Source organism: Callospermophilus lateralis, chromosome 4 (genome assembly GCF_048772815.1).
Source record: "Callospermophilus lateralis isolate mCalLat2 chromosome 4, mCalLat2.hap1, whole genome shotgun sequence".
NCBI classification, from domain to species: Eukaryota; Metazoa; Chordata; class Mammalia; order Rodentia; family Sciuridae; genus Callospermophilus; species Callospermophilus lateralis.
The window spans coordinates 147,918,244-148,161,970 of record NC_135308.1 but is presented as its reverse complement, the minus strand read 5'-3'; the positions used below and the strand labels follow the sequence as shown (position 1 = coordinate 148,161,970).

Sequence of the window (243,727 nt, the reverse complement as noted above, 5' to 3'; positions counted from 1 at the left end):
AAGAATTTCATTATTTTATTTTATTTATGAAAACCACAGAAAACATTGTTTGTTCCTTTTCTTTAAAAGACTGAGTATTTATGATATAGATACATGGGATAGGGTGGGGTTGAGATGGGTTGAATAACTCTGAATTGATTGTTATGGGAAATTCTGAGTTTTCCCATAAAGATTATTAATAAAGAACCAATTGAGAGTTTGGGGCTGTAACTCAGAGGTATAGGGCATGTCTAGCATATGTGACACCCTGGGTTTGATCCCCAGCAAAAAGAAAAATGTCAACTAAGTGCATTATCATTTAGTTACTGAAAATTCATGGTATGCTGTTAGATTTTGTACCCATTACTTATGAGAACCTTGAGAGAGTTGAATATTACACTGTATAACAGTAGAAAATATGATTTTTCAGTTTGCTTTTTGAACTCTGCCAGATTGAATATAATTAATCTTATCAGCCTTTACAAAAAGATTTTTTTCTACTCTATTTACCACAAAAGGGCTTTTCCTAAATGCTGTATATAAATTATAAAAGTGTAAGCAAATAAACATGGAGGACTTTTGTCATTAAAGAATATTTTATATTTTAAATAATTAATGCTGTATTTGAAAATAAAAGCGCTTTTGGTTTGGGTATTCTTCAGAGAGGTCCATGATTGAAATTTTAATCTGCAGGGTGACCCTATTGGAGGGTAGTATGATATTCGGGATGTGGGTCTTAGTGGTGATCCTTAGGTCATTGAGGATAGCCCTCAAAAGGGATAGTTAGATGCCACCTTTTACTGTCCTCTCATTCAAAATGTGACCATTTGCTCCTACATGTACTCCCACTATGATGTACTACCCTCACCAGAGGCCAAACTAATGGGACTACCAAACTTGAACTTGAACCACCAAAACCAAACTGAGCTAGCTAACTCTTTTTATAAAGTTAATTACCTTGGGTATTTCATGGTGATAATATGAAGCAGACTGATACAAGAAAGTACAAGATAAAACACTAAAACAGTAACATTTTTTTTTCTGTTCCCATTCAGATTTTTATTGGGTATAATTTAAAAATGGATCCAAATAATTGCTGATGATATCAAGACTTTGCACTAGAAACAGAAACTCTTAATCTGAACATTTTTTTTCCTATTGAAAAAAATATTAACTTGAAGTTTCAAATTTACATTCTTTTAATCTCAAGATAAAATTTGTTTGTGGGTTATAAAATCAAATGGAGAGCTAAGCTAATGATTCAGGTACCAAAGATGACCATGTTTCTTTCTAATCACCCAATTTGGAGAAGTATAATAAAAGAAGCAATTGCCACATTTCCTCTTTGGCAAGAAATGTTCACTTCTCTGATTTGTCTATTGTTCATATAATTAAAAGTATATATGAACCTGTAATAATCCCACCATTATGTATAATTATAATGCACCAATAAAATAAAAAAAAATTAAAAAGACGAACTCAAAACAAAGTACCCATTTATTTCTTATCTATTCTATTCTTGATAGAGCAAAATGCAAATTCTCCATATGGAGGGAGTTCTACATGACATTTCACTGTAAAGGTCAGATCTCTATAATTCAAATTTATCAAAGAACAGAATGAATATTTTGGAAACTGCCTCAAACTTTCCTGAGTAGGAAATCACTTATTTTTATTCATTTCCTCATTATAAAGGCTATCTTATTAAACTCTCACCCTTGTTAAAGCCAAATCACCACTGGGCATTGGATTTTGTATCAGCTATAATTTACTGCTGGAGTTCCACATCTATTTCTCTCTTTTTTTCCCCTTTTTTGAGAGAGAGAGAGAGAGAGAGAGAGAGAGAGAGAGAGAAAGAATTTTTTTTTAATATTTATTTTTTAGTTTTTGGCGGACACAACATCTTTGTTTGAATGTGGTGCTGAGGATCGAACCCGGGTTGCACGCATGCCAGGTGAGCGCGCTACTACTTGAGCCACATCCCCAGCCTCCGCATCTATTTCTATATGTTAGCATCAGGATTCAGAGTTCTCCTCATTCAGTTCTACTTTCCTTGGCTCTCTTATTCAGGGACCTTTTTCTCTTCTGGACAATGGTATGGTCTGACACTGTTTTTTTTCTCATTATATTCTAGAACTTCTCAAACTTTCGTGTACATCAGAATTACCTGGAGGAATTGGTTAAAACACAGATTTCTGGGCCCCACTCCCAGAGTTTCTGATTTAGTGGCTCTGGCATGGGACTCACGATCATCTCTCATTCTTTCCCCAAGGATGATGTGGTCTTGGAACCACATGTTAAAAAACTACTGTTTCACTTCATAGTTGTCTCTTTGAAAATTAAATCTGATGATTTACACCTCTGCTCAGAAATTTTTATCTCCTTATTGTCTAATAAATCCCACATCCTTTCACCTGATGGTCTTCTCAAGAATACATATTGTCACTCTTTTTCATGTTAATAGGCCTATTATATGGAGCTTCCTGGGATTTGCTAAATATATAACCCACTCTCTTGCCTTCTTACTACTTTGCCTGATATCCCTTTTATTTAGATGCCCACCTTGTGTTCATATCTCAGATCTTTGAAAACATCTGCTCAATTGTCAGAATCTAGCTTATATACCACTACCCTTACTTCCTTTTTTTGTGGGTGACTTATCTTAGCTCCATTTAGCCATTCTGATGTGCCTCACATTTATAAATATGAACAACTACCTCTTCAGTGTTTCATAATATCCATTCTTGATGTTTCTGTCTATGTGGAGGGACCATCCAGTAGAGTCACAGTCCTTTGTCCGTTTATTCCTTTACTCTTCATGGAAACAAAGAGGGACTCTTGTGTCCAGTAAATTTGAGAGAGGAATTAGACATGGGACTAAAGGATTAAAATTAGTCTTTCCCACTTTGGGGTTGCCTGGCTGAAGAATGTACACCACATCTAGTACTCCAGTCCAGCTATACTGACCTTTTCAATTCCTTGAATTCAAGAAAACACACCCCTACTTTTTAGAAAGCTCTTCCTGATATCCACCGGGCTCCTGTTATGGACTTCCTGGTCTTTACTAAGATGTCACCTTCTAGGTGAGGTATTCTCTGATTTGTGTTTAAAATATTGATTTCCCTTACCACAGACATCTCAGAAATGCAGTGGCTCATTAAGGACTATTTTGCAAACTTATACTCCAATAAATTGAAAAATCTAGAAGATATGGATACATGTATAGAAGAGTACAATCTGCCAAAACTGAATCAAGAGGACATAGAAAACCTAAACAGATCAGTAACTTGAAATGAGATATAAGAAGAAATAAAAAGGCTTCCAACAAAGAAAAGCCCAGGACCAGATGGATTTTCAGCTGAATTCTACCAAACCTGTAAAGAAGAATTAAATACTCCTCAAATTATTCCATGAAATAGAACACTTCCAAATTCATTCTATAAAGCTAGTAGCACACTCATACCAAAACCAGATAAAGACACATCAAGGAAAGAAAACTATAGACCAATATCCCTGATACATAATACTTAGTAAAATATTAGTAAATTAGATTCAACAACATATTAAGAAGATTGTACACCATGACTAAGTTGGTTTTATTACAGAGATGCAAGAATGGTTTAATATCTGCACGTAAATAAATGTAATTTATTAAATAAACAGAATTAAGGACAAAAATCACTCATCTCAATAGATGCATAGAAGGCTTTCAACAAGATTCAGCACCCATTCATGATAAAAACACTGAAGAAACTAGGCACAGAAAGAACATACCTCAACCTCATAAGCGCTACATGTGAGAAAAACAAAGCCAACCTCAGAGAAAATGGGAAAAAGCTGAAAGAATTTCCTTTAAAATCTGGAACAAGACAAGGATGTCCACTCTCATCACTCCTATTTAATATAGTGCTGGAAATTCTAGCTAGAGCAATTAGGCAAGGGAAGGAAATAAAAGGGATTAAAATAGGAAAGGAAGAAGTCAAATTATCAACCTTTGCAGATGATGAGATTCTATACCTAGAAGATCAAAAAACTTCATCAAAAGACTGCTAGAGCTAATAAATTTAGCAAAGTAACAGGTTACAAAATCAACATACAAAAATCAATAGCTTCTCTGTATACCAACAATAAATCTCCTGAGAAAGAAATTAGGAAAACAATTCCATAATTCCATTCACAGTAGCAAAAAAACAAAATAAAACAACAACAACTTCAACAAAAATAGGAAGAAATCTAACCAAGGAGGTTAAAGACCTCTACAATGAAAACTATTGAATGTTGAAGAAATAAAGAGGACCTCAGAAGATGGAAAGATCTCCCATGTTCATGAATAGGTAGAATTAATATTGTTAAAATGGCCATACTTCCAAAAGTAACACACAGATCTGAGGCAATCCCCATCAAAATACCAATGGCATTCTTCACAGAACTAGAAAAGACAGTTCTAAAATTAATTTAGAAGAATATAAGACTCAGAATAGTCAAAGCAATTTTAAGCCCCCCAAAAACAATGTTGGAGGTAGCATTTGTCTGACTTCAAATTATACTACAGAGTTATAGTAGCAAAAACTTTAAGGCACTGGCATTAAAACAGGCACATAGACCAGTGGTACAGAATAGAAGACATAGAGAATAACCCACACATCTACAAACATCTGATCCTTGACAAAGGTGCTAAAAACATACCTTGGAGAAAAGATAGTCTTTTTAATAAATGATGCTGGGAAAACTGATTATTAATATGTAGAAGAATGAAACTAGACCTTTATCTCTCACCCTGTACAAAAATCAATTCAAAGTGCATCAAAGACCCTAGAGTTAGACCAGAAATTATGTAACTTCTACAAGAAAATGTAGGGTCAACACTTGAGCTTTTAGGCCTAGGCAACAAAATCTCAGGAAATAATGCCAAGAGTTATTACACAGAACAGTGTCAAAGTGAAAAGCTTCTGCCCTGCAAATGAAACATTTAGAAATGTGCAGAGAGACCCACATAATGAAAGAAAATCTTTGCTTGCTACTCTTCTGACAAAGGAATAATATCTAGAATATGTAATAAAAAATTATAAATGGAAAAATAAATTAAACAGACACTTCTAAAAAGAAGAAATATGAATGACCAACAAATACATGAAAACATGTTCAACATCATTAGCAATTAGAGAAATGCAAATCAAAACTAAAATGAGATTTCATCTCACACCACTCAGAATGGCAGTCTTCAGAAATACAAATAATAAGCTGGGTGTGGTGGCACATGCCTGTAATACCAGTGACTTGGGAAGCTGAGATAGAAGGATCATGAGTTCAAAGCCAGACTCAGCCATTTAATGAGGTCCTAAGCAACTTAGCAAGACCCTGTCTTAAAATAACAAATAAAAAGGGCTGGGGATGTGGCTAAGTAGTTAAGTGTGCTTGGGTTCAATCCCCTGTTCAAATAATAATAATAATAATAATAATAATAGTAATTATTATTATTATTATTATTATTATTATTATTACTGGAGAGGATGTGGAGAAAAAGGAACAATTTTACATTGTTGGTGGGACTGTAAATTAGTATACCCACTATGAAAATCAGTATGGAGATCCTCAAAAGACTAGGCATGGAGCCACCATATGACCCAGGTATACCACTCCCTTGGTGTTACTTTCTGGGTTGTTCCCCCCGCCCCTCTCTAATAACCATTCTAACTTGGGTGAGGTGGGTAGTATCTCATGGTAGTTTTGTGTGTTATTTACCTGATGGCTAATGTGTTGAGCTTTTTTTTTTTCAGGTATTTATCGGCCATTTGTATTTCTACATTTGAGAAGTGTGTTCAAATTATTTGCTCATTTTTAATTGCATTACTTGTCTTTTGTTGTTGTTGTTGTTGTTAAGTGTTTCAGTTCTTTATATATTCTGAATATTAATCCTCTATCAGATGAATAGTTGGCAAACATTTTCTCCCATCCTGTAGATTGTCTCTTCACTCTGTGGATGATTTCCTTTGATGTGTAGAAGTTTTAAAATTTGATGTTAATTCATTTTGTTTTTGTTTCCTGTGCTTTTGGGGTCTTTATCCATAGAAGTGTTGCTGGTCCCTATCTTTTGAAGTGTTCTCTCTATGCTTCCCTATAGAAGTTTTAGAGTTACATTAAATCCAGTTACATTTGATCCACTTTGAGTTTATTTTTGTATAAGGTGAGAGATAGGTATCAAATTTCAATCTCTGCATAAAGGTACCTAGTTTTTCCAGCACCATTTGTTAAAGAGACTCTTTTTTCCAATTTGTGTTTTTGACAGTGTTTTCAAGAATCAGTTGGTTGTAGTTATGTGATTTTATTTATGGGTTCTCTATTCTGTTCCATTAGTGTTAATGTCCATTTTTATGCTAATACTGTGCTGTTTTGTTACTGTGGCTTTGTCGTATGTCTTGAAAAACTCCCAGTTTTGCTCTTTTTGCTCAAGATTGGTTTGGCTACTCAGGATCTTTTGTGCTTCCATATGAATTTTAGGATTGATTTTTTTCTAGATCTGTTGGGATTTACATTTTCACATGCTATCCTGGTGGTAGTTGTCTTTCCTATACAACTGAGTGTAGAACTCCTTTTTGTGTCTTTTGTATGCCTGGTCATGAATTTCCTTAGTTTTTGCTCATCTTGGAAGATCTTTATTTCTGCCTTGCTGGATATAGTGATCTTGGTTGGCAGTAATTTCATTCAGGGTTTGAAATGCATCTTTCCATGCCCTCCTGACCAGTAGGGATCCTGCGGAGAATCTGTTAGTCTTATGCGGTTGTCCTTAAATGTGACTTGGCACTTTTCTCTGGCAGATTTTAAAATTCTTTCTTTGTCCTATGCTTTTGATAGTTTGACTATAATGTGTTGCAGTATCTTTTTGGTCATGTCTATTGAGTTCTACAGATTTCTTGTATCCGAGTGTTCATGACTTTCCCAAGATTAGGAAAGTTTCCCACTATTATTTTATTGAATAGGTTCTTTGTCCTTATCTTTATTTTTTTTCCCTTTTGGATATGCTAATGATACAGGTGTTTGATTTTTTTTTTTTAACGGAGTCTATTATGGTTTGGATGTCAGGTGTCCCTCTTAGTTAATGCAGGAATGTACAGAGGTAAAATGATTGGATTTTGAGAGCTGTAACCTCATCAGTCCATCCTGGTTGGAATGAGTGGTCAGTAACTGTAGGTAAATGGGACATAGCTCAGGGAGGTGAGTCAGTGGGGCCATGCCCTGGGAGAGTGCATCTTCCCTGAGACCCATTTATCCACAGTCTCTCCTCCTCTCTCTGCTTCCTAACCCTGCCATGAGCTGAGCAGCTTTCCTCTGCAGGGCCCCTCCTGCATGATGTCTTTCCACACTTTGGACCCAGAGCAATGAAGTCAGCTGTCCATGGGCTCTCAGACCTCTGGATCCCTGAACTCCTAACAAACTTTTCCTCCTCTAAGTTGTTCTGGTTGGGTATTTTGGTCACATTGATGCAAAAACTAATTAAAATAGTGTCCTAAGAATCTTACATGCTTTCTTCATTCTGTATTTTTTTCTTATTTCTGTATGAATGTGATATTTTGGAAGATGTGTCTTCAAACCTCTGATATTCTTTCTTCCACTTGACCTCATTGTTGTTGAGTCGATTGAATTTTTTTTCTCACTTATTGAGCTCTTCATATCTAAGATTTATGATTGGTTCTTTATCAGAAAAATCTATCTCTTGGCTAAATTTCTTATTCATACTTGCATTGTCTTCCTAATCATTTAGCAGTTTATCTGTATTCTCTTGGATTTCGTTGACCACTGAGAATTGAACCCAGAGGTCTTCTACCACTGAACTACATCCCCAGCCCTTTTTATTTTTTATTTGGAGACAGGGTCTCTCTAAATTTCCCAGGCTGGCCTTGAACTTTCCATCTTCCTGCCTCAGCCTCATGAGTCACTGGGATTATAGGCATGCACCACCATGCCCAGCTTCATTGAATTTTTAAAAATCGTTCTTTTGATGGCAAGGTATTGGCACCAAATCAGCTACAGTGACACAGCCAAATCAATGTTTATAGCAGCTCAATTCACCATAGCTAAGTTATGAAACTAACCCAGATGCCCTTTAACAGATGAATGGATAAAGAAAATGGAATATTACTCAGCCATAAAGAAAAATGAAATTATCACATTTGCAGGTAAATGAATAGAACTGGAGAGTATCATGCTAAGTGAAATAAGCCCATCCCCAAAAACCAAAGGTCTAATGTTCTCTCTGATATGTGGATACTAACACAAAATAAGGTAGGGTATTTCCCAGGGCTGAGGAAGAAATATTTTACCTGATGACTGAAAAGAAAACCCTGTTAATAACCTCTTGTCTTTCAGTGTTCATAGAGTACATGTCCTTCATTTGGGCCCTTCCCTGTCCAGTATTTCACTCTCTGGAACATCAGGTCAGAGGGAGTGCAGAGAGATGAAAGTTGGAAACGGTTGAACTTCAAGCCTACCCAAAGCCACGCTGGCCAATGATTCCCATCTCACGGGATGGGATCCTTGGGAGTCAGCTCAGGTGAATCCACAATTAAGGTGGGACAGTGTTAATGGACATAGTAATGGGGGCACTCTCATCTTTCCCAACTGGTGTGTAGTTAAGGTCACACACACAGAAGTAACTAAGGAAGGTAGCTGCTCTAGTTTGACTGTGTGTCCCTCAAAGCTTCATGTGCTGAAAGCTTGTTCCCAGTTGTCAGTGTTGAGGCGGGTGGAACCCTTAAGAAGTGGGGCCTGGTGAGGGGTGGGTCACTGGAAAAGATCAATGTAGTTCTCATGGGATCCCAGGTAGTTCTTGTAATAGTGGGTTATAATCAAAAGAGCAAGCCTGAATCCTGAATCTCTCTGGTTTCCTGTGTCAGCATAAGATCTCACCTTCTTCTGTACATGGCTGTTTCCCTTTATTATTTCTCTGCCATGTCAGGTTGCAACCTGGGTTTTCTTCATTAGAGGACAAAAAAAAAATACCCAATCTTGAATTTTCAGCCCCCAAACTATGATCTAAATAAATTTCTTTTCTTTATAAAGTACCCAGTTTCAGTTATTTTGTTAAAGCAACATACATATATTAATGTGATGGAACTGCAAATTTGTTTGACTGTAATAATCATTTCACTATGTGTATATATATCAAAATATCATGTTGTATAGCTCAAAAATATAAAATAAAAATAAATTTTAAACACTTTTAACAAGGCAGATTCTGTAGTTCCTGAAGAATACAGTAATTACAATGTATTTCCTCCTCCCCAAGTAGGCAGTCCTTCCCTAGAATTAGTTAGAATGTGCTAGCAGGCAGGGTCATAAAAGTAACTATCAACTATTATATTCCAATATCCACAAAATGCATTTTCAAGCTCTTCATAGTGATTTCTAATTAATCTGTTTGATATCCCAAGAAGATAGATGGAAAAGGTGACGAAGAAAATAATATAGCTTCTCTGGAGGGTGAAGTAATTTCTCAGGTGTGTTGCGGGTTTGATAGATCTCACATTGAAGGTCACACTCTGCTATGATGCCCTTATGAGAAGAAAATACAACAGAATTTCAGGACAGCCAGCTGAAAATATTCCATGTGCATAAATTTATTTTAAATTTTATTGCATCACATTATACAAGCATTAAACATGGCTTCATGTTGATGACTATTTAAATGTGAAAATTCATCATTCATGTCAGTACGTTTTGGCTATTTACAAGTAAGGAATTTCTATGTACTTTATATATCTCTGTATTTGTATGTACATATGTAGGAATATATGACTATACATATGTACACACAGAAATACATCTATGGCCATACACATAGCTATAGATATGTCATATATAATAATCTCCTCAGAAAGATCTGAAATTAAAAAAAAAAAAAGAAAGAAAAGAGTTGTAAACAGGGTCTTGTCTGTGTCATTTGGTGACAGGGAATTAGGACCACATGATGATATCCTAGGAATGTGTGTTCAGGTGTCTGAATACCCTTTTTAGCCCAGTGTCTGTAAAATTCACATGGAATCGAATGCAAAAAAGGTAGCAAACAGGCTGAAAAACAGGCCCAGTATACAAGTTCCCCTTGGTTTTAAAAACTTGAGAATGTAACTGCCCGTGACGTGCATGCTTGCTTGGTCGAGAATGGTCTATGGATAGATAGCAATTGTGTGCTGGACTGCAACGTGATCTCACAGCAGCGGGACTCCACCACCCGTCCTCACTGGGCGCCAGCCTCCCTGCGGCTGCCGGTGTCTGCAACATGCGCTGCGGTTGCATTTTTAGTCATTCACTTGAATGTGCTTTTGCACAGCTGGGAGAAGTAAACAAAATTCAGGTCCTTGGCCTGGAAATGAAGTATAACCTGGAAAGGGAAAAGAAGGCATTAAGATCTGCTGTACCCCATGGCTTCCCATGATGTGTGCGATGCTTTGTCCTGAGGAGGCATCCAAGGAATTTGTAACCCCAAACTGAGTCAGGTATGGCATCAGCATTACGATGCCTGCTTTACAGAGGAGCAGACTGAGTCAGAGAGCACAAGTGAAGCAACATGGCAACTGTCTTGGGAATGGAGACAGGCACGATGCTTTCAAGAAAAAAATGAACAATGGTCCCTGTGGGAGGAAAGCAGCCAGTAGGGGTGAGGCCAGAAGGAATTGCAGTGATTTTGGTTGCCAGCCAGCATAGCATCAAGGTGTGGATAATGCCACTCAATTACACCTTGGTCTCTGGCCACCGGAGCTCTCAGGAGCAATTCTCTTTGGTAATGTTTGTCTCCCACCCGACCCAAAGCCATCCGCATAGAGTTGACCTTTCTCCTCCAAAAAAATGACCAGATCAAGAAAAGAGGTGATCAGGATGGGTAGACGGCCAAGGGCTTGGAGCACATCACAGAATCCCAGAAGGTTAAAGCAAGAATGTCTCCTAAAGTATTGTCTAGTCCAACTTCTTAACTTTTGAAAATGTGGAAGCTGAATCCACATGAATGCTCTGTGCAAAATCACACACAAAGAGAAAGGAAAAGCCAGACATAGACTCTGGCAGACCACAACATGATGCTTAACAACAATACAAATCCTGGCTGGTATTCTATAGACTTTATTGCTTAGCAAATTTCTTATATACATTTCCTATTTGAACTGTATTTTAATTCTGCTCAATAGGCAGGATCAGAGATGTTAACAATCTTCCCAAAGTCACATAGCCATATAGCAGACATGGTAAATTATGGACTAGCAAAACCTTTCTTGTCTTTAGTGTAGCTGAGTGTAGTTTGGACTTGAGTATTCAACATCTATGTACCACTTTTATTCCCGTGGGCTTGGGTCTAGGCTATTTTCTCCAAGTCCATCCTCATATTCAACTCATAGTAACCTTTTGGACAATGAACATGGAACTGGGTTGATACACATTTATTAACTTAACAACAAATGCCTGAGCAGGTATCTGCTACATCTTAGCCTACAGGGAGGGTAAAGAATATAATGTTCCCCTATGTGTGTTGTTTTTCCTTTGGAGGCCAAATTTGGAAAATGCTTTCAAAATCAGTTTTCAATCACATGAAGGAGAGAGAATGGAAAGGCAAGGAAGACAAAAGAAATCCTGTAATAATACTAGCTCATGGAGTATCAAAACAGAGAGCTGCTGTAAATATCTCATCACTGAGGACACTGAGGTCTAGAGAAATTGACTTATCCAAGGCTACACAGCTAGTAACTGATTGGTCAGGGAGGAAGTTTCAGAACCTTTTGGTAGGATGTGTGAGAACATTATGGAGTTTTCTCACAATGTATTCAACCTTAATCGATCCTACCTTCATTAATCGAAGTGCATTTATTAGGTGCCCTGTGTCTAATATTACGCTAGCTAGTTGGAAGAATAAGGATTATATTCCATAGAGATTTCGATTACTTACAATTGTGTCGAAGGAGGTTGAGAACTATTCGAAGTCCATAAATTAACAATACAAATCAGTGTATTTCAATACATGCAGTACTGATGGCAATAAGCAGAGAAGTTTAGGAGGAATGTCAATGGGCTGACAGTCTGGGGAAGCCTTCTTGGAGGGTATGGGTGACGTGGATCAGGAAGACTGCATGGGTGGTGGAGGCAAGGTCATGCTGGGTGAGATGAAAGGCTGACTTCAAGCAGAAAACGGGGTGTGTTGCCCTGGATGCTAAAGAGAACCTCCTGGCTGGAGTAGAGAGAGAGGAAGGCTAACTCAGGGAACACCTGGGCCAGCTCATAAAGGCCATGACTGTCAGGCCAGAGTCTGCAGGGAGGTGAGAAGAGCAACCAGGAGGTGAGAAGCAGGGGAAGATCAAGTTGCAAAGATTAAGGGAACAAACTGGTTTTGGAAGCTTCTTAGGAGCTTATTTTAATCCCTAATACTGGAACAATGGTGAGCTTTGTTTCAGGGTTTAAAGCAGCCCCTCCCACCCCCAGGCTCCTGGCCAGGCGCACACCTCTGCCCTACCTGGTCACGGCCACTCGTTGTGATGTGCTTTTCCATTTTTCTTCCTCTCCTTTCGTTCCTTCTGGAGGCGTTCCAGTTCTGCCTCGTACATCATCTCCTGGATCAGGTACTTCTCTCTCCTCATGCGATCCCTCAGATCTTTGGGGAGGTCTGGGATCAGATAGGAAATGAGGTGCTTTATACAGAACACGAGGTGCTAGAAACACAACAGAGGAGAACACAACAGAGTCAGGTGTGTGGTCCATCCTGCTCCAGAAGGAGCTCCGGGGGTTGGCTCAAGAAGAAACCTGTGGGGTGTGTGGGAAATGGGATGGGGCTGGGGAGGCAGCCAAGAAAAGACAACTGATGGGTGAGAGCTGAACAGGGTCTGAGCGCTCTACCCAGGGAAGAGGAAGAGCAGTCAGGGGAGAAGGTGTGGAAGGCACCCCTGGAGAGTTCAAAGGAGACCCAGAAGATCCTACACCCTGGAATCAGGAAACCTAGGAGTGGGTCCCGGCTTGGCAGCTCTCACTATCTCACAGCATCTGTCTATCTGATAAGTCACTTAACTGCTCTGAGCCTCCATTCACTCATCTATAGAATATGTGGTACAGTGAAAATTATAAGAAGACATTTAAAAATGCTTTGTAGATGGCCAAATTTTTTATGAAACTTGGTCGTAAGAATTATCAGTAGATCCACAGAAATGCTCCTTTCAGTTTTTGGTAAAACTGCCCCAAATTCTTTATCTGAAATACAAATAGGTGTAACTTTAGAATCATGGTGACTTCTGTTCATCTATATCCTGGAGACCAATAAAGTGCCAGATGACAATGTAAAGGCCTTAAGAGTTCTTAAGTATTTATTAACGACAAAAATTGCGTTCAATGGTTGTGCTAATGATTCTTCATTCTATTTGAAACTTGATAAACTTGACACATAGATTACATACAATTCTGCCAATTAAGAAACTTTTCTGTGTGTCTCTGGTATTTTTATTTTTTTTCAATATTTTTTAGTTGTAGATGGACAAAATACCTTTATTGATTTATTTTTATATGGTGCTGAGGATGGAGCCTCACATGTGCTAGGCAAAGCGCTCCACAACTGAGCTATAACCCCAGTCTGCTAGTATTTTGAAATAGTTAATAATGGCATGTTGAGAGGAAAGGAAAAGTTCTTCTTGAAAAGTTGAATACTAACCGAGCGAAGCTCCCTCTTTATTTTGTCTGAAAATAAGGCAGGAGGATCACAAGTTTAAGGCCAACCTCAGCAACTTAACAAGACTTTAAGCAACTCAGGGAAACCCTGTCTCAAAACACATTTTTTAATAAGGGCTGGGGATGTGGCTTAGTAGTAAAGAGGCTCTGGGTTTAATCACCAGTGCCAAAAACAAAAAACAAAATCTTCAAAAAGGAACTGACCCATCGAGAAGCTAATTTTCAGGAAAAATCTGCTTAATATTATATTTTCTTGGTTCCGTGTAGTGGAGAAAATAACCATGATGGAATAGTCTCCAAGAGTGTGAAGAAATTTTACATTTATGAATAGAGTTGCAGGAATGCCAACTATTTTAATAGCAATATTCTAAAAGGCTGAGAGGAAATAGATGATATATTTTTATTGACACATAATACAAGAAATTGCTAGGAAGATTATACTTTATAAGTCTATTTTGAATCTTAGGTAATGAGTACTTATTTGTGTGTTTGAGTATAAATAATTCCATGATGACATACAATCAGAGGTACCACTTGTAATATTCATTCATTTCAATGCTTCCAAACTATGTTCCTTGAATTCCTGCAACAGAATCATCATGGAGGGCTAGTGAAAAAAAAAAAAATCTTAGTCATGAAGTACCAGCATTTCTATAAATAATGGTGGGAAACATTGTATTTATCCTAAAGTTTAAGAATCATGGTCCTGAAATATTAAATTTCACAAGTCTGAACCAATGATTTCTGACTTTTCCATTAACAATCGATGAGTAATGGACTTGCAAATATTTCTTGGAAAAATCAAACATTTCAATTAAAGAAAAAGAAAAGATAAAAAACACAACATAATATGATGATGCAAATACTCTTCAAAATGCAAATACTCATCACTTAGCCTTTTGGATGGCTACTAGTGACTTCATTAGGTTAAAGAAAACAATGGAAATGGCTGAGAAAACTTACCTCAAATACAATGATAAAAGCCAATCGGGCTGCTAGCACGTGCCAGAACTGCAGTGTGTAGCCATAGGGCACAAGTGAATGAGGAGGGTCCCGGTAGTCTCTGTATCTATAAATGCACAAGAGAAAGTTGAATTCCAAAGTATGATTTTTCTGACCATCAAATCTCTCCCAGCCCCACTATATAGTCCTCATTCATTGGAGCAAAGTGTGAAAAGCTTCTCTATACTAGAATATCTGCTGCTTTGCTTGTCCAGCATTTCTTCTTCTGGTAAAATAATATCTCTTCTCCTTTGGGGAATCATCCATGGGGTTGGACAGGGCTTGTCCCTCCCACTCTCAACTCAAAGATGAGCCAGACTTCATCAGTAAGACTCATCATCAGTACATCTGTTAGAACCACGTGGATTATCACTAAATCCACCAGAGGTAAAAGCCTGGAATTGTGGGTGGCCATCATAAGTTATGGGGGGAGGGAGAGAGCCTGTTTGAGAATGGAATAACTAAAACAAAGTGGAACCAGCAGTGAGGCAGAATTCTACTGACCTCACTCATGTTTTGAGATCCAGTTGTTACTAAAGCCCATATCCCCTCTCTACTTTCTGATTTTTCTGAAACAATAAATCACTTTGTGCTTAAATCAGTTTACACCAGATTCTTCCACTTGCTACTAGAGTCTTTCCTAAAATATCCTCCAGTAGCTTTTGAATCAGCATTAAATTCCACAGATGTTTGTTGAGCACCTATTGGGGTTCCGGCACTATTCTAGAAAGTTCAATTCATGTCTCTATTTTATCTTCACCATTATCGTGGCTATCATAGATGGGAAAACTGAAAAGTGACTTATCGATGTCATAAAGTTTCCATGCATTTTGAACCCAGTATTCTTTACGTTATCTCTAGAAATTTAGAAAGATTTGGAATTATTGGTTGTCTGACAGTTTTGCTGTGTAGATATACCAAAATTCCTATCTCAATAAAAAATTATGATTATTCGGGTTCTCATGTGAGACAGTCTCTAACTTCAAAGTCAACGCTGATTTCCATATGAGGATACAGAATAATGTACTCTGAAGAGTATCTTTGAAACATATCAAGGAGAAAAAAAAATTATGAGCTGTCACAATTATCATCATCACAATTACCATCTTAATTAGTATTAGTGTCTATGGATGGATACATAACAATATGTATCATGATTATTTGTCACTAGAGTGATACTTGTGATGAAGAAATTAAGAAGAAATTTATTAGCCTTCAAATTCCTGGTTCTCTTTTTGGTGATGAGGATTAGGTGACCATCTAAAACACTATTCTAACACATGGTTACATAATCTGTTTCTCCATAGGTCCAATAACTGTGCATGAAATTTTAGGAAGAATAAATTTTTTATTCTTTATTCAGGACTAAAAGTCTGCATGGATTATTCTACCCTTCATTTATTTTTTTTGTGGGGTACACCTAGTCAATAACCAGGAATTGTGTTTTCTGCAGTATAGAAAACAAATGTTAATTTCTTTGCTTTAGTTATCTGCATTTCAGATACAGCCCAAGTAAATATTCTAGAAGTAAAGTAGCAATATGCATTTATCATACATATGTCTGACTATTCGACAAAAGTACGTAAAAGAAAGGATCTTAAACTGTTAGTTGTCTCGATTGACAACTTAAGCTTTTATACAATAGTGCTTACTATGGCTGAAAATTCTTTTTTGATACATCAGTTTTCCCTATATATAAAATTGGAGTCTGTCTCACACACTACTCTAAAAATTTGGACTACAATTCTTTTATTATATGCTTTTGCAGAGTATAATTGCAAATGCTTTCAGTTCCTGCTTCAACCTAAGCCTACCTCTGACTCTACTGATCTTTTCCATTAGGCAGAAGTTTGGAAAAAGGCCATGGGCAGATGCCATCTGGGCCTTTTATTTTGTTTGTTGCACTGGGAACTTAACCCAGGGCCTCCTGCATGCTAAGCTCTTGCACTCTACCACTAAGCTGCACCTCCTGCCCTGTTTCTCTTCTTTTGATGTGGTGCTATGTATTTGCAAAATGACTGGTTTCCTGTTCTCTGGCACTTGTACAAAGAAAACACTTCCTTCTGCCGCTGTAGAAACAGCCATGAAGACGAGTTTCAAAGCTAATAAAATCAAAGTCATACTCTTTTAATCTTCAAAGACATTAGGTAGTCCAGTGGCATTAATGTTTGGAAGAAATTTTTCGAAGGGACTCAGAATTGTTTTCAGAAAATGACTTTTCAGTTCTTGGCTTCATTTTCACATATAGGAAGGCAGACTATTCCCTTTTAGCTTAAGTTGATGCATTTCTTAAAGCTGCCTCTATTTCTTAAGAAATGGATGACTGGCTTGTAAACAACATTTTTCTAGCACCAGGTATAGTTACTTCATTCCCATTTTCAAACTGTGAAAATGAGAGTATATATCAGAAAGAGTGAAAAGTGAACCTCCTGGGACCCCCACCCAAGCTAAGACACAGAACGTGACCAGTGGTTTATAGATTCTTTGCTCCCATTCCCAGCCACCCTGAGAAGTCACTTATTCTAATTCTCTCGATTTTCTTTTAGAGTTTTGCCACCTACATAGGTTTTCCTAGATAAATAGTGCTTGGGTTTTCTCCTTGAACTCTACATAGATGAAATCATACTGTATACATTTTTCTGCAACGGCATCTCTAATTGTGCAATATACTTTTTTTTTCTTTCAGAGAGAGAGAGAGAGAGAGAGAGAGAGAGAGAATTTTTTAACATTTATTTTTTAGTTTTCGGCGGACACAACATCTTTGTTTGTATGTGGTGCTGAGGATCGAACCGGGCCGCATGCATGCCAGGCGAGCGCGCTACCGCTTGAGCCACATCCCCAGCCCTGTGCAATATACTTTTGAGGTCTCAATTTTATCCCATTTCTATGTATCTGATAACCACAACAATATCTTTAGCCTTTTCATTTCTATACATCATTAAGATCCTCAGGTACAAAGAATTGGCCCAATCATAATTCTTAATTTTTACAACATGAATTTGTTTCATTCATGGTCTTCTTTTAATTAATTTTTATATTGATTTAATACTTTAATCATATAAAGAACTCTCATAAATCCAACATGAAGCCCCCAAACTAAAACACTACTAGGAACTTACAGATACCTCTATACTCCTCCTTCATCCCCTTCCTCTGCCTCCCCTCTGCTGAATTTCATTTTGATCAACACACATTTGTATGTGCGTGTATATATGCATACATTTGTCTGAATATTATACTGCTTAGTTTCATTTATTTTGAACATGACCAAAGGACACTATATAGTTGTCTGGGGCTTATTTTTTACAGTACCACGCACGTTACAAGATGCATGTAGCTAACTTTTCACTTCTGTACAACAGATTTCTGTGTGCATATTGTACAGTCGTTTATATAGTATATGTTTAGATTTACTCATGGAGTGCTCACCTATGTTTGCCCTCAGCTTCTCTAACCATGGAAGGCCTAGAAACAAAACTCAAGTCCACCCAGTGCAACAAGTTCTCTTTGGGTAAAAGTTGGCTGCAACAATCTGCGTACTACTCTGGGTTCTGCCTTCATTTAGTTTTGGCTAGAGGATACCAATTTTTCTTCCTAGGTCATTAGTGTACTTGAGAAGACATTTAAAAAATTTTATCCACATGTTCAGAAGTTTTCAGCCTAAGAGCGGTTTCAAGTACACCTGTTACATGACTGAAAATAGAAGTCCCATGTTTCTGTTTTTCATGATGGAATATATACATCCAACCCACCTCTGTATTCCATCCCATTTCCCTGCTTCCCCTCTCCTGAATTTCATCTTTATCATTAACATACACATACACAAACACACACACATTAATAAATATATACATATTTGTTGAATATATACACACACACACACACAAATATATATAACCCTCAATTTAAAAACTTTGAATAAATCTGAAAATACTATTTTAGTACAGTTTTATACTAAATAATGCTAAACAAAACATCCATAATTTAAATTAATGATAACAGCATTGACAATTCCTTTCATATTAGTAATTTGTAGAAGGTATCTTATGCTATTATGTGGGACAAATAGGAAGAATTATGAGTCAGGAAGCAAAACATGAGACAGGCTCTCCATTTTATCTTATTTATTAATGACTGAAAGGTTCTTAACTTCAAAAAATATTTGGTGTTTTATTTTTTTATTGGTTGTTCAAAACATCACAAAGCTCTTGACATATTTTGAACTGTTTTATACTTGGACTCCTGTAGGCCTCTAACATTGCTTGCTCGATTACTCTATGTATGAAATGGTCTCATGAGCACATGGAACATCTATTGAAGCAGACAGGCATCAACTACTGTTGCTTGGTTGCTTACTCCCCAACCAGCCTTCAGCAGGGAGCAGGACTGTACTATTTTCCAGCCACTCTTCCTCATTTGACTTGTTCATACATGTGGAAGGAGGAAAGAAGTCATCTGGTGTCACCTGACAGTCACTGGATCATCCGTGACGTGGCATGAGTATTTAAAAGGGTGGACTGTGGGCTGTTGCTGCATAGCAATGGGGCCCACCTGGCTTCTCTTATGATTTCTTGTCCTATTGGAGCTAGCTGTTCATGTCCAGGGTCATTGGACATTCATGTCTCTATTGTCTACATGTTGAGTATAGTGTGTCACTTGTTCTTATAGGCCAAACCAGTTTCCGCTCTCTAGGGTCTAGCTTCTTAGACTGGGTCTAAGTAAACAAGTCTGGGCTTCTGTATGGCCCAACATCTAGCTTATATGCCTGTGCCCATTTCACTGAGAAGCCTGTGCCCATTTCACTGAGAAAAGTACTGTAGGCAAAAGAAAGAGAATGGGCGAATATACTTTTCAGAGTGTAGTTAAGAGGGTAACTTATAAAAGAAGGGTCATCTCATTTGGGCACACAGAAAGCTGAAAATTCCTATCCAAGGGCATTGTTTATTAACTCCAGAAAGAACTACACTGGAGCCTCAGTATTACAGCTCTTCCCAGAGAGTCCTTTCCAGGTTTTTGTGGCATGTGGGAGAGTGTTACAGAGTGGCATGTGGTCCCTTTGCTAATGAATCTATTTAAAAAAAACAACACTGTGATGAAAGTTAGGAGCCTTGAATTCTACCTCCAGTCTTGTTGTGTCTTTTTAGACAAATCAGATACCATGACTGGATCCTCTGCTTCCCATGCTGTCAATGAGGGGTTGAAGTGGATCATTACATAGTCCCTCTTTCCAAGGGTCCTCATGTTTTTGCTACTGGGAAAGCACAGAATATCATGATAGGAAATTTACAAAATTCTTATAACATCAACCAAAGTAGTAGGAGAAAAGATGCATTTGAACTTGATTCATTAAGCTTTTGATAAGTGATTTTCTCATCTGGGATAATACTTCCTACCTTTGAAGGTTGATGTGATTATTAAATAAAATAACAGTTCCTGGCATATGGTAGGTGCTCAACAAATTCTTGTTCACATAATATTGAATAGGTAAATATCAAGAGGAACAGCTTGATTTCCTCTTAGAGGGGGAGACAGAGTGACAGTAAACATGTGTTGTAGAGGCTACTGAGGTAGAATCTGCAACCAGCTGGGACTCTGCTCATATATCTGAGTTGTTGAACATTTGGAAATGTCATGTTTTTCAGTATGGACAAGAGGGAGACATGAACCAGGACAAGTGCTCTCAATAGCTGTCACTCAAACCATCTGTTCTTGGATCAGCTATATAAGTCTTCACCACTATATTATCAATTTTCCCCTTTAAACCAGAAGTTCTCTAACTTCAACTGCACCTGGGTGCTTTCCACTACTGATATCTGAGTTTCAGCTCCTGAGAGTCTGTTTTAGTTGGCTTGGTTAGCACCCTGACAGGAGGTGATTTTAAATTCCACAGGGGATCTATAAATGCACAGTCAAGGCTATGAACTACCATTTTAAACCCACTCAACCAGAAAGGGGTATGGGAGCAAAATCTCCCCTTGGGAGACTGAGCCCAGCTCAGGCAGAGCCACACGCAGAGTTCCACACTTACCTGCAGTACTTGAGAGGAGTCCCTGAGAACTCACTGCCGTCAGATTCAGGCTCAGACCGGTTCTCAAAGTCAGAAATTCGAAACACAGACAAGCTGGCATTCACGTAGCCAACCATGCACCTGAGAGAGAATACAAATGTTATAATTAGAACACTGATCAACTCTCCAGTTGCAAGTGCCTTGAGCTACCCCTACCTTGTCGTAAGAACTGAAGCTGGGATTTACTGAAAAGCCCTGGGCATGTTGAATCAGGAGGGAGTCATTTCTTTTTTTCTAATCCCCTTGGCGCAGAATCATCATACAGAACATCATGACCCCAACTGATGCTTCAGCAAAATAGGTGAAGGAGAGAGCCCATGATGGGCATCAATCCGCAGGGGAGTCACAGCCCCTCTTGTTGAGGATGAACACATACACAAATGCATTCCTTCTTTAAAAGTGAAGGAACTCATTCAAAACACCCAGAACATGATAGGGCAAGCAAGGTCCCCCTCCCACCCAGAACTCGAATCTTATGCACCAGACATGCTGCACTCTGAATCCATCCTACACGGTGTTTGTGCCTCTGCTCAGGTGGTCTTTTCTGTTGGAATTATACACCCTTTCTTTACAAGTAGAAATCTTATTCTTCAATGGTCAGTTGAAACACCACCCCTTCTGGAAAGACGTCCCCATTGAGAACCTCAATATGACTTTCACTCTGTGCCGGGAGGCAGTACGCTAGAATAGTAAAGTCTTGGGCTTTGGGGTCAAATCTTAGCTCTGCTGTTTTCTAGCCACATAATCTTGGCAAGTTTTGTGATGTGTGTGCTGGGGGTAGAGCACAGGGTCATGGGGGATTGAACCCAGGGCCTTGCACTTGCCAGGCAAGTGCTCCACCACCATGTTACACTCCCAGCCCTTGTAACTTCTCTCAGAGACAAAAGCACCCGCCTCAGAGGGTCATTGTGAGTATTAAATTAAATGATGTATGTCCAGCATGTGCTCTGGTGCTTAGCCTCCAGCAAGATAAATGTGAGTGGTGATTATTCATGTTATTTATTTCTTGCACCTAACGGGAGGGCCATAAATAATTACTGACTGACTGAATAAATCATAGTCTTGATTCTCTTCATTAACATGTCTGATGTGATTATCCTGAGCTCCTGACATTAAGCCAAAATGGTGACGTGAGCAGTTCTACATGTTGTCTTGCTTGAGACAAATCACTGGCTTTATCATGGCCTTAAAGAAATAAAAATCCAGCGGAGCTCAAAGCCCCATCTGTCTAGTCACTCACAGGTTACACAAAAGGTCAGTGGGTGTGTGACATGCCTCCACCCTCCCCTATTTTGACTTGAAGAGCTGTTAGGACTGATGGCTCCCTCATCTATGAACTGCCCAGAGTTTGACATGAAAATAAATCAGTGCCTTGATGGCTATTAGATGTCACAGAGAGGGGGCTGGATTTTATGAAATACAGACTCTAGCAGAGCATTCTCAAGAGCTGAGCAGTAGGAAGAGAAAGGCGCTTTAGAAACTGACCCGACACAGGCCCAGCATTGAAATGGAATATTCCTGACTTCTCCTGTACTCTTATCTCACAAAGCAGCCCTGAGGCTTGATTGAGATTAAAGCTTCTGTCTGTTGCTCACTCTCTTTAAAAACATTATTAACAAAATCTAAATTGAACACCTGTCCCATTGACAGTATCCTTCATTTTTCATCCCCAAGAATAAAGAGGATATATCTGTGAACCTATATATTAAGTATATGCACGTAAAGCCAGTCACAAGCCCATGTTGAAATTGCGTCTTTAATGAGTGGTCATCACTCCATCTGGGTGCAAAGAATCAGATGTGGGCCTAATATAGGAATGTGCAGTCTTCCCATAGTCAGAGAAGAAGAGGGGCTGCTCATGCTGAGCTCTCGAGGCATCTTGCTAATTCTTTTCACCCCAGTAGAATCTTAGCTATGGCCAACATCAAATAGTTGAAGCTATCATGATGATATGGTTTGGATGTGAGGTGTCCCCTGAAAGCTCACGTGTAACACAATGCAACAAGGTTCAGAGAAGAAATGATGGGGTTGTGAGAGCCTTAACCCTATCAGTGATTTCATCCCCTGATAGAGATTAACTGGATGGTAACTGAAGTGGTAGGGAGGAGGTGGGCATGGCTTTGGGTATATATTTGTATCTGGTCAGTGGAGTCTTTCTGCTTCCTGATCTGTGATGTGAGCTGCTGGCCTCTGCCACCACCCTCTCGTGCCCTGATGTCCACCCTCACCTGGAGCCCTGCGGAATGGAGCTGGTCTTCTATGGACTAAGACCTCTGAAACCATGAGCCCTCAAGTGAACTCTTCCTCCTCTACAATTGTTCTGGTCAGATCTTTTAGTCACAGCAACAAGATTTCCCACCCTTTTTCTGTATTTAGTCCAGCTGATGGTCTCCATGGGTCAACTCACTCATCTACTGTTAGAGTAGGAGGGCCCCAGACAGCAGCAGATCCCACAGGGGAAGCGAGTGGTACAAAAAAACAAGAAGATGCGGGGGGAAAAGAGGTATCAGGTAAAGGAATTGCTGCAATGATAAAGTCAGTTTTCTTAAAGGGCAGGTAGGTGGGCTCTGATGGCATTATCAAGAAAAGAAATTCAGAAAACGTCTTATGTAAGAACAGCATTGTTTGAATTAGGAAACATCTGTTTCAACTAACTTCTGAAAACATCAAATTCATTTTAATGTGAGAACTAGAGGTTTAGATCAGGGCTAACGCCCTTACCTAGCATTCACGTGTGCCTGGGTTCAGCACCCCAGTACCACACACACATACATCCCAAACAAAAGCAAAACTAAAACATCAAATGTTAAGAGTTCTGCTTTTAAAACCTTCATTACTTATCGTTTTCAATCCTTTAATATACAGGAAAGGGATGGACCAGTGATCATTATCACCAGTTTTAAGAGAAAGAGCAGAACCAGAAGTTGACTTTAAAGTTGGTGGATCTCAGAAAAAACTCACTGAAGAATTTTTTTGAATTATGCTACCAAACTTGCTTTTTAGATTTAGGATATTGTGGCATCAATGCCCTGGAGGTAGGAATCAAAGGCTGAAAAAGCTAAGGGAAATTTGATTGGTTTTATACATTTAAAATCAAGTATGCTTTATAGATAAAGGTTCTCAGGCTAATAAGATGAGGATAGAAGAAAGTTCTGATTTCATTGCAACTTCTGATTTGTTGCAATAAAAATGTCCAGTATTATGAATGAGATGAGAAAGACCTCTGCTCAGTAAACTTTATCTTTTAAAAAACAACTTTGCGAATGGCGATGGTATCAACTGATTTAAGTGATTCTGACTTTGTACAAATATGTTATTTATTATTTATTAAGCAATATATTTGTAGGCAATTCTGTGCACATTTGAGCACTGGGTTCTTGATCAAGGTTTAACCCCTTATGAACCGCTGTTTTTATGGAAACATCAGCTTTGATTTATATCACTCACTAAGGTCATCATTTTGGGGCATATACCTCATGAGAACTTTAAGGCCTGCATGTGTCTCCATGGAATGTTTCAAAAACCATTACCTCATGTCTTCCTGATAATGAAATAATGACTTTATTATATTCAGTGGGAGAAAAGTAATCCAACTGGTTATCTGTGCTGCCTGGAAAAAATATTTAGTTTGTGGACTGATATTTTAACTCTAGTCGGCAGAAAAACTTTAGAATACACATCTTCATGTTTTTACTTCATAACTTTTGTCTCTTGATGCCTGCTCAGAATTCTGTAAGCTTCTTTCTAAAGAACTCAAGTAAAGACACCCTGAAAGAGGAGGTGACCTCATTTGGCAAATAATGAGTAATCTGAGGTCGAATCAACCTAGCTAGAAGAGAATTAATATGTCTGGAGGACAGAAAAAAACATTTGGAAAAAACCTTTGTGTACGCAATGTGTAGAGGACATTGTTTCAAACCATTCATTTTAAGATCTGACTGAAAAATGAGAATGTCTCCCCCCTTCCCTACAGTGATGCTACTGAAGATTTGATGGCTGAGTATCTGTGACAATAGAGGGGCTGTGCTTGGAAGAAACAGGTGTAAACGATGTGGTCCTCATTCTCAAGTAGTGCTGAGAGCCATAGCCAAGTAGGAATGACTCATGGAAATTTCCTTGTCAGCCTACCCAATGTTGCTTAGAGGGAGGACTCTCCATTGTGGAAATGGGCTTGCCTTGGACCCAGGTCATTTGCAGTGACATTGCATGAATGTTTGAGAAAGGTGACCCTGCTCAAGGACCAGGGCGGATCCAGGTTTAGGGCGGTTCCAGGTTTAGGGTGTGGATCCTGCTGGGAATAGGGCATATTCTGCTGCCTCAGGTGCCTGCTCCTTGAGTTCCCGTTGAGTTCTCTCGGGATTCTGAGAGAACTGGTACACAGAGCCTGGTGGAGGGAGTGTATTTTCCCAGAACGTGCGTGTAGAGTGCCGGTGAGAGTTTGGGAATAAAGAGTTGCTGTTTGAATCTACAAGGTGTGTGGTGGCTCGGTTATTTTGTGCCCAGCCAGACTGTGGCAAAGTAGTTTACATTGTGGTTGGAAATGATACCCACATCACAGCCAGGAACAACCAGAGGCAGACCAAAAGATGCTGGCACAGGAGTAGGTAAAGAAAGGCTGTTGGAGAAAGGAGATTCTATGCCAGGAAAGGCCAAAAGAACAGTAAGGAGGAGACAAGGATGAACCCTGGAGTTCTGAAGAAGCAAGGAGATTGGGTTTGGATGGAGGACTTTTGCTTGAGGTTCAATTTAAACTGAAATATGGCATTTCCTTAGCTGGATTTAAGGCATAAGTAGATTTGACAACCTCATATCCTGCCCCACCAAACCCATGACCTTGTAAAATTTGACAAAGTTATTACTAAGTTCAATCATTTCTAAAGCATTTCTAAATTGGAAAAAGAAGAAAAAGTCCTGAAAAGTAATAGAGTTACTGCTGGGGCAGAAAATAAGATTCATGAAGAAACATATGTAAATACAACTCTTTGAAAAACAAGAAAAATGACCAATGGATTAAAAAGGCAGATCTATAAATCCAAAGTGGCAGAGGGCTCTTAAGTTAAAGAGAAAGGTTTGCAAAGAAAATTAGAGCCCCAAGGAACCCAATAAAACTGAAATAAGGAGGCTATTAGGTAAATTTTAATCATCATGAACATAACCTAGCAGAATGCTAAATTCTGAAAGCTTTGATTTACTATCTGCTACGCAGAAATGTGTCCATTGTATTTTTTAGTTCTCCAAAAAACAAGACAGGTTTCACCATTATTGGAATTAGAAAGAACTGAAATAACTGTTAAGACCTAACTCCCAGGGGTTAGTTGAGCCAGATGACCATGTCCCCTTGGCTCTTGGGGAGGGCTGTGCAACTCTGAATGGAGCTCTATGAGTGTGCTTTAACTCGGTGTGGCTCCAACAGCAACTCTGCCTTCTGATTCTGGATTTAGCCTCCCTTAATCTTTTCCTGCTCCTCAGAGTGAGGATAATTATGCATGTCCCAATCACAGGGCTGTTTCAAAAATCAAATGCAAAATATGTGAAAGTAGCTTGAATAAAGGTAAGCTTTTTTTTAGGTTGAGCCTAGCAGAGAATGTTGACAACGCGTTGTGATTAGAAAGAAATGCTGGGTGGTATAGTCTAGGTCTTTCAAATTTCTCTTAAAATGGGACGGTATGCTCACTTAAAGATGCTAGATAATTAGTATTTCATGGCCACATGATTATGGTAGTAAAGAAACTCACAGAAGTCTCTTCAAATAGCTGGATTGTGAGTTTTATTACATTTCTCAATCATACATGCCTTAGTGCATTTATGCAGAATTCATAATAAAATTTGACCCAGGCCAGGTATGCATAATTCAATGGGCTTGATTTGGTGGCACTTTACTCCTTTGGGCTGATCAAACTATAATGGCTACATTGGACACATTTATTTGGCTCAGACTAGTGAACCAGTAGTAGGCAGCAGCCCAAATGAGACTTCTGGGGCATCCAGAAGACCTTGTAATCTTAAAACATACTCCACTCTGACCTGCAGTTCCACAATTAGATTATTATTTTGACTTTATGGATTTTTAAAGTAAGTTAGGAGTTCTTGAACTTTTTTTTTTAAGTATGGAAAAGAAAGTGAGGTACCTTATTACAATGCTGCCTAGGTTTCTATCTACCATATATATAGTGGCTGACTTTACAAACAGAATTGTGCCCCAATTTGACTGAAGAAATATACTGTCGGACTTGTTTGATCCTCAACCCTTCAGTAGATCTGGGATCTGTTGTTCTTCTTTTTGGCTGGAAGTATAATTACATCATAATTCCCCACCCTCCACCACCATAGGTCTTATTATCAGGGCTTGTATGTCACATACCCCAAGGCAATATCTTCTCCCTCAGTGCCCAACACCACACAAAGGCTAGGAAATGGAGATTTAAAAATGGTTTTGCAGCCAACTTACTTTTGCCCAGCTTCTCCTTGGCCTGCGCAAGGTCCATATTTATAAGCATACACCAAGCGAGGGATAAAGTCAGACGTTATCGCTATGACAAATGCGTTTGTAATAACAGAGAGAATCCCAATGCCTTCAAGAATTCCATACCAAATTCCTATTCAAATAGAAATGTGGTATTAGCTCCATGTACATCAGAGGTGGTAAGAATGAAAGCAATGAGAGTTACTTGTTTTCAATGTCCTTTCATATTTCCAAATACATCTGAAATTAGGAGTAAGAATTTGTGCTTCCAAACACCTTGGCATTTAAGGAATTTCTGAGAAAGTGCCCGTGTGCTCATGATTTAATGATCAGGATCAGACATAAGTCATAGAATTCTGGTCAATGATAAGGCATCAAAACAATCTGATAAGATGAGCTCAGACAATGTCAAGTTGCCACCAGACTGGGAACTCCTTAAGAGTATGGACTGGGTCTCTCCTGTTCATCTTTGGGAGCCCAGTCCCTGAGACATGTCTCTGAGTAGGTGCTCACTGAATGTGAGCTGGTTTCATATGGAGGTTAAAAGCCTATGGTGAGCAAGAACATCTATATTCGATTCTCTTCCACATATGTATTGGCTGAGCACCTGCCTACTCTGCCCTCAGCACTGGATGCACAAATGAATAAAAGACTGTTTTTGATCTTGGCTCTCAAGAGAACTGCACCTGATTCAATTCAACATCTTTGGTCAAATACCAATGCTCATTTCTGCCCTTAGAAAACTAGATTATGTTTTATGTGAATCAAGAAAACACTAGGAAAATGCAAAACAAAGTTAAGCAAATGGAAGATCAATTTTTTTTTTGCCCACATTTCTTTATTGGTGCATTATAGTTGTATATAATGGTAAGATTTGTTGTACATATTTGTAGGTGCACACAATAATATAATTTGGCCAATCTCACTCCTTAGTACTTCTCCCCAGAAGATCTATGTTAAAAATTAGTGATGAGAAATCAAAATTTTAGATTCTAAAGTTTTAAGCTAGAAATAACCAAATTAAGAATATATTTAAGCATATATTCTCTAGCAATGAAAGTGATAAATTTCCAAATAGGGCAGCTTTACTTCTTATCTGATATTATTTAAAACTAATCAAACTATTCTTTGCAAAAATTACACTAAGTATTAAGTCATTTTACATGGAAACCATAAGAAAAAAAATAATGTTGGGTGGCTTTTAAAATTTTATCCACAAGATGGCTCATAGTGCTTTTTAAAAATTCCTGAATTCAACTTACCTATGTCTTTGGCCCTTGAAGCTAAAGGTCTTCTCCATTGTGTGACAAATTTGTAAGCATCCAGTCGAATTTCAATGATGTTATTCAGTAAGGCCAGAAGTGGTGCTAGGGGAAAAGCTGCCACAAAGATAGTTGTGAATCCAAACTGAAGAACTGGGGAAGAGAAAAGGAAGGAGAACAAAGATGTTGGTTTTCCATTACTGTTTTCAAAAGGAAGTGATCTGAATGTGTCATTGTCTTAAGTGATATTTTTCTGATATTGTCTTAAGTGATATTTTTCTGATCCAGATGCACAGGGGACATCTCTTGCAGAAAGCTGACCAAGACATTGGACCAAAGGGCACTACCTGGGGCCGGGAGTAAAGGTATCCTTGGGAACAGGAAACATGCTTAGGACCCAGAGGTTGTTTTCTAAATGCCATTCTCAAATAAAAGGAACCAGGGCTCCTTGGATTCCCAAATTGTGGTAGAAAAATAAAACGTGGGGAGACTAGGATATCTTGTAATGCCAGAAAGTAAGAAAGCACTCAATAAATGATGGGGACACATCAATAGGACACAGAACGAACTTGAAGGCACTCTCTATGGTCAAAGCCAGAATCATTTGTGAAAAAAAATGATATCATTGGATTATAACTAACACTAAGTATTAAGTCTACACTGATACTGATATAAACAGATATGCATAAATAAGAAGGGGGGATTGGGGTAGCTGTTTATCATGGTAGATTTCTAATTCATAAACATAGAAAAAATGATGAAAATAGAAAATCCACCACTCATTAGATGTCACAGTAATACTGTTGCAGGCAAGAACCATCAAAGAATGCTAAAATTAGTGGGGGCAGGGGAGGATACTGAAGAAAATAGGACATTTCTTGATTCAATAATTACAAAAGGAAAAAGAGTATTTTCACAATACAGCAACCTAACAGACATCATCTTACCCACGTGATCAAAGTTAACATCACCAGCAATAAGACATACTGCTATCACACACTCTTGATAGGATGCACCTTTTCTTTCATGTCCCTCCTCCCTCAGTTCTCTTACATTAAAAACTAGATCTTGGCTAGCTCAGTCTTCAGAACCATTGGTTTCCAAATCCTATCAATTACTCTTCAAAAATCTCTCTCCTTTATTCTTCTTATTCACTGTCCCCACTTGAGTTCACACTGATTTTTGTTTTAATTATAGAGGGACACGATACCTTTATTTTATTTATTTTTATTTTTATGTGGTGCCGGGGATCAAACCCAGTGCCTCATGCGTGCTAGGCAAGCACTGTACAACTGAGCCACAAGCCCAGCCCCAGAGTTCAGACTGATTTTTTTAACTGGCTTCTCTACCTCCAAATTTTCACCTATTTTCCCGGTCGTCGCATTTTACATGTGCCTAAAATATTGTACAAGCCCTTTTCTCACCATCTCCCTACATGAAAAAATTCAGTAGGTTCTGAGTGCCTACAGAATAAATCCCAAACTTCCACCATGCCATTCAAGAATCTCAATAATCTGATTCCATACAAACTTCCAAGTCTTATGTCCAAAGGTTGTACCCTATGCCCAGATGAGGTTCCCAAACAGTCCTTCACTCTGGCCACACCACACCACATCATATACTCAATGTTCTGGTCGATGAAAGTCCATTCTTCCTTCATGGGTAAGCTCAGATGTGCCCTCTTCTGGAGCTTTTTGTTAATACTGCCTCCTCTATGGCTCCCACAACTCCTCTCACCACCATACAAAGAACTTCCTCTTGATTTCATGGCTCCTTCTTTGTGTTTTCCCCACTACACTGACCTTCACGAAGGTAGGGATGGAGACTTTGTGTTTCCATTTTCCATATGTTCACTACATGGTTTTGTGTATGGGAGGGACTTAACAGATACCAAATAATGCTGGTTCAGTGACTGACATGTAATTACAATGAAAAAAGACCAGGAAAGTAAAAAACCAACCAAACCAAACAAAACACACACACACACACACACACACACACACCCCTTATTATTCAAGTGGAATAATACCAGTAAAGATAATTCTTATAATCACTGAGGGTACCAGATATTTATTTAGACAGAAAAATGCAAGGCTCACTAAAAAAATAGTTCTCTAAGATTGAGTTTATAATGAAAAATACTATCGGGTTAAGAGGAAAAAGGAAATGCATTTAGTTTATTGGTAACTTTCTTTTATCTGACATTTATCAAATTTAACTAGTTAAATATTATGACCTATAATTAAATCAAATAACTGCTTTCACAAAGCTCAGGTGTGACCTATGTGATATTGATCTTGAAGTGATTAACTACGATGTCCAGTGTCTGCTACTTTCTCAGGAGGTTCAGGGAAGAGGTTTATTGTACCATAGTTACATGGAATTTTTGGAAAAACCTTTATTACAGAAGTAATATAATAAAAAGCACAGAGAATTATTTTTATTAGAATTATATGGACAATACTAGTGTAATTAGGCAAGAACAACAAAAGTGCAATGATTAGAAAAGAAAATGTAAAATTATTATTTGTAGATGACATGATTGGGTCATCTAAAAAAACTCTAGGAAATCTCAGAAAAATCTAGAATCTGATATTATACCTTGGCATATTTGTGTGGTACAAAGTTAACATAAAACCAAAGATAATTTTATACACCAGCAACAGAAAAAAAAATAAAACTAGGGCTGGGAGAATAGCTCAGTGGTAGGCTATGTGCTTAGCATGTGCAAATCTGTGGATTCAATTTCCAGCACCCAAATATAAAACAACTCCCCAAAACAACCCACAAAAGAGTTATAAAAACATCATTTGCAATTGCATTAAAATTCATAAACGGCATGCGAATACATCTAACCTGAGTTACCTAAAACTTGTACAGTAAAATCTATAAAATCTTGCTGAAAAAAATGTAGAAAAATAAATAAATGCAGAAATAGACCATATCTATTAATTGGAAAATATGTTTTCCTCAAATTGTTTAAGAGGTTCAATTCAATTCCAGTCAATATCTTGATAAGATTTTTTTGTAGAAATTGGAAATCTTATTGTAAAATGTATATGGAACCAATTTTGAAGAAGAACAAAGTTGAAACTTCTGTAATTTAAAGATACAGATAAGAGAGTTAGAAGTCAAGTCACTGATAAAGCAAGAAAGGATTTTTTTTTTGCAACTTATATATCTGACAAAGAACTTATGTCTATAATATGACTTCCACAAATCACTAAGAAAAAGACAGATTCCCATTAAAATTATGGGTTGGGGTGAGAATTCAACAAAGAAGATATCCAAATTGCCATAAGCATATGAAAAAGTTCCCAGGATCATTAGTCATCAGGAAATTTCAAATTAAAGCCATGGTGAGACGCTACGACATACTGACCAGATAGCTAAAATTTTGTAAAAATACCTAATGATTTTTAGTGAATACATGGAATAACTGGAGCTCTTATGGTGCTAGTTGAAATATAAATTGAAACAACCCAACTTTGAAAAGCTTGAAAGGGTCTACTGAAGATTGACAAATGCATATTTTATGGTCAGGTAACTCCAATCCTACATAAATTCCCAACAGAAATATTTAACTTATGTGACTGAAAACACATATTACAAATATGTTCACATAAGCATTATTTAAAAGAGCCCAAAATCTGGAAATAAATATCTATTACCAGTAGAATGAATGGATAAATGTGGTGCATTTCTATTTTCAGGAGCCAAGAAGATGTGCAAACTCACAATAGTTCATCTATTGGCCCACTGATGCCTGCACTTCACAAGAAATTTGGCCTATTTTGGAGAAGCCTAACAGAGGCTTTGACACCTCTTAAAGTGTACCTCTACAACGCCTCAACCCTTATTTGTGCTCAGAAATACATTCAAAACAGGAGAGACTTGATTAGTGATGTGGGAGTCAGTGTGCTGAATGGGGGCAAGGTAACAAGCTGGGGCATAACTGAAAACGGAAATGCAAAAAAAAAAAAAAATCACATGACTAAAAGGAAAGATGGGATGAACGTTAAAGACAATCTGCCTGTTTCATAAGTTTGCTTCAGGTGTGTATATCTTAGGAATATTATAGAGCAAAATGAAAATGGAATTCTACTACCAAGAGCAACAGGGAAGAATGTTATAAATGTGATATTGAATGAAAGCAGCCAGTTACACGAGTATGTACTCTACAATTCTGTTCATGTGGATATCAAAAAAGAAAAACTAATCTATGGCATTCAAAGCGATCACAGAGGTTGTTCTGTATGGGAGGGGGGACAAAAGAACTTTCTTAGATACTCATAATATTCTGCTACTTAATCTAGTTCACAGGATGGCAAACTATTTTTATAAGGAGTCAGACACTAAATATTGCTGGCTTTAATGTCTCGGATACAACTATTTCACTTGGCTATTATAGTGTAAAAGCAGCTATAGATAATGTGTAAATAAGTGGGCATCATTGTGTTCCAATAAAGCTTTATTTAGAAAAAGACACTGGACTGAATTTGGCATGTGGGTAATGTACAGTGGTTAGCCACTCTCTCATCTACATAAATTTGTGTGTAAACTTGTGAAAATTCATTGATCTGTACACTTACGATTTCTATATTTCTCTCTACATATGCAATTCAGTGAGTTACAATATTAAAACAACAACAAAGCCGGGAAGTGAAAAGAAAAATAAAACCAGCAGGGACAGAAGTAAGCTGTTGGAATTCACCCATCTGCTTGCAATGCTTCTCATATTTGTTTTATGGTGAAAAGATACGGCAGTATTTGGAGCACTACCAATTCTAGCCACATAAATGCCTCTTTTCAAGAGCTCGATATACTCACATTATTGTTCATTTCCTTCTTTATGGGAGAAAGAGTCCATTAAGAGATCTAAAAGTGGTTAGTTCTTATAATGAATTCCCTTTATTAAGTTTTATTATTAATGATCCCATTGATTTCTTTTCCAAGTTATATCATTCTGCCATTTTATAATTGAAACTCTAAAAACATCAGTGGATACTTAGGACATAAGCAATCTAAGAAACATTAAGTGTTAATTCTACTACTCCTTTAATTTTCAGAATTGCCTAGAAAGGATGGCTTCCTTCAGAAGTAATGTATCTTGCTCATTCCTAATCCTGTTTTCACTCCAGTGTAATAGAGCTTCAAAAATTATAAAAAAATGTATACATAATCTATCTGCTAAGAGATATTACTTAATATCTTTTTGTCTCTGTTTTCTCTTCTCTAAAGTAGGAATGAGAGTAAGAGTAACCCTTTGTGCAGATCAAGTGAGTTAGTGAATGGAAAGCTCAGAACAATGCCTGACTCATTAGTATATGTTTACTACACCATTATTATTATTTTCCTATATTTCTTATCTCCTAGAGGGGATATAATGATACAGTTAACAAAGAGGTTTCACGGTTCATAAATTACAGGTTTGACATTTGAACCTAGGGATTTTGCTTCTAAAATCCATGCTCGGAGATACAAGCTAAGAGAACTAGCTTGGGTTTGATTCCAGAGTGATCTGATTCCATAACTGTAAAGTGCAGCATAGGTTGAGCATTCCCATCTGAACACTTTCCTCCCACAACAGAAATGACTGCTCCCCACTATACCTCCTACTGATTCATATCACAGAATCTATGACACTTTATTTGCAGTTACTCTTTTCTCTCTTTATGTGTGTGTGTGTGTGTGTGTGTGTGTGTGTGTGTGTGTATGTGTGTGTGTACTGGGGATTAAACCCAGTCTTCATGCATGCTGGGCACAAGCTCTACCATTGGGCTATATCCCCAGCCCTTTTATAAGTTGTGAGACAGTCTCACTAAACTGGCCTCAAACTTGTGACCCTCCTTGCCTCAGCTTCCCAAGTAGCTGGAATTACAGGTGTGCACAACCATACCTGGCTGCAGTAACTCTTTATATCTCTCGTTCTCTCTCACTAGCCTGTGCACTTCTTGAAAGCTGGGCACTGTGCCTTACTCTTTTTGGTATCTCTGGTGCCAGATACAGTGTCTCCCTGGCATTTCATGAAGTTCAACAAATATCAGCTGAATGAGGGATCAATCACTGCATGAATGCTAACTCCTTTAATTTGATGCATCAAATTCCCCAATTCATTTTGTGTTCTGGTGATTCAGTACAAGGGACAAGACAATGTCATGAAGAGTTCGAATTTCAATAGACTTTGGGCATTATCCATATGGATTGAATTTCTTAAATGAAGACATTCTTCCCTCTGTATTTAGCTTGGGAGACCCACACACAGATGGCTTCCATGATAATGGGTGTATTGCAATTGAATATAGCTAGAGATCTGTAATTAAGAGGGTAAAAGAGAATATTTCCATACTCATTTCCAAGTACTCATCAAAGAGTCCATAGGCATTCATTGGCTGAAGGTTGTAGTCCTTTTCCCATTGTGGGAAGTTTACTTTCCTTTCAGTCCCATGTTCTTGTCGTACTTTTCTTCTAGTCCACCAGTTCTGAATTAACCTGTACAAAAAGATCAATTTCTTACCAAAAAAGCAACTATTCATAAGACTTAATTAATAAGAAAGAGAATAGTTAGAATTTAGAGCCATGTTAAAAAAAAGAAACTCATGCATGTAAGCAGAATGACTGATGAACTTCTTTCAAGCGTTCATGAAATGGTCTCATGCTTCGTGCTGCCTAGAGGGTTGGATAGAGGACTGAGTGTATCTATAAACGGACTTCTCTGCAACACCCAGCCAAGTGATAATAGGCCTAGGTTGCTTAATGAGCAGTCTTCTTATGTGAGTGCTGACCTGCAGATTCTGACTTCAGGGACCCAGAAAACCTGCAAACCCACAAAAATGCTTCCTGTCTTGGGAGATGGTCGCCTGCAATTTGACAACAGGACTGGGGTGCTTGGGCTTAAGCTGGACAGGGGCTCTAATTTCCAAAAAAAATGCATTTCACATTGGTGAGATTACACATTAATCCTCAGCAGTGTTCAGCAGTACATTTCATAATATGGGTAAGGAAATGCATCAGAGGTATGCAGATCTGTGTGCTGTAGGGAACAAGGAAAAAGGAAAAAGTTGAAGGGCACCCAGGAGTTCAAATGCCAAAAGAAAAATCATGTGAAACAAAAGAGTATCAAAGACAAACTCTGCCCACTTGACAATTATGCTGTTATGTCTGTCTTATTAGAGGTCAAAATAGAGTTCCTCTGATGCCTAGGACATTGTCATTAATTATGGCTTGTACTGTGAAGTAGAATATCATACTCCTATTTTTGTTTTATGTTTTATTTTATTTATGTTTTACAGAAACATCAAACACTTGGAATATGATTTCTAAATAAATTCAAGAATAGAAAACTACTGACATTGATTCTGACAGGGAGCTAAGGGAAGATATTTTGAAGTGAACCAAATTCAGCTAATCATTCCAAATGAGTGGTCCTCTCTAAGACCTGTGGATCTTGATGACCCCATTAGAGACCCAGAGCCAACATGGAACCCAATGGGTATGGAGTTACAGCAGACACAGAAGTGTTGCTGATTATGTTCTCTTAAAACTTACCTGGCCAGAACTGAACAAGCACAGCAGAGCTGAAGTTTATCTTTGCAAACATCATGCAAGTTTTGCCCAATGCCATGGACAGAAAAATATTATGTCCAGGTGCTAATGCCTTAGAAATACACCTATTTATTTTGTGAATTCTTGAACTTTACTTCTTTCCATAAGTTCTTTTTTCTGTAGTCTGAATTTAGTGTAGTTTTTAAAAATTACCATTCTAATTTATCACAGGAATGGTGAGGTGGCGATCTTATTTTAAAGTAAAGAGCTATGGACTTAAACAATGGTGGAGCCTAAAGGGTCAAAAGCATCACTTAAAGCATCTTGCAGGCCAATATTTAATATTCAGGGGACTACAGAGACTTCATAAAGAACATTCACTTTCATTCACGTGACCTGTGCTAAATCTCCCCATAGAGCCAATGTGTGTTTTCATGACTGCCTTTGAATATATAAGTGTGACGCTTGCTTGATTGCCAAGTCTGCATTGCTTATCTTACTTGCCACACCCAGAAATGCCAATAAGGAGCAATGCTGCCTGTCAATGATAGACATCTAAGGTACTTACGGGTAGCCAAGTTCCATGAAATTATTCCAGGTCTGCTTTAGCACCATTATAATACCCATTTGCATACAGAGATCAATAAGGCATCCACTAGGGTGGCACTGCAAGGTAAGCAAACACAGAAATTCAAGAATCAATGGTGAGGAAGAAAGGGTGTCTGCTTCTAATTTGCATAAAGTTTCCATAGGGCTGTTTTATGTGAGTATGTAGGAAAAAAGGAAGGAGGGGAGAATACAGACCTCTTCTAGTCTCCACCTGTTTATCAGCCTCAAGTAGGCACCTGGGTGTCCTGTGAATCTTTAACACACAGAAAAACAAGTCATTAGCATTCTGTAAGTCTAAGCTTTCAGTGAATATTATATTCAGTTTAGAACATCCTCCAAAGTAAATTATGGGTACAGTCAAGTATCAGGTTGAAGGAATTAGGAAGCCCTCCAGAGTTGTCATAACTATAGCTCTTGGAATTCTCCAGGGGACATTTCTCTACTGGCTTTCCATCCAGTTGCTAGCAGCAGGGGCCAGTTCTTCATGCTTGCTGTAACTTTTAACATTTTCTGCTGAATAGCAGGTGCTCTAGTTGGGGTAAGCAACAGTTTTACTGGTTCCTTTAAACATATTTGATGCTTTTGAATAATAGTCATGCTCTTTAAAATAAAATCAAGCTGTTCAGAATTTCATGCTATTGGAGTAGCTAAAAAACTAAGGAGATGCTGGTGATTGCCTCTCACTGAAACCCTATACCTGACCCCTTTCCCTATTTCCCCACTCTCCTGAAATGCTTCCAGGTAGAGTGGAATTCATGGGGCATTACCACTAAGCATAGAATCCCTCCTAAATTCTCATAACTGCTAGATTTAAAGTTACGTAGTATTCTCTGGTATTCATTCTACCCCCTTTCCTGGATGGGGGGGGGGGGGCAGGATGTTCTTCCCTCTTGGAGATTTAGGATATGCTGTAGGATTATACCCCTATGCCACCTGCTTTCACAGGTGTGAGTCTCTGGAGCCTGCTGCAAGTATGGATGTTGGTCAGATGTTTTCAATCCATCATTCACAGGTACAAGTAAACCATTTCCATTAGCAATAAAAGGTACAGAGCACTTCTGAGTGGAGACTATTTCTTGGGATTCATTTGGAAAGGGAAAGGAAGTCAATGTTCTCTTTTGACATTTTACATAGGTCACCCTGTGAGATGGGCTTCTCTATCACCTTTGGCTAGTGACCTCTGAGTGTTCTGTCCCTGCCTGGCATAAGTAGGTGTGGAGGGGTCAGGTTCTTACCTTCCAAGGAAGAATGCGATGTAAAACGTGGAACTATTCAGATTGACAAACTGAAAAAGAAACATTTTCAAGGTGAAGCTGTTCTCCCATTCGGACTCTGTGCGAGGCTGCTCTGTGGACAAAAGAGGAGCAGAGTTTGAGAGGCTGAATCTGACCTCTCTCTACTTCCTGCCTTGCTCTCTCCACATAGGAGATACCAGTTTGCCTACAGCTGACATGTGTTGAAACCGACCATGCATGAGACAGATCCTCAAACTCACAGAGCAGCCCCAGTAAGAGTTCGGTGGGAAGTAGCAACTGATGTATCTGAAGGATACCTTGAGTGTCCAGAGTGTTCTGCTCTTATGGGATCCCTGGATAGTGTGAAGCAGGGACAGGTAGAATGAATGGGGACTCATCCTCAGACCTGGCTCTCTGCAGTAGCTTTGCGTTTTCCTTTTTGTTTCTACCTTCAGCGTGGGGCCTATGTGGGGTCAGGTGGCCTCCCAGCTCCTAATGATTCCTTGGTCTCCACTCCTAGCTCCAGTGCTGCACAGGCTGCTGCCTATCAAGGAATATAGACTATTTGACTTGGATGTCTTCACCCTCATCTACCATTTTCCATTCTCACAGGAAAACATTAAGATGACCTCTTTTCTAGAGCTTTTCCTGTATATATCACCACTGTGTCTTATAATTTTCTGACCTCAGTCAGGGGCTGATTGTCATCTCCTCCTATTTCAACTTTCACAGACCAAAGGCTTTTTGGACACTCTGACATGAACCAAAATATAGCTCTAGTTGCCCTTAAGGTCAAATCTCCAACTTAAAATCTCATGTCAGATGCCCTTATCCTTCCCTAGGAGCTCAATCCTCACCTCAAGGAGGGTCAAAGAAAATGTATTTAATGCAATAGCATTTTATCTATTCCTACATTCCCTGAGCTCCTAATTACTCATTTAACATTTCACCCCATCATTTCTTTTTCCACGAATTATAACTCAAAATGCTTCCTGGAAGCAAATCTGAGAAGGAAAGGGAGAAAGAAAGAGAACCTGATTTAAAGTGGTTTAAAATGTCAACTTTAGAACAAGGCTATACTGCTGTCGAGGGCAGGAAAGACAAAGAATTCTTGGAGGGTTTGGGTTTCATTTCACTTTTGCTGACTGAGTCCTAGTTACATGTGAAGGTTTTCTGGGTTGTCAGCCAGCTGAGCTCTCAGATGTTTCAATGATGGATGGACCATGGCTGTATCTCCACATGCAACGTCCCCAGCCAGGGTCAAGCTACCACCAGACACAGCCTACCAATGGGCAGTTACCTTTTCCATGAACATAAAGCTCTTTCTATCTTTTTGGACAAGGTGTGATGGTGATGGAAGATGTCAATGATATTAAAGGAGATATAGTAAAATGGCTAGCTGTGTGTCTGACATATAGACTCAAGAAATGGCATCTATTAGTAATAATGACTGTTATAAATAAAAACAGTTTTGTGATCTTCCCCCTTCTGGACAAGCTACATAAGGGAATATATTAAAACAATTACCCATGGGAGCTTGTAATTTTCCCAAACTGCATAATGACTAAAATCTCGTCAATATCCAGCAAAATTAAGCTTCAAATTTGATGACAAAATAAAAACCTTCTATCATAAACAAAAATTCAAAGAATTTACAATGAGAAAGCCTGCATTACAGAATATTCTAGACAAATTATTCAATGAGGACAAAATGAAAAACAACAATGAAAATCAGCAAAGAGAGGAACTACACAAAGGGAAAATCCAATCAAAGAAGAAACCAACTCAAGTTAAAAACCACACATAATCTAAAAAGACCAGGAAAACAAACCGTGTCTCAAAAATAACCCTGAATGTTAATGGCCTAAACTCATCAATTAAAAGACATAAACTGGCAGATTTGATTTTTAAAAAAAGATCAAACAATATGCTTCCTTCAAAAGACTCATCTTCAGAAAAGACATCCACAGACTGAATGTGAAAAGATGGTAAAAAACATGACACTTACATGGACAACGTAAATAAGTAGGGTTTCCATCCTAATGTCAGATAAAGTGGACTTCAAACCAAAGTTAGTCAAAAGAGATAAAGAGAAGACATTTCATACTGCTTAAGGGAAACATACATCAACAAGACATAATAATCATAAATATCTATGCCCCAAACAATGTAGCATCTACGTATATCAAACAAACCCTTCTCAATTTCAAGAAGCAAATAGAATACAACACAATAATACTGGGTGATTTTAACACACCTCTCCTACCACTGGATAGATCTTCCAAATAAAAACTAAACAAAGAAACTATAGAACTCAATAATACAACAAATGACTTAGACTTAACACCCATAGAGTATTCCATCCATCATTGAGCAAATACACCTTCTCAACAGCACATGATCCTTCTCTAAAATAGACCATATATTACACCACAAAGCAACTCTCAGTAAATACAAAAAAATTAGAGATACTACCCTGTATTCTATCAGATCATAATGGAATGAAACTAGAAATCAATGATAAAATAAAATGATAAATGATAAAAAAATAGTAGCTATTCCAATACCTGGAGACTAAATAATATGATACTGAATGAGCAATGGATAGCAGAAGTCATCAGGAAGGAGATAAAACAATTCTTAGAAGTAAATGAGAATACTCTATAACCTATCAAAATCTCTGGGACACTATGAAGGCAGTGCTAAGAAGAAAGTTCATTGCATTGAGCTCATTCATAAAAAAAGAATAAAAAGCCAACAAATAAATGACCAAACATTACATCTCAAAGCCCTAGAAAAAGAAGAACAAATCAACACCAAAAGTAGTAGAAGATAGGAAATAATAAAAATCAGAGACGAAATCAATGAAATTAAAAGAAATAATTAAAAACATTGACAAAATGAAAGTTGGTTCTTTGAAAAAAAATAAATTGTTAAACACTTAGCCATGCTAATGAAGAGAAAGAGAGAGAAAACTCAAATTACTAACATTTGTGATGAAAAAGGAAATATCATGATGGGCACCACTGAAATACAGAAGATAATTAGAACTTATTTTGAAAATTTATATTCCAATAAAATAGAAAACCTCAATGACACTGACAAATTTCTAGAAACATATGATCTACTCAAAATGAATCAGAAGGACATACACAATGTAAACAGATCAATTTCAAGCAAGGAAATATAAGATACCATCAAAAGCCTACCAACCAAGAAAATCCCAAGACAGACAGATTCTCAGCAGAGTTCTACAAGACATTCAAAGAAGAATGAATACCAATACACCTCAAATTATTCCATGAAATAGAAAAGGAGATCCCTTCCAAACTGATTCTATAAGGTAGTATCACCCTGATACCAAAACCAGAAAAAGACATCAAGAAAAGAAAACTCCAGACTAATATCCCTGATGAACACAGATGCAAAAATTCTCAATAAAATCCTGGCCAATCACATATAAAAACATATTAAAAAGATAGTGTACTATGATCAAGTGTGGTTCATCCTAGGCATGCAAGGTTGGTTCAACATACAGAAATAAATAAATATAATACATCACATCCATAGACTTAAAGACAAAAATCATATAATTATCTGAATAGATGCTGAAAATGCATCTGACAAAATACAGCACCTCTTCATGTTCAAAACACTAGAAAAACTAGGACTAGTAGGATCATACTAAACATAGGCTGTCTATACTAAGCCCAAGGCCAACATCATTCTAAATGAAGAAAAATTGGAAGCATTCCCTCTAAAAACTGGTACAAGACAGTGACGTCCTCTTTCACCACTTATATTCAACATAGTCTTGAAATTCTAGCCAGAGCAATCAGACAGACAAAAGAAATTAAAGGTGCACACAGGAAAAGAAGAACTCAAACTATCACTATTTTCCATGACATGATTCTATATTAGAAGATCCAAAAAATTCTACCAGAAAACTTCTAGAACAAATAAATGAATTCAGCAAAGCAGCAGGATATAAAATCAATACCCATAAATCAAATACATTTCTATATGTAAGTGATGAATCCACTGAAAGAAAAATTAGAAAAACTGCACCATTCGAAATAGCCTCAAAAAATATAAAATACTTGGGGATCAATCTAAGAAAAGAGGTGAAAGACCTCTACAATGAAAACTAAGGAACACCAAAGAAGGAAATTGAAGAAGACCTTAGAAGGTGAAAAGATCTCCTATGTTCTTGGATAGGCAGAGTTAATATTGTCAAAATGGCCATACTACCAAAAGTATTACACAGATTTAATGCAATCCTTCTTAAAATCCCAATGACATTTTTATAGAATTATAAAAGCAATCGTGAAATTCGTCTGGAAAAATAAGAGACCCATAAGCCAAAGCAATCCTTAGTAAAAAAAAAAAAAAAAGTAAAGCAGGAGGCATCACAATACCAGACCTTAAACTATACTACAGAGAAATAATAACAAAAACAGCATGATATTGACACCAAAACAGACATGTAGACCAATGGTACAGAATAGAAGACACAGAGACCAACACACATTAATACAGTTATCTCATACAACACAAAGGCACCAAAAACATACATTGGAGAAAATATAGCCTCTTCAACAAATGGTGCTTGGAAGACTGGAAATTCAAATGTAGCAAAATGAAATTAAACCTCTATCTTTCACCATGCGCAAAACTCAACTCAAAGTAAATCAAAGACCTAGGAATTAGACCAGATACCCTGCACCTAATAGAAGAAAAAGTAGGCCCAAATCTCCATTACATTGGGTTAGGCCCCGACTTCCTTAATAAGACTCCTTAAACACAAGAAATGAAATCAATAATCAATAAATGGGATGGATTCAAACTAAAAAGCTTCTCCTGAGCAAAAGAAACAATCATTGAGGTGAAGAGAGAGCCTACAGTATGGGAGCAAATTTTTACCACATGCACATTAGATAAATGAGTACTAATCTCCAAGATATATAAAGAACTCAAAAACTCACAACAAAAAAACAAACAACCTAATCAATAAATGGGCTAAGGAACTGAACAGGCACTTCTCAGAAGAAGATATACAAGTGATCAACAAACACATGAAAAATTGTTCTATGAAATTTGTTTAATTTCATAAATTGTTTAATGAAAAAGAGTTCTATGCATTTTAATGAAAAAGTGTTCAACATCTTCAGTAATTAGAGAAATTCAAATTAAAACTACTCTAAGATTTCATCTCACCCCAGTCAGAATGGCAGTTACCATGAATACAAGCAATAAGAAGTGTTGGAGAGGATGTAGGGAAAAAGGTTCACTCATACATTGCCAGTGGGAGTGCAAATTGGTGTAACCATTTTGGAAAGTATGTGGAGATTCCTCAGAAAACTTGGAATGAAACCACCATTTGATCCAGCTATCCCACCCCTCAGCTTATACCCAAAGGACTTAAAATCAGCATACTATAGTGACATGGCCACACCAATGTTTATAGCAGCTGAATTCATAATAGCTAAACTGTGGAACCAACCTAGATGCCCATCAATAGATGAATGGATAAAGAAACTGGAATATTTACACAATGGAATATTGTTCAGCATTAAAAGAGTATAAAATTATGGCATTTGCAGGTAAATAGATGGAACTGGAAAGTATAATTTTAAGTGAAATAAGCCAATCTCCCCAAACTAAAGGCCAAATGTTTTCTCTGATTGGTAGATCCTCATCTAAGATGGTGAGGTATGTGAAGAATGAAGGAACTTTGGATTGGGCAAAGGGGAAGGGAAGAGGGGCTATGTGGGTAGAAAAGATGGGGTACTCGTATGATTACATGAGTGGTGCGTCTTTATATTGTGTACAGCCAGAGAACTGAAATGTTGCATTTGTGTATGATGAATCAAAATACATTCTGCTGTGTATTCAATTATGTAGAACAAATAAAAAAATAATAATAAAAAGAAGTTTAAAAAATTAAAAGCTCATTAATAAAATTTGATACAATTTCTGTCTTGGAAATGTGGTAAATGTACTTATGGCTAGCTACCAAGTACTTTTGGCATCAGAGAAATGTTCTTAGAAGTGACTTGTCCAGATGAATGTTATTTCCAAAAATGTCAGTGATTGTTGCTTACCTACATTCCTGATTAAAAGGCTCTCCATCTTCAAAGCAACTAACTTTGCTCTGATTTCATATTGTTTTGGTTTATATGTGAGGTGTCCCTGAAATTGCCTATGTGAGAAAATGCAAGAAGGTTCAGAGAAGAAATGATTGGGTTGTGAGAGCTTTAACACAATCAGTGATTTAATCCTCTAGTAGGGATTAACTAAGTGGTAATTAAAGTGGTAAGGTGTGGTTTGAGAAGGTGGGAATTGATACATGGCTTTAGTGTATATATTTGAGTCTGGCCAATGGAGTCTTTCTTTTATTCCTGATGATGTGAACTGCTTCCCTCTGCCACCCTCTTTCACCATGGTGTTCTGTCATACCTCAAACCCCTGAGGAATGGAGCCAGCCTTCTATGGATAAAGACCTCTACAACCATGAGCCCTCAAATAAACTTTTCCTCCTCTACAGTTATTCTGGTTGGGTCCTTTAGTCACAGCAGCAAAAAAGCTATCTAAAATACATATAACATAAAAGTCTGAACTTTTGCTAAATTGCCTAGGCCAGCCTCAAATTCATTGGTTCAAGCAATCCTCCTGCCTCAGCCTTCCAAGCAGCCATGACTACAGGAATGCACCACCGTGCCTTGATCATTAAATTTTTAATTAAACAATAATTGTAGGTAAAAGAAATCAACACTTTTCTAATTATACTGGACACTTTATACACATAAACTTTTATGATGCTATTTTGTGTGTGTGTGAAGAGAAAACTTGCTTTAAATCACATTAGCTCATGACACTGTGTTTATGATAGGTTTCAAAGGTCTAGATAGAAAAGATCCTCTAATTATAGACATTTAAAATGTTCTACTGAGGATGAAGAACAAATTCTTACATACAATTATAAGTGAAGGGTATAGTTCCGTTCAGCAGAACTTGAGAATGTACTCTGAAACTTACTTTCTAGGTCATAACACTATGAAATAAAATGTTCCACTTACCTAAATTTGTCAGAAGCAGTGCAACCTTTTCATAGAGCTGTAAAATAAATTTTATACATTTAATAAATGAACTGTTAATTATAAAGAAAACAGATTATCAAGTTATGAGTGAAAATAATTTTACAATTATTTACCATTCATTGCTCAAACAATAAAAACATTGTGAACAATTGTGCTTTTCCTGGGCAAGTCAGAAATGTACAAGGCTCTATTTTACTAAATTTTAAAAGTCTCACTTCTTATTTTGGGATGAAATCCTGTGGAAATGAGACTAGCTGCCACCCAACTCCCAGATTCCTAGGTGAGTCTCAGCATACTGAATGTAAACTCTGTAAGACTGCTTTTGATGGTAAGATTCTGTAACTTGGTTATTTATGGAATACTGTAAATTCTAGATTACAGTATTCAGACATGCTGAAGTGATCAATACAATTGGATATTCCCAGAGTTTAGGGCACTCTGCTCTTCCATTTGTATACTAGATGCACCCTGAGCTCACCCAACCATCTGACAGATGGTCCTAAGAGTGAACTGAGGGTGTGTGTGTGTGTGTGTGTGTGTGTGTGTGTATGTGTGTGCGCGCACACACACGCACGCACACAGAAAGTATAATTTAGGGCAAATCCAGTTGTATGAGATTCACTAGAGAGGGTATGAATTAAATGGAAGAGCAAGTGTTCTCTCTAAAAAGAAAGATGATAAATGAAAAATAAAAGGAAAATGGATTTGAACAACATGAAAATTAAAACCATATTTAGATTAAAGTTGTTAAAGCACACTGGTTACAATTCCCCAGGCTGGTATTAGAACTTTACCGCCCAGCAAGTGTAAAGTAGGACTTGGACATGTTACCATATTTCTTCAAACCACTGTTCCCCTTACGTTTAAGTGGCATTTAAGTGGGATGGGAATTGAATTGACTTTCAGGTTCTTCTTAATTTCTAAATTTTCATATGTGATATTTCTGCTAAATACAGAAACAGGCAAAACAATTGTGAGTTTTTGACTCCAACTTTCAGCAATGACCATTTATTATAGTAAGGTTTATGGTTTTCTGTATTGTAATGTAACTAATATGACAATAGGATCAAATTTTATATAGAAACCTCGGACTCTTGGGTCTCAATGTTAAAAGAGATTGGCATAATTTTCAGTAAGAAGCTCTGTGGTATGCATTGGTCATACTTGCTAGATCAAAACAATAAATTTTTTATGATGACAAATTAGTACAGATGCTTTAATCAAACATTTTAGTATCTCAAAGGCATTGTACTATTAAAATTGCTTAATTGCATAATTATCAAGGAACATTAGATTTGACTGGTGAGGCAACTTAAAAAAAAAACAATTTTCAATTCCTAGTTTATCTTTTTTCTTTTTCCTATTGACATATACTTGTCAAAGTGGGTCAATGTGCATATTTGTCTCAAAGGTCTTGATAGCTGATAATATGTCATTGTAATATGAGTATGAACATTGGAAAATAGAGACATAAAAAAGGAATAACACACAAGTCAACATTTGGAAAATAAGGCAAAGTATACAGGGACACAGTAGGGACCCATAGCATTTATGAGCACCTTATACATTTGTTGAAGATACAAACTAAAAAACAGTGGAACGTTGGGCAGGATACAGCAGAACATTCACAGAGAGGTTCATGGCCAGTAAGGGATCTTCAAATGAGTAGTGTATGGAAAAGGCCTGATTTCTCACTAAGCAGGTGAGATAGAAGCCATGGATGGTTGATTCTGATAAGAGCCACAGAAAAATCTTAGTTTTCAAACTTGATACAACAAATGCTTTCATTTTCCTCTTTCTGAATTAAATCCCCTTTATCATTATATAATGACCTTTGGGTTCTCTTTATTACTTTAAATTTAAAGTCTATTTTATCTTATATAAATATAGCTACTCTTACTTTGGATTCCCTTGCATGGGATATCTTTTTCCATCACTCTATGTTTCAGCTGAGCATCCTCAGAGATAAAGTGAGTTTCTTGTAAGCAACATATGGTTGGGTCTTGTTCTTTTCTATACCTTCAGTCACTCTATGCATTTTAATCGGAAAAAATTAATCCATTTACATTTAAGGTAAATGTGAAGTAAGGTCTTACTTAAGTCACTTTGACCTCAGCAACTTAACAAAATTCTGTCTCAAAAAAAAAAGGGCTGGGGCTGGGATTCAATCCCTAGTACTAATAATGATGAATGACAACAACAGTCTGATTGTTATAACTAAAAAAAGCTTTCCGACCTTAAGGATATGTCTAAAGTTATGAGCACGTCTAATTTGAAGCACTTTTAATTTGAGCTTGTTTGCCTGAGTAGTGTATGTGAGCTTGTCCTGATCTAAGCCATATTTGGGGATTTCCTTTTTTTTTTTTGCAACAAGACATTGTGGTTTTTCACTGTCTACAATATAATAAAACAAGTGATTTGCATTGATATGAGTGAATAAAAAGCACAGTAATAATTTCTAGTTTTCCTCTTGGGATGTAGTCCATGTTGGTCAACCACCATATTGAGACATTCTTTGGTCACTAGTGAAGCAGAATGAAACAGTACGATAAGGAGGAAGAAATTCCATCCTAGTCACTCTATCTTTGAAATATTTATTTTTTCATAATATAAAAAGTGCAAATCAGTAAATATCCCTTAGTTAAGAGGCATAAAATTGTATAAGGATACAGAAAGATTTTGTAAAATAGTACAAATTTTATTTTTAAAGCACATACAAGTACATACAAATAATCAGATCCAGAAAATAGATGTCTCAATACAGATTTGCTTTTTCATTTAGAATTGGACAAATTCAACAAGAAATCAGAAACAGAGTATATGATTTAAAATTATTATAAGGTTTTAAAATTACAGTCTTTAATGAATATTAATAAAACACCAATCTAATCTCAAGGTTTTTATAATCAGTTAATGGATTAGTATTAATAATGAACATCTAAATGCTGATTTTTTTTAAAGACTATACTGGGACATTAAAATATCTTAAATTGAGTTATTTCAGAAGCCAATGAAGATTTTAATTCTGATCTGTTCAAAGCCACATTATAGTCATTAGTATGCCATCCAATATGTAGATATTTGCTTTCTAAGGATTTAAATTTTTTGATATTCTGATGAAAATTCTTCCAAACTTTATTATGCATGTGGTTACCTTCATAATGGAATTTGGAAGGGCATATGATAGGAGTGTAAATGTGTGTGCTGGGGTGGAGATTTAGAGAGGGTCAATGTGGATCAGGCAATTGCCTCCTGCACAAAAGGGTACTAGCTGATGCTGCTTTTAGAGTTCTGATATATGCTTTCTCTGCCTTTCTTCTCTTTGTTATGGCTTATCATTTCCTGCTAGCATCACTATTCTTGACGTAGTAATTTTATGTCATTCCAGTTTGACATTGGCTAGGAAATCAGAATACCAAAAGTGTTTACATTGTACCTAAAATTGATGAAAATATACCCTAAGGGGATTCCTAAGAATAATACATTTTAGTTTCAGTGTGTGGACTCAACCTCATCTTGGCCATTCTGAAACTTCGTTAGGTAAAATAAATTGAATGCATAGTAGCCTAGCTTTCAGTGTGTACTGGTGCTTTGTAATGTCAGCAACTAAATACTTTAATCACCTATTATGCCCTCTTATGTTAATTTCCTTTTGTCTTGGTTATGTCTCTTGACATAAAGATTGCTGGGTCCATGGTTTCCCGCTAATAGAGATATTGCTCTGACTACTACGTTGAAACATGCTCAATATGCACAGGGGCAAGATATTTATAGACCCACTGTGTGTATACAGAAGTTTATTTCATAAGAAGATACATAAATTAAATTATGATGATGATCCAAGGCTTTGTCCCTATTAAGCATGTACTCTATCACTGAGCTACAATCCCACCCCAAAATTAGATTTTAATAAGATATTGGAGTAAAGAGATGATAAAAATACAATAAGTATTATTTCATTTCATCCTACCTGAGCCCAGAAACTTTCAGTGGTCTGGCTGTTTGGTTAATTTTACTGTGAGTTACTCTCCTTCATAATATTTATTCCTTAGTTAATATGGAGACTGAGTTGTATGTTGGTGACAGGGTTAGAATATCAGAGCTGCCAAAATCTACTTTCAATCTCCACTTGACCAAGCAGTCACACAATCATCATGTCAAAATAATCAGCAATTGTCTCTATCTTCTTTTTTAAAACAACTTCCGATTTGAAGTTTTGTTTTCTGAAATAAAGAAGTTTCTACACATTTCAGTACTACTAGTAATGAGTTACCTGTATTTCACCAGCTCAGTAATTACTATTAAAGTTCTTTATAATTGGATGCCTAGGATTCTCTTAATAATCATTCAAGGTTTATTTCTTATGGAATTCAGGAGTGTTTAAAGAGATAGAGCTGGGCATGGTGGCACACGCCTATAATCCCAACAGCTCAGGAGGCTGAGACAGGAGAATGGCAAGTTCAAAGCCAGCCTCAGCAATAGTGAGGTGCCAAGCAGCTCAGTGAGACCCTGGCTCTAAATAAAATACAAAATAGGGCTAGGGATGTGGCTCAGTGGTCAAATGCCCCTGAGCTCAATCCCTGGTACCAAACAAACAAACAAAAAACTAGACATGGAAAATATTCATAGGTATAATTGTGTTGATAATAGTTTTAAATTACTTGGCTTTTAGAAAGTCCAAGTCCTTTTCTAAAAATGTGAGTATTTCAGCACTAAGGCCCAGACTTAAATGCAATATAAATGAAGATGGAGGAAACTATAATTAATTGAACGTCTGCTCCATATCTAATATGGTTCTAAGCATATGTATCGTGTCCTTTATTCTCTATTACAAACCTTCAAGGTCAGTATTTTTGTATGTAGTTGGCCTCAAAGTCTGACAATGTCAGCTATTACCTTTTATTCTGCAAATAATAACAGCAATTTGCTGAATGTCTACTGTTATGGTTTGGTTCTTTAGTGTCCCCTGAAAAGCTTATGTGTTAGGCAATGCAGGCATGTTCAGAGATGAAATAATTAGATTATAAAAGACATAACCTAATCAGCAGATTAATCCATTGGATTAATTAATAATTTTTGAAAGGACAATGGGTAGTAACTGTAGGAAAGTGGGGTGTGACTGGAAGAAATAGATCACTGGGGGTGTAGCCTGCACTATATCCTATATCTATCTGTGGCTTCTCCTTCTCTTTCTCCACTACTGGCTGCCATGAGCTGAGAAGCTTTTTTTTTTTTTAAAGATAGATAGATAGATAGAGAGAGAGAGAGAGAGAGAGAGAGAATTTTAATATTTATTTTTTAGTCTCCGGCGGACACAACATCCCTGTTTGCTGAGAATCGAACCTGGGTCGCACGCATGCCAGGCGAGTGCGCCACCGCTTGAGCCACATCCCCAGCCCTAAGCTGAGAAGCTTTTCTCCACCATGCCCTTCTGCTATGATGTTCTCCCTCCCCTCAGGCTCAGAGCAATGGAGTTCGTCAATTACGGACTGAAACCTCTGAAACCATAATCTCTGTGTTGTTCTCATCAGGTAATTTGGTCACAGGCCCTGTTCTAAGCACTATGGAATACCAACAGAAAAGTCAAAAATGGAGAAATGGTTCTGCCATGATAGACCTACATTCCAATGGAGAAGACAGACAACAAACAAAATGAAGAAAATACACACAGTGCATGGTGGAAAATGCTATGGAGAAAAAATAAAGAGGCAAAAAATATGAAATTGTCAGATGACAGGAGTGAGTTGGAAGTTTAAATAGAACAATGAAGGAAGCCTTTATTAAAGAGGTAATATTTGAACACAGATCTGAAGGAAGTGAGGGAGTAAGTTTAGCAAACCCTAGGGAAGGGGGTGTTCCAGGCAGAGAACAGCAAGGAAAAGTCCTAGGGTGACTGTATGCCTGGCTAGAGCAGGTGAATCAGGATGAGGTGGGAGGAGATCAGAGATGTCCCAGGGGCCAGAGGAGGGAGAACCTGAAAGGCCACCACATGAATTTTTACCCTCAGGGAGAGGGGAGCTACTGGACCTCATGAACAGAGGGGAGTCCGTGAACTGATGTATTTGTAAAATGCTCTCCCTGGCTTAGTGTTGGGCCTAGATTGAGGGGAGCCATCCTGCAGGCTGAAGCCCCGTTAGGAAGCCACTGAAATCATCCAGGAAGGAGCCAGGCTGGGAGTATGTGCAAGGGGGAGGCTGTGGGAGGAGCTGATTCTGGGAAGAGGGGAGTCCAGTTTTAAAGTGTTGGAGATGGTGGAGCAGAGGCAGTTTGGCCTATGAATTTGGGGCTCAGGGATTGGAGAGAGGTCTGGGTTGAAATGTGCAATTGGTAAGTGTGAAATCATCCTGATTTTTTCTTTACAGGGTGATCTCAAGGAAATGTTTTAGATACTAACTACCTTCTCAATCCTCAAAATAAAAAAGAAACAGAAACTAATACCGCTGAGCTATGACACAGGTCTGATGTGGGTATTCTAAATGCATTCCTTCTCTAAATTTCCCCAAAGGGAAATCCAGTGTTATCTCATTGATCAACAAAGGAACTAAAGTTCTGTGAGGTTAAGTACCTGGTCTAATCTTACACTAAGAAAATCCTGAAGCTTAGATTTCAATTAAGCCTTTTAAACCTCCAGATCTGAGAGCATCTTTATGCCAGACATTTTGCTACCAGGCCAACAGTGCTACATAACTAACCCATCTTTTTGAGACCAGGTCTCTTTAGCGACTGAAAACTATCATTGTAACCCACCTATTTTGACCCATGAGATTAGTTACCTTGCAGTTCACTTACCACGTTCAGTAACATAATGATACAAAAATTGATGCAAACAGCAGTCCCTGTGGTTGCAACCTGAGAGTTATTCCTGATTAACGCCCACTTAAAGGCAGCAAAAGTGCTGACAGTCACCACCCGGTAAATGACAATTCCGAATACAGCAGCGATCACCACACAGATCTGGCAGGAAGACAGAGGAGACTCAGTGAGCCCTTTGGTAGAATGTTTCAGGAAGGCGATTCATACTCTTGGAAAATTCTCTGATTTAAAAAAAAAAAAAAGGAAAGAAAGAAGGAAAGAAAAAGAAATAAAGCAAGGGTGGTACTGATCGAAGGGAAATGCCTACTTTTTATTGTGGTTTATACTTTCTCTTTTCTGTATTTTTTTTCCTTCCCTATTAAATAGAAAAACTACATTGCTTGACAGTTGAGGATTTCTATAAGCTGTGGGAATTTTTTTTTTAAAGCAGAATATCTAATGGAGCAGACCAATAAGTATTTATTACGGAAATCATCTCATGCCTCCATTTACAATTGTTTATTCGTTCTCTATTATTCTAGGATTAAAAAAAAAGGCCATTACTGTGGCCTGCAAGATTCCCTCCAGCCCCACAGGGCACCATTGTCCCTGCTCTCTGGGAATCCCATATCCTTTTCTCTTTGCTTCAAATAAGCTAAGCACCACTAATCTTCAAGACTATTTTCTTTGCCTACAATGCCTACCCACCCATCTCCTGCCAGACATTCATGCACTTTGGTGCACACACATGTATATGGCCTAGTTAACACCTACTCATCCTTCTTCACATCTCAACTCAGACACCATTTCACCAATACATGTTTTCATGACTCCCAGATTATTTTCCTCATTGCTCTTACATGGTACCTATAGTATATGGGCATATCTTCTTTCAGGATACTACTTAAAATTTCTACCAATATCTGTCTGATTATTGTCCATCTCCCCTACATGAGCTCTGGAGGCCAAGGACAGTATTTGCTCACCACAGTTTCTACAGGACCTTGACTTAATTGCAGGTGCCTAGGTCATGCTATTATTTGTTGTTGAATAAATCAACCACGTGAAGGGAACACATTTTACTAATCAGATGTACACACAGATTGAAGCATCGTTCTATGCAAATTTTGTGGTATTTGAGAACAATGTGGCATATTTTTTCTTCCATAAAATAATAGATATCTGAGACTCCAAAAAGTTTTGGACTTTCGTTAGGACTCCCCTAATCTGTTTTAGAGAGTTAGCTCACTTAATTGCCAAAGCTGGACTTTAAAGCCAGTCCTCAGGGTGACCTCTCCCAATTTGGAGATTCCTTTCTTCATAGTCTATTTTGCACAAACTTGATTTTCTGCTCACTTCTAAGAGTGCCAAATTCTAAACTTGAGTTTAAGTCCGAGGTAGAACTGACCAAAATAATAATATAATACAACAAGGCAAAAACCTGCCCACACCTTAATTCTAGAGTTATCCATATGGAACCAGGTGAAATCTACACTGACGGTTGGCCTACTGGACTTAGTATCAGAGGACAAAGCAGAGCGCTGGCTCAGCTATTACCCAGCAGTGTGACCTTGGCACACTTGTCCTCTCCATGGTTTCCATCTTCTGTACTTCAGGCCCCCCATCTGTAGAGCAGGAAAGCTGAATCTATGTCTTTAGGTCGTATGTGAAAAACAAGATGATAACTATGAATGTGTGTGTAGAAGACAAAGCAGGGCACAATTGCTTGCAAAGCAGCGTCTGTATAAGTGTTTGAGTTTTCATCTTGAGATCTGAGGACCTAGACAACCAGCCTCACCATTCATCTCTCTACTCTCTTCACTGGCACCAGGTGGGTAGGTTTCTGGATTTGCAGTAGTCTTGTCCTTCCCACCCTAGGGGTCTAGGACATATATTGAAATACTTGTCATTTGAAAAGAGAGAAAATGAGGCTCCTAATCAATCATCCTTTATTATTCTAAAATGTCCTTTCTGACAAATTTGTGTGTTTTGTTTAGCAATTAATGGTGTCAAAGTTGATTACAAAACAGCTTGCTTTCAGAAAAAGTTAATGACTCAGGTCGAAGTTAATATTTTTCAAACTAATGTGACCATAGTGAGTTGGGAAGGCAATTTTAGGAGGTTATATCTGGCATTAAAAATAGACTATAATAAAAAATCAGTGTTTATTACATATTATAAAGGTGAACATTTTTTAGTTATTATTAAGTTTTATAAATCTATCTGCATAGTATATACAGGTTTATGACACAGTATGGATTTCCTACTGGGTGGTCAAGGCAAAAGTTTAAAAAACACTGCTCTTGGGCTGGGGTTGTAGCTCAGTGGTAGAACACTTGCCTCACATGCATAAGGCACTGGATTTGATCCTCAGCACTATATAAAAATAAATAAAATATGTTTTTTAAAAACGCCACTATTAATTCTATCTCACATTTTTAATTCCTTTTAGCAGGGCATAGGGGAACATGACAAGTGGAAAGAACATCAGATTAAAGTGGGCGTTATAAGCTCTTAGCTACTTACTGGTGGGCCCCGGGCAAGCCCCTTAAACTTTTGGAGTCTCAGTTGATCTATCTGTAGTATGGAAATAGCAGTATTATCTCAGACCACCTAATGGAGTTGTAAGGATTAAGTAACATAATGTGTAATACCGTTTTGTATTACTATACCGAACTATCAAGTGCCTAAAATGATTATTGTTGTTACTGTACCACAGGACTGTGCTCTATAAAACAAATAAAAGAGTTTTTTTTAAAAAAAAAAGTTTCAAACCATAAAAAATATCCCAGATGCAGAAACAATAAGTCTGCTGCATTTATCGGTAAATGCTTGATAAGGTTCTGGCTTTCCTGAAATGGGATTCATCCGTTCCTTCTTAGAATACTTGGCTTCAAACTGCGGTCGTATTTCTTCCTGAGGAATGAACAGACACATTTTTATGCACTGAAGAGGTGCTCACATAATAAGAAAAAAAGATTCTTTTACCCCCACCAAAAAACAGCAGCTGCCACACTAATCAACCAACCAATGAAGTGGGTTTGGCAACCTAAGCTTAAATGCTTAGAAATTGGCTACTTGAAGAATACCTATAGGATTTAAATCAAGATTTACTGTTATCAAAAGCAATGTAATTTAGACCAACAGTAATGTTTTTCTGTCATCTTATTAAACTATGATTGAAGAAAGAAGCTGAGAATAATATTTTAAAAGGGACTATCTGTCCTGTCTGTTGTGGTTTTGAAACAATCAATAAGCTTTTACTTTTATTACCAGGCAGTGATATGGACACCAAGACAAAAAGGGTTCTGAACAGAAAGATGTTCAAAACCAATTTTGTGAGGTATCATAACAATATAATTGTTAGTTTTCTCCAATTATTTTTTTTTTCATATTTTTAGACCGAGGTGGCTAAAAACATGTGTGCCTACTTTTTAATACTCTCACAGAAGTTATTCACCTTTAACCAATGGATTTTTAAATACATTCTTAATTGTTACTGAAAATTAGGAAACACCTTTCCAATCAAGCTGAAATCAAGGCTTCTCCAGTTCTAAATCAAGCTGAGATTTTGTTTCATTTAGCTGAGCTCCATGCAAATGTGAGGAGCTTCTGACTGAAAAGCAATTATGGAACTAGGAAAAAGGTAATTGGCAGGTGGGTACACTGGAGTGGTTCTGGTTAATTAAGTACATGTTCTAGTTGAGTGCCTTGGAAAACGATGGAAAATGAGTGGAAACTGGTGAAATGGAGATAGGAGTTCATCCAGGGAGGAAGACTAAGATCCTGAGAGAAAGCAATAAGGAGTTGACAGAAGACAGGCTCTGGGAACAGGTGACAGTGCATATAGGGTTCCTGTGCAGGAGAGGAAGTTATAAAAAGAGTTTACCCTCTTTCACTGACATCAGGCAGTTACAGTTGAGGATATAAACATACCTAGAATCCTCTGCTTCATTGGGAAACACTTTCAATTCATTAGGCTGTAAGGGCTGTCAAGAGCCTTGGGCCAGTCATCCAAGAACTAAAGCCAATCATGGATCCAGGCCTGTGTTCCTCGGTGTTGGGGGCTGAATTGTGTCTTTCCCCACAGCCCCCAAAGTCACATATTGAAGTCAGCCTTCAGTACCTCAGAATGTGACTTTATTTGGAGTTGGCATCTTTAATTAAGTTAAAATAAGGTCATTAGCATGGGCCTTAATCAAATATAACTTGTATCCTTATAATTATGAAGAGAAAATTTGGATACACACATGCAGAGAGGGAAGATGATGTGAGGGCCCAGGGAGAAGACGGCAATGTACAAGCCAAAGAGAGAGGTATAGATCATTTCCTTCCCTCAGGGCCCTCAGAAGAAAGCATCCATGCTGACCTTATCTCAGACTTCCAGCCTCAGGGTCCATGAGCAAATAAATTCCTACAGGTTGTCACCCAGCCTGTGGTACTTTGTTATGGCAACCTTCACAAACCAATATTCTTGGCTACTTCTAAAGAAGACATGTAGTGATCATGGGCCAGAAGTAAGAGGAATTTCCACAATGAATCCGAAACTGAGAACTACAACAGCCCATAACCACGGAGGTAGGCTCCTAAAAGAAGAAAGTATGCTAAGTGAAAGCGAACTGAAAGACTGATTCAGTGTTCCAAGCTTTTTACCAGGGACTGGAAGGCAGGAGGCTCCGGATTTACTCTGGATATATGTACTATAAATCTGCCCACATCTTAGGCCTATTACAAGTACCCATGATGACTTTAGACTGGTTTGGTTAAGGCTACTTAAAATAGTGCCACACTTTATGGCTGAAAGGGGAAAATCTAGGAACATCTTTTTTTTTTTTTTTTTTTTTTTTAGAAATGAAAAAGTGTACAAAGGTGAGCAGTGGCTTAATGTGACTTAAATGTGGGAAATAAATGTTCCATCCCATTGGGAATTGTATCCATGAATATATATAACCCCAAACAGCAGAATGGCCCACCCCGGAGCAAGTCCTGAATGCAGTCTGGCTGCTGCCTGTCAACTCCATAGTTTGCCTGGGCACCTTCTTCAAACCCACATAACTATTTTCTGGAGAATATTTATAAAAATATAAAAGGAGGCCTTATCAGAAGAATAAGGATTAATGAAAATTTCATATCACATATCAAAACACCATGTTGTACATCTTAAAAATAGAGGACAAAATCAAAACCCAAACCAAACCAAATAAAAAACTACCTAAGCACATTCATGTGATCAAGGAGAAAAGGTAGCTATTCATGAGGCATGAATTGAAGGACAATCCCCCACCCTGCAAAAGTCTCCCAAAATTATATCACCACCAAGCCTAACACAGGACTAATATTCTAATCATTGATATTTCTAGAAGATTCATTTTAATATGCAAAAATGCATATCCATATCTCTGGGAAAGAAAACATCCATTCAACAGCTTTTAGCATATTATGTAATTAATTTATCTGACTCACAGGTACAGAAAAGCTCTGATGAAATGGGACTGAGAACAGGAAAAAGATAATGATGAGGGGAGGGAAAGAGGTGTTGAAGCCTCCATCAACTGTCCAGGGAAAGCTGTGCCCAATGCATGAATGTAGTAATCAAGCCCAGCATGAACAGGGCAGAAAAGATATCAGAACCAGTCAGAGTTAGGAAAGAGCATAGCATAATGGCCTAGATGGCAGTGAGAAAGACTGACGGGTTAGGGAGCATGTTGAGGAAGTGAAGTCTGATGCATCTGCAGCTGGCCCTACACTTAGCCACGTTCACCAAGGAGGCTGCAAAGGAGTGGTTTCTCCTAATCCTTAGCCATTTGATGTAATCCAGAGTACTGTTCTGCCTAGCTGGGTAGAAACACCTCCTTGGAATAGTTCTCTTTTGAGGTTTGTTTCCACATGCCAAGAGCTATAAAATGAATAAATGCCTTCTACTAAAGTAAAGAAAATGGGTAATATTTAACAATACTAAAAAAAAATCTGGTACCTCTACCTATAAGTGAAATGCTTCACTATTCATGGAATTTTAATCTATTAAGGAATCAAAATGTTGTCTTAAAAAATTCTGCCATATCCTTTTTATATAGCTTGAGACTTTCTGTAAAAATAGGTATGGAGGGTGAGTGGACATGACTTCAGTTACCCAGTGAAGAGTAAAGATTCAAGGGGGCGGGGAGGGTGGTGTTATTTCTCAGTGATTTGCTCTTTTAAAAAAGAAATTTTGAGGTAAATTATACAAACCTCCTCTTCTTCCCAGTCTATCAAATCCCAGTCATAAGCAATTACTGCTCGACGTCTTTTCCAAAATTCCAGGAAAACTGTTGCTGAAACAACCAGAAAAAGACAAAGAGATATTAAAAAAAAGTAAAATGATATTATTAACCATGTCACTGGATAATGAAGCCATTGCAAAGGATGACAGTTGTTTGTGTATCAGAATTTCTTGCTAAACTTCATTTATCAAGAACCGTTTTCTGAAAATTACTAAGCTTGTATAAAACACAATGAAAAATTTAGAGATTTCATTTAGAATTAAATTAAGCTGGTTTGCAAGTTGAGGCAAAATAGACTCATTTAAAATGACAGAACTCCTGGGATGTAAGTATACAGAAAACTTGGTTATCAACATCTTTCCAACTGATAGAGCATTTAAAAAAATTTATCTATTAATTTATTTTTAAAATTATATTTGCTTTTAACCGGCACATAGAAACTTAAAAATGTACATGTTAATGAGATAATAAAATATTTTGATCCACGTATAAGTTGCATAATGTTTAAATCAGGTTACACACATCTTCCACCTGAAAGACTTTGGTAAACTCTTTCAAAATACCTTCTTCTGGTTTTATTTCAAAGGTAGCCTAAAGAGGTTAAATATCCAAATGCTGCAAGGAGCATATCACATTGTAACTATTCACCATCACTATCAGAAGACAGAAAGAATAATAAGATATCTTCAGGGGAAAAGCTATCTGTGAACACTGTAAATCATGTGCAAAGAAACTGCGATGTAGTATGGTTTTGAAAAATTGATAGAGTTATCTGACTATAGGAGTCTATTTATGTTTCAGTACCAAGTTAAGTACTATTCTTTAAAAATATTTTTTAAATATATGGTAGGATATACTTCCATTTATATCACTTTCTTGTTTTTTTTTTTTCTGGATAGAGCATTTGTTTTTAAAAGTGAAGAGGAGACAGGGTCAGAAAAACAAAAACGAAACTTAGCAGTTCTCATGAATTTGATTGGCAGTGATTTTCTGTTCTTTAAATCTCCTTCACAGCAAATATTCATATATGAAAATATATTTTTAGTATGCATTTAAATATACATTAATACATATGAATATATTTATATTTAATGTAAGTATTCTTTTCATATCCTAAGTGAAATTAAAATGCTTGAAGAACATGCAAATATATTTTCTGGCTTATCCATCAGTGCCAGTTAAATAAGTACTGATAATATCAAAGTTTGAAACTCACTATGCTTCTCTTTTGTCTTGCAGTAAAAGCACGATTCTGTTCTAACTACCACTTTCTTTCTTTGATTGCATGGACTCTACAGTTGACATTACCAACTGTCTTCTAAGAGCTATTTTTGCCTTTTTCCACAGTGAAAGAATTGTGGCATGAAGCCTGGCTGCCCAACTGAACTGTATTTCTCTGTCACTTTTGTAGTTAGATGTAGACAAAGGACAGTTCTCACTAGTACAATATGAACAGAAGTGATGAGGTATGTACTGCTCACCTGTTGACTTTTTAAGGCACTTAGGAATGATTTTTCCACATTCTTTCCCCCCTTTTGGATGGGTGGAGCCCAGATGATCCAGTGAGATCATGTAAGTGATGACCAGATCTAAGAGTCTGGCAAAAACCTCTTTCGTAGGAACATAAGTCCTTGGATGACCATATGGAGCTGGGTTGTCCACCAGCCTAGAATACTCACCTTAGACTTTTAAATAAGAAAGAAATTACTTTTGGATTTTTAATCTACTGATGATGTTATATCTTTGTGGCCTGATCTTATCTTAATTAATATAGACACTTAGTCATAGAGAAAAGAAATTTCACTTGGTCACTTAGACGCCACAATGAAGGCACAAAGACAGAGCAACCTGTATTTCACTTTCCTTACAGATCTTAGAACAATCTCAAGTCACAGTATTTAAAACTTTAATAATTTAACTTATAAGACAGTTTTGCATACTTTTTCCTCCCCCTTTTCTATCTTCATCTCTACCCTGTGTTATTACCTAATCTTCTCATCAACAAGGGTCACCTGAGGTGTTAATGTCAATCCCAAATAGCAATCCTCTTACAACTTTCGTTGACACATTGGGAGAATCTAAGCCTTCTGCCCTCTAAATATGGGTGGGATCAAAAGTAGTGTTCAGGCACATTAGTATTTAAATGCAGTATTTCCCCTCTTATCTTCAGGCACGTACATTCTAAGACCTTCAGGTAGATGCCTAAACTTACAGTTACTACCAAACCCTCTATATGCTATGCTTTTTCCTATTTGTTCTTATTATAGATATAGCGACCTAGGTATACATTTTTTCCTTATTAAGAATTTTTACCTTTTCACTAAAAGGAAGCATTTTATAGCATCTCTTTGGCTTATCCAAATTGCGCACATCACTACTCTTTCAGTTTGGCTTATTATGAAGCACCATCATTTAGTAAAACAAGAGTTATCGGAACCCAAGCTCCGTGATACCATGACAGCTGATGATGGAGATGATGATGGAGATGGCTTCTCAATGACTAACAGGCCATTGGGTATCAGATGAGTAGCACATACAAAGTGGAGATGCTAGACTGGATGATTAATATCCTGGGTGAGATGAAGATGGACTATGCAAGATTTCATCCAGTTACTCAGGACAGTATCCAATTTAAAACTTATGATTTGTTTATATCTGAAAATTTCCATTTAATATTTTTGGACATGGTTGACTGTAGGTAACTCAAATAATGGAAAGGAAAAATACAGATAAAGACTACTGTACCATGGCACTCTTGGCTCAGAATCATAACAACTGAGAACGTTGTCCCATACAATTCATAAGGGACACAAAAGGGACATGACATAGAATGTGCAGCAAGTCACAGTCTAATTATTTTCTTAAACAGAACAATCATTGTCAGCTTCAAATAAATTTGTAGTAAACTGTTATGCATTTACTAACACCATTTCTTATTCTCTTAAACTTAGTTAGATTATATTTTCTACCATTTATTGCAATTAGACATGGCCATCATCCATATTTGGTCAATGAAAAGTGAGCAGAAATGATGGTTGCCATTTTTGGACTGAAGAATTAAGAAGTAGGTATATCTTCCTTGAGCTCCCTTTCTTATTTTGCTGGGTGAATAGAGAGAATTTGAGTATTCGGAAGAGGATGGAACCACAAAATGGAAGAAACCTATTCATTCATATGAATGGTCATATGGGAAATTGCCTTCCAACCAAAACCATCTTACTGGATTCTATTGAATGCCAGGTATTGGGATTTGTGTATTATAGCAGCTTCTACTTTACTCATCCTAACTAATGTGGATTTCTCTTCAAAAAACACAACCTTGGTTAACACACTGTAAATAGAAAGGAAAAAAAAAGACTCCACTGAGTTACTATCTTTCATCATCTCATTAAAGTATTCAGAGAAAAACTCCCTCTCAGGTAATATCCTAAATTCCATGGCAGGCTTTAAATGCTGTACTTCTTAATTATCATCACACAGGTAGAGAAAGACAGAGCTGGAATTTGGTACTGATTTGCCTAAGTTTTAACTACAAGGCTACACTGTAATCTAGGAACTCAATTTTTCATCCAAATGAGAAGAGCCAAAAAGGATGAAGAAAGCCTATTTTTCTAACCACCTGAGGGCACTTTGCTGAAACTAGTTATAAATATGAAAGGATTATGTCCCACAGTTGTAGGTTCAATGTGTGAGCCTGCCATTTACTCTCTACCCTTCCTTCCATCTGTAATCTTCTTGCAGGAGGCCTGGAAGAGCCCACACTTACTCTCAAAGCTGCTAGAAAACACAATGCTACCAATTTTTGCCTACTGGTAACATAATAGGTTTCAAAAAGCTTAATTTGATGCTTCACTTTAAAATGCTTACTCTGGAAATCTAGATGAGAATAATGTCTAATTCTAGAAAATAATTGCAAAGGCAGTTTTTTCTTATTTTTGAAAAATTAAGAAGCTTTAAGGTCCCGAGGTCTAACTTTACCCCTTCTTATCAAAACATTATGTTTCATTTGTTTGTATGAAAATAAGAATCAAGTCTTGGCCAATAATAAAGTGGGCAGTAAATATGGAAGAAAAAGCATGATTTTTACTTCAGAATGATGACCTACCATCTGATGACTCAAGCATTTTCAGAAACTGGCAAAGATGATTCTCTTATTAACTAAGAAAGCAGAATGACTTGGTTCACATATATAATCATTTTTCTACCAATGCTAATTTCCTTTTACAAAAAATGAAATTAGCAATATTAGCAGATTTCATTTTTCCATATATATATATATTTCATTTTTCATATATATATATACTTTCTGAAAATGAGCATTTGGAAATGGACAAGGGAATTATAATGATGTGCTTTCCAAAACACAGAAATGGAGGGATGAAGTTACCACCTGAGAGCTTAACTTATAAAACCTACTAAAAATGAATGAGTTTGGCTGAGAGTCATAAATATAAAGCTAATAGGCCCAGATAGTACAAAACTGAAAAGAAAAAGCCCCACCATAGGGTGTGGTGTAGATTGGAACGGATGAGAGGTCTGTGCATCATGTACAATGGTGGGCACATTCCTCTGTTCTCATTGAATATACTATGGAAAGATCATCTGGTTTTTCAAAAGAATCCATAAAAAATGCATTTTAAGGTGAACCATCAATAAAAAAATAATAACAGTTTATTCAGATATTTTTAAAATTGGTGGGGGCCAAACAGTATTTTTAAAGGTTGCTAATTTACAACATCTGAGACAGGCCATGGGCACTAATAATGAAAGTGAATGTAAATGAACGATTGGAGAGTTTGTGGAACACTGCAGAGTGTGAAAATGAAGACATCTCAGGGAGCAGGAAGGCCAGGGATCTCAGTGTATTTTAAGAGATGAAACTTAATCACTGATATTGCAACGCTTTCAGGAGAGTCAGTGTTCTACAGGGAGAATGGCCAAATCAGGACTTAGAATGAAAGTCTGTAAATACAAGTTTGACAGTTTTATCTAGTATAAGGAATTAGAAGGATATCCTGACATGAATCCAGTCTCTCGGGTTGTTCTATGTAACGTGGTAAAGAAGACTGATTAATCAAGCAGAAAGAAATAGTTCTCAAGACTTGCTGCCTTCTTTCTATTCACTTAACAAGTATTCATTGCAATTATTAATCTCTTACTTTTCAAGTGCCAAGTACTTTTCCAGATGCACTGATTTCCATCTTTGAACAACAAGTGGTGGTTAATTTGGGTTCCTAAATATCCTCCCATAGGAATAAGGTATTGTAGGTAATAATTTTGAAATAATATTCTCTACCATACACTTGCATTTAAAAAAAAAAACATTTTGGATCACGCATTGGTGTTGGAAAAGTTTTGAAGAGGAGTCTCTTTCTCTAAGTTAAATTAGCTCTGGGTATTCCAGCCATGTTGCTGAACTGGTAATGCTGAGGGAATAACATGGGTTATGGCAGTTTATTTTCTAGGATCTTGTCTGACAGCAGGCTTTCCTTCCACAAATATCATTAAACTGAAGCAGCCAGAAGCCTTTCACCTCTGGCCTTGAGGGGTTAACTGCTGCAATATAGTGTAACAACTTTTATCAGTACTGGACAGGAGACAGTGCAGGACCGTGATCCCTGCAAGAAAGGAAATTCCTGGGGGAAGCCTTAGGATTGTGCCAGTTCATTGCTTATAGGCAGTTTCCAGGATACAGTTTAGGCAGGCGGAACAAAAACACTGGTCTCACTGAGTGTGGGAGACAGAGTTTGGATCAAGTAGGCTAAGTCATCATGAATCTGTGAGGAAGAAAAACAACAGAAGAGGGAGTTACATGAAGGGAAAGCTCTAGACATCAGCAGCAAGGTCTCCTCTAATCTTGACACACATTAGGAAAACTGCTGTTGGTAGCTAAATAAAATTTAGAGAGTTCATAGAGGGAGGGAAGTAGTTCATGATCCCACTAGTCAGAGGATCAGAAAGGTCATGGTAGTTGGGTTTTAGACCCACCTTAATAACCTAAAAACAAATCTCAAAAGGACCAAATTGATCTATGAGTAAGGTAATTGCAAGCCTGAGCAAAGTCCCGTACTAAAGAAACACAGCAAAAACCAGTAATCACTTTCTAGAATTTAACGAAAAGTTACCAGGTATGCAAATAAGCAGGAAAATATAAACTATAACCAGAAGAAAATTCTATCAACCCTAGATTGAAAGCCCAGAACTGACAGAAAGAACAGAATAAGGATGATAACACAACTAGTATAAATATGCTGTACATGTCAAGAAGATAAACAACAATGTGAACTCAATGAGAAGAGTAATTAGGAATATAAAAGGACCGCACTAGTTGAGATCTGAGATTAATAATGTGAAAAGCAAAATATGCTAGGTAGGATTAATAGAACATTGGATTTTTCAAAGAAAAGATCAGTGAAACTGGGGACAAATCAACCGAAACAAAACAAAACAAAACTGCTGAGAATAAGACCTAATGTGGAGAGCGGTGACAGAATGTGAGAACAGTGACTGAGACTGAAGGTCTCCAATAACTTCATGGCTGTGGCGCATCTGCTGCCTGGGAATGTTTCTGTGCAAGGGCACAGGGTGCCCAGTTGCTATGGTAACACCCCTGCCCCGAAGAAGCTCTGTGCAAAAGTCTTACCGGCTTCGACCTACCTTGATCTCAGGCACATGCTCCCAGGGATAGAGGAATTCTCATCCAAGACAACCACAATGTTTCACCAGCTCTGCTACTCCTCAGTCTGCCCACTTAATAGTAACTGTAAACAATGGGCCTCCTTGAGTGTTATACTAACATTGTACATTGCAACTATGGAAAAAACTGCATAGATGTTTTTAGTTCTGTAACTTTCCTGAGTACACAGAATAATGCTTGCATAGTCTTTAACCTGATAATGAGACATATATAAATAAAGATTGTTGGCATAACTCTTCAGATCTGCTTTTCTGAGACAGCAGTACTCCACCGGATCCCAGCTTAATCTTCATATTTGTGTGTGTGTGTGTGTGTGTGTGTGTGTGTTTGTGTGTTTCTATTCCCCCATTGCCCCTTGCCAGTACTGCGAGTTTAGCTGTGCTATTCGCAGCACCTAAAGACTGAAAAAAAATGTGATCAGAGCATAAGTGACCTGCAGGACAATATTAAGCAGTATAACATACGTGGAATTGAAGTACTAATTGAATAGAATTGAAAATATGATGATGGAGAAATCCCTAAGTTTGATGAAAATTGTAAACCCATTGATCCAAGAAACTCAATGAACCTCAAGCACAAGAAACAAAGAAAATGCCACTCAGGCACATTTCCAATAAATGTGAACTGAAAGAAGAAAAAAGAAAAAAATTCAGAGAAGACAGAGGTGGGGAAAGCCATCTTGTGTAGAAAGGAATAAAGATAAGAAATATTAAAGACATCATGTCAAAAACTATGCAAGCCAAAACAATTGGAACAGCATCCCCCACGCAGGGCTTTTCAACCTTGACACAACTGAAATTGTATCCAATGCTGTAAAAGTATAGGCCATTGTTCTGAATCATCAAATGCTAGTGGTGCTTAACCCTCCCATGTAGATGAGAATGCTCCAACAGAAGTGTCAGGTGACTCCCCTAAAGGGACTCAGCAAGACCATGTTACTTCAGGAGGATCAAGATTGCAACCTTCATGGGCAATATTTCTCAAATCCAACACTCTTGACATCTTGGGCCAGATAATTCCTACTTATGGTAGAATGTGCTCTGTGCATCCTAGGATATTTAGTGGCATCTGTGACTTCTATCTATTAGATGTAAGTATTCTCTTTCCTTCTAGTTATGACATCCAAAAAGATCTCCAGCTCAGTATCTCCAAAGAGGCAAAAATCACTCCTGGCTGAGAATCTCTGTTCTACAGTGTTGAAAGCAAAATCTTCAACCTAGAATTCTACAGCCAGCAACAGTATGTTTTCAAAATTTAAAATGAAATAAAGATATTTGAAGTTCCAAACTAAAAATTTCATACTAGAAAATCCATGTTACAAGAAATTTTAAAGGAAGTTCTTAAAGGAAGGAAATGATACCAGAGGGAAGTTTGGATATAAAAAGGCAGGAAGAGCTCTTATAATGGTAAATATCAAAGTAAATATAAAATATTTTTCTTCATTTCAATCTCCCTAAATAAAGGTGACACCTGCTTAAAGCCCAAATAATAACTATGTATTGAGAGGTTTATCATGTGTATAAGGAAAATATACCACAACAATAAAAGCAAAATGTATGACAAAATAGTAATCAAATGTAGGATAACAACAACACAAAAAATAAAAGAGAGAAGAATTACAGCTTTTTAATGTTCTTATACTACATGGGATAAAACATTATATTATTTGATAGACTGTCATACATTAAAAGTATATATCATAGATCCTTGAATAAGCAATATAAGATTAAAATTAAAAGGTAGAGCTAATTAGTCAACAGTGCAGGTGACTCTGAATCATGAAGATATCCAATTATTTAAAAAAGACAATGCAACAGAGACATAAGGGACACATTAAAAAATAAAATATGGCATATTAAAATGAAATCAATATTTAAATCAAATGGTATTTTTAAATGTGGTACACTTTGGGATGCTATAGACAAAAAGAGAGCTTATTAGATTGTATTTTTTTAAAAGAAAATATTTACAATTGCCTGTCTATAAAAAACCCACTTTAAATATAAAGACATGGAGAGATTAAGTGTAAAAGAAAGGGAAAAAATAAACCAGGCAAACCCAAACCAAGAAAGATCAGAGTGGCAATATTAATTTCAGACAAAGTGCAATTGAGAACAAGAAATATTACCAGGAATAAAGAGGAAAATTACATAAGACAAAGGCATCTATTCATCAGAAGACATAATCCTAAATTTAAAACACACCAGGTAAAAATTACCAGAACTGAAAGGCAAAAGAGAAAACTCACAAATATGGTTGGAATTATCATGAATATAGACTACTAGAACAAAATAAACAAGCAAGAACACCCAAATGAACTTTATAGACTACCTAATGACAGTAGAATATATGATCTTTTCAAGTGTGTATGAAACATTTGCCAATATACTACAGTGTGGTCATAAAGCAAATCTCATTAAATTTAGAAGAATTGAAATTGTACAAAATATGTCTTCTGAATTAAGTTAGAAATCAATTTAGTAAGAAGACACCTCAAAAACCTCCTAGGTCTTCAGCAATTAAACAACGCACATGGGTCCTAGAAAAAATAGCAAGGAAAACTAGAAAATATTTTCAACTGATTAAAAATGAAAACACAATTCGGAGGATGCAGCTAAATGGGGCTAAAGGGCTATTTATGTCATTAAACTCTTAAATTTGAAAATAAAAAAAGATCTCATATCAATGAACTGAGCACTCACCTTAAGCAATTAGAAAAAGGACAGTAGGCTGGGTGTAACTCTGTGCCAGAGCACTCACCAGGCATGCACAGACCCTGGGTTTGATCTCTAGCACCAACCATGGGGGTCGAATGGAGGGTGGAGAAATGCCGAAAATTAAACTCAAGTGTGAGAAAGCACAGATAACAGAAATTAATGAAAAATAAAACGTACAATAGAAACACATTAAAATCAAAAGCTAATTATTTTTTAAAAATCAATAGAATTGCTAAACTTCTAAATAGAATAGATAGGAAAAAAGAAGATATGAATTCATGAATTCCAATTTTAGGAATAAAAAATGTGATATCATATAAACTTAAAAGAAATGAAAAAATACAAGGGAATATTATTATGAACAAATTAACGTTAGTACCTTCATGAATTTGGATGAAATGATACTCCCCCTGAAAGACAAGATAGATAACTTGGAGAACCCTATATCCATTAGGGTTCACGAATGGCATAAGATAAGAAGACCTCAACTCTCAACATGTACATGGCAATGGTGGAATAGTGTCCCTTCAAAAAAAAATGTGGATGTCCTCAGCTCTAGTACCTCAGAATATGACCTTATTTGCAAATAGGATCATTGTAGATATAATTAGCTAAGACAAGGTCTTCATTGGCATAGGCTGGGCCCTTAATCCAATATGACTAGTACCCTTATAAGAAGGCAGCCGTGGAAAGGTAACTTCTCTCACAGGGAGAATGTCAGGTGAAGACAGGCACAGACTGCAGCCATGCAGCTTCAAGTCCATGAAGGGCCAGGGCTGTTGGCCATCCAGAATCCCCTCAGAGCCCTCAGAAGGAGCCTAACCTGTTGACCCCTTGATTATGTACTTCTAATTTCCAGTACTATGAAAACGAATTCCTCTTGTTTTAAGCTACTCCATCAGTGACATGTTCTTGCAGCCGTTCTATGAAACAAACACATACCGTGTCCCTGTCACAGCAAACTTTCAACCTTCCCTTTGTCTTTGCTAAGATGGCCTCCACACTTCCCCTCAACCCCACTCCTTTGCCTGGCAAAGGGAAGACTTGTTTCCAATATATCTTTATGAGTTACTCTTTTTCTCCTTTTCCTTTTTGACTAGAGGAAACCTCACTGACCCATTATAAGTTGGCTTTACCTTGGATTATAATAACAATCTCTCTATATCATATTATGAGATTTTTGAGGGCAGAGATGGTGTCGTTTTTGCACATCCAGTGCTCAGTGGCAACAAATATGCAGTCTGCTAAGATGATGACATTTTTGAGTGATGTGCCCTATTGAAGGTACATGACAAGAGGCACTCTATATGACTTTGGAGTTAGGCAGACCAGATCTGTTTTAAAATTCAGATTCCACCATTGATCAGCTCTTGAGTAATCTTGGGTAAGTGGCATAACCTCTCTGGGCCTCAATACCTCATCTACAAAACGGGGCTAGAAATTTCTTTCGATGGGTTATGAGAAACTGATAGGGTACCATATGCAAATGCATCTACACACATAGTAGATATAGTAAATGTCTACTCTTTAGAATATATAATCACCATTTTGTTGGATTTATTGATGAGATTATAAAAGATAAAATTGGCACAAATACCCAGGAATGAAAGGCCAAATATATTAAAATTAATTTTAAAAATGCGAGAAAATACTTCATTTGCCAGTTACTAACAGAATCATACAGCATCTGAATTTTCACTAAAATAACCATTATCTTGTCATTTTGATTGGAGAGCTCCGAGGACCTTGTTTTGTTTGTTTATTGGGGATAATTTAGTTTTTGGCAACACTAAAAATGAAAGGAAAAAAGGAGGAAGAAAAAAAAGAGAAAGAGAGAAACCAGAAACAAAGAACAAAGGGAAGTAATCTGCTTCCTTCCAGGTCTCTGCCAATATGTAGTTCCCTAATGACTCACCATCTCCCTCCATACTCCAGAGAGAAGCTAATTTGGTCCATAATTATTCTGTCCCCTGACTCTTCCTGAACAGAAATGAGCACTGAGGAAAGAGCTACACTATAGCTCAAGCCCAGAGCCCTCGGTGGGTTCACAAAAGAACTTTAGGGTCCCCAGGAGTCCTGCTATCACACACGTGTGAACATGAACAAAGTCAACCCACAGCCCCCTCCCCCCCCCAGCTGCTGGGAACTGGTTCCAAATGAAGCCTCAGGGTTTCCATGGCAAACACACACAGCAAAGGCAACAAAACAGACCATCAACCTGGTCCAAGGTCTTGTAAACCACTTACATCTGCTCTCATCATCTCTGTATCTAGCAATTTCCTGAAAATAGAAAGCATTTGTTTTCTTAAATGGTGCAACTTGCCAATCAAAAGAGATGATCCTTAGGCCATTAAACTGAGCTCCATTAAACGCACATGCTTTTATAGACCATCGCCATCTCAAAACAGCATAAATGGGGCTTTGGACAAGCATAAAAGCTCTTTATCTGAAAGTGCAGATCTCCAAAGTCAAAGCAAATGATTACTAACAGTACCTGAACCTAGCAGGAGAGTAGAGAAGCTAAGACTGTCCAGTTTAACTTCTGGCTTTGCCAGTTTCTAGCTTCTGCCTCAGTTTCTTCATCTATCACATGAGGAAAATAATAATACCTTCCTTAGAGGTTGCTGCAGATATTAAATAAGATGATGCATATACAATACTTAGGAGAGTGCTTAGCACATAGTAAGCCCTCAATAAATATATGTTACTAGTGTAACTGTTATTATTGTTGGTGATTCTAGATTTCTACAAAAGGCATATCTATCCCTTTCTACAAAGAAACCCCTGGGGTCAATCATTCTTTTCCTCAAAATGAGAACATTTCTGGGACTAATACCAGATTTAAACAGTAAATTTTCAACCAAGCCAAAGCAATTCAGAGGGTGAATTTGCTAAGTTTGCCTGGGGTGGAGTGGCCCTAAAATGTTCCCTTGTGCTCAAAGTTTATTACAGAACATCTATCAGAATCTTACGGAGTATACTCCAAAGCACAGGGCTGTCCAGTCTCCATCCACCCACTTGCAATCTTAGAAGCTCAACTCCATGCTCCAGGAAGCCACCACCAGTCAGCTGAGGTTGGCAAAGGGAAAAATAAAACCTATTTGTCACCCACAGTGTAGGTATCTCCCAATTCCAAAAAAAAAAAAAAAAAAGCAGGGGGATACAATCCTTTAAAATGGTGTTACTGGGGGAGAGATGATAACCTCTGCTTAATAGCCAAATGTCACTGTATGGAAATTTTATCTCTATACAGTCTCATGGGGTAAACTGTGGGAGCATAAACCATTATCACAGTCAAAGTATATCTAAAATTGGAGAAATACTAAAGTGGGTGAGGGAGTTTTTTAATTCTTCCTGAATAATACCAGGGTACCATTGTTTATAGAAAAGCACTAACTCATTACACAGTAGATTCATAGTAGGAAAAGCTAGCAGGCAGATATGTAGAAATAATTTAGGTTTGGGGGGTTTCTGGGATAGCATGTTTAGGGAGACCTATCCATGGCTGTGAGCAAGCTCTTTCATGCCCATCCGCATGCCATGTACTTATTTTCATTTACTATAAATGCTATGACCCAAAAAAGTTTGGGAACCACTGATTTAAGAAATGAATACATTTTCCAAAGTCCCTTCATTTGTAATGGTGGCAAAGCTTAGTAAGAACTGCATGTCCTATTATACTTCTTGATCATGGGTACTAATGCTGATATGTTCCAGAAAAACAAAATATACATTCTTTATCTGAACGAGAACTCAGTCCTATAGCCTAAGCTCAATTATGGTTAGCCTGCTTTGTTAGCAAGGGTCCACAGTTGCATTAAGGGGCACACAAATAGTGAGAGCTTTTCACAAAGTCCATCAAGGACTTTGCAGGAACGAAGCAGGACTCCTACAGGAATGAAGACTTAAGTGATCTCAGCCACAAGAGACTGTGGATCTTCAATCCCACACTCCCCTGATAACATAACTTGATAATACTTTTTGTTTCTCTTCGGAGGATTGTCTGCATTTTTTACCAGTTAACTACCAGTTGGCTTCTGCATCCTCTACTCTTTATCTTTTCCACTAGTTCTTTGCTTCATCCTGTTTCTAGGTTCTGATTCTCATAAATTCAACCTTCTCATAATTCCTCCTGGTTCCTACTTTACCTTGTTTGTCAATCTCTTCCCCCTTTTTCCTCCATTCTTTTTGATCTCTTACATCTTTTAGTGTCAATTCCTGCTGCAAACTCCCTTGCTGGATATAACCCAGTTCATACTCTTGAGAAGAAGAACCTGGGTGGCCCTACAAGTCCCTGTCTGGTTAGAACCTCAGGCCTCTCAGGCCACTCATCTGCCTGTTTTGACTGATCTTGGGTCAAATGCCTACTTGGCTGAAAGGGGTTAGTCACAGGGCTCAAAACATGTAACCTTTAACAGATAGGTAGAATAATTTTCTTTTGACAATCTCTAGAGTAAGCTCCTTCAAGGGAACAAGGTTTTACATTTCCACTTCTCAAAAAAGACCATTTAAATGCATTCATTGTATCATAGACATATTTTTTGTTAACTTCTTCAATTTCCTCTTCTCTCTTTTCTTCTTTCCATCCATCCATCCATCCATCCATCCATCCTCCATACATCCATCCATCCACCCTCCCAAGAAATACATGTTGAATCCCTTTATCTCCAAAAGGAATGCATAAGGTCTTCAATGACAATAATGTTTCTCCAGGACTAAGAACCTACTAGGTAAGAGAAGTTGTCCATGCAAATAATTATAAGTTCCTGAGAATGATATAAACAAAATCCCCTAGAAGTTCAAAGGAGGAAGATATTGCTGTCTATTGGAACAAATTTCAGCTGGGCCTTGAAAAATGGACAAGATTTTGATATTCATTCCAGACACAACTAAAACATGAGACTGATCTTAAAAGTTAGTAGGATTTTGTAATATCATCAGTTTTCAACATTTTAAGTTGTAGAATAAATGCATGATAATTTTAAAAATTTAAAGCAAACTGAAAATATATAGGATAACATCACTTTACTTACTTTTCCATGGATTTCCCTCTGCAAACATAACTGATATTAACTGTTTTCTATTAATTGTCTAGACATTTTTCCATACCATTTATAATTATTTGATGATGTAGATATTATTAAATCAACTTTATTATGAAACAGGGTGAAAATCTGACTCTAAATAATACAGTCTAGTAAGTGAAGGAATTAAGAGTTCAAATGAGTCCTACTTTTTAAAAGGATTTGAACGTTTCCATTACATCTGGTGGATTGGTGCTAGTAACTTAAACAGGTATCAAATGACTCGGTTCAGTCTTATGAATAGTTCTTGTTTAGAGAGGGTCATTTCATCTAGATCTGGAAGAAAGTCAAAGGTGGGCACTTGTACGTTAGTTACTTCCACTAGAAAGTCTTTTATATACCGAGATGGGTGTTCATTATAATATAGTATACCTTTTGGTATTCTATAACCTTAATTTTTGTCTCCATCACAAGGTGAATTCTATCCTAAGAGAATAATGATGAAATTGTTGAAGGTTTAAGAGAAGGAAAATCGGACATGTTTCTCCTCTACAAAATTGCTTTAAAAGTTAAGCAACTGAATTATTGACCATTTTGTTGCTAATAGAAAAGTCAACCAAATATATTTAAGCCTCTTTCTTTCACATCAAAAATGAGACTTCTAAAGGAACATATCAGAGACTATATGGGGGAAACTCAAATATTATAGTTGTAGAATACTTACCCCAGACTGCCATGAAAACAGCAAAGAAGACAGTGGCTCCATTGTCAAAAAGATGGGTCACCTGGAAATTATACAATCAGAGTTAGGCTGATTTCTCATGTATGATATGGAAATTTGTACTTTTTTCAAGTTATATAAAAATAGTTATGATGAGTTTAGCAGGGGTTTTTTCAGTGGATATTTCCTTTGGATCATAAAAAGAAAGGGGTTCCTTTAAAACTGAAATGGTTCTGATATGGAAGAGAGAATTTGTTCCTTTATGCGGGGAATCATGTTGTTGAACATATATCAGCAGCCCCAATGGTGCTACTAAGAATTCCCTTTTGTGCACTATAAAAACTCTTATACATACATATGAATATGAATATAGCTATATTTAGGACTAGGAAGGTATTGCTATTGCTGGTTTAAAGGTTTCCAGCTCCCCAAGCTCTGTTTTAATGCTTCATTTATTTACTTCAAAAACATGGCTATTTTGTTTGTGTAGTTTTGAACAAATGTTTTCTGGGTTTCTCTGTGGATTTCAGCATTATAAAGGCAAGAGACCAGAAACATTAACAAAATCCATTTCCACCTTTATTAAAGCCTCCAGTAATCACTATATTTACCTACTGCACACAACACAAAGACAGTTAGCAATACTTTATCGCTAGAATAATATAGTCTACTGCAAACACCACAGCAGAAAAGCAAAAAATATCTATTCTTACTGCGTAACTGCCAAGCTCATTTCTGCCTCCAGTATAAATCACACCAATGTCCACGCCAAATAACTGATAGGTTCATAAAGCATAGCCTTTTAAAAAAATATTTTATAGTTCCCTTTAAAGTATACTTTACTGTCCCTTGGAGAATGTACCAAGTATTAGCAGGTCTTTTCATGTTTTCAGAGCATAAAGTATTTCAGATTATACCAAAAGTTTAAACTTTCTCTTTCTTTGAACACAGGAGAGATAGGAAGCATCCAAACACCTAACATCTAAAGCCCATGTATTTCATATTCCAGAGGGATATGCCTGAAAGTTCTGGTGGCACGTAGTTGGTTTATGCTCTCTATCTGACAAGTTCGTAGAAGTGGTAACTTGTACCATTATTATAGGTTCTGGAATGAATTGTAGCTGTCATTGGTTTTGGCTGCCCTGATCATTTTGCCTCTATTCTCCTTTCTCCAGGTAACAGATCTCTCTCATACTGGTCCCAAAAGGCATGTGGCTCAAAATAGAACCAATCGGAATACTTCCCCAGGACAGAGATGCAAACATTTGGAGAGAGACAATTTTCTGCTTGGGTTATTAATTTGGTAGTAGGTAAATCAAAATGGGTGAGGTACTAACAGGGGCTTCTGTTTCCTAGTAAAATGGTAAGCTAGCTATGCTGATGCTACCCTCTGCCAAAACAGACCACAGAAAAGCAGGATAGTAGATTCCAGATGCTAACAAAAGAAAACAAAGACAGACCCAGGGAAGACAGAAAGTTGCCTTGGAAGGATGTTGTGTGTGCGTGATGGTGGTGACGTCGGGGGCAGTAGGTGGCAGAGTGAGAGCACAGGTTAGAAAAAATATGTATATTATGGTCTTGCCTCCAAGTGGTCCTTGGACAGTTAGTTTCCCTCCCTCAGATAAGTTACAATAAGCCAAACCTCCTACTTGCCTGGGGCATTGGGAAAGTAGGTGCTGCCTGGTCAGCTGTCCATTCTCTCTTAAAACCCAAGGATGGTGGATCACAGTCAACCAAGGGAAAGTGCTTATCCCAATTCTTCTTACATTTAAACAGGTTTTAAAATGAAACTGACCAGAAATGTCCTCTGGTAGAGAAGCAGCACACAGTGGTACCTGGGCCACATTGTCCTCTCTGTAACTCACCAGGACCCACAGACAAGGGCTTGGCTTTTGGCCTTCAAAGTATTTACTGTTCTAGATGTACTGGAACCCAGGCAAAAGTAACAGAATATTTGGGGAAGACAATTGCCCCCCTCAAAAAAAAAAAGTTCTCAACTAGGCAATATACACTTTCTGAAATAGCATACATTCTATAACAACAGATTGAGGATTTAAAACAGCCATAAAAAATAAGCACAAAAAATATGCTTAAGGACATAAAAGAAGAAACCTAGAGTCACAGCAGTCAGATGTGTGAAGAGAACTCATCCACAGAATGATCATATGCACAGGTGGGCAGAGAGAGACCCCTGGGGACCTGGATGGCCAGTTCTAGGCTGAGAGGCCCTGTGTTCATACAAAGCTGCAACCATCTTCTTGTTCCATCCAGTATTCATGTGCACCTAAAGTCCCATCAAACCACTCTGAAATTTCTCTTTTAAAAATATTTTTAGTTATACATGGACACAATATCTTTATTTTGTTTATTTATTTTTATGTGGTGCTGAGGATCGAACCCAGTGCCTCACATGTACAAGACAAGTGCTCTGCCACTGAGCCACAACCCTAGCCCCACTCTGACATTTCTAATAATATTTTTTTATACCTAGAATAGAAGTACATCTCCAACAACAACCCTCCCTTCCCCTTTATTTATTTATTTATTTTTTGGAGAGAGAATCTTGTTTAATTACAAGAGCCCCACTGGGCTGCTATGTCTATCCTCAAATTGCAATCTTCCTGGCTCAGCCTCCTGAGTCACGGGGATTACAGGCCTGCGCCACCACGTCAGGCTGTAATAAAATGTTTCTAAGGAAACCTTGGACATCTCAATTCTGTCATTCTTCATTTTGTTATGTTTCAAGGCAAGAACACATGTTAGATTCAGAACCTAAACCTCTTACAGCTCAGTGAGGCACAGAGGTCAAGAAGATATGCTTTCTGGTCCGATAAACCAAGGCCTGACTACTTAATGTGGTATGCCCACGGATGAATAGTTTTTACCTCTCTGGGTCTCTGAGTAAAATGGGGATAATAATAATTACCTTGAAGTTCCTATGAGAATTAGAAATAATAAATGTGGGTTACCTAGTTATTATTATAATTATAGACTATTGTTAAAATTATTATTGTTCTAGATAATTTGTTAGGTAGAGTAACTGCTAATAGAAGCCCCTATATAATTTAAGTACTCTAAATTATTTATGATGGTCCCTTTAAAGAATTATTAATGTTTTCTCCTAAAGAGAACTTCACCCAAGCATAACTTTACATTAAATAATAAATAAATAAATAAATAAATAAATAAATAAAAAAAAAAAATCCTAAACCAAAGAAACTTAGCTTCTGTTTCTGAGATTTCCCCAAAGCAGAATTTTAAAACCTGAGTCATTCAGGGTTATCTCATGACCTTTAAATAAAACTCCATTACTGAAAGAACTTCTGATCCTCACCAAATCTCTATTTTCCAAGGTTACTCTGTTAAATTTGTTCTCATACACCAAAGATAGGAAAGTGTCTTGTGCTTTTCTGGTTCCTAGTGACACATACTAAAAGCCTAAATCTTTCTAAAATCACAGCTGACTTCTGTGGTTCCCTGAACCACAGGGACCAGCCACCTGCAGTGCTAAAGACATCGTGGATGGGCGGGATCGGGCTCCCTTCAAATGTTCTCATTTAAAAGGAACAAAAATGTGGGAGACCAACAGAGTAATTAGATAGATCCAGGCTTCAGTAATTACAGAGGTTCAATAAAATCTGCCAACTCTTTTATATCTGGAATTTGGGCAAATCCATATGCAGTGATTCTTGGAAAAAGAGTTCATTAACCCAAACTCCAGCTAATTTTTTTTTTTTCCATTAGTGACATTGCCCCTAGGTAAAAAGACTCTTGGGATCAGATAAATGTGTCCAATAATAAAGTAAGGCATAGACTGAGAAAGGGACGTAACAAAAATATGATGGAAATTATGGTGCCATGTTTTTTTTTTTTTTCAAAGCACTTTCACATACACTGTCTTCTTCAGTCATTACATGCCAATGGAGTGGAAAGAAGATATGTATTACTTGCATTTTATACATGAGAAAACTCAGTTTCAGAAAAGCTGTATATGTGTAAGGTCAATGAGGTAAGCAACTGAGCTGGCTGTGAATCACAGTCTTGTTCACTATAATGATGAGAAAGAGGGGGAAACCATGGCAGCTATTACTTACTGACATTATGCTCAATATATATTTCACCTCACTTCTTAAAACAAACATGTGAAACAAACCTGATGTTCTTCATTTTATAGATGAGAAAGCTCAGCTTCAGGGAGGTTAAATAACTTGTTCCCAGATAAGTAGCAGAGAGCAGTTAAAAATCCAAATGTATGCATGTCATGTGTCCCTGTGCAGAGCAGGCTGAACCCTCCCTGAGTTATTCCATGATGTACAGAACAGCAGTTTTCAGGCTGTGTGTAGACGTTTGCGACTCCATTTTGTAAAGCAGTAGCTTGCCATTAGCTACTCCATTCTGAGTTTAAGTGCTGAGCTGGGATAATTCCACACTTCGTTTGTACAAGTAAACAACCACCATCTGCCTGGCACAACCATAAGGCATAAACTAATAAATCAATCAATCATGCTATTAAGAATGACCCCCTGTGAATTTATCAAATTAGTCAGGAGCACACAGTTGCATGGGTATAGCATATCAAACTCACATTGGAAAAACCAGTCTCACAAGCTTATTGAACATACCAGACCACCAAATGATGCAAACCCCTCACTTGAAACCCACAAAAGGAGGGACACCCCAAGACTAGATAAGGCAGCATCCTGACCCATCACCTGGCCACTGGTCACAAGTCTTGCCTAGGAAAATTGTCACAGCAATGAACCTCCATCTCTGTCCTTGGGCCTTAGTAGAGAGTGATTTCTCCTGCCTGTGATAACCACACATGGCCCACTCCAAGCTGACGCTGCTGTTTATCTGGACCTTGGCCTAGAATAAGTTCTTGCACTTTGACAGCTCTGCACCCTGAACAAGTTCTTTGGCTAGTTCCTAATCTTATCTGACCATCTACGGTGACTCTTTACATTTGTATCTCTCTCTGCCTTTGCTCTTAGTTCAGCCTCCTGAACCCCTGTGGTACCCTTAATCCTTCTATATATATATCACATATATTTGTGTAAAGTGTAATGTGTGACTTGGGTGTTAATAGATATTAGAAATTAAAACTGGAGTAAAAGAACCTGTGATTGCCCAGCTTATTATTACCAGGTGAGTCCCACAAGTATTCAGTGAACTGCCACTGATGAAAATGGTGTAGCTTGTGAATTTATTATTCAATAATTTCTGACATTGTAGAAAGATACAAATGTGTTTGGTCTATGTTAATGAAAAGACTTGATCATGACAGTCTCCAATAATAATACAAGAATACCCAGGGTCCTGGATTAGTAAAGGAATACCTAGAGAATGGGTTTTAGTCATGTTTCCTGTCATGGATCCCTTTGTCAGTCTGGTGAAACCTGTACACACCTTCTCAGAATAATATTTTTAAATGTAAAAATATTTTTAAATGTAAAAATAATATTTTCAAATGTAAAAATACAGGATTACAAGAGCAAAACAACACAAAACACACCAATTCTCTCAGAATTTACAATATTATGAGAGACCTATATCATTGCTCAATGTGTCATGAATAATACAAATAAGTTACTTTAAATAACAATAAAAATTTGAACTTTTCTCTTTGCACTGTGCCATGCTGTAGCTTCTTGTGATGATACCTAGAAACATATCTTTTAAACACATGTTGTTTTGGTTTGAATATGACGTATCAGCTGAAAAGTTCATGTTAGGTAAAGCAGGAATATGCACAGGTGAAACAATAAATTATCAGAGCTGTAACCTCATCAGTGGACTAACCCGTTGGCTGGATTAACAATTTGAATGGATTACTATGTGTAACTGCAGGCAGGTAGAGCATGGCTTGAGAAGGTAGGTCATGGGGGGTGTGCCCCTGGAGATTATATATCTTATCCCTAGATTCTGCCCCCATCCCCTTTTCTGGCTTCTATTAGCTGAAAAATGTTCTTCAACTATGCCCTTCCCCATGATTTTCTGCCTTACCTCAATCCCAGAGCAATGGAGTTGGCCAACCATGGAATGAATCTGAAACACTGTGAACCACAATAACTTTTCCTTCTCTAAGTTGCTCTTGTTAGGTATTTTGGTCACAGTGGCCAAGAGCTGACTAATACATATGTCCATTTAAAAAGATGTTTGCATTAGACTACTGAATGATGGCGATAAGTGTATCCTACAACATTAGCTTGCATATGAAAGACTAGAAATGACAGAGAATATAGTTACTCACGGTCCCTCAGGGAGGTGTATGTCAAATTCAATCCACCTAATATGCTGCCTGTTGGATTTACCTTGGCATAAACACAGCTGTCAGACAGTCTCATGAATGGACAGTATTTATCACACACAGGACACATGATGATATCTGTAGCTTGGCAGACTTCTTTACTGGAAAAGAAAACAGAAAAAGACTGTTTTTTGATGACATGGACCATCTTTTTTCTCCTGCAACTTCATTAAAATGTTCAACTGATAAAATTCAGTAGATTAAATTTTTGCTCTTGGAAACTTCTTAGTCTTTTCTGTTTTAATATAAATAAGTTCCTATACAGTTTAACAGTTTGATAAACCTACTTATTTATGAAGGTGTTTCTTGGCTTTACATATTAATGTTACACTTGGGAAAATATATGAAAGAAAACATCGGTGGTCATACCCCAAATTATATAAAAGTTCTTCACAAAATTTCTTAGGTCTGAAGAAATTTCATAATGAATTATGGAAGCAACAAGATACCTAAAAATGCCTAATTTAAACTCTGTGTGCATGACAAAACTAAAAATGGAGGACTAAATAAAAATAACTTGGGACCTTAATCCTAGGAGAAAATTATATCTCATTAACAATTTCAGTAAGTAAAATATTTCAATAGGAAAGAGACTCAATTTTATTTTTGTGATCACTTTAAAAAGTTACATATATTATTTAAGGTCACCATCCAGCTTTGCAATAAGATTTTTGTAAATATCTTAAACTATATTCTGGTGAGAGAACCAAGGAAATAATGACTGACCGTGAATCATTCCCAGGCCACTGGTAAATTGGTGAGCTGTATTTGTGATCTAGGTATTTAAATGGTCCTTATAAAAATCAGAATTCATGAAAAAGGATTGTAAGGCCATTATTTGAAATAGATATTAGTTTGAGGAAAGGTGAAAGAAGGAAGACAGCAGTTTTTAGCCAGTGAATGAAAGTGATTTGCTCCAGGTATATGTATGTCTATAAAGGCAACTTTTGCTTCGATAATAGCTGAAGACCGTAGCAGCAAGAACAATGGGTGGAGACAAGTAGTGAATTGAGCCTTTTGAGGTTTTCCATTAGAGACTGGGAAGGAAGTTGGAATGAAAAGCTGTGTTTCCAGTCTGTGAATACCCCAAAGCATAAGGAACCATTTTAAAACACTCAGCAAAGGCAGGCCCACCCGACAGCTCCCCGTACCTGACTTGGCAGTGATCCAGGGTGGTGACTCCATACAGAAAGACGAACAATCCGATGAAGGCAGCTGGGAAGAGCATGCCGGTGTACCAGCCCAACCAGGCAAAGTACAACCCGATCTTCTCTCCAAAGTACCGCCTGTGTGAGGCACGACAGACTTAGAAATTACAGTCAAGTGTGTGAAGTTCAGCACTCGAACACTTTGTTCAGTCATTTTACACTGTAGTGGCCTTCCTGATAAAACGCAGAGAAGGTAAGCAAAAAGAAGGGAACATTTGATCCAATCTAGGCTTGGGGTTTAATTTCTTCTCCTTTTACTTTATATCAGAAATAGAATTGGCCCTTCCATCCAAGAGTGGGATTATACACAAGCATGTTCTGAGAACACAGATTGGATTGGAAGGGGCCAGAGTAGGAAAAGGGAGGCAAAGTAGGGGACACCTGTTATAATAGGTAATAGGTGGAGGTAAAGGGAGAAGCAGAAGAGATGCAGGGATGCTAGGGGGTGGTTAGACTCAAGAGGTCTGGAGAAAATACGATCTATAGGACAAGAAGTATTTAAGAGATTAGATTTCTGAGACGCTCCACAAATCCATCTACTCATTCCTCTTGTTCCTGCCAACGTACATTCTGCTGCTCTTCCAGGACTCAGTTCTCAGGGTCAGGGGTGCTGACCCACATCCATCCCTTCCATTTTTCTGAATAGTAAAAACTTAGAGCCTCCCTCACACACGTTACCTCATCGTGGATGGTCTGGTATTTTTCTAATTATCTCAAGAGCGCAGGGCCCGTTTGCCTGAAGGAAAACGAGTTTCTCAACACTAGAGACCATTTATCTTTGTCAACAGTACTTAGCACAGTATTAGAAATAAAATGAACAGCTAATTAATACTCATTGAGTAACTGTAAAATCTTGATCAAAACACTGTCATGGGTGGAGATAGTTAGCCCGAAGTAATGATCTATAATTTCTAATCAATCTAATTTTGTAACATGGGACTGAGGTTGGGAAGACAATTTTTTTTTTTTCCTTTCTCACTATTCTTCATGCATTGAGTCTGGTCAAAGGAAAATTATCTCATCTCAGAAAATAGTTTCAACTCATCCAGATCATCTGGATCATTTGTTACCAACACAAAAAATAGTACACAATTCGTCAATGTCCTTGGAGCATCAGGAGTAAGCACTTGGCAACAAGGTAATATGGGCTCTCTTAGGAAGAACAATTACTCAGGGGGATGAAATAGTTATCTTTTTGTTTTTCCCACAGAGCTCACTTTTTAGGGCCCCAGTGTAAGTGAAACACATCCAGCTAGTCTAGGAAATGAGACATGACACTCTCATTAATGAGGAATCCATGAAGTGAGGACGGTCATTAGTCAACCTTAATAACCAGTCTCTAAATAAACAATGAGATGTCAGAGAATAGGGCTGTTATGGCAGAAGGTTGGTCACATATGATTTTAAAAACATACATTTTCACTTCACAATTATCATATAATAAAAGCTGATATACTTTCTGACCTGTAATTAAAGCAAATTTTAAATGCTGGTAGTTTTCAATTAAAATTAAAATAAGGCTGAAGTGTATTGGAATGTGCTATTTACATGGTCAAAATTGAGTATCCCTTATCTAAAATGCTTTGGATCAACAGTGTTTCATATTTCGGGTTTTTTAAATTTTGGAATGTATACAAATATATAAGTTTGTAATATGAAATTCCTTTGTTTCTTATACACCTCATAAACATAGTCTGAGGGTAATTTTGTGCAATCTTTTTTTGTATGCCTACATTTTTGGTGGTAGGTACCAGAGATTGATCTCAGGGACACTGAACCACTAAGCCACATCCACAGACCTATTTTGAATTTTATTTAGAGACAGGGCCTCACTGAGTTGCTTAGCACCTTGCTATTGCTGAGGCTGCTTTGAACTCATGATCTTCCTGTCTCAGCCTCCCTAGCCGCTGGGATCACAGGCATGTGCCACCCCACCCTGCTCCTATGCCTACATCTTGACTGTGATGCATCCCATGAGATCAGGTGTGGAATTTTCCACTTGCGGCATCATGTTAGTGCTCAAAGAATTTGGGATTATGGACCATTTTGGATTTTAGATTTTTAGATTAGGGATATCCAACAATATTCCATTTTGTGATTAATGCACGTAAGCAGTGTTACCTCTCTATAGGACGATTTGTCAACGGCAGTCATGTGGGAAACCTGCTCCTCAAGTGGTCTCCCAGGGGGCCTTGCCCATCTCCTATGCCCTTCCTGGGCCCCAACCTTGTCAGAGGGAAAGTCAGTTTATCCAGAAAACCAGTGTCCTCTGACAAACTACCCTCAGGGAAGAAGTGCAGTTGCAGCAAGAACTCTGCACTTCGGAACCTTTTTTTTTCCCTCCGTGATGGATCATCTTTCAGTGAAGGCTTTCTATTTGCAGCTGGTTAAAAACTCACCTGACAAGATCCAAAGGCTGGTATTTATACCACACGCCCCAGGAAGCCCAGCACTCATAGAGTAGATGCCGGTGGTTCACAGCTCCGTGGGTTCGAATGGAGTTCTTACTTCTGTAACTTCCCTGGGATAAAAACACCAATGCCAGTGAGGGGATATCCACGCGGCCACAAGGAAACGCTGAGGGTAACATGAGCAGGAGTAGCAACAGGGGTGAGAAGAAGGAAAAAGCAGCCCTCTCTGTTAGAAGGGACATAGTTGGGTTATTCTGGACTTCATCTTGCTATAATGACATTTGGTAAACACCAGGCAGGTTTGAACTGAGTTCAGATTCAGTCCCACTGCTTTTTATGTAGGAGATCATGGACAAGCCCCCTAAATACTCTTGAGTCCTGATTTCTCAATGTCATAGAACTGCCCAAACGTGGTTAGATCTCTTCCCTGTTTCACTCAAGGTAAAGTAATTGGTATCAACAGCCATAGCCACAGCCTTTTCACAGCCTGATCAACAGGAAAATCCTGGAATGTGAAAGCTGGAAGCCACCTTGGGATTCTAATCATTCGAATCAAATTCAACCTCCTCATTCTACAAATGAGGGAACCAAGGGCCAGAGAGGTGGTTGTTTTTCTGAGGTCAGTTCATGGCAATGGTAGTTTGACCAACAGAAAATAAACTTTCGGAGGCAAATGAATTATTCACATTAGCCTGAGAAGCCCATTCTTTATGGAAAGAATAAAGGGGTGGGAATAAAGGAAAGTGGGTGTGTCTCAGTTCAACCACCAACTTACTGTGTGACTCCAAGGAGGGTGAACTTTTTTCTCAAACTCTATTTAAATTTGTAACATGGAACAAGGGCAACAATACCTGTCTTTCCTGCCTGTGAAGGTGGTTGTGAGGCCGAATAATATAAATGAATTAAACTGAGAGCAAAAAGTTAAAAAGGGAGCTGGGCGTGGTGGCGCACACTTGTAATCCCAGCAGTTTGAGAGGCTGAGACAAGAGGATCACAAGTTCAAAGCCAGCCTCCGCAAAAGCGAGGCTGCTTAGCAGTTCAGTGAGACCCTGTCTCTAAATAAAATGCAAAATAGGGCTGGGGATGTGGCTCATTGGTCAAGTGCCCCTTAGTTCAATCCCTGGTTACCCTCTACCCAAAAAATTTTAAACAGTAATGGTATTATTATTGTGGTTGTTATTACTAATTTGGAAATTTTCTTTTCATAGAATGTAGGGCTTTACTCTATAGAGACTCCCAAAGTTACTCTGTGGGTTTTTTGTAGCTGCCTCTGCTTGGATGTCCTCATGCCAGGCTATCTACTCCCCTGCCATTGTACATCTGCCCACCATTACTTGGATATATACCAGGGGTCAGGGCTTGGAGTGTGGAGAATGTGGTACCCATAGAAATATTCTCTAGGCAAAGCCAGCCTATAACTACAGGAAGCTACACAGAAACTTTTGGGAAAAAATCTGTCTTCAGAGTTCAGAAATACATGCATGTGGCCTCTGTAAACCTTTGTGTCAAAATGATTGCTTTGGTCAACCTAAAAGAAGCATTCAAAAAAAAAATGTCTCTCATCATCTGTAAATAGCATTTCGGACCACAGCTTCTAGTTTTCTTAATAATTATGGTTCTAAAAATTCTACCTCACCTTTGACATCCTCTTAGTGTTCAAAATCAAGAGAAAAAAATTGTAAGCCAATTTTGGGAAGACTTGCCATTTATGGAGAGGTGGAATTGTCCTCCAAAGTTTATTGGCAAACAGTTTTAACCTGGTTAATTTGTTTGCACAGAATTGGGGCTAGGACATTTGTCATGTAGTCTCTGTGTCCTATAGTGATGGTACATGGTAGAGCTTAATACTGTGAAAATGACAGTAACCTCTCAATAATCATGAGAGAACTCAGGTATAGAATTCTGGGTTAGATAATCCAAGATCTACTGGAAAACCAAATTAAGGATGATCATCATTATGCTTATCAAAGTCATTATATATCACAAAGACCAGGAAGTAAATAAGGAAAATATCAATATCTACACACATCTTATAATGATGAATACAATACTATTAATTTCCTTTATCACCCTTTGTTTATTGGAAACTTTGCAAAATGACTTCCTACTACTCTTTCAAGGAATACCTACAAATTTATTTATTGTAAAGACTATCTATTTCAAAAACATTTCCCTCTCTGTCTGGTGCCTCATGCAAATTTTCAATGACTTTTAAATTGCATGATTTATAGTCCCTAAGCCATTCCTCTGAATTCATGCTGAGTGACTCTTAAGTGTTCTTTCAATTATAGAAAAAGACATATAGAAATAAATCTATGCTGAGGGAGAGATAAAAGAATGCAGATAGACCCTCCCCAATTACCCATTAAACAAATCAAATTCATTCTGAGCAAATATCTACAGTTTTGAGCCATAGCAACAAATTCAATTGATGACTGTCCCTAGAAGCCAGTTTTAGTACAAGTTAAAAGGAAGATAAGAAGAAAATGCAGCACAATACCTCATGCAGGGGAAAAGCAGCTTCATAGGAGCCATTGGTAAGCAAACGATTCAGACCTAAAGCAACAAATAAGCCCATTCCAGTTAATACTGAGTTTAGATCCTCACAATTCTCAAGACTACCAAGATCAGTATTTTCTGGGGAAAAAAAAGAATCTAGGCTTTTAAAAAATTCAAACTACTTGGGGTGACCAACAGTTTAGAAAAAACACTTTGCAATCTGCTAGGTAATTGGGATCAATTGCTGGGAAATCTGTTTGTTTGTTTTAAATATTGAGTTGTCAAGAACTGAATAGATTCAAAGTGTACAGTGTGATAATTTGATATATATAATACACTGTCATGATTACAACAATCTAATTAATGACTATATACATCACCACCTATGCTGTACCTTAGGTCTCAGAAACTATTCATTTTATAAGTGAAACTTTGTACCCTTTGACCAACATCTTCCTATTTCCTCTTTTCTATTCTGCTTCCAAAAGTTTGACTTGTTTAGATTCCAATAAGTAAAATCATGCAGTATTTGTCTTTCTGTGTTTGGCTTATTTCACCCAGCAAAATGTCCTCCAAGTTCATCCATGCTGTCATAATGGCAGGATTTTTTTTTTCTTTTTAGGCTGAAGAACATTCCATTGTGTATATGTACAATTTCTTTATCCACTCATCTGTTCATAGACATGTAGGTTATTTCTGTATCTTGGCTATCATGAGTAATGTAGAATAAACACTGGGGTGCAGATGTCTCTTCAACACACTGATTTCACTTTCTCTGGACGTGTACCCAGAAGTGGAATTGCTGGGTCATATAGTAATTCTATTTTAAATTGTTTGAGAAACCTCCAGACTGTTTCCACAATGACTATACCAATTTCCATTTCTACCAGCAGTGTATGGGAGATTTCTTTTCTCCACATTCTCACCATATTTAACTCTTTATCTTTTTGATAACACATTTTCTAATTCTAATGGGTGTGATATGATATCATTGTGGCTTTGATTTGCATTTCTCTGATAATTAGTGACGTTGAGTACCTTTTCATATTCCTATTGGCCATTTGCACATTTTCTCTGGAAGATGAAAAATGTCTATTCAGGTCCTTTGCTTATTTTAAAATTAGGTTATCTTTTTTTTTTTTTGCTATTGCTATCTGTAAGTTTCATACATATATTGAATATTAACCCTTTATCAGATATATGGTTTGCAAATATTTTTTTCCCATTTTGTAGATTGTCTCTTCAATTTTTTTGCTCTATAGAAGCTTTTTGGAAATCAGTTTTCAAACAGAAAAACAATGAAGCACATCTAGCACAGTGCTTGGCATAGAAGGGAATGCACAGAGAGAAGAAGATCAATGTGTCGTTTAAAAAAAAAAAAAAAGGATAATTTTAAGTCAGAAGCTCTTCTGTTTTGACCTAGAAGTTTCATTGTGGAAAAACCTAACTCTTCTGCACTAGACTAGTGGTCCGACTTGGGAAAAGTTCCTTTGTCCTTAGGCCTCAATTTTCTCATCCATAAAATAGGAGTGTAGGTAGATACATAGATCTTTTAAAAGAATAGCTTTAATGAATTATAACGAAGATATAACAAACAGAACACACTTGAAGTGTACAATTAGATATATTCTGGCCTATCTACTCAGGAGACCATCAACACAACCAAGACGTTCATCAAACTTCCAAAGTTTTATCATGCCACTTAGTAGCCTGCCATTATTCCCCACGTTGTCTCCATGCAAACGTTGATCTACTTTTTCTCACTATCAGTCGTCTGCATTTTCTAGAGTTCCACATAAATGTAGTCAATAAGTATTTGCTATTTTTCATCTGACTTTTTTCACTCTAAATAATTATTTTGGAATTCACCAAACGGTTATAAATGTCAGTAGTTTCTTTCTCTTTATTGCTGTGTAGCTTCCATCATCTGGTATATAACAATTTGTTTATGTGAGTATATAAGAATTTTTTTATATATTTTCCTGATGATGGACATTTGGGGTATTTCTAGCGTAGGGCTATTACAAATAGAGCTGCTATTAGTACTCATGTAAAAGTTTGCACGGATGTGTGGATTCACTTTTTCTTTGAATAAATTCGTAGATGTGCAATGGCTAGATCATACAGCAGGAATGTGTTTAGTTTTTTGAGAAAATGCCAACTGTTTTCTTGAGTGTTTGTACAATTTCACGTTTTCATTAACAGTGGACGAGGGTTCATGTTCTCTTGCATCCTCATCAGCACTTAAGAGTGGTGAGTCCTTTTCATTTCAGCCATTCTAAAGTGTGTGTGTGTGTTGTGATTTTCATTGTGGCTTTAATTTGTATTCCCTCATGAATAATGTTGCTAAAAATATTTTCATGTGCTTGTTTGCCACCAACATATTTTCTGTGATATGTGTTTAAATCTTATGCCCATTACAAATTTTTTATAACAAGATTTTTTTTGTAGTTGTAGATGGACAGAATGCATTTATTTTATTTGTTTATTTTTATGCGGTGCTAAGGATCAAACCCAATGCCTCACATATGGTAGGCAAGTGCTCTGCCACTGAGCTACAGACCCAACCCTATAACAAGTTTTGAGAGGTTTTGATATATTTTAGATACTGTTAGACATATGCTTTGGAATTTTTTTCCTTAGTATGTGGCTTCTCTTTTTATTCTCTTAAAAATCTTTCTCTAAAGAGCAAACTTTTAATTTTGATGAAGTTTCTTTTATGATTTGCATCTTTTTAAAGAATTGTAATAGATTCATTTTCTTTATCATTATAAAATGAACTTTCTTTAATCCGGGTGATATTCTTTGCTTTGAAATCTACTTTTCTGGCATCAGTATATCTACTTAAGTTTCCTTTTCATTATGGTAACATATCTTTTCCCATCCCTTTACTTTTAACCTATTTGTCTCTTTATATTTAAGGTGCTCTTCTTGCAGGAAGTAATAACTTAGACTGTGTTTTATTCCATGTATTAATCTCTGGTGTTCGGATTGAGGTATTTAGACCACTTATCACTGATAGTTTTAGATGTACATACAAGTCTGTGACCACACTGTTTTCTACTTGGTCCATTTGTTCTTTTCTTATTTTATGGGGCTTTTTTTTTTTTGGTACTACTTATTTTTCATGATTCCATTTATCTGTATCGGCTCTTTGCCATCACTCTTTGTTCTTGCTCTGATAGTGGTTGATTTAGAGTTTAGAGCACATCTTTCACTCATCGCAGTCTACCTTCAAGTGAAAGTCCCATGAAATTGGAGGCTGTTTTTCTTCCCTTATAACCTTTAAGCTATTGATAACATATAGTTTACTTTGACGTATTTTATAAACCTCACATTACAGTGTTATTATTTTGATTTAAGTGGTCAGTTATCCACTAATGATATTTAAAGCATAAGAATATTTATATATTTTTTTTCCTGAAGTACTGTCTTTAACATATCTTATAGGACAAATCTTATAGTGATGAATTCTTTCAGTTTTAATATGTCTGAAAAATTCTTTATTTTACCTCCATTTTGGGAAGATTTTTTTCCACTGGTATAGAATTCTAAGTTGACTTTTTTTTTCCTCTCAATACAAAGATTTTCTCTATTGTCATCTAATTTGATTATATTCAAAGTGGGAAATCTGCAATGAAGTTAACCTTTGTGCCTTTGTATGGACATGTCTGCAGATCTTGGAAACTCTACTTTCTGGAACTTTGTTTTGTGAGCTATAGATGCCTGGGTCTCCCGGAACTCTCAGCAACATTTTCTCAACTTGAAATCTCCCCAGCTTTGCCTGGATTCTCCTTCCTTGCCAATCGAAAGGTAGTCAGTTGTGGGGCTCATCCCATTTGTTTTCTGTTTCCAAGGATCCCTGATTTGGGTTTCCTAATGTTTCAGTGTCTTGAAACTAACTGCATCGTATAATTTATCTTTTTTCTTTTTTGGTTGTTTCAGGTGGGAGAATAAGTCTCATGCCTGTTCTTTCACCTTGGCCAGAAGTAGAAGTTTAACATGTTGCTCTTTAAAGTTACTTTCAGGTCAAGATTTATGTTACTTCCTAAAGCAAACCTCAAAGATGATAGTTAGAATGATATCTCTGAAGTGGCCTATAAGAAGAATGGTCTTTATATTTTAGATACTAACCAGAATCCAGGGGGTTTCATAACTGAAGTCCTACAAGCATGACCTCCCTTCTTTTTGATGGAGGGTCAATCAAACGATTGGGTACTTTAAATTATAGCAACACATTGATACATTTAAGCTGCTTGACAGTAATAGTACATATCCAAAAAAGACAGTTGAAAGATAAATATTGGTGGGGCTTTGTATTTTGTCTAGCACAGAGGAAGCCCTCAAGAAATATCTTTGTAATTAATGAACTAGTTATTGATTATGTATAAAGCTTTGATTTCCTGGAGCATCTATTGAATATTCTATATATGTCCTTGATACATTTCAAATATCCCAGATGTTAGAAAAAATAGGATCACAGAGACATAATAAGAGACTCTGATGATAACCTTTATGTTTATTATAACTTATTAAAGTCCTGCCAAGTGATAAAGTAGCCCATATTTAAAGTTTATGACTTTACTAACTTCACTTTTAAAAACACACATTTTGAAAATACAAATACCTTTCAAGATTTATTGTATGTACACATATTGCTCAATGAATCTTTGTTGAGTTATTAACTGCTCTATTTTAAAGTGAGCTTTACCAGGTTTGATTTTCACAGTTGCAATAAATTCAGAGTAAGTTTGAAAAACTTACATAGTGGCAGTTTATACTCTACTAAAACACCCTTATGAATCATGTCTACAAATCAATATTTTTGTGTTATTTCTAATCAATGTTGGCTCATGCAAGATGACAGAAAGTTTCAGGCAGAAAATAACATTGGATAAACATTAATTCTATCAAGAAATTAAATTTTCTTCCAACTTCCAGGTTGTTAATTTATGAAACCAAAGATGACAACGAAGTAAGTAAACAGACCATTTGTAGTTTTACTCTACATTTTTAACCATAATGCATAATCTTGGCTTAATAATTTATACTGTGAATGGTTATATCTAATTAGACATATTTCAATTTCATCCTTATTGAAGTGCTGAAGGTTTTAAAGAGAATCCTTTACCTCATTTTATCAAATCAGAGAAGCTTTTAGAATCTCTTTACTATACTTCAGTGCTCCTTCAGAACACTGAAAAAACAGTCTCTGCCCTTCTTTTATTTCCTTTTGTCCAAATATAAAAACAGCTCCCAATTTGAGATGCAAATATTATTATACCGTAATAATTGCTGTATGGCCTCACAGTACAGTTGGCAATTGTGTAGGATACTCACAGGGAGACAGCAATCATTTAAAAAATATTTTCAGTTCAGTTCAACAAGCATTTTTTGAGTTCCTTCTAGAAGCCAGACACTGTGCTAGACCATGATAATGAAAAGATGAATAAGGCAGCTTCTTTATAGTTTTGGAGCTTTTTATCTAGACCAGCAGTTTTCAGTAGTAACTTTTCAGCATACTAGTTTGGCACATGAATTGCAAGTAGACTGCAAATACTAATACCAGTGTTAGTAAAGGGACTGTCTTTTGAGTTATTTGTGTTTTATGAAATAATCCAGAATAGCTACTGCCATAATAATTTGACATTCACTCACTTGTTTTCTAGTATGTTCATAACTAAAAAAAAATAAAGTATGGTAGAAAGGTATACATGCTATCCAAATTTGTTGAAAAAAAGTGACGAAGTTAATATTTAAATTACTTAGGATGCAAAATATTGGCAGTGGTTCTTTTTAGGTGGTATATTTGCTTAATGTCATTGAAAGCAATTGCAGACAATAAAAGAAGAGTTGTATAATATTAAGATCGTCAAATAAACACTCCAAAAATAATTGTCATAGGAATTCAGAAAGAGGGAAGAATTCCTTTAAGTTAGATGGGCACAGAGGACTTTATGGAGAGGGTATATTTTAAGGATGGATGAGTTCCGTAGAGAGAAAGTGATGTGTTCAACTATAACACCATCCAAGTTATGAAAGATCTACATTAGGTTTATTTCTCTACATGCACCTGCACTGACTTTCTCTGAATATATATTCCAGGTGTATTCGGATCTAGACCAGGTAGCTATCTATTTCTCCCTATTCTATTTTAATTTATGCAGCTTGGGATCAAAGTAGATTTTTTTTTTTTCGCAGCTTCATTATTCTAGTGACTCACACTGAGCTTGAATTCAACTCAACACTCAAATCTGTTCTTCTCATGATGTTGTTGAGAAACATTTCTCCCACACTGTACTGGGGCAGTGGTTTCACTGATCTGAGTGTAGGACTTTACATTTACAAACTGTTAAATGTCATCTTGCTAGATTTGGCCTAGAGTACCAACCTGCTGAGATCACTGAGGTTCCTGACTCCAATGTATATATCCTTCAGCTTTGCCCCACGAGAGCATTAGACTATGTATCAGTTATCAATGTATTGTGCCCTTTAGCCCCAAATGCATCTTGATTGTGTGCTTTGCAGTAATGGAGCTGGACCTTGTAAATATTTCTACTTTGTCAACTGGTAATACCTCTACGTGTTAACTGATGGAGGAAGGAGTTCCTCTTCCTGCTACTGGTATCTTTCACCAGGCTTTTGCTGCACCCATTTTTAGAGCACCCAGCTCCTGTAGTATGTGGTGACCAGCAGCACATGACACTCCCCAAGGGAGTAGCTCTGTGGGTGGCTTCAAGGAGCAGCACGACTGGAGCAACATATGCCAATGAACAACTTCCCTTTGACCCATGTAGGCAGCCCCCCCAGTATTCCAGACAGCAGACCTCCAGCAGGTCTCCACCAGACTCCTTTGCCCAGCTGCACCCCTGCCAATAGGGTCTGGATTTCAGCTTTGTCAGAGGAAACTGCTAATCTCTACTATTCTTCTATTCTTCAGCGTTCCCTTCACCAGCCAATCTTTCATGACTCCAATCTCTGGTCATAGTTAATTATTTATATTAAACTTTCCTTGTCCAGATTATATGTGCTTTTGCTTCTTTATTGAACCCAGACTGATATAGGTCATTATTAAAAGTATCAGTAAAATCTTTGTTGGGACCAAGCCTCCCAAACCTTTCTAACACACAATTGCCTGTTTAATAAGGCAGGAAATTTGGTAATTTAATATGGGAAGATTCTCATAAAAAATGCCTAAAATATAAATTGTGGAGGCTGTTTCATGGGGAAGGTGATTATTTGGAGAATTAACCTAAGTGTGACAATGCCCTCAGCCTGGAACCTTCCATCCTCCCATGCTGCCTCCTTATCACTCAGATCTCAATTCAGATTTCAGGTCCTTAGGAGGTTTTCCCTGACCACCCCAATCTCAGTTAGCTTGGCCAGTCTATCTCTGTAACCACCCATTTTAATTTCTTCATGTTACTTACTATATTTAACCTGTTTGTTGTTTTCTCCCTCTACCCTCTTGGACAAAATCTCCAGAGTAGAATTGTGCTCATCTCCCTAACTCCTTGCTCAGTGCCTGGCACATGGTAGGCACTCCATAAATATTTGTGGAATTGAGAGAAATTATCCATGATCTTAGATTAATGACGTGATGTACTTTTTAGAGAAGATACATAAGGATGCTAGGAAGAATTCACACTTACGAACAACTCATCAAAGTAATGGAGGTTTTATAAATGATAAGCATTTCTAGAATTGACTCAAAAGTAATGAAATCAAAGGAAGAAAACTAATCCCCAAATCTAAATGTAGTATGTCATACTCCATATGCTACTCACCGATTTTGTTTTTTCCTTCTTCGTACTTTATTCTTTGCAGAATGTGATGTACAATTCTACTTCTTGTGGCATTGTTGAAGAAAGTGTCTTTGTTGTGGATGATGAAGCTGCACACACACATTGAAAACACAAAGCTGAGGATTAATTGACAGTGAGAGATCTCATGTGTTATCACTGGGTGCTGCTCGGATGGAGGTATCTTGAAGCCATCCTAAAGGGTATGTCTGGAACAGCAGGAGAGAGCCCAGAGATGGCACCAAAGCAGTAGGATCACGAGTCTAAGCAGTTTTGGTTCTCAGAATTCTGAGCAGTAACAGCATTAAGCCAGGAAGGAGCTGGAGATAAATGAAATTATAAAACCTTAAAATGAACTAATAACAAATATAGGTCTTATTTTTTCACTTTTGCTTAGTAAGGTCATGAAATAAATTCAACTAAAGATTTGTTTGGTTTTTATCTCCATGTCCTTTACCCCTGCCTCTTCCCATGTCATAATCAGGTAGTTCTCCAGGAATTTTTAGATTTGAAACTGGCTTGAGTGGTGGATATAGAGGTTCGGTAATGAACTCTGGTCTGGCTCAGGGGTGAGATGAGGGGCCAGTTTTTGGAAATCATCTCTGTCCCTCACTCTCCCATGGTCTCTACTGGAGGGAACCCATTAGCATAAACTTAAGTATAAACTTAAGACATGAATTTAACCATTTAACCAGTGGCCTAGCCAGTCTTTAAAGCTTTCAAATGGCTCATAGGCCACACACACACACACACACACACACACACACACACATACACACACACTCATATACACAACACTGGACTGTCTAGTAGGTGTTCCTACCCTACTAGGTAACAGATAGAGTTTCTAGGGTCATGTAATCTAGCATAAAATGGCTGTGTCTTCTTGTCCCAGAAATGCAGAAATGTGAAATATGGTAGAATATTAGCAATACTAAGTGTAATTGCATCTTAAAATTTAAAAGTTTATCAACTCAGTAAACTTTTATTTGGATCCGCCTATAAGTCAGACTCCATGAAAAGACATACAAATATTAATAACCACATAGGACTGTGGGTTCACTCAGAACAGCAAGCTGTAGCCCTGGGGTCCAGTGAATGGCTGGCACATGGATATATGAGGTCATGGGTTTACGCTGAGGAAATAGCTGTCACACATTTTTCTGGAGAAGATGGATGCTGATTAATTGTAATTGATGAGATTAAACTGGCCCAGAGGAAGGGTGGTCCTGGCATGGAGCTCAGTTTGGGGGAACAGAGTTGAGAACATGAGAGTGGAATGACAGATAAAGGGGAGAGAGGCTGGAGAATATGAAGACAAAAATGCATCTCAAGAACTGATTCCTTGGAGAAGTATTTTCCTCCCACTTTTGCTTCTCTTGGGTTGTCTTAGAAAATATTGCCCTCAGAGAAAGGTGATTTGACTTGGTGGGTGAGAGATGAAGGCTGTGTGAGTAAACAAGGGAGCTGCAGCATTTATCTCGTATTTTTTCTTGGGTTTTCTGAAGACATTTTATGACATCAGAAAGGAAAAGGTAAAAAACACCAAGAGTTACATTGAGTGCAGTTCCTTTTATTTGATCTTTCTCTGCTTTTGCACCTTGTTTGGGACAGGCCATTACCTTTTAATACCAAATAAAGATGTCATAAAGAAATAGACAACAAATAAAAAGCCCATTTTGACTAACAATTTCAGATGATAACTGAAAGCTGATAAGCACGATTATGCTTGATGAGACAATTTGGGGCTAAAAGCCTATATCTCTCCTCCATGAAATGTTTTTCTGCTTCCTTCTCTTTTTATAGTACCACGTTTCATCTTCTGAGCCCATGTGTGATGGTTCTCTCTAATAAGAACTAGGGGCCTGCTCCAAAATCTTGTTTCAGTTTCCTTTTATCTAGGTTGTACCTGGAGCCTAGAACACATATAGGGGACATGTGCCAGGCACTATTCTAAGCACCCTAAATGCACAAACTCATTAAATCCTTACAACTATCCACAACGTGAGGCTTATTTGTTCCATTTTTCAGGTGAGGAATCAGGTTATGGGATGTGCTGAAAGACACTTATCTGCCAAGGGGCAAACCAGGATCTGGTTGCAGAGGCTGCCCTCTTAGTCACCCCTCTTGCCTGCTTCTCTCTATACATCAGAGCCTCCTGCAGGTTGGCTCTGTTTGAGGTCAGCCCAAGAGGAACTCTGCCTGGAATGCTCTTGTTTCCATGCATCCCTGCAACCTCAGCTCAGGCTATATCTCCCTCCAAAGCTCTTGCTCCACACTCCATCCTCATCCTGAAATGCAGTGTGGTGCTATGCCAGAGGAGGAAGAAGAAACCATTGAATGAATGAAGAGGGAGATGTGCTTAAGAGCCTTCAATGTGTTCAACATCATCATGCCTCTGAAGTGAGACAGACTTTAGTCTATGCTTCAGCACTTCCACTTACTCTGTGGTGTTGGGGGTTATCCCTCAACTTTCCTGGATCTTGGTTTCCTCATCTGTGAAATAGGTATAACACTATAATTACTCTTCGGGGGTTTCATATAATTAGGTGAGACAACAAGCAGTGCTTTGCCTTCTGACTGGCATTTCTAGGCTCCCAGAGTTAGCTGTCACCATTACTGTCGCTTCTATCATATAATATCAAAATTATCTGCCTGTATTCCTGGCTTGTCTGTATGAGTATTTTGAAGGCACATATCAGCCATGCCCATCTCTTTATTATAGCACTAGATAGCATAGGGCAAAGTACATGACAAACATTTAAAGTTACATCAAAAGAGCTGACTTCTGGAGGACTCTAGCCAGCTTAGGAGCTATGGAACTGTATCTCATCTCCTTAAATCTTGACCCTATTCCTGCTTCTTGGAGCCATTTCTGTCCTCTCCATTTCTTTCAACTACCAACAGAGCCATTCCCTTAACATTGCACATTTAATGTTCTTCTGGTGGGGCATGGAGCAGTCTCATTTTCTCTGTCACTCTTTCCAACAGGAGGATTATGAGAAGGAGCACTGATGGCTGATATTTCCCTATATCATATTCTCATACTTTTCTTAGCCACAAATAACACAAATGAGATTGCACTTATATGCATGCATGCATACACATGATATAAGATGAAAAATTCTGGCCAATATAAGACTTGGAGCCCCAAGATTCTGAGCAGGGCTCAACGTGGGCTGATAAACTCAGTTCTGTACCTATATATTGCTGAGGAGGAAAACTTGTACAAACTCTATGGAGGTCATTTGACCAGATTCACCAAAATTCCACATGTCCTCATTATATATCCTCTGACCCAGAAATTAATCTTTTAGAAATTTACAAATATACTTACCCATGTGGGAAGTGACAGATGTGCAAGAATGTTCACTGTGGCATGGGTTATAATAGCAAAAGTCTTGAAATAACCTAATAATTCATCAGTGAAGAGTAGGATAAACAAATATGATACAACTCTACAGTGAGATACTTTAAAGAGATGAAGGATGCTCAGTGAAAATATTTAAAGTCTCCCAGATAGTACTGGGAGAAAACAAAATTCAAAACAGCTACATAGTTATTTGTATCAGAGGAAAATATCCATATAAGGAAGCACCCAGATAGAAATATATTGACATACATATTTTCTGGTGCATACATAGAATGACCATTGAAGGGTATATACACATCTGGTTGCCTCTGGGAGAACAAAGTGGCTGGGAATTTGGAAAGAAAACCTCACTGTGTACACTTAGGAAATTTTTATCATGTATACTACCTATTAAACTGAAAAAACAATTTTTTTAAAGAAAGCCTAAGAAGAAAATGTGTTTATATTCTAGGTCTATCCTTACTATCCCTCTGAGGGATGAAGAAGGAAATCAACTGAACTGGTGGAGGATCGACTCTGAGAACACAGCTTGGTACACACATCTCCTTGTTCTACCCCTTTGGAGGGATCGTATCATTTCCCCAAATTCATACAACCAGCAAGTGGCAAGAAGGGATTCAGAAAACATCTTCTTTGTTCCATATCTTCTCAATTCTTTGAAAAGGAAACCTCTAGGAGCACAGGGCTGCCTTTGTGCATAAGTATGTGAAGGGGATCTTCTGGATGCCTCACTCATGCCCTGGGAGGAAGGCCCCTTTGACCTGCTGAATAAGTAACGGGCAGATTGGAGCCTGAAGCCCCCAGTGTCTCTTTTCCAGAGTCTCAGCCAGCCTTCTGCTTCCTATGGTGGTGAGCAGCCTGGGCTTTCACTTGGGGGGCTGGGGGATTGGGATCCCCATATCCTCTAGGCTAGGAAAGAAGGAATGGGAGGAAATATGCCTTGCAAATGAGTGTTAGTTACTGACCTCCTGGAGTTGTATTTGCTCTTTACTGATAGGTTCTTCCTATACCAACTGTTCACAGCAGGGCTATAAAATACTGTAATATGCTGGGTTGTTTAACAAGTAAATATTATGCTGGCACTGTCCTAAGCACTGTCACTGAGTGTGTGTATATATATAAGTGGGTGGAAAGCGGGAAGCAACAGGGTGGTACGCATTCTGAGGGAGGGGTTGCCAAGGTGAAACCAACCCAGCTCCCCTCCTCAGAGAAGCCTCTGTTCTTAGTAGATAAAAGGAGAAACACAAGCCTTCAAGGTTGTGAATTGGGAAAAGGGGCCCATTAGTGCTGGGTTTAAAATCAGCCTAGTATGAAATGTGCCACTTTCAAAGCAGAAAACAACTCAATTCTTTTTCTAAACTTTCCTCTTAGACTGCAGTTATTAGGATAAGACTCCATTTTCATCATATTCATAGAACCAAGGGACATTTTATAATAGTTTGAATTACCTAAAGTTCAATACTCTTGGATAAAAATTTCTGAGATAATAAAAGCATTCTGGGTTGGGGAGGTAGCTAAGTTTGTAAAGCTCTTGCCTAGTATGTGCAATGCCCTGGATTTTTAAGTCCCAGCATTGTATAAAAAAAAAATTCTCTCTGCACTATGCCCTATAATACTGATCACTTATGCACAGCTACAGAGCGCTTGAACTATAGCTAGTGCATCTGAGAAAGTTAACTTTAATTTTAGTGGATTAAAAATAAAATTTGAACAGCCACATGTGGCTAGATGATACTGTATTGACAGTGCAGGCAAACGGTTGTCTAAGTTGTGGGTGATATTTTGAGCATGCAGGCAGAGACCAGCTACTAACTACCTAAATAATGGAATCTGGACCTTGTATCTTACTATGGCTACAGTAACTTAAGCAGCCAAGCATGAGAGGGACAAAGTGTGCCCTATAAGACCATGTATAATTGCCCGATGACCTGGGTTCAAGTCTTGCTCTCCCACATAAGTTGTGTGGTCTCAAGAAAGTCATCAAATCTTTCTGGGATGCAGTTACTTTTTAGGAAAACACAGGTCATAAATCTTTAATTGACCAAGAACAGGGTTGCATAGTATCCAGAATGTATACTCCACCTTTGTAAAAGAAAAAAATCCCCTTTCTTCTATTCTCTTCCATCTTAAAAAATATGGCATTGCTATGCACCCAATTTCATAAATCACAAACTTGAAATTCACCCTTGACTCTCTTTCTCTTATGTTTGACATCCAATCCATCAAGTTCTGCAGGTCTTTCCCAACTGTGATCTTGAATCTGGTCCTTTCTTACCTTCTTAAAAGTTCTTCCCAGGAAAAAATTACAGTATGTAATAGCCATTTAACTGTTCTTTATAATTTCACTCTCCCTCTAGTTCATCTTCTATAGAACAAACACAATGATCTTTTAAAAGAATGAATAATTATTCTTAGGCTTTAAATTTTCAATGGATTACCATAGATTTGGAATAAAAGCCCAATTCCTTTCTCTGGTCTACACAGTTCTTTCCAACATTTGGGTCTCGAATGTCACCAGCCTAGGTAAGAAAGTCTCTCTTTTACCTGAAAATCACTGTTCCTAACCCATTATCTCATTTTATCTTATTATAGTTTATTCTCTGAAATTTTGAATTGGGGCATGAGTGGGAGACACCTGTCTGCCAGTCCACTGTTGGACTCCCTCCCTGCAGATTGCAAACTCCTAATATGAAGGTAGGGCTCTGTCTTATTCCCTACTCTAGGGCTCAAGTGATTAATAAACCATTTTCCTTATGACCCCAAGGCCCTCTGGATGTGTCAGAAATTGTCAGATTATATGATAGTTAAATTTTGCCTTTTTATTCCCCTAACTTGAAGTTTCTCAAAATCAGTTTCATCCTATAATAAAGTTTGTATGTGATGCTGCTTTTGGGGGGAAATAAAGGCAATGAAGAGGATTTTTAAAGTTTTATTTTTTTCAAAAAAACATACTTTAGGGAATTTGGGAGACTGATAAAACAAGTAAGTTTTCTCAAAAGTTTGAAAATTTTAAATCTCTGTGGTTTACAAGTTCAGGAGGAAGTGGTAAATTTATCAAGAAGCATTTAACTATTTATATATGGGTCTTTAGGATTATTTTAGAATGTTAGACACATTATTGGACCTCCTTATTTAAAAATCTAAGATAGGTGACAAGTTAGGAAACAAAGCCAGATAATAGATGAAAGCATCTTTCTTTTTTTTTCTGGAATAAAGGAGAATGAACCAAGTGTCAGTTGAATTTCTGAATTAATCTGGGGGAATCAAAATGACATGCTTCCTGTTGCTCCCCCTTTTGAATAGTAGTGCCTATTGTCACAATTATGTCCTTGTTCCATCACTACATTTCGAAAATGTAGGAGGCAGATGACTTGTCTCTTCTGTTTACAGATCTCTGGCCACAACCATGGAGCTGTACCCAAGGATTTTCATCTCCAACTAACTTGATGAAGAACAGGAGATCCTGGACCTTTGGAGCCTGATGCAATATTGGGATGGTATCCATAGGGGACCTAGGATGGGAATGAGTATATTTTCTTTGAGGGAAAAATATGAATAAGTTACAGCCAGAGGGCGCTGTGGTAGATGGCAAAAATGGCTGCAAAACTCCACTTCCTTGTGGTTCCTCCCTATTCCTTTGGGATGTTAATTTCTTGCTTCTACCATCAAGAGGTAGAGGAAATCTCTCTACCTCTTGAAACTGCAGGACTTGTGACAAGCTTTAATCAACAGAATGTGGGAGAAATTATTTAGCCTGCGGCCCCAAGACTGCTAGGCTAAGGTAGAGAATCCTGAGCTAGCTTTTCTGAAGATGAAACCCCATGGAGAGAGAAACCCAGCCAAGAGCAGCCAGCTGAGTAGAGAAAACTGTAGCTACTTATTGGCTCCAGGAGGAACCGGTAGAAGATCTGCCCAGCTGAACCTAGCATAATTGCTGGGGAAAAAAAAGAATCAAGAGCAAATAAGATGCATGTAATCTTCAGTCAGCAATTTTTGTGGTAGATTGTTAGGTAGCAGTAGATAACCAACCTACCTACCTTTTCTGATGGCTGAAGTTGTAGGACTTGACAACACAGGAAGAAAAGTAAAGGTTAATGCCTTAGAAATAAATATTCAAGTATCCTTGCTAGTTTGACTTTTAAATAGAGATTTCTTTTTTAACAAGGAGAAGCAAAATGATAGTTAACTGTCACTTAAATTATATCCTCATATTAATGAAAATCTAAAGAGGAACAAAGCAACCAATTAATTTTTTTTTATGTGGCAAGGCCTATTAAGAGTTTTTGAGATTTAGACAAGTGCAATGCAAAAACTAAATTTTTAATCTTAAGTACACTTGTTAAGAATAAAAGGATGAGAAGATTATGAGACCAAATATATAATATTCAAAATCCTGACTAGTGAAGATTTTCAAGCCTACTTTTAGGATTAACATGATAAATTATTGGAATATAAAGCAATGTGAGACATTTTTAAAAATCCACTCCTTTCTAATTGTATTTCATGATATCATCTTTGCTATCTGAGAGTTAATAGGAATTTATAAAATACTTGCTCTTCAGGCTTCCAAGTAAAGATAGAAAATTAATCACTTGCATTCAATTTGTCTCTTTCTCTAAACTCCATGAAAATAATAGTGCTTATGTGTGTGTAATTTAATAAAGGTATAAGTAATAAAGGGAAGAAACAGCAGGAGAAATAACAGCAACAAAATGTTGGAATGTGCAAACAGAGAAGTGGTAACAGATTTAGATCAGGAAATGCTAATCTTCAACCAGTGCTACAAAAAAATTGTGAATGATCATATTTATACTACAAAATTCTGTAAAGACTTAGAATTGGGGTACTGGTGACCTCTAGAAGTTTGGTAAAAAGGATACTAAAGTAAATATTTGAAATCTGTCAGGAAGAAATTAGCTCTCCAGATCTTTGCCTGTACTGTAGCAGAAGACTGGAGGCTATTTTCCGTATTTATTGAACCGTAAGACACCATGCATAGTCAGAGGTAGGGACAGCATGTGAAAACTAGAGGATCAAGTGAATGTTTGAGGACTGGAAGCTGAGATTCAGCAGCTGTTCCCATCCTCTCAGGCTCTAGAACCCTGGCAGCCAGACCTTAACTTTCCAGGCAGGAGACTGGAAAATGTCCTCTGGGGAATCTGACCAACCTAGGAAAGAGATCTAAAGATACTGATAGTGAAGACTCCAAAATGAAACCATCCAGCCATGTATGAGGTCCCACCTATTATTTAGAACTTAAACTTAAGTTTTGATTTCTTTTTCTTAAATATGGACAGTCAAAATTCACTAGATATCTGAGGAAGCCTATTAACATAATAGACAGAGGATAATACAAAAAGACAAACAAGAACAAACAGAAAAAAAAACATGTTTGGGGAAATTAGGTTATATAAAGTGATAAATATTTTTTAAAAATAATTAACCCCAGAGAGCTGAGAAGATATTTGTAATTTTTGGGAAAAGAGCTCAAAATATGTTTTGAAAAACCAGAACATCATCAAAATAAAAATAATCCTTAAAAGTTAAAAAAATAGAAATGTAAAACTCAATAGAAGCATTTGAAAATAAATTGATGAAATCTCCTAGTGCAAAAAGATATAGATTAATAAAAAAAGGACAGAAAGGATAAGAACATTAGAAGATCAGTACAGGCAATCTACTGTTTAAAACATAAGAATTTCAGGAAAACAGCTAAAGGAGAAAATCATCTAAAAAATTTTTAAGAAGTATTCAAGAAAACTTCTCTGAACTGAAATATAAGGGCATCCAGGTTGAAAGGGTTCACTGAGTATCTAGTAAAATATATGAATATAAAACCACATCAAGATACATTACTATGATATTTTAGAATTCTAGGAACAAACATACTAACATAAAAACTACCACAGATGAGAAAAGTTACACAACATTAAGAATTGGAGTGCTTTTAAAGTTCTCAGCAACAATATTGGATTTTAGAAATAAACAGAATAAGATCTTCAACATTCTGCGGGAAAAGAATTTTGGCTAGATACAGAATTCTATACCTAGCCAAACTATCAAAAGAGTGAAGTATAACAAATGTGTACTGGTATACTCCAGTTGCCATAACAATTTATCATAGACTAGGGGGCTTAAACAACAAAAATTTATTTCCTCACAATCCTGGAGGCTAGAAGTCTGAGATCAAGATGTCAGTAGTGTTGGGTTATTCTGAGGGCTCTCTCCTTGGTTTGTAGATTTATAGTAATCTTTCCAGTGTATCTTCACATAGTTTTCCCTCTGTGCTTCTTTTTTCTTCTTCATATAATGGTATTAGTCATATTAAAGTAGGCCCTACTTCATTTTCAGTTAACCACCTCTTTGCAGACCCTGTCTCTGAATAAGGTCACATTCTGAGGGTTAGAATGTTAACATGTGAATTTTGGGAGGATGTGATTCATCCCAAATAGTGTGCAAGATTAAAAAAAATGACCTGTCATGCAATCCTTCTATCAGGATGTCACTGAAGGATGAGAAAAGAATGGAATAAAAGTCCAGGAAACAGAAGAAGCAACACAGGCAGGAGACCCAGAGAACACAAGGATATTGATAAAGGGAAATTCTAGAACAATTTGTACCAGGAGTAGAAGACAAGAAGTTCAGATTGGAACTTGTCAGAAGGCTGCAGGGTGATTCCCTCAAGAAAATGAAACAAATTGCTTATCTGATGCATCTGAACATCTTGAAACTGTGACAACTGGCAGTTTAAGATGGAATTAATGGAAAGTACAAAAAAATCTTGGAAAACTAAAAATCAGGAGAATTTGTTACTTTCGCTTAATCAAAAACAATACTGTCATGTACATCTAAAAATAACAAAAAAATTCAAAAAGAATAAAAAAAATGCAGGATAGGAAAATAAGCTATACTGTCCTATGTGACAGCTCTGAGTAGCACTTATATAGTAATAATGATGTAAACACTAATATACATTATAACAATGCTTCTAATTATGATATAAATACACAGAAAGGATAAGGGATAGGTATCCATTGTAGTGGGAACTGACAGGAATAAGATGTTATTCCCTGTAGCAGAAAGTCAATAGATTCTGCTATAATTAGAAACCCATAAAAATTCACAATAAAATAATTTATTTAGATATGTGAAAGTAATTACCAAAAGAATCAGCTAAAAGAGTGGAAAGTGGTTGTCCTTCAGATGAAGAAAGATAAAGAGTTGATGGGGTCATTGGTGTTCTTCTAACCAAACTTGTAGGACTATTTGACTGTTTAAACTGTGGACATAAATAGTTTTTTAAAGGATGATAGGAGAAGAAAGGAAGAATGGGTGGACGGAATGATGGAAGGAAAGAAGAATGGAAGAATTTCTCTTGAATAATATGTTTGCCAAGGTAGTTCAAGTTTTTTAAAAATAGAATTATTTTTAAAAATAAGATATTTATTTTGAAATCAAGTCAGTATCTTTATGATTCTTATTGCTTTTAGGGATCAGTATTTTATGTACTAGATTGGATAGACTAATACTGATATTCCAATTTGGAGGTGGACTTTATTGAAAGAATCTGCTTCATGGATAGATAGAATTTACTTTTTATGAGCCCTAGAGCTTATAAAACGTTTTCCAGCTTGCAATAGTTTTTAAAAATTTCTGAGCTCCTGGTGATTTTTTTTCTCTTCCAAATAACACAGCTGGGTTATATCTTATTGATTGGGATGATAACATCATGAAAAAATATAATATCTACTTTATTTGGTTAAAAATAAAAACAAATTTAGGATAAGATCTTTGTTCTACCAAGCACTATTTGAAGTTAGAATAGAAACTTCTCTAAGCCTTGGATCCTTATCTTTCAAATAAAGACAATAAAAATGTTTAAATCAGAAGGATGTTTGATCAGGAGATACTGAATGCAACATGCTTATTGCATACATGTACTCACAAATGGTAATTTTATATTATTATTAGATGACTATTTGTCACTTTTTGTAGGGATTTCTGACCCTCGCAGTTTAAACATGTCCCCATGTACCTGTTATTTTGAAATTTGGTCTTGTGAGGATCTTTCTCCTTTAGTGAAATATTTTTACACAAACAAAAATGTGCCAAGAATAATATCAAGCCCCAATGTGCCCACTAACTAACTTAAAAAGTAAATTTGCGAATACAGATGGAGTCTCCCTGTGTACATCTCTTCAACTGAATTCCCTCCAGAGGTTACCGCCATCAGGGGTTTTTCATGATCTCCAATATGAACTTATTCCTAAAAATACAGTATTATATGCTTTACAACTTCACTTATTCTGCTGCAATGTGCTCTGCTTACTCAATAGTAATGTTGATTCACATTGATACAAAGAGCCATATCCCCTGCTGCTTAGAGGACCACTATATGAGGACAGTATGATTTGTTGGCTCATTCTCTTACTGGTGGACATTTAGGCTATTTTCAATTCATTAATATTACTAATGATGATGTGCTGAACATTCTGTATGATGCAAAGGTGGAAGCATTTTAAGGAAGTATGTACCAAGGGATGGCATTGCTGGGTCTGAGTGTATATGTATATTTGGATAGGTCTCACGAAAGAAGTGTCAGTCAAATTTGGGAATCTAATTCACTCACATGACACAACACCCTGAAGTGATGTGATTTTGTGTGAGCTGTGCAACTAACTTGATGTAAGAATGGTTAGAATTGCTAAATTTGGGGATGATGTAAAACCTTAGAATGGATTCTGGGCACCTTTATAATAACCTCGCCTTTCTCCTGTGCATTCTAATGTGCTTTCTAGCAACACAGGAAAGCACTAGAGGGTATGTGAGATAAGTAAACATTACCACCTGTCATGTAGAAAAAGGTTGGCAAATCATTGGTTGGAATCAAAAAACAATTTTAAAAATCAGTTACCTTACAAGAGAATATACATTAATGGGGTCAAAGGTTGAAAACCTGCTGGTAAGATTCAGTAGATCAAACAGCACCTTTGACATCAAGAAGATGAACACAGAAACAGAAAACCTGGGGAGAGGAATGGTAATCTGGATAATTTTGGAAGATGAGAAGGAGACAAGAAGAGGAAAAGTGTGGGGAAAGAAAGGAGAAAGAATGCTGTAAGAAAGAGGAGAAAAGAGGAAGAGAAAAAAGTGATACCCTGAAACTGACAATACTCCAGACTTAATCTTTAAGACTGGGCCATGAAAATCAATACATAGAGAGTTCACATGTTAGTAAAATTACCTAATTACTTATATATCAGATTGCATTGATATTATTAACAAAATAGTACATATTAAATAATTGCCATAAGCACTGATTTACTATTATTTATTTTTACAATGTTGTTGTTGTTGCTATTATTATTATTATCATTATTTATAGATCAAAAAAATTAAAGCTAAGGACCACATGCTTTCTGAGTTGCAGACCTGGGATTTGGGGACCCTCTTCAACTGATCCCAGATCCTGTGCTCCAAACAGAGTTCATGTGAACTTAACCATTAACCCTCAAGGGCAGAAAGTGTGATTCATTCACCTTTGTCCAGGCATGTCTAATTCTTGTTACTCACTGAACTGAAATGAATATTTATAATGAAAACATTGCAATATTCAAATTTATTAGAGATTCAAATTTATTAGAGATTTTATTTGGTATTTAAAAGTGAGCCAGAATTAAGAGGAAAGAGGTTTTTTTTTTTTTTTTAATCTATAAACAAGTCTAGAAACAATAATGTTTCCTAATTAATCCCCAGATCAGAAATTTCCCATTTAGAATAAGCCATGCCCTCAACCTTTCACTAATTAGGGTGTTACTATAATTCAGTCAATAGTAACATTTTTCTTGAATTACCCAGGCGACTGTCACTGAAAAAATTTATTATTCAGTGACTCATTCACAGCTACTGCTCAGTCTAGTCTTGGCCATGGGTCTTGTTTTCATATTCTCTTCTAGGAGCTGAGTTGTCCTGTGTGTTGATGACGAGACAAATCTGTCTACTTCTCTATAGTTCCTTTATATTGCAGTGAGCAGCAGAGTCCTAGAAACTTCTCCATGTATCTGCAAATTTTGGAAGGAAGTTGGTAAAATATATCCTCCATGATCTCTCTGTTTTCGTTTTTGGCCCTTGTCCCCCTCTTCCACCTTTATGGCTTCCTCTCTCCCAGATACAGCTCAAATATCTCCTCCCATCTTTGACTATTCATAATGGGGTATACATAAAGAATAAAATTAAGTTTTTCACCTTTGCAAGAGATGTTTTGATTTTAATTGAGGATGATGTAAACCAAAGAATTAAAGTCAAATTTTAAAAGTCCATGTATCAGGGAATGTGTTATATGTGAAGTTATCTCTTTCCCCCTTGTTACTCTTTTCTATGGTGCTATAACACAGTCTCTAAAAATGACATTTCTGCTTTGCTGCCCATCTCTCTGACGTGCTTTGTCAGTATAGGGCGCTAGAGGGAGACTGGGAGGAAGTAAGAGGTTATGGGACTTGGTCCTTCTAGTTTGCCTGCCTATTCCTGACAATGTTCCCCTTGCAATGATCCTTCAACTTCATAATGACAGTTGGTTCTAGTTTCCAGCTTTAAAAGAGAAAACCACTCCCCAAGATAGACTCACTGCACTGTCTCAGTCCCTGGGGTACTAGCATCAAGAGACAGCATCTCATCATCAGAGGTCTAAGCTCAGCTCCACTGGGACAATCCTCTGAGCTTCTTGATTCTGATTCCTCAACCTTTTCCTTTAGCTCTACCAACCCTGCGAGCAGTAGGGGCTTCACTTCTTGTGGTTATTATCTGTGTGACTTTACATTTCCATTGTGACACTGTGATTCTTCTCCTTCTCATATTGCTTCTCTGTTAAAGTAACCACTAAGTTTCTATTTCCCTGAATGGAACCTAAGGGATACAGGGAACTAGAAAACGAAATGATCTTTGGGAAGGAGGTCTTCTCTCTGTCCTAGGCATGTACACAACAAAATCTGGCAGAATATTGCCACAGGATAAGGAGGGTTTCTGAATGTGACTTCTGAAATATTCTAAAACCAAGCCTGATTTTAACTCTACAGAAATTTCTCTCACTTCTACTCAGGTACTTGTTAACCTACATAGATACTTCCTTTTCTATACATGTAGGGGTTTTAAAACAAAGTAAAAAAAAAAAAAAAAAAAATATATATATATATATATATATATATATATATATATATATATATATATATAAAATATCATCTGAGTCCTAGAAGAAGTCACAGACTAATGAGTTATATAAAGTAACAGAACAAAAAATAATTAATATGGAGTGTCCCTGGGTATATTGTATTGATTCCAAATTTGCTGCTTGTCCTTGAGAGGATCATTGTCCCTATCCATTATCATGTGACTTATAATCCCTCTCCCTGGAGGATTAAAATTCCTCACCCCACTAATATCACCTCTGGCCTCAAGACTTATTTTGACCAATGGAGTGTGAGCAGAAGTGATATGCAGCACATCTGAGCAGATACTAGAGTGGCTTTGCCATTACTTTGTCCTCTGCCATGAGAATGCATGTCCTAGGTACAGGTTGCTTGTTCAGCCCAGATCTCATAACAAAGAAGACATGTGACACAGATCTGAATTGATTCACTGCTAATATATTATGTGTCAAGAAACAAACCTTTGAGTAAGCCTCTGAAATTTGAGGTTTGTTTTTGTTGCTGAAGCTGAATCTAGCAGGATCTGACTTCCATAGTCCCAAACCCAAGAAAGATAATCCTAGCAGTTAAGGCCTAAAGAGGATGGATTTGTTTTTTCTTGGTGGAGAAGTTATGTCAATCCATATAACAAAGTGATGAGCAAGAGGCATGAAATTTGGGCGTGGGAAGCCACAATAAAAAAGAAGAAAAGCTATACAGGTTGGGGTGGAGGAGAAATGCGATTGCCAGGGATAGAGAAAAGACTCACCTGTGTAAGGCTCACCTGTGAAGAAAGGAGAGGAAAGGATGATAATAAACAGTTGCTGAGAACCATATATGTGACTTCCCTTTGTGTCCTTTGAAAAACTCAAATAAAGACTAGAACTGCCTTCTAATTACTTTTGGCTATTGAATCATGCTTTGCGCAGTACCCAGATATGGAAATAAATAATGGAGATACAACACAGTCAGGGCCATAATCAAAACATTTACAAAGGCTAATGAGCCCATAAGCCTAACTCTGTCTGAGTGAGACATAAGAGATTTCATAAAGAAAAAAATCCCTGAATTTGTTCCTAAAGGAAGAACAGGATTTCACCAGACAGTGAAAAAGAGAAAGAGTATCCTTTAGGTAGAAGGAAAGATAGTCGTGGAATGTTTAGGCAACCTCCATGGCTGTGTGGTAGGTGTATCCAACCCAGGAGGCCAAGAGACAAGGGGAAGAAGCTGATAAAGCAGTTTGTGTGTGTGCCATGCTAAGGAGTCCAAACTTGATCCTAGAGATCCCAGGGAATCATTGAAAACTCTTAAGAAAGCAACACTACTGCATATGGGACTGTCTGTCACTCACTGCCAAAAGTTCATGACCAAAGTGATGAGGAAGGGTTGAAATCCTGTCCACACTCCGCTTGCTAATCTGTGGGCTGTGAATACTGTAGAAGAGTACCTTTATTCTATTTGAGCAAAGGTGCTCTATGAACCCATGGTAGGAGCCTTGGACATGACCTTCAATATGAGTGTGGTGGATGGATCTGCAGTCAGGAGAGAGAGAGAGGAGGGAAAACTATTATGGTTATTCCAAGAGTTGGTCACCACTTCCACTAAGTCAGTGGCAATGAGGTCAGAAAGGAGGAGGAGGACCAAAAGGAGGTGGTGGTGATGGTGGGCAGTGAGGAGGAATGTGGTATCTAGTCAACAGACAGTGGTTATGTCAATAATCTAGAAAAATAAAAATAAAAATGATGGGGTGATGGTAGTTTCACAGGTGAGGAAAGTGGAAAGTAAGATAAATCACATTTATACCCAGGGATAGAGACATTTCTAAGATATGGTCCTAGATCAGTAGTCATTTAAATAAACTACTATCTATAAAGCTTTCAGATTTAACACCGGTTCCTTCACAGGGCCGCTCTTAGATATGAGTAAGGAATGCCCTGTCCAGGCCCCAGCCTCTAGAGATCCCATATATGACCCTCCCTCACTTGCTCAGGATGTTTTCCTACTTTTATCAACTGTGTGACTCAGGCAAATGCCTTACTTCCTCTGTTCCATTTATCCATCTCTAAACAGAAATGAAAATACTGCTAGTCTCATGGCTAATCCAGTGTCTAGGAGGCACTCAACAAATGTTTGATATTGTATTATGAAGGGAGCATGAGTTTGCAATCAGACAGATATGGGTTCTAACCCCAAAGTGAATTTATAACTTTGTGGCCCTGGATAATGTACATAATAATGTCTATCATCCTCCGTTCTATGTTCTATAAAATGCAGATAATGAATTTTTGTTGCAAGGGCCAAGAGAGGTGATGATGAAGGTCATGCATTACAGAGCCTGCAGGGGTGCCTGCCTGTGAGCAGCAACTGCTCCCTTGCCCTCTGCGTGGGCCTGTTTCTTCTGATCACAATTGGTTCTGATAACAGAATGCACTATGTGATTACACATGTCCACTTCACACAACAGATGTGATCTGGGTTCCTTTCCTTCCCCTTTATGTTAACCAGTCATTATTTTATTATACCTAAGTTTGACAAATTTCTTCTCTTATATAGGTGCTTTAAATTGTTTTTAACCATCTTGATAAGGAAAATAATCTCTTGACCATCAAATTTAACATTTTAAAGTCAAACAAAACATTTAAATAAAAATATCCATACACATGATAGGTGAACACACAGATGTTAGCAATGGGAATGTGAGGTTAAGGAAATATTCCTTTAAACTGGGCCCACTGTGCTGATCTCCACATGCTTTCTTTTCAAAAGCAAGGTACTTGCAGCCCTGCCTGGCTGAAGTCAATAGGATAGGCTGCATTCCTCAGCAAACAAACTCTTATCTGAATGAGAAATGCAAGCCCGAAATGCCAATAAGAATACAAGTTACCTTGAACCAGGGGGTGGGGGAGATAATTTCTGTGACTCTTACACAGATTCCAGAGGGATAAGAACAATTTTCCCTAAACATAAAATCTGTAAGAACAAGTCCCAATTATAATGGCTCAGCGTGGGCCAAAGTGACCTAGAGTGGTCTTGGACATTTACCTTGTGCAGTGGAGACTTGGAAATCTGATGTCATCCTGCTGTCAGTAAAAAATCAAGAGGTGGACCTGGGCTGGACTTTCTGGAAACTTCCCTGGCATCCCCAATAAAACTGGAAGCACATGATCCTTCTCTTCTCAGAGAGGATGCACCGTCTCCCTTGAGAGTGTCCCTTTTTACCTTTTCTTATCTCTTCTAATAAACTCTTGCCTGCTACTCTGAGTGATATGTTTGAAATCTTTCCGCATGATCAGAAGAACTGGCGAGAGAAGACTGCTGTGTCTGCCTCAGCTCCACAATGGACCCTTACCCTGTGACACGAATACATATGAACATATAGAAGTATATTTACCTACTACAGGGCAATACTTGGCACATAATAGACACTGAAAGTATTTGTTGAATAAACTGAGCTGATAAACAGAAGAGTTCTTATAAAAAGATGGGTAAGTATGAACAAAATATTTCCTAATGACTTATCACAGATGGTCTCTCAAGTATTAAGACAATATGCTAACTACTAACTCAGACACCAAAGGGTTTGCTTTCCCTACATGTTTAGGTGACCTCTTTGTCCCTTAAACTAAAGTCATTTTTTCTTACTGAAAAGGAGCCATATGATCTTCACAAGCTCAAATCTTGGGCTTTCTGATTTGTTTCATTTTCATTTCAGTTTAAAATTTTCCAGAACATAGATATATCTCCCCTGACTCTACAGATCAATACAAACAACCTGCATATCAAGGATCCTGATGCCAATAAGTAACTGCAATAAAACAAGTGTCCTGAGACTGTTCTAAGTCATCGAGGCACTAAAAGAACATTAATCCTACCTAAATCAATCTTGGTATCTCTTTGCCTAAAGAATCCTCTAAAGATTTTAGATCAATGAAAACAACAGACAACTTCAAAAAAAAAAATACAGTAAAGGTATGTGTTAAAAGAATCAGTATTTTCAAATGTCTATACTGGAAAGGTTTAAAAAACAAGTTGGAATATGTTACTAATGCATAAATGTGAAATGGTAATGCATCTGGAACGCTGATCATCATTTACTTTAAAAGTAATGCTACTCCAGTTTAGGCCAGAGATTCTCCAAATGATTTCCAATTTACTCCTGGCTCAAGGTAAAAACAACAGTCATCATTTATTGACTTTTTAACTACGGGCTGGATACTGAACTAAATAGATAAGTGATTTCACTTAATGAAATCAAATAGCCACCTCCTTCCCTTTCCTCATTCTTTCTTTTTTTTTTTTCCTATTAAAATTGTCCTCTGTTGGGACTTTGTGGACTGGCAAATTTATATGGATGTGCTAGGCAGAATAATGACCCTCCAAAGATGTCTACATCCTAACCTCTGGAATCTGTGAATATATTATCTATAAGGCAAAGGGGAATTATGTTACAGATGGAATTAAGGCTCTTAGTTAGCTGACCTTAAGATAGGGAGTGTTATGGTATAGATGTGGTTTGACCCTATCAAAACTCATATTGAAGCTTGGTCACCAAAGTAAAAGTGTGGAAAAGTGATGGGACCTTCAGGAGGTGGTCTTGTGGAGTGGGTTAGGTAGCACTGGAGAGGATTAGTTCCCCACAAGCAGGTTGTTGTCATAGAGCAACCCTGGTTTCTCCCAGCTTTCTCTTGCTTTCCTTCTTACCTTGTGACCTCTGTCTCTTGAACTTGCTCCTACCAGGTGAGGTTATTAACTATGAAATCTTCATCATAAGCCAATGTCAGGGCCATGCTCTTGAATCTCCAGAACTTTGAGCTAAATAAACCTTTTTTTTTTAAATAAAGAACCTAATCTTGGGTATTTTGTTATAGCAACACTAAACAGACTAAAAGTTTCCTGAATTTTTCAGGTGGGTCCAATGTAATTACCAGGGTCCCTAAAAAAGTGAAGGAAGACAGAACCGGAGAAGAAGACACAATGACAAAAGCAAATTCAGAGAGAATGTGTGACACTCACTTTAAAGACAGAGGAAGGTGCCATGAGCCAAAGAATGTAACAGCCTTTAGAAGCTAGAAAAGGCAAATAAATAGATTCTCATCCAGAGGCTCCATAAAGGAAAATGGTTCAGTGAGACCTACATTGGATTCTAGCCTCCAGAACTCTAAGATGATAAATTCTGTGTCTTTAAGAAATTAAATCCATGGTGATTTGTTATAGCAGCCATAGAAAACTCACATGTAACGTTAGGAGAATAAGAATGGGGCCAGAATGACTGGGCTTTGGAATCCAAGCCCTGACACTTACCCTCTGAACTTGGGATACGTTATTTACCCTTTCTGAGCCTTAGTTCCCTGCTCTATAAAAAAATGTAGGATCATGACCGTAACTTACTCATAGGATTAAATGAATCTGTAACTGCAAAGAACTTGGAACCTGGTAAGCACCACACAAATGTTATCTATCATAATCCTACAATAAATTCCATGGGGTACTATTGAATTATCTTTTCTAAAATTGAGTTTTGAGAGGAGCCTTCTGAAAGTATAATGATCCAATAAAATGACCGACTAATGCTGAAAGCCTGTTTCTACAGCTGGCTAGTAGTAGAGAGCTCTCTGTGGGGTCAGATGCGAAGGTGGCCAAATAACCATGGCTGGTAAGCAGCCTCTGGCCTCATCTCTAGTGATAACATATAAAAGGGCCAAATGGCATCATATGTTGACTTTTAGAGATGCATATGCACTGGTTTGCTTTTATTGCCTCTCAAACATAGATACACATTCTAATGGAATTGAGGTTATTTGCTATTTAATCAGATTTCAACTTTATTTATTTATTTATTTTTGTGTGTGGAATAAAGCTCGAACAACCAAGACAATTAGTTTACAGGTATACTGCAGTATTTTGCTGGACACCCTGCCTAAACTCCTGCAGAAAATTATGATCATGAGCAATTAATTCTATAGAAGCATGTTACCCAATCTTCCAGAAACAGACTCCGTAAAAGCATTTGCACTCAGGAGGTTACTGATAATGATGTTCACTATTTCATTCAAAGCCCTCAATACTACCATGCAAGAATTTATTTTAGAGTCAAATGCTACAAGAAGCATCCCTTTATCTAAGGAATTGATACCTCTCTGACAATCAAAATCATGTGACTTATTATATATTTCTCCCTTCTACTCTGCCCAGTAGTCTGAAAGCCCAATTCACTGAGTCATTTGTCAAGATGCGTAGTTCAGTGAGGGCTGCAAATGTGAGCCCACTATTTTTTTTCTGAACTTGAATGCCTACTCTAAATGATATTCTCTAGTTTCAGAACATTTCATTAGATTACAAGAGGTGTAATCCTCTAATCTGGATTAACTGAGAAACTGTAAGCAAGTAGGGTGTAGCTTGAGGAAGTAGATCACAGTGAATATGATTTGGGGTCTTGTATTTTGTCCTTAGTGATCAGAGCTCTATCTGATTTCTGGGTTCTACGTGCTGAGCTGTTTCCCTCTGTCATACCCTTCTGCCATGATCTTCCCTTGAACCCTGAGCTATGGAGTCAGCTGACCATGGACTGAAGCTCTGAAACCAAGAGCCAAAATAAACTTTTCCTCCTCTACATTGTTTTTATCAGGTCTTTTGATCATAGCAATAAAAATGTTAACTAAAGCAGTCTTCTTAAGGCACCTCAAATGCTTTAACAATAAATTCCAAAGGCAAAGAGATATCTTAATGCCCACAGGCTCCTTCCTAATGTAATGTTGCTAAAAAATTGTACTTGGGCTCCACTCATGTGGCAGCCCTGTGGAGAAGGCATGCTTTACCCCCTGCCCTGTTCATTAAACTAGCATTGACCAGGGCAATCTTGAGCAAGCCACTCAGTCTCTCTAACCTTTGTCATTCTACCTATACCCTCATGGAGTTCTAATGTGTCTGTGGCATAGCCCTAGAATATAGGAGTTGCTTAGTAAATGGTGTTTGCTCTCACTTTGATTATTGCAACTGTTGTTACCTACCACTACTTGATGGGCTGATCACTAATGTTTACAAATAGCTTCCACAGTCAGCTGGTTTATTCCACTGAGAACAAAGTCAGAGGATAGAAAGGCAACCAAAAGAAGGTTACGGAGAATTTTTCACTGTCGTCTTTCCAGCAATTTTTCCCCTTGATGACCTCAGCACCAAGATTTCTGTGGTTAGTATGTCCCTAGGGGCTAAAAGCTAGGCTATTTTGTTATTAAAGACTTTGTTATTCGTTTATCTTTTTTTATTATCACAGGATAGAAGGGAAGAAAGAGTATGTAAGCCAACTTCATGTCATGTGGTGTTTATGTCATGCCCATTTTGTATATGGCACACGATACATGAATTAAAAGGTGTAATATAAGAATTAATTATCTTGGGATCAGGCATTATTCTTTTTAAAAAATTTGTTGACATTATTCTTTTAAAATTTTTTAAGTTATTAATGAACCATTATTTTTATTTATTTATATGTGGTGCTGAGGATTGAACCCAGTGCCTAAAACATGCTAGGCAAGCGCTCTACCACTGAGCTACAACCCCAGCCCTGATATTATTCTTGATAACAGAATTTAATCACCATAAAACCTTTGATAGAGAAGATGGTTTATCAGTTAGCAGAACTGAGGCCAACAATGAATCAACAAGTCAAGGGAAAATTAAAGTTGAACAAGGAGACCACCATGGAGTGTACTTTTCACTTTCCATTTGTATGTCTGGGCTTTAGAGAGATATTCACTGTGATGAGAGGACCTGCCTCTGGAGCCCTGGCTCTGTCCTTCAACAGCAGCAACAACGCCAACTCTGCTTTACTGCTCTTCTATTGTGTCAGGTGTTACAAATTCCCTAGGCGCCATTCAATGCCAGGTACATAGTTCCTGCCTAGGTAGGAGATCTCAATCTACTAGAAGATTCAGGTAGAAGTCTAAAAGCATGTGAGCAGACTTCATTTCAGAAGACCATTTTATAATGTCTATTTCATATGTGCACAGGATACATGAGTTAAAATATTTTGTGCATAATCACGCTCTGCAAAGAAATGGGGCCATGCTGAGCTATATGTGGCACATATTTTCATTACAGATTTTGAAAAGATAGAAACTTTATATATAGATATATAATATAATGTTATGGTTTGGATGTGAGATATCCCCCAAAAGCTCAAATGTGAGACAGTGCAAGAAGGTACAGAGGAGAAATGATTAGTTTGTGACAGCCTTAACCCAATCAGTGATTTAACCTCTTGATAGGGATTAACTGAATGGTAGGGTGTGGATAGAGGAGGTGGGAATTGGGGCAGAGCTTTGGGTATATATTTGTATTCAGTGAGTGGATGCTGTCTCTGCTTCCAGATCATCATGTGAGCTGCTTCCCTCCACCCCACTCTCCTGCCATGATGTTCAGCCTCACCCTGAGCCCTGAGGAATGGAACCGGCCTTCTGTGGACTAAGACCTCTGAAATCGTGAACCCTCAAATAAACCTCTCCTCCTCGATGGTTGTTCTGGTTGGGTCCTTTAGTCACAGTGGCAAAAAAGCTGACTAAATACATATATCGACACACACACAAACACGCATCGTCTCTCACTTGGATGACTACAGTAGCCTCCTAATTGGTCCTTGCTTCTACCCTTGTTCCTATAATTTGTTCCTAACAGAGCGATCAGAATGACTTAACTAACTTTGAAAAGTCAAAGTCCTTACACAGGCCTCTTACCTCTCCATCTCCCCCTATTGCACTTCTCCTCGTCATTTCTGCTCCAGCCAAATGGCCTTCTTTATGTCCCTCAAATACCCAGACATGCTCCACACTCAGGTCTTTGTTCTGGTCTTCCCCGTACCTGGAGCTCTCTCCCTCCCCTTGAGACCTCCTGCAAGTCCAGTCACACCTTCTTCATGAAGCCTAACCTGAAGAATATAAACCCTGTCTTTAAATATGCAACTTGCACCTTCATCCTCAGGCTGTTATTACCCATTTCTTTTTAAATTTTTTTTTGTAGTTGTAAATGGACAGAATGCTTTTATTTATTTTTATGTGGTGCTCAGGATTGAACCCAGTGCCTCACACATGCTAGGCAAGCACTCTGCCACTGAGCTATAGCTCTGACTATACCCATTTCTTCTACACTAGTTATCCACAGCCTAAATCACCTATGCGCTGGATTTCAAATTGACTTTTTAAGAACACTGGTCTTGTTGCTATTGACTTGGACATCTGGATAGTTCTTCATGGTAAGGGCTTCTCTGTGCATTATAGGATGTTTGGCAGCATCCCTGGCCAGTAGCAATTTCCACACTAGAGTTATGACAACCAAATATGTTTTTAGACATTGACAGATTACCCCTGGATGACAACCACTGGTTTGTAATTTATGGCCAGTCATCCCCAACTAAAACTTAAGCTTAAAGAAGGCAGGATCTTTGTCTATTTATTTACTCTTGATTCCCAACACCCAGAACAATAACTGACATGCAGCATGTGAATTAGTGAATGTGTATTTACACATAAACAGCACAAATTTCAGATTCTTCTATTAGGAAGTAGTCAGTATTCAATTTTACTTCACTTTTTATAGTTTTATAAAAATAAGTAAAATAATAGTAATGATATAAATAAGGAAAGTACAGGGAGGAAAGTTTTTCTAGCTGTATCTAGCACATATTTTTTAAAAGGCAATTCAAAAGTGATCTATTTGTTGAAAGAATACACGGCATATCTAATATAAAAAGTGACAAGAATCTCTTTCATATTTTCCTATTTACCAGCAGCAGAAAACCTTTTTTATGGGTATTGACCTTAGAAAGTAATTGCCTCAAGAGTGTGTCCGCTAATGTCATTTTAAGAATGAAGAGCGGTGATACTTTAGCAGGCAACATTCACGGGCAAGAAGGTGAAGAGGAATAAATTAGTGTTTAAATGGACAAGTCTATCATAGTCTTCACAGAGTTTAATTTATCAGAGAGTGGAGTTTAATTTATCACAGAGAGTAGATTATCCTGCTTGAAGAGTGTCATGTGACAAAAGACACTAGAACATTGGTTCTCAAGGTGGTAGGGAGAGGTATGATTTTGAGCCCATATCAAGGTAGTAGGGAGAGGTACGATTTTGGTACCACCACTAACAGAGGAAATTTGGCAATGTCTCGACAAATTTTTGATTCTCACAACTAAAAGAGAAAGGGACACTACAAGTATCTAGTGGGCAGAAACCAAGGATGGTACTAATTATCATAAAATGCACAGAGCAGTTCCCCCACAACAAAGATATTCAGCTCCAACTGTCAATAGTGCTGAAGTTGAGAAATCCTGCAGTAGAACAGAATGGTTCACAGTGTGAGATCTGGAGCCTCCCTATCTGAACTTAAATTCCTGCTCCATCACTACTTGTTCAGCAAGCCTGCTTCCCTTTTCCTCCTGGGCAAACAGGTAGATGGTTTTCCCAGCATTCCTGAGTCAGGTGTGAGCACATGCCTGAGCTCTGGCCCCTGTAAAGCAGATGAATGTGCTGTATACTGCCTCTATGCCTGACCCATAAAAATAGAAACTTACTTTAAAAAATCACGTATCTTTATTTTCTCTTGTCTATAAGGAATCTAGGGGCTGGTAGAATTATTAGATAGAAAGAATCCAAATACATGTATGAAGACTCAAGTTGGGTGTCAACATACTTTATATACAGAGATATGAAAATAAATTGTGGTATACATGTGTAGTAAGAATTATAATGCATTTTGCTTTCATTTTTTTAAATCAATAAAAAAAAGAAAGAATCTAGGCACCTGAATGACTACATGGAATGGGAACATTGTGCCTTCTTTCCACAGGGAGGCCCACATTAGACAACGATATGAACAATAAATAAATTTCTACAGTGTTCAACCACTGGATGCAGGATTTGGCAAGTCATCTATCCTGAATGTGTGACTTATAACAGGTTGCTTAACTTCTCTGTGCCTCACTTTCTTCATGTGTAAAATGGTGATAACAGTAATATTCATGGCCTTACAGGGTCATGTAAGGACTGTGAAGTTCTTAGAAGAGTGTCTGGCATATAGTAAGAGCCTTCCCATCTATGCATGTACTATACAGCATCTTTGTTGATATCACATAAAATAACCAAATGGCATTATCGACTTATAGAAATGTCTACCACTGGTTTGCTTTGATTGCTTCTCAAACATAGATATAGGTTCCAGTAGAATGGTAGACTATTTGTTTTTTAATGGATTCTCAATTTCAGATTTTTTTGTACACTAGAGCTTAAAAATAAAGATTTGCAATTAGATTTTTTTCTGTGTTGTCTTCATTACTTTTATCCTTAACCTATTAATTTACTAAACAAGTAATGAGTATCTACTGTATGCTAGGCATTGTGTTAGGTGTTGGAGATAAGAGTGTGAGCAAAACTAGAAACGTCTTGGGCCTCCACAGAATTCAGAATTTACCTAGAAAGATAGGCATTTCCCATTTAATTACTCAAATAATCATAAACTGTCCAATTTGAAAAAAATTATGTTGGAAATATTCTGCTAAAAGAGTACAGAGTTAGGAGACATGATCCTTGGAAGAAATGGCAGGGAGGGAGGGACTATGGTAGGGGGGTTTCCCAGGAAGACTCATTAGAGCTGAGTTCTGAAGGACCAAGTACTGCACCATCTCACTCATATGAGAAAATCTAAAAATACTGATCTTATGGAAGTTGAGAGGAGAATAGGAGTTACCAGAGACCAGGAAAGTAGTGGAGGAGGTAGAATGAGGAAAGGTGGGTCAATAGGTACTACATTAAGTTGGATAGGAGGAATAAGTTTTGGTGGTAATTGGCACAGTAGGGTGAATACAGTTAACAATGATCCATAGCATAGGTCGTAATAGTCACAAGAGAGAATTTTGGAGGTATTTCCCACAAAGAAATGATATAAATTTGGGATGACTGATATATTAATTACTCTGATTTGATTGGTACCCATGTTCAAATTCATCAAAACATCACATTGTACCTCATAAGTATGTACAACCCCTCCCCCCAATTATAAGTGCTGAAAAGTAAAAGGAATAAACTAGATGAAAGGGAGGAGTATTCCAGGAGAGAAACAGAATGTATAGATGTCCTGAAGCACAGTCTGGCCATAGGGCTGAGAGAGGGTGCGTGTCTGGACCATAGAAGTGCAGGATGGAAGGCCATAAAGGCAAGTGAGGCTAGCGGGGAGACAGCCACGTGGCAAGACCACAAAGCCTTGTAAGCCATAGCAACAATTCTGGTGTTTATCCTAAGTTTTTAAAATAGGGTTAGATTGGGGCTGAGGATATAGCTCAGTTGGTAGAGTGCTTGCCTTGCACACACAAGGTCCTGGGTTCAATCTCCAGCACCATGAAGAAAAAAATATATACAGGATTCGACTGACATGATTAGATAGATATTTTGAAAACACTCAGTATTCCCACAAAAGAATGATTGGGAGATGGGAAAGTCCAGAAATGGTGAGACTTGTGAATACCTTAGTTTCAAAAGTAAGATAATGGTGGCAAAGGTGGGGTAAAGTTGTTGGAGTAAAGATTAATTTAGCATGTAAAGCCTTCAGCCTGGAAGATGCACAAGATGTGGGAAGCAGCACTGGGGGTGCCTAAAATAGCCTTCAGGCTCCAGTTTCAGCAAATGAATTAGTGCTATGTCCTGACACAGGGAATAATGGAGGTGGAGGTGGACTCCTCAGAGTTGGTTTGAGGTGAGTGTGCAGTCAGCTAACTTCACCTCATTTCTATTCTCTACTCATATGATTTTTATATTTTCATTTCAATGTACCCATTTTTTAACTTAGAAAACATTATTGTACATCTGTTATAGAATTTAAAAATGGTGGGACAGACACAATTTTTCAAGGAGTCTTAGAGAATGCAATTAAAAGAGATGGTATTATTAATTAAGGAAAAATTTTTAAATATTGTCAAGACATAAGAGTGCATTTTACTCAAGAGTTAGAGATGGAGACCAGGAGTTATGGAAGGTTTTCTGGAAGAAATGTCTCTGATGAATCTGGGAAGAAGGGAATCTAAGGGAAAAGTTATTTCATGTAGAAGGAAAAGCAAGGATAGGAAGGAGACAAAAGAGTCCAGGGTGAGTTAAGGAGGTCAAAGAGCTCAGTATGGCCAAAGTATAGAGCAGGGGGAATAGAAGCAGGAGTTAGTGACCAACTTAGGAGTCTGAGTTTTATGCCGAGAGCAAGTATTTTAAGGTACTTATCCATTTTGATAATTATTTATTAAAATTTAATATTTTAAGGTACGTATCCATTTTAATAATTACTTATTAAAATTTAAAATTTATCTATTCATGGCCCCCAGTACATGTATAAACACTTTAATTTCTATCATTCTCTTTTACTCCAAAACAAATATAATATCATTCTGCAAAACCAAGAAGTCACATGAGAGTTTGGACTGCATTTGCAAAGCCAGGATATCATGTCACAACTCCCAGAGCTCATTAAGCAGCTACTTCTGATTAAATTAAACCCATTAATAACATCCTCAATGCATCTTTAGGGAATATTTTTTTCTGATTATACCAATAACTGTTTACAACTTGACAGTCAACATTCTTCAAGTCTTACTTTTTTACTACAATCAAAAGGATGTCACCCATGTGGCATAAAAATTTTCAAAAAGAAAGAAATTCCCACCCCTTGGAACATTCTGGACACTTTATTTTTCACCTCTCATTTCCATGATAGAACTGCCTCTGTTCTCTTGGTCCCAAGAGGCCTGGTTTTTAGGTTTGCCTTATTCTGTCTATCCCTATGGACGTATGTGTTAAACAAAAACAAAAACAAAAACAAAAACAAGGCCTCTCAAACGTGAGATGGTTGAATGCCTCTATCCATAACTCCCTTCTTGGTTCTCTTGTCTTGAGAACTCATTTCCCAGTGGAAATGATCTCTCTCCTTTTTCCAACAATAATGCTAGGTCCTCCTCATACCTTATAACTCCATTCACAGAAGACTATGAGTGATTCCTCAATGTCACCTTTTTATCCTTTGTTCTTTTTTTTTGTTGTTGTTCTTTTATATAGTGCTCTGTCTTCTTAGGTAACCTCCCCCTGCTCCCTCTAACCAACTGGGCAAGTCTTATCCTTCTAGACCCTCATCAAGCACTTTCTTCTCCAATCTCTTTCCAAATATGGACCTGAGCACTTCTACTTTTAGGTCACATCCATCATTCTATTTAAAATAGTTTGTATCAGCATATTGGGATGAATCTTGGAAGAAGGGAGTCTAAGGAAAAAGTATTATTTGTCTTTATATCTTCCATATACAGACAATGCCTGGTAAGAAGTAGATATTAAATTGGTGATTGTTCAACTATTCAATTATTCAGTGAATCAATACCCAAGTGTATTTTTTTTTTAAAAAAAGGCCTCTCAAATGTGAGATGGTTGAATATCTCTATCCATAACTCTATCATCTCTCATTTGTTAGATATTTTAGAAATACTTGTAAAAATATGATTCTCAGTTCTAAGTCTCTAGAAATCCTTATGGGATCCCAAATGCTTCCAATTTTGAGATCCATGCTGAGAAGTGTTGTTCTAAAGCAAGAACATCAGGAATATAACCAGCATGAAGTGGTGATAGTGTGGGAGAATTTCATCTTTCATTTTATTATATTCCATTGAAATAAAACAAAATCCTGGTATAACATACACATCACTGATTCCTCTATACACATATCCATCTACCCATCTATCTTTCAGTCCTTCCATCCCTCCCTCCCTCCCTCCATCCATCTTTCCATCCACCCAACCAACCATTGCCCCACCTATACATGTAACCATTTACCCATCATCAAAAATGCTGAGATCCCCTTGCACTGTGCTAGTTATCCTTCCAGGCAGGTGACAAGCAAAGGGAAAATCTGCATGTAAACCAGACTCCACATTAGAAGGATTTAAAAAACAATTGTTCTAAAAAATTTCCAAGATAAACAACATCAATGCAGCAAGGATCTAAATTAAGAGTGGGAACATGCCAGGTTTCATTGCTCTTTTTCTCTTAAGAAAACACCCAGAGGTCCTGATCTCTAAATTAACATTAAATATCTCTCAGTTCCCATTTTCCATGGAGATTTTAACTAGGGTTGTGAGTTTCATGTTTTAAATGTTCACACAATGTGAACCATGGGGATCCAAGGTTTGGCTATTTTAGAAGTTTTCTGAGTTGCTTCCTTTGCATTAGATTGATTTTCCTGAGCATTGTACATTTTGATGCAGAAAATCTATTCTTTCATTTTTTCTCTCTCTCCTTTACCCTCTACAGTTCTGCAGACTTTAATTGATTTTCTGTTACTGAAACATGCGCCCACCTTGCACTTCCTGTAAGTTCTTGACAACTGTCATCTGGTTAATTTTTTTTTCTCAGAATTGGCAACTTTTTTTTTTTTTTTAAATCTGTCAGTCCTTTTCCCCCCTCAGGTAAGTCATTTTTACTGAAATTGTCACTATGGTTAGAGCAGGGAAAGCCGGGAATTCCTGAGTCTGGCTGAATGTGAGGCAGGGCTGACCTGATTTATATCCCTTTGGGGAAACATTTTTTCCCCTAGTTGTTTATAGTCTTTGGCATGCTTTTCTCTCCCAACACCTACCCTGCCTTCCAGCAAACATTTCTTGTCATCTCAGAAACTTTAGAGTAAATTCTCTATTACTTTTGCAATTCTTTACAAGCACCTCAGTTACTTAGCCAACTTTTTTTTCTTCCCACATGTCAAAAGTGACAAATTGCTGTTCTGAGACAGTCTGATAGATGAGTCAGCAAGTGGGATGAGAGGTGATGTGGCTTTTCCTGGGACAGTTTGATGATATGCTGAAGGAAGGGGAACTGAGAAGCAAACTGAGTTGAAAACCAACCAACAACAAAACAAAAATCCTCTAAGGAGCCATAGGTACCACTTCCCCTGCCTGCAAGCAGGTAAGTCTGTGGGACCCTCCGAGCACAGGAAATTGGCAGAGCCATAAGACAGACGGAGCCTGGGTCTCCTGATCTCCAAGGAGAAGACCAAACCTACAAAGAGCATTGTAACATTTTAAGCCACTGAGATGTGGGAATTTCTGTTAGAGCTCTCAGCTTCCCCTGGCTGATATAAAAGAGATATAAATGCGACATTTTTTAAGGGAGATAGACACTATGCTGCTCCTTCTTCAAAGGTAGGCTCTGCCACAGCTGCACCTCCTTAGTAATTTGGGAATTTTAACACAAAACACTCACTGATGGATCCTTTGCTGGCTGAAAGGGGCAGTGTAGCAGTCATTCTCCTCCAGGTCTGGCAGTGTCTCCTTGTCCAGCCTCATTGGCTTCTTAGGTAACCATCTCCGAAACCTGCTTATTTGTTTATCGATCCTGTGGTACATGGAAGGCAAGACCAAAGGGTACAGCATATTAGTCAGCATCAGCCTGAAACACAGGGGAGACATCTCCACAGAGCCATCATGGTGACACACACACACACACACACACACACTCCTGGCACTCACTACACTCATGGCAGCCCTACTTCAGAGATGGGCAGAGGAGAGCTGGAAGCCCAGTGTGGTTTCCATTTCACAGAATGGCCTCCATTTTATCACCTTTGAAATAGCAGCCATGAGCTCTATGTCCACCCACAGGCCAATAAATGTTCAAGTAGCCATAAAAAGGATGGAAGGCTCTGGAAAGGAAGCCAATCGTCCCTAAGTAAATCAGCAGAGACCTGAACTTCATATATTTTGTAGGTGCTAGAGACTTGTTATATGTTTGGAAAACCTCTGATGTCAGAGAAGAGCTCTAGCTATAAACTTTCTCTGGGGGATGGGTGATGGACAGCACATCCCAGTGGATTGAGTTGTGGAAACAGAGCCTGGTGCTGTGGTTTGCTTCCTGCCTCTCACACCATCTCTGTGAGGCCTCTCAGCACATAGCACACCTGTCAGTCAGCTTTCATTCCCTTTTCTAGCCGATTTCAGAGTTCTCATGATCCTGGGGTATCATGATATAAAGTGTCTCTCTGACCAGTGCATACAGTGATGCCAAAGAAACAACAGTGATTCAAACATGGTTTTTAAGCCACATTTTTCTCCCCAACTATGTCCCTGTTCCCTTAGTCCTACTGAATTCCACTGATAAACACTTCTGGCTTCCAAGCGGCCAGTCATTGTTCATGGTAAACCAATAGAAGGAATAAAAAACATGCCAGATTTTAAAATACCATTGCCTTCCCCTTCCCCCAGATTAAACAATATCTATATTAGGTACCAGTTTCACATTGCTCATCACAAACGGGACCACTGAGAGGAAGATTATCCAGTGTACATTATCTAGCCAGTGAATAAAGCCAGAACCAAAATGTAGATTTTGGACTTGATCTTAGGGATCACTACACAATTGATAATGAGGATATTTAAGGGATCTAGAGGAAACAAATTCCCCTGGAGAAGAAAATATTTCAATGACTCTATAAACTGAAAACATACACAGTTCAGTCATGTTTCATTTTTTTTTTTCAAATTGAAAATGTTTCATGGTAACTTATTACATTCAGTGACTGCGTTGGCTAATTTTATGTGTACATTTTATTGGGCTAAGGGATGCCTAGATAGCTGGTAAAACTAAATTACTCTAGGTGTGTCTATGAACATGTTTCCAGAAGAGATTATCTTTTGAATTAGTAGACTTGGGAGATTGAGAAGCTGGCCATCACCAGTGAAGACTGACATTATCCAATATGTTGAGGGCCCAAATCGAACCAAAAGGCAAAGGAAGGGCAATTTGCTCTCTACTTTAACTGGGATTCATTTCTTCTGCCCTCTAACTTTGGTGCACAGAGAGCCTTCAGACTTGCAATGGGACTCATACCATGAGATTTCCTAGGCCTTCTCTTTGCAGACCACAGGTCGTGGGATTTCTTGGCCTGCATTAATCTTAATCCAATGGTGTAAATCCCCATCTGAGTCTCAAGGCGACAGAACCAGGAGTGCTGATGCCAGAGGGAAGGACAATGGATGTACAAGTTCCAGCAGACAGCACATTTGCACTTCCTCCATCTTCTGGTTCAATCCTGGATCTTGATGAACTGGATGGTGCCCACTTTCATCTGTGATGGTCAACTTCTTTACTCAGTCTATGGATTCTAATGCTAATTCCTCTGGAAATATCCTCACAGACACATACCTAAATAATGTGGGACCAGCTATCAGGACATTCCTTAGCCCAGTCAAGCTGACACACAAAAATAATGGTAATTTCTCTTATTACCTCATTCATCCTCAGCATTAGTCCAGCCTCACTGTGACTCTAACTCTGCCTTACTATAGTGGTCCTTTCTCAGAATCCCCCGAATGTCCCAGCTGGAAAGAATCTCACAGCTGCCTTAGACCCCAAAAGGAATTCTTCCCATATCTTCTCCCCAACATACAAAGAAATAAAGATTCTACTCAGGGTCATATAGCCAAAAAGTATAGTAGATTAAAAGGGTCCAAAGCTCCACCCCCACCCCCACAAAGGAAAAAAAAATCTCCATCTCCTCCGTCCTTCATCTTCTTGGTCCTACCCTGACCTTAATCATCTCTTTTAAGATACTTAAACTATAGTGAGATGATGGGCTTCAGAGTAGCAGCATGATGCAGTGATTGAGAGCATCAACTCTGGGGCTAAAGTGCCTAGATTAAAAACCTGGCTCTGTGAATGAATGTGAGCAGTGCAACTTTGGGAAAGTCACCAAACTTTGCTGAGCCCCAACTTTTCCCATCAGCCAAATGGGCATAATTCTGATACCCAGTTCATAGAGCTGTGATGATGAACTGATTAATGCATACCTAAAGTCTTCAGAACAGTATCTGGCTATGATGATCATGATTTTTCTTCTTTTTTTTTTTTTTTTTTTTTGTTTTAAAAGTAAGGATTTGAGCAACTGGCTTGCCTCTTAACATTTCTTTTTGCTTTCAATTCAGTTAATTGTGCTTTGCCAGCCTCTATTGCCTGCCCAGGCTCAATGATTTAGTCCTTAAATGGACTCATAAATTAGACTTCCTACACTAAGCTGGTGGTCTTCCCCATAGTGCCTTGCCTTTTTTTTTTTCCCATCTGATTGCCTTAAAACTGATTCGAGAAAGAGGACATTGGCCCAAAGGTTTTCTATAATAGAGCTTTACCTCCCACACATCTCCAGTATGCAGCACTAATCGGATTACATTTTGCAGAATCTGGGCTCTGCATGCAATGACTATGAATTCAATGCAGCTGGGTACAGTGCTCAGTGTGGATAAAACAAATAAAGCTGTAAAAAAAAATCAAGCATAAATACTCTATGGGAATGAAATGGCAGCTTTTAGCAGCCAGCTGTGGCACCACAATTTAAATGAAATGTGGAGATGGCGAAGAGAGAGTAGAACAGGGTAATGAAAATGATTAATTAATTGGAACATGAGGGTAACAGGAAGTGAGAAAGGAGCAAAGGGAGATTGACTAGCAAGGTAGAAGGCAGATGGGCTTTGCCATCAGGTACCTAAAACCTGCTTCTATTGCTTATTAGCAATGCCATTCACCTTTCTGAGCCTTGTTTTCCAGGGTTATAAAATAGGCTGACAGTAATAATAGTCATCATTATCATCACCATCTTACTGATCCTCCAGGATGGTTAAGGGGCTCATAAAAGATGGTGTGCATGAAATGCTTTGGAGAAACTGTGAGGCAGATAGCAAGCATTACTAGTGACCTCTCGAGGACCACACAGAACGAAGGGGAAAGTGATAGAAAGCAAAAGAACTGGATTTTTAAAAAACATGATAGTGGAATAAAGACATGCAAAAGAACATCTTAAAAACAAAACTCCCAAGATACTGGCTGGGCTTGCAGGGTGGTGGAGATGGACTGGCCTTCACTGGGGAGCCTGAACAAAGGTGGTACAAAGCATGGACCCTCCAGGTTTCATCCCACTTGCCTGCTGATGCTCTGTGTTTTTCACAATGATGGAAATAAACACTCAAACATGTTCAGTAGTTAACTTCTTCTGGTTGGCAGGATTGCTCCCCAAAGATGCCTACACTCTAATCCCCAGAACTTGTGAATATGTTAGGTTACATGGCACAAGGGACTTTGAAGATATAAACAAGGTTCCAGACTAAGGTAGAAAGAACATGTTGGATTCCTCAGATGAGCCCAGTTTAACCACATCAGTCCGTTCAAAGCAGAGACTATTCTCTTGTGGGAGGCAGGTTACATGTGGAGGAAGGAGAGGTCAGAGAATATCAAGGTATAAGAAGGATTTGATATGCCATGGCTGTCTTAGAAGATGAAAAGTTTCACAGCTTGAGAATTCAGGAAGTCTCTGGAAGCTGAGAGTGTCTTTCAGGCAACAGCCGGCAAAGGAACAGACTTTAGTCCTATAATTGTGCAAACTAGAATTGTGTCAGCCACCTGAATAAGCCTGGAAGCAGGTTCTCTTCCAAATAAGTTTCCAAAATCTCAGATTGCCTAATACCCTGGTTTTAGCTTGGGGAAACCCTGAAAGAAAAATCAGTTGAGCCCTCCTCCACAGGACTTCTGAATTACAGAACGGTGATAATAAGTTTGTGTTGTTTTATGCAGTTAAATTTGTGGTAATGTGTTAGGACAGCAATGGACACTGATACACCTCTTAAAAATAGTCTTGGTCTGACCCTCTCCTTGAGGCCTGGCCATGGTAAGCTGGGCTCTGGAGGTACCAAGGCTGCATTCCACATGCTGCTGTTCCCACCTCATAGGTAGGGGACAGTGAGAATGGGAGTCTTTTTCTCTGTGGTAGGGACAAGATATGTGATGCTGCCCTGGGCTGCTCTTCACAAACACATTTCTGTTTCCAAACTGCACTGAGACATTGCTGAGGATTGACATTGCTGAGGATCTCCTTTAGCCATGGAAAGAGAAACACACCATGCAAGAGCCACTGGGCTGGAAAGTAGGAAGCTCAAGCTGGATTCTCAGTTCCACCACTGTACATGAGTGTGACCTGGGACAAGCCTTAGGGTCATCATCTCTAAATTGATGATCAATAATATGCTCTCTCCATATTACTTGTTGTTGGTGACTTGGGCAGGATTTTGGTTGTATCATTTTAAAGAAACAACAGTGAATGGAAAACATTCCATATACAGCGGTGGGTTCTGGAGTCAGCTGGGAACAGATTCACAGCCCAGTTGTACAGCTTGCGAAGCGTGAGAGGTTGGGCCAGTAACTAAACCTCTCTGAGATGACAGAGCCCATCACATTAGGAAGAGTGAGGACTAAGCAAAATAATTAATATCAAGTATTTGCACAAGGCCTTAGATGTATAAAGGGCTCAATGAAGTAGTGGTTTCCTGGATGAAAAAAAAAATGATGATGATAATGACAGAAAACTTTTATGTAGAATTCTCTTCCTAACAGAAATTCAAAAGCTATGATTATCCCTTGTATACTGAGGTCACTGATGTTGTGTTGCTTCTAATAAACATCCCTAAATGGGCAATCCTGAAATTTACTCTGATGGGTTAAAGTTGGGAACCAAACTAATCAGAAATCATCCCGTTTGTTTCCTTAGTGTTAGAGTGAAATTTAACTTCCTAAAGTCTCCAGAGAAAAGAAAAGAGAACACATTGGATTAATGATTTCACATTGATTTTGGTTGGATACATTGTTACTTTATTCCATTCCCATTTACTGAGTAAAAACCCTCTTACAGACTGCACAGGCAAATCAATAAAGAGAGGATGAACTGACCACTTGGGCATTTCTGGCCTTGACTTGTCAGGTTAATATCTAGACTTTTACATAGAAGGTTGTACTGAGAGTGAGCTGGTTCATGGCTGGTGAGGTTCTTGGAAAAGCAGCTGGAGAGGCCTGCCAATGCAGAACTAGCACATGGGTAGGCTTGCCACCTCTGCCTGGCTTCCCAAGGTGCATCTTAGGAAGCTTCTGCTTAACCCTTTTGACCTGGTTTTCTCAGCTGTAAAGGGAAGATAATCTTACCCACCTTATGAGTGGTGATGATTAGAAAAAAGGCCCTATGCACAGGGCCTTCTTCCTAACATGCTGACCTGTCAATGGACCTCTATAAATAATATGCAAAGACTCCATATGCAGAGTCCCAACTCAGATACTGCAGATGTACCCTGAGGAAGATGAAAAGAGTCTTTTCCCTTGAACTCTAAAATCCAAGGTGGAGTTTGCCCTCAGGAAAACTTGATCATGGCTGGGCGTGGTGGCACATACTTGTAATACTAGCAGCTTGGGAGGCTGAGGCAGGAGGATCAAGTTCAAAGGTAGCCTCAGCAATTTAGCAAGACCCTAAGCAACTTAGTGAGATCCTATCTAAAAATAAAATATAAAAAAGAGCTAGGGGTGGGGGTGTGGCTAAGTGGGTAAGGTCCCCTGGGTTCAATCTGCTGTACCAAAAAAGGAAACTTGATCATATTGAATGAAAGGAAACGTGTACTTTAAAGACATGTTTAAAGTACACATTGCCAGGCATGGTGGCATATGCCTGTAAACCCAACTGGTTGGAGGCTGAGGCAGGAGGATCGCAAGTTGAAAGCCAGCCTCAGCAATTTAGCGAGGCCCTAAGCAACTTAGGCCCTCTCTCAAAATAAACAAATAAAACAGGGCTGGGTACGTGGTTCTGTGGTTAGGCACCCCTGTATTCATTCAATCCTTGGTACAAAAATAAATAAATACATACAACTTATTTTTCCCCAGACCAGGTTAGTCTCATTTTTCTAACAAATAACATTTTCAGAAATGGTATGTCTAGAGAGAAACTACAGATAAAATTTTGATGTTGTTGTTGTGTGTGTGTGTGTGTGTGTGTGTGTTTAATGGAGGCAGCACACACCCCTACATGGCAGTAAATGAAGCCCTCTTCCTGGACTGATAACAGAAAAGAAGGCTTGAATTTCTTTCTTTCTTTCTTAGAGCAAAGTTCACCACATTTATAGCCTCTCCCTGGATAGGAGTTAGAGATCTTTGCAAGTTAATATGATTCTTTTAGGCCGCAGGACTATAATTTGGGGCATAGCTCAAATACCTTGCAAGAGTCCAAAGACTTGGAACAACTTACATATATTAATTTGTTTTAAAATATGGGAATGGAAAAATACAAGCCATTTTGTCATTTTGCTTGTATGCTCACCTGCTGTGATTGCGATGCACTGAATTTACAATGCACTGAATTTAAATGCAATAGGGCCTGGCATTCACTCTATCAAGTGTCATAAAGGGTAGAAGTCTGGCAGTGGTCGGCAGAGGGGAAAGCAGGGAGTAGAAATGAGACTTTAGTGGTAAACCGCCCACAGTAATCAGATTTTATTCTATAATCACATCTTCTACGGACTATATTTGTACTATTTTGTGGTGGGAAAAAAAGGCAGGAGGAGGATGATAAATCCTCCTTCTTTATGGGATAGTTAATTTATAATGCCTATAAACCATCGCAAAGACAAGATCCAAAGCATTATTTAATAGATGAACTAGATGGATAAGAAGAATTTTTATTCCAAAAATATAAGTCTGAAATATTTGAGTGTGCTTTGGGAAGTCAGGTGACTTTTTGAAATGAAGATACGGGGGAAAAAAGAAGAAGAAGAAGAAGAAGACATTTTTCTTTCTCTGCCTGTTTAGAAACTTTATTATTTTTAATTAATTTATCTTATCTTTAAAGTAGATAGATTTGTTTCAGGCATGCTGTCATGAAACTATAAAATTAAATATAATTTAACATATATGAAATTAAAAGCTAAAATTAAATATCCATATTTGGTATGATGGGAGAGATTGAGAATGCTAGATGTCAAGTCTTTCATTGCTGGGGTAATGTGCCAGAGATGTGCCCTTCAACTTGGAATACCAGAGCTAGCAAAAAGGGACGGATCCTCTTTATCATCTCAGTCAGTCAGTTCTGGGACAAAGCCTAGATTTAAAATTGAAGCAAAATTTTCTACTTAACTACATTTTAAAATTTACACAAGACTTTGGGCTTCAGAAAGTCACATCAGTCCAGTGGGGTTCATAACTTAGTGCTATATGGCAAGCAATGGAGCCTGTTTAAGAGGCCATTCTAGATCAACATGTCATATCACCATTGTTGGGATTTGGTTTTCCTTTATTTTGGCACACAGTCTTCCAGTGCCTTCCAAAGCCTGAATTCTCCCACAATTGTGATTTATGCATTTGAATGAGCATCTTTTTTCTCAGGCTAAAGATCAGGTTTAGTAAGCTGTTCTTCCAGCTCTGAAAATAAGGACTTCCCAAGTTTTTATTCATACAAGACGTCTCCTCTGCACACATGGAGAATGAATGGTCATACGCTCATGGTCTACTCTGCTTCCCTCCTCTTGGTTCCTATTCCAAATCATGTCCCCTATTTCTTCTTCTATCATAAAACTTATTAAGTTGTAATGAACCCTCACTGCCTCTGATGCATCAGGTCCTCCTTCTTTCCCCATCAGCTGTAAAGAGGTTTCCCATACCTTCCACTCTAAGGTCATGATTTGCAAATTGTGGTCCTGGACCAGTGACATCTACATCACTTGGGATTTTGATAGCAATGCAAATTATCAACCTATATTTTAAATCTATTGAATCATAAATGCTGGAGATGGACCCAGTGATCTGTTTTTAAAAGTCCTCTTATGATCCTGACGCACATGAGAACAACCTCTATGGAGACAGCTATCATGGAGATAATCAACATCTTCTAAATATCCCTAATAGATTCTCAGCTCTCATCATTCAGAAGCTGAAGACTGCACTTCCTTATGGAAACTCATTCCTAGTGCCTTTGATACTGCCCATTCTTTGTTTCCTTCTAGTCTCAAATTGTTCTTTCTCAACCTCCTCTCTTCTCTGGTTCCCTTAACATAGTCTTGCCAAGGAATTGCTATTAGTCCTCTTCATTCTTTATATCCATTACCAGGAAATTACATACCCTCCTCTGGCTAAGGTCATGACTTCAATGCCACTGATTTCCAAATTAGATTCTTCTTGCTTTGACTACTTTGCCATCAGTTCCAAAGGCCTCCAGGACACCAGCACATCAAAGACCTTCTGTGAGTCATAATGCAGAATTACTAAAAGAAAAATCACCATCTTCCTTACCACACCTCCATTTCTGATGGATTTCCATTCTTATGTTACCTTCAAGAATATTTTCATAATCACTTAACTGCGAAAACCTCCTTCTTCCCAACTTTCAATGTTTCAATGCTAGCTAAGTGCTAAAATCTTTTGCCTATAATGTTACAATCTCATTCACATCTTTTGCATTTTTTGCTCTGTAGATTAACTTTTGTCTCCAGTTTTGACAGAACTATGATCAAAGAGAAGAAAAGCTAGAGAGAGAAAAATTGTGGCTTCGTTTAAGGAAGAACTTTCTGACTGTCAGAACTGCTCATGGATGGCTAGGAGAATCCCCATCTCCAGAGATGTTCAAACATGGACTGATGAGTGATTGGGCTTGAAGACATTGACATTCCATAAAACTTCGCGATTCTGTTTCTTGTTATCAGCATTTTCTTTCAAGCACTCATTTTCTATTCATCCCTCTTTCATCGTTTAGGCAAATGTTTCTGTTCTAAGTGTATCTGACACTTTAGGCAGATGTGGTTCTTCTATGCTTCTTTTATGATTTCTTTTCTCTCTACTCCATTTCTCATGCATGTATATGAAGATTCATGAATTCATTCACCTCACCTACTACATTTGAGGTACAGAAAATATAGAATTGAATGGCCATCCTTGCCTTTAAAAACCGTCTAAATGGGGAGATGGATTCCACATCATAGAGTTCAGCACAAGGTGATGATGGGGCCATTGGGTGCCAATGGGACAACAGAAAGAGGCATCATATACCCAGGTCAAAAATCCCAAATGCATATACAGAGTTTTGAGGACAGAGTAGATGCTACTTTAGTGAACAAGTTGGGAAAGGGCTACCAAGAAGCACCATATAAGCAAAGATATGTAAACCCCAGTAAGCATAATGTCTTTGGAAACTATGAGGAGTTAAGAGTGGTGGGAAGGAAAATATGGGTGAAGGCAATTTATCAAGTGCTGTGTTTAAGTAAGTCTTTTAAGTTTATTTTCATTACTGTAGAGCAACCACCATGAGATTAGATCAGATTTGCTTCTTGAGGAAGATGACTACAGTTTGGAAGAGGGTCAGAACAGAATCAGGAAGATAAATCAATGTGAAATAGGCAATGGTAGTGGGAATGAAGGGTGATGAATGGATTTGAGAAGTTTTCATGGGAGAGCATATACAGAACCTGAGAGGCTGATTGAGTGAGGGGTGGGGGTAGAACATCTAGAGTGACCCTGAGGTTTAAATTGTATGACTGTTCAAATAGTGGAGCCTGTATAGAAAATATAAATGGAGAGTATATGGAATATAAATGGAATACAAATGACTATGTGGCACATAAAATCAGAACTTTCCAGAGAGTTAGTAGACTAGTCACAGGACAGAAGAAAGGAGAAACAGCTTAGATGGATAATAATTCAGAAGCAGAAAGGGAATAGGAGGTATGTAAAGACACAAGATCATTCTTATGAATATTCTAAATAATAATCACTAATAGATACCATTTTTGAACAACTACTATATGTTAGGCATCAAACCTCATATTAACCCTATAGGGTAGAAATTAGTATCTTCATTTTAAAAGTGTAGAAACAGGCTCAGAGATGTGAAGTAACTTGCCCAAGGTCATACAGTGCTAATGTAGGTTTTATGATCCCAAAGGAGGTGATCTGTCCCACACATATGGACTCTACTGAGTAAAAGTTACTTGGCACACTTGGACAAGGGTAAGGCCCACCCTCCATTCCTTTCAGAATTTGGAATAGATTTCATCAACAGATTGAAACAATATCTGATGGACTTGATATTTCCATTGTGCTCTCAGAATTGGGAGGAACTTCTGTTCACCTTGTGTTTCTTCCAGGTGTTATTTGATTTGGGTTTTTATTCCCACCATCTACAGTTAGTCGAAACCTTAATTTAATGGGAATGTACAGATTAATGTGTTATGTGGATCAGAGGTTTTCAAAACATGGTCCAGGATCAGCAGCATTAGCCTCAGCTACGAACCTGTTAGAAAAATTCTTTGGTCCCACCACAGACCTACAGAATCAGGAACTTGGGGTGGGCTGGGGGCTCAAAATCTGTGTTTTAATAGGTGATTCTGATGCTAGTTGAAGTTTGAGAACTTTGTACCAGGCTGTTACAGAATATCATTACATGAAAAGGCACTAATCTGAATTGTGGTAAATACAAATGCATGTCTACTGCCTAATTAAAGAACTGCTAATAAGACTGTGGAATAGGAAAATTTTGAGAAACTACAACATTTGAGGGTTTTTTTATTAAATGTTAATTCTCACACCATACCACACTGAGTACATGTGCCCTGGAGAAAACCCACAAAACCACGTCAATTACTCTTTTACTTACCACTCTGCATAGCATATAAATGGAGTGAACCTGAATCCTAGATCTCACAGAACTGAACTAACCATAGGATTTCTATGAATCCCTGGTTTAATCATCAATTCAACTCAGGGTGAATGGAAATATAAGGGCAATTAAGATTTTTTAAATTAGATTTACCAATGATCACCATGAAATCCAATTAAGGGACAATATTGCTCCCTTTTTCCTTGGCCTCTTATAAAACAAGGAAAAACAAACTTGAGAAGGATACAAAGTACCATAAATTAAATCTTCATTCGGTTCATGTTAGTTCTCTCTCTCTCTCTCTCTCTCTCTCTCTCTCTCTCTCTCTCTCCAATAGAGAGGTTAGAAGAGCTCCCAAGTTCCCAAGTAAGGTTATACATTTGCATATTTTATTAACACAATGTTACTAACAGGGAAGGACCTCACCCATGGGGGTGGGGGAGCAGCCATTAGCTTTGAAAAAAGGTGACTATCTATACTTGAAGCTTTCTGGGAGGGAGGGATTTATATGAAAACAAAATACAAAAAAATAAAAAACTTCCAGGCCAAAGATGCTATAAATAACTGGGATTTTTTTGCAATTTGTCCAACAAAATGGGCTTAAAAAGCAGCACAACACACCTAGGGATGAACTGCATTCTCTCAAGTGTGAAGGAGTCATGGAGAAGCCTCTGAGAGGGGGACATTGTCATCTTTGTATATGTGGAGGGGGTGTCTAACCCCAAACAGCTGTTTTTGGACCATGCATGGCAGTATTTTCCCATGTGACATTTTTCTAGGTTTGTAGCTCCTTGTCATTGTTGGAGTACACAGGCCAGCAGACAGACAAGCACCCATCGCGACAGAACATGCTACTAACCTGCTCATGAACTTGTACCGGCGGGGCAGGTAATAGATTTTTCTCCTGGAAGAACAGCAAAAATGAAGCCAGTCGAGAAGAAAACCCATCGTCAGTTACAGTTTGAACTAGCAAGGAAGGAAAGGAGATTGAAGATAGAAGCCTGTAAGAGGTGAAGAAGAAAAAACTAAAAAGAGATTAACAGTGAGAAATGTAGTAGGAACATGGGGCATGCGTTTTTGAGTTAAGAAATCTTAAGAGGCACTTTCATTGCTCCTTCTCCCTTTCCTTATTACTATAATTATTTTATGGTTGCCTTTTCCCTACAAAACATGTGCACAGAGATGATTTGGAACAGATGCTATTTGCACAGATTTGGCTGAGATTAGCTTTTTTTCTGGGGAAACACAGAGATGGATACATAATTTAATGGGCACACTATTGTATTAAATCCATGTTGGTATAGCTTTTAAGTTTATAGAACACTTTACTCATGACTTAGATTGGGGTAATATGAGAAATATATATTTCACAACCAGTATGAAAAGGACACTAATTTATCAGAATCAACACACACTTGAAAATAACCACCTGGGGCATACTGACTGACCCCTGGCTCTTGTTAAAGGTGAATTGAGCAGATAAAACCAAGAGATTCTATAAAAACGATTTTAAAAATCAGATTTAGTAAGGATCTTTTATGTTGCTGTATATTTACATTTTTTAAATCTTAAAAACAATCATTGTGGTTGGAGGGAAGAATATATGTGTTTGATGTATTATTAAAATGAAATTTCTTTTCAATATTTCAGGCTTCAATTGATGAAGTAGTAATGAAACTGTTGTGGCTTATATGTATTCTGAGCTATTACTGAGTTTTTTCAATTTTGGAAGAGGGGAAATTTATATGTTATAAAACATTTGTCATAGTTGTGACAATAACTATAGGGACAATAAAAAGATCAGTGGTTGCCACCGGTTTGGGCCAAGGATGAAAGAAGGAATAGATGAAGTTCAGGAGATTTTTAGGACATTGTTTGTCTTGTTATATTGTAGTGGGAGCTACATGGTGGTATGCATGTACCAAAACCAAAAGAACTGTAACAAATGAGTGAACCTTAAACAAACTATGAACTTCAGTTAATAATAGGAATCAGCATTGGTCCATTAATTGTAACACATATACTACACTAAAGTAAGATGATTATAAGGAAATTGTGAGCTGAGGAGGTTTATATGGTTATGTTCTACAATGTATGCTCAATATACTGTAAACCTGTAAGTGTTCTAAAAATAAAGTTTATTAACATTTTTAAGCTATATCCATGGACATAAGTATTTAAGAAGCAGGTATTATTGGCAATTTCCCATAAGAAGCCAATTCTTCAATTTCTTTTTAAAATTGTTGGGTAAAATATCCAACCTGAGATTCAGAATTATAGTCCTCAGAAAATAATAAAAACAGATAAAATTCTCTGGGATACTGAAATTATGTCAAATTGATGTTTGGATATTTTATTGAAATAAAGCAGGAAAATTCCTCCTTTGGAAATGCAATTATCTCCTCAGGCTAGAGTTACATATTTGAAACCATGTACAAGATAATAGCAGAAATTTTAAATGCATCAGATTGTAACAAATGAAGCTTTGCTTAAGTAAAATCACATCAATGTTAATGAGGCCAATTAGTGCCACACACATTATCAATATTTTTTTCTAACATTGTTTTTCTTCAGGAATCCCAACATCTAAAAGAAAATTATTATTTGCATTCATTTTCAGTTTGTTTGCTTGGATAATATTCTCTTAATGCTGTTTCAGAAAGGTATTCATGCTGCTTAGAGGTGGCACTTTTCTGCTACCTAATGGGCATGCAAAAATTGTTCCTGTGATGAGCCAGTCCTTTCAGATGTGAATCCTTGCAGGTACTAAGGGTTGTTTTGCACAAACATTTCTCAAGTTTTCAGTTTTTTTACATTCTTCATTACAGGAGTGTTTGGCAGAAGGTCTTGTGAAATTTAGACTGAGGAAGGCGTTTCAATTTCTGTAAGCGTATTTTTGTGCAGTTTCTTTCCCTTTTGGCTCTTCAGCTAATAGTATTAATCCATATTAGATAGTTATGATACCATTGATAAATAACTGGATTTAATTATTTTAGTATAGTAGTCTTAAATTTTTTCTCAGTGCATGTATGATTTTTTAAAAAATTTTTGAGTGTAAAGATTTCCTTTTTAACACTTTAAATAGAAAAATAAGTCATAAGATCAAAACTATGTTTATCTATTTTGAAAATTTTGCCTCCAGGAAAACAGATGCTAGTCCCAGTCTTTATTCTTACTTGATATTAGGACATAAAGACTAATAAACAATGAGAATAAGATGCATCTGGGAGATGCATTACAGGCCTATGAATGGAAATTGTCCTTCTCTCAACATGTCTTTAGTTTCTCTCTGTCTCTGTGAATGTAACTGATTCTTTGTCTCCATAACTTTCCATGGTCCATTAAGAGCTATTTGTAAAACTTTTACCGGTTTGCCTAATTCCTGTCCATGATTTGGACTTACTGACAAAACGCAACCCAAAGTACTTAACTCAACTTTGGAACTGTCCTTGGTACTAAATTGCTCTTCCTCGTTTAGCAGATTCCATTCTGAATCCCCTCACTGGTACACACATATCTTGCATTTAAAATTTCAGTTTTAATATCTTATTTTATTTCCATCTAGCAAATGAAAATCAATTTTTCTTAATCCATAGGGAAAGTAATGATATTCACTGTGAGATGAAGGTAAATAATCCTCTCAAATACCTCCGAAATCCACATAGAGTATACTCTATTTCCCTTGGAACAAATATCCACACTTGTGTTTGCACAGTATTTATGATGTCTTAAATTTAAAAGTAGGTTATTTTAAAAAATAGATCACATTTTCATGAAATTCCTTGACCTTGTTTATCTGGAAGCAGATTTTAATGTTTTTCTGGAAGGGTCTAGTCAGTAAGGAGCATGTGCTGTCTGGCTGTTTAAAGCAGCAATTCATAGGACTCCCAGAAGTAGCACTTTTAAAATGAAAATTCCTCTTGGAAAATGCTTTTTTTTTTATCACAGGCACTTGAAATATCCACCTGCCAGGGACTGAATTATCCAGAAATTGTCACCAAAAGCCATGCAATCATTACAGGCCATGAAAACTAATTTGTATTTCCTAAACATTTGAAGGATTTTCTCCTTGAATAACTTTCTAGTCTGCACTTCAGTTTTATTTGTTCTGAGAGAAGAGAATATTAGGTGTACAGTGCAGCAGCAGGAGTGTGTGGGGGGGAAATACATTTATACCTACCTGAAAGGCATCCTTACATTCATTTGTTCTGCATATCTTCCAAGAACTTCCCATGGGGCATGCAACTTCACAAAGATAATGTCACTATTTATTAGAGAGGACTGAAATAGAAAAAAGAATCTAAATTGAAACGCATATCCAAACCTCCCACAGTTTAAATTGAGTCAGAACTCAGAACACATGAACTTGAATGGAGTTTATAATTTGGGGTATTCTTCAGCTTTGAGTTAGCCCCTTAAATGTGCATATATTCATTCAACAAATATCCCACTGTGTCAGGTACTGGAGGCCCAGCTGTGAACAAGAGAGACAGACAGAAGGCATTTATATTCTACACAAAGTATTAGAAAAGACGATGGGAAAAGTCAAGTTTAAAAGAAAAATTCAGATAAAGATGGGGGTTCTGAAGATAAAGGACTGGGAGGAAGAGTTACGGGGAGGAGAGCACTTTGGACAAGGAGTCAAGGAAAGGCCTCTCTGTGGAGGTGACCTGTGAGCTGAGACCTAAAGGAATATGGGACACATGGTCTGGGTGCTGAGGGAGTGAGCCGGGGAATTGCTCAGAGTGTCCAAGGGGCAGAAAAGAAAGAAGAATGGCGGCGGTGCACGAGGTAGGTAGAGAAGGGGCTGGGAGAGTGAGCAGAAACAGAGCAGGCAGCACTTCTTAGACCACTGGGCTTTATTTTCAGAACTCAGGGAGTTTCTAAAGTGTTCAAAGATCACTGGGGCTTCTTTATGGAGAATAACTTATAAGGGGGAGTTGTACAGAAAACAAGAGGAGAAAAACTCTCAATCATCCAAGTGAAAGTCAAGTTAGTGGAGGTGGAGATGGCGGGACCAGTGAGATATGTGATTTGAATCTGGGCTGGAGTTGGATTAGGCAAAGCCTTTGCAAGGGGCTGTGCTCTTTGACCCAAAGCGTTTGCCTCCTTTGGGGCTTTTTATCAACACAGAATTTGGAAAGGGAAGTAAACTAAGACTTTATACCCTGATAACCACCCAAGAGGTTTTGGTCTCTGCCCCTGGCAGGAGGGACATGAAAAACCAATTAGGAAATTTCTTTTTCGGTGCCACCAACCAGGGGAAGAGGTGGATTGTGGAAGGAGAAGGAGGCAACAGTGAGCCAAACCAGTTTAGATTACTAAAGTGGCTGCATATTTCTCCAGATCTTTCCCATATAGACCACAGGTCACTTAAATTTTTATAATTTAGGACTGTCATTTTTTTTTCTTTTTGCACAGTTGACAAAAATAGTTGTTCAACTTTGTGGTCTCACTGGTGCAAATCTGCACTCCAAGGATTTTTTTTTTTTTTAAATTGCAGATGATATGCAATTGTAATTCATGTCTAATACTTTAATTCATCTTCTTCTTTCTGGGTTTATAAATGTAATACTTAATTTATACAAGCTAATCAAGATATTATGCAAATCAAACTGGTATCAACTACAGTGTTAGAGACTCTGGTGTGATGCTGAAATTCTGATGGGTAGAAAAGCCACTGCCCCATGTCCATGGTAGTATTGGGCACCCTCTGATATTGGTCTAAAATCTTTCTGGCTTCAAGCTGAAATGAGATTTTTACTTTTCAGCTTGGAACAAGTAGTGTACTGAGTACGTCCCTTTTGAGAACAAGAAATGGTCTGTAATTCCAATCCTAGCACAGTGCTAATACAGAAGAAACATATAATATTTGTATGTAATCTATGAATGTGGTTAGCAAGATGTGAACAGTTAGACCTGGCCCAGGTGAATGCTGTTGAGTCCTGTGAAACAGAAGTGACTGTCACTGAGGCCAACATAGCAGGTTATGATGAACGAGGCATCTGCTCAAAAAATGGACAAGCTAGCAACAACTGCACCAAGTACTATGTCTCTGTAAAACTGGTTTTTTGTTCAGTAAATTACTACATTCAATTCTCCTTACACAAGTGCTTCAAGTTAAGTGGTCAAGGGGGCACAAATGAGCTCATGGGCTTTAGCGCCCATAAAGAACATATAAATACACACACACACACACACACACATGCACACATACACCACCACTGATGCTTTGGTGATCTCCAATGATCCCCTAGCTTAACAGAAGCATTTTGGTTTTGGAAAATAACTAATACACCATTTTCAAAGTTATAAGGCAAAAGGAAGAATAAATAGAAATATATTTCCCCAAAATTGTTTACATTAAATAACAAAAAGAGTTGGTTTTGTGGCTTATTCAATTGGAAATTTTAATCAAGGTGGTGGAATTCTTTAAATTCACCTAGGTCTAGAATTTGGATCTGGAATGTTCCTTAGAAGCTCCTGTGTTGAAATTTTTGTCCCTAACATTTGACAAAATTGGGAGGCGATGGAACCCTTAGGGCATGAGGCCTATTGGAATAAAGTTAGGTCACTGTGTTATTGAAGGGATCTCTGAGATGCTGGCCCCTTCCTATCTCTCTTTTGCTTTCTGGCTGTCATGGAGCAGCTTTGCCCTACTACTTGCTTCCCCTCATGATGTGCTGCCTCATCATAAGCTCAAAAACAATAGAATCTTCCATGGGCTGAAACCATGCACCAAAATAAACCCTTCCTCCTTTAAAGCTTATTATCTCAGATATTTTGTCATAGCCACACAAAGCTGACTAACACACTAGATTTCCTTTAAGTTTTTTTTTCATCTTGCTTTGAAAGAATAAAATTGTGTAACAAAAGAAGACAAAACATAGGAATGTGATTGACTGAAAATCTGACTGATTGAAAAAAAAGCAAACAAACCTGGATATACAGCAGAATATATTTCTTAGAGTATAATCTCTCCATGGATTTACTGTGACTGCTAGTTCTACAGAAAATAAACATTCTAGTGGAAAAAAATTATCATTTTGGACATTCTCCAAGAATGTATGAAAACATTAAAGAGAATACATTAAAATATTCCACTTAAGGGACATTTTAAATGTCACATTTCTATGTGTGGAAAAGCCAAGTTCATTATCTTGAACACATACTGTGCAAACTAAAATTCTAACGTGGGATCCCCTATTTTCTGCATAAAAGCACATTTTATTTTTATTTATTCAGCCTCACATAAAGAACTTCATTTGCTTAATTCAATAATAATGACAAAAATTATGCCATCCTTTTACTTCTTTATAGTTCTTTGTAATTGTCAAAGCACTTTCACATGTTGCCTTGCTTTATTCCCAAAGTTGTGAGGAAGGCTTTCCTTCGATGTCTTAGAGGAGGAGAGAAAGACAGGATAAATGACTTACTCGTGGCCACTCTGAATGTTTGTCCCAGACAGAGATGATTCCACACCCACATGCATTAGTCAGCTTTTGGCAACGGTGACAAATACCTGAGAAAAGCAACTCAGAGGGGGAAGAGAGATTTTTTGGCTCACAAGTTTCAGTGCATAGTCACTTGACTCCACAGCAGAAACACCATGGCAGAAGGGTTTGATGGAGCAAAGCTTCTCATCTCATGACAGTTGGGATGCAGAGGGAGAAGAGGCTGCAGACAAGATCTTTCCTTCCAGAGCACACCCCTAGTGACCTCCTTCCTCCAACGAGGTCCCACCTACTGGGAAGTTTCACTACCTCCCAATAATGCCATCAATCTATTAATCCACCAATGGATGAGTTTACCACGAGGTCAGAGCCCAATCACTTCCAATCAGGTGCACCTCTGAACACTGCCTCATTGGGGACCAAGCTTTCAAAACACATGACTTTGAGGGACATTATATCCAAACCATAACATCACATCTTTTGATGGATTTGTGAGTTTTATCTAATAACTTCTGAGGTAAGTCTATAAACATGCATTTTAAATGCTTAAATTCTCTGAATTGTTCCATTACCAGATTATATAAACCAATCTTAAGAGAATTTCATATTTTAGAAAACAAAGCAACAAAAACAGGGCACTCTTGTAGTGCAAAGCAAATTTAAGCTACTCACAAACTGGGATTAGATTGGGGGCTAGTAATTTATTTTTATAATCTTGAGGGAAAAAAAAGTTAAATGAATTCCCTTGAATGATATGATTCATGAGGGGTGTGTGTGTGTGTGTATGTGTGTGTGTGTGTGCACGCGTGCGCACAGGTGCATGCGTGTGCATGTGCACATGGATGCATGCACATATATGTGTGGGTGTCTTTTTTACATGTGTGTGGGAAAAATTTAAGGTGTGGAGCTTATTATTCATATTAAAAATTTCAAGGAGGAACTGAGAAGGTATGGCCTATTGCTTGTTACTGCACAGTGTCTGAACTTCAGCCCTGAAAAATAAATGTAAAACAGATGATTACTAATTACATGGCCCATGTATCATTTTTTTTTACTGCTAAATGATTACTCTGCTCTTTCTAAATAGATCTTTTTTGCTGTTAAGAATCCCTTTCCACATAAATCCAAGTGTGCAAGTGCCAAAGTGAAGAGAAATAAAAATCTCTTTTATGAAACACAGAGCTATTTCATTAACATACTGCAATAGAAGTCCTTTAGGCTAGAACCCTGGGAAAAGAAAAATGACAATTTAGTGAAGTTTGGAAAAAATATGCATAGACTAATGAGTAGAGAAATTTACAAATAGCTTGGAAACTATCAGAAACAGAAAATATTTCCTCTTTCTTTAATTCAACAAGAATATATTGACATCTTCCATGTGCTAGATGCTAGAAATACAAAGTTTTATAAATCACAGTCCTCACCTTGATATGTAACAATTTCAAAAAGAAAGGTTAGATAAGACAATAATTTGAAAAGAGGAAAAAAAATGGCACACCATAAGCAAATCCAACCAATTAAAAGATTTTTTATATATATATATAGATAGATAGATAGATAGATATAGATAGATTGTGTGTGTGTGTGTGTGTGTGTGTGTGTGTATGAATCATGAAATCACATTTCACACTTCGTGGTTTCCTGATTTTTCGAACCATACATCGAGAACAGGAAATTGAGGGAGACTGAGTTTGGGAATGGAGGTAAGGAGGCTGATCATGAACCCAGTTTTGAAAATGTTAAAAATGTCAATGAGAAGATATCATGCAGTAGTTTAATAAATGAGTCTGCAGCAGTCTGGGGCAGAGATACAAAGTAAGTGTGGCTGGGATACAAGTGGTATTTAAAGGACTGGTTAGGATTATGTGGAAGAAAGTATTGGTACAGAGCCAGCTGGGCAGCTGTAGTACGGGCGCCATTTAAGATGCCAATTCTGAGGTTGGAAAGCACATATACAAGTTCATATTCTTGTTAACCTCTGTGATCTTCATAAGCCATTTGACCCCTCTATGCCTCAGTGTATTCAATTGTAAAATGAGAAATGATAGCAACACCTATTTGGCTGAATAGTATTAAATGGCACAACATAGGTAAGGTTCTTGTAGAACATCTAAAAATATGTTCATTCTCATTATCTCCAAGTGAGACCCCACTATGTATATATGATGGGAAGAACACAACATTCTTACTCATCCAAGTTACAACCTGGGAAGGTGAAAAACAGGGGAAGCGATATCTGAGAATGGATTACTAGTCTTTAGCGACAAGCCTCAACTAGAAGAAACCCTGAGAGTAAATCCCCAATTCCTTACTCTAGACACTTTAGGATTCTCAGGGCTTCCTAACAGGTTCTGTATGACAGTTTCCTGTATCCATTCAGTAGCACTCAAAAGTCATTAGCTTACTACAATGCATCAGAGATTCTGTTAGGTACTGAATATACCATGGTAAACAGAATTTACAATCTAGAGAGCAAGAGATAAACATTAAGCAACACATGAATGTATGGCTTAAAATTACATTTGAGAGCCCTTGCTTCAGACTGGCTGTTGCTCTCAAAAGACAAAGATTCAAGATGGTATTAGCCATGGGAGGAGCCAAGTGAAAAGCATTCCAAACAGAAGGGACAGCAAAGACAAAGGCTCGGAGACTGTACCAGGACCTAAAAGGCCAAGGAGTCAGGACATTGTATAGTGAGAGCTACCTGAGAGATGGCTAGAGAGGAGGGTTGGGAACAGACCTTGCCAGTCCAGGAATCATGAGGCAGAGAATATTTTATTTTATAAGTCTCACAGAAAATCATGAATGGGAGGGATCACTTGTTTTTGAAGTGTATGCTGACTATTTTGTGGAGAATGATTCAGAGGGAATAAAGGGAGTGAAAATATGAATAAGAAAGTTGTCTCAGTAGGTGAGGTGAGACAAGATGGTGACAGGAAACAGTGGATACAGAAAGAAGAGAAAAAACGAATAAATTTGAGGTTTATTGAAGGTAGATTTTGAAGGAACTTGGGATTGACCAAGTGAGAAAGATGAGAAAAAAATCCAGTGTTTAGAATGATGTACAGGTTGTTTTCCCTGGAAACTGGATGGTTTCCCTGGAAATTAGGTGGCAGGTGGAGGGGCTGAAAACATTCAGCCTGTACCAAGCTTATGCAGGTGGCAAAACAACTGGAAATCACAGTGGTCTTCGCAGATGACCATGTGTCCTGCCATACAAGTTGTAAGGTAGCATCCACTCACTTGTCCATTCATCAATCCTGCAAACTTTACTGAGAGCCTACAATGTGCCAGGGGGCTGTTCTGAGTGCTGGGAATCCACTTTGAACAAAGCAGACCAAACCCCTGCTGTCCCAGAACTCAAGCTCTGTTGGGGTGACAGGCTGTCAACAGACATAAAATATTTCTTATGGTGTGCTTTGAAGAACAGAGAGGGTAAGGAAATAGTACTAGTGGGGAGGAGATGGCACTGCAGATAGAGTGGTGTGGATAGGACTTTTGATAAGGTGATATTTGGACAGAAATTAGAAGAAGGCTGTCTCATCACACAGGGAGAGAACATTCTAGGATAAGAGAAAAGTAAAAAGCAAAGGCCCCGAGGCATAAATATGTTTGGTGTTTTAATTCACTGAGCATAAAGGGAAAAATACAGGTAGGCACTTGCATCTCTGGTCTGTATCCCCTAAGGTAACCACCTGGATATCACTTTCTCACAACTCTGCTATTATAAGAACAAAGCAAAACCTTCAAAATCTAGGGTGAAAAGGAGATATTAACTTCCAACTGGGAACTCAGACAAGCCTCTTGGATGACAAAAATCACAGTGAAATGAGCAAAGAGAAGTGGTAAAGGCAGGAGAAGCCACGCGGTGCTACTGTGCATTAGTGTTTTAGAGCTTTTACATACATTAAATCATTTCATCTTCACACTACCTATGAGGTAGGCACTATTCTTATCCTAAGCTATCACAGATGAGGAACTAATGCACACAGAAGTGTGGTACTTTGGCTGAGGTCACAAAGTGAATAAGGAATGGAGTCCAGATTCTTATCAATGCACTTGGCTCCAAAGTTGATCCTCCACAAGAGGAAAGCTGAGGCTCACCTGAATTTTGCATTTTCACATTTTGCTCATCTACTTGATTGCATTGGCATTTTATTCTTTGGAGAAATGTTTGGTGACATATTGAAATTCAAAACAGAGCATATACAGTCCCCTCTAAACATCCTATAAGGAATTTAAGGCCAGTGGTCCTCCCACTCACTACCAGGTATTTCTCGGTACACTGCAATTCCTGAGGCTCAGTTTCTACATGTGTTAAGTGGGGGGAAATACCTACCTTGCCAGGTTGTTCTGAAGCTGGTACGGTAATATGGTAATAAGTCTAAGAAGTGAGACTGTGTCCTTCTTCCCCCAGTTACAGAATGCTTGCTGGACATTCTGGTAACCATAGGTGATGCTATGATTTACTGATGTATATGGAATCTAGTCTGTAAAACTTGGAGAAATGTACTTTCCTGGAGGATTGAAGATCTGGAAGAAATCACTAAGCAATTTCCACTCCTCTCAGGGTGCTACTATCTTACCAACTGTGTGTCACTGGGCAAATGACTTGCACTTTTCTGAGCTTCAGTTTTCTCTGAAAAATGAAGACATATGTTTCCCAAAAGGCTTATTTTCCCCTTTCCTTTTCTTTTCTGTTATTCTTGATTCTCTTAGAGATACATCAGAGTTTGTTACAAAAAAAAAAACAAAACAAAACTCTGTAACTGATTCCAAGCAATCTTCCAATTTTCTCTCTGTAGCACTCCCTCCCCCCTCTCCCCACCCCCGTGTCTCTCTCTCTCTCTCTCTCTCTCTCTCTCTCTCTCTCTCTCTCTCTCTCTCACACACACACACACACACACACACACACACACACACCTCTAATGTGTTGTGGAAGTGAGAAGCCTCTGAAGTATTGTGCTGTCCCAAATGGTCATGATATTTATTCCTTTAAGATGATATTAGCATCAGTCACTGGAAATAGATCTATGAAATGGCCTCCCCAAGGACCCCATCCAGGCTCTAATATCATTTTACCTGTTCTCCCTGGAAGATCTCATCCCTTCCCAAAGATCTGAGATGCCACTATAATAATCCGATGTTTCCCAAAATTCTTATCTTTGTCTTAGAGTGCTCTTCCAAGTTCCAGGTTGTCATAGCCTAAGTCCTTGGTTGTTTCACTGGTACAGACTGAATATGTCCCAAATGGATCCACTTCTTGGCAAAACTGCTCCTTCCAATGGCTCCTCTCAAATTCAGGAAATGGTAGAATCTTCCACCCAAAGGCTCAGGGGCCAAAGTCATACTTGACTTGTTTTTTCCTTACGCTACATCAAATTCATCACCAAGCCTTATTTATCCTACTTTTTACATTTATTTTGACTCTGCCTACTTCTCTATCTGCTGCCACCATCCTCCAAGTCCCCATCAGCGGTCTCCTTGAATATTGTAACATAATCATAGCTGGGCTCTTTCATTTCATCCTTGCGCCTATGTATTCTCATTGATGTCAGAGATATCTTTAAAAATGCATTGTGAGCTGGTTTCCAGTGGCTCTCTGGAAAACTAGTAACACAGCCAATGCATTCTCTGGAGACTCCTATCTCAGGCCATTTTCCCTATCTCTCTGGGCCCCAGACACACTGGTTTCTTTCTTCTTCTTTCCAAATTTCCAAGCCCCGAATTGTCTCAGAGTCTTCTTATATGCTGGTTCTCTTCCAGATAAATTCACACTCCTTTAAGCCTCAGGTTGTGAGGCATGGACTTCTAAGAGAACCCCCACACATAGAAATACTGAATAAGCCCCTGTGTGCTGGAGTGTGGGTGGCATCTATGAATATGAAGGTCATCACTACTGTAATTAGGATACTACTCAGTTGACTGAATTCATCAAAACTGATTATCCTGGATTGCCTTGAACTGATCAGATGAGTCCTTAAAAGAGAGGCCAGAGATCAGAGGGATTCTCCGACTGGTTGGAAAGCAAGAAGCTGTCATATTATAAGAGGCCCTGTGAGGACCAGGGAGTTTTGAGTGGCAGCTAGAAGACAAGAAGAATCTCCAGCTGAGAGCCAAGAAAACAGGGCCTCCACTTCTACAACCACAGGAACTACATAACTGTGGGAGGGGACCTTAGCTCTGGAAAGGAGAACAAACTGGCTGACTCCTGGAGGGCAGCCTCAGAAGAACCTAGCTGAGCTGTACCCAGATTTCTGACCCCCAGAAACTAGGAGAGCACAAATATGTTGATGATTCTAAGTTTGAGGTAATCTCTTCTGCAGTGATATAAAACTAACACATGTCACGTATTAATTATTTAATGCTGTAATTATATAGTCCACTGTTACAATCTGTGAGACTTTACAACTTCCCCCATAGCTCTATTCCCAACACCCTGGATATTACTATGCATTCGTGTACCGAGATTGACTGTTTTCCAAATTAAACATCTTGGGATCTAGACTTTGTGTAGCTTTCTCACATTACTGACTACCTTGCTAAAACGGAAAGATGTTCATCTTTTTGACACTGCAGAGGTCAACATGGTTAAATTTATGAGAAACTCAAGTGAACTCTCCCCTAAGCTTCAATCAGGAGATGTCCAGTGGTGAGGAACTAAGCACAATCTTCACTTTCGACACAGGTTCTCTGTATTGCCATTAAGTGAATACAATGTAGCACACTCTTGGTTATACTTCATCACCCCTAGTGATCCCCACATCATGCCTAAGGTTACATTTCATCACCGCAAGTGTCCCCACATCAAGCCTAAAGAACCCTGCATCAAGGTATCTGAGAAAAATCAATTCTTGGTGTAATAGTTAGGCTGGATTTTGTTATGCTGCAGGAATAAATGATCACCAAACATCAGTGACTTACTCAAACTAAAAAGTTTTTTTCTCAGCAAAAGGAAACAATAAGAGAGGTAAATAGAGAGCCTATGTCCTGGGAACAAATCTTTACTCCTCACACTTCAGACAGAGCCCTAATATCCAGAATATACAAAGAACTCAAAAAATTAGACAATAAGATAACAAATAACCCAATCAACAAATGGGCCAAGGACCTGAACAGACATTTCTCAGAGGAGGACATACAATCAATCAACAAGTACATGAAAAAATGCTCACCATCTCTAGCAGTCAGAGAAATGCAAATCAAAACCACCCTAAGATACCATCTCACTCCAGTAAGATTGACAGCCATTAGGAAGTCAAACAACAAGTGCTGGCGAGGATGTGGAGAAAAGGGTTCACTTGTACATTGCTGATGGGACTGCAAATTGGTGCAGCCAATTTGGAAAGCAGTATGGAGATTTCTTGGAAAGCTGGGAATGGAACCACCATTTGACCCAGCTATTCCCCTTCTCGGTCTATTCCCTAAAGACCTAAAAAGAGCATACTACAGGGACAGTGCTACATCCATGTTCATAGCAGCACAATTCACAATAGCAAGACTGTGGAACCAACCTAGATGCCCTTCAATAGACGAATGGATAAAAAAAAATGTGGCATTTATACACAATGGAGTATTACTCTGCATTAAAAAATGACAAAATCATAGAATTTGCAGGGAAATGGATGGCATTAGAGCAGATTATGCTAAGTGAAGCTAGCCAATCCCTTAAAAACAAATGCCAAATGTCTTCTTTGATATAAGGAGAGTAACTAAGAACAGAGTAGGGACGAAGAGCATGAGAAGAAGATTAACATTAAATAGGGATGAGAGGTGGGAGGGAAAGGGAGAGAGAAGGGAAATTGCATGGAAATGGAAGGAGACCCTCAGGGGTATACAAAATTACATACAAGAGGAAGTGAGGGGAAAGGGAAAAAAATATAAGGGGGAGAAATGAATTACAGTAGAGGGGGTAGAGAGAGAAGAGGGGAGGGGAGCGGGGGGATAGTAGAGGATAGGAAAGGCAGCAGAATACAACAGACACTAGTATGGCAATATGTAAATCAATGGATGTGTAACTGATGTGATTCTGTAATCTGTATAAGGGGTAAAAATGGGAGTTCATATCCCACTTGAATCAAAGTGTGAAATATGATATATCAAGAACTATGTAATGTTTTGAACAACCAACAATAAAAATTAATAAAAAATAAAAAATAAAATGATATCTTAACTCTCTATAAGATAGCCACTAGCCCCATATGGCTATTGAGCACTTGAAATACAGCTAATTCACACTGAAATGTGTTCTCTGTGTAAAATATATGCCAGATTTTGAAACTTAGTATACACACATACACAAAGAATATAAAATATCTCAATCATTTCTATATTGATTTCATGTTTAAATAATAGTATTTTAGATCTTTTGGATTAAATTAAACATTAATTTTGTCTGTTTCTTTTTAATTTTTATATTTGACTACTAGAAAAATTTAATTACATTATTTATACTGATTGGTGTTATGAAAAAGGTTTATTTCTTGATTTCCTATTCATGCTACTTATCCATTACAGGTCAGCTCATTTTAGTGACTCAGTGGTTCATTCTTATAGGGAACTCTGCCAGAGGGAAGGCAGAGCTCAGAGGTCCTTATAAGAATGCATACAACTTCTGTGTCTAGTTAATCAGATAGAAGTAGTCAAATGGTCACATCTGTCCTCAAGGTCACCAGAGAGGAGGAATTCTATCTGATGCACAGTACCAATTAATACACGCTGACATAGAATAGCCTCTATGTCATAGATCACTTGCTTAGGAAACTAGTAGACGGATCTATTATACAAAGCAAATATTTTTCTCTATCTCACATCATATCCATTCATAAAGTCACTCAACAAACATGTAAAGATAATCTTAACTTCTATGGACTACATTGCCTAGTTTATAGGTTCTATGTTGGAGCCTAGAGATATAAAGAAGGCAAAGATCCAGAGATCTCAAAGAACTCTCAATTCAGCAGAGCAACTATCACATTAGTAATAATGTGAAGAATATGAACAGAAGTTAGTCCAATATCTACTGGGAGAGGAAAGTCTGCCTTTGTGGATACTCCTACCATGCAGCTCCAAATGTCCTCTCACAAGCAATGTCAGTTCTGATCCATTAATCTCCCCAAATCCTTTCACTTGTTACAGACTATCATAACGTTTTCCCTATTTCATCAAGATGGTGTATGAGATTAATTTGAACTTGGGGACAACTAGATCATCATAGCTATGCTTTTCATTATCACACATGATCAATCTGCTGATGGCTATTCACAGCTATGATCCATTCAGTAACCCGTGTGTCTTTATGCCCTTACAAAGCTGCTGCAATTAATAGCCATGAAATAAGCATGACCCAGAAAGGACAGAAACTTTGGTGTCTGCTGCTAGTGAAGAAGCAATTTAACTTTGGAAACACTTTCTAATGCACTTGGAAAATGCTACAAAATCTCTCCTAGGCTTTTTATATTGATCTCTTGGTAGAATACTGACCAATATTAGAAGATGCTACAGTGCACATAGTGGTATAGTTTACCTAGTGCTTTAAATGAAAGGTTATGGAAAAAAACTGTTGAGAAACATGGCTCATATGATTTTTATAACAGAGAAATCTTTTATAGATTATACCACAATTCACATCAATTCCTCATTGGCATAATGTGTGTGTGTGTGTGTGTGTGTGTATGTATAAATAATTTAAGCCATACTGTAGTGATGTTTATATGTGTATGTGTGTGTGTGTGTGTGTGTGTGGTAATGCACACACACATATTCATCATACATTCAGTTCATCCCATCCGACATATTTAAACCATGCTGTGGTATGCTCCTGGCACCTGGTATTCTCCCCTGGGACACATGGAGGTCTGAGCTTCCTGGCCCACAACAGAGACTGGAGCCATATGATAAGCTCCAAGCCCTGAGTTGTGAGCACACCTGTGAAGACTGGTATGTAATCCATGCTTCCTGGCCACAAGGACAGGTTTCTGAATGAAGGTCCTATTATCCTGAGTCTCAGGTAACTAGTAAGAGCTGTTCCTACCCTCTGTCCTGCCACCCTGAGATCAAGTAAATCCTGCTGCCTGAAGCCTCTGAAAATGACAAAACCTTGAGTCAGGTGAAGAAGTTTTACATGTCACTGGAAGGATAAGGCCACAGGGAGATAGTGTTACAGAAAGAAAGGGGACCCAAGATTAAGACCCCCTAAAATTCAGAGGTTAAACAGAAGAGAAAGGGGCCGAGAAAGGGCCAGTGAAGAAGGGAGACATCTAGGAAAGCACGCCATGTCTCCAAGCCAAGCAGAGAAGGCTTTTCCACGGAGGATACAGCCTACCACGTGAAGGAAAGCTGCTGGGAAGGCCAGTGAGATAACAGGATGGAGGAACACTGAAGCTGTCCCTAGGTGATATATATGAAAGTGGTTTCTGTGGAGAAAGGAATTGGAGACAGGACACTAGGCAAATCTTCAAGAATTTTTTTCTTTCTTTCTTTTTTTTCCTTTTGTGTGTGTGTGTGTGTGTGTGTGTGTGTGTGTGGTGGAGAAGAGAAAAGCGATCATTGTTACAGGAGAACATGGGGATGCAGGAGTTTTCTTCTTAAGATTCAAGTTTCAGAGGCAAGTGTACAACGACTAAGAGGCCAAAGTGATGATGCAGGGGAGAAGGGACAATAGCAGCATCAGAGTCCTTGAGAAGGTGAGCCAGAAAGGGATTCAGTGGATATTAGGAGAGCTCCTGGGATGGTGGCAGACCCTGCACACATAGTAAGGACAGGAGAGGTGGGGAATGTGGAGAGCCATGGAAGATCCTGTCTTAGTGCTTCTATTTCCTATCATAGTCTAGGCGGTGTGCCGTGGAAGGGGGTCACAGAAGGAAAGGTGAGAGGATTGAGAGGCAAGAGGATAATGTGGACCAACTCCCTCAGATTCTCCTGGCTGCTGTCACAGGTCATCTTCAGTGAGCCCCCACCCAACACCCTATTTAAAATCACCATGCCTTTGGCTCCATACACCCCTGCCCGTTCTCTGTTGACTTCTTTGCCATCCATTTACCACCTTCTGTGACACCACGTTGCTTACTTACTCATTATGTATATTGTCCCCCTCACTAGAAGTTGAGCTCCATAAGGTCAGAACTCATGGTTTGTTCACTGATGGATTCCAAGTACCCAGCACCATGGCCAGGCACTGTATGTTTACTGAATGATTGACATTAAAAAATAAATGAATAAAAGAAAGAAAGAAGCTAGGAAAGAAAGAAAGTACTGGAGGGAGACATAGAAGGAGGAAAGCCAGGATCAATGGAGTTACTTAACAGGTATACAGGATGGAGGCAAAACTATGAGGCTGCCTGGCCATTCTTTGGTACCATCTGAGACTATAGTCATGATTTAAAATAAACCAAATGGTCTGTTTTCTTCAGCAACATTCAACCACTCAGATGCAGGCAAAGAAGGTGGGGCTTAACCAAAGTCAAGTCTTTGCCAGGCAAATAAGTCTAAGGAATAAAGGAATGAAAGAATTCAGGGGCTTGCAAGTGAGTGGTCATGATGATGGACAATGGAATCAGAGAAATAAAGAAGAAAATGACATGTTGGCTAAAAAAAAAAAAAAAAAATGATTGGTACGATTAACCAGGGGCTTATTGTCACTGTCAGTGTATCTTTCAATGACGTTTAGTACAATATTTCAGCCCATTCCAATCAACTTTCATTCCCATCTTAGATCAAAGTATTTAAGAGTTATAACTCTTTCCCTTAAGAAACTTTATTTCATAGGGGGATTAAGGTATACTCTTGCTATATATAAATGGAAAAAGGAAAAAAAAGTAAAATCACAAACTAAGATTAATAATTACTTGCTGATTGCTTATCTTTGTTTTGCCAACCAAATACAGAACAAATTCTTTATGTCACCTAGTGAGGCACTAGGTGACATAAAGAATCATGACTAACAGTTTTTCATCCAGTTGGAGTTTGTAAGAGAACTGTGGGGTGGGAGATCCCTTCTGGAAATCAGAAGCAACAGAGGCCACCTTAAACAGGTTATCCTATTATAACTATTCTGAACTCTGCATAAGTCACTGAATGAAGAACTGGATTTCAGAAGACCCAAAGGCACTTATTAGGGTCTGAGAGAAACTGAATAAAGACAGCCTCAAATGAATGCCAAAGTGATTTACTGCTATACAATCCAAAATAACATCCTAGCTGAGCTAAGAAAACTTTAGAGGAGGAGGAGGAGGAGGAGCCCCAGGGGCAACATAATGCATTTCTGAAACACTAATGGACACAAGGTCTCCCCATGTGTAATTTTCTTTCCTTCCTGCTGGCCTGCTAAGGTCAAGGAAATCATAGTTAGTATAGTTTCATTCTTCAGCCTACTCTACTCCTGGTCTTTTATAAAGCTTTATAAGCTCTTTATGATTTCAACATGTATAGAAGGAGTAAGAGTGGAAGATGGAACTGAAAAACAAAGGACCCTAGAGAGCAATAAAGGTCATCTTCCTGCAAGACCACCAAGGTCGTGATAGCAGGTGCAGGTGGTTTAGTTGAACCCTGGTCCAAAAGAAATCTACCAATGATATGACTCTTTATTTAAATAGAAGTATATGGATTTGGTTGCAAAGAAACTAAATTATATTAAGCTAGAGCATTTGGGGAGAAATTAACTAAAATATACATATCAGGCTAGGCTGGTTACCAAGGGTTAGAAGAACAATTTCATCTGTCATGCATTGTATGCAGGGGAAGCTGCGGAATGAGCATAAACACTATGCTAGCTGAGATGAAGAGGTGGGCCAGGCATTGTGGGCAAACCCGTGGGGTCCTCATGGAATTCACTCTCCAACTGGGAAGAAGAGATGCACACAGGAGCCAGGATGCCTCAATCCAGAGCTCATCGTGCCTTTGCTCATGTTTGCTATCTGGAATGTCATGCTCTTGTACCTTCCAGCAAGGTAAATACCTACTCATCCTTTAAGACCCATGTCACCTCCTTTAAGCTTCTGGAAACCTCTGGAAAAAGCATAAAATTATCTTAGGGTCTCTGAGTTATATTAGAATCTTTCAGACTCTGTTCCTGTTTCATGTCCGCTGTCATCACTGACCCGTGAGCTCCTCAAGCACAAGGAGTGCGTTATGGCCAGTTGTATTTTCCAGTGATGGCTCCCACATTCTCTCTTATCCCACACATCATATGGAATCTTACCACTCCCCATTAAGGAGTGGAATCTATGTCCCTTCTCTATAATCCAGCCTTCACCAATGGAAGGCAGAAGAAGACACTGCTTCTGGAGCTAGATCATAGAATTGAGCATCCACCTTAGAACCCAGCCACCACATCATAAGGAATGGAAGAGACCAGGTCTGCAGCCCACAGCCCTGGCTGGGTGCTCATCTGCCAGCCAACACTGACTTCCGGCTCTGGGAGTCAGCCACCTGGATTAGGAGTCCTCCAGGCACTAGTGGTGCTGTTTCACCTGATACCCCCAGAAAGAAGCTGTCCTGTTCAGTCTTGCCCTACAGGTTTGAAAGAAAAATAAATGAAGGTCATTTTAAGCCACCAAATTGTGAAGTTTTTTGTTATGAAACTACAGATAACTGTAACACTTATTCATTTTTGATTGCCTAGTGTCTGGCAAAGGGCCTGGAATCTAACAGAGATTCAAAGCACCCTTGAATAAAAATTGATACACTAACACAGCAGGGGCCAGAATTGTGGAAGGAACCTTTCTTTATTTCTTTGTGGGCAGTTATAGAGCAAAGAACTTTCACCTTGCCTTTCCTTTCTTCTTTCCTCTTTCCCCTCATCAAAACACAAGATGTTTCTTTATGCAGAGTGATGCTATTAACTCCCCAATTAAAGTTTGGGTCTCAATGAATGTAGTTCCGCTTTAAATGAAGAACCACCTAATGTTGGTGTCAGAACAAAGGTGTGAGTGTTGGGGAGGAAATCTGATGATGGAAAACCTAGCCAGTCATGCTCACATGAAGAACCAGAAATGGTTGCTCCTCCATCATCTTGAATACAGGTGTTAGAGTGCATGTGTTACAATTGTGAAACCATTGGGGTTTCACAGAGATGGAGCTAGCACAGTCTTCACTGAAGGGATAGGTGGTCAGTCAAACCTGTTAGAAGGAGGGTTGGTGGCTGTACCCTATACAGTTTGTTGTTAGCCTGGTATCTCTGATATCTCCTTCTGAGGCCTCCTCTGCTTTGACAAAGAGAAACTGGTAGAATACTTTCCAAAATCTCCTTCCCCATGGAGTTAGGGTTAGTGTCCACAGGATGAGGTGCTCAGGTAAGATCTGAAAGGTGGAAAGGGAGAGGCCATTTCTTCCTTTAGGAAGGCAGACAGAAGCAGTTGTATGGGCAGATGCAAGTTCTAAGCAGCTTCAGGTAAGTTTCTGAGTGTTGCGTCAGATACTCTTGGGGTTCCCAGAGGCTTCATGCAACTCCTGAGACCCCACTTCCCTATGCTGTGGTGCTTTAATCTGAAGTAGCTCGAGGCCGCTTTCCTGACCTTCACTCTCAGTCTTTCCAGCAGGTTGTAAAGCTGTACACTAAAACTTCATTCTTGGAAGACACAGAGTAGCTGGTTTTCCTGCACACTTTTGACTGAAAGAGGGGTCAACCAATTATATGCTCTAGGGAAGAATTTCAAAGAAGAAACTTTGGGCATATGGCAGGCAGAAGTGAGGAGGTAGCACCTAGAGTGAAAACTAAACTGATGAATGGCAAAGGACAAGTTAGGGAAGAATTACAAACAAGGTGGGCCTCTCCAAAGGCCCCAACACCAATCAGGCACTTGATGTCTGCCTAGCTCTATGCACGGTAAGAATTCTCCCAGACCTCAATCAAATTCAGCCTGATTCCCCTTCAGTAACCCTATCCCCCTCCAAGGTGTTCTATTTATTCTTCCTACATGCAGTCAATGTAAGGGAAACACAAGGCAAAGATAATCCTAAGAGTGTCGAATATACTGGAGTTGGGCTTAGAAATGCAATGGGATGCTTAGTTCCCCATTATCACAAAGACTCCGCGTGAACAAAAAATGAAACAGTAGTCTTGCATTTTTCTCCACAGCAATTCATCCCATCTGACATTTATTAAATGCTTCTCTTTCCTCAATAATATCTATTAGATATTTGATGAATATATGAATGAATGGTTCCATCCAGAAATGAAGTCCAGATATCACTGACTGCTCCTAAAATACACCTGAGTCTAACCTATGTACATATATGAATAGACCACAGTGAATCTTACCTTCATGTACATTCACCAGGCACTAATTTAAAAATCTATAAATCAATAGCAGAAAGATGAGTTGAGAGAAGGGAATGAGGAGGGAAGAGAGGAGGGAAAAGAGAAGTATTGGGGACTGAATTAGAGCCAATTATACTCCATGCTTGCATAATTATGTAAAAATGAACCTGATGTTACGTATAACTAAAGGGGACCAAAAAATGCCTAAAACCCCACTGGAAGTGAAAGAAGCCTTGGTCCCTGTCTCAGGGGAGAGTGCTGTATTATCACTTTCACACCAATGGTATGTCAGGTTTGGTTGGTAAACTTCAACTTGCAATTCTTTTTTCTTCCCCCAATTTTCTACTTGTAAGGATTACAAACAAGAGACCATGGACTTATAGTTCTCTGGACTGCTTTAAAGTTTCAAAATCTTTCCATGTCATCAATGAATAATTAGTGTCATATTCATAGTATATGCTTTGCATAATTACCAGCACTTTAACATAACATGTGGCTAAAAGACAAAAAAAGGAACAAAAATAACACCATAAAGAGAAGACTTCAGTTCTTTTCAAAGATACAAAATATGATGCTGACATTTGGTACACATTTGATGATAATGCAAAATGTGCTTCATATCAGAAAAGTTCAACTTAGACCAGTGAGAAGATATTTCAGATTAAGCTTCTTCTTGTGGGAAGCAACAATAGTTCACAATATGACTTCCCTTCTTCAGCTGTGTGCCATATAAGGGATTTTTTTTTTCTCTTTTAAGTTGTTCTGTCTTGAGTGAAGAAATATGAATGGGTCAAATGAAATATGCACTGGTTTAGAAAAATCCTTTGAATATTAGTTCAAAATAACTTTGTACTGGTCATCTTGACATGGCAACAGAAATGGTTTGATTAAACTTTGTCTTCTTAAGTAAACAAAAGCAGCTGAGGTGATGATAAGGCCTTTGGATTTCCACTAGTCTCAGAAATTAAACTGGGAGGAAGGAAAGAAAAAACAGGAGAGAAAACCTCCTCCACCCATCACCATTTTGCTAAAGCTGTGTTGATAACCAGATAGTTAAGAATAATGTCCTGGTTCTATGGACTAATATAGGGCAGTGATAGGTAAACCGATTCCTGGTGATGAGCTGGGATTTACCATTAGAATCTCTTGCTTTTGCAAAACCAGATCTCTTGGGCTTTCCCTAGACACAGGCCAGAGACCCTCAGTTCAAGAGGTGATAGAGACAAGGCTGAATGCCTGAGACTGGAAAACAGGATGACCAATGATTGAAGCCACTCCCTTCTTTACCAATACTATAAACAACCACTATTGAGCACTTAATATATGCCAGACTCTTCTAAGCACAGTAGAATGTATTAACTCATTTTATCTTTGTAATAGCCCCATGAGATAGGAATTATTTACCATTTAATAAATGAAGAAACTGGTGCACAGAGCAGTTAAATACCTTTCTCAGTTATTTGGAAGTGGTAAAGTAGCAAGCAGATGTAAATCCAAGTTGTCTATCTTGAGAGTCTGATGTTAACAGTCCTTAAGTTGGTTAGGCCACATGAATAAAAGAATAGTTCTATTCTTTTATGCCTTTAATTCCTCTGGCTACCTCATGGACATAACAACAGACTATATAAAGTTGGATCAAGGGTCTAATTGGGGGATTGCCAAATGGGAATGACTCTAACTTCTGGGACATGTAACAATGCTTGGAGACATTTTTGGTTGTCATAATTTGGAGTGGGTATGTTATAGTTTAGATATGAAGTATCCTCCAAAAGCTATGTGTAAGACAATGTGAGGAAGTTTAGAGGAGAAATAATTGGTTTATGAGAGCCTTGATCAGTGTATTGTCCACTGATGGGGATTAACTGGGTGCTAACTATAGGTAGATAGGGCATGGCTAGAGAACATAGGTCCCTGGGAGCAGGGCTTTCAGGTTTATACTTTGTCCCTGGAGATCAGAGCTCTCTCTCTTTCCTCCTGATGCCATGTCCTGAGCTACTTTTCTTCATCACACCCTTCTTCCCTGATGCTCTGCCTCACCTTTGACCCAGAGCAATGGAATTGGTCATCTATAGACTAAGACCTCTGAGACTGGGAATGCCAAATAAACTTTTCTCCTCTAAAATTGTTCTTGTCAAGTCTTTCAGTCACAGTGGAGAAAAAGCTGAATAAAACAAGGTATTACTGGCATCTGTTGGGTAGAGGCCAGAGATGCTGCTAAATATCCTATAATGCACAGGATAGCCCCCTACAACAAAGAATTATTCAGCTCAATATTTTAATACTGCTAATGTAGAGAAACCATATGAGTGAATTGATAGGTGTAACCTAGACACAGCCAGGGCTATTAGCTACTTGCAAGTAGCAAACTCAAAATTCCATAAGCTAAGTTAGAGGGGTGATTCTCTGAGATTCAAAACTAGTAAGACAGAGTCTCTTCCCTCAAAATGATTATAGCAGCAACATGAAATCTTTGCCTTTAAGATTCAGTATCTTAAATGTAGAAAAACAACTTGGTGAATCAAAACAGAATAAATGCCAATGTGCACTAGTTCTTTCTTTCCTCACTCTCAGCAAAGACTTCCATGAATTCTGTGATTGCTAGGATCTCAAAGTGGGTTGCTTGAATCCTGCAGATTTGGCATATCTCTGCTACTAACTCCATGCCAGTGGTAATGGATACTGAGGGGGCCAGTCCAGAAGGTGAGCCACCTAAGTGTTGGAAAATCACCTTCAGCCAAACAGGAACAGCGCCCACTTCCTACAACCTTCATAGACCTCGACCAATGACCAACTGCCAAGGGGACCCTGGCCTTAAAGGTGGCCCAGGTCTATGGTGTGCTTCCTGCTCCACATCTTCCCTCTCGGATCAGGCTGAAATTAATGTTGAGCTGAGGCCACATTCTTGGCTTAGCTTTTCTCTTTTGCTTCTCTCCTCCCCTCTTCTGAGACTGGACCACCAGTCAACACCTTTAGCAAGAGTCCTTGCTTCAGGATTGACTTCTGCTTAGGAAATCCCACTTCCGATACTAGTTAAGAAAAAAGCCACTGCAAGTGTGGCCCAGTATTGGAATCCCCTGAAAGACACTGAAGGAATTTCAGAGCTTTGAGATTCAGAAGAAAATCTATTTTCTTCACTCTTTGGTTAGACTGTGTTTAATTCTCCTTTCTCTTCACTCCAACTTGGGATTCTTGCTAATATATATGTGGAACATATAAGGACTATAAAATTATTGAGTGGAATCAGATCATAATTTCTTTCTTTTGAGACCAGGAAGCACTAGAGAACAGGAACTTGGGTAGTTCAGGTTGTCCTGACATTGATTTATTCTAGAAACTCATGATTATGGTTTTAATCATGCAGAAAGGAAGGAGTCTACGGTGCCCCTCTCCTCATATCCTCAGAGGTGTGGATCCTGGGAGAGCAACAAACTAGACGTGGTTGCAGAACATAAACAGGGATGAAAAACAGAAATTGACAGGAAGCCAATGAAGGCAGAGACTAGTTCTTTAAATGGAAGAATCTTTGTGACATTTTCCCTGGAAGGAGGGTAAAGCAAGACTAGAATGGACAATCAAGAAAGTTGTTTTAGCTATGAGTTGATCTATGATTTTATTCCAGATGAAACCAAAGCCAAATTCTGTTGAAGCAGACAAATGTCTGAACTTTGAAAACACCCGAGTTGTTACTGAATATATTCTGAGTTAGTCCAAGAATATTAAAGATAATTATAAATCTCATTAATGCATATACCATATATGGTCAAATGATGCCAATCAAGGTTGCGATTCCTAACGGTTACATCTTAAAAGGTTTGTAAACTGTTTGAAAATTTTCAGGGTAGGCGATGTAGCTCAGTGGTAGAGCATTTGCTTAGCGTGAGGGAGACCCTGGTACCTGATCCATAGTATCACAAAAATAAATAAATAAATAAACATTTTCTGAAAAAGTTTGCCTTAAAAATTACTTTAAAAGTAACAGTGTTAATCATTGTAGTTAGCTATATTGATAACTATGAGGATGATAATAAAGATTTACTAAATGCTGCCAAGGACAGAGATAAGCACTTGATAAAAATTATCTCATTTAATTATAATAACTTACGAGATAGATCCATTATTAGCTTCACTTTGAAGATAAAATAACTTTCCCAAGAGCACATGGCTTGTAATGGTAAAACTATATGAGCACTCAGAATGCCTAAATCACTGTATTAATTACCTATTATTCCATGACAAATTACCACAGCTTTATCAGTTTAACAAGACACACATTAATTATCTCAGAGTTTCTCTAGATCAGAAGACAGGCGTGGCTTAGCTGGGTCCTCTGCTTCAGGGTTTTACCAGGCTGCAATTCAGAACTTGGCCAGGGTTGTGCTCTCATCAGAGGCTTGATTGAAGAAAGATCTGTTTCCAAGAGCCCTTGGTTGTTGGCAGTATTCATCTCCTTCCAATTGTGGGACTAAGGTCTCTCTCTGTTTGCTGCTGACTGTCAGCCAAGGGCCACTCAGCTCCTAGAGGCTGCCTCACTTTCCCTGGCCAGGTGACCCCTTCACATTACCATTATTTTCTTTGAAGTCACTCAGGTAGAATCTTTTCGACTCTGGTCTGCTGAGATGGAATTTCATGTACTTATAATAGTGACATTCCACTACTCTGTTATGACAAATGTCACATCCTATTGGTTTAAACAAGCCATAGGCCCCACCTGAACTCAAGGGGAGGGGAGAATGCAAAAGTGTGAAAAGGAAGCTGGCAATCACAGACTTAGGGTCTGTGTTCTGTGAGTTCTAGAAATTTGTATACCCTCTATAAAATTTCAATTGCATTTATACTTTAAATTGATTCACTTTGAAAAATAATTATTTTATCAAAACATTTATATCACAATCATACATGAGAAATCACTAGCACTTGCCATAAATAGACGATAACTGAAAAAATATCTTGAAAAATAAACAATTAAATGATATAAAAACTAATGTAAAAATAAATAATAAAAAACAGATTCAAGTCTACTACAAATTCACATATATGGGCTCACTTAATCCTCATAAGAATTAGTGACAAATAATCTTATTCTCCTTATTAAATAATGGAAACAAAAATTCAGAAAGTTTGGTAAATTGCCCAAGACCACTCAGTTCTTAAGTGCTAGTACCAAGATTCAAATCCATGACTACTGGGGGCCAAAGTACATGTGAACTACAGCTTAGGGAGCACCCAGCTTCATAATTCACCCCCAACCTCCCTATTTCCTTTTCCTTCTCATAATTTTACTCAGTTGCCTCCTAACCTTCTTAATCTTGAGATGCACCACTAGCAACCAAGAATCAACACAATTTAAGGTAAAGAGCAAGTAGGCCTGGGCTTTGGCCCTGAATTTATTCTCTCTTACTGCTATGTCACATGCAGCAAGTTACTGCTTTGCCTCAATTGTCTCATCTGTAAAATAGAGGATGATAATAATAAGGGCTTAATAAATGTCATTGTGAAAATATTGAGGATAATATTTCTGTCATCATCTTAAGGAAAAATGTACAAGATATCCAACACTGAGTATGGATGTATGTGTGTGTGTGTTCATATATGTGTATACACATACACACATGGTTATTTTAGTTAGATTTTTAAAGTCCCTTAAGACTTGTGAAAACCAAAACAAGCTGTTTTGATTAATTGCCTAATTTTATGCATTTTAGTTTTTAAAACTTATTATCTTTACTTCTCCAGGGGTAATGTATTGGAGTGGGGCTGAGGGGATGGGATCTTGTACATAAATGTGGGCCTTAGTTAGAAGCATGAACAGGAAGATATCCTTAGCCCGGGGGAGAGTAGCATCTGTGGGCACAGACACAGGTAAGGAGGTCTGTATAATGAAGAGCTTGTGGTCATTCTTCCCCTACTGCTTCAAGGACATTGCTCCAAAAATTCTCCCCTTGCTCTTCCCCAACATGAATTTTCTATTCAAGTAGGTAATTTCTATTAGCATGAAAATATGCAGCTATTTTCTCTCATCTTAAATAAATAGAACCCTTTCTTGATTCAACTCCTTACCTCATTTCTCTCCTTCCCTTTCCTTGAAAGAGCAGTTTCTCTTTGTTTTCTGCATATTTTCTGTTTCTCCTTTTTTCTTGATGCTTTCACTCTGAATTTTCCACTGAAATTTCTCTTTCCCAGCTCACCCATAACTCTCCATATTGTGATAACAACTTCAAAATAGGGTACCAAAGGATTTCAGTTTTCATCTTATTCCATCAGGAGTATTTGGTACAGTGTATTATTCCTTCCTCCTGAATCACTGCTCCAGGCACCTTACACTCTAGATTTTCCTTCCTGGCTCCCCAATGATAGATGGATCCTTCCCAGTAATAAAATCTCATCCAGATAAACATATCTCAGATCTCTTCTCGAATTCCAGACTCTTCTACCCCACATCTCCACTGGGACACTTCAAAGTTAACAAGTCTACTCTGAGTCCCATTCTTTTCCACATCCCTGACAACTCCTTTCTTTGATTGCTTGGTGAATACTGTGTGGCTCTTACACTTCTTTCTCAATCCATCTGCAATTCCCATCAACTCCACTTTGTACCCTTCTCTACTACATGCTTGACCTCCTTCATCTCTTTTATGCATTTTTGCAACCAACCTCCTAGTGCCTTTGCTTCTGCCCTTGATACCTCTCCCCCTCCCACAGTCTGATCTTACCAGGTAGCTAAAGTAACCCTAATAAAACAAAAATCAGATCTTCTCATACTTGTGGTCAAAACTTTCCAACAGCTCCCCAAGACCCTTAGAGAAAAACTAGATTACCCTATTAACTGTTAAGGTCCCCAGGGTCATCTGGCTATTATTGCCTTGCTGTTATAAATTCTCAATATAAGAATAAGAACTCGATTTAAATGAAAGTGCCTCCAGTGGTTTCTAAATCTTAACACAATGTAGAACTCTTACAAATGATATTCTCTTCACTGTCTTATGGACCTACCTGGCATCTTCCTGTCTCAGGACCCACCCCCCCTCTCTGGAAGAGAGGCACACTTTTTCCAGATTTTATAAAATTGCAAGGTCCTCTCAATGCCTCCTGCTTTCCTTTCTTACTTTGTGCTTTATGTTCCAACAAGGCAAGGATTTTTGTCTTTTTTATTCATGGCTAAGTTCCTAGTGCTCAGAGCAATGCCTGGCAGAGTGGGTGTGTGATAAATATTTGTTGAATGAATTAGCTATTATCCAGATGGTATGATTTATATAATTGTAGTTGTTTTATAATGGCTATAATGATAGGGTCTTTTCTTATGTTCCACATGATTCCAAAGGAGGTGGGGATCTGTTCCATTAATACACCCACTTCTCACTCATCCCAAATAATTAAAAAGTCATCCATGATTTGACTGACAAAGAAAGGAAAATATAAACCTCTTACAAATGATAACAACTTCAAAATAGGGTACCAAAGGATTGAGAGTAGACATAGAATTTAAAATGGGGGAAAATGCAAAATGTGAATTAATAAATGTGATCTCTTGAAAAAGGGAATCCCTTTAAATAGAAAGACTCGGAAACAAATAACTTGGACATAATGATGTTTTATTTGGCAATTTTGCTATGAATTGCTTTCTCTGGACTAATGTGAAATCTGAGTTATAGAATATTAAAGACCCAGCGTACCAAGGTAAGCACATACTTGCTGACTAATCAGGCTGGAACAAAGGTTTTAAGAAAGATTAAGTTAGTGTCCTTACTTTTATAATGAATAAAAGATTCTTCAAATTGTGCTTCTCAAAATTCAATGTTAAAAGAGATAAGGACTTTCTTGTGTTAAAATGAACTACACAACCTGTCTCTATTCATTCAAAAACATAAAGCTCAGTGTGTTAAACATGTTTTCCATAACTGTTGGACGTTATGACACACAGCTAATGAAGAAGTCACCAGTAATTCATAAAATGTACTTAGTGTCAATCATGGTTTCATAGAATGCTCACTGGGGTTCTCTCTCTCTTTTTTTTCTTCACAACCTTGAACTAAGGTTTATGTTTTGTGTCTTATAAAAGGTCGGAGTAATTTCTGAAAGTTGAAATAGTCATTAGAATTGCTGTCTCTGTGCTGCAGCTGTTTATGAAGAACTCGATTTAAATGAAAGTGCTTCCAGTGGTTTCTAAATCTTAACACAATGTAAACACAGATTTGTTTATTGTTCCACCAAGGGACATTTTAATTATTTGTGGCCGAGAAGAATTAATTTACCTATAATTTCCTGCTGCTTCCTAAGCAAGACAACCTGTGAAGGTCCCTTTTGCTGAGCTGGCAGAGGCCATGAAGATGCAAAGCAGAGTTGGGAGTCTGAGACAGAGAAAAAATGTGCTGCTTATGTGAAGGCTGTGGGTGTGAGGGCAAGACTGGAGCCAGGCAGTGGAAAGGCTGCGTAGGAAAAATGTTCCAGAAAACGGAAGTTCTGTCTGTTGTTGGTGTGTAGAGGACTGCAGGGAAAATCAGAAATGGAGAAGTAGCTGCTCAGAGAAGAAATCAGGGAGGAAAGGAGAGATGCTCAAACAATTGTTTTTGAAGTTTGCTGTTTTTTCCAATTGCTATTTTTTTCTAATGCACATTAAAATAAATAGCTAGCTATTAAAATTCAAAAACCAAAATGATACTAGCATCCCACCTGCCACGCCACTGTCAACTCTGCACTGGGTAGCACAACTGCACGACAGGCAGAACTCTCCTCCGCAGCCTCCTGCTGCAATTCTGGTGGCTGGACAGATGATGTCTCGGGATACACAACAGGAGATTTGTAAGCTTTTCAGTAATATATATTATTTAGAAAAGTAGTAGGTTTGAGTTTAATGAATAAGTCAGGAGAATGACATTGAAAAGATCTATACAGAAGAAACCCTAGGAAGAGAGAGGTAAGTTATGAAGCTTAAAATAAAAAAATCTCTCATTAATCAAACAAAGCTATCTATTATGATGAGAACCAGAATTGTGACAAAGTCAGAATGGACTTTGATTATTTCACATCATGCAGATGTTCAGATCTTTCCTTTCTTCATGAAAGAATTCTGCCACTAAGGAGTAAGAAAAAAAATAATAATGGAAAAGATTTTTAAGAATAAATACCTCGATGTGCTATTAATGTTAAGAGAGTATATAATTGTCTCAATAAGAACTTAAAGACCAAGATTTATCAATGATATGCTCAACTGGCATAGGAAAGATTTTCTGGAATTCCACAAAGCTAGAAAAAAAAACAAGACATTTAATACTGTCTATGCTCTAAGGGAACCTCAAGTCGAGACGGTCCGCTGAGCAAGTTGAGATTAAGAACCTGTTCACTTAAAATGACACTCTACCCGTAGTTTTTCCAGTTCTCTTCTTGGTAGTATTCCAGAAAAATACTGTTTCTGTCTTATAAATGTTCAAGGGTTGAGGTTAGTCTAACAGATATGGGAAAATATCATTTATTTAAAGTCTCCCAAGATCAGCATAACTTATGTGGGAAAAAATGTGCCTCTAATTTGGTGCTTCAATACAACCTGCAGATTGCATGAATTGCAGTTGCCTCCACACCAGAAAAAAACCTAATGTCTGACTTCAAAGAAGCCATTTTTTTTTTGTCAATATGTTTTCCTTATTGATTAAGAAAAGCTAATAGAAGCTTTGCACAGTATTTAGGGAAAATTTGAGATGGATTAACAAGGCCAGGTTCTACAAATATGCACAGTATTTCTGGATACACAATAAGCCCATTGAGAATTATCACTGGAGGCCTGACTGGGCCTCTTGTTTGCTTAGTTCTTCCTTAATACTCCCCATGCAAAGAAGACAGGGAAGGGAGAGAGCAAACTGCTGGTAAAGTACTCTTGGGTTTGTGAACATGATAACAACAAACTGGATGTCTCTTGAAACTAGAATCATTCTGTAAATTCCAGCTGTTTGGGGCCAAATCATCCAGTCTCTTCTGGTGTGCAAGGGTACCTGAGCCAATGGTGTTTCCTGAAATATAAAAATGGCTTCCAGAAGGGATGACAGCATTTCATCCTCCATTTACATCTCCAGAGAAACAGCAAATATAGAAAGTGAAGTACATTATCACACTTTGAAATAATCCATTTGATTGGAACAGGATATTTTCGTCATCATGGAATCATTTGGCATTACAATGCCCTCCACGGCAAAATACAATGCAAACATCTAATTGCTGGAACATTCCCCAAATAGTGAAGATTGGCAAACTCTGACCAAACAAATGTTCTGTTAACATAATAACTAACTGCCCATTTTTTAAATCAACTTGATACGAATAGACGTATATATTTTTCTCATCCAAGAAAAGCTATTTACCTCTTTCTCCATTTGTAATCCTTCTGCTCTAATATTTCTTTCAAATACTTCTCTCTTTTCAGTCTGGGGATTGGATTTTCTGTACACAAGAATGTAGTCAATTCGACACTTTCCATCTCTAAAGTAAAGTCCATTTGATTTGTTTCTTTCTGGCACTGTCTGGATACAAAGAGAAAGGGACCAGTTTAAGCCATTCATAAACTTGAGCTTCAGGTGGGTAATTTAAAGAAAAATTAAAGCTAAATGGATTTTGTTCTTTGTATTTTATTAAAATTTCATTCTCTAATAAAAAATTTAAACAAGAAGAAACAAATAAAATTAAAATGGGGAAAACACAAGACATCTAAAACTACCAAACTCTGGCAAGGATGTGAAGCAACTGAGAATTCTCATATTTTGCAGGTGAGAGTGGAAATTGATGTACTAACATTGGAAAACACACTAGCATTATCTGGCAAAACTGAACATTTGCAGAACATACAAAATTCTTGTTAAGGCAACGAAGAGATGTGTATATGAATATTCACAGCAACACTGTTTTTAATATAAAATTTTTAAAAGTTGGAAATCAACTCAGATGTCTATGGAAACACAATAAATGAATAAATAAATTATACAAAGGGCATACAGTGAAATACTACAGAGCCACGAAAATAAATGAGTCTTGCATCTACCAACAATAGGAAAAAAACGAATCATAAAAACAACTGACAGGAAAAATAGTAAGTTCTAAGATTTCATACCATGTTTTATAAAACACAAAATTTTAAAAAAATCTAAAAGTAAGTTGTTAAAACTACATATGTATGTGATAAAATTATTTTTACAGAAAAAAGGATATAAAGTACAAAATTCAGGAAGATGGTACTTCTCTGGTAGGGTAGAGACATGGGATTGCAAGGAGTTTCAATGGCTTTAGCAATATTCTAGTACCATGTTTCTCAATTTTTTTTTCTCCACAATAAGAAAAACAGTTTACTGTGTTATCTTTGGATATCTACGTAAATACATACATACAAGTATTTGAGACAAAAGTTTCACACAATAACATTTATCTTTGCTACTTACAGACATGCTACTATAAATTTCCCATTGCATTAAAAAACAATCATTGGAGTTAGTAACCTATGATGAGGTTGTCACCAGTATTTGAAAAAATACCTTCCAACTTCATAAATTGGAAAATGGTTCAGGGTGTTCATTTTATTATGATGCTGCTCTGCATAACTTACACTGAAGTTACAAATGTTATTTTGCAGTAATCAAATACTATAGATATTCAAAAAGTAAAACATTAAAGGAATGGGTTGAATTTTCATCCAGGCCCTTTTGGCTTGTAATATTTGACCCTAAAAGAGAATATCATGTATGAGCTGGTCAGGCTAGAGCAGGGTGTGGCAGGCTAACAGATTTCAAAATTGTTTTTATATACCTGGCCAAGTGAGAGTGGGGAATCCATCTTTTCTAGGCCACAGAATACACTAGTTTCAAATAGTAACATGAAGAAGGCAAACGTGTTAGACCTCCAAAGCTAGAAACCACATTCTTGTACAAGCATCATACATGCAACCTCACCAGAAGAAAGCTCTGAGCCAGGGGAACAGAAGTGCCCATGCATAATGTCTCAACAGATGTTTTCAAACAGTGTCCAATCCTCACTAACCACCCTTTGGCTTTTGTCTTATGATGCACTCAGGAATCTACCTGAATAAACACTTCATTCACAATGATTTGCCAAGCAAGGAAAGTATTCTGTGGATTTAGCACATCAGCAACTGCTTTCCAAAACAGGGCTTTGGGCTGGGAGGAGATCTCAGTGGTAGAGTGTCTGCCTAGCTTATGTGAGGCCCTTGGTTCTATTCTCAGCACAGAAATAGTAATAGTAATAACAAAGCAATAAAAATAAAATAAATATCTACAGTCACGAGTAAGTATCGAGAGGAGGATTGCCTTGAGCAGAATGACAACTTGTGCACCTTCAGCAAAGCTCTGATCTTTCTGAGACTGTTTTCTCCTTTGTAAGTTAAGGGGATGAGAGACTAATTGCTTCCTGAGATCCCTTTCCCTGCCCCTTCACTATGTCACCTTATGGTATCCAAAGTATCTGTGTGAAGAGCTGATGACAGAAGAAATTTTTTCTTTTTTTTAAAGAAAGAAAAGACATGGATAGTATTTTAAGGAACTTATGGGGACAGGTCTGCAAATCTTGGTAGAAGTTAACAGTTTCCCCTGCCTAGGCATCATTCTGTCCATCATTACATGTCTCTGGAATAACAAAACCTTAGCAATGGGCAATGAGTAAATGACTCTGATTCTGGGTGCTTATCACCTCTAATCGTGGTGCACGTACAAAGGAAATATTCAACTTCACCAAGACACAATCAGAGAAATAGTGAGTGCCTCTAACACAATACTTTTCCCCAAATGACACACTAACAGATATGTCTATTTTCAGCTGCAGTGTTTCCAGATTACAGAAGCTAACAGAAACTCAAAGAGGCTCCAGCTCCAGACAACATCATCTATGGAGAGCTGGTGCACTTTATGCCACTATTCTATGTTCTGGGGGATTTATACTTTTTACCACTTATGGCACCGGGAATATAGATCTTAAACCGGTAGGCAGTTTTAAGAATCATCCTTTGTATACATGAGATGCTTCTAGGTTTAAGAAAGTAAGTGCAAGATCCACTGGAAGTTTGTTTTGAGCATAGGTAGATTTAGGATTCCTAAAATGTGCTAGACCCATGGGACATCAAAGAAGGATAAAACCTTGTTTTCCAGAAACCTAGAGTTTGATGGGACTATGACTTTAACAGTCCATTGGAACATGCTTCACATTTTTTTTTTTTTTAAGAAATCATATACTCTTACCTCTCCCCCTGTTTCTAATCTGCTGGCATCATCTGAAGTACTGGTCAGGTTTCCGGGGTGAAGGAGGGAATCATCATCTTTGCAAGGACTATTGACAGCTTCTAATTCATCAAAAAGAATATTGACATCCTTGGCCACTAGAACCAAAGTAAATACATTAAAAGCGGGTTTAAGAATCTGGGATCTTGAAAGCAACACTGAAAGAGAAGATATCTCCCTGTGACTTCATATGTTCTCGTTATTTCAATCACACCTTCAGTGACGGGTCTATCATTTCCTAAGAGAAAAGATGTCAGATGTAAAACATAGTGACCAGACAGTGACAGTGTATTCATTAGGCAAGATTAAGGAAACTGTGAGGCGAGGTGAAGTATGTCCATACTATAAATACAATTTCATGGTAACGGGAGGCATTTGTTCAGTTTTCCTTTATATAGTTTTTTAGCAATAATGTACTTTCATTCAAGACTTCTGAGAACTCATTCTCTGAGTTGGAGATTACCTATACTTTTATATTCTGCTTTTCTTCTTTCTCATTTAAGTGCTGTGCAGCTTATGAAGTAAATCCATAAAAGTGTTACTGAATGGCTTAGTGATTTTCTTTTGTTCCTTTATTACTTCCATAAGGTCATATAAAGAACTCCTAATGTAATCATGAAGCCTGTAGTTAGGTTTTCTGCTTTCCTTCTTCCTCTAATGCTGAACTGAAATAATGAAGTGAGCCAAGGCTCTCTGGAATGCCAAGGCTCTCCCCAGAGACTGTTGATGTTAATAACACAGTGACAAATAAAAAGGCTGTATGTCAGAGTTCTAGGTACAGACTACTTTCAAATCCACAATGCCTGTGGCACTCCAGAAAACAACGTGCAGCACCAGCAGGAGGAGGAGAGAAAGGGATGCCAGGTGAGGGTCCCTCCTTTACCAACTCAAATTATGGCCAACATTGCAGCTGACTTTTTCTTTTGATGCTTTAAAAATGACCAAGGGCTTGTAACTTGTCAGAAGCTGCTGCACAAGAGAATTCATGGAAGACTGACTACTTCTTACCCAAGCACATAACAGATTATTCATTCTTTCGTTCGAAAACATTTTAGGAATGTAGGCATTGTTTGTCAGGCACAGAGTATATGATAGCAAAACTTTGGTAGATAAAAGTTGCTGGGAGCCATAAGCCAAGTAGGTATGACAATTTCCTTGCCAGCGTACCCCCATGTTTCTTTAGTGGAAGGACTCATGGAAATAGGTCACCTTACATGCAATGTAGCTGCAAAATGTCCTATTTCCACGAGTCCTTCCACTAAAGAAACATGGGGGTACGCTGGCAAGGAAATTGTCATACCTACTTGGCTGATGGCTCCCAGCAAAAAGTCATGTGGATTTCTGCATTTCTGTTTTAAGGTAAACAAACCAAATAAATATAAATTGTGAATGCTCTCAAGGAAAGACAAAGCTTGGATATAGAGAATAGAAATACTTAGGGTGATTAGGTTCCAAGGCTATAACCAAATATGATTAGGCAATTCATTTAAGTTTTTCATCTGTAAAATAAAATGCACAGATGTAGAATAGAATTTACATTTATTGCTTACTATGATAGGCTGAATCACACCCCTCAAAGGTGGTCTAATCTCTGGAATCTGTGAATATATTATCTTACATCACTATGGGTTTGTTGATGTGATTAAGCCAAAGATCTTAAAATGGAGACATTATCCTGGATTACATGGCAGGTCTAGTGTAATTATAAGAGTCTTTAGAAGCAGGAGCTAGGATGGTAAGAATCAGAGAGACAGACTGGAAATGTTCTGCTGCTGGCTTTGAAGATGGAGGACAGGGCCATGAGCCAAGGAATGCAGGTAGCCTTTAGAAGATAGAAAAGGCATGAAAGCAGATTTTTCCCTAGAGCCTCTAGGAGGAAAAACACAGTCTTGCTGACACTTCGGATTTTGGACTTCTGACCTCTTAAGCACTACGATAACAAATATGTGCTATTCGAAGCCACTACATTTGTAGTAATTCAGTGCGGCAGTAAATCAATACACTTACTATAGGTTTTTAAATCATGAAGCCACAGAGAAGAAAACATCATGGTATTTCCATAGAGCCATGGCTTAGGAGCACCTACACTGTGCCAGGTGCTCAAGGAGAGGAGCCAAAACTTTTTGAGGCAATATAACATGCACAGTGCTTTTTAGATATAGCAAGACCAAAGACAGCTTTCCTGAGCATCCTATGTAATGAAGCCCCCTAATTTTTCTCCTCCATTTATCTCCTTCCCAGCATTGAATACCACCTGTAACTCCTTGTTTATTTGTCTATTTACTTTTTATTGCTTGTTTATCTTATTAGGATGCAAGTTCCATAGGGCAGGGGCCTTGTCTGTCTTGACTGATCTACAGAGACCCTGACACAAAGTAAGCTCTTGACACACATTTGTTGAATGACAGAATGGGGATAAGCAATCCATTATTGAGTAGAGGGAAGTGATGCTAGTGATATTCAGTGGGAAGAGGTTAGGGAGGCTGCTAAACATCCTATGAAACACAGGATGTCCTACGACAAAGAGTTATCCAGCCCAAAAGGTCAATATAGTAATTGGCTCTTACTTACAGTTTCTCTTTCTGTAGTTTCCAAATTAGCTGTGGTCAACCAGTGGTCACAGTCTAGTGATGTCTGAGAGTCCCTTCCCTTTAACAGCCCTAGGACTCTGAATATATATTTTTCCTAACATAATTCTCATGCACAAACCAGGACTGTGTAATTTCAAGTAGACACTGATTGAATTTCAAGGAGATAATGATTAGATTTGGACAACGGATAAAAATATAGTTTTAACAAAGTCAGACAACCTGCTTGCTATTCCAAATTCTGCCACTTAGCCATGTGAATTTGCACTTCTAGTTTCTTACTGATAAGACAGGGACACTTTGGATCTCAAATATCCTCCAAAGTACTATGTGTTAAAGACTTAGTGCCCAGTTGGGCACTAGTGGGAGGTGTTGAAGACTTGGAGAGATGGGACCAAGAAGGAGGTCATCTGGTCATTAGGGCATGTCTTTGAAGTGTGTAGGAAGACTCCATTCATTCCCTTCTCTTTTTTCTCACCCAAGCCAGGAGGAGAGAGTGCCCCACACTTTTTCCTATGCTGTCCACCTTAGTACAGGACCAAACAGAGTGGGGACTGAACATAAACTGAAGCCTCCAAAAATGTGAGCAAAATGAAACATCTCTCTGTGTAAGCTGATTATCTCAGGTCTTTGGTACAAAAACAGAGAGCTAACCTGGAGAACTGGCTCTGAGAAGTGGAGCCGTGGCTGTGACTACACCTGATGATGGGGAAAAACCTTTGCAATTGGTTTGCAGGAGGGGTGTAGAAAAATTTGGAGAATCAAGCTTGAAAAAGACTAGCAAGCTTTAAGTGAAGTTTAATGCACCATTCTGCTGAAGACTCATATGACTAGACTGCTAATAGGAATGCAAATGGTAAAGGCTATGCTGATGAGGTTTCACATGGAAACAAGAGCTCTACTGGGAATTGAACTAAAGGCAAACCAGTTGTTACACAGTGAGGAATTAGGATACATTATGCCCAAGCCCCAAGACTTTGTAGGATGCTGAACTTAAAGGCAATGGACAAGTTTATCTGGTAGAGAAAATTTCAAGGCAGCAAAATACTCATGCAGCGAACTGGGCATCGCTGGCTACTTTTAACCAAATTTACAATGAGAATCCACAGCAAAATAGAACAGAGTGCAAAGATTTGTGTAAAGGTGCAGCCAAGGAGGGTGCAATTGCTAAAGAGATTAATAATGTTTTAACATAGCTAGATACTTTGCACACAGACATTAGGACAGATGCCTGGAAGAAATCTCAGAAATTACGTAGACTCTGTCCCTTGAAGGGTGGAAGGTAAAAATTGTTTCAAAGAACTTCTAAAAGTCTTTTATGAAGAGAGCTTCGGAATACTGCTAGTCAAGGACTGCCTAAGCTGGCGAAGCATGCAAAGGCCCCTGAAGCTGTGGCTCAAGTAGGCTGGGGTGCAGCTAACATTGGCAGAAGTTACCTTGGCGTGAACCACATGGTGCTGGTCAGAAAGGCTTGTACCAAGATTTTAATAAAAAGCCTGGGAGGCTTGTGAGTATATTGCAGAGTGGAGATCCTGCAAGAATCCATTATTGGGTAGAGGCAAGTGATGCTAGTGGTATTTAGTAGGAAGAGGTCAGGGAGGCTGCTAAACATTCTATGATACACAGGATGTCCTACAACAAAGAGTTATCCAGCCCAAAAGGTCAATATAGTAACTGGCCCTTATTTGCAGTTTCCCTTTCTGTAGTTTCTAAATTAGCTGTGGTCAACCATGATCCAAAAATATTAAATAAAAATAAATGACTCATAAATTTATATGTTCACTATTCTGTATAGCATGATGAAATCTCATGCTATTCTTCTCCACTCTGCCCAAGACATGAATCAATCTTTTGTCCAGTGTGTCCATTCTTTATATGTTACCTACCTGTGTCAGTCACTTAGTATTCATTTTGGTTATCAATATAGTACATAAGCCTTGTTACTGGCCATGGTTTCAGGCATTCATCTGTGGTCTTGGACTCTATCTCCTGTGGATAATGGGGAATGACTGTTAAGATTAAGAAATCCTACTCTACTATTTGATTCTAAAGGGAACAATGAATGGGAAATAGAAAGAAGCTTTTGTAATGGACTATATCACCTCCCTAATACTTTTTTTCTCAAATAGAAAAATGTTTGATAATTATTTGCTTAGTAGAATTCTGCTATTAGGCTCATTAAATTAGAAAGAGAGGCAAATGCTCTGGGGATTCAATTAAGAGCAAGAGGGAGAGAGAATATAAAAATTCCATGTAATCCAAGTAAGGAAACTATATTGCATTCAGATTCAGAAAAGGCTGTGTGAACAAAGCTGGACCAGCAAATATGGGTCAGGCTAGGTAAATACCATGCATTTGAGGACTGTTATGGTTTAGATGTGAGATATCTGCCCAAAACTCATGTGTGAGACAATGCAAGTACATTCAGAGATCAAATGATTAGATTATGAGAACCTTAAACTAATCAGTTCATTAATCCACTTGAATGAATTAACTGGGTGGTAACTGTAGGTTTGTAAGTTGTTGCTGGAGGAGGTAAATCAACAGGAGCCTGCCTTAGGGATATCTTTATCTATCTACCTATCTATCTACACACACACACACACACACACACACACACACACACACATACACACACACACACTGAGCTGAGCTTAGTCTCTCTCTACTTCAGATTGCCATGTCCTAAGCTGATTTTTTTCACCACACCCTTGTGCCATGATGTTCTGCCTCATTATGAGTCCACAGCAATGGAATCAGCTATCTATGGACTTATACCTCTGAAACTGTGAGTGCCAAATAAAATTATTCTTCTCTAAAATTGTTCTCGTCAGGTCTTTTGGTCACGGTAGCAAAAATGCTGACTAAAACAGGGGGGCAAGGGAGATGCCCATACAACTCTATTATAGAGATCAGGACTTTGTCTTTAAAAACAAAGCTTGGAAACATAACAGCAACTGAGCAAGGGTCAAGGTCCTCACATGGCCCAAGAGACCAAACGCCAGACAGTCTGCATAAAGCTTCAACATCAGCACAGAAAAGAGATTTCTTAGAGCAGCCTCTTTCTATAGCATCCCAGGATAAAGGAAGAGCAGAGAAGTCAGAGGGCCGGGAGTCATGTAGATACTGACATTCTTATGTGATGAGAAGATGAGTTTACTTCAGTAGTACTGAATTGACTTGTCAAATATTTGCAATTATTTCAACTATTCCTCCAGTGAAAAAATCACTTGGAATGTTGGATATTGTTTTAATTCTCCAGGGAAAAGAGATCACAGATGTATTGCAAGAATTCTAATAAAGAGATTAGCTAATCAAGTTATTTTCTTCTATGAGTTCATTGAGCCAACATTTAGTGTTAGGTGCTACAGGTGCAAACATGAACAATACATGAATGGAAAGCCCTTGCATTTTCAGGCAAGAGGATTAAATAGGGGAATCAGTGTTATAAAAGCTATAAGCAAAATAAATAATGTGCTTTAGAAATAGTCTAAAAGAGAGCAGGACATAAAACTGAAAGTATCTAAGAATTTGATTTATTGCTCTTTAATTCTCTCCTATTTTACAAATGCAGCAGAATAACCCAACTTTGGTATTACAGCTTGAGAATATTTTAATGTCAGTATTTTTTTTATGTAGCCCAAATGAGGCAAAATTATAGGTCATGGAAAAATAGGTAAGAGAGCATTGCAGTGTAATCTAGGTATTGATATTTGTCCTCCAGAATTCTGGTTCATTATACTATTTTTGTCCTGGGTTCCAAATTATTATATCTGATACTCTGAATTCTGAAAGCATCTCATATTGACCTTAAAGCATCACTAGGAAACAAACACACAAACAAACAAAAAAGGACACTTTTAGGAATAATTCAGAATGACAGCAACATTGTTTATATCTTAATTTCAATGCTACCAGATCATTTTACTGTTTCATAACAAGTTCACCTTTATGTTTAGAGTAGGTTCTCTTTCAGATGAAAAGTTAATTGATACAAAGACTACGAAATAAACTCAGTGTCCATTTTAAAATAAATAATAGCTGATTGTAAGATTATATCAATTGTTTTTTTCTTATTCTAACTATCTTTGTGAGATTGCTTTAAAGTGTCGGTTTTTCTCTTAGAATCAGAGGTTAAATATGGAGGAAGTGGGATGGGAGACAGAGGCAGAGAGACTACAATTAAAGCCCACTGCCTGTTAAGGATTGCCAGGTCTATTTTCTCATTTCATCTCCAGAACAACCCATGAGACAGATATTAGAAAAAGAAGTCAGGTTCATAAATGCTAAGTATAGCCACACAGCTAGGCAGTGACAAAGATGAATTCTAACACAGTTCTGACTGCTGAATCCATGTTATTTCCAGCGGGCTTCTTGTTTTCGGGGAAGCATTCTACTGTTATTAAATCCTGTTTGGCTTTCAAGAACAGGAAGTCATTTAACTGCCAGGCAATTATCTTGTCACTGTTTTAACATTTATCTGCATAAAGCTAGACTTTACATCTGTAGCCCAACAGTTCTGACACTTTTTAAAGATTTAACAAATAGATCAAATTAAATGTTTTAAAATTTTTAGAGAAATATATACACAAGGCACAGATTTGAGTACCTTAGGCTGAGATTTCAAAAGCTTAAGACTATGCAGCATTTATATGACACAAGAAAGCCCAGGACTCTCTTCAATGTTCATTACTCTTCAAATGAATCTGATAGCTTCCCTAAGGCACAGACTGCCTGGCTTACCAGTAAGAAAAAAAGAAGGGGGCTGGGGTTGTGGCTCAGTGGTAGAGCTTTTGCCTAGCATGTGCAAGGCCCTGGGCTCCATCCTCAGCACCACATAAAAATAGCTAAATAAAATAAAGGTTAATAAAGAAAGAAACAAACAAACAAAGGTGGGCCTAATTTAAAGAGCTCTAAATAAATAAAGTATTGGGAAATACATAAATACTTTCTTAGCTAACTTTATTCTTTTCCAATAAGGCTAGCACTTTTCAAAATGTGTTCCCTCCAAGCCCCAGAATCCTTTTGAGGAGTTTTTGGGGGAAATGGAAGGGGCAAAAAGGAAACTGAGGGGGAAAAGCCCACCCATACCAAAGAGTTCAGTTTTTTTGAGATTCAAAATATGTCTTCACAAACAAATAATCAAAAAGATAAAGAGTTTTTTGTTTTTTTTTTAAATGTATGGTCATTAAAGAAATAGTGACATTGCCATTCTCTGGTTCAGTAATGGCAACATTTAGAAAACAGCACAGACCATGCATTGCAAGCAGCCCAGCACACACGGCCACAGGCCAAGATCAGTAATTTATTCCTGGCCGCTTGTTTTTTTATAAAGAGCTTCTCTTGTTCAATCTAAAGAAAAGGCAGACAACTTGGTTGCTCCAAGGTGGGTAAAAATGGCACCTCCTACATCCCTGGGAATGACATTTAGAGAACTGTGCTCCTCATTCAGGCTTTGTTCCTTAGCCTTGGCCACCTTTTCACAATATGAAACAGGGTCAGTGATGTTCTGCATTGAAGACCTCAATCCTCTGATCCATGATTTCCCTTTCTTGGAAAGAGCATGAGCTTTGGATTCAGATAGATCTGAATTCAAATCCATCCATCCCACTTATTAGCTATTGGATTGGGTTATTTTAGCTTATTCCAACTTTAATTCCTTTACCTTTTAAATAGGGATAATACTATTTCCCGGAAGGGAATGTTGTGAGGAATAAAGACAAAGGTGACCATGAGCACTTAGAGTGCTTATCATGCTCCAGGCACGATATAAGGATTTTATATAGATTTATTATCCTTATTTCCATTTTACAGATGTAGAAAGTAAGGTAAGGCAAATTTAATATTAAATAAAATGAGATAGGTAAAAGGTCAACCACAGAGTTGCCAGAGAGGCTTACTAGATGCCAGTTCCCCACCTCTTGCCATCTTTCTCTCTGAAGCAGCATGACATACAGGTTGAAAACAAAGTTGGAAATAAAGCTGCAAAGCATTGGATCCAGAATGACTCACTTGATATTGCTGAGACAAGACTCAGTTTCCCCAGCCACAGAAGCACAAACCACAGCAATACAGGAGCAGCCACATGACTCTCTGGGGGAATGTGCAGGCACAAGGGGTCAAGCCTCAAAAACGACAATCCAGGCCTTCCAACCCTCTAGCTGTTCATTTTGAAACTACATGGTTTTCCCTATTTCCTTTATTAGAACCTAGTAGAATACAGCACAGTTCTGTCTTTTAGAGTATGAATGCTACTCAAGAATCATTATGGTCTATCTCTGTATCTGCTTAGAATCAAGAAGAGAAATACTAAGAAAACAATAAGAGGAGCAAGAGACAAAGGATGGAACAATGATTTAAAGCAAGAATTACAATGTCAAGTATAATCTTTGAATGACATGCCTCACCGTGGATAGCTTATACAGATATATGCCCGTGCCTGATTGATGGACTGTTGTGCTTTTAAAGACAAGATGCTCAACCTAATTTCAGAAGGAAATATCTAAAAATGTGTACCTCTTAAAAATGTTCAGATTTTGAAACTTTGATGGTTAAAAAGCAGGGGGTTGTTTTGGCTTTAATTGATGTTATTTGCAGAACAAAGTAGATACTCAAATCTTAAAATTGTATGTGGGAGGTCTGAATCTTACTATCAAACTCTAGAGTTAAGAATTTGACCTGCGACTTTGTTATCATCACATCAAATTAAACCTGTCTCTAAGTTCACATTTCACTGCCTTGGTGCACAAGCCAGTCATTGGTGACATTTCCATTCTCCTGTCTCATGTATCCAGGATGGTGTAAAGGTCCCAGGAGTGTGGTAAAGACCTGAACATTTAGAGAGATTGCTCAAGTCTCCCTCTGAACTGACTAGTCGAAGTCCACAGTGAAATGTATTCATTCACTCATTCATTACATATATTTACTTAGCACCTGTGATAGTCTATGCTCTGTTCAAGGGTCTGGGGAAGATGAGATTGCCACCTTCCCAGAGCCTGCAACATCCCTCCCTGGGAAAGAATTCTGCTGCAGCTGGCAGTTCAGGTAACCCTAGAGCTGTCTCCCCTTCCATCCACCCACTGGAAGCCACGCTATTTCTGCAGCACAGTCCAAGAAAGCTTGTCTCAGAAATTTCCTCCTGCCTGTTTCTACTTTTCTTATTTAAGTGTGAGCCTCTTGGAAGCTCAGGCTTTCAGAAAGCAAAAAACAGGAGCTTTAAACATTATAAAACTCTGCTGAAACAAAGGAGTTCAAAGGACTAGTCTGCCATCTTGGGATGAGGAGTGAAGGGTGAAAATAGAAAGGGAGGGAAAAATCACACCAAGGAGAAAACACACACACACACACACACACACACACACACACAAATATCTCCTTATGTTATACTTCTACATATAAATACCTTTTTATCTAGAAAGCAGTCAAGTTGTTTTCATTTTGAACCATGCAATAAGATATGATCTGTAAATATTTTTATTTTTTCCTGAATTGGATTTGGTACCAAAATGTTCACCACTGTCTGTAAGTATTATGCTTAGCATAGTGTCTGACACATAACAGGTGAGACAGATGAATGGAAGGAAAAAAGAATTATTTTCTTTATTATTAGCTATACATCTAATAAGGAAGATCAGAAAAGCGATTTGAGTATGGCCAATGAGACATCTTTAGTACAAATGAGGCTATACTTAGGGTACACACACTATGGGAAAAATAATATAAATCCATTTTACAATGTAGAAGCAAAGGAGGGAAAACTTTTGCATCAAAATGTGAAACCTTAAGAACAAAATGTTTAAAACACAAAGTAGTTTCTTTTTCCTAGTCATTTTTATTTAATTCTGTATTTAGCAGAACAAGGAACAACACACAATTAAATATTGACTCCATTGCATAATTAACCATACAGCTTGAGAAGCTATACTTAAAGTTTTATCAGCTTCAAAATGAAGAAAATATCATCTAATATTGCCTAGGGCTCCCCACTTCGCACCCCCACCCCCACCACTTCTAGCACTTGAGGTTACATACATAGACATATATACACACATTCATATATATATACATACATATATATATATATATGTACACACACATATCACTACAAAATTCTAAGAAAACAGTGAAATCTTTCTGTTGTCCTACTAATCTCAATAAAAATGTATGCAGAGGAGGAGACATACTGATATTCAGAATTCTACATTTTTTTTCAGTCTTTTATTTTTGTTTTATTTATTTATTTTTATTTAAATAACACGACAGCAGTGCAGAATTCTACATTCTTTATAGCATTACATTCTGGTCTCTCAAAGCTTCCTAGAAACCATCATCTAAGATATGGCCCCTTAAAGAACCAAGCTCTGCATTTTTATCCTTAGACTTTACAATGAACTGGCTACACATATCAATCATATTGGGAACCTAGGTAGAGCTTGAATGCAGATGAATGGTCCAAATCCTTCCTGCTAGAAATGACCCAGCCTTTACAGGCAGCTTCCCAAATCTTCTACTTATGATGAAACTAGGTTTTTTTTTGGTTTTTTTTTTTTAAACAAGAGAGTAAATAGACTAGTTCTGAGGTTATAAAATGTATGTGCCTATAAAGATTTTCATTTGTATTTTAAATTGAAGTAAAATTTCCATTTTCTTATTTTGAACTGTAAAGTGTTCATAAATTTGTATTCCTCTATCTATTCATAAAGAGGTCACCATTTAAAACTATAGAAGAGTTAACATCTCATACGAATGTGTCTGTGCTATGATCTGCTAATAAAAACTGTTGTAAAAAAAAATAGTCCTTTATTGGGTCTCATGAACACAGAAGGGAGAACAGTGAAGTAGAAGAAGGGGGTCCAGCAGGAGGGTAGAAGAGGGAGAAAAAGGAGGAAGTGTGGAATGAAAATGACCAAATTATGCTCTGTGCATGTATGTATAAATATATCACAGAGAATTCCACTTTCATTTATAATTATAGTGTACCAATGAAAAATGATAAGTAAATAGATGGAAAGCCAGTAGGGATCAGGGGAGGAAGAGGTTAAGGCAAAGAACTGGGGATTGAAAAGGAGAAATGATGTTATATGCATTTATAAATATATCAATATGGGCCCCACTATTATGGATAACTATAATGCACTTACACAAACATAAATAAAAATAAAAATTCATACCTTTTAAAACCTTATTTTATTTTGACATGAGTTGAGTTAGCCCCACAAACATTTTTTTAAGTTCATCTCTAACAATTTCATAGAAGCCAACTTTTATCTTTTACTGAAAAATTTTAAATCCTTCTAGCCCTGCATAATCTATCTCCTTCAAATTAAATGAAATAATTACATTATTATATAACTTTCTATGAAAAGATTTTTTTTCCCAATGTCTATTAATTTGACTTTGTTTCTCCCGGGGAAAATATTTATCTTATTCACTAATCCAATTTGAAGGGATTTCCCAACCAGAACAAAAACTGGTCCCATTATATTACTCACACAAAAAAATTTCCTTCAGAAGTAGCCTTGTCTTTAATTTTAGTATCTCAACCTCAGTATGATCACATCCTGAACTGAGCACATTCACAAAGGGGTTAAATGGCAAACAGGGCACCCTCCATTCTAGCCTGGTCTCCAATATTTATCCAGCTATTTTGATACTTAATTTCTCCCACCCTCAGTTGTCCCACCTGTAAGATGGAGATATTAATTATCTTATAAAGTTAAGAATGTAATATAGCTGAATGGTAATTATCTGTAAAATGATGAAAATCATTCATAAGAAAATAAATACAGAGCTGAGGAGGTAGCTCCGTGGTAGAGCTCTTGCCTAAGCATGCACAAGTCTCTGGATGTGATTTCCAGCATCACAAACCCCTCAAATCCAACATTATATCATACTATGAAATATTATTTGAGGAATATCATCATCTAGAATTAGAACTCTGGTTAATGAAACATGAGTGGTAATGACTCCCTCAATGCTAAATCTGTAACATGGATAAATATACCAGTTCTTAAGACATTCTGAGTGAAAATTATAAAACACAAATAACATGGTATAAGAAGAACTAACCTTGATTAATCAAAATGCTCAGAAATGACAGTTTCACTTTTGAGGAACAGCCTGTCTGTCATTAACTTCACCAGATATTTGTGTCAGAGGGTAAGTTCCTGATTTCAGTTTACTGCTTTGACATTTAATCCTTGCTTCTTGCATTTGAACAGAGAAATGGTATTTTTATTTCTTAATAGTTTTTCCTTGATGGTAATTAATCAAGGAATCTAAAAAATTATAATACTTGAAGGCTTACTAAATATTATAACACACTAAATATAGAGAATTTATAATTCCACTATTGGCTTCTTCAAAGGCCCTAAGATGAGGTGGTTCTATTTCACAATTAAACTTTCATTTCACTAACCATCTCTTCTGGCCACGAAATTATTATGCATAGTATCTCTTTTAAGACATCATCATATTGGTTTGTTTTTTTTTGTTTTTGTTTTAATTTTTTTTAAGTTGTCAATGGACCTTTATTTTATTTTTTTATATGTGGTGCTGAGAATCGAACCCAGTGCCTCACATGTGCTAGGCAAGCACTCTACAACTGAGCCACAACCCCAGCCCAATTATATTGTTTTTTTAAAGAATGGCATCTGAGGTTCCTAGTTTTGTTACCCCCTCCCAAGTATTACAATAGTTTCTCTTCTCCTGGTGAATTTAAAATTTGAGTGAAACTTACTTTCTTGTATTGCATTAAGAATCTCTGAAAAGTCCACATCACTCTTTGGGCCATCAGGTAGTATTTGCATATCCAGCTGGCAGCCTTGCAAATCCACACCTCCTTCTAGAGAAATGAAAGATATTCATGGAGTTTGCACTGGTTATCAGAGAGCCCAGCACTAGGGTCCCAAGGAGAAGCAATATCAAAATCCAAGATGAACAACTAGCTGGTTTGCCAATGATCCTCCATCTTGGACACATGAGTTGAAAAAAAAAAAAAAATGAAGAACATACACAATCCATTTGCTCTTTCTGGGACCAAAAATGTTCACTTGCATTTCTAATGCAAAAATACAGCAAATTTATTACAATGCAACATGCTGTATATTATATGGTTAATTTTATTTATAGCTGAAAAATATAATAAATTAGCCTCCACTGAAAGGTGTTTAACAATATTTTCAGATTCCGCATGGATGAAAAATGTCAACACAAACACTTTGTAATACTATTTTCTTCAAAACTGAACTAATACATTCTTAAGGAAAGGGTCAATATTCTTGATGTCACATAAAACAAGTATCATTTCCTCCCCTCACACTTGGACTTCTTCTGCATCATTTATTTTCAAACTAAGCCAGAATCCTTTTATTTATTCCATGAAACAGTTAAACCTCTTGCACTAGATCTGTGTGATGATTTTGGCATGTTCTAAAGAAAGATTTTTATTCTGCCTCACATACCTATGGAACATTCAAGGAAGTCAAAGTAACCAAGATACCAAAAAGTAGCATTATCATTAGCAATAATGCACCCTCTAACTGCTTCTTAATTAGTAAACACATCACCAAAGGGAAGAGTCTGAGGTTAAAGGGCAGTGCTAAAATAAAAACATATGATGAATAAAATGGGGCATGCCCTAGTTTTTAGTATTTTTGTAGAAATAATCCTATCATAAACTCAACAAGTATATTTAGTCTTACATAAAATTTTGGTTATTTTGCTAAGACTCAAGAATGTCTGCCTTATAGGGATGTTCATTCTAGGAGGGAAATGCCCACAGGTGACTTATTAAAATAGAAGGCAAGATTTAGGAAGGTGGAAATTATGCATGCTATAATCCTACCACTTTGAACAGTGCCCAGCACAAAGTAGGCCCTGGACAAATGAAAGATGGATGAATGAATGAGGCTCTGCAGGGCCGTGAAACTGATGTAACAGAGCTACAAGTAAAGCTACAGTCTCATATCTGAAGTCAGAGAGACCAGCATCCAGATTCTAATTAGGTAATGCTGAACCGCTCTAAATCTTAGTTTCCTCAACTAGAAAACAGGAAAGATAATTACAGCTTCACAGAATAGCCATGAGGATTAAAAGAAATTATGTTCAAAAAGCTCTTGGTTGTCACACAGTTGACAGTGAATGGGAGCTAGTACGATTATCACAATAACTTACTAAAGCAACACTGGCATGTATATAGAGAATATCTAGCTATTGAAGAATAAAGAAGAAGCCATAAGTCAGTTCCTTGGGACTCTGGGACGCATATCAGGATTATGAGGAACAGCAATTTAGCATTGCGAAAACAGAAGCGAACTTTTCAAATTCATACATAAAGTGTTTAATGTAAAGTCTGAAGTTTACCCGTGGGACAGACAAAGATGCCTTTCTGCAGGTCTACAATTAGAGTAGAATTTTTGTCATTTTTTTTTTTTTTTCGCCATGGTTTGCTATTTCAAATGGGTAGAGGAAGGTTTGCAAGGTTTCTTAATCTCTTCTCAGTCACCTTTATTTTGCTCAATAGCCAAAGACCTCCCAATGACAATAACAACAACAAAGTAACAAGAATATGAAGACTGTCCATCTACCACACTCTCTACTACGTACTTGAATACCACATTAGTCTTTAATCTTAAAAACGAGGTTCAGTGAAGTAGAATAATTTGTCCAAATTCCATAGACACTGAAGTATACAGATGCAGCACCTTCCTGCTCTTAGTTAATACTCAATACCACCCACAAACAAGCAGTCACAGATGCAGACTATTATAAATAAGAAACTGAATTACTAAATAAATCCAACAGAAGCCAATATAATAACCCATGTTCTAATGCTTCAGATAAAGACAAAAGCTAATATATAACCTAAAAATTAATGACTTCCTAATAGACTAATAAATAGAGACCAACTTTGTTTGTCCTAGTCAAGAGTTCATAAATTCATGGAGAAGTAGTTATGACTACTAAATAGTTAGAGTTTTTAATAACTAAAATTCCACAGTTTTAATAAATTTTTAAAGTTAGAGCACAATATAGACAAATAAAAAGTCAGAAAAGAAGCAACAGAAAGGAAGCCTGTAGGTCATTAAATTCTGTCTGTAAAGAAAATTTAATGATATAAAAATGAGGGAGGAAATATAAAGAAATGAAGAATATAGATATAAACAGACATTTCTAAGTATATGAAAAAGAATACCCATTTATATGACTAGAAAAAAAGGAGAAGAAGAAAAATCTTCAAACGGCTACATCTATCAGTTGTGAAATTATATGTAGATTTGGCCTTATTCTCTATATTTTCTATGTTTTTCACAATAAGTAGGAAACAAATAATTTTAAAGACATTAAAAAACTCAGACTGGAACAGGGCAGATGAATAATTATTTAGAATTCAGAATTCAAGACTTAAAACTAAGATTATAGGTATTAATATACAACTTAACATAAAAGATTTTCTAAATTAATACAATTCATAATATGTATAAATAGCTCCTAAATTGCAGGATGTAGCATTCTCTTCATGGTAAACATTACAATTATAGTTGGAACCCCTAAAGTATCTTTCTTCCTCTACTTTAGAAGAAATATAGAATACACTGTCATAAAATATGACAATCTGGAACTTTTGACAGTAAGTCATTCATTAAAGTCTAGCATGATAAAGTAGGGGGTTCTGCAAAACAAGACTTTCCTAATGAGAGAGTGATCAGTATAAAGGACATTTTCAAAGGAATCTTTAAAGACAATAATCTCCACCTTTAGCACACACTGCCCAAGTGGAAGAGACTTGGTGACTTCAGTAGAAAACGTTATATGTCTACTTGGCTCTTCTGACATTTATTGTTATTCATATAGTTTTGATAAGATATCTAAAAAGTTGAGAAACTCAGTTCTTCCCCATAGGCACAGAAATTTATGACTTTGGGTCAAAACACAAAACTATGAGGCATTAATCAAGATGGCGAAGAGGTCATGGTTTCAAACTGAAGACTCTTTTAAATTATAACACCACTGGGCCCCAATAGTTCACATGGAACTACATGTAATATCAGGGAAACTAAACAAAATTTACATTAAAGAGGGAAGCTAGAAAGAATCCTCAAAGATGTGAAGAACATACTAAATAATTTTTCAAAAAACAAAAATTTCTATAAAATCCATATGACCTCCAAGTTTGGCTGCAGCTTTTCTCACACTTGATGGACAATAGTGGTTATATTCAATTCTTCAGTGTGATTCTGTAGTAGGAGTAAAGTTAAAAATAGTTTCACTAAAAGTCACTTTGATAGTGGCATTTACATTTAATTAAAAGTCTTCAACCGGACAAACACTATTTTAAAAATTCATATTAGTTTTGTATCTAGCTTGGATTTTAGCTAGTGCTTATATATGAGAGGGGGGAAAATACTCCAAACCTGAGTTTATCGATTAGCAATATGTCAATGACACTCCCATCTCCTTTCTGTCTATAGAAATCTCTTTCTACTTTTAAGACCCACTTCAAATCCTCTGCTTCAGGAAGCATTTCTTGATCCTGATAAGTAAATGCAATTTTTTTCCATCCACTGAGCCCACATAGCTACTTACATTTTGTTTTTTTTTCCTACGATCTATGTTTTCCATAAAAAATAAGGTAGGTAAAGAACGTAGCACAGTATGCAGGAGACAGAGAAATGGGAGAGCTTCTTTCCTCCCATCTATATTTTCCCTCACTACTAGCACCTTCAACTAGACTATAGTACATTGCAGCCAGACTGCGTCCATCTTTCATCTCCTATAAAACTTAGAACAAGGCCTTGAACTTAATAGGTGATCGATTCATACTTTTTAAACTGCATTCAGTTTCATATTACTAGTAACATAATCAATAGAGGCTGAGAAAACATTCCAATTTTTTCTTAAAATCCAATATTTAAGGCATCTTGATAGGTATAATTATCAAAGACACATAATCATATATTTTTTCCTCTTTCTATAAAATCTTTTAAAATTTTATCAAATAATAAATAAAATCTCAAAGTATCAAATGGCTTATAATGAAAGCTATCCCTTTTGCAATTCCAGTCTTCTTCCTCCAGAGTGACCATTTTTAAGTTTCTGTTCGATATTTCCATGTGTGTATTTCATTGTTTCTTGATTTGTCAATTTTCTATAGTACTTATTTTTTCCTGCTATGACACATGACAATGTTACTTACATTATAGTAATTCTCCATTTGACATCTACTTGCCCAACAAATCACTGTTCTTAGTTATTCTACTAGTTTGCCTCAGTGTAATAACTTTAAATAAATTACTTAAAATTCCATTTCCTATCCAATCAAATATAGGCAGATCTTATATTTGCAAGTTAACACAAAGTGGTGGAGAAAGTAGATTTTGGCATTAAAAAGTGACCTGGATTTGAATCTGACTTTTCTATGACTTTGAACCATTATATAATGAGCTCAAAAAGTCTCATCTTTCTCATTTACAAAGTGGAGAGAATGACATTTTTTGGAGGCTCTAGTAAAATTTACAGACAGTATATGCAAATAATTTGGCCCATGGTGTTAGATCAGGCAGATTCAATTTTAAAAAAAATTTATGACATTTTTCTCTGCAAAATGAGGATCTATTCCAGTCTTAGGACCCAGGCACAGTGAAAAAAAAAATTGGTAAAAAAAAAAAAATCCTGTCACTTGAGACTCAGAATAGTTACTTAATATTAAAACAGAAATAAAGGGAATTCTGACAAGTCAAATCTTACCTTCCCATGTAACACAAAAGATGGGGAATACACAAAGTAGGCAAAAGGGGTCAAATGATATTCAGCAATTATTGCATAATAAACAATGCTGGATCTGAGCTGATGCCTATATCCTATTTATATTTCACAAATAGAAAATGGTAGTTCCTACCCTGAGAAGTAGGTTTAATGCAAATCCTCAAAGGCAACATTTTTTACAGGATAGGTAACAGTGCTATTTCCAAACATGAGCTAAATATCTAAAATAAATCTTCATATGCAATGTTTTTGGACTTAATAGACTGCAAAGATACCATATTTTAAATCGGGAGCTTTGTTTTGAACTCCCCATAGGTGAATTCAGTATTGCTATGACAGTGTGAAGATGGAGAACTATTAAGAAGGCAGGGAGGGACATTTTATCTTTACAGCCCTTCTCTGCATCAGTCAATGCTCAAGAAAAATCTCAAAAAAAGAAAAAGAAAGAAAAGAAATTAACACAATTCTTCTGGAGGATCTGAATTTTTTTTTTGGAAATTCTAGATTTATCTGTGGGATAGTCCTCCAGTTCTGGAAAGACTTTCCATCCTTCTGTTTCTTTAGCCTCATTGATAATATCCAACAAAATTTATTCAGCACGCCATAAGCTAGAAAGGCTTCACAATAAAGCAGGTATCATAAGAGCTATTGTAAAAGACACATAAGCCATGCTCTTTTACATTATTAGTGTTGTGTAACTATAAATCTAGTGAGGTTGAAAGTTCACTCCTTTACAGAAGAAAGCTTGGTTTGTGTTAGTAGGAATAAACAGATTGATTCACCCACATTCATCACTAAAAGGCCAAAGTTCTTCCTTCAGATGATTAACACTGAGTGGTCTTAATAACCCAATTACACTGGATCCTGACTGGAGTGCCACATTTGGCTAATAGCTGGGAGATGTTTCTCAAGTCTAAAATGGAAATGATTCTACTGCTGAAAGTCACCCAACAACGGCTGACCTTCAACAAAATTGCTTCCATGTTTCCCAGGATTGGCAAAATCATGATCTCTAGGTTATAATATACCCTGCACTAAAAGCTTCAAATAGCAGGAATGACTTGAGAGTCCCTGAAGGCTGGGAATCCTTGGTGTCTTCCAATCTCTTGGATGCTAAGGTCTGTTGCTAGGATGACAAGGACTCTTGTAGGCGAGAGGAAGAGAGAAACTCAGGATTAGGAGAAGTTACAGGAAAGTCTGAAATCTTCAGCTTCACTCTAATGTTTACTCTCTTGATGCATAAGACTGGATACACAGAAGGAGTTGAAATGAGTGTTCAACATGCATCATGATAAGCCTCATGAAAGCTGGGACTCTGCTCACCTTGTGCCTCGGCTGCTCAGCTCCCAGTTAACTAAGCAGAGTAGAAGCTCACTATCAATCAACTGTCTACCATGGCGAAAGGCTCATGCTTTTAAATCTTAACTCCCTACTTGTTATAACTGTATGATCTGAGCTAAACATTTAAATCTCCCCAAGCTTATTAAGTGTAAACTATTTGAAAGAGTCTTGGGTAAAATAAGTAATTTTAAATTTTACAAATAAATTTCTCTTCCCAGAAATTAATCATTTGATTTTCTTCGTGGCTGCCTTTTGTATGACTTTCCCTCATTCACTTTATGTGATTCACTAATTCTCATTCAAATACTTGTGAAAAGATCCTCTGGAAAATTCTGTCTAAATGCATCACATAGGTCAAGAGAATGTGCATGTGTCCCTTGGCAAAAGAAAAAGAAAATGCAAATAAGTGAAGAATTTTGGTATGTATTTTTAGAAAACACAATTTTATTACTCAGCAAATGATAGCAAGGAGCACTGATAACCAAGGCCTGCACTTGGCTAGGCCCAAAATAGCTTTTTTTCCTATGCACACCCTTATTTACTCAACTCAAATCACACATTGAAAAGAACTCCACTTAAAGAGGAAGAGATCCAAATGAAGTGTGATTTCTGTTATTTCTAAACCACAGCACTGTTTTGAAAGGCACCACCTTCACCTTCAACACAATGAGAAACAAAAGAGAAGTCTAAAGCAGCCCTTGTGGATCTTCTTTCCTACAATTTCAAAGTCATGAAAGACTTTCTCTGCCACCCATAACAAAAATCCATCTCACAAACTGGGAAACAGAGAATTCTGTCTCAGCTTCAGAGCTATTCAGTAGAGTATCCAGATTCCTTAGGTTCAGTAAACAAGCCTCAGTCTGTTTTCAATAATATCTATTTGCAGAAAGGGGGGAGAGAAAACAACAAAGTTTCACACTCAACTAATTCTCATTTTTAAGAAATCAAAGTTGGCACTGTGGGGGGAAAAGGCCCATAAGAAATTTAAAAATACAGGTTCTAGAGGGGAGTCCATCAATTACTAAATTTGCACTTTGGGACAAGTAATTTCATTTTCTAAACCACAAAAGAATAAGGGTGATTGCACTCTACAGACTGCTGTAAGAACTAAATGAAATGTAAGAGAAACATTTGTGGATGCTCTTTGGAAAATAGAATATCATCTCAATGTAAGATGCTGGTATCATAAGTATCCTTCCAAAAATTTGCCATACATTTGCCTTTTCCTTATTTTTCTTTCCTATATAAGAAGTATCTTGAAAGGTACTTACTGAGTTCAATTTATTCCCTAATTTGAGACCAAATCTTGACTTTGGTTCCAGAAAGTAATCTTCAAAACTCAGGGAAATAGGAATAAATTTTATAATACCAGAACCAGAAAAAAAGGAGAATGAAAAATTAAAAGCCCAGTGCTAACTAGAAAAAGCAGAAAAGCTACAAAGTGGAATGTTACTTATATAGAAAAAAAATAAGAAGAATGTATTCAAATGACTGCATTTGTGTTCAAAAGAATCTAACTGGACCTTTTTTCAGTTGGTTTTCTTATGCTAAGGTTTGAACTATTGCAGAGTTTTAAAATTAAATTTTCCAAGGCTTTGTTATGCTAACTTGCTAGAAATATTGCTCCCAAGTTGTTTGAAGGAGAAGATAACAGCACATTGAATGAGAGAATTAGGCCACCTGAGTGGGAGTCTTGCCTCCAGGACTTACTGACTGTATGACCTTGAACTAGACTTACTCTTCTCTGGGCCTTACTTTCCCCATCTCTAAAATAAGGACAATAAAATGAAGATATAATGGGAATTAAATAAGAAAATGAATACAAAGAACTTGTGTTTTTTGAGATAGAGAATATAGTGGTGTGTTTAATAAATTGTAGCTATAATTTTATTCTTGTCAAACTATGCATTTAATGCTAGGTATTCAGACAGCACATTACTTGTTCTAGTTCATTGGAAAAACAAAATCCTAAAGTTTCTTTCCTATAAAATCTGTAAGTTTCAGCATTTAAATACCATATTTATATAAGGGAGAAATAATCATACACAAAAGGGGAAAGGACCACTCAAGTTTATAAAAATACTTGTGTTAGAAATCGTTTGGGGAAGTAATGAAACATATCAGCAAAAGGTATTTTACAAACTCTAGAAGAGAACAAAGAACATTTTCGGTGACTAATGAAACTTCTCCAGAACTATATAATGGGCCTAACTGATAAAGAAAAAGTAACAGTAGAAATATTTCAGAAAGCTTCCAATTCTATTCTATAACATTAAGTTGGGAAAAAATTGATCTACCCATTAAACTTTACAGCTTTAAACTAAAAAAAAACTGAAGTCAATGCATCAGTTCACTCTTCTCTTGAACCCTGAATTATAGACCCACATCTAGTATTATTTTATTCTTTATTAGTGACCTATAAGTGAAATAGAAATAATATTCATTAATTTTTGACTGACTAAAGGATACAGACAATACAAAAATCAATAAGCAAGAGAAGCATCTGAAACAATCCAAAGAAGAAAGAAACCATACAACATAGAAGCAAATGGCTCCTTTGTCGATGCAGCATAATGAGACCCCATCTTATGGGTTCTGGCGCAGGCTCACGGTGGAGCTGCTCTACGGTGTGGTGACTAAGCAGGAAATGATTCCGGGACATGTACACTTTAAGACTTCTGAATTTTGCTTATCATGATGGGGACACAAAAATGATCACTGCCATTTACTACTAAGCACCTACTAAGCACCAGCATCATGGTGGGTATTTGACAGAAATGAAGTTATTTAGTTGTCACAAAAAGGCTTTAAAAGGCTTGCAAGACATAATGCATAAAAACATAGGATGTCCCAGCTAAACTGGAATTTCAAATAAACAATATAATTTCTTATTATAAGTATGTTCTTATAATAAGTATGTGCAATTTGGGGGACACACACTCAAAAAGTACTTGTTTATCTAAAATTTAAATTCACTGGGAGCCCTGTATTTAATCTGGCAACACTTAATACTGTGAGATAGGTATTAACATTCTTTACTGATCAGGAAACTGAGATTTAGAGAAATTAAGTAATTTGTCCAGGGCCATATGGCTATCAGGTGACATATCTGGGTCTTAAACCTGACAGCAAAGCTTGCATTCATAACCAGTGTAGTGCACAGTCTTATTATGCTCCTTCCTACATCTGGGTGGTCATCTCCCTTTCTTCCTGTTGACAGTCCACAGTCAGAATGCTCCTGCATCTTTCTTTAAATCTATATTCTAGCCCTTAACACCATTTGACTTCTATCAAAATAGGTTAAGTGCATGTTCCATAGTGGGTATTTTCCCACATTCTTTCCTAATGTCACTTCTGTTTCCTTTGGGGAATATGCCTCTCCCTCCCTACCTCACGGTGTATAAACCATTTGGAAAGAGACATTAAGGGGTCCTAACCTTCCATTCTGAAGGCTGAAAGGAGAGGTCTCCTCCTGTACTAACCTTTGTCTCATCACCTTCAATCCAACCAAAGGAAAGGTCCACGGCCAACAGGACCGTCTCTTTCAAAGCTTGAAAACATGGGCCAAGTGATGGAAAGAGTTCATTTACTCCAGCTAATCAGATAACTCATTTTTTGGCTTTGGTTCCTTTTTTAAAGCTAGTTTCCTAAGTTTTCCTCATTCTCCAAATTTAAATTCCTTCTTTGCTTGAATTAAATAATTGGTTTGGTTTTTGTTTTTATAACAAAGAACCTTGACCGTCTCTTAAACATGACTCTGAGCTCCCTGAGTTTGGTACCATTCCAGTTCTAAGGAAGGTGTCTTTCAAATAAGTATTTGTTAGTACAAAGTAGGCATTCAGAAATGTTTGTAAATTTCAGGAGGCGGGGCAGAGACAAAGGAAGTGAAATCATCCAGGATGATGACATGAAGAGTCTACAGCAGTCGTGGGCTCTTTCTTTTGGCCCTAAGCTACCATTCCGAGTGGGCTTTTAGACAGTGCTTTGGGAACTGAAATCATTAACTTTGTGAAGAGTAGATGGATGACTTAAAAGGCCTCAAGATGACTAACACACCTGTGTACTTCTAAAATCTATGACTCACTATATAAGTGAGAAACTCAGTTTGAGAGCTCTTTTATAATCTTCCACCAAGAACTATGATGCATTAGTGCAAATATACTAAGAAAAAAGAGGATGGAACTGAAATCACATGCTACCTTGCCAGAATAAAATGATCTTTAAATATACTTTTTAAAAAATGGTTTCTAATTGTAATTTTTAAATGTAATTTTTCTTAAATATTATTCTGTACTAAAGGGTTGGCTTTACTTATATTTTCAACCAACAGTCAATGTATGTAGGTTTTAGTAACCTGCGACACCATGATAAATAGATAAATGTAGTGATGTGTTCTTAAAGTAAGGGCAAAGAACTTAAGACTTGTTAAATTATCCCATGTTGATATTACACCATTAGGGAGTATCTAAATAACATTTCTTCCATTTTTATTATACTAATAGAAAAGATTGTCAATTAAAGGAAAGAACAGACTGATTCTACTCTGTCAGGGTCAGCTTATAACAGAATATTCCATTCAAGTCCAAGCACTGTATTTTCAAAGTCTAATGAAATAAGACTGTTTCCAGGAGCAGAATGGGTAAGATGGTGAAGAATTTGAATATCATGTCATTTAACAACGCAGTAAAGAAACCAGGAAATGTTTCAGTTGGAAAATAATTCAGGATGAGTTTTTAAACAGCTGAAGGACTACATGAAAGTAAAATTAGGTTTAGTCTGTATGATTTCAGAGTGCAAACCCATATCTGGCAGGTAGAATAGATTTTGACAAGAAACAAATAATCATTTATTAAGAACCTACTCTGAACAGTGCATGGGGTTAGTTAGGAGTGATAGAGGATACAAAGATTAATCCAGTATAATTTCTGCCTTCCAGAAGTGTGACACTCTAAATCAGGTGAACTTTTATCAGGCTTCCAAGTTCTGTGGAAGCATGGTGAAGTGAGACATCAATTACAACCAGTGAGCTCTTAAAAGATCTCTTGGAGGAAGAGAAATTTGAATGACATATTAAGCAATGAAAGAGCTAGAGATTTATTGGGGAAGAGCACTCTAAAATAAAAGTGCTCAAGAAATGGCTGAGAAATGAAGGAGCAAAAGCCTAATAGAGAAATTGTGAAAAGTGATGGAAAAGTGGGTAATGGGAATATCAAAGGAGAAAAGTTCAGAAAAGTAGGGAGAGGTTAAATTATAGAGGACTTGAAAAATGGGTTCCCAAGGCAGCACTTTCTTCTGGATAACCCTAAAGATTTGTAAAAGGAGAGCTAAGGTTAATCATCTTCTCCAGGATGGGACTTTGAGGTGGTTTGGAAAAATTAAATGGAGAGAGCCAGCAAAGGCAGTAAGATAACACCCAAACTCTTCTACTAAGCCCTCCAGAATTCTTGTCTATCATCAACCTCTTCTCAGATTGCTCCCTTCATCTGGATCTGATAAAAACCTAGATTTTCCTAGAGGCCACTATGACCCAGTGGTTCTTTCTTTCTATTTTTTTTCCCCACAGACCTGGCACCAGTTGGATTAGAAGGAGGAGCAGGTATCTTCCTTGAGTCTCAAGGCTACCTTTGACCATGATCCTTCCCTTTTCCCTAAACACCCCCAGCCTTGAATCTTACATTGTTTTATTGTGTCGCCTTCTATTCTTCATCTCTGCACTCACCAGCTAACTCCCAGGTTACATTCTCTTATTCCTTGATGCAGTTAACCTGGCTCATCATTCTTCCCAAAACTACCTGACCAATTCCTGACCATTTCAATTTAAAACTATCCCTCAGTAACCATGGTAGATTGGTTCTAAGATCCTCCACTGATGACAAATCCTGCAGATGCCCAAGTCCCTTACATACACCCTTGCATTTAACCTCCACACAGCCTCCAGTATAATTTAAATCATCTCTATATTACTTATATCACCTAATGTGATGCAAGTGATATTGTTTTGAGAAAAATCACAAATCACAAGAAAAATGTCTGTACACATTCAATACAGAAACTATTTTTTTTCCGAATATTTTTGATACACATTGGGTTGAATCCACAAATGCAGAATAGAATCCATGGATAAGAAGGGTTGACAGCATGTATAAACGATCTTTCCCATACTCTTGCCTCTCAGTCTCAATAACTTTACCCCATGCCCTAGTACAGTCTCTTACTTTAAACTCTGGTCTAAACCTTGTCTTTCCCAGAAACACTACCCACCTCTGCAATATCAGTGCTATTTGACTCACTGATTGACCATCTATCTATTCTTACTTTTCCAGCTCTTTCTTTCATTACCCTAACTTGAACACCCTTTGGGCCCCTCTAAGACCTCCATCCAACTGATCCTACCAACTTTTCAGCATTCTTCTCTTCCTTCATGTCTTTACTTCCCTCTTCCTCAGGCTTAAGTCATATAATCAATCACTGTGGTCACTCCCTTCCGTTCATGTTTGATTTCATCTCTGGCTTCATTCTCATTCGCAGTGGTGATCTTCCTTGCGACCATATTAAAGATAAAACTTACACAATGGGAAAAAATTTTCTCATACCCCCATCATACCTGCCAAAACCCATCTATTCCATCTTCCCACCTGTTAGCTACTATCATCAAAGATGCTATCTATGACCTTACTGTGCATAATTCCCATCCTGCCATGGACGCCGCCTCACAAATTCTCACCTCTCTTTAATATCATACATTCTCTACTGGAGGTTTGCTATTTTGAAAAGAAACTCTATCTGCCTCACTTTTGCTCCCTAGTAGCTTCCTTGTTCCTTTACTGTCCTTCATAGAAAAAAAAATGTTGTCTATATCCACAGCATCTATTTGTTGCCTTCATTCTCTCTTAAACCCACTTCAATCATGGCTTCATCTCCACCACGTCACCAAAACTGCTCTTATCCAAATCACCATTAACTTTCACTTTACTAAAATCAATGGCCAATTCTCAGTCCTCAACTTAACTTGACTTTCAGCTTGTAGCCTAGAAAATCACTCTTCTCTCTTGTATAAGCTTTTTTAGCTTCTAGGACATGACGTTTCTAATCATTATTGCTGCATTTTGCTTGGCCTTCCTTACTGGTGGTTTATATCCTCTATGACCATTTATTACTGTGTTAGAGTACCCCAGGTCTTAGTCCTTTATCCTTTACCCTTTCTGTCTATACACTTATCTCTCAGTATTCATAGGGGATTGGTTCCTGGACACCCCATGGGTGTCAAAAATCCATGATATTCAAGTCCATTATATAAAATGGTATAGTATTGCATGTAACCAGTCCCATCCTCCTGTATATTTTAAATCATCCTATAATACTTTCTATAAGGTCCTTGCTTAGCATTTGGACAGCCATCTTAAGTGACAGCTGCCATTTTAAGAAAAATTATGCTTTCCCACCCAAGGGTGTTTTTGAGAAAGGCTCACCACTCCCTCATACCAACCCAACCTTTCACTGCCCCCTGCACAGATCTAATCCCTGAGCCTGCCCCATAAAAGTCCCAAATCCCAAGCCTGTTTTGCCTCTCTACATCTATGGAGAAATGTGCCTTTATTTGTCAGCTCTGACAAATAAATTCTCATGTATATCTCTGCCTGGTCTCTGTCTTTCATTTCTTGCTCGCCTATCTCTCAGTTTTTCACATCCCTTTCACTTGCAATACCTAATAAGATGTACATGCTTTATGTATTGTTCAGAGAATAATGATAAGAGAAAAAGTCTGTTCATGTTCTGCATATATAAAAGTATTTTCCAAATAATTTTGATATGCACTTGATTAAATACAGAGATGCAAAACTTACCAAAATGAGGGACCAATTGTATTTCTTCATTTAGTCATCTCTTTCTATACAATGACTTTGAATGTCATGTATATGACACAGCTGTCAATTTTAAATCTCCTTTGTAGATTAATCTCTCAACTCCAGACATGTTTATCCTCCCACCCACTGATCTTGCCACTTCTTGAACAAAATATCCATGATCCAAATTCTGATCTCAGCCTTACCTTTGCCCTCAAACCAGACAAATATTCTTCCCCTGCAGCCTTCCTAATCTCAGATAATAGCAAGCCAATTTATTCATACCAAAAACTTTTTGAGTCATCATTAACCCTTTTTTTCCCTTACCCCACTTATAATCTATTGGAGAATTATGTTGATCCAATTTTTAAATATATCCAGAATTTAAATTATCACCATCATATCTTCTACTCTAAGTCAGAACTACTATCATCTCTCAACTAGATGATTTTGGAGGTTTCCTATTTGACCTTCCTCTTTTTGTCCTCTCCCCACAACCCCATAGTGTATCCTCAAACAACTGAAGTGATTTCATTAAAATATTTCAGGTCATAAGACTCTTATTCTCAAAACCTTCTAACATCTCCCATTTTAAACATTTCCCACTGTAAGTTTAAAGTACTTACAATGGCCTGCTACATCTGGTCCCTATGACTTCATTGAGCAGAGTTTTTCCTCCTTGATGACTACATTCTAGGTTCATTGATCTCCATATGCTTCTTCAAACTGGCAGATTGACTCCTACCCTAGGGAATTCAGTTGCCCAAACATCATGGTCCTCAGCCACTTCTATTCTTTGTACATCTCCACAATGTGACCTACCCTGCCCACCTGATAAAATTATAACATGCCCACTCTCCACTACCAGATTCCTCTACTTATTCTTTAATCCATAATGCCCTCATCATAAACACTACATATTTATTATGTTATATATAGTTAATATGTAACTATATACAGTAATTACAACTAAAGGATAGTTGTATACAACTATAATATTGATTATATATTGTATAGTTTATCTATTTATTATGTTGATTTATTCTTTCTCCCATCTAGTAAGTGATCTCTCCTAGGGCAGGAATTTTTGTCTGTTCTCTGATGTATCTCAAGTACTCATTAAAAGGCAGGCAGGCAGAGCAATTAAAAAGCTATCGTAAGCTCTAAAAAACCGCTGATGGAGTTCCGTTTGGTTCTACCCTATAAATATTTATTGGGAGTACAAAGATGAACAATCCAAACTGGCCTTGAAGACCTTGCAGAAGACAGACAGGTAGTATTAAAAATGAGAAAAGATAATGGAGCAAAACCAGGGAATCCTAGAAAGAGCGGCATGAGCAGAGGTTGGGAGGCATAAAACCCCACCACATATTTAAAGAACTGAAAGCCCATCAATATGAACAGATGTGATGGTCTGTCTGATGTGCTTCCGTGGCATGGCTAGAATCCCCCATTCCCTAACTAGTTATAGTTTAGGGAGGATTGATCCAATCTGTTGAAAGGCCTTAAACACAGAACTAAGGCCTCCCTGAAGGGGTTCCACCTGAGGACAGCAGCTGTCTCTGTGCATGAGCGTTACAGCCCGCCCTTCCAGATGGCCTGCCCTACAGAAGTCAAACGTGCCTGCTCAGTCCCAATATGACAAAAGCCAATTTCCTACAATCAGTCTCTAGTACACCACTTATGTTTTTCCAGTTGAATCCTAATAGATACAACAGGGTAATAAAATTTAAGGCAGAATCAGGTGCAAAATTGAAGGATGAAAAGTGCATTTCCTTTTAACATGCTAAGCCACTTGGATTTGACCCTACCAACAATAGGACAAGCAAGGTGCATACAACGATCAGGGAGAGAGATGACACTTTTAGGATTTGCTATAGAGGATGAACTGGGACAGGAGGCAAGAGGAAGAGAGAGATACTAGACATTGGGAAAACAGCAAAGCGACACGTGGGAGAAGAGGAGAAGTCAAAAGTCTGTTACAAAGCATAGGGAACAGTGTTCTGGGAAGAAGTATGTGGTCCAACCAGGTCTACAGCATCAGAAGGGTGTGGCAAGCATCTACCACTTGTGATAAAAGGAGGTCACTAAGGGCCTCAAGAATGGCCACAGTGGAGAGGAAGAACTGGAAACTAGATTGGATTGGCTGAAGGGTGACTGGAAAGTAGATTATTCTGCCCAAAGTTTTGTTTATAAGGGAGGAGGGGAAAGTGGCAGAAGAGAAAAAAGGACACAGTGTCAAATGAAGATGCTTAGATTGGGTCACCACCTGCTAGGACATTACAGAAAATAATTAAGATTGGGTGAGTTATTCTGAATGATACCTAAATTCCCTTGTAATTCAACATGCCCACAATATCACCTTCCAGGAACATTACCTTTTAAATGATGTTTCTTCATCATCCAAAACAATGGCTAGCCTACTCAATAAGTATTTGTTGAATGAATGAATGAATGAATGAATATTTAAATGAGCTTCTCCCCCAAACAAACACATACAACCTTTTAGTTGGAATCACGTGCTTTAATGTAGAATTGTTTTTAACATTTTTAAGAGACGACAAGTGCATCCCAGAGGCCATGAAACCTAATAGAATGACTCTAGTCTTCTCCCCTGACCTCAGGAGGATGTAGCAAGACAATCCAGATAACTTGGGATTCTAAGTGGGTACTTTTAGATTGAATTTTTTTTTCTGAGCTATTTTAGAGTAAATTATCAGGAAAAGGGCCAAATCTCTATTTTAGTATACAAGTTTTTATAAACTGAGCAGGAGTTTATCTGTCTGATTTTCATTTAGATTCTACCACTGTAGGTGAATGAATTCTTAACCTCTTCTGATATATCCTTCTCCTGTTATTGGTCTTGGTGGCAATTTACCACTGTCTGAAGTGAAGAGAGAGAGAGAGAGTATGAAACAAGACTTCTGGGAAAAAAAATAAGCTTAATTGGACGTATAGCATAATGAATGTAATGAAGGCTGTGTCAGGTTGCTATAAAAATGGGTCCCTGTTGAACTTCCCCATGCATTACCTGCATGGAAAACTTTGGTTTTTCCATTAGTGATTCCAGAAGAGCTTGCCTCCATTTTTATTGACCTTCTGCCTGGTGGGAGTGAGGAATGCCTGACCACGGGCAGGCGACGACGTGACCCTGGACGGCTTGCCACACTTCGCCGTTGATGGATTTGCAAACGCTTTTCAGCCCCATGAATAGATAAACTTAAACCTGGAACAAGAAATAGCACCATTAGACTAAAGAAGTCAGTTCCGAATGACTAAAATGTCAGGTTATGTTCTTGTGTGAATACCAGAGAGCATAAGCCAGTATGTTTCAAATTCCTAAGAAATGCTAGTGATACTAGAATTGTAATATCAGTAGATTTTCATATAACATTATTTACTAAACATTGCTTCATTCAAAAATGGATGTCCTTAGTAATCACAGCAAGACTTTTAGGAATGTATGTTCAATAAAATCAAACAGTAAACTTTTATCAAAATTATTTTCAAAGTCCTAGGAAAATATGCACATATTTGGCATGCTGTTGTCAGGGGCTATGGGGCTTAGGAACTGTTTCTGAAGTGACTGGAATTTCAGTACAAGTCAAGGAACATTCTCTATGGAATGCACGGATAGTCAGAGTCATCAACATTTACACCTCCGATAATCTAGAATTATGTGAATTTTTAGAAATATTTTATTCAAGAGAATTTCAGACAGACCGAAAGTAAAATAATAGTATTATGAAACCCATGCACCTATCCCCTGCAACAAATACCAAGACTTTTCCATTTTTGCTCCATCTATCCCTCTCCCTTTGTTGTTGGTCTGCTTTTTCATTGTTGGAGTAGTCTAAAGCCAATATTAGATATCATGTCAATCTCATCAAAAGCATATATTGATCATATTGACTTACATCAATTTCATCAAAGTGGATTATATCCACTGATATATATCAACTGGTCAAAAAAGTTCTGAGCTCAAAAGATATATTTTTTAAAATGCTCACTGATTGCCATTGGTGTTTGCTAAAATACCAATTCACTTCTCAGAAAATCAATAAAAGGGAAAAAGTAAGCATGTATCCTGCCTTCCCTTTACCCACAATATTTCAAAAGACACAAAGAGTTGCTGAAAGAAAGTTATTCACTATAGAAAATTTCCTGTTAATAAATGCTGATGGGAAAGAAAATTATAAAATCATTTTAGAATCCCCAGTAAAATATGAAAGGTGACAGGATTTATCCAAAGAAACTCTGTGAGGACAGAACTAGAATTCAAACTCATAGATGGCAGAATCTAACTCTGTTGAGAGTATTAGTCTTATAATGCCATCAAGGCAGTGGGACTTATCAGGAATCATGTTATCTGACAGAGGAAAGCTAAGCTTCACCAAATTGCAGAATTTTTTATTAGAATCTTTTGAGCCGGGCTGGGTGCAGCACAACTGTATCCCAGTGGCTCGGGAAGCTAAGACAGGAGGATCTCGAGTTCAAAGCCAGCCTCAGTAAGGGCGAGGCACTAAGCAACTCAGTGAGACCCTATCTCTAAATAAAATACAAAATAGGACTGGGGATGTGGCTCAGTGGTTGAGTACCCCTGCGTTCAATCCTCAGTACCCATCCCAAAAAGAATCTTTTGAAATATGAAAGTATAAATTTAGAGTTGGAAGTTATTTTAGTATTTAGAGTTGATGCCTTTTACAGATAAGGAGACTGAGGCCTGGTAAGAGAAAACAATACATTTATAGATTATTAGTACTTGGAGGCCACTGTGAGAAGTCTACTAAAATCCCAGTAATAGAGGTAATAATAAACCTGCACTCACAGATAAACTGCAAAACTATCAATCATTGGTCATGCCAAAGATATGAAGAGTCACTTTAAATTCTCCCGCCCCCTGGGGTCAATTTATAAGTTCTAATGAACCTTAAGAAAGGAAAATTCAAATTAGAATAGGGTTGGCTAGCAAAGGAAACATTAAAACAGTGCAATAGAGACAAATATGTGCAGTGCCGGTCCAAAAAGCAGTCTTGAACTTTAAGAATTCGAATTGCACAGCCAGTCAGCCCTAATGTATGATGCTACTCTTCTTTATCACTAACTGTCCTCATTCTGACAGAGTCTGCCAGACGACATACGGAATGGGACTTGGCTCCTCGTACAGGAAGAAAGTAATCACACCAGCATCACTGCCTACCAGCAGGCAGGGTTCTCAGTGTGAGCTAACCAACTGCTGTCCTGGGCTTTTTCACATTTACCTCCTCATGAATTGCTTACTGGGAGTCGGTCCCCAAGATCTGGTTGCTAAGCCCATGATGCTGTGAGCTTGAGCCTCAGTTTTGGAAGACTCAACCAGGTTGGGAGACGGTCTGGCAGGCTTTCTCACCAATGCCCAGACTGTGTGGACCTTCTAAACCTAAATGTCTCTCTCTGTGGGTATGACTGAGACCTCAGTATCAACCTGGTTTTCTTCCACTCTTTACCCTGCTCCACGACACATTTATTATTATTTCCACATTTCCACTTATGTGCAGCCTGAACATCTGTAAATACATCAAGACTCCAGAATAATCCAGATGAACTCACATGTGACAGATGAAGGGAATGGAAGAGACATTTGAAATCAACATCAGATGATACACACAGTCTCAGCCTGCAACTATGAAATAAACCACTGTCCCCAAAATGCTGCTTCTTGACCCACTTGTGGAAGATTGGAATGGGATCATGACTCAGTCTGGCACTTCTAAACTCTTGGGTAACTCCCTTCAAGGAAGCACAAAATGACATCAGACAATAAATATTACACCATGGAAATAAACGACATAGCTACTTAGAAATGTTGAATCCTATGTTAGAAAATATAATAATGTGTTTTATGGGGGAAATGTCAAAAATAAAGAACAGTTAATGAATATCACCTGAAGAGGCTGGATATGAGGAAAGTGGGTCTGTTACACAGGAATTTGGGAAGAACCCCTAATGCCTGAGAAAACCCATTCCATTCTCTAAGAATCAAGAGTCCTCAGAGGTGCAGACAAAGGGCCTGGCCCATCAGAGTTTTCCTCCTATGGGAGCTAAGTCCAGGGGAGACAGAGAGATGTATAAATGAATAGATAGTACACCAGAGACATCTGAGGAGGTTAAGATTTGTAGAAGATTCAGAAGTCACATGTCTAGAAATGAATTGTTAGCCAATAAATGGCACCATCCAATTTGTTCTTAATTACTTCAGGAAAAAAAAATGTTGACATTGCTTTTCTATTAAATGCCAGACACTGTGCTTAATATTGATCATCATCCCATCAATGTCTTATCACAACCATAAAAAAACAGAGCATTAATATCTGCATTTTACAAATGAGAAACCTGAGACTCAAGGGTTACTGGCCCAAGGTCCTACAGAGACTGATTCACTGGCATCTGAACCCTACACCATGTAATCTGACAAACTGAATACTAATACAGGGATAAATCGTTTAGGTCTGCAGTGGTTCTGGATAACTTGGAGAATTACTCAGGCAGGGAATAGAAGGTGCAGAATTCTGACACTCTGTTAGGGTTTAGATATCAAAAGCTCACGTGTGAGATAATGCCCGAAGGCTTAGAGGTGAACTGATGGGGTTGTAGAAGCCTAGTCAGTGAAGTAAGCCCCCGACAGGGATTACCTGAGTGGACACTGTAGGCTGGTGGGGGGTGGCTGGGGGAGGGGAGTCACTGGGGGTGTGCCTTTGGGGTATACATTTGAGGAGCTGAATTTAGTCTTTCTGCGTCTTGGTGCAATGTCCTCAGCCACTTTCCTCCAACACACTCTTCTGCCATGATGTTCTGCCTCACCTCAGGTCTTGAGGAATGGACTTGGCCATCAACAGACTGAGCCCATGAAACCATGAGCCCCCAAATAAATTTTTCCTCCTTAAAATTTTTCTTGTCATCATCCATGCCGAAATGTCTTCTTAGCTCTTGAATCAAAAACCTTCATCGTTACAAACCAGCTTGCACTGGCCCTTCCTTGAAGCCCTTCCAGTTCCTCTGCTATTCCAGGCAACATTCCAGGCTTTCATCTTGCCATTTTCTCTCATTATGCAACTACTCTGAACTCTTATTCACCTCCTGGTGTACACATGGCCCGTTGATCCTACTAGTTTAAGAGTCTCTACCAGTAAGGATCAAATTTTATATTTCCCTTCTTCCCCCCTCAGCTCTGAGCAAAACACTTCCCATACAGCAGATGTGAGATGCTGATCCTCTCTCTATCCCTTCTTCCCCTGCACTTTATGAGTTGCAAAGACTCCTTGGACGTAATGCAAGGAGATGATGCCAAGCGTGTTTATCTGAGCAACAAGTTTCAAATTTATGCTTCCTTCTTCATTATTCCCTCACCATCTTTCCCAAACTCCTGAGGCCTGAAAATTGGCTGCCTCCCTCAGCATTGACAGAAAGCTTCCTTTCCCATTCAGCTGAGAAGATGGAGCCCAGGTGACCTAAACTTTAACTCCTTCCCTCTCAAATTATTTTTATGAAGACACCTCTTCCTCCTGAGGGCTATCACCTACCCTGATAAAAGGACTAAGGTCAGAACCTTGGAAAACACACATCTTTAGGAACAAGGAGAGAGACACACGTATGGTGGTCAAAAATGTGGGTTCTATAGTCAGAGATTCTGCGTGCAAATCTTAATCACGCCGCTTATTATGTTACCTTGTGCTGATTTTTTTCATACCTGTTCAGTTGGGATAACTGAGTTCATCCCTGACAGGGTTGTTGTGAGGTTGATTGAGTAAATGCCTCTCAAGTGCTATGGCAGTGTCTGGCATACAGCAGGTGCTCAGTTCCAGTTAGCTGCCATCATCATCTATCATATCAATGGCTGTTCCTCCCTCTTCATTATCCTCATGCTCTGACATTTAACACTGTTGCCTCTGCTCATCTGTTTAAAACTCTTCCTCAGTTTTTCATGACACAATTTTGGGCTACCTTTTACTTCTTTAAACTTTCTTGACTGGGGGGCTATAGTTTCCTACGTTGCTATAACAAATTACCACAACACTGATGGGTTAATAAAATCACAAATTATTATCTCACAGTTCTAGAGGTCAGACATTTGAAACCAAGGTATTAATTATCAGGGATACATTTCTTCTAGAAGCTTTGGAGGAGAATATGTTTCTTTTTTTTCTTTCTTTCTTTTTTTGCCTTCTTCAGCTTCTCATGGGTGCCAGCACTTCATGGGTTCCTTGCCATGTGGCCCCACATCACTTTAATCTGTCTCTGGTGTCACATCATCTTCTACCCTTTGTGTCTAGTCTCTCTCTGCCTCTCTCTCATAAGGACATTTGTGATGACATTTAGGGACCACCCAAATAATCCAGGATAATCTCCTCATCTCAAAATTCTTACCCTAATCCCATATGCAAAGAGGCTTTTCCCAAATAAGGTCATGCTCACAAATTTCAGGGATTAGCACATGGACATATGTTTTATCAGCTTACCACAGTGGGCATTTCCCAGACTTTGACTCTGGCCATCTGTTCTCTACATCCTATATGTCTGCGGGGATCTCTGAGGTCCCCAAGAGATCTTGTACACTCTGTGCCTCTGAAACCCCTGTGTGACCAGCTGCCCAAGTCATTCCTCCTGCTTTTCTCTGTCTCCTAAACTTCAAGCTCACCTTTCCTACTAGGCCTGATTTTTCTGAGAAATTCAGTGAAGTCCATAGAAACAAAGAGCTGCTTAATATTGATTTTTAAAAAAATCACACCAAAGCTCATATTTCCTTTAAGGTCCTCATATAGTTTTCTTACTCTCAAAAACTCTTTCTAAAATGTAGGATTTTTTTTTCTCTCTCAATAAAACTGAATTCTTAAGTGCCGTTTCTCTCTGGTCCACTTCCAAGGGGCACCACTCCTGACGGCACTGCGCGGTGGAAGCCTGCTTATGTGACAATGATTTTCTTTCATCTAAATGTCATTCCTATGATTCAGAAGAGCTGCCTGCCATGGGTATATCTGCAGTTCTGTCAATGTTTTATAACTTGCAGCAATAGTGTCTATGTATCACATCATTGTCCTTGTCATTTCCTTAGGTAAATTACTTTGCAAATCATGGGACAACTACATTTTAAATGTCACCACTATGAGCAAAATATAACATTTTACCTAATTAGGAAGATAATAATCTGCAGAAGGGAACATTTATTTCTAGCTTTCTCTTAAACTACAAAGTAGAGAGCAGACAGAATACTTCATTCACCTGCCCTGCACTCTGGACAGAAGAGAGGTAGAATTGTTCTTGGTTACTCTCAGACCTGAATTTACTTTCCCAAATTTTCTGTAACTTTCCTAATATCCCCTCTTATTTGTATATTTAAAAAAAATCCTTTACAAAAGGTTCACAAAATGGGATCCCAGGAGGAAAAACCTTGAACACATAGGAATGCACAGAAAAGGGAACATGTGGTGTGACATTAGCTTAGGCATGTTCCCATTAAAGTTAGAATTTGTACCACCTCAGTGAGGTGAGCTCAGGTGGGCCCAGGGCAGACAGGTTCTGAGGAGCTTTGAGCATCATCAGAATTACACCTGAGTCCAGGTGCATTCCAGGAAGTGGTCTGAGATGTAATCCATAAAGGGAGGTAGAAATGTTCTTGAAACCTGAAGGCCTGAGGTAGAGGACTACTTATCAGTAGCCTGATGAGAGGATTAACTGCGGCCCCAACACCCTGCATCACACCTGGTCCTTGGGATGTCGTGCCTCCTTCTGTTTTTCTTATATTGTACCAGGCTTTTTGACAGATTGGCATCAGCATGTTACACAAATCTGGCAGCACCAACACATCAAAACCAGGAAGAACTTCCTGCCAAGACACTGTCATTTGTAATTTTGTGACAGTTGTATGTTTAAAGCCACATTAACTTGGCATTTAAGCACTTTGAAAAAAGGCCAAAATGCTAAGGACTAGACATAAAGTACCCAGATTTAACTTTTGGCTCAATGTTAAGATGAAGAATTTATAGTCTCAGAGAGGATAAGAGCCTGTACAAATGTTCAACCAGACTTGCTTGAATTCAAATAGAGTGCTATACGTAGGTTCCTGGTGCTTTCCCTCCTTAAAATCTACCTCTGGATTCTTTACACCCTTTTTTGTAACTTCTTGCTCTCCTGCTGCTCAGACTGAATTAAAGTCTCCTTTTCTTCTCCTGCTACATAATTCTACTAGAAGGACTCAGATTCCAGAGTCCACCGTGGCAGAGTAGGTTATTATCTCCAATCCAGGCCTTCTCTCTGTCCTGCAGTGACTTCTCTGTATTTCACAGTAGGAGAAACCATGCTGCTCCATGGTTTCGAACTTAGTGATCATGATCCGGCTAAGGGAAGTGGTAAATCAAAAGGACCTGGATCAGGTCAGCATTTCCTACTCTATTCTTTATCCCTACAAGCACATTCACAGTTAAAAACTGCCCATGTTTCTTTTCTTTTTCTTTTTTTTTTTTTTATGAAGAGTGATTTAAAACTCTTTTTAAAATGATGCAGTATGTGTCCAAAGAAAACAATTGGCGTATAGAAGAAATATCCTCACTCCCATATGGACTACAGCATTATTCACATTAGCCAAGATGTGGAATCAACCTAAGTGTCCATCCACAGATGAATGGATAACAAAAATGTGGCATACACACAAAGGAATATTATTCTGCCTTTAAAAAGAAGGAAATTCTGTCACTTGTGACAATACAGATGAACCTAAAGGACATCATGTTAGGTGAAATAAGCCAAGCATAGAAAGACAGATACCACATGATCTCAGGTATAATGAGGAATTAAAAATTTTGAATTCATAGAAGCAGAGAACAGAATGGAGTTACCAATGGGTAGGGGGAGGTAGAGGGGTTGGGAGAAGAATCAAAGTATACAAAACTTGAGACAGACAGAGAAATAAATTCTGGAGAGCTATTGAACAGCACAATGATGACAGTTACTAACAAATGAACATATTATTGAAAATCATGAAGAGAATAGATTTTAAGTGTTTTCACCACAAATACAACAAATATCTGAGGAATTAATTAGCTTAATTTAGCCATTTCACAATGTCAACACATTTTAAAACATTGCATGTAGACAATAAATTAATACATTTTTTGTCAATTAAACACCAGTAAATTTTTAAAAATAAAATTTTTTAATGATTAATATGTCATTAAAGAATTGCCATTTAAACAAGACTTAGATATCACTGCACACTTAATAAAAAGGTGAAAATCAAAAACACTGCAATACCAAATTCTGGCAAGGATATGGGTCATGAATGTTCATTCATTGCTGATGGGAATACAAAATGGTACGGCCACTTTCGAAGAAAATTTGATAGTCTCTTACACAACTGAATATACTCTTACCACATGATCCAATAATGCTCTTTAATATTTACTCAAATGAATTGAAAACTTGTATCCACACAAAAATCTGCACATGAAGGTTCCCAGCAAATTGATTCATAAATTGCCTAGATTTGGAAGCAACCAAGATGTCCTGTAGTTGGTAAATGGATAAATAAACTAGGAACATCCAGACCATGGACCAGTACATAGTGCTAAGAAATGAGCTATGGAGCCATGAAAAGATATACAGATCTTAAATGCATATTACTAAGTAAAATAGGCCAATATGAAAGGATAGATACATGCTCTACGATTCCAATTCATGACATTCAGAAAAGGAAAAAAATTAAGACAGTTAAAAGAAAAGTGGCTGCCAGGGAGGATAGAGAGATGAACAAGCAGAGCACAAGGTACTGCTATCTCTAAATAAAATATAAAAAGGGCTGGGGATGTGGCTCAGTGGTTAATTACCCCTGAGTTTAATCCCTGGTACCAAAAAAAAAAAAAAAGTTTCTGTCTACAAATATTAATTCCCCTTCTAGGTATTATCAGACACATTAAAACTTATATATAAAGATGTTTCATTTGGGATTTTTTGTAACAAGGAAAACAGTAAATAGATGGGCTTTCACGTTGAATAGATATTGGGATAGTCTGGGTCCATCCTGTAGTAGGTGTAAGATTTTTGGTAAGCTATGATTGAGTTGTATGTGAGCCTCTATTTCTTCCTTTGCAAAATGGAAGTTTAAATATCCAACTCAAATATATGCAATGAGGGTTAAATGTGTGTATTTTTACATAACATGGTGCCTGACATGTAGTGAACATTCAATGAACAGTACTTAGCATCATAATTCTAATTAATAATTCTGACATTATAATGATAATAATTATTTTATATTAATGTTGGAATAGAGATACATATGTTCATAAGGGAAGAGTTAAATACCTTATGGTCCACTCGAACTTTGGAATGCACCACAGCAAACATGTTGAAAATGCGCTTTAAGTTAGAAAAATGCTCCTTCATTCATTCCTTCGGTCAATGCTATCGACTGCCTTTGCTACTTGGATACTGATTTATTAGGATGTAGAACTAGTGAGTGTTAAAGTTGAAAGCAATGGCCTTCCAAGTCTTTCATTTCCCTACACTGGGTCTCATTTGTAAACTGGAGGGCTGGAGATGGTCCCTATGCCTGATGATATTTTTGGTCCCCACATACCTAAAGTCCATTCCCCACCATTTTCCATGTATTCTGTACTCTGAGAAGCTGATTCTGCCAATGACATCACAGCCTTCCAATTGGCCTCAACCAATGGAGGAGCTAGAGTGTGGAAGGAAGAGAGGTTGAGTTACCTCTTCCCTGCTCCTCTCCTGCTCCAGCATGTCTTAGGATTCTTCTACTTCTGAAATTATTCTACAAGGTCCACCCTGTTGGCCCCTTTTCCATCACTCCTGCTCTTACTGACCTCTAATATTTTTACTGCCTCTGTAGGCATATATCCAGCCCTTGTTATCCACAGGAGATTGGACCCATGACTACCATTCTACCCCTGAGGGGTAGTCTGAAGATGTGCTAAATCCTTTAAAGAAAATGGCATAGTATTTGTATAGAAACTACACACATCTTCCCATATACTTTAAATCACCTCTAAGTTACTTACAGTAACCAATATAATGTAAATGTTTTATATATATATACACACTATAATGTTAAGGCAATAATGACATGAAAAAATCTGTACATGTTCAGTACAGATGTGATTTTTTTAAAAAAAATACATTTTCAACTTATAGTTGGTTGAAACCATAGATACAGAATCCATGGATGTGGAAGACTAACCTATATTGTAAAGGCTCCCCAGTGTTGCTTGACCCAGGGTACTTAATTGTCTGTTGTTAATTTCCTTAAATCAGCCACTCCTTTGCAATGTAGGAAATTTCTTTTTTTTTTCAATCAACAAATACATTTACTTATTAGAAAATTGCTTTATTAAATTTTTTGCTTATTAGAATTGTTTGCTCTGAATGAACCTTGACTATGAGAGTCTTAGAAATTCATCCCAGAATACTATGTTAATACTTCATGGTTCTATGTTCTATAAACCAGCACCACTGAAATCTTCCATAGAAGGCTCTCAAATACTCTGTTTGCTATCCTTAATCTTTATTCTCTAAGATTTTTTTCATTTTGTCTAATTTGAGATTATTTTTTCATTTCTCTGAATGTCACTCTAAATTCTGGATTTCTTGTTTGTCCTAACCCTAGGATATTTCATTTATCCTAAATCTTTACTCAGGGCAGTTCTGAGAGAATAGCTATAGATTTCTTGTCACCTCGTGAAAGTTTAAGAGTTTTCCTTGTGTTCTGTGAACTTAGGTACAATGTATCCCCTCCTCAGTCTCTTACAGATAGATAGCAACTTCATGTCATTTTAACAGAAAATTGGCATAGATATTTCAGGATGTGATTTAAATGGAAATAGAAAATTGTAAGTATATGGCTTAAAATCAATACCTGGGGAAAGAGTTATTTTTGGATCTTCCATTGTTTATATATTGATTCATTAAACAATTGTCAAGAGCTTTCTCTGTGCCAAGCACTAAGGATTCAGAGATTAAAAGATAGTGCTTGCTCCCTTGGAAGGCAGTCTGACAGAAAAGCATCCACCAGGTCGGAAGTGGCAAAGAGCAAGGGTGTCTCATGTAATGTGGAGAAGGACATCAATACTTCCTGGGTTTACAATAAAGAAAAATCAAGGTCACTTGGTTTCTCACTAAGAATCTAGTGAATCATCTCTGCTTTTCCTAAAATGAATTTAACTATTTGGCGTTTTTCTGAAGAAAGTAGCACAGTCAAATATTATTACAACTTAGGTAGGCAACAAAAACAGCTAAGAAGGAAATAGACATCTATTTCACATGTGAAACCCACACAATATTGTGTACACTGAAATCCTAAACTCCAGTGGAACCACTTATTAAATGATATTATAAACTGAGCACAAGAACATTATTCCTTAAGATCCTTGAGCTTAATTTTGTAGCTCACATTAGCAGCCCATAAACTGTACCTATAAATAAAACACAACCTGGTTTACTCCCAGTAATATCCGATGATAAACATTAACCCCCTAAAAGGTCTGGTCATTTAGGAAAGTGAGTAAAACTTTGTAAAAATAACTTTTTTTTACAGAGTACTCTGTTTCTAACTACACCTACTGAACCTTGTGTCCTGCTACTCTAAGGACAAAAACAAGAACAAAAAAGTCAGAATCTGCATCTACAAAAGGAGAAAATTCTTGCAAGAAAAAAAAATGTGCCAAAGTAACTCTAAGAGAACAGAAATGTCAAAGTGGCACAGATAGACTATGGAAAGACTACATACATTTTAATCAAGAGTCAGATAGTAAATTTTTTGAGTTTTTTAGGGCCATCTCTATTGCTACTACTCAACTAGGCTACTGTAGCCCTAAAAGTCATGAGTGTGGCTCAGTTCTAATAAATGGTTGCTTATAAAACCAAGTTGTATGGCCATTCTGACAATATTAATCCTGCCTATCCAAGAACACGGGAGATCTTTCCATCTTCTAAGGTCTCCAATTTCTTTCTTGAGAGTTCTATAGTTTTCATTGTAAAGGTCTTTCACCACTTTTGTTAGATTTGATTCCCAAATATTTTATTTTTTAAGGCTATTTTATTATTTTAAGGCTATTTTTTAAGGCTGATTTCTCTTTCAGTTGATTCATCACTGATGTATAGGAACACAATTGATTATGGACGTTAATTTTATATCCTACTACTTTGCTGAATTCACTCATGAGTTCTAAGAGTTTTCTGGTGAAGTTTTTTAGGTCTTCTGAATATTGAATCATGTCATTGGCAAATAGGGATAGTTTGAGTTCTTCTTTGTCTATTTGCATCCCATTAATTTATTTCTTCTATCTGATTGCTCTGGCTAGCATTTCCAGGACTAAATTAAATAGAACTGGTGAAAGAAGGCATTCCTGTATTGTTCCAGTTTTGAGAGGGAATGCTTTCCATTTTTCTCCATTTAGAATTATGTTGGCCTTGGGTTCAGCAAATTTAGCTTTTATAATGTTGAGGCATGTTCCTACTATCCCTAGTTTTTCCAGTGTTTTGAATATGAATGGATGCTGTATTTTGTCAAATGCTTTTTCTGCATCTATTGAGATAATCATGTGATTTTTGTCTTTAAGTCTATTGACATGATTAATTACATTTATTGATTTCCTTATATTTAGTGCTATACAGATTTAATGCAATTCCTATTAAGGTTCTGATGATGTTCTTCATAGAAATAGAAAAAGCAGTCATGAAATTCATTTGGAAAAATAAGAGGCCTAGAATAGCCAAATCAATCCTCAGGAAAAAAAAAAAAAAAGCAAGAGGTAACACAATACCAGACTTTAAATTATACTACAGAGCTATAGTAACAAAAATGGCATTTTATTGTCACCAAACAGATATAAATACCAATGGAAAAGAACAGAAGACACAGAGATAAACTCACATAAATACAATTATCTCATACTAGACAAAGTGCCATAGACATACAGTGGAGAAAAGATAGCCTCTTCAATAAATAATGCTGGGAAAACTGGAAATCCATATGTAATAGAATGAAATTTTACCCCATCTCATGCCCTGCACAAAACTCAACCCAAAGTGGACCAAGGACCTAGGCATTAGACCAGAGGCCCTGTGCCTATTAGAAGGAAAAGTAGGCCCAAATCTCCATTGTGTCAGCTTAGAAACTGAATTTCTCAATTAGACTCCTAAAGTGCAAGCAGTAAAGTCAAGAATAAATAAATGGGATGGTATCAAACCAAAAAGCTTCTTCACAGCAAAGGAAACAATCAAGAACATGAAGAGAGAACCTATAGAATGGTAGAAAATCTTTGCCACTGGCACCTCAGATAGAGCATTAATCTGCAGGGTATATAAAGAACTCAAAAAACTTAACATCAAAAAAAAAAAAAAAACAAAAAAACAAAAAACAAATAACCCAATTAAAAATGGGCAAAGGAACTGAACAGATACTTCACAGAAGAAAAAAATACAATGGGTCAACAAATATATAAATAAATGTTCAAATCACTAGCAATTAGAGAAATGCAAATTAAAACTACACTGAGATTTTGTCTCACTCCAGTGACAATGGCAATTATCGAGAATACAAGTAACAATAAATATTGGTGACTCACAATGGGGGCAGGGATCACGAAATTGGACAAGGCAGAGTTGGGGGAAGGTGAAGAATGACAATGGAAAAAAGAGTATCATGAATCGAATATAACTTCCCTATGTTCATATATGAATACATGACCAGCATAACTCCACATCGTGTATAACCACAAAAATGGGAAGTTATACTCCAGGTATATAAGATATCAAAATATACTCTACTGGCACGTATAACTAAGAAGAACAAATTTTTTAAGAGTACATATAAGATGGTCATCTCAGATATTTTGTTATAGTGACAGAAAGCTAACTAATGCAAAATCCAGTGTGGATGTTTTCTACAAGTAAACATCAAAGCTTTGTCAGCTTCTACAGAATCTACGTTCAAACTGTGTCTTTAACCTGAGTCCCCATGGCCACGTCTCTGGCCCAGGCCCTTACGCTGTGGCCTTGGCCTGTGGAATTAGAGCAGTCTTCTCCAATGCCTGTTCTGATGGTGCCACACCCCCTCCTGCTCACAAGCCTGCAGTGATTCCCCTGATATCCTGTGAGCGTTTTTCTCAGTGCAGCATTCAAGTCCTTTTATGAATTCTCTAAAAGAGTAAAAATCTCCCATTGTTTACACTTCAGTTCACAGTTTGGGAGGTTCCAGTCCATGATTGATTGGTCACATTGCTTTGGGTCTGTGGTGAGCAAATCATGGCAAAAGCATGTGGTAGAGCAAAACTGTTCACCACACGGCCAAACAGCAAAAGAGAAAAAGAGGAAGAGGCTGGGATCCCATGTTTCCCTTTGAGAGAATGCCCCCAATGACCTAAAGAACACCCATTAGGTTCCACCACCTCCCAACAGTGATACCCTGGGCACCTTTAATAGATTGGCCTTTGGGAGGAATTCCAGACTCAAACTCTTGCAATAGTAATAGAACTAAGAACATGAATGGGATATTTTGACTAGATGCTAAATTCAGCTTTGGATATTTTGGATCTGGGGCTGCCACGGAAATTCCAAATAAAAATGTTCACCTAACACAGCCAGAATAGAACCAGGGTGCTTGGAAATGATTCTGATGTTCTTTGCCTGGGGATAAATGGCTAAAGCTTTGAGAAAGGCTAGAAAAGAGATCACAGAAAAATCTGGAATTTCTGTCAGCAACTAGAAGGAGAGTAATCAAAATAGCAGCAGAAATAGTATTTGTGAGGGATAAATTAACATTGACTCATTTGATCATCATATCAGTCCTATGTGGGCCATGCACATTCTTGACCCTCATTTTACAGAAGAGGAAAAATCAAGATTCAGAGCTAATGAGTGATTTGTCAAAAATCACACGAAAGTGGCACAGACAAGATTGAATCCAGGTGGCCTGTCCTGCCAGACTGGTCTCAGAGGAAAAGGAAGTTAATGGGAACAGCATGCTAAAGGAAGGTCAAAGAAGCTGAAAACTGAGAAGAGAAAGGTTTAAAGTGGATTGGGACAGAGATGGATGTCAGAAGACAAGAAGCTGAAGACTGAGAAGATGGATGGGATAAGAGAAGAAGAGGGGAATGGATCTGATCCAACTTTCCTATGTACACACAGGAATACACCACAGTGAATCTCACCATCTGTATCCACAGACACTGATTAAACAAACAAACAGAACAAAACATCTAAAAGGTGCAGCAGAAAGATCAGCAGAAAGGGAAAAGGAACAGGGAGAGGGAACAATACTGGGGGCTGAATGAGAGCAAATTATATTCCATGCTTTTTAAATCATGTCAAAAATGAATCCTAATGTTTTATTTAACTGAAAAGAAACAATTAAAAAATAAAAAGAAGGAGAGGACGGGGCAGTAAAGAGAGAACATGTGGATAATGAATCCAAAGCACTGGGTTCAGGTTATGTGGTAAGCCGAATGGTGGCTCTCCTGGAGTGTCCAAGTCCTAACCCTGGAGCCTGTGAATGTCACTTTACATGGCAAGAGGGGCTTTACAGATTTGATTAAGGACATTGATATGGGGATATTATCCTGGTATGTGGGGTAGAGAGCAATCTACACATGCAACCTTAAAAGGAGAGGACTTTTATGGCCCAGGGATCACAGATGCACCGGACTGGCTTTGGAAATGGAGGAGGGGCCAGGAGGAAAGGAATGTGGCAGCTTTGGAAACTGGAAAAGTCCGTGTAACAGATCCTCCAGAACAAATGGAGGGAGCTCTGCTAACACCTCATTTTACTTCTGTGAGACCTGTGCCTCACTTCTAACTTACAGAACTTTGTCACATTTTAGCCACTGAATGTGTGGTAATTTGTTGCTGTAGGAATGGAAAAAAAAATACAGGACCTTATCTCTCCCTAATGTGATCAATATGCTTTATATATATATATATATATATATATATATACAATGTATAAAAGAGAGCGTTTAATGTTTATCTTTCCAGTAAACTTACACAAACTTTCATTTTATAAACTTTTACATAACACTCGGACAAGGCTTAGACAAATATGGTTCTCAACAAGGCAAACACCCAGCAGGCCAGTTTCACCAGTCTTAAAGGAGTAACAGGTTATAACTTCGATATGTATAATTTTAGAGTTATCCTTTTCTGATCAATACTCTTGGAAATGATTCCAAGACCCTGGTTCAAAATTTTGGCTTGACCCTGGTCATAACAACTTCCTGATATACAGGAAGTGATATCCCAGACAGTGGTAGTGAGGGGCCCTCAGAGAGAGAAATGATGAAGCTGGCCCCATATGAATTTCCTTAATCAATATTTAATTTACTTAACCGACCATAAAAACAATGTTAATTCACAGAAGCCCCCAAATTTATCAAAACTATCTTCAGAATACAAACTAGTAATAATTTGGTGATTATAGCTCTATGTTAATAATGGTACAATTAGATTCTTTCAGCCACATAATGTGCCTCTATGGACACTTATTTTAACAAATGTTTGTAAAACAAGAACAAAATGACACGGAATTACATGGGCTTTGCATTGTAACTTTTTAATCAAATTTATAATGATTAATTCATAGGAACAATATGCAGTATTTGTGTGATTTGAGTTATAAAGTTCATCTTGACTAATTTCAGTGTTAACATAATTAAATTTCTGGTGTAGTTAATAATGAATGAAAATCCTTCTAGCAGACAACTGTTACATTTTAAAGCCCATTCAAGATGTCTTAAATTATTCTTTAAAATTGCATTCCATTTTCTTTAAATATTTATCTAAAATAATTTACCCCCTACTTATTTAGCAAAGGATTTGAGACAGCTCAAAGCAATGAATATATTCACACATTTTCATTCTATGTGATTTTTAAAATAGTTGTTTTATCATTACTGTCACAAAGTATTGAAAGCCTATCCCTAAAGTCAAATTTCAATGTATTAATAGGTCATAACAGAAGTGTCCAACTTTCATAGCAATGTAAATATGAGCCTAAACTAGCCACAGTTTGCAAGTACTTCATTCAGCTTATTTGGGATATGAAGATGAGATCTCCAAGAAAATAGAGGGTCAGGGGGAAATAAGCAGGGCATTAATATTTTCTTAAAATACACACTTTCAATAAGACACTGATTCCCAAATTCTTTAGAATTGACTATCTGTCACAGTAGGCTATCTTTCTCTAAGGCCAGCGGCCAGTAAACTACAGCTCATGGGACAGATGGGGCCTAACACCTTGTTTTTTATTTGTTTATTTCTGTTTCTTTTCCCCCCCATAGCTTTATTGAGATAAAACTGAAGTACAGTAAAATGCAAATATTTGAAGTATGCAATTTGATCAGTTTTGACATGTATGTAGCCAATACAATCAATATAAAAAGCATTTTCATTTTTTTTAAATTTGAAATCATGTAGTTTCCTGGATGATTTATTACATTAGAAATCAATCCCTTAAGAAACCACCCCCCCATGTCAACTAATACAAAATTAGATGGCACACTTGTAAATATCTCAGAGGTCAAGGAAGAAAGCTCAAGAAAAGTAAATAAAAAGTACTTTGAATTAAGTGATAATAAAAGCTTAAAATATCAGGATCTCTGGGATGAAACAGTACTCAGATGAACATTTATAACTTAAAGTACTTGTATCAGGAAGAAGCTAGAAAAACAATCAAATTATTTTTAAGTTATGTAGTAGGAAGGAAAAAATAAAGGTAGGAGAAAAAAATATATGAAATACAGAAGAAATAATACAGCTAAAATTTGATAAAAATCAAACAAGTCTAATCAAGAAAAAAGCAAGAACAAATATATAATCTTGAAATAGAATTGACCATAAATAAAAAATGTTAAGAAAGCATGAACAGAACTTCCAAGGACTATGGGATAACATGAAAAAAACAAATTTAAGATTTATTGGGATAGATAAAGACATGAGGATACAAAACAAAGGAATGTACAATCTTTTCAATGAATTAATATCAGAAAATTTCCCAAACCTAAAGAATGAAATATAAAATCAAATACAAGAGGCTTACAGGACCCCAAATGTAAAAAATTACAACAAACCCACACCAAGGCACATTATAATGAAAATGCCTAACATACAGAGTAAGGATAGAATTTTAAAGGCTACAAGAGAAAAACATCAGATGTATTTAATACATATGGGGGAAACTAATATGGGCCTCATTTGATTTCTAAAACCTGTTTTTGTAAATAAAGTTTTATTGGAATTTACTACCTAATTTTTCAAATAAAGTTTTAATGGAACAAAGCTACTCATTTTTCCACTATCATCTATCACTGTTTTTGCACTAAAATAACAGACTTTTATAATCATGACAGGACAGAGATCTTTTTGACCCTCAAAACTGAAAATATTTACTATCTTGCCCTTTAGGGAAGAAATTTACTTCTTATAACAAGAAATTTGATTCTTATATCAATATTGCTAAGACATTTGGAAAACATTACAAGGTTATTACAATTTATTAAAGCAAACTATCCCACATGGATATTTTACTAACTGTATTTGTTGTGAATTTCAGTCTTTTGACCTTGCCTCCTCATTTTATTTTGAAAAGGATGTCAAAATACCCATGTAGTTTCTTGGCCTTTTCACAAAATAATATAGTAGTTAGGACATTTTTCTTTTCCTTTTGCTGTAGGTATCAACAGGGAAAAGTATAAACAGAGTTCCACTGAAGACTCACATGATCTAGTGGGTAAAGCTATAGCAATCTTCTTACCTGAACAACAGATACTGAACTGAACTGAGTGTAGTGGCAATAGCAGATCACACAGAGGCACTGGGGTTAAGAACATGGACTTGAGCCACACTGCATGACTGCAGGTTCTGCTTCTATTAGCTATGTGCTTTTAATTAACTTCTAGGAGCTTCAATTTCCTTATAAAATTGGGATAACAATAGTAGCTATGTCACAGGACACAGCAGTTCTGGTCATATAGCAAGTGCTACAAAAAATGTTGGCTATTTCTGTGACTATTCACAGAAAAAGATTAAATCTTCCTAAGAGAGCAGGAGTCACTGTGGGATGGTTACATAGATACAGGCCTTCCCCTACATGTGGTGAATATGTGGTAATAATGTCATTAGTAAGGAACATATTATGGGCTAAGAGGAGGCTCCAGAACTAGCTTACCTGGGTGATGGGTATTCTGGTTCTATCCCTTTCTAACTGTGTGACTTTGGACAAGTAACTTGACCTAACTGTGGGAATAATAATAACTTTAGGCCATAGGGCTATTTTGAGGATTATTGAGTCAATATGAGTCAATACATTTTATAGTGCCTGACCCAGAATGTATGCCCAATAAATATTAGCTGTTTTGTTATTTTCAGTATTAGTATTATTGTTATTAATATTTTCATTATTGTGCATCAGGCCTGTTGCTAACTGCTCCATACTATGAGGTCATTATTATTATCAACATCACTTTCAGGATAAAGGAATTTAGGTTCAATGAGGTTAAGTAATGAGTTTTATTCATTGAGTTCTTATGTGATGGGATTAGAATCTGAGTCTCTCTAAAAGCAGGATTAGGAGACCTGGGACCTGTATCATAATAGTAAATTTCTTCAAGCAAAACAGGCAGAACTATGAAACATTATTGTTTATTAACAGTTACCGTGACAACTGCCTTTCTCCCTTTTTAGCAATTGTGTTGGACTATAAATACTCCAAAAATACAGAATGCTAGGGTTAGGAAAATGCTTATAAATCATTTACTCCAACACCTCCATTTTCCAGATGAGGAAACTGAGGGTCCAGAACAGTTCAATGATGGTCTCAAGAGTACTCAATTTCAGTAGCAGGAAAAAAAAAACCCTAAAATTAGATCATCTTAAACCCTCCATCACAAACAACTCCAAAGACTTAGTGGTAGAAATCTAATGAAAAATCCTTTCACATTATGGTTTTAGTATCCGTTGTTCAGGTAAGAAGATTGCTATAGCTTTACCCACTAGATCATGTGAGCCTTTTGGTGGTTCAGTAAAACTCTGTTTATACTTTTCCCTGTTGATACTTGTAGCAAAAGAAAAAGAAAAATGTCCCCAACTACTAATAGTAGAGTATTTGAGAAGTAGAGCCGCCAAATGATCAGAGCATATTCTGCAAATAAACTGATGAAAAGGTACACATGTCTGTAAAATCTTCCTAAGAGAGCAGGAGTCATTGTGGCATGGTGTCATAGATAAATGCCTTCAGACTAAATAATCTCATAGCAAAAACACATGGTTATCTTTTATTGAGGTCCTGCATAGGAGTGATATGGTGAGGACCCACTGACAGTGACCTTAATTTGCTCACCTTACAGAACAATCAAATCATCCAAAGAAAATATGGAGGAGCCATTAAAAAAATCTGTGATCTACATTGCTCTTAATTCTCTTGAAATTAAAGTTCTAATATATGTGACTTCATTATTTTATAAATTAACTTCATCATTGCAATATTACATTTAAAGCACTTCAACAAAGTATAGTGTTTAAGAATAGATGCTAGAGTCAGAATCTCTGGGTTAACTAGCTTTGGGACCTTACATAAGGCACCTCTATGCCTCAGTTTCCTCATTTGTCAAATGAGGATAAAACAGTGTCCATATCATAAAAGGTATTGTGAAAATTAAATATGTCAAATTATACTCTACTGTCACATATAACTAAAAAGAACAAGTGAAAAAAGTAAGAAAAAATCGGCACACACTTTAAATGGTATCTGTCTCTAGAGAACACTCAATAAATATTAGCCATGGATGTTTCTACCACTGCTATTACTGAGTAAGGACTTGAAGAATTTAATTTCCATCTTCAGAAAGGCACACACACTAGCTTTTCCTGCTTCGTGATGTTCTTTAGGATCTGACCTCAAATAACCTCATAGCGTCCTCTCCTGTTTCTCAGTTCTTCCACATTCTCTTCTCCCATGCTACCCACTCCTTCCTCCAGCCATCCTAAATTACCCCACAGCATGTGCTGTGCTGTCACAATCCCATAAACATGTGCTCCCTTCTCTCTGTGGAGAGTGCCCCTAACCCTTCAATCCTGGCTCACTTCCACAAATCTCACTTCTCCTTCCAGAGGAAGCTGAACTGTCACCATTCTGTAACCGTCGCCGTTCCACATTCGTGGCCATTCTGGAGTGCCTTCCCCAACTTACAAGCAGATGGAGGCCCTCCTCCTTCTCTGCTTCAGTAATATCATTCTCCCATAACCATTTCCCCATTACTTTGCAATTGCCTATACAGAAACCTCTGTCCCTCTGGATTGTGTTCTTCCTTTGATGTAACCTAAGTGCCTGGCCCTTAGAAAGGCATTTGATAAATTTCTGTAGAAAGATGAAAGAAAAGGGGGATGGAAGGAATCCAATGAGTATTATTGAATGCCCACCTTGTCCCTACCATTTTATCTGATGCTGGGAATAGAAGAGATACAGGAAATGATCTCTGCAAAATCTCTCTATATAAATGTCTTTCTCCAAAGAATAAAACAATTAATTCCTCAAATGTTTATTAAGCATGTAAGTGTGCCTAGCACTGTGATAGATGCTGAAATAGATGCAAAAGAAGGAGAAGATCTGCTCTCAGTCCTGAGGGACTCCCGACCTCACAGAGAGAACTCAATTAGACTCAGAAGCTCTAATTCAGTCTCTGACCCGCAGATGAAAGAAGGGCCTGAAGCTATACAGTCACCCCCTATACTGGTGGAGTTTGAATCTAACCACGAGTCTCCAAATGTCTTCATTTACCTGCAACATGGTTTCCACTTAGAGAGGAATTATATAAAATAGAAAGTTAAATTGAGTGTATAATAATGCATCCAATATTCACACAGATGTGTTCCAATGGCTTGCTTCACTGACAGAAGCTTTAATAGTATTAGAAATTTTAGAAAGTAAGATTTATAGTACTAATCTCAAATTCACTGATACCAAGCAAGTTCCCTTTCCCCTCTAGGGGTCCACCCCGTCAGTTATTCAACCAACTTGCCTATGACATGCACCCCGATACATGGATGAAAGACAAAATACCTCCCCTCTAAGAACATAAAATCCAACCTTATTTGTATTACAAAACAAGCACCTTCCCAGGGGTTGATTACTTGAGACCCGTTAACTCAAGTACCATAAATAGATCTTTTCAAGGTCTGAAGGCTCAGAAATAAATATTGATTGGTGAATCAGATGCATCACTGAGACAGTAAAACTTGGGATTTGTCAATTGTTTTTCACTTCATTTAAAGAATTCACATTGCTTAATAAAAAGCAAATAAGCCAGGAAAAGCAGATGCTCCTTCCATTAAAAAACAAAATACAATAAAATAAAATAATTGCCAGTTAGAGAACAGCGCTCCTTTGGGAGATTATACTAGCATTGCCAACTGACAATCATACTAACTTAGGTTCATTGCAATTGCTTTAGGAAAAAGTCAGCTTTTTGTTTTGTTTTGTTTTGTTATTAGTAGAGGCAGAATCAGCTCAGCAATAATCTTGACTTTGCTCTAAGTTACTAGGTTCTGATTCGGCTGGCTGGAATCCAGCTTTTCAATTATACCACCATTGGACCTTTGTACAAGAGTGACACCTCACTTCCCAGTGTGTGTTCTCACCGAGAGATATCATCAGGTCCTTGAGAAAAAGCTGCAGAAAGAAGGCAACACCTATTAGGTGCCCACATTGTGTTAGGCATAACATTGTGTCTATATTATCTAATTAAATTTCACTCCACTAAATTAGAGTTCATTGGAGGACAAGACTGAGTCAGATTCATCACTATTTCACCAGCATTTTCCATAGTGGTTGAAATAACATAGGTGCTCAGTTAATGCTGAATGACTTCTCATAACAGTGTTGAAAGTTACATAGAAGTAGGTGGGAGAGGATGACGCCTAAATTCAGTGATATCTTTTTTCTCCCACTTCACCAAAGCAACTTCAATACACAATATTGCTTTGTAATTTCCCAAGGCTAGATGTGGTGTCTAGCTGAGAAACATACCATTTTAGGGTAATGTTAGAAAAGTAAGATTGAGATACGCATTACAGTATTACTCTCTCATCTGCTCAACACCAGAGGAAGAAACCAAAGCTTGCAGAATCTACACTGATTAATCTAGGACAGCAAAACCAACTCTGACATACCACATAGGGCTTGAGAGCTTGCAGTTCAGGTCAGAGAAGATTTATGTCCCAATTCTGACCATTACTAGTAAGTAATTTACTTCTCTGAACCTCAGTCTCTTCATCAGTGATACAGGGACCAGAATAGAGCCAATCATGACTAATCCAACTATCCTTTCACTCACTCACACCAAGTGCTGGGGGTTGAGGGGGTGGATCACTCAACTACAATGACTCTGAATAGATATTCACAGTCTCAGATGGGAACGCAGCACAGAATTACTCCACAATCTGACCGCTTCCTATTAAATCAGTCTTGGAAGTCTCTGAAGTTACTCTTAACAAATTAATAACACCTCTCACCACCTTAGCTGCTGATCTCACCTTATATCCATTAAGGAACAAATAAGAACTTCTAGAAACAGCTCCAAACTACCATCCTACTTGAACCCTTGAACTCTGTGTCCTTTCTTTAAAAAAAATTAAGGTACAATTGGCCAAAAACATTGTACATATGTTTATGTACAATGTACATTGTACATATTTATGGTACTCAGTGTAATTTCTTGATGTATGTATACATTGTGGAAATTAATGAACATATCCAACACCTTACATAGTTACTATTTTGTGATGAGAGTATTTAAAACATTTAAAATATTTAATATTCAGCAACTTTTAAATACACAGTGACTTATCAACTATAGTTATAATGCTGCACATAGAACTCTGCAATGTATTCCTTCTAACTAAAACTTAGTAGCCTTCAATCACCATCTCTTCATCCCTGGACCATGCTCCCCAGCCCCTGGTAATTGTTATTGTACTCTCCGCTTCCATCAATTCAGTCATTTCAGATTTCACATATAAGTGAGATCATTCAGCATTTGTCTTTCTGTGCCTGCTTTATTTCAGGCACAGAAAGACAATTTCAGCTTTATTTCAGTTTCATCCATGTCATAAATAATAGAAATCCCCTCTATTTTAGACCTTAAATAGCCAAAGCAATATCTTAACATTTTAGTTTATTTTTAATTGATAAATAAAACATAAGTGTTGTCTATATTAATGAGGTACCATGTAATGTTTGGTACATGTATACATTACATCATGTTTAAATCAAGACTAAAGTTATTTATCTCATTTATATTTTATTTATAGTGAAAACTTTCAAGGTCCTCTCTTCAAGCTTTCTGAAATGTGGAGTATGTTACTGTTATTTCTAGGCACCATATTATGCAATAGTACACCAGAGCTTCTTGCTGTTATCTAAGTCAAAGCAATCTTGAGCCAAGAGGACAAAGGTAGAGGCATCACACTAATTGATTATACTACAGAGCTCAAGTAATCAAAACAGCATGTTACTTGCACAAAAACTGACATATCAACCAATGTAACAGAATAGAGTTCCCCAAAATAAACCCACACACTTATGGTCAATTGATTTTTTAAAAAAGGTTTCAAGAATACACAATGGGGGAAGAACAACTTCTTCAATCAATGGTGTTCAGAAGTCTGCTTTCTCTGCTTTTGAAATGAAAGTTGTGATCTGACAACCAACCTCTCCACCTGGTCTCTGCATCCCTGACATATCACCTACTTGGGCACTTTTCCCCTATAGTTCTTCCCTTTTTACTCTGCATCATCAGTTTCTCCCTCAATGGAATCACTCACATTAGCAGACAAATATCCCTTACTTTCTCTAGTCATTCAAAAACGTCCCTTGACCCAACATTATGTTCCTGCTACCCCTCTTTCCTGCTTCATGCCCACAACAAGAGCTGGGCAGAGATAGCTCTCCAAAGGACTTTCAGTCCTCCCCACCCCACTCTCATGGCTCTTGTCAATGTCATCTCACCACCAATGCCTGTCTTTACATTGTCCCATTGATTTCTCACAACTATCTTCTTGAAATCTTCCCATTCCCCTTTCTTTAATTCTTACAATTTCCTCTGCCTCATAAGGAATTCCTCCTCCCAGGACCACCTACAAAATTTGCAGGATCTAGACATATGAAAATGTGGGATCATTACTTTAAAATTGTTCAGAATTTCAAGACTGTAACAGAAAACCATTAAACCAAGTGTGGGACCCTTCAATGCATGACCCTTCAACCCATCCACAAAGCCAGCTCTGCTCTCCCTTGTCTAAATGGCAGAGAGTCTCCAAGCTCTGTCTCAAATCCCTTCTTCTTCCAGCTTATGTGTCCCCTTAAGGATCTTGTATGCTCCCAAGGCATAATATCCATATTTTGATGGTGACACTTAAACCTTTACTTCCAGCTTTTCCCTGGAGTCCTAGATTTGTTTATCTAACAGCCTCCTTGGCATCTCCGCCAGGGATCTCAAACCACACATGGCCAACAGCAAACTATTTCATTCCTTCCACAATCTCTGACAAGAATGCTCTTGCCTTGGTGTTCTGGTTTTAGTAAATACCATTCATCATTCTTCAAAAATTTGGAAGCCATTCTTATCCCTCTGTTGCTTTTAGCCCACATCCGATCTATCAGCAAATCCTATTCACTTTACCTTCAAAATATCTCTAACTTGACCAACGTTTGACCATGTCCACTGCTTCCACTCTCGCTTGATGTTTGAAGTACAATAAATATCTGTCAGTAAACAGATGGGTGAATGAGACTGTAAAAATTATAAAGGAATTCAGCATAAAGTATTTATTACTACAACTTTATGCTCAATAAAGGGCAGTTATAGATAATCTGATTAATACAACAGCTTTTATCATGATGGTGGCTGGTTATTTATGAAACCCAAATTCTCTTTCCCCTGGGCACACAGCTAGATTACACATCCAGGCTTCTTGCAGTACACGTACCAGGTGCCTGAGTTCTGTCATATGGGCAAAAGTTAAGTGCTGCCCTGGCTCTGACAGCCTCCCTGCATGAAGTCACCTGCTCCTTCTCTCCACAGCTGGCTGGTGAATCAAGGCTGACCTTGGAAACTATGTGTTGAGGATGGCAAATCCTAGCTCTGGATCTCGGATATGGGACACAGCTTCACCTCAACAGCAGACAGTTGAACTTGACCTGAATGAGAAACTTCTATTGTACTAAGCCATTGACATCCATGTGATCTGGTACAGCAACCAGAGTTACTTTAATACAACTCATCATTTCTCCTGCAGCAGACCTGGGGTGTGTGCAGTTTCAAAAGGAAAGGGAGCCTCACAACAGACTGTCTTAAGAATCACTGTCTACAAAATGTCAGGAGGAGCCTCTGAGGACATCCTTTCTAGTAACAAATCACTGTGTGTGACCTCACTTAGGAGTCAGGCCAAGAGAGACCCTGGGTTTTTGTCTTTTTGTTCACTGGCACATAGTAGGCTTCTGGTAAGTACTTATTAAAAACTTGGATGGGATGGTGGGGAGAAAAGGCTCTAAGTGCTTAGGACAGAAGATTCTTTACTTCCTATGGGAATTTCAAGGAAGCATTTGGATTATGATATGACAATTACTTTCAATGACTTGTAAAAATTACATAACTAAGTAATTTTCAGATGGCCAAAGTGTCCCATTTTTTTTTTTTTTTTTTTTACAAATTATAGCTGCTTGGATATAAATTAAAGTGCAAATGAGGTCATTTTTGTACCTTTTTCCTACCAATGAGCAAATTAACAAGACTCTTACTGAAATATGTTAAATTTATTGATGCTAAAAAGAATAGCTAAATTGGACTTACATTTATTTTTAATGACATGCTTAGGTGCAAATGCCTGTTAATTCTGTAGCTAATCATCATAATCAGTTAGGATCATAAATCTACATTCCTGCCTGTGCTGGTTTATTGGAGTTGTTCAGAAAATGGAGCTGATCTTAGGATCACACATTCACTCTTCCTGATTCACTCTAACTTTCAGCTGCCCCTCCCCACTTAGTTTCTTTCTATTTCCACTCTTTCTGTGACAGTATCTACAATGTTGCAGTGCAATCTTTTTGTTTCTATGTTTCTTTCTAACTGAAGGGAAAGACAGGAACAAGGTCTTACTCCTTTTAGATTCTCACAGCTAAGCCAGAGCCCTGCATTTGAATTAAGGAATGAAAAAATACTGAAGAAGTTAATCTGGTGGCCATTTGGCTTCAAAGTCTAGAAAAACGGCATTAGCTATGCATCATAAATTCAGTAATTTGGGTTATTAGTGGCAATCACATATAAATGCAAAGATGTGTCAGCTGAGTTTGCAGCTCAAAATTTACTCAGTTGTACACCAAATACTAAATAATTCTCTTCCTATTGATTGAATGTTTATGACTCTCCAAGATCCATAGGTTGGATTCAAGATCTCCAATATGATATAAGGAGGTGTGGTGTTTGGGAGGTAATTAGGTCATGAAGGACTCCGTGAGATTAGTGTCCTTATAAAAGAAACCCAGAGAACTCCCTCACCCCCTGCACCATGCAAGGATATAGTGAGAGATGGTCATGTATAGACCTAAAGCAGACCCTCACCAGACCCCAAATCTACCAACCTCTTGTTCTTGGACACCTCAGCCTCCCAAATTGTGAGGAATAAATGTCTATTATTTCTAAGCCACCCTGTATATGGTGGCCTGAAATGACTAAGCTGCACAGTGTACAGAATGGTGAATAAATAACAGTCCTTGCTCTTGGGTCATTCAATCTACAGGAGGAGAAAGACATTAAAAGGTACATTGCAAACCACCAGGTATTTGGCGCTATAACAAAAGTACATACGAGGCACAGCTAGCTGACTGTAGCAGTTTCAAACATACTGCATGGAGAAGCTGACTCTCCAGCTGATAATCTAAGGATGACACTAAGTTTGATAGGGAGAAATGGGGGCTCATCACAAAACAGCACCCTATTCACTTTTACAGAATTTGATTAAAGACATTGCCATCCATTTTGGAGCACAGCTTAGAAAGTTTTGTAGGTACTTCAGATTATATAAGGCCTCTGTCCCATGTTGACCTTTTTTTTTAACAACACAGATACTATAAATGACCTTCTTTCTTTGAGGAAGAGCTCATGAAAGATTTAAGGTGATACAAAAACCCAGTAATCACAAAGTGATGAATGGAAATAGAATACTAGGAACAGCCCTGTTCTAAGGATACTGTACAGGAAATTTAATATTTGGAAATAGTGATATTAAGAATAAACTGTGCCTCATCCTAGATGAGGATTTTGTCCTAGCACTGGGTAGGAATGATGCAATGAAGCCAGGGAATAATCCACTCATTCTCCAAATAAATAAGGACATATCCCTATAATACCTGGAAAATATCATAATGAAGAAGGAGACTTATTTGAAACCAAAATACCCACATTCTTAACTTATGAAACCCAATATATTTATAAATGGGGAAATCTAAAGTGATTTAGGAACAAATGAGAAAATAGTTCCTGCATATAGGAGTCTGGATATTGATTTCCTGGACTATAGATCACCCTGCCACACTACAAAAATTTATTTATTGTCCTGCAGTCTAAAAAGGACTTGCAACCCCTAATTAAAATTCAAATGAAAGCAATCATCACATAAAAGTAACCCACAGGCTAAGAATTAAAATAAATGATGTTGTGATAGTATTTGAAAGTTTTTAAAAACAATTCTTCAAATATATAAAATGGCAAACTCTCATGATTCAAGGACTATGCCATAAAAAATAATGAAAATGTAAAATAAATCCTGACTACATTAATCTAGTTTTTCAACAGACAACCAATGCTACTTAACTGAATTCTATCAGCTGTAGAATATGGTAAAGAAAACTAAAGAAAGGGAAATAATTATGTTGCAAGCTTTTAAAAAAAAATGAACAGAAGTCATAGAATGCTCTAGAGTTTTAAATAAGGTATCTTTAAAATGGGATTTGCTGCATAACTACATAAAGCAAAGTGTCAAAGTGCTGACAGTGTCTCTCAACTTAGGATTTCACCTCCTTTCTAGCATTTCTCTCCACACTGTTATGTCAGCCTCCAGGTCTCAGGAACTGCTCCTTCCCATCACTGTGTCAGGTCTCTGTGCCTCTTGCTAAAATTGTCCTCAGATCCTCTCAATTTGAGCATGCTGTTTTTTATTGAGAGTCTGAAGTGGGGTTTTGGGGTTGGATTGTTTACATATTTGAGAAATGTAGGCAGAATCTCCTTGCTAGGAGTAAATAGAAGATAATCTAGGGAAAGTGGTGGCATCAGTTTTCAAGTTACCACCAGTAGTGGCATGAAATGAAGTGCAGGTGTAAGGGAAGGTGATGGGAGGTCAAGTGGCCAGGCACTTAATTGCTATGTTGATGACAGCGATTATAAAGATTGTTCAGTCTCTCGGCTTCTTCTCATAGCCCTAGAAGATGAAATCTCTGAACATACAATTGAGAGCATACATAGAAAAAAATTGAGAAAGTCCCCATTGCCACTCATTTGTGAGAATCACAGCAGTCCCTCATCTTTCAGAGTCTCAGAGCAGATGTGGCTGATGACCAAGCCAGTGGATCGCCAGTTTGCCGACTAAAGATCTTGGACTTCTTAGCCTCCATAATTGCATAAGCCAATTCCTTAAAGTCAATATTTTTCAATCTCAATCTTTCCCTCTTCTGTCTGTGTGTGCGCGTGCACGGGCTTGTTTACTTGTGCATACAATTGATTCAGTTTCTCTAGAGAACCCTAATACATAATAGTCTATGAATACTATTAAGAGACAATGACAAACTGAACCAAGTGTCATTAACATTAACTATCACAACTGAAGCTTGGAGAGATCAACATACTGTGTGGCACCTTGCGTGCAGCTACTAACCAGTTACATGCTCCACCACCCAACTCATCAGCATCTGAAAAGAAAATCAGAACCCATCTGCTTTCGCTTACAGGGTACAGGGAGAATGGTTAGCCTCAGATGTCTCTGTCATCTTTTTTTTTTTTTTTTCTTTTCCTAGAGCACTTCTGCCAGAGCTGCTCTTCAAGACTTATAGAAAGCTGAATACTCTATTCATTTGCTGTGATTTCCCATTCAACAATGCCTTTGACCAAGGAACGTATTTTAAGTACAGTATTGCCCTGACACCTATGGATTCAGTTGCTTCCCATTTCCTAGAAGCTTGGAAGGGCCGGTGGAGGTTCTGTTACAGTGATGGATAAGAGACAGCTTCTATAAGGTAGGGGTGCTATGCTACAGGACTAAGTATTGTATGCACTGGAAACAGACGTTTACATAAACAGAAGTTAAAATAATTTACCCCTCCCACCTCAGCCAGAATGCACAGGCCCAGGAAGAAGGAGGGATGGGAGGGAGTGGGGTTGTGGCTCAGTAGTAGAGTGCTTGCCTTGCACGTCTGAGGCCCTGGATTTGATCCTCAGCACAACATATAAATAAACAAATAAAAAACTACAAAAAACATTTAAAAAAAGAAGAAGGAGGAGGGATGGGAGTGTTCCTATCCTAACTTGATCCTAACACCTAGTAAACCACTTGTAGGATTTTTGCTTCTCATCCCCATGATGAGCTGACCTTGGAAGTCCTAGTGTCTAAGGCAGAAATGTTTCTATCATGGAATACAGTCACAGTTCCAGTAAATTGGAAGCTGAGTTTGCCCTGGGTAATACTATTGAATCAATACACTAAGGACTTACTGATCAATCCACTTTACCAGGGGAAAAAAATGGGCTGTTAATTCAACAATGAGTACTATGCATGGAATCAGGGAACACTGAGGGGGCCACCAAGAACTGAGATTCTGTAGGAATAAAGATTTGGGTGACCACCATCCAGCTCCATCCAGCTGAGGAGCTGGAGAAAGTACAGGAAAGATGGAGTGTCGGTGGGAGTGCACAGCTTGTGCTACAGAGTCAAAAGCACCAGCAATGCTTGTGTTCCTTCACTCCCTTGCTCTGGTTTGGGGAGGGAGTATGACTGAAGTGAAATCATCCATAGCAGATGAGATTTCTCACGTCCTCTGTGAAGGGAACAGACTTTTCACTTAAGCAAAAGATAAACACATGAACTGAGGGGCAAAAGGAATGAACTGGTCGGGATAACATCCACTGCCCTTCTCCACCCAGTCCTCACCTTAGGGTGCCAGACTGGAATGGAGTGTATCAACAGGCTCCCTGTGGTTTCTGCCAATGGGAAGCACCAGCAAAAGACGGGGAGGCTAAATAAGAGAGATGTCAGGTATTAGTCCTCCAGGCTCTTCCCTGTGGGACCATCAATACCTACCCATGTCCCTTCCCCTGCAATGTGGTAGCTCTGACAATGGCTCCCTCCTACCTCTACTCCTTCAGGTCTGCAGAAAAGTAAATAGAACCACCATTACTAGTACTGGGGGACTCCTATGCCATCTCTGTGGTTTCCTTACACACTGCCCACACCTTTGCAAATAGTTCTTTTATTACATTTTCCTCAAATTATCCTAATTTGAGTGTTCCATCTGCTTCATGCTAAGGCCTAAATTTATATAGCACCAACAGGGTAAAAAAAATGTTGCTTTTATAGGGTATTATTTTGCTTTATTTCATTGAACATGAGACAGAGAGGGGTGTGGGGAGAGAAAGGGAGGGAGGAGAGGGAGAATATGAGGATACAAGAAAAGCTCTTGAAAAGTCCTTGAGGTAAAAAAACAGGACTCATCATAAAGGTTCGGGATGGGTGTGAATGTGTAAATATGGGAGAAAGGTTGAAGAGGGGATTCATCCTGAGAATCCTAAGCCTAAAGGGAAATAAAGCTGTAGGAAAAATGAATTTAGGGTTATACTGATTTGCCAACTGGGAACACACTTAGGATGGAATTCTGATTAGAAATAGGAAATAACTGCTTGTAGTTATTTGATCATTATTCAAATAACTTGACTACACAGTATATATTCCCTGTTTTACTGCAAATATCACCCTTTTTTTTTTGGTGTGTGTGTGGGGGGGCTTTTCCCCTACTTTACTTAGATATAATCCATTCATTCCCAGCTCCATCTGGGGGCAAGTGACCTAACCTTCTCTGGTTAGAATCTCACACACTCTTTTCTACCATGATTGACTCAAGAATGGGCATATGACATTCATTAGTAGAGTCATATTTTGAAACTTTTGTTTCTTGAAGCAAGACATCCAGATGATGGAAGCCACTGTCAACCACCTTGCAACTATGAGTAGACAACCTGCTTAAGCAAGAAGCCAATCCAGAGGACAAATGATTGGAAAAATGTGGAATAGCTCTGATGACACCATTTGAGTTCCCTGGATCAAACTATGCTTGAAGCTAGATATTCCTTAGAAATTTTCTCTTGTTCAAAGCACTTTGACTTGCTTTATCCAAAATAGAAAATTTACATTTCAAGAGTAGAACAATGAGATAAAGTCCATTCCAGATACAGCCATTGTGAAGGAATTTTATAAAGAATTTTGAAACAATAATAAAACCCACTGTGAGTCAGTCTGCTTTTTATTATTACCATTCTCTGGCAATTTTAAACTTTATCAAAATACTCCTCCCCTAAAGATCTCTTGATTATTGTGAATAATTGCTATAATTACTATTACATTTTAATAACATATAATTTATATTATAACTATATAATATACTTTAAATTAGTCCTTTTATTTTTTTAATTAATTAATTTTTATTGTTGGTTTAAATTAGCCCTTTTAATTGATTAAATAAACTTTGTAGCATTGGAAATTAATTCAGAGTACTCTTAAATATGTAGCTGGCTTCCGGATATCCATGGCCTCCGTCACTTGCTTGCCTTTTAAGGGTGAGTTTGTTAGGGAAGCTCAGAGCAGACTTGACTCAGCCTAGGTGTAGGCAGAGACTTCCCAGCAGAGCCAACACTTGAGCTGTGAGAGACTCTGCCTGTATCTCATGCCTTGATTATTCTAACAAGTTCCCAATTGGTGGCCTTTTTTCTGCTCTAGTCCCCCTACAGTCTGTTTATCCGTTATCACCCGTCCTTCCAATAGAATGGAAGTTCAAGAAAGCTGAACTCAAACAAGGCTTAGCACAACACATGGTATACAGCAGGCTCTTAATAAACACTTGAGAATGGATGAACGAACCTAAGACGAGCCTTTTGGGCACTAGAGAAGCTGCTTAGACTAGGGACAGAGAAATGGGAAAGCATGTTCCCTTCAGGGAATTTAAATTCAGGAGGGGTATAGAGAAGAAGGCAAGCAGGGACCCAATGACAATAGCTTTGTGTCTGTATCCATTTCCAGATATCTGAGATCCTTTCTGGAAAGAAACATAAAATGGGGTGGGGTTGCTGACAGGAGTTGGGGAGTGAGGCAGAACTTTCACTGGACCAAGGAGAGCACAAAAATCCACTGAGCTGAGAATTTCTCAACACAGCAGAATAATATGCATTAAGCATTTTTTTTGAGGCCAATAAATTTTTTCACAATCCCTGATGAAGTAATAAACCTTGAATCAGTAACTGTGCATTAGCCAACTTTTCACATCAGAATTTCACCCTAATTATAATGCCCAGTGGAAAGGGGCCAAGATGCAAGCTCAGCATCCAGCTCCAAACCAGTTTATATGAAAATGCACCATCCCTCCAACCCAAGCTGAACTAATAGTGCTTCTCTAAATAACGCTTAAAGACCCTGGTGCAGAAAAACCACAACTTGAGAATCTACATTCAGTGGCTTCTTTGTACCTGGAAAAATTGCCAAAGAGCTACCAAGGAGGAGAAATATAAGTACTGTCCTTTGCACAACCAAAAATATTCACCTAGTCAATACTGAATATTCATTGAATCCTTAAGCTATTCTGTGCCATAATATTTTGGTCCTTTTCATTAATCTGCCTAGAATGCCTGCCAAAGGTCATACATCATGCAAGGTGTACAAGATTTTAAAAAGAATGAGACATCATTCTTGCCTCCAAAGAACTTCTAGAACAGTGACAATTCTGTGAACACAAAACTATTGGTGATAGGTTGACACTACTACAGAGATGCAGGAAAAGTGCATTCTTTTAGAGTGAATGTTTTAAAAGTCCTCTAAATTCTTAAGTTTTCCAATCATTTTTGACCGATGTTTAGGCAGTCTTATGAGATCTCCACTGTTATTGCATTTTTCATGGGCCTAAGATGCTGTACATTTGTTACATTCGTCAGGATGGATTACATTCTGCCACAGTAACAGCCCCACAAATCTCACTGACTTCATACAAGAAGGATTTATTTCTTGCTGATGTTACTTGTCCATGACAAGTCAGCTGGGAAGCTCCGTTCACATCATCACTCAGAGACTCAGACTGATAAGAGTAACAACTCTCAAAAATTAGCATGTTAGCTCTTAAAGTTTCTTCTCAGAAGTGACACCTGTCACTGCCACTCACATTTAATTGGCTAAAACAAGTCACATAGCCATATTTGAATTTAGTGCAGTGGGGGAAAGTAACTGTACTGTACTAGAGTCCCCCAAAGGGAAAGAACCAAGTATTTCTGAGCAGTCCTAAAGACGACTACTACCAAGATTTAACAGAAATGGAAGTTTGAGAGAGCTATTCCTGGATATGTGGATGATGTTACTTTTTGCCCTGAGGCTTGACTTTCCTTGAGTGTTCCTTTGTGTCTCTGGGAAGATAAAATCCAGATGCACAATGACTCTTTTGTGAAAATCTAGTATATGGCACTTTCCCATGCCTATGTGGCAACCGTGTGAATCTTGCTTCCAATACAGGTCTGAGTCACTGCTGTTGGGAGTAATTAGGAAACGAAGGAACTGGGGGTGGAAATGGGAAAAGGAAGCAGAGCAGATGGCAGAGTGGGTTTTTTTGCAATGAAGCTACTGGCAAGAAACAGGAATCTGAGGGAAAATGGACCCCAAATGCTGAGAGATGCTACTCCATATCTGAAAGGAGACAGAAACCTAAATCTTATAAGAATTCTAAGTCATAAAGGCATTCATTATTTGAGTGGAGAACCAGGCAAGGAAAACAAAAGCTCTATGTGCAAATAATTTGTGACCAAAGAAGAAATTTAAAGGGAATATTATTAAACTGGGAGAGAGCTTAGTTTCTAAGAAACCAAGGATGATAAGTAGAAATTAATTACACAACCCATGCCCGTAAACAGACAATATCGATCTTCTCTGTTCAGTATCAAGTCTGTAGTTTTATTTAGCAATTATATTATTTACACAGTTTTTCATCATCCCAGTTCAAAACAAAAGTGAATTAGAACTTTTAACTCATGAAGTCCTCCATCTCAAATTCTATTATAAAGAATAGAAATTATACTTGACAGAAAAAAAACCCAATAACAAATAACCCAGTCACTAAATGGGCAAAAGAACTGAACAGGCACTTCACAAAAGAAGACATATGAATGGTCAACAAATTCATGAAACAGTGTTCACATATCTAGCAATTAGAGAAATGCAAACTAAAATTACACTGAGATTCCATCTCACTCCAGTGAAAATGGCAATTATCAAGAGTACAAGGAACGATAAATGTTGGCAAGGATGTAGGGGAAACGTACATTCATACACTGCTGGTGGGGCTGCAAATTGGTGCAACCACTCTAGAAAGCAGTATAGAGATTCCTCAGAAAACCTGGAATGGAACCACTATTTCACCCAGTTATCCCAATCCTTGGTATATACTCAAAGAATTTATAATCAGAATATTATAGTGATGCAGCCACATCAAGGTTTACAACAGCTCAATTCACAATAGCAAAACTATGGAAACAAGCTAGGTGCCCTTCAACGGATGAATGGATAAAGAAAATGTGGTACGTATACACAAGGGAATATTACTCAGCAATAAAGAAGAATGACTTATGTGTGATTTTTGCCAGAAAATGGATAGATCTGGAAACTATAATGCTAAGTCAAATAAGCCAATTCCAAAAAATCAAAGATTGAATGTTCTCTCTGACATGTGGATAGTAGCACACAACAAGGGGGTGGGGAGAATAGAGAAGTTAGACAAGAGGGAATAAAGTAGATTAGACAATGGGGAATGAAGAAAAGGGAGGAGGATAGAACCCAAAAGACAGTAGAATGAATTGGACATAACTTTCCTATGTTCGTACATGAATACATGACCACTGAAACTTCACATTATGTATAACCACAAGAATGGGATCCTAATTAGAATAAGTTGTTCTCCGTGTATGTATAATATGTCAAAATATATCCTACTGTATTGTATATCTAAAAAGAATTTTTTTTAAAAAAAAAAGAAAACTTCATAATATACATGGTCTCCAGCAGTGACCTCTAAAAGCACCTGGAGGAACTCTCAGACATGTATGTCTGACGAGGACTTCTTCGCTGCCCCCTAACGCTGCACAGCGTTGCTTCTCCTGGGGAAAAGAAACACTCCTGCCTTGAATCTTTATGAACTCAACTATTAAGAGAAGAAAGGATAAATCATATTTTGCGCTTGTCTCTCTGACATCCTTACCCCTACATCCAATCAATCATGAAATCCTACAAAGCTTCCCTCTTAAATATTTTAAGATCTCTTGCTGCCCTGAATGACAAAGCCCATACCACCTACCAGGGAAAATACTATTTAGCCCCTACTTTATATCTTGCCACTCTCTGGTCACCCATGATTCTCTCACTATAGGAAACTGCTTTGGTCCCATACCCACATGCTAGCTGTCATTGCTTGTGGTGGAACTTCCTTCCCTTACCATGGTCTTGGTATACCCAGCAGACTTCTCCCTACCTATAGGTGATGACTCAAACGTAGCCATCTTTGCAGAGCAGAAGTGGTTGCCCTCTTCTGTATTCTCTGAACACCTTCTACCCTTCCCTATCATTGTTCTTACCCTGCCATTGTACAATTATTGATGTGTATGTTTCCCCCAACTTCCTATCAGAAAAGTCCCTCAATTTACTCACCTCATTTTCTCCCAGTGCTTAGTATTGAGCCATGAACACGTACTCAGCAAATTAACCTTCAGATATATACTCCTAGTTACTGGCATAATTTGGAAAGTTCCTTTGCTTCTATGGCATTTTCTTCATGTATAAAATTAGGGGACTGGTGGTTCTGCCAACCATAAGTGCACGATTCCACAATGAATGCTTTTTCTAAAGCCAGCATTTGCAATTAGAGGCAGAAATGAAAATTCTGGCTGATTATATCCAAAATCATTTGGCACAGTATTTGAAATCTTCTGGAATCTATCAGTCTTCCTTTGACTTTATTTCAAACCTATTCATTTCCTTCATGCGTTATTGTGGCCACACCACCAGTTTCAATATTCTCCAAATGCACTGTAATCTTTTTTACTCCTCTGGCTCTTTGTCCATTAAATTCTCTCAGCATGGAACATTGTCTAGCCTCTCTTTGCCCAGGGAAATTCCACTCCTACTCCTACTGCTGGCTGGCTGTAACTCAAGCTCTTCTGTGAAATTCCTTCCTTGATTAGATTCTGACTGCAGCACTTGCTCCATTTTTCCTGATATTAAAAAAGTTGTTAACATGCCTATATCCTTGTCATCCTTGTAATTTCCTTGAAACTTGAAGTAGGTCCAGGTTTGTCACCATGCCATTAAAAACACAAATTCCTCATACAAGTAGGCATTACATAAATGCTTTTCATTGGTATGAGAAAGTATTCCTGGTATCACCTTAAAATGAGACTCCATTCAAAAATCAAACTAGCAAAACCCAGAGAAGGATTTTCAACATCCTTCCTCCTGCGATTTTTAGCCATAGAACATAATGCAAAAGATACATATACAACATTACAGGAAATTCATTTAGAGTACTGAAAACAAGACACTCTCTAAGCATGACAGAATATGCCAATTTAAAAGACTATCATAGAGGTATTTAAAATGGTAATTTGAATCAAAATGGTCATACTATCAAAAGCAATATACAGATTTAATACAATTCCTGTTAAAATCTCAATGACATTCTTCATAGAAAAAGGATCGTAAAATTTATTTGGAGAAATAAAAGACCCAGAATAGCTGAAACAATCCTTAGCAAGAGAGTGAAGCAGGAAGCATCACAATACCAGACCTTAAACTATACCAAAGCTATAGTAACAAAAGCAGAATGGTATTGGAACCAAAATAGACTTGTAGACCACTGGAACAGAATAGAAGACACAGAGACAAACCCACATAAATACGGGAATGTCATATTGGACAAAGATTACAAAAACTCACTGGAGAAAAAAGATAGCTTCTTCAACAAATGGTGCTGGCAAAACTGGAAATCCATATGTAGAAAAATGAAATTAAACCTCTATCACTCACCCTGCACAAAAATCTACTTAAAGTAGATCAAAGACTTAGGCACTAGAACAGAGACCCTACAACTAATAGAAGAAAAAGTAGGCACAAATCTTCACCATGTTGGTCTAGGATCTAACTTCCTTAACAAGACTCCTAAAGCATGAGAGTAAAATCAAGATCAATAAGTGGGATGGATTCAAATTAAAAAGCTTCTTCTCAGCAAATGAAACAATCAATAACGTGAGGAGAGAGCCTACAGATTGGGAGAAAATCTTTACCACATGCACCTCTGATAAAGCATTAATCTCTAGGATATATAAATAACTCAAAAAACTTAACACCAAAAAACAAATAATCCAATCAATAAATGGGCTAAGGAACTGAACAGACACTTCTCAGAAGATGATATACAATTGATCAACAAATATATTAAAAGGTATTTGACATCTCAAGCAATTAGAGAAATGCAAATCAAAACTATACTAAGATTTCATCTCACTACTGTCAGAATGGCAATCATCAAGAATACAGCAACAATAATGTTGACGAGGATGTGAGGGAAAAGGTACACTCATACAGTGCTGGTAGGACTACAAATTGGTAAAACAACTATGGAAAGCAGTATGGAAATTCCTCAGAAAACTTGGAATGGAACCACCATTTGACCCAGCTATCCTACTCCTTGGTTTATACCCAAAGGACTTAAAATCACATACTATAGTAATGTAGCCATGTCAATGTTCACAGCAGCTCAATTAATAATAGCTAAACTATGGAACCAACCTAGGTGTCCTTCAATAGATGAATGGATAAAGAAAATGTGGTATATATACACAATGGAGTATTACTCAGCTTTAAAGAAGAAGGAAATTATGGCATTTGCCAGTAAATGGATTACCTTAGTGTTTCCTTAGATTAGGTAGAGGAAAGTGAAGAGAGCAGAGGGGAGTGAATGTGGGAATAGGAAGGACAGTAGAACAAAACAGAAATTATTACTTTATGTATATCCGTGACTACATGACCAATATGATTCTACAACATGCACACTCAGAAAAATGAGAAATTATATCCCATCTATGTAGGATATATCAAAGTGCCTAAATGCATTCTGCTGACATATATAACTAATAAAAGAAATAAAATTTTTAAAAAAATAAAATGGTAATTTGAATATCACTTAGAAATACAGAAAAAATATATAAACCCAGAAGAGAATTAAAATGCAAAGTTACATACCTAGAATAATTGTAACTATGGATCTCTATGAATAAATATTTGAAATATATCCAGAGATTAAAATAGATCACTCTACCCCATTGACAGGATTATGGTAAAATTATTCTATTTTTTAAATAAAATTCCTAAAATCTTAGCATAAAGTTGTTTCAGTAAGTAACAGTGAAAACCGAGCACAGAAAATAGAAGTTAATGAAGATAAAAATGGGAATAAAGGAGAGAAAAAAGGATGTAGGGAATGAATTTGACATACTTACACAGAGAAATGACATGCAAATATCACAAAGTATTACCAAGCCTAGTTTAAAGGTAAGAAATGGTATATTCCAGCTATAGAAACAAAGAAGGCACTAAATTTATGACCAGGAAGCAGGCACTGGTAGTCCACATGGTTTTCAGACTAAGGTGCATCAAGGTAGGGCTTCGGCATATAGCATATGAAGAGCACAAAGAAACAGACTTAGGACCAGGTGAGGTGAGAATTGCTATTAAGACCCCTACATGAAGCCAAGGAACTCAAAATGTCTCCCAGTTCATGAAAAGGAGGCTAGATCAACTCTGCCCACCCACCAAGACAGTGCCAAGGGACAGCAATTACAGAACATCATGAGGGAGGGGAAAAGGACATGCCTGTTAGAAAGCCAAACCCTAGACTTGGTCACGAGTGGGTATGAAATCCAAATTCATGTTTGCATAAGTGAGAACTCTGAGCTAAGAAAACAAAAACTGTTTCAAGATCTCGGCCCATTAAAAGCAAGCCTTGACTGGTTCTGGAGTGACCCAGGTACAAGCTAGAACACATGGAAGTCCCTCCCCAGTGATGCACACATAAACAAACTAACACCCAAGACTCCTGCAGCAGAGGCGCTCACAAAGAACAGCTGTAAAACCTAGAAAGAAGTGAAACATATTGAGGAATATTATGCAGATGAAAATGAAGAAAGCAGGTGCACCCCATGATCTCATGAAATAGAAAATCTAAAAGACGCTATTCATAATAGTTATTAAACAAGATCAATCTCTGTGCCCACCCATGGAAGAATAGATCAAGAGTATGTGGTAATACTCACAATAGAATACTATTCAGTCAAAAAGAATGTAATCGTGTCAAAATGGATGGAATTAGAGGACATGAGGATGAGTGAAATAAGCCAGAGACAGGAAGACAAGTACTGCATGTTCTCTAAAGCTTTGAAAATAAAAGGAAAAAAAAAGTCTACCTGAATATAGAAGAGTGATTAGTAAAGGTTGGAAAGGATGGGGTGGTGGGGGAAGCAGATAAAGGGAAGTTGGATTTGATTAGTGCATGCTGTATGCAGATGTTGAAATATCACACTGAACCCCATGAATATGTACAATTTATACGTGTCAATAAAAATATATAAATAAAAGACACTATAAAATAAACACATTTAACATAACAAGTAAAAAGCACTAGGATATAACTCTACAGGAATAAAAGGTTGTTTGGGAAAACAACCAAACGGAAACCAACTAGGGAGAGCGTTAGTAAGGTACATGACACACCTAGGGAAACTGTACAGAATGGCATAAAAAATAATGAAGAAATAAGAATGATCCATTGAGAAGCACAAAGCATATAATACTCAACCCTGTGTACATAGGAGTTCTAAAATGAAAAGCGGAGAAAATGAGGGAGATAATGTTAAAAATGATTAAACATTTTCCATAATTGAAGGAAGACAGACTATCTATTACGTCTAAACTAATCAGCAGAACTAGTAAAACTGCACTGCTTCAAAGAAAAGAGAAAACACTTGAAGCAAACAAGAAAAACAAGTACTACCAAGAAAGTCATTACTGGATTGACAGAGTTCTCATGGGATACAAAAGATGTCACAAAGCAATGAAATATCTCTTAGCATTTCTAAGAAAACATCTCCAAGAACTGAGGAGAATGAGCTCTAGAATTCTATACTCAGCAAAGCTATCATTCATGAAAGAAGAAAAACACAGACATTTGCAAGAAAGGAAGAGTGATTTTATCATTCCTAGTGCTATCCACCAAGATGCTTCTTGTTAGGAGTCAAACAGAATCCAGAAGAAACAAATGAAATGCAAAAAGTGAGAGTAAGTAAATAAACTAGTAATCACATCAGTAAATCTGTATTAAGCTATTGACTTGCCAAGGGGAAAAAAAGCAATAA

The 243,727-nt window shown here is 37.7% G+C and overlaps 1 protein-coding gene across 1 annotated transcript; it reads right to left on the bottom strand.

The window, feature by feature from the left end:
* Positions 1-12,470: 12,470 nt before the first annotated feature.
* Positions 12,471-223,149, bottom strand: Ano4 (anoctamin 4). Its single transcript, XM_076855420.2, has 27 exons — positions 223,068-223,149; positions 201,979-202,173; positions 184,736-184,840; positions 171,371-171,507; positions 168,497-168,655; positions 139,618-139,718; positions 136,297-136,341; positions 124,205-124,336; positions 93,372-93,478; positions 85,586-85,641; positions 83,074-83,195; positions 80,618-80,752; positions 79,471-79,567; positions 73,163-73,223; positions 57,969-58,051; positions 54,516-54,656; positions 51,738-51,902; positions 44,928-44,964; positions 37,849-37,960; positions 36,809-36,866; positions 36,573-36,670; positions 34,809-34,951; positions 28,460-28,612; positions 27,183-27,330; positions 20,696-20,815; positions 14,629-14,734; positions 12,471-12,662 (listed from the first exon to the last, which is right to left on the bottom strand). The coding sequence occupies exons 1-27, from the start codon at positions 223,147-223,149 to the stop codon at positions 12,471-12,473; spliced, it is 3,090 nt and encodes a 1,029-aa protein (XP_076711535.1).
* Positions 223,150-243,727: the final 20,578 nt, after the last annotated feature.

Coding starts and splice junctions, on each gene's coding strand:
- Ano4 (XM_076855420.2), bottom strand. CDS start 223,149: ATGGCCACGAATGTGGAACGGCGACGGTTACAGAATGGTGACAGTTCA. Junction 44,965..51,737: donor TCATTATGTTACTGAACGTG/GTAAGTGAACTG, acceptor TTTATTTTACAG/CTCTATGAAAAGGTTGCACT. Junction 34,952..36,572: donor TTCATGGAACTTGGCTACCC/GTAAGTACCTTA, acceptor CTTTTTGTACAG/GTTAATTCAGAACTGGTGGA.